This window comes from Schistocerca cancellata, chromosome 3 (assembly GCF_023864275.1).
Source record: "Schistocerca cancellata isolate TAMUIC-IGC-003103 chromosome 3, iqSchCanc2.1, whole genome shotgun sequence".
Classification (NCBI taxonomy): domain Eukaryota; kingdom Metazoa; phylum Arthropoda; class Insecta; order Orthoptera; family Acrididae; genus Schistocerca; species Schistocerca cancellata.
In genome coordinates, this window is record NC_064628.1 from 640,574,714 (window position 1) to 640,863,071 (window position 288,358).

Below are 288,358 nucleotides of genomic sequence, written 5' to 3' on the forward strand. Positions count from 1 at the left end.
AATACAGCGTGTTCAGAGGCATTCAGACAATCATTCTTCCCACACTCAATATGCGAATGGAACAGGAGAAAAACCTAATAACTAGTACAAAGGGATGTACCCTCTGCCATGCACTTTACAATGGTTTGCAGAGTATAGATGTAGAATTAGAGTACAAGAACATGCACCCCATCCCCCACATTGTACAATCATTCCTGCGTCCGCGTTTCCACATGTGGGGGTCATCAGTCGCGTATATAGCTGGCCACGCCTGTCGGCTGTGGTGTTTGTGTCAACAGTCGCAGTCTGACAGGGCATTGACTGCTACATTGTATGTATGTATGTATGTATGTATGTATGTATGTATCATGTTATGAATAAAGTTGTGTGAAAGTAACTTGACTATTGCATGATTACTGGTTACCTTCTCGCCCTGATGACCCAATGCCCTACCACTGGTCGAGCTGCACCACATCCCTTATAATATAGCTTGCACATGTTGTTCTCCCTCCCGTAGCAGAAACACTTACTAACAGATCACATCATCATATGATCATATGCTTATTTAAGATGAATCTGAGTTGTATTCCATAGTTGTTAGTCTAGTTTGGTTTTATTCCAGATGTATACCATGAGCTAGGGGCTAGGAGTCTGGTCTGTCAACGTGTGTTTTCTCTCGCCCTCTCCCTCCTTCTCTCCCCCCTCCCCTCCACCCTCTCTAATGTTTTATTGCATTTTATTTTAACTGTGGATGGAATGTGTATTCTGGTCAAATCAATTTTAAATAATTGGTAATAAAATGGGAGCGTATTAATTATCAACAATGTTTCTGCTTAAGAATACTATCATGGTATCAGTAAAATATAACTAAATTTATGCTTTGTCTTTTACAGATCCTTGAGCGAGCAAGTAGATGTACTAAAGGAGATAAGAATCTGAAAACTGAAGAGACAACTGTTTTTACAGAGGAAGATTTTAAGAACTTTGAAGAGGAATACATTGATACGTAGATCATTGTGTATAATAACAGTTTAGAATTGCTAAAGAAAGATTGTCATCTTATAATCGTAGTTACAGTACTGACCGTTTTCTAATGGGATGTTTTCAGAAAGCAAAAGTATGGCTTTTAACTATTTGATATCTTGGAAGTCTATAGGCGTGTGTGCTTAACTGTCGAACAATGCGTGACGCTTTACTTGGAAAAATATTCATTTTGTTCAGTAGTTTATTTTACTTTCTTTACACCGTTTGGGTTATAGCTCTACCCTTTGTTGATGATGGACACCCTCTTAGGCTTCTGTTTCCATCTGTTCATTATGCTCTTTTGATCCCTGCTTTCATGGGACTTGGCTTTATTGGAGGACTAATAGTTTTTACCGTATATGCAATTCACCAGCCATGAAAAAGTGGCTTGTAATTGGTGTCTCAGGTGTAACGTGTGGTGGGAAGACAACAGTTGCACGTTCTTTGCATGAAAGCCTTCTAGGTTCATATCTCTTGTGCCAGGATGACTATTTTCTGCCTCCAGATAGCAGCAAGCATACATGGATCCCAACCCTGAACCACATAAACTGGGAGATAATGTCAAGTGTTGATATGAACAAAATGTGGGCAGACATTAAAAGAATTACCCAGTTTAATTTCCTGCAGCATTTTAGCCATTGCAAAATACACGAAGAAAAAAGTACTAATGACCCACCACTGATGAATTTTGAAGCTTCAGCAGGTGAATTACCATTTCATATCTTAATAATTGAAGGATTTTTGGTATTGAATTATCAGCCGATTGTGGAAATTTGTCACTTAAAATATTATTTAACACTTACCAGGGATCAATGCTGGGAAAGAAGGAAAGTTCGTATCTATGATCCCCCTGATGTACCTGGTTATTTTGATGTGTGTGTTTGGCCTGAGTATGAAAAACACAGAGATGAAGTTTTTCAGACTGTTGCTGATGTTCATATTATAGATGGTACAAATGATGTGAGGCAAGTTGTGTCTGATATATTTCTTGACATAATGAAATATAAGAAAATTACCATGTGAACTATTTGATTTATCTCTAATTTTCTTGAGTTTCATGTAGCAATGAATATTTTATTGTGTTCACAAAACTTTCTAAGTCACTGTACAAGAAATTCAAAATTGAGAAAGTTTAACATATACACAAACTATTCCTCAATGTACAGATCCCCAAACAAGATGAAGTTAAATAAATAAAAACTAGATTATAATGTTGTGTTTTTAGTCATCTATGACAAGACATAGGAATTTTAACAGGATGTTCTTCAAAATAAATAATGAATTTGCACATGGAATCAGATGTCCCTATTTCCCAAATATTTGTTTCCTTTTACAACACTGTAGTCCTTTGATAACATTGCAGCTTCAAAATTCTGTAATTTCATATAAAGAATGCAGTTGATAACCCCTTTTCAGTCTTGATGTGCAATATATTGGACATGGCCTTTTACACATGTTGTAATAGCAAATGATTTCATTCACCTTTTACACTCAGTAGCCTATTTATTGGACATCTGTCACTTTTAGTTTCGCAGTTCTTGATGACCGAGCAAGTGGAGCTGCACTGTGAACTGATTTCTGCAGACTCCTTGTGAAACCATGGCGGATGCATTCAATGTCTGTGTCAGACACTCGGGGGACAGCCTGACGATTTGCCTTTACACAAACAAATGGCTTCACGAAATTGTTCATTCCATCATCTAATGCTCTGTGCTGTAGGGAGATCCACACATACCTAGCATGAAAGTCACACTTTACAGTTATTACTGACCCTCACTATGCAAAATGTAGAACACAAAAGATTCCTGTTGTCCTGACACCATTTTTATTAATACTAAAGTGGGAGCACATTGCTGCTACCTAGCGGGAACCATGTAAAACAAGAATTTGCTCTTTCCAACAGTACTTTGGTCACGCACATATCTCAAATAACATAATAGTTACAATTTTTTAAAAATAGGAAGATTCTTTTGATACACCCCTTATATTGGTATTTTTGAGTCTGTTTTTTTCTGAACACACAGCAGATTTCGCTTCTGTAGTGATGTAGTGACAAGAGACTGTTGCAGTGCCCAAGCTCCCAAACATACACTCTGCCCGCCACTCTCTCATTGACTGCTGAGAACCTGCCACCTGACATGCCCCCTGTTATTCCTGTCATACCTCACGGTGAGCGTCGACAACATTACTGCGAAATGTGTAACTACGCCACTGGACCCAATCTAGAATTTCAGCGTATGCTGCAGAAACGTATGCTTTTTTTGACTATTTGTCAAATTTTAAAGTCAGTTTGATTCTGAGTTCAAGTTAATTCAGGCAGAGTGAAGCTTACACATGGTAGATGTTCATAAAAAGTCAAAGTACGCAGTATAGATTCCCATGGTTCGCAGCATGACGAAATTTGCTGCCCTCTCATGGCCCCCTCACCCCCCTCCCCTGCTACTCATCGTAGGCATCAGCCAACCAGGTGACATTCTTCCCCCTCGAACGCTTCCATAGAGCTGTGCTTGTGGTACATAAATAAAAGATTGCATATAAAATTCAGTCCCGCGTTTGGCTGACGTCTGTTGGTACTACCTCTGCAACATGTCTTTCTACTGTAATTTATCCTTTCCAGTGTAATTTATTCTTGCGATAACAATTGTGATCAGTTTAATGCAATTTATTTTGTCTGTTAGGTATTTATTTCTGGATTAATTTTCTTTCTCATTTCATCTGAATTTTACCATCTTGTTCTAAAGCTGATTAAAAGCTAGTGACATTTTCCCCGGTATTCTAATGTATAACAGTGATGGAATTTCTCATTTGCAATCCTCTTGGTAAATCATTGGGTACAGAATCAAGTGATGTTCTTTGAAGAACAAGATTTTCGCCTTTGAACATTACCTTTACTTAGAAACCAGCATAAATGTATACATATATTGTATGAGAGCTTTTATTGCACACCTGTCCAAATAAAACAAAAGTTTGTAAGTTGATAGAATCTAATGATATTGTCAATTTTTAAGGAGAGCATTAGGTTGTTGTTATGGCTAAATCATAGTTACTTGCTTCAAATGTCACATGATTGTTCAAGCAACATCGATAATGTATTGAGCACTTCTGCATATCAGAAACTCTTGAGCCTATTTGAATGAAAGTATTGTTTGCAATGCCCTTTGGAATTCTTCAAAATAAATTTGTACGAAACCTCAGTAGCCAAAGCTTCATTTGTAAATGTAAGGCGACCCCTGTATTAATCCATTAAACAATGTAAAAACATTGACTTCAGCAGCCTATGTGAATATAAGACTACCCCTTTTTTTTTTTTTTTTTTTTTTTTTTTTTAATGATGAATTTGGGAGAAAACCTCATCTTATAATCGGGTAAAAATGGTACTTGGCACCATGTTAAGCACATTCTCGAAGAAGACTATTATAGTAAGAGGACAATGGATTATTGTGTGTGTGAAATGTTCCAAGTCGGGCAAGGGCATAATGAACTAATTGCCATGTGGACAGATAGGATTGGTGAGATGCAAAGAAATTTCAGAGAAGCTGTTGGTGCAGTGACAAGAAGAGAAAGTTTAAAAAGAGCAGTTGAGTTAATTGACTTTCTAGATAGTGTGTGTTCCATACAATGATTTTATAAAGATAGAGCACACACAGTTTTGAGAAGTCGAATGGTCAGTAGCAGTAGAAATTTCACCATAAGAAGAAACAATTGGGAATTGATCACTTAAATTCAAAGATGAATGTGCAGTAGTGGGGTTTGCATGGAATATGGAGATGTATTTCATCTACCAGGTGACATTTGTCATATAAGCCTGCAGTAAAGAATAGGATACCAATAGCACCTGAACATCCAGGAAATGTGGTGAATGCCAGATTGTACTGGATACTGGAAGCATAGAAAGCAGTTTTAAAAGAGCTCATTTGAGCATATGTTTAAAGATGACAAATAGTTTAAAGCAAGAATGGGTGCAATACACGATTCTTGTTGGTTCTGAAAAATATAGATAACAGTGGTAAAAAGAAATGGAGAACCATGGACTACAAACAGTTGATATGCAGTTCATATGATATACACGATGCAGTTCACTACCAAATATCTCCGATAACTAGGAGCAATTAAAGCAGGCAAAGTACTTCTCAGTGCTTCATCTTGCAAGTGTATACCATCAAATATTGCTAGATGAGAAAGACAAAGAATTATAGTGACCAATTCAAACTTCCAGCACTATGAATATAAGTGAATGCCAATGGACTTGAAGAGAGCCTAAGATATTTTAAATGGTTAATGAAACTTGCGTTGGTGAGGAGGTTTGCATGTCTCAGCGATACAGATAGCCACACTGTAGGTGCAACCACAACAGAGGGGTATCTGTTGAGAGGCCAGACGAACGTGTGGTTCCTGAAGAGGGACAGCAGCCTTTTGAATAGTTGCAAGGGCAACAATCTTGATGATTGATCTGACCTTGTAATATCAACCAAAACAGCCTTGCTGTGCTGGTACTGTGAATGGCTGAAGGCAAGGGAAACTACAGCCATAATTTTTTCCGGTGGCATGCAGCTGTACTGTATGGTTAAATGATGATGGCATCCTGTTGGGTAAAATGTTTCTGAGGTAAAATAGTCCCTCATTTGGATCTCTGGGTGGCGACTACTCAGCAGGATGTCATTACCAGAAGAAACGTAACTGGTGTTCTGTGGATCGGAATGTGGAATTTCAGATACCTTAATCACACAGGTAGAGTAGAAAATTTAAAGAGGGAAATGGATAGGTTGAAGTTAGATATAGTGGGAGTTGGTGAAGCTCAGTGGCAGGAGGAACAGGACTTTGGGTCAGGTGAATACAGGGTGACAAATACAAAATCAAATAGTAATACAGGAGTAGGTTTAATAATGAATTTTAAAAAAATTGGAACACAGATAATCTACTATGAACAGCATAGTGAATGCATTATTGTTGCCAAGATAGACATAAGCCTCCACCTATCACAGTAATCAAAGTTTATGTGCCAACTTAGGTCCACAGATGATGAACAGATTAAAGAAATGTATGAAGAAAGAAAAGAAATTATTCAGTTAAGGGAGATGAAAATTTTATAGTCATGGGGGACTGGAATTCGATAGTAGGAAAAGGAAGAGAAGGAAAAATAGTAGGTGAATGTGGACTGAGAGAAAGGAATGAAAGAGGAAGCCACCGGACAGACTTTTTTTACAGAGTATAATTTAATCATAGCTAACACATCATTTAAGAACCATGAAAGAAGATTGTATACATGGAAGAGACTTGGAGACACCAGAAGGTTTCAGACTGAATATGCGAGGTAAGACAGAGAACGCGGAACCAGATTTTAAACTGTAAGACATTTCCAGGGGCAGATGTGGACCATAATTTATTGGTTATGAATGGTATATTAAAACTGAAGAAACTGCAGAAAGGTAGAAATTTAAGGAGATGGGACCTGGTTGAACTGAAAGAACTAGCGGTTGCAGGGAGTTTCAGTGGGAGCATTAGGGGCCGATTGAGAAGAACAGAGGAAAGGAATACAGAAGAAGAAGAATGGATAGCTTTGAGAGATGAAATAGTGAAGGCAGCAGACAATCAGGTAAGCAAAAACAGAAGGATTAATAGAATTCCTTGGGTAACACAAGAGATATTGAATTTAACTGATGAAAGGAGACAATATAAAAATGAAGTAGATGAATGGGGTATACAAACGTCAAAAAAATGAGACTGACAGGAAGTGCAAAATGGCCAAGCAGGATTGGCTGGATGAGAAATGTAAGGATTTAGAAGCATGTCTCATTTGGAGAAAGATAGGTGCCTCCTACAGGAAAATTAAGGGAGACATTTGGAGAAAAAGTACCACCTGTATGAATATCAAGAGCTCATATGAAAAACCATCCTAAGCAAAGAAGGGAAAGCAGAAACATGGAAGTAGTATATAGATGGTCTGTACAAGGGAGATGTACTTGAGGGCAATAATATGAAAATGGAAGAAGACATACATGAAAATTAGATACTGTGTGAAGAATCTGACAGTACTGAAAGATCTAAGCCAAAACAAGGTTCCGGAAGTAGACAACATTCTGTTAGAACTACTGGTAGCCTAGGGAGAGCCAGCCATGACAAAACTCTTGCATCTGGTGAACAAGATGTATGAGGCAGGTGAAATACCCTCACATTATACAAAGAATATAACAAGTACAATTACAAAGAAAGCAGATGCTGAGAGGTGTGAAAATTACTGAATGATCAGTTTAATAAGTGACGATTGAAAAAATACCAATATGAATTCCTTACAGAAGAATGGAAAAACTGGTTGATTCTGACCTTGGGGAAGGTCAGTTTGGATTCTGGAGAAATGTAGGAACACAAGAGACAATACTGACCCTATGACTTCTTGTAGAAGACAGGTCCAGGAAAGTCAAATCTATACTGTAGCATTTGTAGACTTAGAGAAAACTTTTGACATCTTTGACTGGAATACACTCTTCCAAATTCTAAAGATGGCACGGGTAAAATACAGGCTAGGGAAAGGCCACTTACAATTTGTACAGAAACCAGATGACAGTTGTAAGAGTTGATGGGCATGAAAGGGAAGCACTGATTGAGAAGGGAATAAGACAGGATTGTAGCCTGTCCCCAAAGTCCAGCGAGAAGAAATAAAAACTTGGTTTGCTGATAACATTGTAATTCTGTCAGAGGACAGCCGAGGACTTGGAAGAGCTGTTGAATGAAATGAGCAATGTCTTGAAAGGAAAAGTAGATGAGTTTTACTATTTGTACAGCAAAATAACTGATGATGATCGAAGTAGGGAGGATACAAAATATAGGTGCAATGTCAAGAAGAGAAATTTTTAACATCAGATGTAGATCTAAGTGTCAGGAAGTCCTCTCTGATAGTGTTTGTAAGGATTGTAGCCATGCATGGAAATGAAACATGGATGATGAACTGTTTAGACAAGAAGAGAATTGAAGATTTTGAAATGTGGTGCTACAGAAGAATGCTGAAGATTAGATCGGTAGGTCATGTAACTAATGAGGAAGTACTGAATAGAACTGGGGAGAAAAGAAGTTTGTGGCACAACCCGACTAGAAGAAGGGATCAATTGGCAGGGCACATTCTGAGACATCAAGGCATCACCAGTTTAGTACTGGAGGGAAGTGTGGGTGTAAAAATTGAAGAGCGAGACCAAGAGATGAATACAGTAAGCAGATTCAGAAGGATGTAGGTTGCAGTAGTTACTCGGAGACAGAGGCTCCACAGGATAGAGTAGTGTGGAAAGCTGCATCAAACCAGTCTTCAGATTAAAGATTACAGCAGCAACAACAGTGAACAGACAGCTTTTGAAGTCCTGCAGGATATATTTAAAAAAACCGAGACAGTATAGTGTGCTATGGAAGAAAATTGCAGAAGTATAATGGGAAGCTCCAGAAAATTTTTGATAGGTTGCGAGAGCATAATTTGAAGGTGCAACTGGATAGGTGTAAGTTACTAAGGAAAGAAGTGAATATTATAGGTTACAGCATTAAGGACATAGGACTCTTGCTGGACATGGCAAAGGTGAAAATGGTGAAGTTCTTCCCTCAGCTAAGAACAAAAAAAGAATTGATAAGATTCTTAGGCTAAGTCTGGCATTACTGAAGATTCTTAGGAAATTTAGCAAAATTGTGAAGTCATTTCACAAACTGTTGAAGAAAAGATGGAATATCAGTGGTGCAAAAGGCAAAAATAATACTTCAGAGAAACTGAGGACACATTGATCAGTTTGCCACTACTTCAGTATCTAGACTCTGAGAAGTTAATCATAGTGACAGCAGATGCGAGTAAAGTTGCATACACATCCAGGTCTTTGTAGAAGGCGGAATATAATACCACAGAAAAAGAATTGTTGACCATAGTGTATGCAGTAAAGCAGTTTTGACTGTACAGATATGGACTACAGTGTACAGTGATAAGAGACCATAAGCATTAAGATGTATCTTTAGTGGGAAGGATCTGAGTTTGATACTCGTGGAGACTGAAGCTCAAAGAGTAAGGCTATGGGATAAGTTACAAAGCAAGTGAGTTGAATAGTAATTTGGATGCTTTTAGCAGATTGATTCCCAGGGAATATGTACAAACTGAGGGGAAACAGGTGGTCTGCCAAAATAGTGTTGTAAGAACAGAGGAGAGCTCTGTAACAAAAGCAAGTGGGGGGGGGGGGGGAGGGAGCAATCGCAGGAGTGTGTGACAAGTGTACATAATCCCAGAGATAGAAATGGAAGCAAAATAGTGAAGAGGATATTAATCTTCAAGGGGAGAGTATAGTAAGAGAGATGCATGATAATCCATAGGGAGGACACCAACGAATACATAGGACTTTGGAGAGAATAGTCATATAAATAGAGGTGTGGAATGAAGTGTGGCATTGAGGACTATGTACCGAAGTGTCCATCATGTCAAAGAAATCAATATTTTCGAGTTTAAATGTGACTGCCCTTGAAAATCACTGACACATCTGAGACAGTGTTAGAAAAGTTTTCAATGAATGTCATGAGTATTTTAGATATCTCAAAGATGGTTAAAAAATATTTGCTAACTTTTCTGGATAATTTGAATAAATATACATCAGTAGTGCAGACAGAAAGGTAAGATACAGGCACAATAGCTATTGTGTTTATGGAGCACACACTATTAAGGTATGGGATTTCGTGATCATTTAAAAAAAAAAAAAACCAAGATTCAAATTTCTTGAGTGATCTTTAAAAAGTAGTGTATAAATTTTTAGAATTAAATGAAAACATCTGTAAATCTAATGGTGCACTGGAGAAGTCATTGTCACTGGTTGAATATATAAACATTTTATAACAGGGGTCAAAGTTCTGGGGAAAAGTGGGCACTATACCACACAGCAGCACAGGCTACACATATTTGTCCTAGTGTACGGTATGGAAGAAAAGTGAATATACCAGGAACATTGCAACAAGTCATCAAAGGTAAGTTACAGTTATGAGTCATATGAGAAAAGATTAAGAGCAAGAAAGCAGGAAGCACAAAGCACATGGGACGGAGTGGGGACAGGGTAGAGAGAGAGAGAGAGAGAGAGATGATAGTAAATAAGAAAACCAGTATGGAACACTATGATAAAGTATAGCCCGTCAATGATTCAGTAAAATGAGGCAGGTTCAGGGAATTGGATTCACAATGGTGAGGGCAGTAAAAATTAGTTAGCATAGTCACTCCGAACGTAATGATCAAGATTAAAAGAAACTAAGGTAAATTCAGATTAAAATAGTACTTTTTATTTCAAGTACAGCACACAGATAGTCACAGCACTATCCACAAGTTCCAATGCAGGACAAAAATGCAAACGGATTTTGAAGTATCTAAAACAGAGAAGTTTTCAAGACTGTATTGTGAAAATATAGGGGACGTTGTGTCTTACAGCAAGACTTTCGAGACTTGTAACAAGTGTAAATTTGGATTCTGTGACTGAATATTTTAAGAGGGCTGAAAGATATTTGAAATTAGCGATGCAGACATATAGGGACACAGCAAAGGAACTGAATTTAGAATTTAATGAAAATAAACAGTGTGCTACCTGCTAGACCAACAAGTGATGCGACATAAAGAGGAAGTTAAAGGGCTACATAACTTGGTATACCAGCTGACAATAAGGGAGAGAGGAGTGTGTCACTTATTTGAGCAGGTAAATATAATATTATTTGTACGTTAGATGAAGCTGATGCTACATATTGTAAGGAACACACAAAATATATGGAAAGAAATTTTTGAGGATAACTAAGGAACAAGTTCCAGTAGCAAGAACAACATTGTCTAGAGTAAATAGAATGGTAAGTGCAACAGGAGAAAAAGTCACGAATGTAAAGATTCATTAAGTCATATGTCAGGGAAACAGATACAGGATTTAAAAGAGTTGTAACAAGGTGCAAACTGGTGTTGCAACTGTCTGCTGTGCAAAACTAAAGGATAACAGTAACTTTAACATGATGTATCACTGCCAAGTAACAGTTGAATGAAACTTGGGGCTTACATAGAAAGAACTGCTACAATACAGATAGTAATGGAAAGAAATGATCAATTGGACAAACACAAATGACAATGAAGTCACCATGATTATGATGGTTCCCTGGACATTATAAAAATAGGGTATGTGATCACCAGGGACAGCAATGCATTTTCTGCAACAGTGACAGATATCTTGGTTGAGTTTTACCATGCATATTTTTTGTCAGCTGTTGAATATTTCATACAATTTTCCTAAATTTCTTTCAAACATTACTGTATAATCATAATCTAATCATACTCATCCTTTAACTGACAGTAATTTTTTCGGAGGTTTCAATTTCTGAACATTCAGAATCTGATAAAACACTGCTGACTTCATAATTGTGAAGACTTTGTACACACAGTTTATTTTGAACAATGCACTTGAATGGTGCTGATAGGGAGCTTCTTGCATGATTGATTACAAGAGGTACCCATACTATCCCAAAACTTTTGAATGTGTTTCTAGATCTTTTAAGATAATTTTGCCAGACAGAGTAACAGAGCAAATATAGGTAGCTGAAACAGTTTCAAACAAAACAGAATACTATAACTTTGACAAAGTTATATTGAAGAACTCTCAGTATCTTCTGTCTATACATCATTAATAAAAAGGATGAACTAATATGGAAAATGGAAGAACAGATGGAACGGCAGCATACGTTTTATCCTTATAGTAACATCACATGCAAACTGAAATTCTGACATGTGTATTGAAGGATATAAGTAAATTCCATATAGTAAGAGGAAAGGGGGGGGTCTACACAGGATAGTCCAGTTAAGACAGACAACTCCAAGTACATCAAGGTGACAGCTGCAATATGTCTCCCCAACACATCTCACACAGGCAATCCCAATCACTGAATATCCTCATCCCAAGAGCTTGCCCACCTGCATAGTTCCTGGCGATCATGCACTGTCATTCATAAAAATGAAGCCAGGGCCAAATGCACCTGTAGAAAGACACACATGTGGGTGAAGTGCAGTGTCACAATAGCACGGACTAGTGAATGTGTCATGTTTCAAGATTTGGAGTTCAGTATGCCCATGCAACTTTATGCCTCCCCACACTGTAATACTTGGACCACCAAAATGATCATGTTCAACAATCCTGGATGTACTCTTATATGGTGAGAGTTGGGAATACACACTGTTGTGAATAGCTTCACACACAAGCAATTTGTCTGATCACTAAAACAGCAGGGCACAGATTGATAGTCACACACCAACAGCTGTTTTAGCTCTATCCAGTAGTAGATTGATGGGCTGGGCTGATGATACTGTAATATATGGGAAAGTATTGTCATTGAGTGAATGGAGGAGGATACAGGATGACAGACAGAATTTCTATTTGGTATAATGAATTGCAAGTTGCTCTAAATGTAAATTCACGTAAATGAGTAGGGAAAACAATACTGTAATGTCAAATTACAGTTCAGAGGTGTGCTGCTTGATAGTCATGTCAATTAAATATCTAGGCATAATGTTACTAAGCAGTACAAAAAGGAACGACCAAGAAAGGATGGTAGTAGGGTAGGGGAATGGCGGACTTCTGTTTATTGAGAGAGTTTTTGGAAAGTGTAGCTAATCTGCAAAGGAGACTGTGTATGGCACGCTTGTGCAACCCATTATTGAGTACTGCCCTACCATGTCAGATTAAAGGAAGACATTGAAGCAGGTCAGAAGGTTGCTGCTAGATACGCTACCACTAGACTCAATCAACGTGTGAATGTTACGGAGATGCTACATGAAATCAAATGCAAATCCCTAGACAGAAGATGACAACATTTTCACAAAACAATATTGGGAAAATTTAGAGAACTAACATTTGCAGCTAACTGCAGAATTATTCTACTGCCACCAAGATACATTTTACACAAGGACCTTGAAGACAAATTAAGAGCTTGTACAGAGGAATAGAGATAGTCATTTTTCCCAGCCTCGATTTGTGAGTGGAATAGTAAGGGAAAGACTAATAGTGGTATATGGTACCCTGCCCTCAGCCATACATAATATGGTGGCTTGTAGAGTACATATGTAAATATTCTTGAGATATATAACCTGGCTAAAATTGCATTCATCCTGACAATTCATTCTTTCTAATTATTTGCAATTCCCCCCCCCCCCCCCCCCCCCCCAATCATCATTCTTCTTCTTCTTCAGATTTGCGAAAACTATACCTTGATGAACTTGGTGCTGTTTGTCTTAACTGGACTACCCTGTACGGCCACGCCCTTTCCTCTTACTGTGTAGTATTTCCTTATATCCATCAGTATACATATCTTAAATTTCAGAGTTTGCATGTGATATTATGCTAAGGATAACACATTTTACTGCCATTCCATCTGTTCTTTCATTTTCCATGTTAGTTCATCCTTTTTATTAATTATGTTTTTTTATGTTTAGACAGAAGATACTGAATGAGAGTTCTTTAATATAAACTTTGTCCAAGATTTACTATTCTGTTTTTTTTGAAACTGTTTCAGCTACCTATATTTGCTCTGTTACTATTCCTGTCTGACAAAATTATCCTAAAAAGATCTAGAGAACACATTCAAAAGTTTTGGGATAGTATGCGTACTTCCTGTAATTACTCATGCAAGTAGTTCCTTTTCAGCAGCATTCAGATGCACTGTTTAAAATAAACTACATGTACAAAGTCATCACAACAAAGAAGTCAGACATGTTTTATCAATTTTTGAATGCACAGCAGCTGAAACCTGCAAAAAATTACTGCCAGTTAAAGGAAGACTGTGATTATACAGTAATGTTTGAAAGAAATGTAGGAAAATTGTGTGTGGTGTTCAACAACTGATAAAACTCAGCCAATACATCCATCACTCATCATGTACGATTTGAGGAATCAAGTGAAAAATAAAACTATGCAAGACACATTTAACAAATTTCAAAGTTTCTGGTTAGGAAATGTTTTAGAGGCAATGTCAAGACGAAGATTGCAGTGAACAACTAGCTGAAAGCACTGATAGCAGATTATTGTTGTTGTTGTTGTTGTTGTTGTGGTGGTGGTGGTGGTGGTGGTGGTGGTGGTCTTCATTCCTGAGACTGGTTTGATGCAGCTCTCCATGCTACTCTTTCCTGTGCAAGCTTCTTCATCTCCCAGTACCTGCTGCAACCTACATCCTTCTGAATCTGCTTGGTGTATTCATCTCTTGGTCTCCCTCTACGATTTTTATTCTCCACACTGCCCTCCAGTGCTAAATTGGTGATCCCTTGATGCCTCAGAACATGTCCTACCAATCGATCCCTTCTTCTAGTCAAGTTGTGCCACAAATTTCTCTTCTCCCCAGTTCTATTCAATATCTCCTCATTAGTTATGTGATCTACCCATCTAATCTTCAGCATTCTTCTGTAGCACCACATTTCCAAAGCCTCTATTCTCTTCTTGTCCAAACTATTTATCGTCCATGTTTCACTTCCATACATGGCTACACTCCATACAAATACTTTCAGAAATGACTTCCTGACACTTAAATCTATACTCGATGTTAACAAATTTCTCTTCTTTCCTTGCCATTGCCAGTCTACATTTTATATCCTCTCTACTTCGACCATCATCAGTTATTTTGCTCCCCAAATAGCAAAACTCCTTTAAGTGTCTCATTTCCTAATCTAATACCCTCAGCATCTCCTGACTTAATTTGACTACATTCCATTATCCTCGTTTTGCTTTTGTTGATGTTCATCTTATATCCCCCTTTCAAGACGCTATTTATTCCGTTCAAGTGCTCTTCCAAGTCCTTTGCTGTCTCTGACAGAATTACAATGTCATCGGCGAACCTCAAGGTTTTTATTTCTTCTCAATGGATTTTAATACCTACTCCGAATTTTTCTTTTGTTTCCTTCACTGCTTGCTCAATATACAGATTGAATAACATCGGGGAGAGGCTACAACCTTGTCTCACTCCCTTCCCAACCGCTGCTTCCCTTTCATGTCCCTCGACTCTTATAACCGCCATCTGCTTTCTGTACAAATTGTAAATAGCCTTTCGTTCCCTTTATTTTACCCCTGCCACCTTCAGAATCTGAAAGGGAGTATTCCATTCAACATTGTCAAAAGCTTTCTCTAAGTCTACAAATGCTAGAAACATAGGTTTGCCTTTCCTTAATCTAGCTTCTAAGATAAGTCGTAGGGTCAGTATTGCGTCACGTGTTCCAATATTTCTACGGAATCCAAACTGATCTTCCCCGAGGTCGGCTTCCACTAGTTTTTCAATTCGTCTGTAAAGAATTCGCGTTAGTATTTTGCAGCCATGACTTATTAAACTGATAGTTCGGTAATTTTCACATCTGTCAACACCTGCTTTCTTTGGGATTGGAATTATTATATTCTTCTTGAAGTCTGAGGGTATTTCGCCTGTCTCATACATCTTGCTCACCAGATGGTAGAGTTTTGTCAGGACTGGCTCTCCCAAGGCTGTCAGTAGTTCTAATGGAATGTTGTCTACTCCCGGGGCCTTGTTTTGACTCAGGTCTTTCAGTGCTCTGTCAAACTCTTCACGCAGTATCATATCTCCCATTTCATCTTCATCTACATCCTCTTCCATTTCCATAATATTGTCCTCAAATACATCGCCCTAGTATAGACCCTCTATATACTCCTTCCACCTTTCTGCTTTCCCTTCTTTGCTTAGAACTGGGTTTCCATCTGAGCTCCTGATATTCATACAAGTGGTTCTCTTTTCTCCAAAGGTCTCTTTAATTTTTCTGTAGGCAGTATCTATCTTACCCCTAGTGAGATAAGCCTTTACATCCTTACATTTGTCCTCTAGCCATCCCTCTTAGCCATTTTGCACTTCCTGTCGATCTCATTTTTGAGACGTTTGTATTCCTTTTTGCCTGCTTCATTTACTACATTTTTATATTTTCTTCTTTCATCAGTTAAATTCAATATTTCCTCTGTTACCCAAGGATTTCTACTAGCCCTCGTCTTTTTACCTACTTGATCCACTGCTGCCTTAACTACTTCATCCCTCAAAGCTGCCCATTCTTCTTCTACTGTATTTCTTTCCCCCATTCCTGTCAATTGTTCCCTTATGCTCTCCCTGAAACTCTGTACAAACTCTGGTTTAGTCAGTTTATCCAGGTCCCATCCCCTTAAATTCCCACCTTTTTGCTGTTTCTTCAGTTTTAATCTACAGTTCATAACCAATAGATTGTGGTCAGAGTCCACATCTGCCCCTGGAAATGTCTTACAATTTAAAGCCTGGTTCCTAAATCTCTGTCTTACCATTATATAATCTATCTGAAACCTGTCGGTATCTCCAGGCTGCTTTCATGTATACAACCTTCTTTCATGATTCTCGAACCAAGTGTTAGCTATGATTAAGTTATGCTCTGTGCAAAATTCTACCAGGCAGCTTCCTCTTTCATTTCTTACCCCCAATCCATATTAACCTACTACATTTCCTTCTCTTCCTTTTCCTACTACCGAATTCCAGTCACCCATGACTATTAAATTTTCGTCTCCCTTCACTATCTGAATAATTTCTTTTATTTCATCATACATTTCTTCAATTTCTTCGTCATCTGCAGAGCTAGTTGGCATATAAACTTGTACTACCGTAGTAGGCGTGGGCTTCGTGTCTATCTTGGCCACAATAATGCGTTCACAATGCTGTTTGTAGTAGCTTACCCGCATTCCTATTTTTTTTTATTCATTATTAAACCTACTCCTTCATTACCCCTATTTGACTTTGTATTTATAACCCTGTATTCGCCTGACCAAAAGTCTTGTTCCTCGTGCCAGCGAACTTCACCAATTCCCACTATATCTAACTTTAACCTATCCATTTCCCTTCTCCTGATAATGACGTCCTCTTGAGTAGTCCCCGCCCGGAGATCCGAATGGGGGACTATTTTACCTCCGGAGTATTTTACCCAAGAGGACGCCATCATCATTAACCATACAGTGGAGCTGCATGCCCTCGGGAAAAATTACGGCTGTAGTTTCCCCTTGCTTTCAACTGTTCGCAGTACCAGCACAGCAAGGCTGTTTTGGTTAGTTTTTACAAGGCCAGATCAGTCAATCATCCAGATTGTTGCTCCTGCAACTACTGAAAAGGCTGCTGCCCCTCTTCAGGAACCACACGTTTGTCTGGCCTCTCAACAGATACCCCTCCGTTGTGGTTGCACCTATGGTACGGCTATCTGTATCGCTGAGGCACGCAAGCCTCCACACCAACGGCAAGGTCCATGGTTCATTGGGGGGTGGGGGGTGGGGGGGTGGATAACATGTTATGGTACAAGAATTTTAATGCTTGTGGATGTATATACCAAATGCTTAAATAACAATGGTGATTATCTAGAGCAGGTGCTAGGTAGCCCGCAAGGGTCCATTTCATCACACGTCAGCACATTACTTCTTGCGCTTCACAATGGACTTAGTGATGACAATGAGTTCTAGAAGCAGCCCATTGCCAAGTTCGGTTTTTGTTTCTTGAGAAGGATGGGTTGCCTCTGTGTCATGTGTCATATAATTCTGAATATGATGAAGTATCACTACATGTCTCCACATGATGCAGTACGTGTGCTCTGTATACATACTGATTTCATTTATTACGTATGTGTTACACAACTATTGTAGATTGCTGATGATGACAAAGATTCGACTGATGCAGCACTTTGAGCAAGCTGCAAAGTTGCACACATCATTGCAACAACTGGAACACAGTTCTCAATGGATCCTTTGGTAAAATCATGCCTACTTACTGTCACTGAGCATCAGTGCCAGCAGACATTACAAAATTTGAAGGAATTTGCCTCTCCAACAAATGGTATCTCAATGGATCCGTGATATGGGCACTGATTTTGAAAAATCAATTGAAGCAGAAGTGCCAGATTTTTATAGTTTTTTCGGTAGCCCTTGAAAAATAACAACAGATGTCACAGAAATTTCTCAGCCCGCACTGCTTGTGAGGGTCGTTGATTCTGAACTAAAAGTTTTTGAGGAGCATATACAGTCACAGGTCATGGCATATTTGAGGCTGTCTCGGAGTCTGTACGAAACGTGCTTGCCATGAGACAGGCTCTGTTCTGTGGCAACAGATGGTGCTCTGCAAATGGTTGGGAGCCAGAAACGCTTCACGAGTAGTCTGAAGGGGAAAAAAAATAAAGACGGAATTTTGAAAAGAAATATCAAGCATATACTGTTTTGTGCACTAGGAAGCCGTTTGTGCTGAAAATGTGAAATGTGCCGATGTTATTAAGGTAGTGGTGAAGTATGTAAATTTTGTAAGGTGCCACAGTGTCAACCATCACTAGTTCAAAGCCTTTTTGCATGACCTGGAAGCAGCCTATTGTGATATTCCTTTTTACTGCACAATATGGTGCCTTAGCAGAGGCAAAAGTTCTAAATGTATTTTTCGCAGCTTGGGAAGAAACTGCATTGTTTATGGAAATGAAAGGACAGGGGCAACCATCACATGGCAACAAGAAATGAGTGGCGGACCTGGTCTTGTTAACTCACATTACAAGACTTTTAAACAGCTTCAGTACATCACTTCAAGGACAGGATCTGTTAATTGTTGATCTGTGTTATAAAATTAATGCATTCATGGATAAACTTCATCTATTTGAAAGGCAACTTGGTGGCGGAAACTTAAATTTTTCGAGTGTTTTTCGTCCCTTTGATTGCCTGAAGAAATAAGTTTTGGTAATTAACCACGAATTATCGTATGAGGTTTCAGGACGTGTGATATCTACAAAAAGAGTTGAAACTGTTTAGCACTCCATTTTCAGTTGTACCAGACACTCTTCCTTCAGAAATGCTACTAGAACTAGATGATTTGCAAAACAGCACACTGCTCAAGAACAGATATTCCACCACCATGAATTTGGTAAGATGGTATCATGATTTTCAAGCAGAAGACTTTTCCAAATTACACAGGAATGCAGATGACATCATATATACGTTTGGTTCAACATATGGTTGTAAACAACTATTTTATGTGATGAAGAGAGTAAAAACTGCAGAAAGGTTCCAGCTGCACAACTCAAAACTTCAGAATATTCTGCATCTTGTGGCAGCTTGAGGACTGATATATATTAATTTTTTTTTTTAATTATTATAATCAGTCCCCCTGTATGGCTTTGTACATGGTCTCCTCCCTAGCCAGCAATTTGCACACAGAGATGTACATAAGCTGCTTGCTCAGCCACGTCCACCTGTGAAATTCCGTGCACATGCATAAGTTGTGTACTCACTCCTGCACGCCAGTGCCTGTGGACGCTTGGCTGCTCGCAGCTGAGTTCTTGAGCTGGAACAGTCTGATCTTGAGCAATTTGTAACTTCAAATTTCGTAAGTGATATATTTTTTGTTAATAAACTTAGTACATGGTTGTTACTTCCTACATTAACCTTATAATTCCATTCAACAGTGGAAATTAACTTCTTTTCTTAATGTATTGTGAGAAGTTTCACAATATTTGCAAAATATGTCACAAATTTGTGGTGATAGTTTGACAACCTAAAGAGGGGCTAGAGACTCTTCATTTTTTCTGGTGACTGGAAATCAAGAATTTCCCATATCAGCTTTGTGTTGAACCTGACACCCATCTTGGCATATCCAGTTGCCAAGATAACATATCTGGATCTGTGTGAACTGATAGTTTTACAGACCAACAGTTGGATACACAACTTGCAGGCACTAGAGTACATTGCATAAGTATTGTATGGTCCCTGTTAGTCCTCAGAGAACATGATGATGCCATCCAATTCCACCAATCACTGTCTATGTCTGAAACATCATAATACTCCATCTAATAGCCTCTGATATGTAGCTGGTGCATTTCTCATTTCTTTAAAGGTGGTTTTACATCTATCTGCTGATGCTACTTCAATTTAGTGAACTGGCTCCTTAAACTTATGGTGAGAGAGTACCTGTACTGCTCTAGATTGTGTAGGGTTTCCATTACATGCACAAGCAGAGAGAGATGCCTGGTATTGTGTACCAGTTGAGGTGTCTGTAGTCACAGAAAAATTGATTTTGCTTCAGAATTATGACAGAAATATTCCAGGGTTTGGAACTATCCTCTATGATGCTGTCCAACAGCTCCTAATTTGTGAGTTCTTTTCTTAGTGACTGGAGGTGGTGAAGAGTGTCATAAGGCTGTCTATGATCTAATGAAACATGTCCCACTGAATTTTGATGTGTGTGAGGTGTTGCAGGGAAAGATATTGCCCAGTGAGTAGATCAGTACATTCCAGTAATAGTGTCACTGATTGTTCCTGGTCATAACTTCCTTTCTATTGTAATGTAATGTGTCAACAGATTGATGTCTGAAATATTCCTCTGTGATACTGACAAGGGGAAGATTGAATCAATAATTAAGTCACTGAAGACTAAGGACTCTCATAGATATGATGGAATTCGTAGCAGAATATTAAAGTACTGTGCTGCACATGTTAGGGTGGTACTTAGCCATATTTGAAATTTTTCCTTTAGGAACAGTCGGTTTCCTGAATGATTGAAGTACTCAGTAGTAAAGCTGCTTTATAAAAAGGGGGAAAGGAATAATATAGACAATTTCAGACCTACTTCTATGCCATCAGTGTTTCCTAAAGTTATTGAAAAGGCTGTGTATTCAAGGATAATTGATCATTTTATATCACATGATTTGCTAACAAATGTACAGTTTGGCTTTAGAAGTTGTTTAACAACTGAAAATGCTACATTCTCTTTTCTCTGTGAGGTACTGGATGGATTAAACAAAATGCTTCAAACACTAGGGATATCTTTTTATTTAACCAGGGCATTTGATTGTGTTGATCACACAAACTTGCTCCAGCTGTTGGACCATAACGGAATTTGGGGAGTAGATGAAAATTGGTTCACCTCTTACTTTAACAACAGACAGCAAATGGTAATTATTCACAGTGTTGAGAATGGCTGTGATGTGGGGTACACACAGTTCAACAAAACCTGACATTTTAAGTTCACAGAATGGGCCTATGATTAGTGAAACTGAACAGTTCAAATTTCTAGGTGTTCAGATAGATAGATAGATAGTAGACTGTTGTGGAAAGCCCATGTTCAGGATCTTGTTGAAAGACTTAATGTGGCCATTTTTACTAATCGAACGGTATCTGAAGCAAGTGATCATTTGACACGAAAATTAATCTACTTGCTTATTTTCATTCACTTATGTCGTATGTTGTTATATTTTGGGGTAACTCTTCCCCTTCTAAAAGGATATTTTTGGCTCAGAAATGGGCAGTTCAGGCAATAACCGTTGTAAGTTCACGAACCTCTTGTCGACTCCTGTTCATTAATCTGGCATTTTGACATTGGTGTCTCTCTCTCTCTCTCTCTCTCTCTCTCTCTCTCTCTCTCTCTCTCTCTATAAAACAAAGATGATGTGACTTACCAAATGAAAGTGCTGGCAGGTCGACAGACACACAAACGAACACAAACATACACACAAAATCCAAGCTTTCGCAACAAACTGTTGCCTCATCAGGAAAGAGGGAAGGAGAGGGAAAGACGAAAGGATGTGGGTTTTAAGGGAGAGGGTAAGGAGTCATTCCAGTCCCGGGAGCGGAAAGACTTACCTTAAGGGGAAAAAAGGACGGGTATACACGCGCACACACACACACATATCCATCCACACATATACAGACACAAGCAGACATATTTAAATATGTCTGCCTGCGTCCGCACATGTGCGGATGGACACGTGCGCGTGCGCGAGCGTACACCCGTCCTTCCCTCCCCCCAAGGCAAGTCCCTCCGCTCCCGGGAGCGGAACGACTCCCCACCCTCCCCCCCAAAACCCACATCCCCTCGTCCCCCCCTCTCCCCCCCTCCCTCCCGACGAGGCAACAGCCCGCCGCGAAAGCCTGAATCCTGCGTGCATGCCCGTGCCCGCCCGTGCGTCCGTCGACCCGCCAGCACCCCCACCCGGCAAGTCACACCGTCCTTGCTCCCAGGTACATTCCTCCTTCGTGGAATGCTTCCCCCTATCATAACCATATATATATATATATATATATATATATATATATATATATATATACCTAAAAACAAAGATGATGTGACTTACCAAATGAAAGTGCTGGCAGGTCGACAGACACACAAACGAACACAAACATACACACAAAATTCAAGCTTTCGCAAAAAACTGTTGCCTCATCAGGAAAGAGGGAAGGAGAGGGAAAGACGAAAGGATGTGGGTTTTAAGGGAGAGGCTAAGGAGTCATTCCAGTCCCGGAAGCAGAAAGACTTACCTTAGGGGGAAAAATGGACGGGTATACACTTGCACACACACACACATATCCATCCACACATATACAGACACAAGCAGACATATTTAGTCTTTATATATATATATATATATATATATATATATATATATATATATATATGGTTATAATAGAAGGAAACACTCCACGAAGGAAAAATACATCCAAAAACAAAGACGATGCGACCCACCAAATGAAAGCGCTGGCAGGTCGACAGACACACAAACGAACACAAACACACACACAAAATCCAAGCCCTCGCAACAAACCGTTGCCCCATCAGGAAAGAGGGAAGGAGAGGGAAAGACGAAAGGATGCGGGCCCCAAGGGAGAGGGCAAGGAGCCACCCCAGTCCCGGGAGCGGAAAGACCCACCCTAGGGGGAAAAAAGGACGGGTACACACTCGCACACACACACACATCCATCCACACATACACAGACACAAGCAGACATATTTTGAGACAAAGAGTTTGGGCAGAGATGTCAGTCGAGGCAGAAGTGCAGAGGCAAAGATGTTGTTGAATGACAGGTGGGGTATGAGTGGCGGCAACTTGAAATTAGCGGAGATTGAGGCCTGGTGGATAACGGGAAGAGAGGATATATTGAAGAGCAAGTTCCCATCTCCGGAGTTCGGATAGGTTGGTGTTAGTAGGAAGTATCCAGATTTGGGTTTTGGGGGGGAGGGTGGGGAGTCGTTCCGGTCCCGGGAGCGGAGGGACTTGCCTTGGGGGGAGGGAAGGACGGGTGTACGCTCGCGCACGCGCACGTGTCCATCCGCACATGTGCGGACGCAGGCAGACATATTTAAATATGTCTGCTTGTGTCTGTATATGTGTGGATGGATATGTGTGTGTGTGCGAGTGTATACCCGTCCTTTTTTCCCCTTAAGGTAAGTCTCTCCGCTCCCGGGACTGGAATGACTCCTTACCCTCTCCCTTAAAACCCACATCCTTTCGTCTTTCCCTCTCCTTCCCTCTTTCCTGATGAGGCAACAGTTTGTTGCGAAAGCTTGGATTTTGTGTGTATGTTTGTGTTCGTTTGTGTGTCTGTCGACCTGCCAGCACTTTCATTTGTTAAGTCACATCATCTTTGTTTTTAGATATATTTTTCCTTCGTGGAATGTTTCCTTCTATTATAACCATATCATTAATTTGAACCCAACAATTACGTTTGTTATTGTCGCCTTTGCATTTCGAAATCTTTCCTGTCGTCTTATTTCTCTTTATTTTCTCTTTCTGTTTTTACCAGTAGTTTCACTTTGTATTCACCTTCCCCTTTTACCGTAATCTACTATACAATTTTATCCCGCCATATATATGCTCAACAATACGTAACCCACTTCCCAACCATAACCAAAAGATTTTATTTTCCGCTTTCAACACTACCGCTGCTATAAAATCCACCGTTTCTAGTTCAATAACAGCTGCTTTCACGTATTTAACAACCATTTCGGCTAGTTCTAATAACTTTAACTTTATTTCCACTTCCGTTTTTCGCACATCACTGATCATTTTAGCCGCTCCCCACAGGTTTTAACGTCATTTTTTCTACAATTGTTAGCCCCATTTTCGTAATCTTTCACCACAACACCACTCCTTTAATACGTTTTTTCGAAATTTTCTCGAAATTTTCCCGAATTTCTCCGTCCTTTAACGTCATTTTAGCCGCTCCCCACAGGTTTTAACGTCATTTTTTCTACAATTGTTAGCCCCATTTTCGTAATCTTTCACCACAACACCACTCCTTTAATACGTTTTTTCGAAATTTTCTCGAAATTTTCCCGAATTTCTCCGTCCTTTAACGTGATTTAGCGGCAACACAACCACCTAAGCTTTTTGCACATCGCTGTCTACCAACCCAAGTTCAATACAAGATCAACTTAACCAACACTTTTTCGCCTTTTTTCATACCAGATCTCCAATTGCTTTCTAGTTCACCTTTATTTCTCCCCATATATTTCTTTCTTTCTTTTTCATTTCAACCTCATGTTAAACTTTCCACCTTCTAATACCATGTCTTCCTCACAACACCCCCACAACGACCCCATTAAGTTTTATTTACATTCCCTCCGCAAACATGCCTTCACCCTAGCCAGATTACGCTCACATATTTTATTTTCTCAGGCTTGTCTGACATTTGGCATAACCCCCAAAGGCCTCACACTTAAAGTTCCCATCTCTGGCTGCAACCCTTCTTTCCATCAGTCCCTGTACCAGTTCCAAACTGAACAATCCATTGCCCTCACCCACCTAATCCTTCACCTACACATCAACTCAGCCAATGAACACACCCGTCAACTCCTATCCTTAATAAAAGTCCTCAATCTTTCCTCTCCCACATCCACACCGGCTATTCAGAGCATCCTCCTACAGGCCAACCGCCAATTAGAACAGCATGCCACCCTTCACCTCAAAAAACTATCCAATCTCCTGGTTTCCCACCTCCGGAAAGGCAACTCACTCACCCTTCACAACCTTTCCAGCAAACCTCAACCACCTCTCATTGCACACAAACCCAGTCTCTCCCATCTACTCAATCTCCCACTTCCAGCTCCACTCCCTCCAAAACCTCAAAATTCCAATCAACACAATCTGGCACCACAACACCCTAATTCAGTAGTTAACCTTTCCTCCAAACCTCTCTCCCAATCCGAAACCTCTGTCCTATCCAAAGGCCTCACCTTCAGCCCCACTCCCAGATTCAACCAAACAGCCCTCGTCAAAGATTTACTGTCCTACACTCGTACTCTCTGCTGGAAATATCACTTTGCCACGAAGAAAAATGATCCTAATCCTACCCCTAATGATCCAACTCCCCAAGACACTATCCAAATTGAACCCTGCCTGGAACAGTTCCGTCCTCCGTCACAGCGGGACCCACCTCCTCTTCCTCAAAATCACCCTCTCCAAACCTTCCAGGAATTTCTGACTTCCAGCCTTGCCTCTCAATCCTTCTTAAAAAACCTTAATCCTACTCCCAACATCACCACTGCTGAAGCCCAGGCTATCCGTGATCTGAAGGCTGACCGGTCCATCGTCATTCTTCCGGCGGACAAGGGTTCCACGACCGTGGTACTTGATCGTCGGGAGTATGTGGCTGAGGGACTGCGTCAGCTTTCAGACAACACCACATACAAAGTTTGCCAAGGTAATCCCATTCCTGATGTCCAGGCAGAGCTTCAAGGAATCCTCAGAACCTTAGGCCCCCTACAAAACCTTTCACCTGACTCCATCAACCTCCTGACCCCACCAACACCCCGCACCCCTACCTTCTACCTTCTTCCTAAAATTCACAAACCCAATCATCCCGGCCGCCCCATTGTAGCTGGTTACCAAGCCCCCACAGAATGTATCTCTGCCTACGTGGATCAACACCTTCAACCCATTACATGCAGTCTGCCATCCTTCATCAAAGACACCAACCACTTTCTCGAACGCCTGGAATCCTTACCCAGTCCGTTACCCCCAGAAACCATCCTTGTAACCATTGATGCCACTTCCTTATACACAAATATCCCGCACGTCCAGGGCCTCACTGCGATGGAGCACTTCCTTTCACGCCGATCACCTGCCACCCTACCTAAAACCTCTTTCCTCATTACCTTAGCCAGCTTCATCCTGACCCACAACTTCTTCACTTTTGAAAACCAGACATACCAACAATTAAAGGGAACAGCCATGGGTACCAGGATGGCCCCCTCGTACGCCAACCTATTCATGGGTCGCTTAGAGGAAGCCTTCTTGGTTACCCAGGCCTGCCAACCCAAAGTTTGGTACAGATTTATTGATGACATCTTCATGATCTGGACTCACAGTGAAGAAGAACTCCAGAATTTCCTCTCCAACCTCAACTCCTTTGGTTCCATCAGATTCACCTGGTCCTACTCCAAATCCCATGCCACTTTCCTTGATGTTGACCTTCACCTGTCCAATGGCCAGGTTCACACGTCCGTCCACATCAAACCCACCAACAAGCAACAGTACCTCCATTACGACAGCTGCCACCCATTCCACATCAAACGGTCCCTTCCCTACAGCCTAGGTCTTCGTGGCAAACGAATCTGCTCCAGTCCGGAATCCCTGAAGCATTACACCAACAACCTGACAACAGCTTTCGCATCCCGCAACTACCCTCCCGACCTGGTACAGAAGCAAATAACCAGAGCCACTTCCTCATCCTCTCAAACCCAGAACCTGCCACAGAAGAACCACAAAAGTGCCCCACTTGTGACAGGATACTTTCCGGGACTGGATCAGATTCTGAATGTGGCTCTCCAGCAGGGATACGACTTCCTCAAATCCTGCCCTGAAATGAGATCCATCCTTCATGAAATCCTCCCCACTCCACCAAGAGTGTCTTTCCGCCGTCCACCTAACCTTCGTAACCTCTTAGTTCATCCCTATGAAATCCCCAAACCACCTTCCCTACCCTCTGGCTCCTACCCTTGTAACCGCCCCCGGTGTAAAACCTGTCCCATGCACCCTCCCACCACCACCTACTCCAGTCCTGTAACCCGGGAGGTGTACACAATCAAAGGCAGAGCCACGTGTGAAAGCACCCACGTGATCTACCAACTGACCTGCCTACACTGTGATGCATTCTATGTGGGAATGACCAGCAACAAACTGTCCATTCGCATGAATGGACACAGGCAGACAGTGTTTGTTGGTAATGAGGATCACCCTGTGGCTAAACATGCCTTGGTGCACGACCAGCACATCTTGGCGCAGTGTTACACCGTCCGGGTTATCTGGATACTTCCTACTAACACTAACCTATCCGAACTCCGGAGATGGGAACTTGCTCTTCAATATATCCTCTCTTCCCGTTATCCACCAGGCCTCAATCTCCGCTAATTTCAAGTTGCCGCCACTCATACCCCACCTGTCATTCAACAACATCTTTGCCTCTGCACTTCTGCCTCGACTGACATCTCTGCCCAAACTCTTTGTCTCAAAATATGTCTGCTTGTGTCTGTGTATGTGTGGATGGATGTGTGTGTGTGTGCGAGTGTGTACCCGTCCTTTTTTCCCCCTAGGGTGGGTCTTTCCGCTCCCGGGACTGGGGTGGCTCCTTGCCCTCTCCCTTGGGGCCCGCATCCTTTCGTCTTTCCCTCTCCTTCCCTCTTTCCTGATGGGGCAACGGTTTGTTGCGAGGGCTTGGATTTTGTGTGTGTGTTTGTGTTCGTTTGTGTGTCTGTCGACCTGCCAGCGCTTTCATTTGGTGGGTCGCATCGTCTTTGTTTTTGGATGTATTTTTCCTTCGTGGAGTGTTTCCTTCTATTATAACCATATATATATATATATATATATATATTTTTAAAGACTAAATATGTCTGCTTGTGTCTGTATATGTGTGGATGGATATGTGTGTGTGTGTGTGCAAGTGTATACCCGTCCATTTTTCCCCCTAAGGTAAGTCTTTCTGCTCCCGGGACTGGAATGACTCCTTAGCCTCTCCCTTAAAACCCACATCCTTTCGTCTTTCCCTCTCCTTCCCTCTTTCCTGATGAGGCAACAGTTTGTTGCGAAAGCTTGAATTTTGTGTGTATGTTTGTGTTCGTTTGTGTGTCTGTCGACCTGCCAGCACTTTCATTTGGTAAGTCACAACATCTTTGTTTTTATATATATATATATATATATATATATATATATATATATATATATATATATATATATATATATATATATATATATATATATAAAATAGAAGGAAACATTCCACGTAGGAAAAATATATCTAAAAACAAAGATGATGTGACTTACCAAATGAAAGTGCTGGCAGGTCGACACACACACAAACGAACACAAACATACACACAAAATTCAAGCTTTCGCAACAAACTGTTGCCTCATCAGGAAAGAGGGAAGGAGAGGGAAAGACGAAAGGATGTGGGTTTTAAGGGAGAGGGTAAGGAGTCATTCCAGTCCCGGGAGCGGAAAGACTTACCTTAGTAAGTATCTCAGAATCTCATTCACTCTCTTCCTGAATGTCCTGCAGTGCAAAAGGCTGTTTTTCAGCATTTTGACAGGTGGTCACATTAATGTGACTGGACAGTGCATTATGATAATGGCAATTCTTGGATAGGAACAACAAACTAAACAGAGGAAAGGAATGTCATTTTTACCATGTTAGAGATGAAAACATCAAAAATTGTCCTATTTTAATTTTCTGATGTTATATGGCATCAGCAATGGCAATTCTTCACTGAGGCAGAAAGGGTTTGTTGAATAGAAGTTCATAATAACATATTTAAATATGTCTGCTTGTGTCTGTATATGTGTCTGTATAACAATAACTTCACAACCGGGTATGATCGTACCTACGATCATGAAGTAATTAGAAAGACGATAATGCAATTTCTTAATCAATAGCATGCTAGTTGTGACTGCCTCAAGCCATGCGAAACTGCAAGTAAAAACTATTCACATCTCATAATGCAATATTTTATGACAATGGTCAATCCATGATTCTTATGCCAATTGTGATTGATAAAACAGTAAGCGAAATCTCAATTTCCAACTTTCCATTGAATAACATCACTTTTATTTTGTAACATCACAGTGTGTAGGGTGTGAAACATCTGAATGCAAACACCCTGCAATCACACGGGAGCTTTATGGTCTGGGGAATGTTTTCCTAGCATTCCCTGCATGATCTCGTCATTCTGGAAGGCACAATGGATCAACACAGGTCTGCATCTGTCCTTGGTAACCATGTCTACCCCTACACACAGTTTGTTTTTCCTTGGGACAATGGCATCTACCAGCAGGACAATACAACATGTCACTCAGCTTGCAGTGCACTTGTGTGGTTCAAAGAGCACAGGGACAAGTGTTCCCCTAGCAACCATTGTACCCTGAATTTAAAGCCAATCAAGAATCTGTGGGACCACCTGGACTGGACTGTTCATGCCGTGGATTCCCAGCTGAGAAACCTAGCACAGCTGATCACGACACTGGCGTCTGCATGGCTATCCCTGTCAGTATCTCAGAATCTCATTCACTCTCTTCCTGAATGTCCTGCAGTGCAAAAGGCTGTTTTTCAGCATTTTGACAGGTGGTCACATTAATGTGACTGGACAGTGCATTATGATAATGGCAATTCTTGGATAGGAACAACAAACTAAACAGAGGAAAGGAATGTCATTTTTACCATGTTAGAGATGAAAACATCAAAAATTGTCCTATTTTAATTTTCTGATGTTATATGGCATCAGCAATGGCAATTCTTCACTGAGGCAGAAAGGGTTTGTTGAATAGAAGTTCATAATAACAATAATTTGCTATGTTTGCTACATCCCCTTCAGAACACCTTGTAGATAGCTCTGTTAACAGTTGGACTTTCTGACAGCAACTTAACAACACATTTACTCCCTTATGAAGTTTGGTGTCAGCATCCAATGCAATTTGAAAACTGTAGCAAAGGGAAAAAAAAACTTTAGAAGGAGAAATGACTTACATTACCAATCACTCATCTTTAGTGTTGCAAAAGAAGTTGGATGTTGAGCAATAAAAATGTTTGCCCATATGCCCAGTAATGTCAAAGAGTCTAGCAGATAGTATAATTAACTTAAAAAACAAACTGATACATCTGCTTGACAATTTCCATGCACGCATACCTCTGTGAGTGTGTAATGTACGAGAGAATCGTAAATGGTCATGCATGCTGCCATATATTTCACTGAAGAAGTGTATTATAATTGTAAACTGAATCATTGCACATCATGATGAGAGATCATAATTATGATCCATGAAATGAACCAAGTAATTACAATATATCTTGGGAACATGCTCTTTAGATCATTATGTCTCTAATTCAAAATATATGCTCTCACACTTAATGACCATCTGCATAAAATAAAAACTATGTGCTTTTATAATTTCATTCTGAAATAAATGGTATTCCAAATAATTAGGAAGTATATTTGTTCAGTATTGTTTATTAATACAAACATAAAATAAGAGTGTAGGCGAAACATTCTATCACAGAAAAATATTTAAGACACGTGAGTGTTCACATAGAATAAGTCGTAATTTTAGACGCAGGTGTTGTTGCAGGTGGTAAATCATCATCTTGGGCTCCACAAGACTTCTTCACAAATACTGGGTTAACCATAATTTCCTCCTCCATTGTCTGCATTTTTCGATCCAAGTCAGTGCAAACAGCCATCTGTTAGATAAAGCAGAATTTGTGTTATATTATTAAGAATGAAAATAACAGTGTCCCACAAATTCAATTACCTGGGCTAAGTACAGTACCACTTTAAATGAAAACAATGAAAAAGCCAATCACAATGAACATATTGAGCACTGTTGCTGTAGAATAAAATATCTGATAAACTGACTAATCAAACAGGAAATAATTTTTAAAAGGATAGCACTTTTTCATTTCATTGTCAACACTGTTAACAGTGGCCAGAAAGTTTTGCAGCAATGTGCTGATGCACCTCACACTACACATCACAATGTATATTCACTGTCGAGTCTGATGCTGGATCAGCAGTAATTAAGTTCAACATCACTTGCATCTCAAATGACACCATACCTCCACAAAGTTATATAAGTCTCAGTTTTTGTTTTATTGTTTACAATGAAATGTAAACAGAACAACAACACAAGTTCTGGAGTATAAATGTACTTATGGATATTTCATTCCTTCTGATTTTTTTTACATTACACTACATATATGTTGGCAAGCGTTACAACCAAGGCTAAACATCGTGCCCGTTCATTAAATAAATTCAAGTGATAACGTTAATGAAGACCTCCATGACACATCAAAATAATAGTAATGGGAAGACAACTGGAAAGTTGGAACATAAGTTTCCAATCAAGTTATTTCATCTCATGTCATACTGATTTCATTAGACTGCAAATCAATGCCATTTATGTAGCAACACATACTGTGTTCACTAGCATCAACATGCAAACTCCGTTTTATGTGGGCACAAAAAAGTTACAAAACATTCTTTCTTCTGATCACTGTTTCTTACTTACTCCATCAGACAAATACATATGTTCCCAACTAGATTATTGCAACAGTCACAGGAGCTTTTCAGTACACCACAACAATTTAATGTTGTCACCAAGTGGTAAGCATCCCTAACAGTTCAATGACTATGCAAGCTTAGGACATAAACAACTGAGTATTGTATATGTGAAAAACATATGCACATCCTAATTTTAAGGATAGAAAAAAAAAGAAATACTGGTTTTAACTTTTAATTTGTGTTTTATTTACAAAAAAAAAAAAAAAAATTATTCTAATATAATAATTCTATTCACCACCACCACTAACTGAAGAATCATTGTTGTCATTGTCATCTTCCCATAGAGAATCGTCCTCGGTTCTGTTCAGTAAATTTGTTATATCAGTTTTTTTTAAGGATTGTTCCACCAGTGGTAGCGGAACGGAGTCCCGTGCACATTCTACCCAATCACAAATCTGGGACAAATCCGAACACTTAATTTTTCCACTCAGTGTGAACTAGAGGTTTTCACTGGCTATCCGTAGTGTATATTGCTGAATAAGTGCAGCTCTGAAAGGCTGAGTGGTTGTAGGATGGATGTTAGGCCTCCAGGGATAATGACCGAGTCAGTTTTTCATTTTAGTGACTTGTTTTGCACTTCCTCTGTTGTATGTCTGCAGAATCTGTCCAGGACCAACATGTCATGTAAAGTCAGCAAGGCACCTGGGCAATGTTGCCAAACATACGCCACAGTCAAACAAAATGTCATTGTACATCCATCCTTTCAAATTAGCTATGTACATGTGGACAAGAAAAAAATTTCCCGGATTTTTCCGAGTTAAAAGTAAACTTTTTCCTGGGTGAAAATGCACTATACCACAGTTTGAAAAATACTATACCCCTGGTAGAAGTACATTTTATATGTTAATTGACAATACACTTTCCCTTGGAGCTGTAAAGTTTACCAATCCTTTTTATGGTAAAGATTTTATACACCAGCATAGAACTTCCTGACACTTTAGGAAATGAAACCCAGCAAAAAGCAACATGTTTCAGAAAGATCTCTGATGCACATCAACATGTACACTTCCAATTTTTGTGTTACAAAAGTATAAATACGAATTCCACCAAATACAGCACGGTAGCTTCTGAAACACTGAAACTGAGATCATGATGCGCTTTAATCAGCCAATCATAGCTCTTGTCACATTATCTCACCAGGCAATGACAGCAAATATTCGCAGCATAGGACACTTGATATAGTCAGCCAAAAGCTACATTACTGCAGAGCATTGCGAACACACAAATAGGAAAAGTTATTGGTTGAAATTAATATACGTACAGTATAGCTACAAGAAAAGTTAAACTTTCACATGTAATATTGCTTGTTAAAAATCTTTAGTTGCTTTTTTTTTTCTGAGGCTGTGGTTAGCCAGTACCTAAGAGCACAGTTTAAATTGCTGCGAGTGAAACCACCATTAACAATACTTTCCTGCAACTGTTAAGGATGGAAACAGTTGTGATGTCACACTCATTGAAAGCAGTTAATTGTTAGAAGTATTGTACAGTCCTTATTCTAAAGCCTTTGACATATTTTTGGTGTTGGTAGACGCTTGTGTCTGCACTGTGTTTTATTGTTGTAAATGACACATTTTATTTGCAGCTAAAGTTTTATTTTGGTGTTATTCTCTTCTTTATGTTTTACTGGTGCAGTATTATTCTGCAGTGGTGGACTAAAATGAAATTCTTTGTTACAGTATCACAGTTCTTACCAGTCAAAATTACAAAAATTTAACTTAAAAAAATGTAAATGAAAACTAAAACACTGAACAATTCCCAGAATTCTAAAAACTTTTTGGGTTTTTCCAAAAGAGAAAATTCCATTTTTCGTGGACTTCTCAGTTGTCCTGGGGCATATACACTATGAATATGCCTTTTACTGATATTTTCTGAATAGTTTTCCTTTTAAATATCACATGAGATGGTAGCTTTTGTCCATGGCATGGTACATCTTTGCTCCTCATTGTCACTAGTTTGTATCATGACACTGGATTTCCTTTTCCTGTTCATTGTGTTGTCAAGCGGCATCTCAAATTAGACTCACATTTGATCCACGTCACCAATTTGCAATAATACACAGCAATGTTTGCGGCACAAATTTATCACATAGCAGTGAAAATTCACTACTTTTTCCTCATAGTTGCTAGGAAGCCATTGAGCAATGGTAGTTTTTCTATGGAATCTAATCCATTTCGATTGAAAAATCTTGATAGCCAGCCCCAGCTAGCTTTGAAACCATTGCTGCCTAGTTCTTTGGAACATTTCATTAGTCACTGTGCATCCGTATTGTTGCTTCTTATCTACATGAATGCAGAGCCTTTTTTGAGGTCTGGATGCTTAGCTTTTTGTCTGCAAAATGCCTGGTGATTACTGCTCGCTTCTTGAAGCCATGTTTTGTTTTTTTGCCAATCATGTATACAACCCTCACTCACATTGTACTTTCTTCCCACAGCACAGTTCCTAACATTCTCGGCTTCTTCAATAATTTTAAGTTTTTCTCGAGTGCAAGTGATAATTAGAACTTGTAGCCATAATTAACAAGTTAACACTTAATCATTCCCTTTTCTAATATGTTACTGACACATCACAGACTAGAAACAAATACCCCGGTTTTCAGCTGGTGTGCACACAGAAGTACAAGTTAACTGATATTCATCATACTAATTTGCCATAACAGTTACAGATGAATATTTTATAATATCTGAAAATGTTTCACTTGCAGTTTCAGATCTGTTACTCCATTAAAGAGGAGGAAAAAAAGTTGATTGCCTGTCTGCATAATTTTTGTTTCTCTAAAGCTTAAAAATTCAGGATCCATTACTTCAAATTATCATATTCTTGCTTACCATTTATTTCACATATCAACATAATTCAATCACAACAGCTGAATATTTATACCTCCTGTGACAAGGAATATTATCACTATCATAGAATCTTCAAATAAATAAATTACATGTTAATACAGTGGTCAAAATACATGTTGCATATTGCCAAAAATTTAATACTGAATGTTGTTATCCAGAAATATGTTATGATACCAATACACTGGGCTGTTTTGTTCCTACTGTGAGGAGGCAGTATGTGCAGTCTTGGCAACCGTGTCACCTGTAAACATTGCAGTGCTTACGCTGTGTGTCATTAAAAGAGATTTGTTGTTTCAATATCGTTCAGACAACAATAACATACAATCAGGGGCTCCGCATGGCCACTCTAATGTAACAAGTAGGAGAGAGAGGTGGATGTCATGGCGAATGTCACTGTGATTCAAAGTGATGTCTCTATAATCTGGAAAAAATTTCTAGCGACAGGATCTGCTGAGGATTCTCACAAATTGGCTGCTGAAGAAAAACAACAAGTTTGTAGGAACAATATATGTGTATAACAGCAACACAATGCTGCATGTCCAAGGCAGCAATTCTAAACAGCTATAGGACTGCAGGTGTCAACACAAACTATATCGTTTCGGGGTGAAATCATGATGGCCACAGGACACCCCATGTGCCAATACATAGGAAGATGACAGGTGTGAAGTGTCAGGACAGCTTTCTTGCACACACTGTGGCTCCATCTGGTGAACGTATTGGAGCATGTTTCACACTAAAGGATGACAATGCACACCTGCTTTGTCATAATCTTGTCAATGCCTACCTATGAGAGCATAAAATCATTCGGATGGAATGGCCTCCATATTCTACAGATGTAACTGCACTGAGAATGTACTGGTCTTGTTACAATGAGCAGTTTGCAACTGTCCTGTTCTACCAGAGACAGGGCATCATTGAGCCCACTGTGAGGAATGGGACAATATCCCGTACCTGGACAATTTGATAAGGAGTATGTCAATCCACATTCAAAAGTACGATATTGTTCTGGTGTAAAGTAAAGAACCGGCACGCCGGTCAGAAACGTTACAACAGAGAGGGCTGTAAAGATGTTAGCCAACTGCATGCGGACTGACCCCTCTCTATGATGACAACCCGATGACAGCACCATTGACACGAAGAGGATGTTACTGCTGTGCTGCCTGGCCGTGGTCCAGTTGAAGACTAGCAGTTCTATGACTTCCACATCGGCATCAAGAATAGGCACTTGTATGGCAGCGACTTAGGAACTGTATTACTTCTCTTGTTTCACAAACTGTATATACTGAAGAGTCTGTTTATGTTGCATGTTGTCCTTTGCTTGTGACACATCATTGTAAATTTCTCAACGTTAGGTAATGTCATTTATTTTCTGTAAATAAACTCCATTAATACGATTTGCTTGGATTGTTGTCTAGCGACATGAGAAAGCAGGTTTCCTAGGCACCCCATATTCAACAAGTAGGCAGGATACAACACTGCAGTCCAGAACAGATTTTCATTTTGTTGTTCCATTATACAACCGATGTTTGTCCAAATTCGCAACTGCAAATACATTTCATGTACGACATTCAAAAGTGTCTCCAATTATGAGGAAGGCCAACTGGTTCATAAACAATGTGTTATGTAAGATGACAGGGAGAAGAAACTGTATGTTCGCGGCGGGATCTTTTGTAAGATTTTGTTTTTTTGACTGCGTTTATCAAGTGGAAATGTGCTTATATTTTTTATGTTTGTTTTCTTATGACTTTACCTGAGCAAACAAACTCAGTTTTGTTTCCTATTATGGCTAGTATTGACAATAAAGCAATATGTAACACTTATTTTGACCACTATATGATTGTGCACAAAGCAATATAAAGTCTCTAATGATTTTTGTGTGTCTATGTTCTTTATTTTGAAACAACATGTCTGATGGAATATATCTAGCATATCTGTATCAAATAATACATAGAGCACTTTTTCAATGATAGATTTTTTTCCTGTACTTGTTGTGAATACATCATCATCTAACACTACAGCAGCAAATATGTACTCCACAAGCCACTATACAGTCTGCGAGAGAAAATACACAGTGTACCAATATTTTACTTCCAAGATACTTGACTCAAGGATTGTGCATGAAAGAACAACTATTGATAAATTTCCATGTAAATTTCTCTAATTTTTTCCCTCACTGTCATCACATAAGATGCGTATGAATGGAAATAAAGGCTGTGTCCACACATTTTGGACTGCATATATTCTGAATTTTAAGAATAAGCTTTCCATTATGCATGTAGCATTTCACTCTATTTTGTTGATTCCACTAAGGAAATGTCCCAAACAGATGTACAGGGTGCGGCAGCGTTCATAGTAGGATATTAAAAATACACCAACAGGCAGTAACTGTAATTTATTTATTACCTCTTATTTCAATTAATAGTCAAAGGTATGCCATTTACTAATTGTCATTGTCCATTGCATGGATTAATTTTTGAATTTGACTCCTATCAAATGATGCCCCATCTAGGCGGCGTTAGAAGCTTTCCATAACTCGGCATAATGTATTCCCTGGGACATTGCTGACGGCAGTTCTGATGTGATCCTTCAACTCAGGAATGGTGGCACAACGTGTTCGGAACACTTCTTGCTTCAGGTAGCACCAAAGGAGAAAGTCTGCACATGAAAGGTCAGATGAGCAAAGCAGCCCGTATATGACACCAAAACGGGAAATTACTCTACCGGGAAATGTATGTCGCAAGAAATCCATGCAAATGCTGGCTGTATGCAAAGTCGCTCTGTGTTGTTGAAACCATAATTGTTCCACATCCACATCGACCATACCTAATTGGGGAAGAACTAAGTCTTGCAGCATCCTTAGGTAAATTCACTGGTGACAGTTACAGCAATGCCGCTGTCATCCTCAAAGAAGTAAGGGCCAATAATCGCAAAGGAAGTAATTCCACAAAACACTGTGACACGAGAACTGTGCAAGGGCTTGATGTGCAGTTCATGCGGGTTTACATCACTCCAATAACACATATTCTGTTTATTCACTGAACCACATAACTCAAAATGAGCTTCATCTGCCATCAGGATGGTGGCGAAGGAGATCACGCATGGTTGAGCAGAACGTTTCGTTAAAAAAAAAACCAATCACGAGGCCTAATTTCCTAATTTGCTGCCTTGGACATGCAGCATTGTGTTGCTGTTATACACATATATTGTTCCTACAAACTTGTTGTTTTTCTTCAGCAGCCAATTTGTGACAATCCTCGGCAGATCCTGTCGCTAGAAATTTTTTCCAGATTATAGAGACATCACTTTGAATCACAGTGACATTCGCCATGACATCTACAGCTTATATGGGTGAAAATAGAGATCTTTGTGCAATATTCTCCTGAATGAGCGATCGGACATATGCACAGTTTGCGCATGATGACGAGCAGATCTTTTTGGGTTACACAATAGTGCAGCACGAACATTTTCCACGGCTTCTGGTGTCTGCACAGTTCTTTCACTTCTTCCCGGTTTGCCACTGCAAACAGAACCTGTTGTTTGAAACACACGTATCCACTTCACAATGGTCCATCCATCTGGAACTTTCCCGTGACATCCCAAGTTGAAATGTTGCCGAAATAGCCACTGGGTAGCAATAACAGAGTTGTTATTCTTGAAATAACTTTCAACAGCAAAGGCGCGATGCTGCGCTCTGTACCGCTCCATATCACTGTCACACTCGAAATGGCAGCTCATTAGTACATGAATGCGGCATGAGCTGGCACGCATTCCTGCAGTATGTCACTGTACTATGTAAGTTAAATTACACTATGAATGCTGCTGCACCCTGTACAACACTCAAGAATCAATTAGACAAAGGCTTTGCAAGCAATGTAATTAATGAATCAATTATATTTTCTCAGGATTCTTCCAATGAACACCAGACAAGAATCAAACTGTCTTCCTTACAACTAGATTTGTGTAGCCAGTAAACCTCGAATTACTGCAAATGGGTAGTCTGCAGCATTTGACAGATGTGACTGATTCCAGTGATTAGCTGCTCCTCACTAACTGCATAGGCAAATAATATCATGTCTTTTTGTCTTTTTATGTTCGTTACATTACATTCCTTTATATCGAGTGTCAGCTGCCTGTATTTGTGCAAAGTGTTGATCATGTACATATCTTCTTGTGTTTCATACCAATTTTGTAATTATACAACCTGCCATATATAACTGTGTTGCCTTTTCAGAGAGCTACTACCAGTATTTATCATTGTCCTACTACACTTATTTGGTATGCAACAAAAGACAATTTACTTTTGATGATACCTACCAATTGAGAATCAACAGTTAATTTTGTTTGTTAAGAAATCTTCAATCCAATGACTATTCTACCTGATAATGCTGTAAGAAAACATTTTGTTTCCAAAACAGCAGAACACTATTGAATTGAAGACTTTCCGGAAATTAAGAAACATGAATCACCTTGCACTCCACCCTCTACAGTCTTCTGGGTTCTAGATGGAAGGTGTTTGTACAATCTATACTGATTCTTACAGAAAAGATTTCTAAACGTAGTCATAATTTTCAAACATAACACATGTGCCATAATCTCGCAATTCCACCACAGTAATACCAGTGTGTCATTGTACACACCTGTATTCCAACTTGTCTTAAAAACTGGAACAATCCACCTCTACTACATATTATGCACACTGCAACAAATGATGCCTGTCATCTGGGCTGCAAGGTCATAACTGGACCATTCAAGTGGCTATCAGAGGAGGTTGAAAAGACCAGCCACACTCAAAGAGCTCCAACAAAGCTCACAATCTGCAGCACTGTCCCCTTGTTTTGAGAAAAGTGGAAGGCCTGAATTAGATACTTGGGAAGGTTTAGTGACATGTTAGGCTGCTATTCCCTAGACCTGTGCCATAGGGTTGAGAATTTAAGGCCCCCCCGTAAAGGGGTCAGATAGGCACTACACATCACAGGCTGCTATTCAGGTAGTTGAATTTTTTTTTTATTTAGCAACTCTTCATCTGTAGCAACAGGAGACCCTGAAGTATCAATGTAAGATCCAAAAAATGTCTCCCACAGGTGAGTGTATTAAAATTCCATTGATCAACTGCTGAACATTCACGATGAAGTGTCAGAGTTTGAAGCACACCTATAAAGCAGTGGAGCCCACATTATACTGGGTACAGAAAGCTGGTTAAAACCCAAAACTGATAGCAGAAAGGTTTTTGGTGATAACTTAAATGTATATCCATAGGATAGGCTAATGTGATACAGAAGTGGTGTATTTGACATAGTAGACAAGAAATTCAAATCCAGTGAGATAAGAACTGAAGCTGTATGTGACACTGTTTGCACAAGACTCAGTATCAAGGGTGGGAACAAACTTATAATTGGATGTTTTGACTCAGTGTAAGACTGACCCCAATAAGTAACTGAAAAATTTAGAGAAAACCTCATCTTACTGGTACACACATCCCCTAATATTTATACTGTCATCAGAGGAGACTTTAATTATTGAATGATCAATTGGTATAATTACAGTTTTGTAACTGATGAGTGTGTCTTCTCTGAAAAGTATCAAGAACAGGAAGTTTGGAAGCCTGCTTACAATGGAACTTTATAGGATCAAATAGCAACAAATATATTTGACTTCTTTGACCCTAAGGCACTTGTAGCAACAATGATTGCCGAAGTGCAAGATTTATACACACATCAAAAGACATTTTGCATCATCCCGGTTCCCAGAACTCTTGAAGATAGACATCGACTGTTCAGAGATGTCACTAAGCCCTCCTAAAGATGTAACAACCATGCATGAGCAGCGCCTATTCCACAGAGTGGTCCAACAACCGATCTGTTCCAGTCATTCCACCAGGAAGGAGGTACACGGCTCGTGTTGTCTGTAGTTCAACCATGTCACGCAGTTAGATTGTGTCTGCATTGTTACTCTGCCAGGAAGGGCTCTCAACAAGGGAAGTGTCTAGGAGTGAACCAAAGCGATGTTGTTTGGACGTGGAGGAGATACAGAGAGACAGGAACTGTCGATGACAGCCTCGCTCAGGCCGTCCAAGGTCTACTACTGCAGTGGATGACTGCTACCTACGGATTATGACTCGGAGGAACCCTGACAGCAACACCACCATGTTGAATAACGCTATTTGTGCAGCCACAGGACATCGTGTTATAACTCAAACTGTGTGAAATAAGCTGCATGATGCACAACTTCATTCCTGACGTCCGTCTTTGCAACCATGACACCATGCAGCGCAGTACAGATATACCCAACAACATGTCGAATGGACCGCTCAGGAGTGGCATCACATTCTCTTCACCAATGAGTGTCACATATGCCTTCAACCAGACAAATGTCGGAGACGTGTTTTGAGGCAACCCAGTTAGGCTGAAGGCCTTAGACACACTGTACAGTGAGTGGAGCAAGGTGGAGGTTCCCTGCTGTTTTGGGGTGGGATTATGTGGGGTCAACATACGACACTGGTGGTCATGGAAGGCACCGTAAAGGCTGTACGATATGTGAATGCCATCCTCCGACCGATAGTGCAACCATATTGGCTGCATATTGGCAGGCATTCATCTTCATGGACGAAAATTCGCACCACCCATCATGCACATCTTGTGAATGATTTCCTTCAGGATAACGACATCCCTTGACTAGAGTGACCAGCATGTTCTCCAGACATGAACCCCATCGAACATGCCTGGGATAGATTGAAAAGGGCTGTTTATGGACAACATGACCCACAAACCACTCTGAGGGATCTACACTGAATTGCCGTTGAGGAGTGGGACAATCTGGACCAACAGTACCTTGATGAACTTGTGGATAGTATGCCACAATGAATAAAGGCATGCATCAATGCAAGAGGACATGCTCCTGGGTATTAGAGGTACCGATGTGTACAGCAATCTGGAACACCACCTCTGAAGGTCTCGCTGTATGGTGGTACAATATGCAATGTGTGGTTTTCGTGAGCAATAAAAAGGATGGAAATGATGTTTATGTTGATCTCTATTCTAATTTTCTGTACAGGTTCTGGAACTCTCGGAACCGAGGTGACGCAAAACTTTCTTTGATGCGTGTATGTTGAACATGCGAGATACAGAGGCAGTAAGGTCATATCTAAATGAGGAATTTGGAAATTTTTAGCTCTGAAGAGAAACCTGTGTCTCAAGTCTAAAAGAGTAGCTGACCGTGCACTGGACAGAAATGTACGCAGTAGAACATTTCGTGATGAGAGGGGCCCTATGTGGTATACAGTCTCTGTGCTACTGCATAATAGGTGTAAAACAAATTATGGGGCTATAGATAGAGAGATTCTGAATGAAACACATTTGGCTGTCAAGAAGGCAATGCATGAAGCCTTTAATGACTACCATAGTAGAATATTAGGATCTCTCACAAAACCCAAAGAAATTCTGGTCATTTGTAAAGTTATTGTCCAGATACTCATGGATGAGACAGGGACTGAAACTGAAGGTAGCAAAGCAAAAGCAGAAATGCTGAACACAGTTTTTGAATGTTCCTTTTACATAGGAAAATTAAAGAGCATCACCTTTACACCACTCCAGCAAAGATAAGTGAAATAAATAACAGTGTCAGCTGACATTGAGAAACAGCTCAAATCAATAAAATTGAACAAAGCTCCTGGCTCCAATGGAATCCCTATTAGATTCTATACTGAACTTGCACCCAGTAGTTGAAAGAGAGCACACGTCACATCCACTTGCAAGAAGGGTAGCAGAAGTAATCCACCAAAATACTGTTCAATACCCTTGACACCCATTTGCTGTAGGATTTTATAACATATTCTGAACTCAAACAGCACTTTTCACTTGCTGTGTTAGAAGATAAGTAATTCAGCTAGTAATTAATTGTTTTTGCTGTCTATTCTATAGTATTTACATGCTTTAGTGTCAGATAGACGTGATAAATTGAAGGTTTCAGTTTTTATTTGCGTCTCAATAAGATAAGCAAAGTTTCTGTTTAGGACAGTTCCGCGTGTACGCAAACGTTTGTGTACATTCTTAACCAATGTTAAATACATGGGATTATCAATTAATTCAGGGCACAATACTCAGTATTTGCGACTGTTAGTGACATTTAGACTTGATACATTGAAGGTAGCAGTGTTTATACGTTTTATTAGGCTAAATTTCGCGTGTACGTAAACGTTTGTTTACATTATACATATGAGGGTTAATAAGTTTAAGATAGTGTTCAATACTTAGCATTCATGTTTACTTGTGTCATTTAGACTTGATACATTGAAGGTAGCAGTTTTTATATCTTTCATTAGGAATAGTGATACTGACAGTGAAATCTAACCTCACTTGTATACGTTTGACTAGCGCAACCTGCGACCGTTAACAGTTAAGCAAACGTAAAATACGTGATAAATTAGTATTAGATTACAATATCTGAGTAAATCAGTGTTACAATACAACTTCTGAACCCTTCTTACATATGGTTTAGTTAGCAGAAAGCTAAAACTCACTTTGCCATCTGCTTAAATTCCTTAGCTTGTTGTGGGCTTTAGTGATCGTGTACTGTAAGCCCATCAGTTCCTATACATTCTGAACTAAAGGTTTTGTTTTGTACCTGCATCTGTCAGTGTACAATACTCAGTATTTAACTTTATTAGTGTCATTTACACTCGGTACATTTATGGTAGCAGTTTTTATAGTTTTATTAGGTCACTTTCGCATGTATGTAAACGCTGTTTAAATTACAAATACGAGGGATAATCAGTAGGTGCAGCTAACCGTAGGTCACTGTTTAATTCATTAATAATATTCACTAGATAGCCCCTAGTACTTTACTGTAGGTCACTGTCTTATTCTTTAGTATTCACTAAATAGCCCCTAGCAGGAAAATAAGCACCAGATCTAGCTTCCACCATACATTTTTAATTTTCATTATTGAGTGTCCTTTCTGCCAACTATAGTGTAGCTGTTAATCTTGTGGGGCAGTAGGTTTCCTAAGTTTTTTTTTTTTTTTTTTAATAGTAAATCAGTTATTAGCTAGATGGATAGGGGCTGTGTCTGTTGTGTGCGGATGCAGGAGTTTGTCAAAGTCCAAACGCAGCTGGAAGGTTTGTTGGCCACAGTCAACAAACTCCAGTGTGCCACCTTGAGGTGTGGTGGGGAAGGGATGCCTGGGGCAGCCTCTGCTGTACTAGATGTGCAGGGGGCAGGGGGATGTCACAGCTTTTTGTCACTGAGCCGACCTCAGGTGTGACTGAGCAGGCTGGCCCACTCCCACCTCAGTGTGGCTGGCAGACTGTGTTGAGGTCTCGAGCCTCAAGGCAAAGGCTGCATGGGGGATGCAGGCTCCTGCCAATCCCATGCACTTTGCTAATAGATTCAGTGTGCTATCTGATGCTGGGAGGGAGGCTGAGCTGGATCAGAATGCACCTTCTGATAGGACAGTGGCCGCTCCTTCAGCAAGGTCCGGACAGGCACGTGGGGGTAGGGGTTTGTTAGTTATTGGGAGCTCCAATGTTAGGCGGGTCATGGAGCCCCTCAGAACATAGCGGCTAGGGCGGGGAAGAAGTCCAACATTCACTCCATGTGGTGCTTGCCGGGGTGGCCTTGTCTGGGATGTGGAAGAGGCTCTTCCGGCGGCTATCGAGCGTGTAGGGTGCAGCCAGCTGCAGATTGTTGCACATGTCGGCACCAACGATGCCTGTCGTAGGGGTTCCGAGGAAATGCTTTCGGTGGCTTGCTAAATTGGCAAAGGCGGCCTCCATCCCTTCAGGAGTGGAAGCCAAGCTTACGATCTGCAGCATTGTATCCAGGGCAGACTGGGGTCCTGTGGTTTGGAGTCGAGTGGAGAAGCTAAACCAGAGGCTACATTGACTCTGTGACGAAAATGGTTGTAGATTCCTCGACCTACGCTGTGGGGTGGAAGGTTGTAGGACGCCCCTCGATAGATTAGGGGTGCCTACACACAGGAAGCAGCTACATGGGCAGCACAGTACTTGATGGGGGTTTTTTAGATTAGGTTTCCCAACGGGAAACAAATCGTTGGCCTTAAAAATTACCAGTTCATGACACTGATGTGGGTGTGCCAAATGTAAAAATTGTTAGTTTGTCTAAACAGGTCATTACAAATGATTTAAATATGGTAAATCTCATGTTAGCAAATTGTTGAAGTGTTTGTAGCAAGATCCCTGAGTTACTCTCCGAAATAAACAGTAGTAATGCCAATATCGTATTAGGTATCGAAAGCTGGTTGAAACCAGACATAAAAAGCAGTGAAATTTTGAACTCGGATTGGACAATGTTTAGGAAGGATAGGGCTGATGCTATGGGAGGTGGTGTATTCATTGCAGTTAAAAGCTGTTTAAACACAGTTGAGTTTGATACTGGGTCAATCAGACAAGGATTGACCATTGTATAAGGATGTTTTCATAGACCACCAGCATCCGCAACAAATGTCGCAGAACGTTTCAGGGAAAGTCTTGAGTACATAGGAAGTAAATATCCAAATTATCCATTAGTTATAGGTGGAGAATTTAATCTGGCATCCATTGACTGGGAAAATTACATGTTTACCACAGGGGCCAGAAGCAAAGATTCGTGTGAAGTTATTCAAGGAGCGCTCTCAACATACAACACTGAGCAATTGGTTAGAAAACCAACTCGAGTTGGGAACATATTAGATATTTTGGCAACAAACAGACCTGATCTTTATGTGGATGTTAATCTAGAAGAAGGTATTAGCGACCATAATGTCATTGTGGCTTCTATGTCAGTGGAAGTTGCAAAAAAACCAAAGAAACAGATAGAGTTTTCTTGTTTGGGACAGAAAATACAAGTGTCATTAATGAATATCTTCATAGTCAGCTCCAAGCATTCACCACGGGACACAAAGATATTGAGCATCTTTGGTCGGAATTTAAAGGTATTGCCCACCATGTGCTACTAGAGAAGTATGGGCCTAGCAAAAATATAGGGGAGGGAAAGGATACACCTTGGAACAACATATTAGGAAGTTGCTGAGGAAGCAGAGAATTCTGCACAGTTGTATTAAATGTAGTCACTGCCCCGTCGACAAACAGAAATTATGCGAAATGAAAGCAGCTGTCAGAAGGACAATGAGAGATTCTTTTAATGAATTTGAATGCAATATTTTATCTGCAGATTCTAAAAATAACCTCAAAAATTTTGGTCGTACGTAAAATCTATGAACGCTACAAATAATTCAATACCTTCTCTTGCTGACAGTATGGGTAATGTAACTGATGATGATAAACAGAAGGCCGAAATCCTAAACCTAGCTTTCAAAAATTCGTTTATGGTAGAGGACTGCAGCACCATTCCCCCTTTCAATTATCAAACAAACGCAAGGATGGCTGACATAGTGTTTAGTGTATATGGGATTGTAAAACAGTTAAGATCCTTAGATGCCAGGAAGGCATCTGGCCCAGACGGTATCCCCCTAAGATTTTATGTTGACTATGCTACAAATGTAGCACCATTCTTATCCATTATCTACCAGAGATAATTGGAACAGCGGAAAGTTCCACGGGACTGGAAGAAGGCCCAGGTCATAGCAATCTATAAAAAGAGTAGAAAATCGGATGCACATAATTACCGGCCAATTTCACTGATATCAATTTTTTGTAGAACCATTGAACATATTTTGGGTTCAGACATAATGATCTTCCTAGGTTCTGAGAAGCTCATTTGCAGAAACCAGCACGGTTTTAGGAAACAGCAGTCATGCCAGACACAGCTGGCCCTCTTTGTGCACGATATACAACAGGCTCTAGATACCGGCTCCCAGGTTGATGCCATATTTCTTGACTTTCGAAAGGCATTCGACTCAGCTCTGCACTGTCGCTTGCTCCAAAAAGTGCGCACTTCGGTCTATCTGATGACATATGTGGTTGATAGAAAGTTTTCTGACAGACAGGGAGCAGTATGTCTGAACGGGGTGACTTCAACAGAAACAAGCGAAACTTCAGGTGTGCCCCAGGGCAGCGTAATAGGTCCACTGCTTTTTACGATTTACAAAAACAATCTGGTTGATGGTATTGACAGCGGCATTAGACTCTATTGCCAATGATGCTGTAGTCTACAGGAACGTAGTATCACACAAAAGTTGTGAACAAATCAATGAGGATTTGCAGAAAATAAATGCGTGGTGTAATGACTGGCAGTTATCACTCAATATTAGTAAGTGTAACCTGCTGCGTATAACAAGGCAAAAATCCGCATTACTGAACAAGTACAAAATAAATGCACAGTCTTTGGAAGTGGTATCGCCCGTCAAGTAACTGGGTGTGACTATTTGAAATGATCTCAAATGGAATGATCAGATTACACAATTAACGGGCAAGGCGAACTCTAGATTGCGGTTTATTGGTAGAATCCTGAAGCGATGCAGTCCTTCAACAAAGAAAATAGCTTACAATACGTTAGTTCGTCCAGTCTTAGAGTATTCTTCATTTGTATGGAACCCTTACCAATTGGGTCTGATTCAAGAGATTGAGAAGGTCCAAAGAAGAGCAGCAAGATTCATGACTGGTACATTTAGCCATCGCGAGAGCATTACAAATCTCATAGAAAGTTTGAAGTGGGACACACTTGCAGATAGACGGCACGCTAAACGAAAGGGGCTGCTCACTAAATTCTGAAATTCAATCTTCACTGAGGATGTTGAGCATATATTATTACCACCATGTTTCAAATTGCACAATAATCACCATTCAAAGATAAGGGAAATTAGAGCTCATACTAAGGCATTCAAACAGTCGTTTTTCCCTCGCACGATCCGCGAGTGGAACAGAGGGGAGAGGGGGAATACAACTTTGGCGCGAATTGTGCCCTCCGCCACCCACCGCTTGGTGGCTGGTAGAGTATATATGTAGATGTAGAATGAGATATTACAAACAGAATGACTTCCTCCTTGTCATCTGACATGGATTTCAGAAACATTGACCATGTTAAACCCACTACATTGAGAATGCCTGTGGATCAAGTACACATACTTACACTTATTATTGAAACTATCTCATGAAATTTGTGACTGAATTTAGGATTTCTTAGTAGGGAGGATGCACCATTTGGTCTTCGATGGAGAGTCACTGAGTGTGGAAGTAACTTTAGGCATGCTACAGGTGAGTGAGTGCTGTTTATGTTGCATACTAATGAGCTTGCAAACAATAACAACCTCAGACTTTCCGCACTTGATGCATTTATCTAAAATGAAACAGTTGTTTGAAAAAAGCTGCACAAATATTCAATCAGATATTGATAATATTTTAAAGCAGTGCAAAGACTGGCAACTTACTGTAAATGTTCAGAAATGTAAAATTGTTAACTTCACAAAATGAAAAACACATAGTATCCAATGAGTGCAATATCATAAGTCACAATTGGAATTGGTCAACTTATAAAAATACCTGGGTGTAAAAATTTGTAGGGATATGAAATGGAATGATAGCACAGGCTTACTTGTAGGTAAACTAGATGGAAGATATCAGTTTATAAGTAGAATACTGGGGAAATACAATCACTCTACATAGGAGATATATTTTAGAGCATTCCACAACATTATAGAACATTCCACAATGATCTGGGATGTTCTGAAATCTTCGGGAATAGTCTGGAACATCCAGGAAGACTCCAGAATGTTCAGGAACATCCCATATCATTGTGGACGTTACAGAACACTTCAGAATGTTTTGAAGTGTTCTGGAAGATTGTGGACCATTTAAAGCCTTTTTGGTACGTTCTGGAATTCACCACTGGTGGGCCTATGCATTGGTATTCATGGGCTCGAATGTCAGTTTCTTATCAGTGACAAAGTTAGGAACCAAAAAAAGTAGTGCAGTGTGTAAACACAAACAGTGAAGTGTGATTAGACAAAATGATACGGTGTTTGAATATAAAATGAAAATAAAGTGTTTAAAGTCTACTTAACATATTTGTTAACAAAAAGGTAATCTGATTTATATTTTAGATAATTCTGATATGAAAACGAGGAGATCTTACCAGTTCTAAAGCAAAAACAGTGAAAACAAAAAGAACAGTGAAAAAAATGAAACAGCCAAAGAGCGCAAAGCATGTTTCAGTTTCCAATGGTTGAGAATGAGCACTGTGAGAAGCAGAGAAACCGCAGAACAATGAAATGAATGGACTGAAGCATCAAGAATTGCAACACCATCTTATAATAAATGACATCAAACTCAAACTAGCCATGAAAATATCACCCAATGAAAAGCGAGGATGAAAAAAAAGGAAACAATACAACCTAACAAATGAAGCATCCTGCTATGGCCTGACAAAAGAATGTAACAAACACAAACACACTGTAATCAGAAAAATGGATAACATCTGCTAATTTTTGCAACGAGAAAAAATACAGTAGACAATTCTGTTGCACGAATGGAAAAATTCGATTACCACCACCAGAAACACCTCCGCAGATTTTTACATTACATGACCGGGGAAACTCCAGAATCAAAACACTTTCTTCAAAAGATAAAAGTGTACAATGCCCACTTCCAAGTGATTGCTTTCAGAGTCATATCAATCATCAATAACAGAGATAAAACTCAATGTTTTTTTCCCATCCAATGACAAATCTGTCACATGGGATCATTACTACCACTACCCAACGAATACCATTAATTTCTCCTGGTATATTTAATCAGAAATGAAGAAACAGGAATTGGTCAACAATGAACAAATATCACTGGATTGAGACAAGTAGTAGTCTGAGATGCACAGAGGACCTTATAGAAATACAATCAGCTGATTCGCATATTCTAAACAGCACTAGACTGAATGATTTCTGATGACTATAAAATTATAATTCGAGCCAAAAAAAGACAACAAGGAGAACACGAAAGCTGATTTAACGCATTCAGATAGATTAAGTCATCATCATAATTGTGGACAATGAATACACAAGAGATGACATAACTGTACAATGAAGAAGAGAAGGACTACAATGCAATGTGGAGACACACCGTTCTTATGATGCCCTCTGATATCCATTAATATTTCTGCACAGGGGGGACAGATATCACTGTAATGTGAAACAAATCCAACGCTAAGCAGGTGTAGAAACAAATGAAGAAGTCACTTCCTAGGGGTTCTATGCTCACTGCTTAATGATGAGAGACACTGAAACATTCTCAACACTTGCTGTTTATTCCAACAATTCCCGGTCTATACGAGAAATGGAACGGATGCTTTACATAAGACTGAATCAAAAGAAACTGCACACAGAAGGATACATTAACCTTCAAGGCGCAATCATAAGTGACACAAACACCGATGACATTGGAACTATGGTAACCTTATCCTCATTGTACATAGGAAGTCTGAGACACATGCACGAACACACTCAAGATGCCATGACATACATAAGAAAATATGGACAATCTGACTTCTTCATAACATTCACATGCAACTAGTCATGGCCAGAAATCAAAGAATAAGTAAGATATGGACAAGCCCCCATGCACGATATGACATAATAGCCTGAGTTTTCTGACAAAAACAAATGAGAGCTACTGAAGTCATCATAAAATACCACATCTTTGGAACCGTTAGATGCTGGTTGTACACAATTGTATGGCAAAAATGAGGAGTGCCTCACTGATACAATCTCATATGGCTACATTCTACATGATAGAATTCATTCCACAGATATTGACAAAATCATCCAAGCTGAATTTCCCAATCCACAAGATGATCTGGAACTGTACAACATAATAGTGAAAAACATGATTCACGGACCATGCGGCCCATTAAACTTCAATTCACCCTGTATGAGTGATGGAAAATGTACTAATAAATAACCAAAACTACACTTTGACACCACACAAACCAGAGTTGATGGCTATCCCAAATACAGAAAACGATCACCCAAACACAGTGGCTTCACAGCAAAAATACAAATATGAAGCAGGGACGAACTGGAAATAGGCAATCAGTGGTTAGTACTATACAACACACTACTTTCCAAAATGTTTCAAGCACGCACAAACATAGAATACTGCAATTCTCTGAAATCCATCAAATATGTCTGTAGCTATACGAACAAAGGTACTGATACGGCAATATTTCAAACAGCCAAAGACAGCGAACAAGTAAACAGAAACGATGAGACCCTCATGTCACAAATTGGAAGATACACAAACAGTAATGAAGCAGCATGGCAGATTTCGCCTCTCCCATACCACAAAAGCAAACCAACTGTGCAACATCTAGCAGTATATTTGGAAAATGGACAGAGAATTTGCTTTACAAAAAACACTGTCAGAAACACCACAAATGAACCACTCAGAACACAATATTAACAGCTTTTTACCAACTCTGCCAAATGTATGCATTCACAAAAACATTACTATTTGTCGACGTCCATACCTATTATACATGGAACACAACAAGGAATTCCAGATCATTCAGGAATCATGAAAACAGGCACTCTACGCTGAGTATACACCATATGTCTAAATGCCAAATTTTTCTACCTCCAGATGTTGCTACACGAAATAACGGGATCGACAGGTTTCACAGATCTCAAGACTGTTGATGGGCTTACAGAGAAGCATGCCAACGCTTAAGACTACTGTAAAATGGCAACCACTGGGAATTAATAACACAAGAAGCCTCACTCACAGCCTCAGCTAAACAAATGAGAGACTTATTCGCCATAATTCTAGCAACATGTAACCCATAGACTCCAAAATAGCTATGGGACTCCTTCAAAGAGAGTGCAAGTGATGACATACTGCACCAAATCCGACAAGCTCATCCTGAACTGAGCATCGAATTCAACAATGGCATCTTCAATGAAACACTCATTTATAATTGGCAACCAATGCTGTACAATCGCAATAAAGTCATGAGATGTTCAATTGACTCTTTTATTAGAATATGGTATGCGTTTCAGGATTACACCCATGTTCAGACATCACAAACTTCAACTTCTTCCAAACCAACCAGGCAGAGTTCAAGACTGCTTGTGTGGTAGTTATAGTCATATGTTATTTGACACTCTCTTTGAGTTGTCAAGGCTGTATGCCTGGTTGGTTACGAAGGAGTTGCAGTTTGTGAGATCTGAGGATGGGTGTAATCCCAAAACGCATAATGTTCTAATAAAAGAGTCAATTGAACATCTTATGACTTTATTGCGATTGTACAGCATTGGTTGCCAATTATTAACATATAAATGATCGCAGGCCTCACACAGGATTTTATGTCCTGTATATCAAACACTCATTTGCCTAGAAGATAAATATTTAGCAATAAACAACCAGATCTTAGTACAACTTGGGATGCAGGCACCATGAAACGATTCCATCAGTGTGTTAAACTACGAAAATGCAAAAGAAAAAAGCTACAACATGAATGAACTACTTCAATACATTGCTCACAACAAACCACTCCTCAATGACAATCAAAAGTAAATTTACAATGTTATCATGGACCAAATTGACAACAAAACTGGCAGAATTATTTGCTTGGAAGCATCAGGCGGTACCAGGAAAACATTTCTAATAAATCTATTGCTGGTGGTAATATGTTCTAAACAACACATTCCACTTGTACTGGCATCATCTGGTATTACAGCCACACTTATGAAAGGATGATGAACTGTCCATTCTGCCCTGCAACTGCCATTGAATACAGTTGAAGAACAATTCCTGGTACGTAATCTCAAGAGCACCTGGACGGTGTGAACTTCTAACGCACACTAAAATTATCTTCTGGGATGAATGCAGAATGGCACACAAAAAAATCACTTGAAGTTGTGGACAAGACATTACAAGACTTGCGAGGAAACTCTGAAGTGATGGAAGGAGCTGTACTCATATTCTTAGGAAATTTTCGACAAACACTTCCAGTAATCCACAAGTCAACACCAGCAAACAAGATCAATGTGTGCTTTAAAAAATCACATCTCTGGCCACACACACAAACACAGCGACCAAAAAAAACTGTAAGAGTTGAACTACTGAAAGACAAAACAACAGCACATTTTGTTCAATAACTTTTACAAATAGGCAAAGGCACATATCCTACTGACCAGACGACTGGCCTCATTAAGCACGACAGTGATTTCTGCAATATAGCCACTGCTGAGAATGAACTCATAGGCCAATTTATCTAAACATTGTTCACAACTATACCAATCTGGACTGGCTATTTGAAAGGGCAATTTTGGCAACTAAAAAAATACTGTCAATGATAACAACTTTAATATTCAAAAGAAAATTCCCAGTGAAGAGAGAACATACAAATTGATCAACACAATGGTAAATGTTGAAGAAAGTGTGAACTCCCCTAAAGAATTTCTGAACTCTTTGCAAGTACCAGGAATGCCATTACACTGCCTTTGACTTGAAATTAGATCTCCGATCATACTACTCAGAAATCTCAACTCACCAAAACTATGTAATGGAACAAGGATGATTGTCAAACAGCTATTGAATAATATCATCAAAGCCGAACTTATGACTGGAAAGTACAAGTACACACACTATTTATCCCCAGAATACTGGATTGCCATTCCATTTTAAAAAGACTGCAATTTCCAATCAAATTAGCCTACAGTTTTATAATTAACAAAAACTGGAAGAACAAGCTTCAAACTATTTCGGCATCAACCACAAAGACTCCTGCTTCTCTCACAGTCAACTGTACATAGCTTCCTCTCGAGTAGGAAATTCAAAAAATTTGTACAAACATACCCCAGATAACAAAACGAAAAATGTTGTTTATAAACAAGTACTGTAAATAGTTAGAATATGTTTCCAATATTTTTTTTACCTCTTATACTTTAAAGTTTACCTTTTATTTCAACTAACACACAATCCCATATTAATTCCCTGAGCAAAGCCAGGTAACACGGTTAGTTAATTATAAAACACTCGGGCAGCCATTCTAGGGCACTGTTCAAGTGTGTCGGACTTGCAAAAAAATAGGATAACAGTGGATACTGAATGTATATAAATAAGGGCAGACAGTATGAAGCTCATTTGCACAGGTCTCAAGCAAAATCATGAGAGAAACTGAATAAGTGATTTACTTGAAATATAAATGAGAACATCCTTTGCTCCATTGAGTTGATAGTCTCCACTGCTTATAGACAATTTTTTGCAATCTCAGTGCCAGCCCATGAATAAATCATTCTCATCTGACACAAGTACCAAGGAATTGCTTCATATGTTGGTTAAATTTTAGCATTTTTTCTGTTATTACTGTCAGTTACATTTTCTGATTATATCTAACTAATTGAGATTTTCATGGAACTCCATCTTACTTGTTTCCAGCTACTTATTACTTATCTTCCTCCAAACTAACCTTATATTATCAACAACCTATTCTTCCACAGAGTCTCAGTCTCTCATAACCCACATGTTATGTGTTGCCTTCATTTTTTTTGTTTCTACACTATCCTTTCTTTCTGATGGTCACTTTGTAGTATTTTGTGTTTCCTCAGTGACTTCTACCATTCTGTACTTCAGGCTTAGTACAAATACTTCAAACATTTTATTAACTGTATCATAACAGAGATCTTTTATCTGCAGTACCCTTCAGTCTATGCTCCTTTTTTTTTCATTTCATTTCTTTTTTTGCCGTAAACTCTAAATGTTTCTAACAAACAAAAGAAATAAATGCAACATATTGCTTATGATATTACAAGTTATATTCTCGGCCACAGCCTGTTTTTGGTGTTAAATGCTACTTTGAGGCTGATCATGCCAACGTGTTCCATTTCTATCAAATCCTATTTACCCACTCTTCATTACAATTGATATTTTGTGGATAACCTTTCCTCACTTCATTTTGAACATACTTGAGCCTCAAATGCTTTTCGTAATCCACATAACTGAGATAATTTATAGTTTCTGATTAGTAAAAGATTACTTGAGAGCTCCATGTGTGCTGTCATGGCTCTTCAATACATGCATGGTTTCTGGCACCTGCTCAATAAATGTCACTTATCATTCAGCTTTTTCCTACTTTTTACCCCTCATTTACTAAATAACCTTGTAATTTCTACACTTCGTTTCTCATTACCACTTCTTTGCCTTTTTTTCTCCAGCCCCACATATTTTCACCTTCTAGAAAATTTTTAATTTTTGTCTCCTGCAACCCTACAATAAATTCTTCCCCTTCATTCTGTATGAATCATCTCAGCAACTGTTCATGCTTATAATTGTCACACCAGTCATTTTTGGTTTCTGTTCTAACAGACTGCTTTGTTATAAGAGCAATGCACTATTCTTATTTTGCTCCACTGATTGAGCTTTAGCTTGCATCATACAATCTCCTTACTCATAAAGACAGTAACACTTTAATTAGATACAGATTGTTATTGCTGTAATATACTTTTACATAAATGAGTACATTTTATTGGTTTAAAATGAGGATGTATCCACTTTAAGTATACAGTGTCTCCCTAAGAGACAGATATTGGTAATTTCATTTTTCCAATGTGTAGGTGGAGTCAGCCCAACTAATACTGCTCATCACATCTTCCATGTGGCTCTCAGTATCAATGGAAAGTGACAGTCTGTTTCCTGTCACAAACAAAATTACTTTTAAAGTAGAATTTTACATGCCCATTCAGCAGAGCAGTCCCAAATTAGTTCAGTACAATATTAATTTTACTCATATGTACTAAAAGGGATGGTAAAACAAGAAGAATAATCAGTACTCCAGCAGTGAATTATGTGCCACCGTGCCCCACATATTCTGCCACCGTCATGCAGCAGCGCTACTCAGTTGCTGACAAAGTGTGAGTTATTCTCCTTATTTTATTGTCCCTGTTAATCAACACTGACAAAAGGAATGTCACACGAGACTAATTCTGGATAACTCTATCAAAGTAGCATGCAATATCCCCACTTTAAAAACAATTTTGTTTATAATGGGAAACAAACTAATGCTTTCTGTTGACACTGGGTGTCACATGAAACATGATGAGTAGCATTTGTTTGGGCCAACTACACCTGCACATTTTGGAAACAAAATTGCAAATATCTGCCAAAACATCAGAGAAAGTGCACCCAACAACTCCTAGGAGAGACACACTGTGTTTGAAGAGAGTATTGTAAGTTCAGTGATCAGATATGTTCTGCGTCTTTATTTTACTTGAGAGCTGCTATGATGTGTAAGCTGTCCAGAAGTTTTCAGAAAAGTCCACAGTTAAATTGAAGTCAACTATTAATGAAGCCAGGCACCTATGTGGATGAGTTTTGTGGACTGAGGAACCTTTGCATTCATTATGCAGAGCTCTTGCCTTTACGTCTTGCTTGCTCCAATCCTCATTGCCAAATGACACACTCCCAATTAGTAAGATGTCATTTGCTACTAACCAAAGTAGCAGCTTAACTTTAATTTTGGTGTTGATTGGATTTAGCTCCTTTGGGAGTTGTTTCTAATCAGGACGCGGCTGCTCAACAATGCTCAACAGAAAGATAAATGGTTTTTGCAATAACTAACACCAAGATATTTTACATTGTTTGACTAATATATTCTCATTAAATGCAATTTTGAGGCAAACACTGCTTTCATCTGACACTTCTAGTTACTGTTTATCTCAACATGGGTCAGAATTCTTGGTATTACATCACATGTTATAACAATGGTGAACTCCCACAATCCTCACTGCAATCCAGTTTGTGGCTGGTTCAGTTGACGTGAACGCAAAAATATATGGCACTCTGTAAACTGTTATAAAACATTATCATTTGTCACTAATCAGTACAGTTTTGCTGAGGGTCAACCCATATCTGTGGGGATTCACTCAGCTGTTACAATACGAGATGTAGCTCATGCCTATGCCTGGACTTAATGACTCCTAACTCAAAGTCAACTGACATTTTACTCACTTAGCACTAGTGGCACTTGACAATCGATTTTGCCTGTCAAAAACCTGAGTGAGGTAAAAATGTGTTTATCATTGGGCACACAATCTCCAGTCATAGCTCTAAATAGTACAAATATTTAATCTACACTTGAGATTTCATCTAAAGTTACACCCGTCCTACAGTAGCTTTTTTAACAAGTCACTCAACAACTGCAGTATTGTTAGTATCACCTAATATCACTATGTGAGCTCACCCAAGTAAAGATGTGTCTTCTTCTTGCATTGATACCAGCACTTCAATGACCTTTTATGCAACAGTGTCATCAGTCTTACTCATACTTAAGTTTTTCACAGCTGTTAGTGCAGAATAACATAAGAAGTCAATGTCATCTGTGAGTAGACAGATAGTGCTTCTATAATCTGCATCACATAGGATGGTGCTTCTGTGCATAGAAGTGGAGCAACAGGGAAATGTGGAGGGGATGAGGTCAGCTCATGCTTGGCGGCACAGATTGGGCAAACAAAGTCTGCGTTGCTGAACTGTGTTGCTGCAGAAAACATTCAGTTTCATCTGCCTATAATACACTGTATTATACACTCAAATATCTGAGAGGAATAATAGATCTGAAAACCAATTTCAATCAATCACCTACATGTGAGAAATCTTACTTAACCTCTTACCATTGTGTCCAATGCTCCACAGCAACAGTCCACATGACGTCAGAAGGCGACAACAGCTGATACAGCTTTGTAAAGAAGTCAAGAACAATTTTTCTCAAACTGAAGATTGTCTAGCAAGAAGGTCATTGAAACTGGTTGCAACTGTTGTCATTTATTGCATTTTGGACTGTATTATAAGTAAAAATGTGATACACAACAGAATCAACTTCAAACTCAAACCAACTTGTCAACTGCTTCTACTTCACATATTTTCTTAAAAATGTGTATAGTGTGCGTATGTGGATGTGTTTGACTACAGTTAAATGTAAACCACTGTTCATAAAGAAGAATTACAAGTAGTAAAGACCGATGCAAAAGATCATCATAACAATTGTCAGTATATTGTATTTTTCGCTGTCAATGGGTGTTATGAGAGTAAAATAACTCATTCGATATTACAGTGAGAGACGGCATTTATGCTCCATTGAACAAACAAAAATTAACAATCTTCTCCAAGTAATTAGAGGGAATGCTGACTGATAATGTCAAAAACTATCAATATCTCATTAGGTAACCCTCCCTGTCATTTTAAGGCACTTTCCAATTTGTGCCTTGAAACTGACACAGATTTACATTCGAAATATTGGAGTTTTTGACGAATTTATCCGGCTGCATTCTCATGAGTAATTAAGAGCATACAACATGGTGGGAAAAGCTTACTTCTCTCTGGGCAATATGTTGAACATTATATCATGCGTGCTTCATAAGATACAAACTTCTAATCAATAAATGCTAGGAAGTTCTCATATACTATGTATGCAATTGATATGTTGACAAACATCTTGTTTAAACCACAGGCCTTTAAAACCAAGAAATATTAGTACTTTACTTTGTTCCAAAGTCTATATCATTAATACCATTGTCATTGCTACCTGAGTCCATGTCCGAGCCATCTGATTGTAAATTTAGGATGATATGTTTGAGGCTCATACCCATCTTTACCTCCCTATCACAGAAGCTTTTCAGTGCGTCACACACAGTGTGCCTACGTTGAAGCTGGATGTTGTTTTTCAGTACATATCCCTTAACCTGTGCCAAAATTAATTCTGCTCAATTATACTGACAGTGATATGTTGGTAAACGCAAAACCGTGAGACCACATGCAACTGCAAGAAAGTCAAACTTGCACATTATTTCGCATTTCTCATGTAAATTAATGCGTGACCTCCTTCTCTTGCATCATGCATGTTTATAAGGGATATGGTATGTGCTGCAACTACGTCACTTCTTGCATTTAAAAAATCTCTTCTTAATTCTTTTAGAATTCTATGCAATGACACGGTGCTACCTTTGAAGCCAGTTTTCTCATGTATAATTGTAACACGTTTCTGTGATGTTGGGTATTCACTACCTATATCCATTTCAAACACGGAGTGCTTTAAAATATCGTTGTCCAAACCACCCATTTGTGTTAAAGGTTTCTTGTGATTTCAATGCTTTCCAGATGACACAACAGTAAGTTTTCCTGAGGTTTCTATGGCTCTTACACTTTTGTTTATTATTCTCTGTACAGTTGTTATCTTGTCAATGCATGCTTCTGCAGTTTGTTCTCATATCTTCAAAATGCCAAAGATATGAGTCTCGCTTATATACACACATTTGAAGAAGTTATAAATGTGGTAAATAAACCTCGTTGCCTGCTTATGAAGCACTTCACCTTTATTGCCGCCACCTGACGCATTTATTTGGAAATTGCACTGAAAAATTTACAGATACACATGCCCAGCTATATTGCTACAAAAAAGTAACATCAACATCTGAATGAATAATTTAGTCACTCTGTGAATGAAACTTCACTGTTGTGAAGTATGGTGATAGCACAGCATGAGGGACGTGGTTGTTGCAGTCTGATTGTAACTTGTGGATAGCTGTTCGGAAAGAGAATTATCTTACTGGTTGCTAACAGTTAATGGAGGTGGATGCGCAGAACGACTGAAAATTTTGCTGACTTCCTACATGGCCCAAATTGTAGTGTGGTCATGAGTACTGCAATTGTGATACTTGTCTGTGTTCGTAATTTGTATAAAACGATCTTCAGCAAACTTCGAATGTAGAGCATATTTCCAATGGAGTCATTAATTTATGAGCCATCAGTGTGCCAATGGATTTATTTGTGATGCTCTCTTTAAAACTACTCCAAAATTTTTTATGTAATTGGGTACCAGTCATGAAAAGAATACCAGTTGTTGCTTTGGCCAGGAATAATTTTGATTGACTACAGTGTGTTACAAGTCACAATAGCCTCATAATCTTCCTGTATACTCTGAGTATCTAAGTGCACCGCTACTATGATGGAAGAGTCATAGTGACTCACAAATGCCCAGTTAAGCATTTTATAGTCACATGAGCAACTGGATCAGTTTTCTTTGATTTTTCATTTGATATCATTTCAAAAGAAAATCAACACAGACGTACTGTTATCATGGGTGAGTTGGAGACTAAATGAGCTTCAACCAACACTGCTTCAACACACTCATCACTTCATACTGACATTTGTTAGGGTTGGCAAAGTAGCTATCTGTAGCAGATTCTTAACAATCAATACTGTAATTAATGAAGCATAAGAGTTGTGCAGGCATTCCCTATCCACATCCCATCCTAGCTCTGGTTAGTTGCCTCATACTTGTGAGCAATGTGCTTTATGTGCACTTTCCAGGTTAATTTTTGTTTGATGGGGGGTTATATATCCATGGGGAATAGCCATTGAGATGTATAGTTACTTCAATAAGAGTTGTTTTGGGCCTAGAAAAGTATCTGGTTGCCTTCTAGAGAAATACTCTTCATGCAAATACATGCATCTGTGATTCTCCATGCTTTCCTGGTGGATCACATAAGGTAAATTCCACAATTTCTTGATATTGTCAGGCAGTTGCTGTAAGTTACTACTGGAAAGCAGTAAACGCAAATACAATAGTTTACGTATTGCAGAACTTTTACCTTCTATGGCAATATGTTATGTAGGCCATTAGTATAAGTACAAAAGGGTCATTAAAATCTAACTTTGGGGCAATCTCATATTCTTAGTTCTTGGTCATATTGCACATCATTCTATGACAAGGAGTAGTCAAAGAAAGTGAGAAAATTACAGGCACTTAGCATGTTACATGTCTATATTTTTATAGCTAGCACTGGTAGTGAAGCATTATTGTATGCACTGCTTGGACACAGAAATATTGTTAAAAGGTAGGTCTTTCTATGGAAGGAGGTTTATATGTCACTGATTAGAGGAACAAGATCATCATCTTTTCTTGCAAAAAAAGACTGATTACTAAGGAAAAGGTCACAATATTCAAACCACTACTCTAACCTGTATTGAATCATCTGCTCCATTATCTTGCGGAGACACTGTAGTTGTGTTACTGGCCAATAAGATGCCATTGAAACAGCTTGCTCCTTAGTTTCAGCATGGGTATTATCCTGCTTCCTCTTGAAAGCTTAGTATTTTAATGTTCAGTCCACTTTCTACATAAAATATATAATAAATAGCACCAAACTAGCCGATTTTGAAGCTCACCTTTCAAATTCCTCCCTCAGTTTCTGTTTCAATCATTCTTCTTTAACCATTCTCAATCAACAGTCTTTTGCGAGTCATCAATACTAGTGGCAGACCGTTGTTTGTTCTGCAACTTTTTTTGTCTTTCTTTCAACCAGACAAATGAAGAATCCCAAATCCCAAAAGATTATGATTCCTTTACATTTTACACAATTCTATTGGACCATAACCATCTCCAATATGAGTAAGTAAAGCATATACATCTACATTTACACAATCTGAACTATTAACAACCAGTTAATGAATCATTAAGGAATTTTGCACTTTTCCTGTCTATTCTTAATTATAAAAACACAATAAATAGTATATGGTTATAATAGAAGGAAACATTCCACGAAGGAAAAATATATCTAAAAACAAAGATGATGTGACTTACCAAATGAAAGTGCTGGCAGGTCGACAGACACACAAACGAACACAAACATACACACAAAATTCAAGCTTTCGCAACAAACTGTTGCCTCATCAGGAAAGAGGGAATCTGTATCCCTCTTTCCTGATGAGGCAACAGTTTGTTGCGAAAGCTTGAATTTTGTGTGTATGTTTGTGTTCGTTTGTGTGTCTGTCAACCTGCCAGCACTTTCATTTGGTAAGTCACATCATCTTTGTTTTTAGATACAATAAATAGTATATGTACATTCATGAAAAGTGGAATTAATCCACATGAATGAAGTACTGAAGTAACATATAATCAATAGAAAAATTATATTTTATTTATGTTAACTCATTTCCAAGCATTTGAAAACAGTTTTGGTTGTAACATACCTCTTCTTCCAGGCGACGCAGCATAGTGGGACTATTGTATTTCTCAGGGTCATCATGAAAAATAACCATGCCATCTTTCTGGTTTATTGTAGCAAATATATCACCGTCTTCTATCTTTAAGAGAAATCAAAGAACTGGGTAAATCACATAATATTTACTCAACCATCAATTTTTACTCAAATTCATTCTCATGTTAAAAGCTTTACCATGTTCAGTATGTATTTTTCTGCTTCTGCTGGACCTTTGAGCTGAACACGACTAGCTACATCTGACAAAGACAATGTTAAAAAGGTTTTGGTCAGCCTTTGAATATTCTTCTTGTACAGAGATGCTAAAACCTGCTTTACAAGACCTGCATTGCTATCTCTGTGAAAAGCAAAATACAATTCAATTAAATTTAATGATAGAAACAAAATTATAGGTTAACCAATGAATAAAACAAAAGGTAATATTGTATGTTGCTCATGCAACGGATGTGGAATATATGCATATATCAGGCAACGCAAAAACATATTAAATCAGAATAAATGCAATGTTTGGTTGTTAACTGCATGTGCACCTCAGTGACACTTGTGGGAAAAGATGAAATATGTCACACCTCCATGACTACCGGTCATCGTGAAACATCAATGGCTCTTTGACACATCCTTTATCAGCCTTTCCTCTCTTTGTTTCCATTCTGCTCTAATATATTTGTAATTTATCAGTAATTTCTCTTTCTTAACTACACAACATTACTAAAATGTGCACTATAATTTGGCATTTCTAGCGGAGAGTGTTGAGAGTGACAGAAACGTGTTCCACACTCCACAAACTACTCAATGGAACTGAGTGGAGAGGAGAGAAGAATACTTGCCTTGCTTCTCTCTTAGTGCAGGTAGTATACATCTGTGTTTTGTGGTTCTATAAAAACAAAACGGACATACTGAGGTAACAAGCAATCAAATGTATTGTGTAAGTAGAACTGAAATTGCCGTATACATTAATGTGTTCAAAAAGACATTTCCGTAACTATATTTATTGCTGCATCTTACATATCAGTGAAATGAAACGGCATTCAACAATAACTATTACAGTATAATGCTACCACACAGAATATTGTTTGACAGTAACTGTAGTGGCCAGAAACAAGTCAATCTCTGTCCAAGTCATATGACTTATACCATTTCCTTTGTTCCCATCACCTGCCACTAATAATGCTAAGTTACAGTAGGCACCCAGAACCCTCTCGGGATTGGGTTTTGCTCTTAGTTTGTGAAGTTCCCTCTCCTTACTCCTCCTCATTTCACTCTACACTTTCCTCCCACACTTATGACTTTCATCCATCTTATTTCCATGTTGTAAAAAATTACTTAACAATGTCAAAAACAATAACAATTCCATGGCAGCACAAAAATCGGATGTTATTTTCATAACAAGACTTAAATTTTAAAAAATAAAAAAAATAACAAAATTACATAATTTGAACATTAAGGAAAATTCAGCTGAGCATTTAAGATTAATTATTTATTATAACTTTTCTTAAAGCTGTAAACTGAATTGGGACAGATTACTACTCGTCACATACAGGAGGTGCTGACTGGCAGACAGGCAAATTAAAAGTAGGCTAGCTATCAGATACAGTTCTCCTCCAAATTTAGAAACACACATACATTCATACACACACAGGGCAACGGTTGTTTCCAGTCACTGAGGCCCAAATGAAGCGAGTAGTGATCCCCATTGGGGTGGAGGAAGCTGCAATAGTGTTGCCTTTGGGCATATGCAGGGATGTTGTGGGCTTCTAGGTGCAGCAGCATGAAGCTGTGATGGAGGGAGGGGAGGGGGAGGAGAATGGATCCACAGAAGGGGTAAGGACTATGCATATACAGTGGCAGATGGGGGGGGGGGGGGGGGGGGGGACAGGAGGCAAGAATCCACCGTGGAAGCAGGGGAGGGCACACAGGTAGATGAACAACAGAAATTAGTGAAGGATGAGGTCCAGGGGGTTACAAGAATCAAGGACATGCTGCAAGGAGTGTTACCACTCGCACAATGCAGAAAAGCTGAATGCACCCTCTTCTTCTTCTTTCTTTCTTTTACAATATTCCACTCTCCACTATTTACATCTTATCAAATTTATGAAAATGTACAATTTTCACCTGGCAAATGTCTCCTGATATTTAGTGATTGTTGCTTTCAGATCATCCGAGTTGTTGGTGCTATAAGATGATGCTAAATCATGATAAGCTTGGCTCAGAGGCTTTATGAATCTTCCCACAACTTGTGATGTATACTTTGGTATATTCTGGACCTGGAAAGTTTTAGAGTAGAAGGTACAACATGCATGTACAGATTTACTCGAATAATAATTATAATTCTTGGTTGAAAACGGAAATACTTTTGCTTGCAGATTAGCAAATTCAACCAACTATGACCTGGTTTCAATATATAACTGCAATGAATATACTTACCTTGCCATGTAGTATAAGCGATACAAGGATATATTTCTTGTAAGCCTCCAACATTACATGTGACACTGCCATAGCTGGGGTGGTAATGGCTACTTCAAAGAAATATAGAGCCCTATCATAGTTTTTAAGTGCTGCATAGATCATTCCACCATAGTAATAATACAGAAGGAAGTACTTAGCATCAAACTGTCCACCCTGAAAAAAAAAAAAAACAGTCATACAGTAGGCAGAGTACAGACTCACAAACCAAAATCTGACATCCACTGTAAAATAATAAGATCTATGAGTATTTCATTATTCTAAAATTATATTTCTAGGAAAACCATAAATAAAAATACCTAAGTTCTCTAGATTATCCATTACCTTACTACTTCTTAATGAGATAGACTGAATGAGGTAATGCTATCTAAGTTTGATATGAGCATGTTGTTGTTGTTGTTGTTGTTGTTGTTGTTGTCATCTTCAGTGCAGAGACTGGTTTGATGCAGCTCTCCATGCTACTCTATCCTGAGCAAGCCTCTTTGTCTCTGAGTAACTACTGCAACCTACATCCTTCTGAATCTGTTTAGTGTATTCACCCCTTGGTCTTCCTCTATGATTTTCACCCTTCGCACTTCCCTCCAATACTAAATTCATGATCCCTTGATGCCTCAGAACGTGTCCTACCAACCGATCCCTTCTTCTAGTCAAGTTGTGCCACAAATTCCTCTTCTCCCCAATTCTATTCAGTATCTCCTCATTAGTTATAAGATCTACCCCTCTAATCTTCAGCATTTTTCTGTAGCAGCACATTTCGAAAGCCTCTATTCTCTTCTTGTTCAAACTATTTATCGTCCAGTTTCACTTCCATACATGACTACATTCCAATGAAATACTTTCAGAAAATACTTCTTGACACTTAAATCTATACTCGATGTTAACAAATTTCTCTTCTTCAGAAACGCTTTCCTTGCCATTGCGTCTACATTTTATATCCTCTCTACTTCGACCATCATCAGTTATTTTGCTCCCCAAATAGCAGACCTCATCTCCTACTTTAAGTGTCTCATTTCTTAATCTCATTCCCTCAGCATCACCTGATTTAATTTGACTACTTTCCATTATCCTCGTTTTGCTTTTATAGATGTTCAACTTATATCCCCCTTTCAAGATACTGTCCATTCTGTTCAACTGCTCTTCCATGTCCTTTGCTGTCTCTGACAGAACTGCAATGTTGCCGGAAAACCTAAAAGTTTTTATTCCTTCTCCATGGATTTTAATTCCTACTCCAAATTTTTCTTTTGCTTCCTTGGCTGCTTCCTCAACATACACATTGAATAACATCAGAGACAGGCTACAAACCTGTCTCACTTCCTTCCCAACCACTCCTTCCATTTCATGCCCCCTCGACTCTTATAACTGCCATCTGGTTTCTGTACAAATTGTAAATAGCCTTTCGCTCCCTGTATTTTACCTCTGCCATCTTCAGAATTTGAAAGAGAGAATTCCTGTCAACATTGTCAAAAGCTTTCAAGTCTAGATATGCTAGAAATGTAGGTTTGCCTTATTTAATCTATCTTCTAAGATAAGTTGTAGGGTCAGTATTGCCTCCAGTGTTCCAACATTTCTACAGAATCCAAACTGATCTTCCCTGAGGTCGGCTGCTACCGGTTTTCTCATTTGTCTGCAAAGAATATGCTTTAGTATTTTAAAGCCGTGACTTATTAAACTGATAGTTGAGTAATTTTCACGCCTGTCAACACTTGCTTTCTTTGGGATTGGAATTAATATATTTTTCTTGAAGTCTGAGGGTATTTTGCCTGTCTCATACATTTTGCTCACCAGATGGTAGAGTTTTGTCAGGGATGGCTCTCCCAAGTCTATCCAGTAATTCTAATGGGATGTTGTCTACTTTGGGGCCTTGTTTCAACTTAGTCTTTCAGTGCTCTGTCAAATTCTTCATGCAATATCATATCTCCCATCTCATCTTCATCTGCGTTCCCTTCCATTTCAATAATACTGACCTCAAGTACATGAATGTAGTGTTCGCAATTCCTCACATATTCACTGAGAATGTTTTTCAAGTATTTTTCCAGCTAATATGTAAATGCACCACTAACTACTGGTCTCAGTGAACTTCAGGAGGGCCATATAGTCGTGGTGGTACAGCTGTTTGTGCTCTTAATGGTGTTATGAGGTGAAACTGACAAATCTGGGAAGAGTCATCATCTTCATTTCTATTTTATTTGTGGGATTGAATCTTATCTCTGTATGCAACATTATTCAGATGGCACTGGGACCATAACAATGCCCTTGTCTGTTGGCAGAATTACAGTTTCCTTGTCCTCTGCAGATTTCTCTATGATTCTTGTTCTTCGCTGCAGATGTTGGATCTTAGTACTGGTGCCATGGTAAGTACCCTACAGATCTCACTGTAAACTTCTACTTCTGCTTTTGATGAGAGCAAAACTGCAATATGCTCCATGGTGCTGAAGTAATCTGATATTGATAGCGTTTTTTCATCTACATCTACATGGATACTCTGCAAATCACATTCAAGTGCCTGGCAGAGGGTTCATCGAACCACCTTCACAATTCTATATTATTCCAATCTTGTATAGGGCACGGAAGGAACGAATACCTATACCTTTAACAAGGATCTTCACTGTATCCTTCTGCAGATGTCTGTTAGTGAGATTAATTACTGTACAGCTGCATGCTTCACATCTAGGCTTCTTGTGCAATCAATCGAATTCTGATTTCTGGCATGCAGATATTTTCAACTGCATTGATTCTGTATGTGACTATGTCATTCTGTCAACCAAGTCCCAAGAATCTGCAGAGAGTGTAACTGACATGTAGAGATGGAGATGAAGAAGCTCTTTTGAAGTGACATGTAGCATTTGTTGGGTGTAATTAATTCTCTCTCATATTAATACCAGGTTTGCACAGCACATAATCCTATTTGCCACTAATGTTAATAGATGTTTGACTTCGGTAAATGTAGTGAGACCTTGTTGGAAAGGTCAGCTTCCTAAGAAGTTGACGTTTCTTCTGGTGAAGCTAATCCAACTTGTGTCCATTATGGAACATATCCCACCTGTAGAGTGAACTGAAGTGATCTCTCAGATTTTCTTGGCATGATTGATTAATGGTATGCTTCTAAATACACAGCTAACTTATTATTTTGAAAACTGACCCAGTCACCATCTTCAACTGCCGCAAGTATTCTTGTTACATGTACTTGCCGCCTGAATTCGCACCCACTGTGCCCTTTCGTTTTTCAGAGCCTGTACTAATATTCCCTAAAATGCACATTCTCTTAGTGTTTCCTGGCTATGGTTAATGATCTTAATAAGTTGACTGTCAGACTCAAGGACTTGCTTAAATTGAAACCTCTATCTCCTGAAGCTTGAACAGTTCCTGGAACATTTATACTCTATCCATCCTAATCACCATTTGTCACAAAGAAATATGCTGCTTAAGACTCTGGTCCATAGAGCTGAAACACGTTCAAAAGAGGAGGCACTCAGCGAAGAATTACATCTACAAATAGTGCTCCAAAAGAACGAGTACTCAGATCATCAAACTGAGTGGGTGTTGTAGTCAAAAAATCAAGAACACCTGAGAAAGAGAATGAGACTTACACATAGAAAGAGAAGCCAAGAACTGCTTACCTGCCTTAAGTTGTTCTGACATCTGATCGGTAGACTTCTACAAAAACATGATATCCAGTGTATTTCACTCCCATCAACGAAGATTTTAAAAATCTTTTTTGTAATGTGAAATATGATATAGGTGTCTGAAAGCTAGCTGTGTACTGCATTCCATACAAAAGTGCATCAGCTGTCACCAAGGATTGCTTCGAATACAATCATGAAATGAAATATGAGGAGACTAGTACCGCGGTGCAAGCATCAAATTTCTGGGACAGTGTAACTAAGGAATCTATCGAAATAAAGATGTCAGAAAGTCTAATGAACAGTGATGGAGGTTTCAATTTAAACAAGGCCTGGAGTCTGGGATCCAGTTTAGTAAGATCTTTCTTTACATCCATCGGAGTGGGAAACACTAAGAGAATGTGCTTTTTGGGGAATATCAGTACAATTTCTGAAAAACAACAGAGCGTCAAAGGACACAGTGGGCACTGGGCAGTGAACAAGGCTATAAACAGTGGCACAGGACCAACAATAGTACACGTAACAGTAAAACTTCCAGTGCCTGAAGAAGACAACTGGGTCAGCCACTAAATAAATACTCTCCTTTGTATTTTATTTTATTTTTGTACATTACATTATTAGTATAGTTTATTTCAAATCTAGTTCACGCAGTCTCCTAACACAGAATAAATAATACTTTTTCAGCCCCATTTGTACTAAATTAACTTAGTACTCACTGCTTCATTTGAATAGACTATATGGCCTGCAGAGATTTTGTTTTTATTTAATTGAATTTTTATGTTGTTCACAAATTGCAAAACATTCTAAGCTTTTCATGCTACTTAATGCCCTATAAGCATGATCTTTGAATGAATATAATTCTGACCAAAAAGCGATTCTGATAGCCGGAGTCAGAAGTTTTTGTTAATCAAGCCTTTTGTGTTCTTGTTGAGATATTTCCTTAGCAATTTTCATCCCCTAACAAACATTTATTTATATCTAACTGAGCAGTGAAATATCAATTTTATTAAGTTTAGCTTTAAAATTTTTTTAATGTAATGAAATATTTTGTTAAAAATTTTCAGCCCCTATTGCACTCCCTTAGAAGTTGAATTTCCAGAAACACTGAAAGACATATTTTTTTATTTCTAACCAAGCAGTCAAATACCAATTGTCATAGATGCAGCCTTAAAACTCCTTTGGTAGTTCTTTAGCTTTCACCCATTATTTTACCCCATTAGTGGTTGAATTTACAAAAAACATATTTTTTATTTTCTGACTGAGAAACCAAATACCAGTTTTTGTAGTTCTAGCTTCAAAATTTCCTTAATAACAACATACTTTCAAAAAGCCTAGCATCTCCTATTTCACCCCCCCCCCACCCCCACCCCCCCCCTTAGGAGTGGAATTTCAGACAGTCCCTTCTGAAAAGATGCCTACAGTATAAGATCCACACCCTCACCAAACTTCAAGTTCCTATCTTTAGTGGTTTGGGCTGGTTGGCGATGAGTCAGTGAATCAGTTTAATCCTATTTCTCCCCCTTAGGAGAAGAAATTAAAAAAAGTGAAAAACACATTTTTTCATGTCTAACCGAGAAGTCAAACACCAATTTTCAAAAATTTAGCTTTAAAAATGCTTTTGCAATGAAATATTTTCATGAAATGTTTCACCCCTTTAGGGGTTGCTTTTCCAAAAAACAGTGCACATATATCTTTTTTATTTATAACTGAGAAGCCAAATTTAAAATTTCATAGATTTGGCTTTAAAAATGCTTTCATAATAACATATTTTCTTTAAAAAAATCTTGTCTCAACATCCTTTTAGGGCTGCAACTTTAAAAAATCCCTTCTTAAATGACACCTACAGTACACAATCCACATCTTCTCTAAATTTCAAGTTTCTATTCTTAGCGTTTTGGCCTGTCGATAGTCAGTCAGTCAGTCAGTCAGTCAGTCAGGACATTGCCTTTTATATACAGAGAGATTAGTACTGGTAATAACAAATCATATTCTCTATACCAGCAAATATTTTAAAGCAGGCTGAAACATTAAAACACAATTGAATGATGGGAATCATTATTGTCGTTTCTCCTTCTCCAGTTTTTTAACTTTTCATTAAAAATTTTCTTCTCCTATCAAAGCATCAAGTTTCTTCACCTTCCTCATCTCTTCAAGTTTCTTTATTTCTTAGAATAATTTCCCTTTCTCTGCTCCTTCCCCCCCTCCCCTCTTCTTTTCTGCTTCTTTTTCCCCATCTTCTTTTTGATTTTTCTTTACTCTTCGAGGTTATCCTCAAATCTTTTGTGGGCAGCTCTCACACTGGTTAACACAGTCTTGGGCAAGTGGTACATTTTCTCTTGTTCTTTGAGGAGGAGGAGGAGATTAGTGTTTAATGTCCTGTCAATAACGAGGTCACTAGAGACAGAGCACAAGCTTGGATTAGGGAAGGAAATAGGCTGTGCCTTATCAAAGAAACCACCTTGGCATTTGCCTGAAGCGATTTATGGAAATCGCAAAAAACCTAAATCAGGATGGTGGGATGTGGGTTCAACTGTTGTCCTCCCAAATGCAAGCCCAGCTTACTACTATTGTTCTTTGTGCAACTACACTTTGTTCAAATAGGTTATTGACAAGCCAAACATCTCCATACTGGTATGCTTTCCCCTTATGTTATTTTATTTTATTTGTATATTAGATTTTTTACACACCACTTGCTATGAGGGGCAAACACAGCTGCAGGAATCCATTTCAATTGATAAAATCAGAACAGCTGCCAGAAACGGATTTATTAAACCACTCAGTCAAAACTAGTTTCATGTCCCTAAAGTCACATATTCAGGCAAAACTGGTGAACCTAAAAAAAAACATATGAAGTTTACAATTACAGCTAACCTTAGTTTGACTGTAATCAGCATGTTTCAGTGTCAATTACCAGATGAGGATTATGGACCTTAAATTGTGATTACATCTCCATGAGGTCCCCTATCTTCCTGCTTGATGATGATGATGATGATGATGATGATGATGATGATGATGATTGGTTTGTGGGGTGCTCAACTGCGCTGTCATAAGTGCACGTACACATTCCAAATCTGAACACAGTCCAATCTCACCACTTTTCATGAATGATGGTGGAATGATGAGGACAACACAAACACCCGTCATCTATAAAATGACACAAGGACAACTGGCTTGCCCCTTTTTTTATTTTACATAACAGTATTCCATTTTAGGCTACAGGTCCTATCTGGTTTTTTAAAGTGGCTGTCCTTCAGCCACTGTTTTTTATACTGGTACACTGGTTAGTATGTTTTGTTTTTGATTTGCAAGTTATTTTAAACTCTTTGCACAATTGATCTGTTATGATTTCACAGTGTAATATAATATGCTGGGTGCTAGGATGGTCTCATAGTTTTTCACATTTTTCGTCAATTTTACCACATTTCAAACTGGTCACTGTAGTTTTTGTTGGTTTTAAGATGTGGTTCCATGTTGAACACAGATATGCCTTTTTGATGTCGTAGATCTTTTACTGATATTTTGCAATCGGTTCACTCTTGTATTTTATTTCTTATGTCATTGCACAAATGTGGTGTATTATTCATACTTACACCTAATTGCATATTATACTGTCAATGTGTCAAGGTACTTTACATTGTTTGCCAATTATACTGCTTTTCATTCCAGTGATTTTGTTTCTCTACAGCTGTTCCCCTAGCTTATTGTGCTGTCATGCAGTTAATTTCTCACATGGGTTTAGTTCCTACAATGGCCTATGCATATGTGGGGCTACCGGGCTGCAATGTTGATCCTCTGGTTCTGTGCATGTGCTCCTGGGTAGTCTTCTGTGGACATGACCTGCACTTTGTAAGTGTTGTGCGGGGTCCCTGGCTGTTTCACCTGTGGTTTGGTCACTCCACTTGCTGCTAAGCTGGGTCTAGTGGGGGAAAGAGGCCAGGGGAGGTTCTTGCCCATTTCTTCGGATTTGGTTCTTGCCATCATTTTCTTTCTAGGGTTTCGTCTTGCCTCTGTCTTCTGTCATTTTATGCATGATAGGTGCGTATTTCGTATGCCAGTTTAAAGCAAGAAGGTAGAGGACACCTATTATTTTCTCTCTTGGAGATCTACTCTCATTTTAAAGTCAATAGTCCTCACCTGGTAAAAGACAATGCAGCACTTTGACACAGTCAAACTAAGGTTAGTTCTATTCTTTGTAAGGTCATCAGTTTTCACAAAAAGATGTGACTTCATGGTCACAAAAATAGTTGTGACAGAGTAATTAATAAATCAATTTCTGGCAGCTGTTGCAGTTTTATCAACTGAAATGGATTACATTTTTAATTCTTGAAAAACAACTCTCACCTGTTTCATTACCGCATGAAAAGACCAAACTCAGTTTAATAACTTGCCAAATTTTCTCATTTTTTTTTTTCCTCGCTCATCATGAAACATGAATGAAAGTCATCCAGTCTTGAAGAAGAACTCTCCACCCCCCTCCCCCTTCCCATATTAATTTAAAAGTCAGGCCAAAAGTATGTGCTTTGCTACTAATATTGCTATCATGGGATTGGGCTTGTTCATAGATTCTATTAGTAGTGAAAACGCTTATGATGATATTTTAACCATCGGGTTTCATTGCACTGCTTTGTTAAATATTTCAATGGGCTCTACTGATTAGCTCTGAAGAGTTGGTGTAAGGGGATCCCTGACAGCACTGCTGTTACCAGCTTTCAGCTGTGTACTGCTGACAGCTGCATGTGAAAACTATAGTCATATACCTGTGACAACTGCCAGGTGTTGCCATAGAGACATTTAGAAAATTGCATTACATGACTGGTTGAAGGAGGTGCTGTACCCAACCCACTGCAACTGTCAGGAACCTTCTTATGCTGAATCAATCAGGCAGCAGCAGCCGGCTGACACACAAGCAGTGGCAGGGAAGTAATTGATTTTGTGACTTTTACAAATTCCTAGCCAGGAGCGAATTTTATAATATCATCTGTGTGCTTTAATAGTTTAGTTTGTTGAGTTTCTGCGTGTTTATTTAATATCTAATAGCCACAGTTCTCATGTTTTCTTTTGCGTCGGAAAGTAAACGGATTTTTTGACATATTACAAGTTCCTAATCAGGGGCAAATTATTTAGTTTCACATTAGTGCTTTGGTAGTTAGGTTTTTGAATCTCTGCATATAAATCAAATTTATTAGACTCAATTCCTGCGTTTTCGTCAGGGTCTACAGTAGAGTTGCGCAGCACGTTCCGATAGTCCGTTTATCTGCATCGTTTAATTTTCTAGAGTCTTTAGTATGGACGGGGACTGCAATTGTTGTATGTGGATGCAAGCTGAGTTGGTAACACTTTGCTCACACTTCAGGCTGTGATGGCTTCGGTTACACAGTTTAAGGCTGCAGTGGATGGGCACCACTGTTGTGGACCAGCTGTGGGGATCCAACAGACGTCCAGCACGTCCGAGTCCTCCAATCAGTCCTCACCGGTGGCCAGCTCAGTTACAAACACTGAGTTTGACCCCGCACCTGTGGTCGAGTGGGAGGTCGCCCCGGGGCGTAGCAGGTGGAGAAAGACTTCCCAAGTGGCCGCATGTAAGGCCTCCCAGGTTTGTCTGACAAACAAGTTCCAGGTGCTGTCTGTGGCTGACACTGTCACTGAGCCAGATGCTGTCACCTGTCCTTTTTCAGAGGAAACTTCTCAGCCTACAAGATCTGGACAATCACAGAGGGTGGGATTATTGACAGTTGGGAGCTCCAACATTAAGCACGTTATGGCGACCCTTAGGGACATGGCTGCCAAGAAGGGAAAGAAAACCAATGTGTACTCCATCTGCATACAGGGAGGAGTCATTCCAGATGTGGAACAGGTCCTCTCAGATGCCATGAAGAGTACAGGGTGCAACTAACTGCAGGTGGTTGCTCACATTGGTACCAATGAAGTGTCACTTTGGGTCAGAAGAGATTCTCTCTGGTTTCAAGTGCTAACAGAAGTGGTAAAGGCTGCCAGTCTTGCTTGCAAGATGAAAGCAGAGCTGACCATTTGCAGCATACTTAACAATCATACACAACCGTTCGCTTGATGAAAGACCTGTACCCAAAGACTGGAAAGCTGCACAGGTCACACCAATATTCAAAAAAGGTAGTAGGAGTAATCCACTTAATTACAGGCCCGTATTATTAACGTCGATCTGCAGCAGGATTATGGAACTTATACTGTGTTTGAACGTTATGACTTACCTCGAAGAAAACAGACTACTGACACACAGTCAACATGGGTTTACAAAACATTGTTCTTGTGAAACACAACTAGCTCTTTATTTGTATGGAGTGTTGAGTATTATTGACAAGGGATCCCAGATTGATTCCATATTTCTGGATTTTCGGAAGGCTTTTGCACTGTACCACACAAGCAGCTTTTAGTGAAATTGTGTGCTTAAGGAATATCATCTCAGTTACGTAACTGGATCTGTGATTTCCTGTCAGAGAGGTCACAGTTTGTAGTAACTGACGGAAAGTCATTGAGTAAAACAGAAGTGGGTTCCCCAAGGTAGTCTTATAAGCCCTTTGCTGTTCCTTATCTATATAAAGGATTTGGGAGACAATCTGAGCAGCCGTCTTCGGTTGTTTTCAGATGACACTGTCGTTTACTGACTAATAAAGTCATCAGAAGATCAAAACAAATTGCAAAACGATTTAGAAAATATATCTGAATGATGCGAAAATTGTCAGTTGACCCTAAATAACAAAAAGTGTGAGGACATCCAAATGAGTGCTTAAAGGAATTCGTTAAACTTCGGTTACACCATACAGTCAAATTTAAAGGCCAAAAATTCAACTAAAACCCTATGAATTACAATTACGAACGACTTAAATTGGAAGGAACACACAGAAAATTTTGTGGGGAAGGCTAACCAAAGACTGCGTTTTATTGGCAGGATACTTAGGATATGTAAAAGATCTACTAAGGAGACTGCCTACACTATGGTTGTCCGTCCTCTTTTAGAATACTGCTGCACGATGTGGGATCCTTACCAGATTGGATTGACAAGAGTACATCGAAAAAGTTCAAAGAAGGGCAGCATGTTTTGTATTATCACAAAACATGGGAGAGAATGGCACTGAAATGATAAAGGATTTGGGCTGGACATCATTAAAAGAAGGGCGTTTTTCTTTGCAATGGAATCTTCTCACGAGATTCCAATCCCCATCTTTCTCCTTTGAATGCGAAAATATTTTGTTGACACCACCCTACATAGGGAGATACAATCACCATGATAAAATAAGGGAAATTAGAGCTTGAATAGAAAGATATGGTTGTTCGTTCTTTACGCACGCTGTACGAGATTGGAATAATAGAGAATTGTAAAGTTGGTTCGATGAACCCTCTGTCAGGCACTTAAATGTGATTTGCAGGGTATCGATGGAGATGTGGACTAAAGTATGCTTTCATCCTCTAATATGAACTTTTGAACATGAGAATCATTTGCTTCGATTTCTTTAAAAAACTTTTTGCCTCTGAAATATAGACAAGTTGTCCTTATATTTTAAGCTTAAGTAGAAGCCATCAGATGCTGTGATTGGTATTTTGTCATCCTTACTAAATGTAGCCAACAATTTATGTACAACAATTTGGAAATTTAAAACCAAATAGTAAGCAAGTGGATGAGAAGTTTGAAACTTTCTTAAAAATGGTACACATCTACAGAAATAGTTTTGAAAACTGCCAGTTTACATTTAATGCAAATTTTTCCATTAGTGTAGAAATATTTCTCAAGGGCTTGGTATATAATTTTTTCCTAGAATCAGTAAATGACTTCTTTTAATCCAAAATTCTCAAAATTCTATCAATACAAGCAAGTGACTGAAAATATAATATTTATTTCACAAAACATCATCCATTTTTGTAACATACTTGTGGAATATTTTTTATTATAACCGGAACTTCTTATCAGATTAGAGAAGTACCAGGTGTAGAAGTATGAAACCGGAATTTCCCTATAGATGGTGCTCGCCATCAGTGTAGAGCCCGTGAGACCATGTCTGCAGAACAATCTGCTTCCTGTAACAGCTGACAACGAATGTCAATGCACAGTAACCCAAGTTCCATACACTTGTATCTGTTTCAAACATGTAAACATGTCCAGTTTTGTGCCTACAAACTACAATTTGTGGACAGTATTTGTTTTCTGTTATCATTTGACGCAAACTGCTGCAGAATTCATTTGAATGCTTGTCAAAAAGTTTTGGCGACCATGCTCAAGTGCTTTGAAAAATTCAGAAGGGGTGATTTTGACATGACAAATGGCGAGTGCAGGACACCACCGAAAAAGTTCAAAGACAATGAATTTCAGGCCTTATTGGATAAAAATGATACTCAAAATCAACAGGAACTCACAGAACAATTGAATGTGATGCAGAAGGCTGGTCTCTGCAGTTGAGAGCTATGGAAAAGGTGCAGAAAGTATGGAAATGGGTTCTGCATGAACTGAATGAAAGACAATAAGCAAATCGAAAGACCACTTGTGAAATGCTGCTCGCCAGATACAAAAGACAGTCTTTTCGCCATCAAATAGTGACAGGTGACGAAAAATTGATATATTTTGAGAATTCTAAGTGTCATAAATCATGGGTGAATCCAGGAAAACAATCAACATCCACTGCAAGACCAAATCGCTTTGGAAAGAAGACAATGCTCTGTGTTTGGTAGGATCAGAAGGGTGTCATCTACTATGAGCTGCAAAAACCTGGTGAAACCATTAACACTGATCGCTAACAAACGGCAAATGATCTATTTAAATCAAGCATTATGAGAAAACAACCAGAATATGGAAAAAGGAAACACAAATTCATATTTCTCCATGATAACACCCCATCACATACAGCAAAATCTTTCAGGGAAATGATCGAAGTGTTCGGCTGGGAAATATTAGGGCATGCAGCTTGTTCTCCACACTTGGCTCTGTCCGATTATCATCTATTTGCATCACTGGAACATGCTCTCACTGAACAACGCTTCAATTCGCATGAAAATGTACAAAATGGCTCAGCTGACTGGTTCACTTCAAAAGAAGAGCTTTTTTTTTTGGCTTGGAATTCACAGCCTGCCGTAGAGGGGGGGAGGGGGGGGGGAGGAATGTATAAATAGCAATGGAGATTATTTTGAATAAAATGTTGTTTATCAGTTTCAAGCGACAGATGTATAATTATTGCAACCAAATTATGGTTTAATATTTCTACACTTGGTATACCTGATTATGAGAATGAGTTTTCATATGATACAGCAGATTTATAAACAGTTCTTACCATACCTGAATTTAAAAGAGTGCAGACATCCATTTTTTTAAAATAAAATACTGTTTTCCCTGACTCTCACCATTTTTGAAAGTGTTCCCTGACTTTCTGACCTTCGTAAAATTCCCAGACTTTCCAGAAAGTGTCAGCCATGCACCATTATGAGACAGAACTGAGTTCCTTGACTGACTTTACAGCTTTCACACCCTTTGCTGTCTTTCTATTATCAAATCCCAAAATGCGGGTAACGAGTTGGATTCATATCAAAGATGTGCGGTAACAGTGCAGTATAAGCTTACTCTATGGTGACTCATCAAGTACAGTCAGAAATCTCCCCAACATGAGTACAGTGGGGTTGTGGATAAATACTGGAGGAGTCATGTGAGGTTCCAGCATTTGCTAGAGTGAGAGATCTCTTTGGGGTGGAGATGAAGTGGCCATTGGCAGACTGCTTGGTGTTTAACCCTTAAGCTCCCTGTGGAGTACCGATTCCTTATGTCAGAGTAATGGGTATACACTTACAAAGTAAATGTGTGGTAAAGTTAATGGACAAGCATCCTTTCCACTGACTCTATGCAAGGGTAGTTTGATAAGTCCAGTAAAATTCTGCGAGAGAATGGAACTTTTTTGTTGTGTCTTTAGGGTTGGTAAACTTGATTATTCCAAGGATTGTATACGGAATGACAACAATGTACAGCACACAGGTCATTGTTGACAGTCAGTCTGAATTGATCAGTGTGTCAACTGTGCATGAAAATGGAGAAAACCCAAGTTTCATGCTGTTATTAAACATTTTCATTTAATAGGTTGGGCTAATGCATAAATTAAAACTGAATTGAATGAAGTTCATATGGGCTCTGCACCATCAATGAAGACCATTTACTTTTGAAATAATGAATTTAAACATGGTCAGTTATGCAGCAAAGATGAAGTATGCTATAGGGACCCAAGTGAGGTTGCCATAAAGGAAACCATTGATAAAATCCATCACATGTACTGCATGATTGGCAAATAAAAATCCACGAGATTGCTGAGACTGAAGGCACCTCAAGTGAGAGTGTTTATAATATCCTGCACAGAGAATTGGCTATGAAGAAGCTGTATACAAGGTGGATAGCTCACAGTTGACCAAAAGTGCATCTGGCACAACATACCAACACCTGGCAATGTTTAACCACAACCTTCAAGACTTTCATGCCAACTTGTGACTGTTGATGAAACCTGGACCCATCATTTCACACTAAAGTCAAAATTGCAGTCAAAAGAATGGACAGAGGCTGGTGAAAATGCACCAAAGTAGACAATGACTATTTTGTCAATTGGCAAGGTGATGGCTACTATTTTTTGGGATTCCCAAGGAATAATTCTCAAAGATTACCTGGAAAAGGCAGAATCTTTACTGGATCCTATCATGCTTCATTGCTGGATTGTATGAAACTTACATACCGTATTTACTCGAATCTAAGCCGCACTCGAATCTAAGCCGCACCTGAAAAATGAGACTCGAAATAAAGGAAAAAAATATTTCCCGAATCTAAGCCGCACCTGAAATTTGAGACTCGAAATTCAAGGGGAGAGAAAAGTTTTAGGCCGCACCTCCAAATCGAAACAAAGTTGGTCCATTGTAATACGAGATACAATTTAGGTCGAATGAAAGACGATACAGCTACAGTAGTTTGGTTCAAGTCGTAAGCTTAGCAGTTAAGCTTTACCAGGTAGCCATTGCTATGCGTCAGGCGCTCCGTCCGTATTTATACGGGTACCCTTCCTTTTTCACGTGCTTCGTCTGGTTTGAATCGATTGCTTATTTTGCTTTGATCTGATAAGTGCCGTTTTCTTTGTTGTAGGTGTTTGCGTCACTCTAAGCTGAAAATGCATTGTTTGTCGTATTCTGATAGTGCGTGTGTACGGCCTGTCGCCGCTCGCGGCATGACTTGCTTTTGTGCGCGCTACCGCCGCTTTTTTTTTAAAAAGAGGAATCGTCTCATTAGCGAAACAATGGCAAGAGACTGCAGTTTGTTGTTACTTACACTGCTGCTTTCTTTGTTAATGATCAACAAGAACCAAATAATAGACTGCGTATGATAGAACATGTTCTGAACGAGAGTTAGGCGCAAATTTTTCTCCGTTTGAAAATCTTTGCGGCCGCTTCTTTAGTACATCAAATTCTGCACAGAAATTAGTCATCTTACATTTAAAATCTATGTCAGTTGCCGTGCTTCATTTCTGACTATATCACTATTAGGCATAAGAATAATACGAATATAAACATGACATGATACATATATTCTTCCGCGTTTGCTGTTGTTTCACTCTAGTTTCGTAGTTTATTAGGCAGACAGGATTTAAATGAGAGCAGCAAACACGAAAGAATACATGGCAAAATGTTTATTTTCGTATTATTCTTATGGTGAAGAGAATACTGCATGTGATTCACACTTCATCAGGTTCCTATTAGCAACCATCTCTTCTCACTGGTAGGAAAAAACTCGGAACGTAGAGTTGGCCATATTGACAAACATCCCTAACAGTCTTGCCAGTCGGATTTTCGTAGTACATTGAAATTCGGCTACATTCGAAGATGAACAATACGGAATTTGTATTTATTTCGTTGGACATTGTATGAAAATGCAGTGGTCGAAACTCGGGGCGGAGAAAAAAAAAAAGGTTTTGGCGCCAGTATTTATCTTTGTGCCCACAATGCATGCTTGTGTAGCGCTACATATATTCGACGGCAGAAGTTAGTTGTGGCGGCACCTACCAACATTTTTCAGAACTTCCGCTTGCTTTGCACTCGATTCTAAGCCGCAGGCGGTTTTTTGGATTACAAAAACCGGAAAAAAAGTGCGGCTTAGATTCGAGTAAATACGGTAGGTTGGTATGCAAAAAAGTACTCTTTCACTAGGATAATGCACTTTTCCAAACATCAGTGATAACAATGCCAAAAGTGCATCAATTGGGCTTTGAATTGATTCCTCATCCAGCCTATCCACCATACTCAGTCCCAAGTGACTTCTGCCTGTTCCCCATCTTGAAAGTTTGGCTTGCTTGGAAGAAATTTTCATATAATGAGGAAGAGATAGTTACAGTCAACAAGTAATTTGCAGAGTTTGACAGAATATATTTTTCCAACAGGATAAAGAAGGTGGTGCATCACTCTCTCGAAGGAAACTATGTTGTGTAATAAAGTGAGTTGTTTATGAAACAAACATTTTTCTTTCTTGCTTTTCTACCAGACTTATCAAATCACACTCATACAAGTACCATGGTTTACAAAAGAAATTGCTTCAAACATGGGGTTTGACAGTGGGAAGGTCTGGCTGATTCATATCCAGGATCTGCACTCACTCTACAAATACTTTAGTGGTAGCACATCTGCACTGCCCCCCATGGGCACAGGTCCTGACAGTGGGCCAGAGGCTACAGCTATTTCCCTTTGGATGATTTGTCTTTTAATTGGAAATTTTTTCTTAGCTAATTTCCAAGGCAGTGTGTGGAACTGGTCACAGATTCCAAAGACTTTATCACCTACATAAAAATAGCTAAACTGGAATCCACCATATGCCTGCATGCACAGTGACAGTTGACTATTCAAATTTAAAGGAGGACAGTAGTCAGTTGCAAAATCCATAATTTATTGCAGATTTAGATTTTGACCATAACATTGTCATCAGCAATGCATTAACAGAAGAGTCAACAGGTACCAACATGTTGGAGCATAAACTGTGACAAATGACACTAGCCTTTACATGACAGAAACAAAGCTCATACTCTCCCATATGCAGGGCCACCCACCATCCTATACACACAGCCTCCCACTACCAAAACTGCCACGATAATGGAGAATCACAACATAAAAACCATTGTCCACTCAACGGTTGCAACCACAAAAATGCTTGGGTCACTCAAGCACCTCATAGGGCTATGGGCACCTGGCATCTTCAAGATAAATTGTGATTGTGGCATGCTTTACAACAGCCAAACACAGCGAAGACCCTCGCAGTGCTGTGAAGAGCATCTGCATGAACCAAACCAAGTATGCAGTGAGATAGCACAACATCAGCAAAGGACATATGCTTGTTATTTGGCAAAGGTGCTGAACCTTTCCAATGGGTTCTGGGATTCAGTCACCACAGAGACAGAGGAAATAAGACTACATGACAATCTTGTCCACAGGAACAACAGTTTCCAAGTAAGCTCTGCAAGGGATGTGGTGTTAGCAGAAATATGTCAGGAACACTGATGAGAAAGCGGCAGAAGCAGCAAGCAGAACAGACATGCAGCACCAGAACTCAGTTCTCGGACCCCCCCCCCCCCCATCCCATTAGAGACCCCCTTCCCACCATCAGCCATGACATCTCTTCAAAAAAGCACAAAACTGGCACATTTGTTGGAACTTTGGTGGAGGTGTCTACGGTACAGCATCTACAAAGATACAAACCGGACACAAACTCAACACTTCACCTGAAGACAAACTAGAAACTCACTGAAACGTTTGAACAAAACAACATCACAATTTGGTTGATAACCCAAGAAGATTTCATAAACAAAAATCACTGACAGTGCCTGAATTTCAGTATAGAACACCTCTACAGAGAGGCGATCCAGTGCAGCTTCCAGATGCTGCAAAAGCTATGAATCGAGGTGAATCTTTTAATCAGACTGGCTTTCTTACAGTGGTGTTGGGATAAGGAAAAGATGCCGCAGTTTGTTTACTTGCAACATCCCACCAACAAAATGAGGAACATATGCATTCTACAGTGTGATAGGTTGCGCCTAGTGTAAGAGCATACCAGTGCTATCAGGCTAGAACTGGAAAAAACTGAATGAACTCAGAGCTCACTTGCCACTTGTGTCCATCTTCACAACCCGTGAACTCTGACAGGATATATATGCAGACAAGGAAGGGGGGAGGGGGGATTCCCAGATTTCCCGGTGAAAAATACACTTTTTCCCTGGTGAAAACACACTTTGTCTGTGTTAAATGACAGTATACTTTCTATCGGATCTGTAACACTTATTAACCCTTTGAGTGGTTAATGTTTTACATGCCAGTGTAGAACTTACCGGCTCTTTAGAAAACGAAACCCAGCAAAAACACATGAAAAGTTCTCTGATGTGCAGCAGCATAATTTTATATTACAGTATATTACATATTTTCGTATAAACTCAAATTCCACTAAACACTGTACATTAGTTTCCGAAGAATTGAAATCGAGATTACGTTGCACTTTTGCAAGCCAGTCACATAAATGGCTTGGCTTTCACCATGTGATCTCTCCAGCCAACATAGGGCACATGATTTAATAAGCCAGTAGCAATATCACTGTCACATCGCATGAACACACACATAGGAAAACTTAATGGTGTTACACAAAAACAAACAAACAAACAAACACACACACACACACACACACACACACACACACACACACACACACACACAATATTTTCCTGTAACCTGTTAAGAGATTAGAAATAGGTTTGCTTCGCCAGGTGCCAGAGAGCACCAGAGAATAGCTGTTCTGCACGTACACAGTTATGACAATGTTGGAAGCCTGTATTTTTGCATATTTAAGAGATCTTACATTATGTCATAAAGGAAACAGGACATCAGAGGATATTCCATGAGCATCTGAACTTCGTAAACCCTACTTGGATGCATAATTTGTCTTAAAGAGCACATTCATACATCCAGATTCGTAATGAACTAGACCCCAACTTAATATTAAGCTTTCCATTGTGGTTTTTGGCACGTAAATTTTCTTGAAGTGATAGTACTGTATTATCTCTGTTTGGTTCTTTATTATGGCATAATGCTATATGTGTCAGAAGATTAAAACATGAACTGTGAACAGCTGAAACTAGCCACTAGTGTGGAGTGAAATACTTAATTTCAAATAAATTGACTGCCTCACTGGAAAAGATTAATGAAAGCCAAATTTCTTTAGCAAACTGACAAAAATGACTTCATTGTTCTGCAAAGTGATTAATGTTTGAATGCCAAAAATGTGGAAATAAAATATAAATCACTAATAACATATTTTAGACTTCTGTAATCATGTGAAAGTATTTTAATTCACTTGATAGCTCCCAGCCACAGAAATCAGTTTTGTTTTCATTTGACATGAGAGTTGTAAACGAAGAGAAAACAGCAAAATCATTAAACATAAACATGGGTCGTGTAGAGACTACTCCCTCCCCACAATAGCCCAGACTGCTCTGCACATGTATGAATCTGGTAGTTTGGATGCACTAGAAAAATTTTTCTGCTTAGCATCTGTCTGCTTGTTACTACTGCTGATACATCTAACAGCCAGAAGTGGGAGAAAGTACTTGCGACTCAACTGCGCTTGCACATGAGCCCGCTGGCAACTACTCAAACAAACCTAATGTATTGCAGAATGAGATTTTCACTCTGCAGTGGAGTGTGGGCTGATATGAAACTTCCTGGCAGATTAAAACTGTGTGCCCGACCGAGACTCGAACTCGGGACCTTTACCTTTCGCGGGCAAGTGCTCTACCATCTGAGCTACCGAAGCACGACTCACGCTCGGTACTCACAGATTTACTTCTGCCAGTACCTCGTCTCCTACCTTCCAAACTTTACAGAAGCTCTCCTGCGAACCTTGCAGAACTAGCACTCCTGAAAGAAAGGATATTGCGGAGACATGGTTTAGCCCCAGCCTGGAGGATGTTTCCAGAATGAGATTTTCACTCTGCAGTGGAGTGTGCGCTGATATGAAACTTCCTGGCAGATTAAAACTGTGTGCCCAACCGAGACTCGAACTCGGGACCTTTGCCTTTCGTGGTCAAGAGCTCTACCATCTGAGCTACCGAAGCACGACTCACGCGCGGTACTCAGATGGTAGAGCACTTGCCCGCGAAAGGCAAAGGTCCCGAGTTCGAGTCTCGGTCGGGCACACAGTTTTAATCTGCCAGGAAGTTTCAAACCTAATGTAAGTAGTTGTGACACCACGCTCACTGGAAGTAGTTTGTTGTTATGAACATAGCCTTCCCCCTAAAGCCTATGACACATTTTGTTGTTGGCAGACACTTTTGTGTGCAGTGTGTTTTGTTGTCATAAACGGCACATTTCTTTTGCAATCTAAGTTTTATTTTTTTCTCTCATTTATGTTTTATTGCTGCAGCATTATTCTGCAGTAGCAAGAAACAGTAATATTCTTTGTTAGAGTATCAGTTCTTTCGAGTCAAAGCTATAAAAATTTAACTGGAAACTAAAACAATGAAAAATTCCCAGGTTTTCCTGGTTTTCTGCCAGATGAAAAAATTTCCAGGTTTTTCCAGGATTTCTTGGTTGTTCCTGGGGCATATACACTCTGTCTGAAAGTAGAAAGCTACTGCAAAACAATGCTCATGTTTCACTAGTTTCCAGAGGACTTCGACACTGTGATTCAAGGACTACCACCAGTTTGACTGGAAAGGAATTGGATAAGGCAATAGCTTCTGTGCTGTCACAAACGTTTGAATTTTGCACAAGTATCAAGAACACTATCTAATATTGAGATAATCTGCAGCATCAAACAAACCATCCATGGGGTCTCCTCTGATATCGAAAAAGAAGTGAGATGGATACTTGCAGAGTCCCTAAGAAAGCCACAATGCTGAGGGGTAATGTCTTGGTTGCAGAATATAGGGATATACATGTCCTCAATGAAGACAATGGCACTGTCATCCTAGCAGCTGACAAGGGTAATGCGACGTTACAATCAAATGACTATTAGCTGAAGACTGAAATACTACTACAGGATCCGGCATACATGCAAGTGAAGAAGGGTCCTACACCAGCTGCGTAAAGGAAGACCATCACAATCCTAAACAACTCAAGACTTGACTTGGATATATTCAGGATGCTGTACGCTAGGGCAACGGTACCACCACAGCTTTATGACCTTCCAGGAATACACAAAGAGAACATGGAGTTTCACTACACCTGATAGTGAACAATATAAATTCATTAACATGGCAACTGGCACAGTGACTAAAATCTAGAGTTTCACTACATCTGATAGTGAACAATATAAATTCATCAAAACATGGCACAGCCAAGCAATTGGCACAATTACTAAAACCTCTCGTGGGTCACAGTCCACACCATATCAAAAACTCAACAGAGGCTGCGGAAGTGCTTCAAATGGTATGCCTGGAAAAGAGTGATCTAGTCAGTTTAAACATCACATCTCTCTTCATACAGGTAATACGCGAAGATTTCATGGTATCACTAGAGTCACACTGACAGCAACATGGTGAAACTGTTTCCACATGTGGTGGAAGGTTCTATGAACAGACAGATGGAGTCACCAGGGGTTTCTCTCTAGCACCCGCATCACTAACCTGCATATAGAACACTTCAAGGAAACAGCTCTCAAAACCACATTCCTTATATCAAAGGCATTCTACAGATATGTGGATGACATATTTGTGGTTTGGCCACATGATGAAAGAAACCTGGAAGAATTCCTGTGATAGCTTAACAGCATACATGACAATGTTACGTACCCCACAGAAACTGAAGAAAATGGATGCCTACCGCTCCCAGACATTCTGATGGCACATTCCTTCTACGGGAAGGAGACATAGTGTCCAGCACAATGCAAATCTGTTATCACCACTTCGTATAAAAAGTATGTGAGATATGAGAGAAAAAAAGAGACAGTGCACTGAGTTGTTAAAACATCAGCAGGAAACCTCTCACAAGAAAGGCTACTCCGAGACACAAATAAGATGTGTTCTCCAGCCAAGGAAGAAGAAGAAGAAGAAGAAGAAAGAAACCAATTCAGAAAAAGAAACCAAATGCCAGGCATTCATCCCATATGCAGGGCTGCCCTCTGCTAAGATTGCCAGAATAATGGAGGAGCACAACATACAAACCATTTTCTACTCAGTGGTTATAATTACAAACATGCTTGGGTCAGTCAAACACCAACTAGGGCTTGGGCAACCAGTATCTATAGGACTGGTTGCAAGTCTGGGATGCAATACATTAGTCTGAAGCAGCGGTGCATCTCATAGAGCTGTTCAGATGTGTGAAGAACATTCACCTCAACCAAACCAACAAGCCTATAGTGGCAGAGCAAAGCATCAATGAAGGGCATAAGTTTGTTACTGAACAGACAGAGGTGCTGAACCATGCCAGTGGGTTCTGAGATTCAGTCATCAAAGAGGCAGTGGAATTTAAAGAGTATATTTCAATCTTACCAACAGGGACAACAGTTTCCAACTGAACTCTGCTTTGGATGTGATGTTAGCAAAAATACAGGGTGTACATAAAGTCTGAGAACATTTTCAATTATTTATTGCACAAGAACCAAACATTGTACAGATATCACACGTATGTCACTTTGATGAGAAACCCTGAAAGTTTTTTTTCATGTATACCACTACAGCGTAGTTTGGTAATTTGCTGATAGCCAGTGCTACTTACAAACATGGCGAGTTCAGGTGTGGAGCAAGCTTTCTGAGTGTTGGAGTTTGGCAAAAACAAGTGTGCTACAGCTGTTCAACGGATATTTAGAACCAAGTATGGTAAGAAGCCACCAACAAGGAAGGCCATTTACCACTGGCACAACAAATTCGTTACTATGGGTTGCTTGTGCCCAGCAAAGAGATGCGGATGTTTCAGTGTGAGTGAAGTGAATGTGGAGTGCGTACAAGAGGCATTCATAAGGAGACCAAAGAAATCGGTGTGTCATGCATCCCGTGGACTCGAAATGGCTCCAATGACAGTGGGGAAAGTCCTGCGACATTTTCATCGTGAAGTTGGTGGGTACCTGTATACAGAGCTGGCGCATCAATGGATCGGCCGTGCTACAGAAAGAGACAGCCGTTTCATGAAATGGCCTCCCTGATCACCAGATCTCACTCCGTGTGACTCTTTTCTGTGGGGACACATTAATGATCTGGTGTATGTACCGCCTCTATCATGTGATGTAACAGAGCTCTGGGAGAGAATATGGGAAGCAAGTGCCACAGTTGACAATGCCCTGCTGGAATGGGTATGGCAAGAATTCAATTATCATACTGACGTCCGCCGGATCACTCAAGGTTCACATACTGAATGTTTGTAAAAAAACTATCAGAGTTTCTCTCCAAACTGCAAAATGTGTGAGATCTTTAGAATGTTTAGTTCTTGTGTAATAAATAATTGAAATGTTCTCGGACCTTATGTACACCCTGTATGTCAGGAACACACTTATGTGAAAGCGGTGGCAACAACAGGCGTAGACAGGCAGCACCAGGACTCATCACCTGGACACCCCATCCAGCCTATGAGGAGGGGACAGGGCACCACTAGCTGTGACATAACTCCTGGAGGCACATGATTGGCCCAACTGTTGGGACCTGGGGCATTAGTGATAGATGCTTTATGTTCAGGCCACTGCAATTTTTAATAATGGCCATTTCACTTCTGATGGATATTTTTGTGACACAGATGCATCACCTCTGAACTTTTGTGCTGTTTCTTGGATCTTTTAACAACATGTAGTTGTTCTTTTATATCTGTTATTAATTAACACACTATTTTTTATTTAGCTGTATGAATTTTATTTAAATTGCTAATCCAAGAACAATAGCTATGCAATCTTTGCTTCCCAGTTTCACATCTCCCTATGTGTATTGTCTCGGGGTATTATACTTTTCGTAATTCATGTCTTACTTTAGCTGACTCGCATCTTGAGTGGTATCTGCTTTTCAAAAGAAATAATATAATGATTTCATAATGTTACAAATGAATAATTAGCCAAATGCAATATAGAACAAATTGATCAGTGTGGTTAAAATTATTTTCAGCCGTAATGGCTATGTTTGTAACCGTGACTGTGTGGGAAAATTATTTATTTCAAACTTCTGCTACCAGTAACTTTTTATTTTATGCCTAATCTAACATAACGCAACACATTTCGAACATGTGGTTAAAATTACATAGAAGGTGGTTTTAGTTATATGACTTACCTCACGACTAATGTTGGTGATATCTGTGTTAAGGAACTCTAATGCTGGTTTAAAACACTTTGCAAGAAGACACAACTGACATAGATCAGCATGTACTGAAGTCAGCTGTGAATCAAACAATTGTATTTTTCTTATAGCACGCCTCATCAGATCTATACCACGAAGAGCCATTTTCCGTTCTGCAAGACTATGTGTGATCTGATGACACAGCTCAGCATCTGCAAGATACATAAACTGTATGTTTCACTATGTTGACATTATTGCAGCACAATGAATAACTTCCCTTCAATAAAATATGTTTGCAGTTCCAGATCAACTAACATATTCATTAGAGCACGAAAGGTATATACAAGAAACAATCAATTTTAAAAATAAAGTGTATTTTTTTATGTTTACAAATTTTTTCAAGTGTGTTTCACCCAATATATGCTTTACTGTTGGTAACAGATAATTCTGCCCCCCCCCCCCATCCACCTCTCATCTGCATTCACACAGTACATTTCTGAATGATAATGATCTGTTCAGCACATTTTTCTTAGTCTCATTTAAGGTTCCAAAATGATATTTTAGTAAAACTATATTGGGTATTGGAAAAAAAGAGAAAAGTATTACAAAACCCATCAGGTTTTGTATAATGTGAGGTTTGCTACATGCAAGAAAACAAATATACACCGACACATGCATGGTTCAATCTCTATGACCAGCAATATCAGTTTCAGGGTACCCTAATTCTTGTGTCAAGTAAATCTTCTCTTATGTTAAATGTTATAAATGATGTGAAAATTTATTTCCTGCCTGCTAATGCACATGCTCAATGCACATTATCACCAGATAAATTACAGTGGAATAAAACAAGGAAAAATCATTTCCTCTTCAATACACTGCTTTCAGCCTGCCTCTCATCATGATCACTGAACTATAATGCTGTGACTGTACTTTATGCCTTTCTGAGTTTCACAGCTGAAACAATTTTCATCACTGAAAAATACTCAGTGTGCAAAGAACAGGCAGTGTAATGTGATTCCAGATCATAACAGTATATGAAAATACATAGGTTAATACAGAAACCCTCAGTAGTGCCATATGGAATAAAATAAGCATAAAGTTCTTTGTCATATGGTAACACTGATTTTAGCAACTCCTTTGGGGTCATAATCTAATTTATTGATGGCAGTGGTTTCTTCTTCTTCTTCTTTTTCTTCTTCTCCTCCTCCTCCTCCTCCTCCTCCTCCTCCTCCTCCTCCACCTCCCCCCCCCCCTCTCTCTCTCTCTCTCTGCCCCCCCTCTGTTTGTTACAATATTCATATATTAAATTAACACTATGTTTAACATATGTTTATTATAATTATCTACATTTATTTAAATCTTTGACTTCATGTCTACTATGGAGAGGGACCAAATGAGCCAAATCAACCTGTATTCTGTCCAAGCTGACAATAGAAGTTTCCTGCACTATTTCCATTACTAATAGAAAAGTATCAAGAAAAACATGAAATATTTTCCAGAAAACAGTTATTAAACAGAGAGACAAACAACAAAAATTAAAACAGTTATTAAACAGAGAGACAAACAACAAAAATTAAGTTGGATATGGTATTCATCCAGTTCTGTCTTTTCTTTATACAAAAACACATTTCAAAACAATTATGGCTTCAGTCTTGGGGAATTGGTGTGTATATATATTATCGTTATGAAGAGTGTGTAATATTACTAGTTACCACAACTGTTACCAAACTTTCCGAAATACACTTTCATAATAAGGCTTACAAGATCTAGAATTTAAAATTTCAAAGATTAATTCAGAACATTTCAGCAATTTGCTTTGATGTTCCCTTTTATATAAAATTGTTCTTGTTATACTGTCATAGAATAAAAATTTGGGAAAAGTTATATAGTGGTCTCTCTGCCTTTTTCGTGGTTGACATATTATGATGTTTGTACATAATTTGTACCAAAACACTTGTCAATGGTACGTATATTACATAATACAGCTTTTCTGAATTTACCTTGTAGTTTTAGTTACCTGTAGCAAGAAGGTAATTAAATATGTAGCAAATATAGACTTCACACTATACTACATGTCAATTTGTTACCACAAATTTTATTTTGTATTCACATATATTGGCTTCGACAAATCACAACCAAACTGCAGAATATATTTTGTGCTTGGCTCTTAAGTACTTGGATAAAGAGTCATATTTTAAAACTGCTGTTAAAATAGTTCTTTATTCACTACCAGGTTTGATCTTCTGATCATCTTCATATATGATAAACTTATCTCATACAACAGCCTAGAAGGCAAAATTGATGCTGTGGAATCGGATAAAATTAAAGCTATCCTGCATCTCTGAGACCTAAATTAAAATTGTTAAAACAGGTAATCAATCTGTGTATCAGGTTTAGCTTTTTTGTGTGGAGACACACTAGATACTGTCAGGTTTCCACCTTTTTGTTTGGAGATGTTCTATATACAGCCAGCACATAGAATGTGTCCACGCAGAAAAATGGAACCCGCTTGACAATATAATTAGATTGATTTACAGTGTTAGTAGAAACACAGTAAAATGTGGCCACATAGGTTATTATAAATAATTTTATGACACATGAAGTTGATTAGAAGGTCAAAATTGATAATAAATACAGAATTATTTTAATAGCAGGTACTGGTAGTTTTAACAAAGTGATCTAGATGACAACAAGGGGGTAAAGTATGCAATGAACTGTTCTCATATTTCAGTATATTACTGTGGCTGCCATGAACAATAACTGTTAATACTGCCTACACAAGTAGCAGCATGGTGTCTCACTCAATATACTTCACCCACTGCACTATGTTTTACAGGATATAATGTGCGAGTTAACCCCTGTCTGATTCAGCTTCAACATAAGAATCTTTCCAGTCTTCTGCTTTGCTATCAGAATTTGTTTCAGCTGGTTGTCATCTCTCACCTTCTGCTGCAGTCCAGCCACAAACATTTAATTTCTCATTAAAGGCACCAAAAGACAATGGTGTAAGGGCACCTATCATCTACCATCATTGCTGCATTCAGTGTGTGTGAGATAAATAACTGGCTATCTATCTACATGAATGGTCACTGCCTTATTTAGCTACCCACCAACTCTACAACCACATCGTTGAAAATTCTGTCCACCATAATAAAGATGATGTCAAAACTGCTTCAATACCAATTATGTATGAGTATTCTCCCCTTTTCAGCATCAGCTCTTCTGAAATGCAAAAATGGAAACAATCCACCCAGCACAAACTACATCTCTGCATTTCCTTTGGCTTAAACCTCAATCAACCCTTTTCCACTTTTTACCATTCTCCTTCTACTCTTGTCTTCTTTATTTCTATTCCTCCCTTAACCCAACACTGTACTCTCCTTTCCCAGTCCCAAAAAGGAATATATACCAGAGTGGTATGAACACTGCCAACAACTTTATGAAGAATATAGCAAAACTGGCAACAGCAATATTGCAGACAACCTCCTCCAAAGTCTTGACGCTGCTAGAGGGATATGATGCTGTGAGATGATACAAATGTAAATTTCAAACATTCAGGTTGAAAAGTATTGAGCCTCCTGTGTAAGTTTGGTGGAGCCTCAAATAAACCCGGTCACAAGCCTGGTATTTCAGGTAACCAAATTGCTAACCATATAGTTGAAAAATCTAGATCATCCTGGGAGAAATAACACATTTCCAAAATAAAACAACAAATCACCTCTCTAAAAGCTCACTGCTCAAACGAATCCAATTTCTCTTCACCATTTAAACTGATTGAATTGGATGAGGCCTTGAAACAAATTAAACATGGTAAAGCACCTGGTCTGGAATTTCTCATAAACAAGGGTAATGGGTGAAAAAAAAAATGACTAGTCCACTTCTTCTCCAATATCCTAGATAATTTGCCACTGCCCAACAAGCTAAAGAGAACAAAAATAGTGGCAATTTTGAAAACAGGTAAACCAGCTGACCACCCTCAAAGTTTCAGACTAATTTCCCTTTTGAGCTATACTTATAAACTCTTGGACAGCCTCATTTACAACAGAATTAGCGGCTTCATTCTGGAACACATCCCACCTGAACAAGCATGTTTCAGACCATAGAGAAGTTGCTGTGACCAGGTACTGGCCCAACAACTTCCATAGAGGCTATTTTGCAAGACAATGTGAAGACATCTGCTGTGTTTGTAGACCTAACTGTGGCACAAGATGCTGTCTGGAGAGAATGGATGATATATAAATTACTAAAAACAACCAGATGCTGAAAAACTGTAACTCTCATCAACACAATGATAAACAATGGGTATTTCCATGTTTACTTGAAAGAAAATGTGAGCAAGGAGAGGAAATTAAGTAATGATCTACCACAGGGCTCCGTCTTAGTCCCCCTATTACTCAACCTATATATTTCCGATCTGCCCAATACCAGCTCAATAAAATTCTGTTACTTGGATGATATTGCTCTTGCTTGTTGAAATATAGATCTCGGACAAGCAGAGACAATTCTCACAGATTTAGCTGTTATGAGCGCCTATTTTAGAAAGTGGCAAATTAAACCGAATAAAAGTACAACTGAAGTATGTACATTCCATCTGAACAAGAAACAAGCTAACACGGAACTTGGAGTGAAACTTAATGGAAACACTCAAGGCCATAAGAAGTACCCCAAGTACCCAGTACCATTGTTTGCACCCTTTCACATATAAAACATCTTCAAAATACTGCTGTCAAGGTAGAACTCAGAAAAATACTATTCAAAAACTATGTGGAAAGACATGGGGAGCTTCAGCAGACACCTCGCACACATCCACTGGGCTGGTCTTCTCACCAGCTGAATACTGTGCCCTGATGTGGCTAAACAGCCGCCAAACCAACTTGACTGATCTCCAGCTAAACCATACTATGTGATTAATAACTGGGACAATCCGACCAACAGCCATTTATTGGCTTCCTTTGCTGAACAACATCTACCTGCCCGCAATCCACAGAAGTGAGACCTCGTTTAGGTAGTATTGCAAGCTACTGGAGATCCTGGAATTACCCATACAGGAAGACATAACAAGTCTACAACAAAATAGACTCCATTCAGGAAACCCACCATTACAGCAAGCAGAACAGCTATGCCAGTAATATTGAGGTAGGAGACCTATGGGATCAGAACTGTCAACCTATAGCAAATCCTGAAGAGCGTGAGTAGTTCCAAAAGTATAACTACAATACTGCTGGCACAGAGATGGCCAGGAAACCATGGGTCAAATAGAACACAGCTCACACAGGGCATGGTTGATGCGGGGGGTGCTACAGTGTCTCCGGTTTGTGATTGTGGGGCTCCGAACCAGATAATCAAGAATATTGGAGATAAATACCCCTTGCATTACTATCAAGGGAGTTGGAACAACCTCATGAACACTGACAATAAAGCTCTTATATGGATTACCGTATTTACTCGAATCTAAGCCGCACTTTTTTTCCGGTTTTTGCAATCCAAAAAACCTCCTGCGGCTTAGAGTCGAGTGCAAAGCAAGCGGAAATTCTGAAAAATGTTGGTAGGTGCCGCCACAACTAACTTCTGCCGTCGAATATATGTAGCGCTACACAAGCATGCTTTGTGGGCACAAAGATAAATACTGGCGCCAAAACCTTTTTTTTTTTCTCCGCCCCGAGTTTCGGCCACAGCATTTTCATACATTATCCAATGAAGTAAATACAAATTCCGTATTGTTCATCTTGGAATGTAGCAGAATTTCAATGTACTATGAAAATCCGACTGGCAAGACTGTTAGGGATGTTTGTCAATATGGCCAACTCCACGTTCCGAGTTTTTTCCTACCTGTGAGAAGAGATGGTTGCTAATAGGAACCTGATGAAATGTGAATCACATGCAGTATTCTCTTCACCATAAGAATAATACGAAAATAAACATTTTGGCATGTATTCTTTCATGTTTGCTGCTGTCTCATTTAAATCTTGTCTGCCGAATAAACTACGAAACTAGAGTGAAACAACAGCAAACGCGGAAGAATATACGTATCGTGTCATGTTTATATTCGTATTATTCTTATGCCTAATAGTGACTATCAGAATGCGACAAACAATGCATGACACAGTACAGTAATGCATTTTCAGCTTAGAGTGACGTCAACACTTATAACAAAGAAAACGGCACTTACCAGATCAAAGCAAAATAAGCAATCGATTCAAACCAGACGAAGCACGTGAAAAAGGAAGGGTACCCGTATAAATACGTACGGAGCGCCTGACGCATAGCAATGGCTACCTGGTAAAGCTTAACTGCTAAGCTTACGACTCGAACCAAACAACTGTAGCTGTATGGTCTTTCATTCGACCTAAATTGTGTCTCATATTACAATGGACCAACTTTGTTTCAATTTGGAGGTGCGGCCTAAAACTTTTCTCTTCCCTTGAATTTCGAGTCTCAAATTTCAGGTGCGGCTTAGATTCGGGAAATATTTTTTTCCTTTATTTCGAGTCTCATTTTTCAGGTGCGGCTTAGATTTGAGTGCGGCTTAGATTCGAGTAAATACGGTAGATACTGTCATTTAGTTAGTTTTGTATGCCGCTATTTTCTGTATTCTTGTCGTATATATATATTCTAACGCTATATACCCGTATTTTTACACTGCAAGTGAGCCATATAAATCTGCTGTCCCCATGCACCCTTTCTCCCCTCTCAATTCTTTTCAATCACATATGATTTACACATCTCCTCCTCCCCCCCGCCCTCTCCCACTACCATGCTGCATCAACCCCTTCCTTTTCCCCATATTCATCCACCCACATCAGAATGTATAAACAGTCAACATGTCACAGATCCAAACAGTGTGTTTCTCATTTTATATTGTGGCAAATGTGATTAAAATTCAACAAGGGAATGGAGCAGGAATGTGGCACGCACTGGTGAGCTCCCGATGATGCAGGCGAGGGGGGGGGGGGGGGGGGCATGGCTTTAGGGATGGAAGTGGGTGTTGGACTGGGGCTTCAGGTGATTGAAGTCTGGAGGATTGTGAGATCAGATGAGGTATATGGACAACTTCCCTCTTTGTGAATCAGAGAAGCTCAAATTGGGTGGAAGGAAGCAAGCGCCTCAAGGCACAGCTTGTCAAGCAAGCACTGAAATTAAACATGTTGTATGAGCAATGTGGTATGCCACTGTATGGCCAACTCTGCTCATAGCCACAGGCTGTCAGTGGCTACTCATTTAAATGACAGATGGCTCCTTGGTGTTGACATAAGCAGGATGGGTGCTTAGATATCACTCACATGGCAAGGAATTAGGAGTAGGTGTAACACAACAATGAATCAGGATATATTGTAGATTGAGTGGGATGCAGGTATCACTTCAGGAGGGTTGTGGGCAAGACGTTCCTCATTTGCTGGCACAATGTTTGGGGCCCTGGCATTAGATTTGACTGAGTTGTTCCAGTAGATATAGATGTCACATTGTTCACGGGGTAGTTGGAGAACTGAGGGCTTATATGGGTATGGTGCAGAAGATCTGTCTGCAGACTGTATAGTGAATTATGCCTTGTATTTGGGAACTTACAACATAGACTGTCAACAACTCAAATTTCAGAGTATAAATAATGAGCTGCCAGTAAACAATAGGTCAAAGGCGAGAGCAGAATTTGAAAGACATCAAGGATAGAAGGGGATGTATGATCAGTCCAAAAAAGGGGTAGTAAAAAGACGAAAACTGAAAAAAAAAAGAATGAGAAATGGAAAAAAGGAAGTGGAGGATGGATAAAAAATAAAAATAATGGAAGAGGGATGTGTTTTACAAGATGCCTAGATGAATTTCATCAACGACCCACTTTCTTGTTCTGTGACTTGAGTTGACATGCTGAACATACATTTGATGGAAAAAAAGGTCTCATGACTGTGGGAACAGAAACATCCTGTGCTTTAAAAATGCACAATCATAAATATGTAACTCTTCCAAGAACTGCGCAACATAAAGGAACAAATACATCACTCTCTAAGACTGACAAATTATTTATTTCCACTATTAATGCGCATCTGGATTTTTGTGTTTGAGGTTAGATGGAGTATGTCAGATGGCAAGCTGTGGGGTGCAGATCAAAAATATCTTGTCACAGTTGCTGTCCACGCAGCAAGAAAAGCATATCTACAACAGCTACAGAGTAATAGGAGCCTGCAAGAATATGCAAGGAACAAAATGGCACTTTCTCTTGAATGAAATCTGTAACAGGAGAGAATCTACCTCACCTGTATGCTAACACTCATTCCAGATTAACATATTCATGTATTAACTCCAATAACGTGTAACTTTAGTTTGTTTGTTTTTGTTTTGTAAAGTTGGGCTAAGTGTGTGTGGGAGTACTTCCATATCAACTAACCATTTATAGTGGAGTGACAGCCACACTTCAATGGCTTTGAATGACAAATAATTTGTCAGAGTCAGGAGAGATTCTATCTTAAAATAAATTCCTGGTTCTGATTGCCAGCAGCCTGTTACAAAGAACATTGAAAGCTGAATTCTTTACACAAAGTAGACACACTGAAGAGTGACAAATATGAAAATGAATCTAAGGGACAATATTCAAATTGAAATTACAAGAATATAGAGTATTTATAATCCTACAGGGCTTCGTAATAAGAGAAATCTGAACAAATGGCAACAACTTCTATAAAAACAGTTGGTGTTGTAGTATCGCAAGTTGTTCCAAGCGAATGTTTGTTTTAGGATAGCTTGCTGCATATAACTTTGGGGGCTAACATCTAGTGGCCTAACCGAGAGACAAATGAGCATCTGTCACTGCCTGCCATTGGAAAGCTATTCAAGGTCCCTTACTGGACACGTACATTCACCACCTATAAGAACCTAAATAAATGATATTAAATATTATTCAATCATTTTTAAAATCAGTACACTACCTTTTGTTATTCACGAGAAGATTGTATAAAAAGATTGTATAAAAATTAAAAAGTAAAAATCAGACACTTAGGGAACTAAATTCAGTTAGGAAATATGATGGTTTATCTTTTGGTGTAATTGGAAAACATAAACCAAACTCTCAGTGTGCAGAATTAATTAATTGAGATTTTCATATTAAAACTTTAATTATTTTTCGTTTTCATAATATAAAAATCAGACAAAGTTATTATTTGTGTCTAATATGGTTGTGGGAGTAAATGTGAGTGTGTATGTGGGACATTCGTTTAATTTCAATGTTGCATTATATACTGTCTTAAGTAACCTGCAAGAGTTACACAAGCCTGTCGTGGGAAAATGATCCTAGGGGATTTACTCACTTTGCTGATGACGTATGTCTAGGTGTGATTGCTACTGTACAGAGCAGCCAGAAAGTCAGCTAGAGTAAAATCTGTATCTAAAGAATATTTCCAGAATTACTGTCTTTTCGTTTTTGTTTATTAAACATTACTTTAATATTTGCATGTGCCAGATTGACGCAAATGCGTCTCTGTATAAGGATTGCTGCAGGCCAGTTTTGGCGTGAGTATGATCATGAGCGAGCATTCTGATTGGCATCGAGTATGGTCAGCCAATGAGAATTAAGATGGTTCCCTTATAGTTATACTGGGAGTGAGGCTGGAAGAAAGGAGTTGCTCGCTAGCTTTGAATGTGGACAGTCATGTTACTAGTGCCAGTCAAAATAATGTGTAAGATGAAGAATTTCTTAGTGTTTGAGATATTGGTGAGCTAAGTCGATAGCAGTTGCTGTTGAGGACTGCTTGGCGAAATTTAAGAGATTTTGACTAAATCTGTTGGACAGATATTAGGGTGTGAAATATTGGCCTTCATAGTATCCACATGGCATGTTTCAGTATTCAACCACTGAGTACTTTGACAAGCAGTTTCTTTTTTAGAAATCCACAAGAAGGACCAAATGTAATAACTCAAATTAGTGGTGAAATTAATAACTGTGAAAATGTTGTTTAATTTTTTGCTATCGAGGACAAAATAAACATTTTTGTGTGGTAATTTCGGACATTATTTTCCACAAGCCAATTCATTTTCTTACTATTCGATTAAATTGAATGACAGTTTTTCTACAGAACTTTCTTTCATAAATAGAGTTGCACGGCGTCAGTAATTGTAGATATTAGATGGTGTTCTTCATCAATTGTGCTTTTACATCATCTTGTAAGTATCTACGTTGCCGAGTGAAGGGACATCGAGCAGACGCCATTCTGAGGTAGGTGAATATTTGCAGCCTGTACAGTGACAACATTGTAATGAGAAAAAAAGAAAAAACAAACACTGCCTGGCTGCAGTGTCTACTGAGAGGTGTTTTGAACCGTACGATGCACACACATCACTGTGGGTGTTAAAAGTTTTATAAATCTAAATTGTCTGATAGTGGTAGCATTGTTAGTAGTCCCTGTTCTCTCTCCTAACAATAACCCTGGTGGAAAGAAAGAGGAGGTGAGGGGTCGGGGAACACAACATTGTCACAAAAAGAGACACATACTTGAAAGCTGCATACAGAACACAGACCTGTCTGACAAATATGCTGCTGCTGCTGCAACAACAACAACAACAACAACAACAACAACAACAGTGCATGGCTGAGCTGAGGAGTCTCTTACAGCATCAATGAAAACTGTAACACACACGCATTTCACCTGTGATATTGAAAACCAGTATTTCAATTTAAAAGGAAATTCTTGTCCTGAAACTAGTTCATCAAAAGATACCGGTCATCTTCATCATCATCATCATCAACAACAACAACAAATGTAAGACACTTAGATTTCAGTTAATGTTATGGCAACTGCATACAGAACACTACTGTAACCTATTTTAGAGTACTGTCCAGTATTTTTACACGTTATGAAGAAGACGTGACAGCAGTTGTAAAGGGAAGGCATAAACACATTGCCAGGATCACACTAGGTCCACATAGCTCAAACAAAAGAGCAACAGATATGTTCAAAGAACTGAATGGGAATCAGTGAAAGAAAGGTGAATGTTGTTTCTGTGAAATCTTATTGCATTACTAAAGACATCTCGTATAACCTTGTAGGCCATACAACAATTTTACAGCATCTATTACATATAATATGTAGGGATGAAGACAATAATGTAACAGGGATTAGGGCCCTTATGAAGTGACATATAGTCATTCTCATCCACTCCTACTGCATATGTGAAAGGAACATGAAAAGGTAGAGATAATACTGATAAGTGACAAAGTACCCTTTGCCATTCACTATATAGTGGTTTCTGGAGGAGTCTGTACATAGATGCAGATGGAAGCTTTAAAATATTTTTTCTATAATATGGTAGGGGAGGTAGTTCAGTTGTTGAGCATAATTCGCACATCTCGGCTGCTTAATCTCTTAGTACATGTAGAATGCACTGACATGCAATGGAACCTCCAGGCTGGAATATCAATGGTAATAGAAAAATGACAGCTTGCTACTCACCCTAAAGATGACATGTTAAGTTACAGACAGGCACAACGAAGACTGTTACAATTTTAGCTTTCAGCCAAAGCCTTATGCAGAAAAGAACAAACACACACAACTGTTATGTCCAGTAGCTCAGACTGGAATGCAACTTTACACTGAGTGGCAATCTGAAGTGGGGCAGGGAAGGGGATGGGGTAGCACGGTATGGGTTGGGGGAGGGAGGAGCACTGCCAGGCAGTGTGTGGAGGGCAGCACACAATGAGAGTGACCACTGTTGTTATGACTCACAGTGACTGCTTGGCAGAAAGCTTCTGCCAATTATCTGACTCTTCCACCTATAAACTCTGCCGGAGGGATCCCATCCCTGAAGTCCAACATAATCTCTAGTCCCTTCTTGAAGCCTTGGGCCATTCCCAGAATCTCTCCCCCTCATCCATTTCCCCCCTCATCCATTTCCCTGCACACCCACCTTCTACATGTTTCCCAAACTCCACAAATGCAACAATCCTGGATGCCACATTGTAGCTTGTCATCATGGCCACTGAAAGGATTTCGGCCCTCATTGACTAACATCTCCAACCAATTGCCTGAAATCTGGCCTCCCACATCAAAGCTGCCAACCTCTTCCTTCAGCGGCTCTCCACCATACCCAACCTTTACTACCTAGATCTCTACTCATCATTATCATCATTATTGACACCACTTCCCTATACACCAACATCCCTTATGCCCATAATCTTGCTGCTATTGAACACTATCTTCCCTAATGCCCTTCATACTGCAAACCCACAATCTCATTCCTCATGCACCTTACTAACTTCATCCTACCACACAACTATTTCTCCTTTGAAGGAAAGGTATACAAACAAATCTGTGACCTGTTTACCGGCCATCTAGATAAAACCCGGAGTTACCACTGAAACACATCCACTGCTACTGTAATCTTCCCAGCACCAATCTCTGTTAATCCACTGTCCCCACACCCTCCACCCAAGAGTTTCCCCTTCCTCTGTCCTGTCACCTCCTCCCAATCCACCTATTCCTGTCATTCTCATCTGCACCTCATCGGCTCCGGTACACATGTATCACAAGCCCAGCCCACACACCCATCAACCCTCCCTTCCAAATTCCTAATGAGCAAAACCGCTGACTCTGTCCAAATTGCTAGCTACCTGTCCCGATCTCCACTCCTCTTCCTTCCTCAAGACACTCTCTCTCTCTCTCTCCACCCACCATAGTCCCCGTCTGAAATACAATCTCGGCATCGTGTGCCTGTTGGCATGATGTAGGGGCACAGGTGTGTAGGTGTGTGTTTTACTCTAGCTCAGCAAATGATTTGTTATGAAAGCTATCAAGTTTTCTTTCTCTTCTGTGTGTGCTTGTTGGCAGTTCAATGCTTTAGCTATTTAACTAGTGGTCTCCTTTACTTCTGAATTATTTACCTTCTACCACAACTTTACTACATATTTACAACAATAACTAATTAATTCTACAGCACAACATTAAATACCAATTCATTACCACCTGTAAATCATAAAGTACAGCATTATTACCTTTACAACTGCAACAAATCCTCATGTGAATGTCATTAAAAGGTGATGTTTCAATTTCTTGTGACTACCATGACCACAATGACCATAACAACATTATACAGGTTTAAAATAATACAAACTGAAAATTCAAAACCAACAATAACCTTATAGTGACAATTATAAGAATTAATTATTTACAGTTCAGTATATTAAACTTTTTTGAATGATGTTATTTTGCTGTTTGAGGCTGCTTTTTTATTGAAATAAACACTATTTCTCTTAGAACTAGCTAATCCCCTTGGTCATTATCAAGCAACAATGCACGAGAATTACATTATCAAGTGCTTCCATTTTGTCAGCACAGCATGATCCACAGAGAATTATGGAAAGATCAATATTTAATGGTGTCCCAGGTTCCCATCAAAGAGTGTAATATTGTATAATCACTGATGTGAGGTTCTACATCTAGAACAAAAAACTGCAACCCCTATGGGAGTTTAGTCCCCTACCAAGCATATACATCTCATTAAAATTGGTCAGCCTAGGTCTTAAGGATAACAATACACATGCAAGCTAAAAATCTTGACTGTCCCCTCCCTATACATATACAAGCTAATGATTTTTTTACACAACAAACCGGAATTGTTCATTAGAATCCAATTTGATCATCCATGCAGTACAAGGAATATAATTTTATGCTTCTTGCCCATAGATTGAAATTATATGCTCAGTCCCCACAATATATGGGCATGAAAGTCTACAACAAACTTAAAGGCAAAAACATTCTAAACATGGAACTAGGAATACTAAAAAAGAAGTTACATGAAATTCTTACACACAAATGTTATTACTCATTAGAAGAGTTCATGGAAGATGAACTGATAATTTGAGCAGAATCCAACCGCAAATTAGCATTATATCGTGGGAAATAAAGACAAATTGTCCATTATCAAGAAAGATATTTACCTATGCTGGAAAATAAGAAAATATAGATACTGCTACACAGACTAAATATAGTTTTAAAAATTAATATTAGATTCTAATTTGTAATTTTTGACGTGTCTCCTGTACCATAATCACATGATTTGTAAGTGTATGTTATGAGACTAATAAATCACAATTCACAATGCACAATGGTCAATAACTTAAAATAAAAAAAAAACCGTCTCATGCAGTAAATGACTTTTCAGGAAATGCAATGAGGCAGTGGATTCAGGCATAAAAAATGCTATTAAAATATGCTTGATGTACTCACAGGTATCTGGTGCAAAACGAACTTGTTCACCATTACAGCCTGTTATAAATTCCTGAGCTTGGGCAAATAATAATTCATGATGATCACTTGATACACTAGAAATTGGAGCACTAAATTTTACACAGAGGACAGCAAGAACTCCTAATGAATGTTGTTGCAGGTCTAAAGTCTCAAGGACATTGTCCAAATGCTGACCATTCTTCATTAAAACTTCTGTTGACTTGTTCAGTAAATCACATAATTCTCGGAAGCTACCTGTTAACAAGGAAAAATATTCAATTAAAAACTGACATAACAGGTTATGCAGACCGCCACTGACTGGAAATACTGTGACAGTTAACAAATAAAGTTTTCTCATAGTGAAAATTTAGATACCTGCCACTACAGATTGCAAAACAAATCTACTGTGAAATGAAATGACGATCATCTTGTTTTTTATAGGTCAACAAAGAAGCATGACAACGAACTATTGTATTTGGAGTGGGTTTTGACATTTGCCCAGTAGTTGTGCATACTCTGGTTGTCTTGTTCCTTCCTTTCCTTTGACCAGTGGGCGCCTGTCTTCCTTCCTGTTGATTTGTCTTAGAATCTCAGTTGATTAACAACTCTCTTGACAGATTTCTAGACTTCTAAGTCTCTTTCTGTATCTTCTAAGTCTCTTTCTGTATCTTCTAAGTCTCTTTCTGTATCTTCTAAGTCTCTTTCTGTATCTTCTAAGTCTCCTTCTGTATCTTCTAAGTCTCTTTCTGTATCTTCTAAGTCTCTTTCTGTATCTTCCAGTTCCTACGAAACTTTTATCATTTCTATCAACGACACTGAATTGATTTTTCTTGTTTGCCAGTAGTTATGAAACTGACTGATCAACCTGCTAGGAAACATCCTATTGAGATGTCCACTAATTGCTAGACTTACTTTCTAGCTACATCCATATTTTTTCACAGTGTCTGTAGAAGCCCTAGTTTTGTTGGCTTTTATATTAATTATCTTGCTGGACTGGCCCCAGTATTTTCCCGCCATCTTTCTCTGTTGGATTTCAAGTTTGTCTGTGAGAACTTTCCTCTTGAGCACTAAATACTCTGTAGTATATACATCTTCAGGGTGGGTGACTGGTAGTGTGCTTCATGTCTTTGTTACAGGACAGACCCTTTTTTGTTATTGGTTCTCTTGATCAGCTGGCATGTCAGTTCCTGCTTGTTAATTTGCACTGATTGCGCTATTCTTTTGGAAAGATCGGATTCCAGCCATTCTCCCAGATATCTGAACCTGTTGGCTTACTTGATTTCTCTCTGCTCCAGAAGTAATGTGTAAGGAGAATCACTGATGTTTGTGATGTATTGTGTTTTTTCAAGCAACACATTTGGCCGTACGTCTGCTTCTTGTTGTCTGAGAATCTTCAACTGATTCACTGAAGTTTCTATTGAATTGGATTTAAGTGCCAGAACATCAACAAATTCCAAGGAATCAACACTAAACCCATTGCACTTGTGCCCCAGAGGGATACCATCAGGTAGACCCTGTCTAGGTAATTCTTTTTGCTACTCTCTTTTTATCTTTTCTGGTGTGCAATTTAAGAGGAGAAGAGAAGGGAGAGACTATATCTCCCAGTCTGACACCTGTCTTGATTAAATGACACGTTATTCTTATACCTTCGTAAGTACACAAAAAAAGAACACACCACGAAGGAATTATCTGAATGGGACAGAAACTGACAGATGTTATGTACATCTACAGACAAACATGTCATTACAGTTTCACAAAAATTGGGCGATTCTAGTAAACAAGCTTCACAAATTGAGCAAATAGGTAATGTGTTGGTCCACCTCTGGACCTCATGCAAGCTTGGGCTTGGTACTGATTGACAGAGCTGTTGAATGTCCTCCTTATGAATACTGTGCCAAAGTCTGTACAAATGGCACATTAGATTATCAAAATACTGAGATGGTTGCAGGGCCCTGTGCATAATGCTCCAAATGTTCTTAATTGGGGAGAGATCCGGCTAACTTGATGGCTGAGATAGGGATTGGAAAGCACAACAACAAGTGCTAGAAACTCTCACCATGTGCGGGTAGGTATTATTTTGCTGAAATGTAAGCCCATGATGGCTTGCCATGAAGGGCAACAAAATGGGGCGTAGAATATCACCAACACACTGCTGTGCTGTAACAGTGCTGCAGATGACAACCAAAAGGGTCCTGCTATGAAAGGAAATGGCACTCCAGATCATTATTCCTGGTTGTCAAACTGTATGGCAGGCAACAGTCAGGTTGGCATCCCACCAATGTCCAGGGCATCTCCAGAGAAGTCTTCATCCTTGAAACTCATCGACTGGAGTACAATTGTCTTTGGTGATGAGCCCTGCTTCAGATTGAGCCCCGATAACCAGTGAAGACATGTCTGTAGATGCCCTGGAAAGCAGTGGGATACCACCCTGACTGTCAACTGTCGTATAAGCCTGACAACCAGGAGTGATGGTCTAGGGTGCCATTTCGTTTCTTAGCAGTACTCCTTTGGTTGCCATCTGCAACATCCTTACAGCACAGCAGTACATCGACGATATTCTACACCACATTTTGTTGTCCTCTGTGGCGAGCTATCCTGGGCTTACATTTCAATAATGCCTGCCTGCATACAGTGAGAGTTTCTACCGTTTGTCTTTGTGTTTGCCAAACCCTACCTTGGCCAGCAAGGTCGACGGGTCTCTCCCCAACTGAAAAAGTTTGAAGCATTATGGGCAGGACCCTACAAGCAGCTCGGTATTTTGATAATCTAACATGCCAGTTGGACAGAATTTGGCACAATATCCCTTAGGAAGACTTCTAACAACTCTGTCAATCAATGGCAGCTAAAGCTTGTATGAGGGCCTGAGGTGGACTAACGTGTTATTGACTTGCTCAATTTGTGAAGCTATTTCTCTTGAATAAATTTTCCAATTTTTCTGAAATTGTAATCATTTGTTTGTATACGGACCTCAAACCTACCGATTTAGGTTCTATTTGGATAATTCCTTCATGGTGTGTCATATTATGGTCTTAAGAGTGTATATCAGCAATTATTTGTATATGAGACTGCAGCAAGAAATTCTCTCTCATTACATCTAGTAAGTTAAACAAAAGTTAAATAAAAGTCAAAACTGTATATGCAATAGATGTACGAAAAGTACTTTGACAAGATACAACTGCGATTAGCTCAGTCCAATGATAAAAAAAGACAGTTGTGCTCCACAGGAACCACAAAGAGAACACCTGCATAAATAAAAATTTATGATACATAACTGAAAACATAATTATGAAAATAGTACATAATATACTGAAAAATAACATGAACTACTCTCAACAGTGAAACATTTCTGTTGTCAGACAGTTCAGAACCTGAACCTACAAAGAATTTTAAAACACATTTCAAACTGGAAGATCAATCTGAGCTTATTTTTAAGGAGTTGGCACTCCTGGGAGGGATAAACGATCTGATAACCTGGATGGTTAGGTGAATCATAGTTCCATAATTGAACAGCTGTTGGTGTTGAAACCACAGAGGTATGATCCTGGATTCTGTCAGAAGATTGTCAAAGGGACTTGTATGAAATGTACCTTTGACTAGCCTTCTCCCATAAGGATGAACTGAGTGTAACACAGACAAATCCAATAATGCTGCTGAACCACGTATAGTCTAACTGCAACAAGAGCAGTGCCTGATAGAGGTGTTGGTACTGTATACAGTGCCCCAATAGGTGTGATATGAATGGAGAGAGAATTAAGTTTCTGTATGCAACTTGTTTTACATTGATGGATATTTGAAACCATGCCAGTTTACTGTGGAAAAACTAAAATTGCTCCTCCTGGAATTAAACTGGCAGATTGACAAAGGGTCGTCACGCATTTTAAGATCAGGTATAGAGGAAGAACAGGCAGGTCTGGAGCTCTTTCAACTCACTTCCTAGTGTTGGGTCACAAAAATCATAGGATTTCAGGTAAAGGGTTCCCCACAAAGCACTCTTCCGCCAGGACATGGGGATCGAGGTCTCTAGTGTTGGTGAAGAGGGAATCAATTAGGAAGCTGGCCTCACCTCAGAAAATGGGCTACAGTCACAGTGTGTTGAGGGTTCAGTCGTATCCTGAGCAGGTAATTAGGATTTTTTAATGGTAGTTAGAAAACTAGTCATCAGGTTGAGGGTGAAGGCATTTCTTCACTACAATATCAAACAAATATGACACCTCACAAATGTTGAGTTCACACAAATCTCAAAATGTCCTGTCAACTTGGCTCCTTTCTTCCTACAATGCACAGATCTTCCTATCCCAATCACCTGATTTTTACAAGCTTTCAGTCCCCCACATCAGCCATTATTAATTAAAATTTGCAGTCTCTTGCGATCATATTTCTGTCATATAAATGGGAAGGGCAACATTCCACAACATATGTCAGTTTTTCAAAGTGTTTTCTTCTCAACTTTCCAGATCTCACTGCCATTACTATCTGCATTACATGATCCTTTGCTGAAGAAAGATGCGGGCTTCTGTTCTCAGCTTAAAGTGAGTTGAATTTCTTCCTTCTATGTTCTCAACAGGGCAGAACAATAAATAATCATTAGTTAGAAGCTCTTGACTGTTAGGAGTGGAGGGGGGAGGGGAGGTGCAGGATATTTACCTATGTAATATTACTTGTTATGATGACCCTATGCAATATGGCATTAAACAGCTGTCATTTCTCTGTGCAAGTTTTATGACTAGTGTAAATAATGAATCCTGGTTAGAAGTGCTTTCACAATCAAGCACTAACACTGCTTACTACACTTTCATGGCTAATTTTGAAATGTGCTTCTAGTACCTGGATCGCAATATGCATTAAAATGACTGTAGTACACTGAAATGGCTCAGTTCTCAAAGTAAACAATCCACAGATTCTTAATTCGGAGAATATGTAAAAACTTATAAGAAAGTGTACTGAAAGGTAACAGCAAAGGCATGAAACATGCTAAAATATGAGTATAAGGAAACAAATCAAACTCTATGTCAGAAATTGTAAAAAGTGAATCAGGGAACAGAGGAAATCACAGTCACAAATATTAATATTGGTAAAAAGGTTCTGCCAAATTATCAATGATTACTTTATAAATGTTTTCTGAATTCCACACTGGAATTTCACAAATCAGGAAAAATTAAAATATTCTAGACCACATGTACAATGAGTATAGTTCCAACTGGTGAACATGAAATGGTAGATTGTCTAAAGCCTCAAATGCAAAATGTTAACTTGAATAGATGAAGGGCCAGTATCACTTATAATAAGAACTATGTCACTAATTGTAAAGCCTTTGGCACACAATGCCAACAGATATAATTTACTGAAGGATAGTTTCACCAGAGATTAAAAAATTCCATAATGATACCATATTAAAAAGCTATAACAGACATAAATTCGACCTATGTCACTTCTCTCTATAGTATTTGAGAGATTAATGAAAAACTAAGTCACAAAATACCTAAGTGATCACAAGATACTGATGTATTTCAAACAGGTAGAAGTACAGGAACAGCAATATTGGGCTACACAAGGGTAGGAAAAAAAAGCAATTCACATAATATCTACTGTATAAAATAGAACACAGGTTGTGGAACTAATACTGGCTCACTATAATAATAAAGTCAGACTCATATCTAACGCAAGGTAAGATGAAATATGCGCACTGCAAGGTAGTGTGCTAGGTCCTCTTCTGTTCCTTATTTGTATAAACGCCACACGGACCTCAGAGACAGCCGTTTAAATCTTGTTGTTCATAGATGACACTAGTGTATCATGTGGTTTTAAGCAATCTCTTTGTATAACTACTATTCAAGTCCACATATCCTTGGTTCAATGCCAACTGATTGACACTAAATGTGAAGAAAACAAACCACATTTGGTAAAGTGAATCAATATCAAGATCTTAATGTGGTACTGGACAGCAAAAATATAGAAAACGTACAATGTACAAAACTGTATGTTAACCTAGACTTAAACTGGAAAGAACATGTAATGAATGCTCCCAGAGACTCATTTCAGTGCACTTTGTTCTGAGGAGCATTTCAAGTTTGTGCAGATGTTGGCAGCACCTATGCATGTATGATTAAGAGTGAATGTGCTACTACTTTCAAAAATAAAAACTGACCTCTTATCTCCCCACTTCAATAGCCCCACGATTTAATGAAAAAGAAATGATCAAGTGAAACATTGATTCACAATTCAGCTGTTCCACCATCTTAGATTTCCCTGATGGCCCTTTGTAAATTTTTACCAATATGTGGGTGCACAGGAATTCTAAATGTTAGGAAATTACTGTAATAAATGTAGTACCTTTTTCTGTCTGTGCGTTTCTTTGCATGTGAATATTTCTACTGTTTGTTTCCTGTTTTCTCTGTTCCAGATGTAGCTCCAAATACACCAATTTACAGACAGGGATCAGGTACAAGAAGAGCTGTGCAGTGTTCGTTGTAGTTTGCACAGCCTTTTTCAGATGGTTACAGAACAAGGTTTTCATGTTCAGTAGTGCTATTGTTTATAATTCTTGTGTACAGACTGATCTAATTTCAGACTTTAGATATATTACAGCATTATTTACTGTTCATTTACAAAATAAATACCAAGCAAGACAGCGAAGTGTTATGGCACCGCACTAGCATTCAGGAAGACTGGGGTTTAGGCCTGGTCCAATCATCCTGACTTTGGCTTTGCCGTGGCTTCTACAGGATGATAAGCTGAATCCTGGGATAGTTCCACCAAAAAGGTCATTATAAACTTCCATCTTCCTGCCCCACACTTTCCTGGTCCAATTATATTCCATACATGTGTACATGTTGTTGTTGTTGTGGTCTTCAGTCCTGGGACTCGTTTGATGCAGCTCTCCATGCTACTCTACCCTGTGCAAGCCTCTTCATCTCCCAGTACCTACTGCAGCCTACATCCTTCTGAATCTGCTTAGTGTATTCATCTCTTGGTCTCCCTCTACGATTTTTATCCTCCACGCTGCCCTCCAGTACTAAACTGGTGATCCCTTGATGCCTCAGAACATGTCCGACCCACTGATCCGTTCTTCTTGTCAAGTTGTGCCACAAACTCCTCTTCTCCCCAATTCTATTCAATACCTCCTCATTAGTTATGTGATATACCCATCTAATCTTCAGCATTCTTCTGTAGCACCACATTTCGACAGCTTCTATTCTCTTCTTGTCTAAACGATTTATCGTCCACGTTTCACTTCTGTACATGGCTACACTCCATACAAATACTTTCAGAAACGACTTCCTGACACTTAAATCAATACTGGATGTTAACAAATTTCTCTTCTTCAGAAACGCTTTCCTTGCCATTGCCAGTCTACATTTTATATCCTCTCTACTTCGACCATCATCAGTTATTTTGCTCCCCAAATAGCAAAACTCCTTTACTATTTTAAGTGTCTCAGTTCCTAATCTAATTCCCTCAGCATCACACGACTTAATTTGACTACATTCCATTATCCTCGTTTTGCTTTTGTTGATGTTCATCTTATACCTTCCCTTCAAGACACTGTCCATTCCGTTCAACTGCTCTTCCAAGTTCTTTGCTGTACATGTGTGTACATATGGGTAAATATCCAAAATGTATTTCACATGACTTATACCACTATGTTGATTGGTCAAAGGACAAATAAATAAATAAAATTTGCTTTCAGTGCCAGACCATGCTGCTTTATGTTTCCTTAGTGGTAAAATAGTGTGTTTATAATGTGTTTTTGGACAGGTATCTTCAAGCAGTAGCCGTTATATTCCAATAACTTTTTTCTTTTTTTTTTTGCGATTTAGGTGTACTACTATTTAATAGTTTTTTTTACACCAGACACATTTAACTTTTATTTATAAATCATCATCTGTGGTGGTTCTTCTTTGTTCCTCCTATTCACATGCTATGAACTTTTGCCCTCATTCATAGCAGTGTTCGCTTTGTACACATTAAGTGTCCGCTGTTAGTCCTATTTGATAGGGGTTCCACCCACTTGAGCAATATTCTAGGATGGGTGACTGGATTGTTTTTTAAACAATCTCCTTTGTAGGCAGATTGCATTTTCCCAGTACCCTAGCTGTATTTTGCTAGTAACATACCAGAGAACAAAATTCTGGCAACTACTTCGCCTCAAATATTTTTTTGACTTTAACCTCTGCTAATAACAAGTGAAAAACCTGATGACTACAGAACATGACAAAAAAAGTGATACACACATACCACTGGAGGTGATGTTTTGTAAATCATAGCAAAACATGCCTGGTATAGAACTCTTAAATGACAATACACTTATGACAGAAAACAAATAATTTTAATGTGTGTATGTGATGATTAAAGTAAATTGACACAGGATATCAATAGAGGAGAATGGAGTGGAAGGCAGTGAAAAGGTACGGTAGGGAAAGGAAAGAAATATCACCATCAAACCGCAGTGTGTTCTAACTAGATGGAACATCACCATAAGTCAGGAAGTACTGTATATCTTATAGAATGTTGGAACATAGTATCAGCATTAAGGGATTAGCAATATAGGAGAGTTTATTAATAGCTGAAGCAAAACTGAGAATGGATATTATAATACATGGGTAGTATGGTAAATTTTACACACTGTCGCGAACTGATAGAACTGGAAAACTGTCTACCAAACATTTCAAACTATAAACACCTATTTTATGAAGAAAATACATACATGTAAACACAGTAAATAGTATTTAGAAAGCAATACACAGTGCCTTTTTAGATTATACTTGTGTCTCCATTTCTTCTTTAATGCCAAATGATGTCAAAAACACTACTTTTTACCTTCAAACAGAGCTGATTATCTGGACAGAGGAAAGAATGACGAACCTCAGTGAAAGAATGAAGAGATTCTCGGAGGACAAGAACAAACCAATTATTTCCCGTGTTCCACAGTATGCCAAAGTCAATAAATAAATTAATTAATAGAAACAGAGCTGGCTTCTCACTATTAAAATAGAAAGGCATCAATAAAAATGGTTCCACCTATTTACATTCTTTATTGTGCACAGTGTAGGCTTTTTCTTTATCCAGGTATTGTACAGTCTAAATTACGGTATTGTACAGTCTAAATTATATTTTTCACTTTCATATACCCAGTCTTTTTTATGGAAGAAAATCCCCCACATAACCTACCTATGTAAGCAGACACTGCCGCCATCTCCCCGTCAATGTCAAAATTTTCTTCTCAAGGAAGCCTGACAGAATCATTTTGTTCTGTGCCAATGGTACCATTTGAAATAAACTGTGGAATATTTTGACATCCCATTCTGTGATGTTCAGTGTACATCAATCTTTACACCTACAAATTAATTTAAAAGCTATTCACAATCGCATGCAGGAATAATCATTCTTCAATGCCTGTCTCAAATGTACTAACACTAATCTTCACCAAAACAGTAGCACGACTCGACAATCCACTGGATAATGGAGGGCATGCCATCATCTGTTTCATCCTGTTCTTTTCCATTCGACACTGAGTGTCTCAATGCCTTAGGATGCATAATGATCCTCCTGTGTAGTAACTTAGTGGTTCCACAGCAGTACTACTGAAAACACTCATAATTCACTATGGAGAAAGCATCAAAACGAACGTATCCATCAAGTTCACCGCATTCCATTCACCTTAACATCCTTTACCAAATTGTTCACACCACTCATATTTTGTGCCATTGTGTTTCTTCTCCAAATTTTAGCTGATCTTACATTTCCTTCATGAAATAAATTAAATCACAGCAATGCTTCATGATAACAGATACACTACTTTCACGCATTTAGTTGTTCTGCTATACATGTGCGATTACAATTAAAATTGTGTGTGTCGGGCAAATTACAAGTGCCACATACCAGAGATGTCAAAGCTACCACAAATATTGTCCTCTGTCCTTGATACTGTCTCTTCTACAGGATCAATCAGTGACTGAGTGTGAATGATATGTCAGTGGCAGTTCCATGGGCCCTGTACAGGGGAGGCAGGGACTGAAGAGAAATCATGACATTACATCCATAACCCTAACTAAAAAGTTTCATGGGGCTATCTTCCACTAAAACTGAAACTGAGCCAGTGACACACAATTCATCTGTTGGGAAGCATGCTGTGTCCCTTGTCAGTGGGTTACAAGACCAATGGGTAGGGTACGCCAATCATCAGCAGTTTGAATGTACAAAGAAAAGATTGGTTGATTGGGGTATGGGTGTAGACAGTGAGGTTATCAGTCTCTTGGTCAGGGGTTCATTCATCTGGAGGCAGTGATGTTCATTAGGAATGTACTCGGATGAGAAAAGTACATAGGAGTGGTAAAAGTGAGTCACTGAAGGCAATAATGATGACAGAGCTGAAATACAATTTACAGGAAAGTAAAAGTACATGGATTGGATTGGTATCTTAAGCTGACAAGTGGTCTTCCAGCACTCAGCCATGCCAAGAGAAACCCCTCCCACATCTGATCCCTGCCAACCCAATGAAAAGTGCTGACAGCACCAAATTGGAGAATATCTTATAATCATGAGATCCAGTATAGTAAAAGGGAAAGGGTTAAAAATGTAATGGACATCAGTTGGACAGTTAATAATAAAACCAGATGAGAGAAATAATTAAGGGAATACATTTGCGTCCCCTGGGGCTCTGCAAATAAAGGGGCCAGGCTCTCCCACAGCTGTCCCACCCCCCAATCCATCATAGGCAATGCTTTATAGAGGAGGGTAGCAACTACTAATCAACTGAGTTCTACTCTAAAAACAGGAAACAGGGGACAGCAGAAAAAGAGACAAGCCTCCTAGAAGCAATTAAACCAGAGGATAGGATGGATGGCAGAGGAACAGTAGCACAGCCGTAGACAGTATTTTTATTCATTCTTCATTACCAGATGGGCATTCTGTTAGTAAAAGGGTGAATTGCCTTTCAGACCATGATGCACAAATTTTAACACTAAAAGGCTTTTGTACTCGCACAAATATCACATACAATTACAAACTATGTAGAAAAGTTAATCCAACAGCAATAGAGAGTTTTTTAAACATCGCCAGTGAACAAGAGTGGCATGATGTTTATAGTGCCGATAACATAGATGACAAATATAATTATTTCCTTAGCGCATTTCTCAATCTCTTTGAGAGTTGCTTTCCATTAGAACATTCTAAATGGGGTACTAGCAGCAAAAGGCAGCCTGGGTGGCTGACTAGTGGAATAAGGACATCATGTAGAACAAACCGGGAATTATATCAAAATGTTAGAAGTAGTCACAATCAAGCTACAGTAGCCCATTACAAGCAGTACTTAAAGGTGCTTAAAAATGTTATCAGGAAAGACAAAGGGTATGTGATATGCAAATAGAATAGCTAATTTACAGAATAAAATTAAAACCATATGATCAGTTGTGAAGGAAGAGTGTGGTCAGCAGCACGAGGTTGACAATATAAAGTCAGTTCGTAGTAAAAATGTTTCTGATACTGATAAATCAGATATATGTACAGTATTTAACAATCATTTTCTGAGCATTGCTGGTGAATTAAATAAAAAAATTAGTTTCTACAAGGAATCATATAACTCTCTCAACAAATGCCATTCCAATATTGATGTCAGAGTTACTCCTCTGTGATACAGACAAGGGGGAGATTGAGTCAATAATTAAATCACTGAAGACTAAGGACTCTCATGGATATGATGGAGTCTCTAGCAGAATATTAAAGTACTGTGCTGCACATGTTAGCCCTATGTTTAGCCATATTTGCAATTTTTCCTTTAGGAATGGTCAGTTTCCTGAACGAATAAAGTACTCAGTAGTAAAGCCGCTTTATAAAAAGGGAGATAGGGACAATGTCGACAATTTTAGACCTATTTCTACACAATCAGTGTTTGTTAAAGTTACTGAAAAGGCTGTGTACATAAGGATAATTGATCATTTGTATCACACAATTTGCTATCAAATGTACAGTTCGGCTTTAGAAGTAGTTTACCAACTGCAAATGCTATACTCTCTTTTTTCTGTGAGGTACTGGACAAGGTTTCGAAAGCTAGGCATATTTTTTTATTTAACTAAGGTGTTTCATTGTGTTGATCACAAAATATTGCTCCAGAAGTTGGACTATTACAGAATACGGGGAGTAGCTCACAACTGGTTCACCTCTTACTTTAACAACAGGCAGCAAAAGGTCATTATTCACAGTGTTGAGAATGGCTGTGATGTGGGATCTGAGTGAGGTACAATCAAATGTGGGTGGCCCAGGGATCAGTGTTGGGGCCACTACTGTTCCTTAATTATATAAATGATACGACCTCTAGCATTACAGGTAGCTCTAAAATATTTCTGTTTGCTGATGACACTAGCTTGGTAATAAAGGATGTTGTGTGCAACACTGGGTCAGTTTCAAATAGTGCAATTCATGACATAAGTTCATGGATTGTAGAAAATAAACTAATGCTAAATCACAGAAAGACTCAGTTTTTACAGTTTCTAACACACAATTCAACCAAACCTAACATCATAATTTCACAGAATGGGCATATGATTAGTGAAACTGAACAGTTCAAATTTCTAGGTGTTCAGATAGATAGTAAACTGCTGTAGAAAGCCAACATTCAGGATCTTGTTCAAAGACTTAATGCTGCCACTTTTACTATTCGAACAGTATCTGAAGTGAGTGATTGATCGACACCAAAATTAGTCTACTTTGCTTATTTTCATTCGATTATGTCATATGGTATTATATTTTAGGGGTAACTCTTCCCATTCTAAAAGGATATTTTTGGCTCAGAAATGGGCAGTTTGAGCAGTGAGTGGTGTAAGTACATGAACCTCTTGTCGACCCCTGTTCATGAGTCTGGGTATTTTGACACTGGCCTCTCTCTCTCTCTCTCTCTCTCTCTCTCTCTCTCTCTCTCTCTCTATATATATATATATATATATATATATATATATATATATATATATATATATATATGATGAGACTTACCAAACAAAAGCGCTGGCAGGTCGATAGACACACAAACAAACACAAACATACACACAAAATCTAGCTTTCGCAACCAACGGTTGCCTCGTCAGGAAAGAGGGAAGGAGAAGGAAAGACAAAAGGATATGGGTTTTAAGGGAGAGGGTAAGGAGTCATTCCAATCCCGGGAGCGGAAAGACTTACCTTAAGGGGAAAAAAGGACAGGTATACACTCGCACACACACACATATCCATCCATACATACAAGACACAAGAAAATGTCTGGTTTGATGCAGCTCTCCATGCTACTCTATCCTGAGCAAGCTTCTTCATGTCCCAGTACCTACTGCAACCTACATCCTTATGAATCTGTTTAGTGTATTCATCTCTTGGTCTCCCTCTACGATTTTTACCCTCCACGCTGCCCTCCAATACTAAATTGGTGATCCCTTAGAATATGCCCTACCAACCGATCCCTTCTTATAATCAAGTTGTGCCACAAATTTTCTCTTCTCTCCAATTCTATTCAATACCTCCTCATTAGTTATGTGATCTACCCATCTAATCTTCAGCATTCTTCTGTAGAACCACATTTCCAAAGCTTCTATTCTCTTCTTGTCTAAACTATTTATCACCCACGTTTCACTTCTGTACATGGCTACACTCCACACAAATACTTTCAGAAACGACTTCCTGACACTTAAATCTATGGTAAATGTTAACAAATTTCTCTTCTTTCCTTGCCATTGCCAGTTTACATTTTATATCCTCTCTACTTCAACCATCATCAGTTATTTTGCTCCCCAAATAGCAAAGCTCATTTACTACTTTAAGCATTTCATTCCCTAAATCCAATTCCCACAGCATAACCAGATTTAATTCGACTACATTCCATTGTCTTCGTTTTGCTTTTGTTGATGTTCATCTTATATCCTCCTTTCAAGACACTGTCCATTCCATTCAGCTGATCTTCCAGGTCCTTTGCTGTCTCTGACAGAATTACAATGTCATCGGGGAATTCAAACTTTTTATTTCTTCTCCATGGATTTTAATACCTACTCCAAATTTTTCTTTTGTTTCCTTTACTGTTTGCTCAATATACAGATCGAATAACATCTGGGAGAGGTTACAACCCTGTCTCACTCCCTTCCCAACCACTGCATCCCTTTCCTGCCCCTCGACTCTTATAACTGCCATCTGGTTTCTGTACAAATTGTAAATAGCCTTTCACTCCCTGTATTTTATCCCTGCCACCTTTAGAATTTGAAAGAGAGTATTCCAGTCAACATTGTCAAAAGCTTTCTCTAAGTCTACAAATGGTAGAAACATAGATTTGCCTTTCCTTAATCTATTTTCTAAGATAAGTCGTACGGTCAGTATTGCCTCATGTGTTTCAACATTTCCACGGAATCCAAACTGATCTTCCCCGAGGTCGGCTTCTACCAGTTTTTCCATTCGTCTGCAAAGAATTTGTGTTAGTATTTTACAGCTGTGACTTATAAAACTGATAATTCAGTAATTTTCAAATCTGTCAACACCTGCTATCTTTGGGATTGGAATTATTATATTCTTCTTGAAGTCTAAGGGTATTTCCCCTGTCTCATACATCTTGCTCACTAGATGGTAGGGTTTTGTTAGGCCTGGCTCTCCCAAGGCTGTCAGTAGTTCTAATGGAATGTTGTCTATTCCCGGGGCCTTGTTTCGACTTAGGTCTTTCAGTGCTCTGTCAAACTCTTCATGCAGTATCATATCTCCTATTTCATCTGCACCTACATTCTCTTCCATTTCTATAATATTGTCCTCAAGAGCATCGCCCTTGTATAGACCCTCTAAACACTCCTTCCACCTTTCTGCGTTCCCTTCTTTGCTTAGAACTGGGTTTCCATCTGAGCTCTTGATATTCATGCAAGTGGTCCTCTTTTCTCCAAAGGTCTCTTTAATTTTCCTCTAGGCAGTATCTATTTTACCCCTAGTGATATGCGCCTCTACATCCTTACATCTGTCCTCTAGCCATCCCTGCTTAGCAATTTTGCACTTTCTGTCCATCTCATTTTTGAGACATTTGTATTCCTTTTTGCCTGCTTCGTTTTCGGCATTTTTGTATTTTCTCCTTTCATCAATTAAATTCAGTATCTCTTCTGTTACCCAAGGTTTTCTATTGGCCCTAGTCTTTTTACCTACTTGATCATCTGCTACCTTCACTATTTCATCTCTCAAAGCTACCCATTCTTCTTCTACTGTATTTCTTTCCCCGGTTCTTGTCAATCGTTTTCTAATGCTCTCCCTGAAGCTCTCTACAACCTCTGGTTCTGTCACTTTATCTGGGTCCCATCTCCTCAAATTCCCATCTTTTTGCAGTTTCTTCAGTTTTAATCTACAGTTCGTAACCAATAGATTGTGGTCAGAGTCAACATCTGCCCCTGGAAATGTCTTACAATTTAAGACCTGGTTTCTAAATCTGTGTCTTACCATTATATAATCTATCTGAAACCTGTCAGTATCTCCAGGCTTCTTCCATGTATACAACCTTCTTTTACGATTCTTGAACAAAGTGTTAGCTATGATTAAGTTATGCTCTGTGCAAAACTCTACCAAGCGGCTTCCTCTTTCATTTTTTACCACCAATCCACATTCACCTACTATGTTTCCTTCTCTTCCTTTTCCTACTATCGAGTTCCAGTCATCCATGACCATTCAATTTTCATCTCCCTTCACTACCTGAATCATTTCTTTTATCTCATCATACATTTTATCAATCTCTTCATCATCTGCAGAGCTAGTTGGCATATAAACTTATACAACTGTGGTAGGCGTGGGCTTCATATCTATCTTGGACACAATAATGCTTTCACTATGCTGTTTGTAGTAGCTTACCTGCATTCCTATTTTCCTATTTATTACTAAACCAACTCCTGCATTACCCATATTTGATTTTGTATTTATAACCCTGTATTCACCTGACCAGAAGTCTTGTTCTTCCTGCCACCGAACTTCACTATATCTAACTTTAACCTATCCATTTCCCTTTTTAAATTTTCTAACCTACCTACCCGATTAAGGGATCTAACATTCCATGCTCCGATCCGTAGTACGCCAGTTTTCTTTCTCCTGATAACGGCATCCTCCTCATTAGTCCCCGTCTGGGGATCCGAATGGGGTACTATTTTACCTCCGGAATATTTTACTCAAGAGGACGCCATCATCATTTAACCATACAGTAAAGCTGCATGCCCTCGGGAAAAATTACAGCTGTAGTTTCCCCTTGCTTTCAGCCGTTCGCAACACCAGCACAGCAAGGCCGTTTTGGTTAGTATTACAAGGCCAGATCAGTCAATGATCCAGACTGTTGCCCTTACAACTACTGAAAAGGTTGCTGCCCCTCTTCAGGACCCACACGTTTGTCTGGCCTCTCAACAGATACCCCTCCATTGTGGTTGCACCTACGGTATGGCTATCCGTATCGCTGAGGCACGCAAGCCTCCCCACCAATGGCGAGGTCCATGGTTCATGGGGGGCGGGGTTAAAAATGTTATACTTGGGTATAAAAATCACTGTCATGCAGAGAACAGAGAACCAGTTCATCCACCATAGGCAAAGAGTTGGAGAGGGGAGCAGGAAACAGGGTGCAGTAGAAAGAGAGGTAAACCTGTGAAACAAGGCAGGGTCGCGAATATTCAGGACCAGTATACGGCAGGAGACACCCCCAACTCCAACCACCCCATTTCCGCCCCAAAGGTACTTTAAATAGTTGCATCTGAAAATAAAAAGCATTGTCATACAGAGAATGGAGAACTAATTCAAGTGTCGGTGATCGTCTGCCAACATGAGAGGCTAAGAATTCCGGAGACCACACTTAGCCTGGACAGCCTAGAGGAGCGGGTATTCCATCACAATATCAGGCTTCACAACCACAGTGTGGGAGTGGCTCATTATGTAAAATAAAACTATGGGACAGTTTCATACGACCGCTGTGGAGGCGACCTGCAAATCTGCCCTGGGCTTGTCAAAGTGAATAGGTGGGGGGGGGGGGGGGGGGGGAGGGGGAATGGATGAGTAATGGCTTCTCTAGCCAAACTGTTGGCCAATTTATTCACTGGGACCTGACTTGGGACAAAGAGAAAGACAACAAGCAAGCAGTATGATTAAGTTCATAGAGAAAGTCACGAATAGCAGGCATCACAGGGTGACAAGAGTAACATCAGTAGTTGGCCTGGAGATATTTACTGAGCCACTACATACTAAACTGCAGTCGAGGGAAGCTCATCAAATAAAATGGAGCACTTTGTTAACGGCCATCAACTCTGTCATGAAAACACAGGATGTGCCCAGCAGTGAATGATGTTCCTGACTGGCGGAAGATGTAAAAGCGTAATTTGTCCTATCCACAATTTTAGAGCTGTCAGTGTAGAAGATGGTCGCACTCAGATACTCCTGAAGAACTGTCCTGATTTGTGACCTGGATAATAACCATGGGAGTGGGGGGAGTGGGGAGAAAACATGGAGAGAACATTCTAAGGAGGATAGATGGGGGTCCTGGCAGAGGGCTGTGAGGTGCATACCAGTTAGTAATCCCACCCGAGAGTGATTGTACAGGAGTCAATGCCACTCACATGGAAAAAGAATACAATATGTTGGATTACCATGAAATTATCGAATGGCAATTGTATAGATGAGAAGACTTGGTACCACTGGACCTAAAAAGAGAAGAGCCCTGCTTTTGCAAGGAGACTGTCTACAGGACTAATTCAGAATGTGCCAGTGGCCAGTTGAACTCCACAATGAGGGACTGTGTATCGAGGGACTGTGTCTAACAATCTCAAAGCCAATGGTGCAACTGAGCCTTAATCCTGGCAACCGCATTCTATGCACGATTGGACCAGAGCTTGGTAAATATGATGGCGAGTAGCATTAAATGCACCCCACTAGGTGTGGACAAGGAAGCAGCAAGTGTGAACATTTTGTATGCAGCTAGTTTTTAGATGTCAAATATAAGGCGACCATGTCAGGAGTACCAATAATCAGCACTGTGCAACAATGTTCAAGTGCTGCTGAAGATGATGATTTTGGATTTGGAGCACTAGACTGCATGGTCAACAGTACCCTTACAAAGAGTCAGCATACCACTTTCATTGGGGGGGGGGGGGGGGACAACAGCTGTCCTCAGAGGCAGAATTGTTTTAACGCATTACAATCCATCTCTCCTCTCTACACTCCCTATATACTGACAGTTCATAAAATTTAAAAACCTGTGTGACACTGGTGTCAATATTGGCAAGGATTGTTGGCCAATCTCCAGCCAAACTGAGGGCTGCCCCGATGTCAGTATATAAAACACATCTTGCTAAAATACAGACCAAAAATGGTACACCACAAACTTCAGAGTGGTGGATCCTCCTGCTAGAAAAGGAAACCGTGCATTAAAGGGCTATGTCCTACACACAGTCTGGTGAGCAACACCTCCTTCCATTGGTGTGGCTGGAATAAAGTTTGTACTGCCTGTGTGGTTGACTTGAGTGACTTCAGTTTGTTGACTGCCATCACCAATTATCCAGTCTCCCACTGATGTACCACACCAACCCTACATGCTTCTTTGGCTGCTTTGTCGGCTATGACTCTTCTCTGTACCTTCAAGTGTAGCTGTGTTCCATTGGTATAAACAACAGAAAAATTTTGTCCGGTAAGTACTTAAAAACATAATCTGGAGTACAAGTTTTCTTGCACCGTATCTGACATAAAATCCGTTTGGACCCCTGTGAAGGCCAAACTGGCAATTTTTTTCGTACTTGGCTGTGTGTTAGGAAGTCTGATACACCCAGACCTGTGAGATAGTTGGTAGCACGGAGCTTGAATTGCTTGGTCGCTTGTTGAAAAGCCACTTGAAGTTGGGGTGGACTGCTACACTAAATGCCAATGGCTGAGGCAAAGTCGAGATTTTCAGGGCCCATTGAGCAGGAGGTGCTGCAGTATCCAGAGTGGTTGCTCCTCAAAATGTTCACAGAGATTCAGAAATGGGCTGCTTCAAAAGAATCCAGTTGATATCCGAATGACCACATGGTAAAAAGTATCTAACATCTTGAGCTAGAAAATATGGGCTGATCCATAAACTGTGTTGCCATAATCTAACCATGATCTGACAAATGCCCTATAAAACTTCAGGAGGGGAACCTGTCAGTTCCTCACACCCTTCATTGTGGCATTTCAAAATATTCAATGATTTGAAGCCCTTAGTTCACAGATCCTTTAGTTGTGGTAGCCAGGTTAGTTTAGAGTCAAATAGTAGGGCCACAAAGTGCACACTGTCCTTAAAATTTAAAGTAGTGTCCCCCATAGTGGGCTCCAGTGGGTGACAACTGTGACAAGCACACCTGAAGTTGATACAAATGGTCTTCAAGCGACAATCTAAACCAGTTTTATTGGCTCCACTTTCCAACCACCTTATGATCAGCTGAAGTTGTCTTGTTGTTGTTACTGCAAGATCAGAGGAAAAGTAGATCATTGCCCTTGGGGCACCCCGTTATCCTGAACAAACAAGAGATCACCAATCCAACAGCAAAAGTGCCTGTTCTCGAGGAAGGATTGAATAATAAGTGGCAAATGTCCAAGAAGTCCCCATTCACGAAGTTGGCGAAGGATGCTTATCTGCAAGTGATGTCATATCCTTTTTCAAGATCAAAAAACACACCAACTAAATGGTTGTGTTATAAGAAAGACTCCTGTATTGCCGTCTCCAGTAGGATTAAGTTGTCAAGGGCGGAACAATAGTGACTGCTGAAACTGCACTGGGAGTGGCAAAGGTAACCCCTGGGTTCAAGGAGCCACACAAGATGGTAGCTGACCACGTGCTCAAGAATCTTGTCAATACAGCTGGTCCGGGCTCCACTTCAGTAACTACCAGGGCTGACACAATCTTTGCCTGGCTTCCATGCGGAAAGTAATATTGATTCCTTCCAAGTGATTAGGTACTGTCCATAAAACCAGATCTGATTCAAACAAGATTGAAGCTTGTCTTTGACTCCTGGGCACAGATAAATGAACACGGCATAATTAATCTGATCTGGTCCAGTGGCATTGTCCCAAGCTGCTGACAGAGTTGGTTCCAGCTCCCACGTGGAGATGGGAAGCTTGTAGACCTACTCATTACATGAGAAGAAGCGGACCTCCTCATTTCAGCAAGCCTATCGAACATCTGAAAGTAAGGAGCTTGTCTGGATGATGCAGTGATGGCAGAAAAGTGCTCAGCTAAAACCTGAACCATGTGTGCGTGACCACCAAGACTCCATTTCTCAACAAGGCCATAAGGGAAAGTATACAGCCCTTGCCTGAAATCTCTTATAGAGTCCCAAAGTTGTACAGTGGATGTGGACCAATTAAAGGAAGTCGTGAATTCCTTCCAGAAGTTCATCTTCTGTTCATTTATCACTTGTCTCACTTGTGCTCTCACAGATTTGAAGACATGAAGATTTTCTGTAGGTGGATGGTGTTTGCACTTCCACAAAGGTGCATGCCAGGCTGTGACTGTTGAGCACCATTCTTCATTCCACCAAGAGACTGGCCATCATCTGTGGTGACTGCTAGTTGGCAGAATGGAATTGGCGGCAGCTCATTGAATTATACAGGTGAGATGGTCCACTACATCCTGGGCATATTTCTATTGTTCGCCCTTTGAAGTACACATCTGTGCAGTCTCCTGTCAGCTATCAACTGAGTCAGCTGGTCCACCCACTGGAAGTGTTTACTGGAAAGCAAATCTGTGACCACTTTCCAATGAACTGAGTCTGCTATAACTGGGGAGTAAAATCAAAGATCAATGGTTGAAGATGACTCCACAGCTGTGGAAAAGTGTCATCTGAGCAGTTCAAAAGGCAGATACTCTCTAAATGGAGGAGGTGCTTAATAATTTGACCTCTAGAACAAGTACCAGACAAGTCCCGCAGTACATTGCATACACTGAAGGAGCTGTGAGGAGGAATGGGTGGGGGAGTGCAGGGAAAAGCTCCATCACTGCGTTTACATCCAATGGGTTGTTAGATGGATGATATAATGAATATACTGTGACCTCAACTGGTATGAGATCTTCCACTGTAATAGCTTGTATGACTGGGGTAAGAGGGATAAGTGGCATCTCTTATTGATGAAAACATCCAGCCCTCCCTTATCCCTGTCTCCACTAAGATTGTCCTTCCTGTAGGTGTGGTAACTTCTTAGCTCATGTGTGTCAGGACTTTAAAATGAGTTTCTTGTGAGCAGACACAGAACAGTCTCTTCAGAGCCAGGAGCTATAATTCTTCAAAATGCGATCTGTATGCTTTAAGGTCCATTGCAACACAGAAGCCCCTGTAGAAGCCATTGATTAACAAGGGTTGTCTATATCCTTCTCCCAAGGTGGTGGAGATTTACCCAAGAGCTCAGGGGGCACATCATTAAATGGTTCATACCTTTCCCATTCCTCCATGCAGATATAAGTATTCTTGACTGGGAAGGGGAGAGCGTTCACCTTTCCAATCATTCTGCTACCACTTTCTTTGGTTTCAAATGACTTTCTGCATGATATTTTCGTTACTTATGGCAGGAGTTGGTTGCATAGATGGAGAGGATGGTTCAGTTGGCTTCTGGTGGTGTACAGAGAGATGTGGCTGAGGGCTGAGTCCATTGTGGATGACTTCTGGATGGTTTCAGAGTCAAGTGTAGCTTTCCCCCAAAGCTACCTTGACAAATGCATTTATTCTTACTTGAAGCTGTAGTCTGGGTTTGTGTGGAGGCGCCACAATTGGCGACTGGATTTCTGGTACCGCGTGCTGCGGAATTTGAATCTGTGCCTGACGTCATGGACGTCGAAGACCCCTAGAGGTCTCTGCACCATTGCGCCGTAAGCTGTGGTGGCACACGCCTCCTGTCCCGCTTTTAGTGTGAGGGTGCCACAGTGGAACACGTGGTTCCAGTGGCCAATAGCGGCGCCCCCAATAGCGTACTTAAGCGCCTGCCTCTCGCGCAGCCAGCCAGTCTAATCTCGCCTATATCTGTTGACACATCGCCTCGCTTTAGACAGCTTACTTACTTGTTCTGTGTACGAGTGGACGTGTTTTTTAGGTTTCCTTGTGACTCCGTTGTTCGATCTTCTTGTTGTTCATTCTGTCCTTCTTTGGTCGTGTCCATCCTCTCCCGTTGTGTTGTTGTTCGTGGGCCTCTCCGCGGGTCCCACCGCACTTTCCATCATTTCAACCCTGCGACCGTCCCGGTCACAGTTACAGCAGGATTCTTAAGGGCCAAAGCAAAGGAAGTGGCAAGCATTGAAGGTTGTATAGCTTTGAAAGCTTTTTTAGCTTCACCATAGGGTATGCGCATCATAATTTTTCATCACCTGAATTTTACTTTCCTCTTTATAAGCTCCACACTTCCTGCTCCACACTGGGTGATCCCCAGAACAGTTTACACTTTTTGGAGGAAGTGTACAAGAGTCATCAGATTCATGAGTTGAGTCTGTACAATTACCGTATGTAGCTCTCCCATTTCATGTCGTAAGGGTTTGATAAAACCATTGAAATTGGAGCAACACACTGGGTCTGGTTGGGAACAAATGGTTGAACCTTAAGAAGGATACAGCCTGCAAGAATATGTTCATGTAATTCTGGAGTTTTGAAGGTTAGACTAAATATGTGTGTGTGTGTGTGTTTTTTTTTCTGTAATTATGTAACAGCCATGTTTTTCCATTCTTCATGTAACCCCTAAGGATCCATCTATATTATATTGGACCAGACAACCACACCTTTACAGAAATTAAGGATGTTTTGCAATTATGCAACTCAGCCACAACGGGATAGGGTAGCATCCCAGAAACTTAGATTCTGGGTGTGATGTGGCAGTTTCATCTAGAAGTGTTTCACTACAAAGTCATCTTATGCTTTTTAAGGACCCAGCAATAACCACCAAGGCCTTGTGAATATAGAAAGCCAAGGCTTTCTCAAGGTTTCCCTCAGCTCTCTTGATTATGATGAAAGTATTATGGCAGACTAGGGCCCCGTTACTATAATTTTGAGACGTCTCCTCAGGTGGGCTGACAAACTGAGCTCTTTTTGTAGCAAGGGTGTAGGTACCACCTGATGGTACAACCATCTTGTCTGGGTACATGTGAACTGAAGTTGTTCCATAGGGATCCCACAAGCCTGAAGTTGTTCCATAGAGATCCCACAAGCCTCTAGGGAAACAAATGTCAACCCAAGCAGAGCCCAAAAGCCTGAACAAGTCTTATACAACAGTGGGGCGGCAGGTGCCCTGGAATTTGCTCACTAGAGACCCTCACTCCATCAGCATGTATCACACTTTGGGGTTGAGAGTTATTTAAAGAAGTGTGTACCATCCTCGTAGCCCAGGCAGTGAAACCAACGCCCCCCATTCTCCGAAACACACAATGTTCCACCATTGCGTCTAACAAGCATCCTTGAAGTATGTCCAGAGTTTATGGCAGAAGGGGCCAGGCGGCACTGGACAGCTTCCACAACTGGGGATCGCAGTCCACATAGGCAACCACTGCTGGCATAGCTCCCTGCGAAAAACAGCCCTCCCTCCCCTAAATTGTGAGACACTCTTTGTCAGGCCCTTACAATGAGACTTGTCTGGCATTATAAAATGTAATCATCACACTAGCTCATTCGCTAAGTTAAGACGATGACAGATTGGGTCACTGGCAGTCTGCAAAGGAGATGATTTTACAAATCAGATGTGTGTCCATCTTGAAATATTGCTCACTTGTATGGACCATACCAAATAAATCTAATGGGACTATTAAATGTTTTTCTGAGAAGGCAACATGAATGGTCACAGGTTTGCTTGATTCACCAGAGAGAGTCATGGAAATGCTGAAAAACTTGACTTGGCATACGTTTGAAAGTAGATGCCAGTTATCTCATGATAGCCTAGGGCTACTTACAAAATTTCAAGAAACAGTATTGAGTGAAGAACCCAGAAATATACTTCAATCCACCATATATCATTTCCAAAGGAACTGTGAAAACAACGTTACGTTAATTATAGCAGGCACCAAAGCATTTGAGGGGACACTCCACAAGTGATTGGAACTGAAAGAACCCCCAATATACTATACAATGATAGTACCCTCTGTCATGATCATCACAGAGGTTTGCAGAGTATGTATGAAGATGAAGACCGGATGCATGGTTCTCATGAATTCACAGTACTGTATTAGTCAGTATATTCATGTGTCCATATTCTTGGACTCAGTCAACCGTGTGTAGCTGTTGTGTGAAGTATACCAATATATGAATGAGCTGCTCCACAAATCTGTGCCTGCTCTACTTTGAAAAGGACACTTTACTCTTCAATTATCAACACAACTTCACTGTATATTTCTACCAAAATGTACAGCTTCATTGCCACTTACTCTTTCTTTAAAAGTGTCTCTCTGACTGAAAATTTTGATCTTAACCTTAAAATAAATTTATTGATAAAGGAAATTATTTCACTTTTTATGTCAGACTTGGAAACAAATTGTGCCTACGACCAATAAGTGCTCAACTGCTCATAACTCTTTAATCATTCATTATGTTCCTTCATTTTGTCTTCAGATCATTTTCAACCAGTTTTTTTAGCTAAATCTTGGAGTCCTTCCGTTTTTAGTACTTTTCCTGAAAGGGTTCTCTGTTGTTTATATCTCCAGTTTTTATATTGTTTCTTTCTCAGTCCTTTCTTACATCATTGATCCAGCTATTTGAGGACTTCTTACCCTAGAAATATTTGAAAATCTTATTGGTTAATCTACTGTCTTGCACTCAAAATAAATGTCCAAAAAACATAAGTCCTCTTTTCCTCATCACGTTTGAAATATTTTCTATAGTTTTGTATATTTCAGCATACCTCATAATTTCTAACATTCTGGTGTGTTTTGTGGTCTTAATATTTTCCTTATAATTCGCATTTCTGGTACTTCTAATTTATCTAAATTACAGTTTAATGCCTGGCATTCACTTGCATAAAGGCATTCTGACTTCACAACTGTTTTGTAATGCCTTATTTTTGCATTTCAGGATGGGCACTTTTTATTGTAGAGGTCTTCGGTTACACAATATGCTCCCCCATTTTATTCAGTAAGGTTTTTGTTCCAAATTCTCATTGTTTTCTCTAGCACATATTAAAAAGAACTGGGAACAGGCCATCACTTTGTCATACACCAGTTTTTATTTTGAAAGGTTTCGAAATTTCTCCCATAAATTTTACTTTACAGACTGTATCTGTAAGTGTTCATGGATTAGGTTTGCCAGTTTAGACTTTACACCAAATTCTCGAATTGAAGACCCGTGTGGAAAAATGAGTTAACCCTCAAATGTAAAAACTTAAAGATAAAATGTTGTCATCTCTTGCTGAGTATGGGAACTATCAAAATTGACACTGATCTCACCCCTAAATATCCTAATGTGATATTTAGGGGTGATACCAATGCTAATTTTGATAGTTCCCATAACCACCAACAGATGGCAACACTTAGGGCCTACCTCTAGCCATTCACATTTGAGGGTTAGCCCATTTTCCTTGCGGTACTCCCGAAATTACCTCTACATCTGCAGATTTTGAACCGTTAAGAATGACATGTTGTGTTCTTTCTTCTAGGAAATCCTGAATCCAATCACAAACCTGGTCCGATATTCCGTAAGCTCGTATTTTTTTCACTAAACGTAAGTGCGGAACCGTATCAAATGCCTTCCTGAAGTCCAGGAATACAGCATCAATCTGCTCGCCAGTGTCTACGGCACTGTGAATTTCTTGGGCAAATAGGGCGAGCTGAGTTTCACATGATCTCTGTTTGTGGAATCCATGTTGGTTATGATGAAGGAGATTTGTATTATCTAAGAACGTCATAATACGAGAACACAAAACATGTTCCATTATTCTACAACAGATTGACGTAAGCGAAACAGGCCTATAATTATTCGCATCTGATTTATGACCCTTCTTGAAAATGGGAACGACCTGCGCTTTCTTCCAGTCGCTAGGTACTTTACGTTCTTCCAGCGATCTACGATAAATTGCTGATAGAAAGGGGGCAAGTTCTTTAGCATAATCACTGTAGAATCTTAAGGGTATCTCGTCTGGTCCGGATGCTTTTCCGCTACTAAGTGATAGCAGTTGTTTTTCAATTCCGATATCGTTTATTTCAATATTTTCCATTTTGGCATGGTGCGACAGCTGGCAGCTTTCCCTAAACGTAGATAAATGTAATATAATGCGCATACATAGGGGCAGAAATCCATTCCAGTACGATTATGCAATAGGTGGTAAATCATTGGAAGCGGTAACGACCGTAAAATACTTAGGAGTTACTATCCGGAGCGATCTGAAGTGGAATGATCACATAAAACAAATAGTGGGAAAAGCAGGCGCCAGGTTGAGATTCATAGGAAGAATTCTAAGAAAATGTGACTCATCGATGAAAGAAGTAGCTTACAAAACGCTTGTTCGTCCGATTCTTGAGTATTGCTCATCAGTATGGGACCCTTACCAGGTTGGATTAATAGAAGAGATAGACATGATCCAGTGAAAAGCAGCGCGATTCGTCATGGGGACATTTAGTCAGCGCGAGAGCGTTACAGAGATGCTGAACAAGCTCCAGTGGCGGACACTTCAAGAAAGGCGTTACGCAATACAGAGAGGTTTATTATCGAAATTACGAGAGAGCACATTCCGGGAAGAGATGGGCAACATATTACTACCGCCCACATATATCTCGTGTAATGATCACAACGAAAAGATCCGAGAAATTAGAGCAAATACGGAGACTTACAAGCAGTCGTTCTTCCCACGCACAATTCGTGAATGGAACAGGGAAGGGGGGATCAGATAGTGGTACAATAAGTACCCTCCGCCACACACCGTAAGGTGGCTCGCGGAGTATAGATGTAGATGCCTGCAATTATTTTATCTATAGTTTCTCTGTCAACAGAATCAAAAGCCTTCGTGAAATCCACAAACATAACTACAATGTCCTTTGAATTAAATAATCTGTGGTGAATTACTGACTAAGAGGTTCAAATGGCTCTGAGCACTATGGGACTTAACTTCTGAGGTCATCAGTCCCCTAGAACTTAGAACTACTTAAACCTAACTAACCTAAGGACATTCGAACCTGCGACCGTAGCAGTCGCGCGGTTCCGGACTGAAGCACCTAGAACCGCTTGGCCACCGTAGCTGGCTGATTAAGAGGTTAAATATTTATTCTAAGCATGGTCTTCCCTTTCTAAAACCAACTTGTTATTCACCTAAATGACAAATATTAACATTATTCACTTATTTATTCTGTTACTCGAAATACTTTTTAGAATCATAACACCCCAATGATGTAGTTAACTGAGGATGGCAAGGTAACTTCACTCATTATCCTAGATTTAAAAAACAACAGAGACAGTCAAGAAGGAAATTTATATGCGTAAGTGTTTTCTGCACATTAAGATAACACAACCAGGTTGGAGTTATACGGAATTTTAAACATTGTCACACAGACAGTGAGAATACAAACTATACAGTATTCTTCAGTTGTCACCACATCTAGCCTAATGGAAATAACACATAATCGCTAAGAAAATGAGTATCACATATTACGAGCAGCATTGCGACTACGAAATGCAGTTACAACAGAAATTCATACTTATATTTTAAGGATTTTCTTGAGAACTGACATATACAGTACAGAATGGAGAACAGCACTATACATAAGAGGCTGTCCACACATGATGTGCGCACATAATGGTATCAGCTCCGTGAACGGAACCATTACTGAGTTATACTGAAGTAGACAATAAACATCCTGGGTCTCCAGTCCTACGTATGGATGTTTTCTGGGTATGCTGTTCTTACAAATCACGAATCGGCGAAATAAAACAATAACAACAACACAACGCCGTGGTTGTGACACTTACTACCATGAGCTACCTGGATAGTGCATTAACTGACACTAATAACAACACAATACCATATTACAGTCTTGCCAAAGTCAGTTATAAATATAGTTTATCATCATTTGGCTTCATAGTAACTAAGAATTTAAAATTCCTGTGTTAATCACGCTCACGACGAAACTTACCTTGTGCAGACAGTGTGCGGACATTATTTACAAACTGCTCTAATGCCGAAGCCATAATGTGTTTACTATAAACAGCAGTCAGACACTACTCATCTGAAAAAACGCATTCAAGATTGCTTCCAACCTTGCAATAACAGCTCAAAGACAGTAAGTTCAGTGGCTTAACCAATGAACAAAAAAGATGTTATCCTCCCCTTTCCGAAATGTACACAAATTTCCATCTAAGATCGATGTTATTTAACACCTCGATATTTGTTCGATATAGTAATCGACATTATATCGATGTTAGAAAATGTTCAAAGTGCATGTTATCATTTGCCCGACTCGAAACAAAGATAATCTCGGGAGTAGTTGGGCGGTGTTCGTGTAGAATTTGTCACAAGTGTGATGTGAAAGATGTAATGACATAGAAAATGAGTAAGTAAGCTTTCCATTGTTCCGGGGTGCCGGTATAAGATCGCCGACGCTACTACCGGGCTTTCCAATGTATTTGTGAATATAAATTTCACAGAACAATAATGCAATGTACCTTGAAAGGGGGGCGGATGCAAAAATATATAGATATATGCATTTATATTAAAGTGAAAATTATAATACACATAGTGTAAATTTAAGACTTCACGTAGTATGTTATTAGTACGTTACCTGCGTACATTTCTGGCAACTGTTTGGAGGTACGTGCATGTTAACTAGAGAGAGATAAACAAATTTCATTCTCTTCGTTATTTCTTGACAGGCGACCAGCATTTATGAAACTTGTGTTTTAGAATGTTGTTGTTGTGGTCTTCAGTCCTGAGACTGGTTTGATGCAGCTCTCCATGCTACTCTATCCTGTGCAAGCTTCTTCATCTCCCAGTACCTACTGCAACCTACATCCTTCTGAATCTGCTTAGTGTATTGATCTCTTGGTCTCCCTCTACGATTTTTACCCTCCACGCTGCCCTCCAATGCTAAATTTGTGATCCCTCGATGCCTCAGAACATGTCCTACCAACCGATCCCTTCTTCTAGTCAAGTTGTGCCACAAACTTCTCTTCTCCCCAATCCTATTCAATACCTCCTCATTAGTTACGTGATCTACCCACCTTATCTTCAGCATTCTTCTGTAGCACCACATTTCGAAAGCGTCTATTCTCTTCTTGTCCAAACTAGTTATCGTCCATGTCTCACTTCCATACATGGCTACACTCCATACAAATACTTTCAGAAATGACTTCCTGACACCTAAATCTATATTCGATGTTAACAAATTTCTCTTCTTGAGAAACGCTTTCCTTGCCATTGCCAGTCTACATTTTATATCCTCTCTACTTCGACCATCATCGGTTATTTTACTCCCTAAATAGCAAAACTCCTTTACTACTTTAAGTGTATCATTTCCTAATCTAATTCCCTCAGCATCACCCGACTTAATTTGACTACATTCCATTATCCTCGTTTTGCTTTTGTTGATGTTCATCTTATATCCTCCTTTCAAGACACTGTCCATTCCGTTCAACTGCTCTTCCAAGTCCTTTGCTGTCTCTGACAGAATTACAATGTCATCGGCGAACCTCAAAGTTTTTACTTCTTCTCCATGAATTTTAATACCTACTCCGAATTTTTCTTTTGTTTCCTTTACTGCTTGCTCAATATACAGATTGAATAACATCGGGGAGAGGCTACAACCCTGTCTCACTCCTTTCCCAATCACTGCTTCCCTTTCATGCCCCTCGACTCTTATAACTGCCGTCTGGTTTCTGTACAAATTGTAAATAGCCTTTCGCTCCCTGTATTTTACCCCTGCCACCTTCAGAATTTGAAAGAGAGTATTCCAGTCAACATTGTCAAAAGCTTTCTCTAAGTCTACAAATGCTAAAAACGTAGGTTTGCCTTTTCTTAATCTTTCTTCCAAGATAAGTCGTAAGGTCAGTATTGCCTCACGTGTTCCAACATTTCTACGGAATCCAAACTGATCTTCCCCGAGGTCGGCTTCTACCAGTTTTTCCATTCGTCTGTAAAGAATTCGCGTTAGTATTTTGCAGCTGTGACTTATTAAACTGATAGTTCGGTAACTTTCACATCTGTCCACACCTGCTTTCTTTGGGATTGGAATTATTATATTCTTCTTAAAGTCTGAGGGTATTTCGCCTGTCTCATACATCGTGCTCACCAGATGGTAGAGTTTTGTCATGACTGGCTCTCCTGAGGCCATGTGTTTTAGAATATGTTAAAAATAGACGACAGTGAAAAAGCCTCTTGGAAATGTCAATATATTAGTTACATTTGTTTAAAATAGTATAATAAGTTTATTACTGTTTTATTTCAGTAGCTACTCACGTATAATAAAGTTCACTGAACGATTCTGACAGTACTTCATGTACATGAGGTCCGTACCATAAAGTATTAGTAGAAGTATGGAAATCTGAGAACCTTTAAGCTGCTAAAATGGCGTAGTCTTCAGGAGAAGATTCAGTTTAGAAATGACTCCGTGTGTTTTGTTTTTGCCAAACACTACATGTAATTGTTTCCATTATAATTTTAGGTGGAAGGTTCAAATTTACACACACACAATAGGTAGAAGAAGGGCAACCATGTCGTCCCGCCCCCCCAATGAGAACTTGGTCACCTACAAACTGGTGGTGGTGGGGGACGGAGGCGTGGGCAAGAGTGCACTTACGATTCAGTTCTTCCAGAAACTTTTTGTCACCGACTACGACCCAACGATTGAAGATAGCTATATCCAGCACACAGAAGTTGATGGCCAGTGGTGCATTTTAGATGGTACGTAGTGAATTGATTTAGAAATTATTTTGGATACTGCTTACAAAAAAGTGGCGTACTTTCAAGAAAAGTACTTCATAAGTAATTCCTATTATGATAACTATTTATTGGAAGTAGTTTCTGTAGAAAAGCCATACGGTATTGTTTTGTTTGTTACCTTACACATAAGATTAGGAATGAAACATAAAAGTTTTTCTGTATAACATGAAATGGCACTCTTTCCACTATGAAAACTTAAACTAAAAGATAAATTTGGAAAACCTATGTTTTCTAATGGATAAGTTTGAGTATTGTGATGCATATTATGTACATTTATCATACAGAAACAACAAAATATGCCACGGAGGTCAACTACATAACTTTTAACCATGGCCCTTAAGAAAGAATGTGTCTGCTTAGTGTCCCTTCTGCATCCCTCGCCTTTTTCTTTTCACCCTTGAAGAAATATAAAAAAAAAAAGGGATAGATAGGCTTAGTACAAACCTAAATTAATAAAATGTCAGAATCATATTAAGTTATAAAACACACACACACACACACACACACACGTTGCCAAAAATGTGCAACTACTGTGACATTTGGTTAGCTGGCACATGTTGATTTTTGTTTGCTATCGTATTTTTCTGTAAATATCAACAGACTCCCTAAATGCTAGAACTGCTGATATTCAGTCAAGCTTATAACTGAGGGTGGGTGACTTACACAACAATTCTTTCCCTTTTAAATAAAAATAACAAAACAAAGATGATCGAACTTACCAAACGATAATTTTGTGTGTATGTTTGTGTGTCGATCAACATGCCAGCGCTTTCGTTTTGTAAGCTACATCATCTTTGTTTTTAGATATATTTTTCCCACATGGAATGTTTCCCTCTATTATAATTTTTGTTTAACTAAAACTGACTGCGAGAAAGATACTGCTGGCCTATTATAAAGTGCAGTTTCATTTTTTCCTCACAGTCAGTTTTAACTTAGGGTATCAGAGCATTTAAACCATCAGACAGATTGTTTCTTCCACATACATTCTTTTTGCTTATGTTATTTTAAGCAAAAATTATATATACAGCAGTGTGCTGTTTTGTTATCTTCATTGCAGTCAGTTTTAAGTAAAAGAAAGAATGCTGTATTTATCTTTTATTGACTTACAATTAGAATACTACTATGGAATCTGAATGGTCCAGTATTTTGCAATCCTACCTGTTCACAGATTAAAACTGTGATATATACTGCCATTGAAGTTACTATCCTCACAGATCCAGCAGCTGGAGAGGTCTCTGCTGTGCCCCATATTGTAATGAAATGATCAGATGGCATTTATTGGCTAGGAGATCCGCTTCGGAGTTCGTCCGCTGTATTGCAAGTCTTTTTAGTTGACGCCATTTCTGCGACTTGCGTGTCAGTGATGATGGACACTCAACAACCAGTCCGCTGGGAATCGAACCTGGGCCCCCTTGCATGGTAGGCGGTAACACTACCGCTGCGCTAAGGAAGTGGACGTCCCATATGGTATTGATCACAAATGATTTGTCCATTCATTTGAAGTGCCTTCATTTCCCAATTTAGGTTTCGTTTGCAATAAGAATATACAAGACTAAAGGTCATAGAATTGGGGGGGGGGGGGGGGAATTGAGAAGGAGAAAGTAGGCAGAAAGAGGTGAGATGATGGAAAGAATTTTTTTTTTGGGAGGGGGTGGACAGTGAGAGTGAGGAGGAAAGACAAATGGACAAAGAGAGGGGGCAGAGGAGATTAGGACATGTACACATTTCCCGTACATATTTACTAAATGCAAAGCATTTCCAGATTCACTAGTTTTATTGTAAATTCAACAAAAATGCAGTATCTTTTCAGAAATTTTCAACTATTATTCAGAAAACATGCACACATTTGTTGTGTGCCTTTATTAGCTAGAATCATGTAATGAGCACAAACAGCAACCTATCGATGCACATTTGTTGCAGACAGTTTCCTTACACATATGAGACTTTACAGATGATTATTTCCTGTGCAGTCAGTTTTAGAAGTCAGTTTTAGAAGGCAATATGTTCACTTATCTTGCGGGAAGATCTTCAGAAGTGATGCAGGTACCAGGGAAGATCTTCAGAAGTGATGCATGTACCAGTCTTTCTGATTGCTGTGTGCTTCTCCGCAAGTTCCTCTCCCAGCTGTGGTATGGAGCCCGTGTGCTTTCAACTTTCTCATTTAGAGCATTGTGCAACAGCAAGGCATGTATCCCAGCCAAATCCAGCAAGTTTTAAAATGTGCAAACAGGCCAATGTCTGGATGGTGCTTTGAGTATTTGCAAGCCGTTTGGTTGATCACGTCCACTCCTATTTAGAGCAATTATAAAATGTAACTGTATCTGGCTGATTTTTTTAGACCATCCTCAATTTTTGCATAAGGATGCATAGTGCTGAGAATCAGGATATTCCTCTGCTATTTCCCTGACAAACAGTGTGGTGTCATTATTCTTAAGCAATACTGTACTATATAACATTCTTATTTTGTTCTCTTGACGGACATATTTCCCTGTAAGATCGATTTACACTGCCAACAATATGTGTGGCATTTGTTTTCATTGTTTCAGAGAGAACCAAGGAGTTGAAGAAAATTTTCATGTGTAACATTTCTTCCATTATTCAAGGAAGGTTACATCACTTTTTTTCCAACAAAATTGCCAGGATGCTTATCACTTGGTTCAGTGCCATCTCTTCTTAAATAAGGGAAAGCATTCACAGTATATCTTGAGTCTTTATCTGTTGGCATCCAAAACTTTTGCCCGTATCATTGAAGTTATGAACTGTGTGAAACTGAACAAGGTGGCACAGTGGTTAGCACACTGGACTTGCATCCTGGAGGACGAACGTTCAAACCTGCATCCAGCCATCCTGATTGGGGTTTTCCATGATTTCCCTGAATCGCACTTCAGGCAAATGCCAGGATGTTTCCTTTGACAGGGCACAGCCGATTTCCTTCCCTAATCTAATAGGACCGATGACCTCGCTGTTTGGTTACTTCCACCAGATCAACCAACCAACCAACCAACCAACCGTGTGTATCTGAAACGCACTTTGAAGGAAAAAGCCATTCATCGATTGTTATATATGGACCTGGTGTGTAACTACATTGTGCTTTTACAAAGAGCTCGTACCAGATATCTGATACCAATGCAAACTTGACTTCTTTCAATCACTCCGATGTTGTGGATCTAATTTTAAATCTGAGAGAATATGTTATCTTTCTGAATTTGTCATGAACCATTGTTGACTTCACAAAATTATTTTCCCCACTTCAGTGACCACAGTGAGTCCAGTTCTAACCCCTTAGCTGCTATAGCACCAGACATACAATTAGCTATAAAAGCTTCTGTCTTTTCAACTTTCATTGTGCAATCATCTGAACCCAACACCTGACATGCTTTGATCCCAGTGCATTTTATAATATTTGTCAAAATTTTTGTGTTGTCATAAGATGCAAATTACTGTAGCATAACTCATTCACATTTACTTTTGCATGTGGAGAAGGTCAAAAGCAGTCTTTGAATGCATTCTGTTGTCAATATCTGCCAAGTGAACTTTCATATATGATTCCCACTTCCCAGGTAATTTCATCTGGAGCTACAATTTCTCTGAAACTAGTAAACTAAACTCCATCCAAAGAGGCCTCAGGAGGCCCAATGGTCCCAACTGGCTGCCTTGTCATCCTCAGCTGGTAGGTGTTACTGGATGTGGCGATGAAGGGACTTCAGTATCTTTACCAGAAGGAAACTAAAATAGTGCACAACCTTGGTTATTTCCTTGTCCGTGGCAGCATCGACCATACCCATGGCCACAAGTTGAACTAGCCTATGTGAGCTGTTCCTATGAAAGTCAAAGGTTAAATACGAATAATTATCATTATGATACATACAGTGTATTCAGTGTACTGTAATAATATTAGAATAAAGCATACATCTTTATAAATGTAATGTTAGGTCTGCAAAAACTCAAGAAAGCACCACTGTGTAAAAATAATTATTGCAGTTGAAAAGTGCATCTATGCAGCACATAGACAAATAATTATAAAATAAGCATATGTGTGTATATTTTTGTCGTCATTATTCAGTAAATCATCATATGGTGTAACATACCCCTCAGGGGCTCAGCATTCGTTTGCTGAGTGAGGGCTTGGTGACCCCGGGTTCCTGAGCTGGGGACTGGTAATCCCTCTGTTACTGTAAGCTCTGGGCATGCTTTAGCGACCACCGTGTGGTGCAGTGGTGGGTTGTCGTGTGTTTTGGAGAACAGGGGCCTTGGCTTTACCATCTTGACTGCGATGAAGGTATACACCTCTATGACAAACTCTTAACCTCAAGGTGTGCTACATGCTGAGGAGGTGAATGGCTGTTGAGGTAAAACAGTCTCTAGTGGGCAACCACTGAGGCACCTGCCACACCCCAGTTGTGTAAGGCTTGTTCAGGTGTGGAGGGCTCTGCATGTGTTGGTGGTTTTTTCCCTAGCATCTTTTGGGATCCCTATGGAACAGTCTCATCAAACAACTACTACTGACAGGTCGGGTTTACCATCAGGTAGTACCTATACCTACTCATCAATGAGAGCTCGGTTGGTCAGTCCTCCCGAAGAGAGTCTCAGAATCATAATACCAGGGCATTAGTGTGGCATAACACTTTCATTTAATCAAGTGAAAAGGGGGGACCTTCGAAAAGGTCTCCCCTTTCTATATTCATAAGACATTGGGAGGTATAGCTGAGTCTCTAAAAAGTATCAAACTACTTTGTAATGGAACACTTCCAGTTGAAACTGCTAATTAAAACTAGGTAACTACCTAGTCAAGGCTGAGTTGCATAACAACCTTAACTTTAGTAAGAGTGTGGCTACCTGCTCCGATATAATGGAAGAGGACCCATGGAGTTACATGAAGAATGGAAAAATATGGGCATCTCGGAAGTGCAGAACTATATGAGGAGAGTCAATGGCAAATTGGAAAATTTGGCAAAATTTATTCTAATGTTTAGTACTTAGGAATTAACTGAACATATCCTTGCAGACTATATCTGTCTTAAGGTTTGCCCATTTGTTCCTAACCCAATGTAATGCTTCAAATGTCAAAGATTTGGCCATACCATTGTGGGATGTAATGGGAAGGCTATGTATGGCCAATTGTGGTCTCTCAGCTCACGAATCGGCAGTTCTTGTACACTTCCTCTGAAACGTGTAAACTGTTCTGGGGATCACCCAGTGTGGAGCAGAAAGTGTGAGATTTACAGTGAGGAAAGAAAAATTCATGAGTTGAAAGTCAAGAGACGCATACCATATAGTGAAGCTAAAAAAGCTTTTGAAGCTAATACAACCTCTGGATTTTGCTACTTCTTTTGCATCAGCCCTTAAGACTTCAGTCTCCAAGTGTGATGCCTCCACACAAACTCAGACCACAGATTCAAGTTCGAGCACATGCACTTGTTGGTGTACTTGTGGGGGAAACACTCCACTTGAAACAGAAGTCATTGGAAGGTGTCAGCAATGGGTGTACCAGCTAAGCCACATACCACTGCCCACCTTCAAAAGCCAACTAAGCCGTCCCCTCAACCTAGGCAACCACGTCGTCACGTAAGTAAAGAAAAACATCCTTCGAAAAGTAGTTCAAAGTCCAAGAAAGTGGTAGTTAAACCTTTGGATCAGTGAGCTCCCTGCCTCTCTCATGAGAATATGGACTTCAGGAACCAGAGAGCCGAGAACCAGATAACGTTAATCTGACCTTCTCACTAAATCACCACCTCCGAGGGAGAAAGACAAGAACAACCTTCGCTACAAAATGGCTTCCACAGGGACCTCAGTGTTGCAGTGGAATGTAAATGGATATCTCTCACATTTGGAAGAATTATAGCTCCTGGTCCAGGAGAAACTGTTCTGCATCTGCTTAGTCAGACACATCTGCATTATGGGGTTACCACCCATACAGGAGACATACTGTAGACAGGGCTAAAGGTGGAGTGACTGTTTTCATGACAGATGCCACTCTCCTGTCCCTCTTACCATGACCATACAAGCATTTGCTGTGAAAGTTCTAGCACCCTTTAATATCACAGTGTGTTCTTTGTATCTTCCACCTAATGATGCTTTGGACACAGATGCACTTACAGAACTCTTCTGGGCACTCCCACACCCATTCCTCCTTGTGGGGGATTTAAATGCGCACAATGTGCTATGAGGATTGGCTATCACTTGTTCCAGGGTCCAGATGATCGAGCAACTCGTCCATTCTGAGAATATCTGCATTCTGAATGCCGATCATATGACACACTTTTCCACAGCTACAGGGTATTTTTCAGCCATTGACCTTTGTTTTTGTTCTCCAGCTATTGCAGAATCAGTTCAGCACACACACCCTTACGGCGTTGTCAAGTAATGGGGTCTTGGTGGACACGTCAGAAAACACGGCCCAGGTTTTAACTGAACACTTCTTTACTGTCACTGTCATCCAGACAAGCTCCAGCTTTTCAGGGCTGCAGAGATGAGGAAGCTCAATTTCTTCTCACACAATTAGGAAGTCTACAACCTTCCATTCTCCATGTGGGAAATGGAATCAGCTTTGTCTGCAGCCAGAGGTGCTGCTCCAGGACCTGAAGAGATCCATTATGCCATGTTTTGTCATCTGTGGCCTGAAGCGAAAGGACAGCTCCTCTCTTGTTTCAATCAGATCTGGTTTGATCTGGTGGATGCCTGCCATCTCTTATCCAATCATCTCTCAAGGACTGGCATTTTTGATATTGTGTTGGTGATGCCTTATCTGACTGCTATGTTCAAGAGAATGGGGTCCCCCAAGGCAGTGTCCTCAGTGTCACATTGTTTGCCACTGCTATCACTGGCATTTCCTGTGCAGTCAGGAGCCCTGTCAAATGCTCTGTGTTTGTGGATGACTTTGCAATCTTCAACTGTTCCTCTGACCTTATGATAAGGCAGCTACTGCTGATCCTTAGGAAGCTGGAAACCTGGGCCAGTACAACTGGCTTTTGGTTCTCACCAGGGAAGACTGCGTGTGTCAATTGTAACCATGCTTGTTTAAGTTTTAACCAACCAGTGCTCGCAATGGGGGACAATATTTTATTTTTTCAAGAAACTGTGCGCTTTTTGGGTTTATTATTTGACTCAAAATTAACTTTACTCCCACACCTGAAAGACCTATGGACAAAGGGCTTCCAGTCATTGAATATTTTGAAATGCCTTAGCGGAAAAACATCGGGAGCTGACAGGGCTCACCTTCTGGAGTTTTATAGAGCATTTGTTCAATTATGTTTAGATTATGGCAGCATGGTTTACGGATCAGCCCATACTTCCACTTCAAATGTTAGACACTGTCCACCATGAGGGCATTTGGATATCAACTGCAGCCTTTTGGACCAGTCCAGTTCTCAATCTGTATGCAAAGGCTGCTGAACCACCACTCTGGATTCAGCAATGTATCCTGTTGGCTTGACAGGCACTGAAAATCTCTGTCACCTCAGTCATTGGCATTTAATGCAGTGGTCCAACCCACCTTTGAATGGCTGTTCAGGAATCAGCCCCAAGCGACCAAACCATTTGGGATACATGCTACAGACTGTCTCAAGGATCTGGATCTATCGGGCATCAAAATACACAGCTAGGGATGGAATACGTTGCTGCCTAGGTATCTTCAGAGGTCCAAAGTTATTTTAAGCTTGACACAGTACACGAAAACTAGTACTCCAAATTATGTTTTTACAACTTTATTTTCGTTCATTTTAAGTATATACTGCAGTTTTATCATTGTTTATACAGATGGATCTCAGCAAGAGAATGTCCTCAGTTATTCTGCTTTTTTCCCTGATAGAGTTTTCAAAGTGCATCTTCTGGAACAATTTACTAATTACAATGTGGAATTATATAGCATTCTGATGACACTGAAGAGGATTCACAGACCTTACTATCAAGGTTTCTTGTCTGTTTTGACTCGCTTAGTACACTGCAAGCACTTCACCAAATGTATCCCATAGACCAGCTGATTCAGCTCATCCATGACCCCTTGCAATGGCTCCAACATTGTGGCAAGGAAGTGATCTTTTGCTGGGTACCTGGCCACATCGGGATACAGGGAAATGATGTGGCCAACAAAGCTGTCAAGGATCATGTTGAGATGATGCTGTCCATCAATGTCCCATCCCGTTGCACACCATCGTCTCATTTTCTGACAGACACATGGTGTGTCAGTGGGAGACTGAATGATTGCACATGACAGAAAACAAACTGCAGTCACTCAAATAGGCCACACAGTATGACAGACTTCATGTCAGTCTCACCGCTGCAAGGAGGTTCTGCTTACCAGACTGCATTGGACATACCCCTTTAACGCATGGCTTCCTCCTCCAGTGGGAGGATCCACCACTCTATGAAGTTTGTGGCATGCCACTTTCAGTTCAGCATATTTTGGCAATGTGTGTCCTATATACTGATATTAGGGCAGCCCTCAGTCTCGATGGAGATCTGCTCACTATCCTCGTAGCTACTGATTCCAGTGTTACAAGAGTGGTGAACTTTTGTGAACTGTCAGGCCTTATCCATAAATTGGTGGGGAAGGGAGGCAGACTTTAATACATTATAAACTGCCCCACATATGGGGAAAGCCTTCGCCCCCAACCATGAGATTGGCCTGCTGACTTTTTGTCAGGGCACTGATGACTATGATGTTGAGTGCCCCTCACCTCAAATCATCATCTGATGAAGAATCTGAAACTACAGGTTGTGGCATTCTTCCTCAGATGATAACTTCAGTGGTTCACCCTCAGAATCATGAGCCAAAATCTCATCTATGGCATTCACAATGTCCTCATCTTTTCTTAGATATTTGGCCCTAATAAATGTGAACATTATTAGCACTATGTATACAGTTAGAATACAGAGTTTTTTCATAGAAAAAGGCACTGGCAGTGTGGTACTTGTTTATGCACATTCAGGTGTGTTTCAAGCTGATCTCCCTCTACTCCACTTCTGGAGAACTGAAGTGTCATCAGGTAATGACTTAAAAGTCAGGCTTGAGGTTTTTGACCCCCCCCCCCCCCAAAAAAAAAAAAAAGTGATACTGTCTGAGATATGGAACTATATTGGCTGCAACAATGGGGTTAGAGCTGATTCACCGGCTGTTCTTGGTGAATCTGGATTTCTCTCTTTTAAGGTTTCCTCATAAAAAGTAAAATTAAGTGCACCCAGCTGCAGTTCAGCTGTTGAACAAAACAATATGTTGTTATCTCACAAAACAGTATAACCATGGCTCTGAGAACATATCTTTTCAAAAAACAAAATGTTTCAATTTCAATTAAACATTAACTTTTCTTTTACTCTTTTAAAAGCAATACATAGACACAGTTTAGTTAGAATGTCAGCAAGTTGTTCTTGAGTTTTACAGTATTGTGTGTTGAACCAGCCATGATTCAGTTTGTCATTGATGAAACAATACTTCACATCAGTGGGCTTGCTTCGACATTTAACGTCATTTTATCAGTTCTATTGCATTTTTATTATCCATGTCATTTTTGTGTTTTTATTCAGCAATTCTTCTATGAAATTCTTCAAAACAGCCATTTCCTGATGACACTGAGCTGCAGATATTTACTCTGCTTCAGTAGTTGAGAGTGAAACCACATTAGTCCTTGCAGAACCATGTGATGGGGCATTTTTATACAGAAATACAGTGGAACTTCAATTTTACATTCTCCAATTTTAAGGTTTTGCACGATTCCACACCATAAATTCATAGTCCCTGTGAAAAACCCATAAGATAAATCCTTAAAAATTCCCTGATTTTACATTTCTTCCTATTTAGGTTTACCTTGGTACGAAGTTCTTACTCGATGTCTTGCTTGACTTCATCTCGTTTCCTTCAGATTGACATTTGATGTGACTGAGTGACTTGTAAGTGGTGCAGAAGACAGATGGTTCGCATCACGAGTTGTGGCGGAGTTAAGGGAATGTTTCAGGCCATTGTGAAGAGGGGAGATGTGAGAGGGGAAATGCTGATGTAATCTGTTATTGATGTTGCCAAACAACTTGTGACATTTAGCTTCATTGTGCAATTATGATACAACTACTGCTAGATTGCAGTAGTAATGGAAAAACAAGACAGTCGATGCAAAGTATTCTGGACTAAGCCAATAAGTGACAAAGGGGCCCAGCCCCCATCTTTTCTTGTGCTACTTATAACTCAGTCTCATCTTTTAGTGTGTATTTTCAGTGTATTGTATTCAGCAACAGTATCAGTCATCAACCTTTTAAATTCAAACACTGAGTCTCCTCAGTCATGCCGAGGAAACATCACCCATTTTTGGCTAGTGAACTCTTATTGGCTGACGACTTGTTAAAGTCAACCAATAGCCAGTGCAGCCACCACACCACACTAACACATTAAAATGAGCTTGCCTACTAGATGTGTGGAGAGGGGGAGTGGCTCTTCAGCGACGGGAGTGCTGGTAGGTGTTAAATCATTTTGTAAAGTGCTGAAAATATACTTTTTGTACAGATGATGTGCTATGACAGCGATTGCACATGGAAATAGAACTTTTGTGTTTAAATTTGATATGATAAATTTGCAACTACATAAACTACTCGTGTATATACTTTGCTGCACACACACCACACACTGTAGATCGTAAAGAGTGGCAACAGTGATAGAGGCCATGAAGTGAAACTGTAGTGCCTGAGCTTTCTTTCAAATTTACATTTTACACATGCACAGAAATTCACTGACCTGACTTCTAATAAGCTTGTAACATCAACTGAGGAAGTAAATTTATTTTTTCAATTCACTGTTTCTCTCATCAAGCCTTAAATAATAACGGTGGTGAGCATATGAAGTGCGGCTCGCAAGAAAAGCATTAAACAGTAACAGCAATGGTGACAAAGTATGCCATTAAGCAGATGTCTGCATTTATGCTTATGGTTTAACCACCTAGCTGCTGTGATGGTGCCCCCAGGGGCTCAGCATTCATTTGCTGAGTACGGGCTTGGCGACCCCGGAGTCCTGAGCTGGGGATAGGGCAGCGCCGCTGGTCTCCTGTCACCGTAACCCCCGGACATGCTTCAGTGACCACCGTATGGCGCTGCAGTGGAATGTTGTGTGCTGCGGGGAATGGTAATCTTGGCTTGACCGCCTGGATTGCGAGGAAGGCCAACCTCTATAAAAACCCCTCAATCTTCCGGTGTGCTCCGCGCCTATGAGATGCATGGCTGTTGGGGTGGAACAGTCGCAAGCGGGCAACCTCTGGGGCACCTGCTGCACCCCAGTTGTATAAGGCTTACTCAGGCACGCGGGGCTCTGTCTGATCGGACCTTTAGTTCCCTAGCTGCTCGTGGGACCGCAATGGACCCTTCAACCTCTACATTTCCCCCTACCAGTGGCTTGGGTGGGCCACTGGTAGGAAAACACACCCCATCGAAGAAGCGACTTCGTGCTGCGAGTCCTCCAACACCTGGTGTTGATAGAGATTTATCAGACTGTCGTAACAGAGCACATGCTGATAATCAGAATGTGTTTTTGATTATTAAACGGAAGGAGGGTAGCTTTGAGAGGGTTTCTCCCTTTTACATCCACAAGGGTCTTGAGGGAATTGCAAGAACACTTAAATCTGTGAAGCGACTGCGCAATGGGACTCTGTTAGTTGAGACTTCTAGTTCCCGTCAAGTCGCTTCTCTTCGGAAAGCAACCTGTCTCGGAGAGTATGCTATCGAGACCGAGCTCCACTCCACTCTGAACTATAGTAAGGGTGTTGTGACATGTAGGGACTTGGTGGATATCCCCACAGATGAGTTAAAATAGAATGGGCTGATGACGGTATTGTTGACGTGCAGCATATTATGAAACGAGTCGATGGGGACCTAGTCAAATCCGACTCGTTTATTCTCACATTCAGTTGCCTGAGACTCCCAGAGCATGTTAAAGCGGGGTTCTTAAGTTTGCCAGTAAGGCCATATTTCCCCAACCCAATGCGCTGTTTTAAATGTCAGCGCTTTGGGCATACTACGTTGGGGTGCAATGGGATAGCCGCTTGTGGTAAATGTGGTCAGCCTGCCCATGAAGGAGCCGATTGTTCATCGCCTGTGAAGTGCGTGATTTGCTCTGGGAGTCACCCTGTCTGGAGCCGGGTCTGCCCCATCTATCTCGAAGAACGAAAGATACAGGAGATTAAAACATCTAAGCGCATCCCCTATGGTGAGCCCAAGAAGCTCTTTAAGGCCATGCAACCTCCTGTGTTTACAACATCTTTCGCTTCCGCTCTGAAGAAACCGGTACAAATGGCCACTGTTGCTACGCAAACGGAGGTTGCTAGTGTTAGCACTAATACCTGTGTTTGCCAGTGTACTTGTGCTGCTGCGGTTGTTTTGCAACGTGCGGCTCTCCCTGCAACGTCGGACAAGGCTGTGGTTGCTGACATTGGGGTACTTCCTGCCTCTCCCCCTATGGCGCCTTCTGCCCAGGCGAGTAAAGCTCCACCTGTTGACAAGGCTCTGCATTCTAAGCCCTCCAAGACAAAGACGCCGAAGGTGAAGGTTTTGCCACCTGAGGAGACTAGTCAGGCTCGGTCCGATGACGAGGCCATCGTACTGTCTGACATCTCCCGTGGGTCGTCATCGGAGCTGATGGACATTGTCGACCGGGGGCGATCTTCTCGCCCCAGAAATAAATCTCCGGCGAGTACGGGCTCTCCTCCGAAGCACAGAGGAAGGGTGAAAGTTCAGCCACCCTGATCACTGGCTCCCATATTAGAGTGGAACCTAAATGGGTTCAGGACGCATGTGGCCGAATTACAACTCCTTGTACGAGAGTGCCCTTTGTGCTTATGTCTCCAAGAGACACATTTTCGGGCCACTGATGCTCCTTCTTTACGGGGCTATACCGTATATCAAAAAGATGATCTGACGGGGCAAAGGGCAAAGGGTGGTGCGGTTTTTGTCCGTGACATGCACCCCTCATCTGAGTTCCCTCTCGTTACAGACTTGCAAGCAGTTGCAGTTGACCTTCTTGTGGATCGGAGGCTCACAGTCTGTTCAGTTCACTTACCACCTCAGGATGTGATAGACTCTGAGGCTCTCACAGACCTTATTAGCCAACTCCCCTGCCCATTTCTTCTGCTGGGGGACTTCAATGCTCATAATGTCTTATGGGGCTCTCCGACTACTTGCCCCAAGGGTCGCATTCTGGAAAGCCTCATGATGTCTGAAGAACTGTGCATCCTCAACTCTGGTGCTCCCACTCATTTCTGTACTGCTTCCGGGTTGTCATCTGCTATTGACCTTTCCTTTTGCTCTCCAGCACTCGCGGATTCTGCTCTGTGGGAGGTTGTTGCTGACCTCCATTCTAGTGACCACTTCCCCCTTTGGATTCGCCTCCTGGATGAGGCTGTGGCATTATCAGTGCCGCCTCAGTGGCACCTCTGCAGAGCTGACTGGACACTTTTCAGCCAACTGGCTGCTTTGGAACACCGTGCCAGCATCCACGAATGGGTAGAGACCATGTTACAGCCGTGATCTTCCATGCTGCTGAATTGTCCATTCCATGGTCATCCGGTAATCCCAAGAGGCGTCCTGTCCCTTGGTGGACCACTGAGTGCCGCTCCGCTGTCCGAGCCCGCCGTGCAGCTCTGCGCTGCTTCAAGTGCCATCCCTCAGCTGACAATCTTGCAGCCTTTCGGGTGGCAAGGGCCAAAGCGCGGCGAGTGATTAAAGAGAGCAAACGACGGTCATGGCAATTGTTCTTGAACTCCATCTCCCACTCCACTAATCCTACGAAAGTATGGGAAGCCATCAGGAGGATTTCCGGGAAACGCAGCCAACTACCTGTCACGGCATTGCTGCATCAGGGATGTCTCCTCACGGCGCCGAGAGACATTGCCCAGACACTGGCCATGTATTTTGTGGAATCTACCGCCACTATTAACTGTGATCCAGATTTCTGCCGCTACCGAACTGCCATCGAGAGGGGTCACTTGGACTTCCGGTCTCCAAATTCTGAACCCTACAACTGCCCCTTCACAATGTGGGAACTGGATTCGACGCTGTCTGTGGCTCATGATACTGCGCCTGGTCATGATCAAATCTGGTACAGCATGCTGCAGCACTTGTTGCTGCCATCCAAGGAAGTTCTCCTGAATTGTTTTAATATGATACGGTTATCCGGCACATACCCTGTCTCGTGGAGGGAGGCGATTTTGATTCCTCTCCTCAAACCGGGGAAGGACCGAACGCATCCCAGCAGTTATCGAAGTATTGCTTTGACGAGCTGTGTCGGGAAGACGTTGGAACGCATGGTCAACCGTCGCCTGGTTTGGCTGCTCGAGACCAGGCAGCTCCTTAGCCACTCTCAGTGTGGCTTTCGGAGATTTCGTTCAACTATAGACAACTTGACCCTGCTCGAGGCGGCCATCCAGCAGGCCTTCCTACGTAACCAGCATTGTCTTGGTGTCTTCTTTGACATTCATAAGGCATATGACACTACTTGGTGCCGCCATATCCTCAATCAACTCCATGAGTGGGGCTTTCGTGGCCGTCTCCCCATCTTCATTTGGTCCTTTCTTTCCCACCGCCTCTTTCGTTATAGGGTTGGTAATGTGCTATCTGATTTGTATGTGCAGGAGAATGGTGTTCCTCAGGAAAGCGTTTTAAGTGTCACCCTCTTTGCCGTCGCCATTAACAGTATCACGTCCACTATCCGGAGTCCTGCCCAATGCTCCTTGTTTGTGGACGATTTTGCTGTTTTCTGTTCTTCCTCCAGTCTTGTCACTGCTAGTCGGCAGTTGCAGCTTACGATACAGCGATTAGAGGCATGGACTGCAAAGACAGGTTTTACCTTTTCTGCAGACAAATGTATGTGTGTTCATTTTAATCGTTCTCGATGTCTTTTTACCTCCCCTGAATTGCGTCTGAGGGACACCATTCTTCCTTTTAGCGACACTGTGTGGTTCCTGGGCCTCACTTTTGATTCCAAGTTGTCGTGGTTGCCTCACCTTAAAGACCTCAAGGTGCGGGCCCTGAAGGCACTGAATATTTTGAAGTGTCTGAGCCATCGGTCCTGGGGAGCAGATCGGGCGCGTCTGCTGCAGTTTTATATGGCTTTCGTCCGATCGCGTCTTGACTATGGTTGCACCGTGTATGGGTCAGCAAGGCCTTCGTATCTGAAGATTCTTGATGCAGTACACCATGAGGGTAACAGGCTGGCCACTGGTGCTTTCCGTACCAGTCCCATCCCCAGCCTGTGTGCTGAGGCAGGGGAACCGCCGCTCGCCATCCGGCGGAAACTCCTCATGGTGCGACGGGTGTGTCAATTCCTTGCCTGTCCTACCTCCCCTGCGTACCCTACTGTTGCCCGACCACCTACGGAACGTCTCTTTTCCAGTCATCCCAGGGCAACGAGACCATTTGGGATTCGTGCCAAGCATTTGCTTGAGTCCCTTGGTGAGGAGCGTGTGGCCCCCCAACGACAAGGTTTTCCTCGCCTGCCTCCCTGGTTGCTCCAGAGACCCAGCGTCCTTTTAGACTTGTCGGAGTACCGGAGGAGCTGCACTCCTGTGTTTGTTTTTACCTCCTTATTTTCTGATATTTTAAACCAGCATCCCGACCACGTACCAGTATTTATGGATGACTCTAAACAGGGGGACTCTGTTGGTTGTGCTGTTGTTTTCCCTGATAAAGTCGTCAAGTTACAGCTTCCTGCGGCGTTTACCATCTTTGATGCCGAATTGGTTGTGATCTTGTGGGCATTGGAGCAGATGAGGTGTGTTCCCAGTCTTAAGTTCCTCATCTGTTCTGACTCCCTGAGTGCCCTTCAGACCATGCAACACTTGTACCCAGCGGATACGGTCGTCCAGAACATCCATGATGCCCTCCTCCACCTGCAACGGCAAGGGAAGGAGGTTTCCTTCTGCTGGGTGCCGGGGCACGTGGGTATTAGGGGAAACGAACTGGCGGATGTGGCTGCCAAAGATGCATGTTCCCTCCCTCACGTTGTTGAATGTGCCGTCCCCCTCCACGCTGTTACCTCCCTCCTGCTTTTTCGCATTATGCGTCAGTGGGAAGAGGAGTGGCTGGCAGTCGGTGAAAATAAGCTGCGTCTGGTCAAGGCTACCACGCGGCCATGGCGTACGTCCTACCAGTCATGCAGGCGGGATGAGGTTCTCCTCACTCGCCTCCGCATCGGGCACAGTCCCTTAACGCATGGTTTTTTACTCCGGCGGGAGGACCCCCCCAATCTGCAGTTCTTGTGGCGTCCAGATTACTGTCCGCCACATTTTACTTGACTGGCTTTTATTCTCTGACCAGAGGGCGGTGGTTTCTTTGCCACCGGATTTGCCCTCTATTTTACAAGATGACGCAACGACTGTAGTTAAGGTCTTACGGTTTTGTGTCCTGTCCAATTTGTTGCCTCGGATTTTAGGGAGAGGGTTTTAATGTGCTGCTGGGTGACTGGCTCACCCAGGTTTTAGGTAAGAGGTCAGCCAGTCACGATTACCTCCTTGTTTCCCTTCGGTTTCTGTTCTCTTTTCCTTGTGTTTCCTTTCCTTTTTAGTGTGTTCCTTCTCCTCTTGTTTTGCCTCTGTATGTGAGGATTTGGAACTGCGTCAGGTCTGGGTCTTTTAGCCGTTCTCCTTGTTCGCTGTTTGTCTTAGTCCCTTCACTGCGTGTGTTCCTGTTTTTATGCGTTTGGGCACTGATGACCACGCTGTTTAGCGCCCGTAAACCTCAAACACACACACACACACACACACACACACACACACACACACACACACACACACGCTGTGATGGTTTTGGTTTAATGCAACATGTTCATAAATTTTTGCTTTTTTTTCTGGGTGAGCAAAAATGCTTTATTTGTATGTGCAATTTGTGGTCTGTATGATTTGTATTACTTGTTGATCTGCTTTCATAGTTCACTGCATTTGCCAAGTCCAGTCTGTTTTAAAAGTTAGATACCGCGACTGCCTCTCACTTCACTGTATGGAAAGTGTGACTTTGCTGCATTGACCCTCCCCCCTCTTTTTTTTTAAGTTTCTCCTTGTGGTGAAATTAACAACGTTACATTCTTTTTTCCATTCTGTATCTTTTCACCGCTTCTAGCATATTTTTTCTTAATAATGTAGATATCTTCTTTTATTCTTTTGATTTCAAGTCAAGATGTGTATTGGTTAGTCATCAATTGCAATGTCAAAATTTTTCTTCAATTTTTGCAGTAGATGTTTCATTTGACAGATGTCTTCTCCATACAGAATCCCGTTGTCAACATCTATAGCAAGATACATTTTCCTCACAGTATGTGATTTGTAAACATGTTGTTTGGATTTCAGTTGAATGAATTTTTAATTCTTAAGAAACGTGTGCAGTATCTTACTGCACTGCAAAGGAGCTTGTTTCAGTCCATACAGTGCCTTTTTGAAGAGGCAAATTTTCCTAGGTGCTTTGTATCTCTCCGGAACTTCCATGACAACTTGTTCTTTCATATTACCATTAGGAAAGGCTGTTTTGACATCAAATGTCAATTATGAAATATTCTTGTGCAGCAAGTGCAGATAAGAATCTCAGAGAATTAGTTTGAAAAACAGAACTAAAAAATCTTCAAAATCCAGTTTTGTTTGATCCTGTTGACATCCTCTTGCAACTAACCTCTAGTCCTTGAAATGAGTGATAGGTATTGACAGTCCAGGTGGGCAACGGCAATGTCGCCGAACGTGGCTTAACGCACCCCATGCATGGTCTCTACTTGTACATGTTCTCTAGCAGCAGGAACAAGCGCATCGATAACATGCAGGTCATATTTGTACATGTGACCTTATTTGTGGTTGATACCTGTAATACAAAACCTCTATATCTAGTATGCCGAAATATCATAAAGATGTTTGTCAAACTTCTCAATATGAAGGAAAAATATTTTCTCAAATTGTTGAACATTCACAGTTTTTGTTTCCTTTGTTAAATACCAGGGGTATTAATTGATTCTACAACGTGCAACTGAATAATTTATCAATATATTAACTGTTATAATCTGAAGATGGTGCTCACAATATGCTTATTCCTCACCTTCTTATGTGTTGTAGTAATGCTACTCTCATTACTGTCAGGATCTGAGTTAAAATAGTATACTTCAGCCCTGCTCAGTCAGTCATTGCTCCCTCCCAGTTGTGTAATTAAATTTTCTATGCATACTTCCACAACGCCTTCGTTTTTGGCTGCCTCTTTGATGACACTTGCAGTACTGTTCAGTTTTTGTCCATGTTTCGCTTGACGATTGATAGCTGCTACAAGATTTTCAGCTTCAGAGATCATGAATGATTTATTGTTTGCAGCAATGTAATTGTTTTACTTGCGCACGTACCTCTTCAATGGCACTGAAAAGACAGTGGTATGGAGGAAGCCAAGCAAGTTTCCTGCCCATGCCTTGTAGCAATCTCTTCAGTTACACGTGTTGGGAACGGTGATTTCTTTTGTACCACAATTTCAAGTAATTCTACCTTCCTCAAATTTTATTTGAAATCGATTTTTCATCATTTCAGCCACTGAATGATATCTTCTTTTTTCATTGCCAAAGTTGGTGTCCTATCATGAACAATAGAATGATAAAAGAGCATTGTCCATAACAATCACTGAGGACTTGTCAGATTCGTCATAAGCGATGCCTCATACCACTTTTTTACTGTTCAACTCTTTGTCTAATCACCTGACTAATTTGAACAAAACATTAACAAGCAGTTGGGCACAAAACCGTCCTATGTACCTGCGTGTTAAACAATTCATTGTCCTTTTTCAACAGGCGCTGCCACGGTCCCCTCTGGCATTTCATCACTCCAGCCTCGTTGTAATGAATTGCTGACATTAACCCAAGTTTCATCTACCCAAACTATATTTTCGAATCTCGCACCCATGTTCCTGCACTGAAATCTACACCACCATGCAGCATCAATATTTTGTGTCTTTTAAACATTGTGTAATCGAAGCCTATGTCTTTCAGCACTGTACATAATGAAAATTTGCTTGTTTTAAAAAGATCGTCTTTTTGAAGTTACATGACAAATAGCATCTTTCTCAAAATCATCCAAAACTGTCACTCGCCACTTCCTCAGCTGCTTGTTTCCTGGTCTGCATGGCCTTGTTGTGCCTCTCATCATAATCTATACTGTACTGTTCTTTCCCTATTGTTACAGCAGTATTCTTGCTTGGTCTCAATGCTGCTGCTGCCCATTTAACAACCTGAGCAACAGAAAATAAGGCTCTCCTTTTTTCTTTTCTTTTTCGAAGTAGTCCCTCACTGAACAAATGAATTTGCAGGCCTGGCTGTGTAGCACACTTTTCTTCCTCCGTTTCATTTCATGTGTTAGACTGGCACTACTCATCACACAGGACATTGTTTAAAAGGAAACAGAAACGAATAAACACTAACAACAACAGAAATGAATTACAAACTGAACTATTATCACAAATGACAAAATGACATGACTGGTTGCACGTGAGACACTCACTGGTAAGTTTCTGACACTTGCGTGTCAGGTTTGAAGAGCGGCAACGTAGCTCCTGCTACCTGCTAGAGTGCAGTCTGTCGTTGGCTGGCTACCTGCGGTTGCTAGGCAATGGAACAATGCTTCTGAGCTTTCAGTGCCAAAGACTCGTCTTCCAAACTATAGCCTTGTATGTTCCATTATCCTTTTTCTTGAAAATCCATTTTCTAGTAATTGTTTCTTTTCCACAAGCAGTTTCTTTTTTATCTACCAAGTCCAGGTTTCAGTTTTGTTCAGTGACTTTCTCTTCATTTATAACCTTCATTCAGTTTTCCTTGTCTTCACCTACAATGCATTTCTTGTATGTGAATATGGCATAATCATGTCCCTTTGGTAAATTTATTTGACATCTTGGTTTCTGATATGTTTTTGATATTCTTCTGAAATTTCTGTTCTTTTTCTTCCTCAAAGTGTTCTCTTCTTTCTTCCTCTTCGAAAGATTTGTTTTCTACTCTTAGATGTATTCCTTCTTTGGTTTCCTCACATCTGTCTGTGTATTGGTGAGTAAACTCAACAATCATTGCTTCAGAAAATTTTCCGGTCTTAAGAATCCATATGACATAGCCATTGTCTTTATATCCTACAAGAATGCCTCCTACACTCCGTTTTCTAAATACTCAAGTTATTTTGTGAACACCAGTCTTGACAAATTTGTTCTTCTTTCATACAACAACTGAGAGTCGCATCAACTGCTGTATTAGGACTTCTATCCATGAGATAAGCTGCAGTCAAGACTGCATAGTCCCATATTTTCCTTCCAACTTTTGAATCAAATAACATGGTTCTTTGCTCACGAGAGTAAGATTTATTCTTTCTGCCTTACTATTCAGTTGAGGAGATTCTTTGTGTAGTCAATCACTATACCTTGAAGTCAGCGCTTTTGTTCTCTCATCCTTTGTCACATCTTATTTTTTTCTGCCTTGATCTTGACTTTCCTTTACATATTCCTCAATAGGGTCTTCTGTTTCATCTTTTGTGTGAAAATTATGCTCTTTCAAGAAATGTTTAATCATAAAGAGATGTTAAAAAATAATAGTTATTAAGTTGGGGTGCTTATCTTACCACATTGATCTGTGTGAATAACCACAAGAAGTCTTGTTGCTCTGTGCTGTACAGTGTTGAATAGTTTTCGTACTTGCTGTGCCATTATCCATGTTTCACAAGAAGGCATGTTATCTTCTGACACAATTTTGTCCATACCATCACAGAGTTTGGTATTTTCTTCAGATAACTGAAATTCAGATGTCCTAGTTTTTTGTGCCACTCAAACCCTTGTTTTGTGTCATCCTTTTTACAGTCACTTTTGATGTCAGTGATCTGCAGTTCTGATTTGCCTCCATCTTTCACAATATTCACCTTTTTCTTGTCAAATATTGCCTCCCCCCTTTTTCAGTAATAGCATTTAGTCACAACAAATGTCATGATAGTTCAGAGACATGTGACGTGTTGGTCAATAACATACTTTGAGAATCAGCTTCACATGAAATTTCTATTTGCAATCATAATTTTTGGACCTTCACAGCTCATCACATTGGGTGTAATTTCTGTTTCATGTGACATGTGCTCATTAGTTCCTCTGCCCACAACAAACTTGGTATCTGTGTTATCAATCAGCCTTTCTTGCTTTTCTGTCATAAGTATCCTTAAAGAAAAACTATTTTTGTGCTATCTTCTGGTGTTGTTCTTTGTAGTAACATGTTTAGTTGGATGATTTGTGTTTTTGGAGAATATACAGGGCTATTACAAATGATTGAAGCAATTTCATAAATTCACTGTAGCTCCATTCATTGACATATGGTCACGACACACTACAGATACGTAGAAAAACTCATAAAGTTTTGTTCGGCTGAAGCCGCACTTCAGGTTTCTGCCGCCAGAGCGCTCGAGAGCGCAGTGAGACAAGATGGCGACAGGAGCCGAGAAAGCGTATGTTGTGCTTGAAATGCACTCACATCAGTCAGTCATAACAGTGCAACGACACTTCAGGACGAAGTTCAACAAAGATCCACCAACTGCTAACTCCGTTCGGCGATGGTATGTGCAGTTTAAAGTTTCTGGAGGCCTCTGTAAGGGGAAATCAACGGGTCGGCCTGCAGTGAGCGAAGAAACGGTTGAACGCGTGCGGACAAGTTTCACGCGTAGCCCGCGGAAGTCGACGAATAAAGCAAGCAGGGAGCTAAACGTACCACAGCCGACGGTTTGGAGAATCTTACGGAAAAGGCTAAAGCAGAAGCCTTACCGTTTACAATTGCTACAAGCCCTGACACCCGATGACAAAGTCAAACGCTTTGAATTTTCGGCACGGTTGCAACAGCTCATGGAAGAGGATGCGTTCAGTGCGAAACTTGTTTTCAGTGATGAAGCAACATTTTTTCTTAATGGTGAAGTGAACAGACACAATGTGCGAATCTGGGCGGTAGAGAATCCTCACGCATTTGTGCAGCAAATTCGCAGTTTGCCAAAAGTTAACGTGTTTTGTGCAATCTCACGGTTTAAAGTTTACGGCCCCTTTTTCTTCTGCGAAAAAAACGTTACAGGACACGTGTATCTGGACATGCTGGAAAATTGGCTCATGCCGCAACTGGAGACCGACAGTGCCGACTTCATCTTTCAACAGGATGGTGCTCCACCGCACTTCCACCATGATGTTCGGCATTTCTTAAACAGGAGATTGGAAAACCGATGGATCGGTCGTGGTGATCAGCAATTCATGTCATGGCCTCCATGCTCTCCCGACTTAACCCCATGTGATTTCTTTCTGTGGGGTTATGGGAAAGATTCAGTGTTTAAACCTCCTCTACCAAGAAACGTGCCAGAACTGCGAGCTTGCATCAACGATGCTTTCGAACTCATTGATAGGGACATGCTGCGCCGAGTGTGGGAGGAACTTGATTATCGGCTTGATGTCTGCCGAATCCCTAAAGGGGCACATATCGAACATTTGTGAATGCCTAAAAAAACTTTTTGAGTTTTTTTTATGTGTGTGCAAAGCATTGTGAAAATATATCAAATAATAAAGTTATTGTAGAGCTGTGAAATCGCTTCAATCATTTGTAATAACCCTGTACATGAGGCCTTTATTGCCAAACACTCTCAGGATTTTTTACACTCACTTGTATAGTGACCTGACCATCCGCAACCAAGACACCAAGACACTTCACTGATTCTCTCTCTCTCTCTCTCTCACCCCCCTCTCCTCTCTAAAAACTTCTTAGTCTTCCAGTGTTGATAAGGCAAACTATGTGCTCTGCATGGTGGTAACCTTGATCATTGTGTGCTCCTTAGCTGTTTTCTGTTAATGTCATAAGAAATACCACAGGAGTATTAAGGTATGTTTATTACGTGACAACTGGTTTTGCTCAGTGGACATTATCAGTCTGGATCATGATGGCACCACTAACACTTCACTGATAACCCGGGAAGAGCACAACCAGCAGTAAATGCAAGGAACACAACACGCTGTGCACTCTAGACTGTTCCGATAGGTCTTGACATAAGATAGCCTAATCTCATTAGGCATATGTATTTAACAGCAAATGCCATGTGGAATGCTTTACTTGTGCTTCAGCTGCAAAGTGGACCTTGAAAAGCAGGTAAACTAAAACATCAGTAACTTCAGAGTATTTTCTTTCCTCAATTCTATCTATATCACAAATTTGTTGTTTAATACTGTTCAATGCATACTGATATACCGAGAATGTTATGTACCAACCTTATGTAGTGGGCTTTTTGTTAGTAAACAGTCACAATAAATAAATAAAAATAAAAAGCAGTTCATTTCATTACCTTGATTTATATCCCTCTGTGGCTCTGTTAACAATTTTCAGCTTTCCACATTCCTCTCTTGGTTCTTTATTAGTTTGTTCAACTATTATGCTTAGCCAAATGAAAGTTGCATATTAACTTTTAAATTTTCTTATATAAAACTTTTGTTTTTCTTCTGAAAAATCCTCCTGCTTTCTTTTGTATTGCAGTGATTTGGATGCTTCCAATATCTTTCTGAATGTTATGAACTACTTCTCCTGTGAAAGTTTCAGTGTGTAGCTAATTCTCTTTGTTCTTTACTTTTCCAGTCGCAAGTACCGTTAGTTATTAGTGTGTTATTAGTAATTAATCTTGATTAACAGTCATTAAGACAGTGTTTATTACATTGCTTCTTTTTTAGATCAACCTTTCATACATGCATACTTGGTCTGCAATGACCAACAGCCCATGCTCACTAATTAAATAATGTAACAATGTTTTGTAGTGTTCAGACAATTGACATAGAACAAAGGATTTCTACATAGTTCTGTTGTGATTGTAAGTCTCTGGGAAAGTGTTCAGTGACTACTTGAATTCCAGTGTGAGGCCTGTATTTTTTGCAACACACTTTGCTCCTGCTCCCAGTTGTATATGCCTTAACAATAATGATGATGATGATGATGATGATGATGATGATGATAATGTGTACTTTCATGTAAGAGCATCCTTGACTAGATTGCGTTGTACTGCATGTCTGTTGATAAGTAAGGTAATTTTTTGTACGCAAATGTTTCTGTGGCAATAACAAGAACAACATACTTTATCATTTGACACAGAATACTGCTTTCCTTTCTTAGTCTGTATATTAAAACTTTCTTAACATTTCACCTAAGGCGTATCATGTTTCAATTTTTCAATCATTGTAAAGCATTAACAATCTATCGCTTTTTATCAGTTCTAGATACTGCAGGCCAAGAAGAGTTCAGTGCCATGAGAGAACAGTACATGAGAAAGGGCGACGGATTCCTCCTAATGTACTCTGTCACAGATAAACAAAGTTATGAAAATATAATAAATTTCCACACACAAATTCTCAGAGTGAAGGATAGGTGAGTGAAAGTTAATTGATTGACAATACTGTTTAGGAATAACAAAAAACAATACTTTAAAGAATAATCATATCACAGGAAACTGAGTAGAATAAGCTCAGTTCCATATTGGTGCTAAACTGAACTGAATTTGATAATCACATTGAAACAGTTAAAAAAAAAAAATAATAATAATAATAATAATGTTGCGTCATTCTTCCTAGAGTGGTTTTGAGATGCAAAATATTTCAAATTACTATCAAAACTTGAATGATTAAAATGAATCCTATTCCTAGGAACCTGAAAAATTTTCATTTGCAATAAATGCGAAAGTAGATGTGAATTCTGTCTCAAAATGCAAAAATTGCAACTTATATCAGATGAACTATTTTATCATATAGAGTTTGAAATAGCTTTATTTTCCATGTATAAATATATAAAAAAATAATCATTTTCATTTACTGTTGCTGTATTGCAGCTGTATGGGAAAGATACTGTGTGTAAAATGCATCTAAAAATTAAAGAGCACACCTGTGCTAAAATGCAGGGACAAATCAGTACATTCATAAGTTACATTTTGTTGCCACGTCAGACAGTGGATGGTTAAATGGTATCTGTAAAATGCATTCCACATAGGGCAGTGTGGGACTCTGACTTCAGATGTGGTATCTTAAAGCCATGACATGGATATGCTTGTCTCCCAGCCAAAGTTTGTATTATGCAGACCTTAAATGTGGTGGTTCAGGTGTGAACTGTGGTTGCATAAAATACCGGTGGTGGTCAGGCCTAAACTAGCTCATTATGATGCTACCAACTTCAGCAAAAAATCGTGCAGTAATCATTGTCAAATACTTTGTGCACTCCACTTTGCTTTGCATTGTGCGTAGTTCATTGATTTCCTTTCTCATTTTGAAATGAATGAAGAAATTAATCCTGTCCATCGTGTGTGTTGTGTGTGTGTGTGTGTGTGTGTGTGTGTGTGTGTCAACAACACCAGAAGTGATTGGCAGTCTCTGTGGCCATGTGTCAGTTCTGCTGCCAGAGAAACACGGTGTTGGTGTAGGCTGGCTGCCCTGTGTTGCCAAGTGGTCACACAGCGCACTAAAAAGCTCTGCAATATGCATGTCAGGGCTTACATTCTACAGATTTCACAGTTACCGAAATGGTTGGGATTAGAAAGATAGTTTTGAGAGAAATCTTAAAATCACTTAAATAGAGCCAGAAAAAAAAAACAACCAAAGACAATTCTAGGAAAAAATACTGTTAAAATTTTTTCAAGAGCAAAAACTCCACTCAAAAAGTTCTTGTTGTAGAGAATAAAAACTATCTATTCTTTTGTTATTACTTTTCTCCAATAACTATTTTTATGAGTTTTTTATTTGATATTGGTTTCATTTTCAGGCAAACATGTAGATTTATACTGCTAATCACAAGCAAAAATACATCCTTATTTCCCCATAAATAAGTAGCAATTTTGCCAAAAATTGATGTAAATATTGACAAAAATAGATGAAAAATGTCACCAAAAATAGATTCAACATTTTCATGTTGCTACCTGTTCTCCATTTCTGATGGAATCGTCTGTTTATTGCATGAATCCAGCAGACACAGTTCAGTTGATAGCTGAAGAGGCCTAAAAGTGGTTCACAGCTAACAGTTCAAGATTTAACCTTGTTAAGTCTCATATTATAAAGTATCAAAGATGAAATAATGACATTTTTGCACCAGAAGTACATATTAATGGTCATACACTGAGTGAACTGCAGTGTGTAAAATTCTTTGGGTTTAGTGGGATAATTAGTTAAAATGAAGTCAAAGTTCAGTTCAGTGTTATAAGCCCTTAGGAACCTTTCATTGTGGTAATGTAAAGACAGAAGTCTTAGCTTATTTCACGTATTTTTGCTCCCTATTGTCTTGTGGAATTACCTTCGGGGGCATTGCACCTAATGTAAATAGTGTTTGTTCAGCATAAGCAAGCAACAAGAATGTTGTGTAAAATAGATGGATAACTGTATGTCTTACAGAAGCCTTTTTAAGAATCTAGGAATTCAAACATTCACTTACCAATGCATTTACTCATTGATGGTTTTAAATCAGTTTACACAGTCACAATTCAGTACACAAAAATAACTTTTATATAGACATTGCCTCCTTGTCCAGGCCTCACGGTTCTTTCACGAGTTCATGTGTGACACTCTCAGGCCTCAAGCTGTTGTTGCCTATTCTTCCTTTCTGTGTTGCATTTCCTTCCCTGTGCCCCTCCCTCCACATCCTCCCTCCTTCCCCACTGCTCCCCTCCTTCCCTGCTGCCCCCCCCCCCCCCCTCCTTCCCATTTCTCTGTGTTCTTACTTATGTCAACCTGGCTATCCACTTGGTTTCCTGTATTCCTTGCCAATATGTTCCTCTTGCCTTTCTTCTTTCATCCTTCGTTTTTGGCCCCCCTTTGGGATTTGACCATTACTTCTAAATATTCTGTCTGTAGTGTGAGCCATTTCGGGAAGAACTGCATCCCTAGCATCTACGGCGTGGATGCCTCTCCCCCTTTCCTTCCACTCATCCTTCCCTACCATAACCCCCTTCTCTCCCCTTCACCCCGCTAAGTCACCAGCATGTGTAGCAAATCCTTGTGGCAGGGCTGTTATGTACCCATCTGGCTGAGCCTCCTGACAACCCAGGGATCACACTCCTGATACCTGAGCTTTTGCCTCCCCATGTATGCCTGGGAATGGTTGCTTGTCATTCCAGAGCATTGGAACTACTGGCAACAGCTGCTGTGCCAGATGATCCTTGCTATGGGTGAGTGGCGAACATGCGGAGAGCCCTTGATTGGAGTGGGTGGTATCAGGGCGGATCCTTTGCATATGAAACGTATCGAGCGCCAAAAATTCTTCTACAGTTGTCTCTTTGAGTGGTAACACATCATTGCATGCTGTTTCTTATGACTCTGCAGCCTTCTCTTACCTGGCTACATCCTAGGAGGGGGCTCAGGCTTGCCAGCTTGGGATGGAACACTTTCCCCATTATCTGGTCTGTAATAGGATGGACAGGGACACATTCACCACCACAAAGCAGTTACTTTTTTTTGGAGAATATCGAAGACAAGTTTGGCGAAGTGGAGTTTTGTGGTCAGGTTCCCTGTTGATCAAAACTTCTTCTGCCACACAATCTGCAGCTCTGTGTGCTTGTGATCATTTCGGTGATGTCCCGGTGTCCATTACTCCTCACCAGACTCTGAATATGGTCATTTTTGTAGGGACATCATCCTTCAAATTAACAAGAACTCCAGGCCAATCTGGAAAGATGGGGCATACTTTTTGTTCAGTGTGTGCAGAAAGGTTATAAGAACAATTGGACTGATACCAGTGCCTTTATTATGGCATTTAAGAGAGAGACCGTGCCAGAGACTGCTGGACTGTTGGTCATCCCTGCTCTGTATTTGGATGATTTCTGTATTTGGGCTAGCTCCCACTTGGTGCTCTTCGATATGGATATTCTCACGCAGTTTTCAATTTTGTTCTGTTAACTCGAATGTGATGCAGTTGTCTTGGTACTGTGGTCCAGCCTGATTTGGTGTTCTACGTCGACGCTTAAAGCCTGACTGTGGTCCCCAGTTCCATTTCTTTTGTCGTCTTTTTGACAACAAGCTTACCTGGTTGCCCCATATCCATCATCCGAAGGTTGGCTGTTTTTGTAAACTCAATGTTCTACGTTTCCAGGCCCACACCTCTTAGGGTGCAGATCATTCAACTCTTCTCCATCTTTACAGGGCATTAGATCTATCTTGTATGGACTGTGGTTGTCAAGTTTATGGATCAGCTGCCCCTTCCATGATGCTGAACTTGACGCTGTTTCACTATTGTAGTATACATTTAGCCACAGGTGCCTTTTGCACTATCCCTGTCGATAGTTTTCTGGTTGATGCTGGGATCTCTCCCAATTCGGTGGCCCCACTTACTGGTTTCTTATACTATCACTACCCTCTCTTTCCCTCCTCTGCCCTTCTGTTCTGTTCTTTTCGCAGCTTTGGGCCATCGCCTGCCCTCAGGTGGGTCTACCAGTTGGGCTTCACCTCGTTTCTCTCTGCCGTGACTTCCACCTCCCCTCCTTGTTCTGTTCCCCACATTCTCTCCAACCACCGCCCTTTGGTTGGTTCCTCAGCCCAAGTTTTGGATGGATCTCTTCTGGGTTCTGAAAGCCTCAATCACTTCATTGGTGTTCTGTTGTTTTATTCTGAATGCTCTTTTAGAAGTTTCGTGATGCTATTGTTTTTTACACCGATGCTCCTAAATCTGCCGATCATGTGGGATATGCCTTCACATCTTCTGTTGGTGCGAAACACCATCTCTTGCCCGGTACCTGTAGGTTGTTTACTGCGGGATGGCCATCTATTGGGCCCTGTGCTTCATTAAACAGTCCTCACTCACCTGGGTTTTGTTGTGTATGGGCTCAATGAGTGGCCTTCAGGTTATTGCTCGGAGTTTTTCGTGCCACCACGTGGCCTCTGCCATCCACAACCACCTCACTTGTGGTGGTGGTGGTGGTGGTGGTGGTGGTGGTTGTTGTTCGGTTGATTTCCTTTGGATTCCTGGTCACATAGGTATCATAGGTATTCCAGGCACTGAACTTGCTGATTGTCTGGATGGGGGGGGGGGGGGGTCGGGGTCACCTGCTCTCCCCATTCTTCATGGCACCTCTGGGGCAGATTTGCGGCTCAACATCAAATTCCTTTTTTACTCAATCATGGGCTGACTTTTGGGAGGCTAGCCCCCCCATCTAATAAACTTTGCACAATCAAGGAGACTCCCACTACAAGGTATTCTTCTCTCTGCCTCTTCCAGTGGGAATCCACCATCTTCTGCTGTCTTTGTATTGGTTGTACTAGGTTGACCTAGAGTTTTTATTTACTCTGCAGTGAGCCATCCGCCCCCTGCCCCCTCTTTATAGTTGTGAGGCTCCCCTCATAGTGATCCATATTTTGCTGGGCTGCCACCACCTTTTGGTCCTTCGCACTAAATGTGCCCTCCCACCTTTCTTGTCTTAGGTGTTAGCAGATGACCCTTGCATGGTTACATCTGTCCTCAATTTTCTTCACAAAAATGGTTTGTTCTCCCACATTTAAGTAATTTCCTTCTGGCATTGGGAGTCCCTCAGTTAGCATTGGCAATGGTTTGGAAGACCTTTGGCCTTGCCTCCACACCAGCCAGGCTTTCCCTCCCTTTTCCTTATCTTTTGTCTTGTGTTTTGTGCTATTTTGTTTCCCATTTTTGTTGTATCTTCTTCCCCTGGTGTTGTCCCAGTTGTATCATGATCACGGTACGGTATGTGTGTGTGTGTGTGTGTGTGTGTGTGTGTGTGTGTGTGTGTGTGTGTTAGGATGGGTCGGTAGTGGTGCTGTTGCCCCACCACACAACTCTCCCCTTGTCCACCTATCCCTCTCCTGTTCTTTCCTCTTCCAGCTACCCTGATGTCCCTTTTTCTTTCTTTGTTTGCATGTTATCCCTTTCCCTTGACTGGACTGTGCTGTTAGTGTTGTTCCTCCCTTGATTTCTGCCATCTGAGGCCATGGGACTGCTGATCTTGCTGTTTGGTCGGTCTCTCTCTCTCTCTCTCTCTCTCTCTCTCTCTCCCTCCCCCCCCCCCCCCCCAAAAAAAAAAATTAAAAAAAAAAAATCAAACAGCCATCCAACTCGTCCAGTGTTCAGAATGAAGTTATGTACTCTGTTAGTAAGATTTTTAAAAAGTTCCCATCTAATATAAAGTAAGAAATTAGGAATCTCTGCCAATTCAAAATAAAATTAAAAACATACCTCATTAACTGCTCCGGACTACCTCTGTAACCGAGTACTTAGTGTTGTGGCCTTCAATGCCGAAGGATGTGGGTTCAATTCCTGGTACCTCCTCAGATTTTTTTTTTTCTGAGCTGGGGAGATCACCCAACCCTTGTGGGGCCAGAAGAGGAGCTACTTGACTAAAGAAGCAGCGACATCATTAGGATTCATCTACTGGCAGTAGCAACTGGATGGATTAGTGACATGCTGATCACATGTCCCACAATCATAGATTGCTCCTCAGCTATGTTGTAGGCACAGGCCACAGGCTTAATCTGTGAGTGGTGTTTACTTCATTAGCTCCTTTTTCTATAAATTGCTTGAATATCTATACTCATAAAGTCTTAGATTGAAAAGTTTTGTTAGCTACATGCAAGTAGTTGGTTTGTTACTGTGATTGTTATAAAGCTTTATGGCAAATAATAATGTGTGAGTAATAGGATTCAGTGTTTATAAATGTAAAAATATTTTCTTTGAAAAACCTCATTGTAATCAAGTAAATATTAAGCAGCTATACAGTAAAACTGAAGAGGCCCAACTCACTTTTGTGTCTGTGTTTGCTTTCAAATAAGTTAGTTTTTGGATAGTTTCTGGCTTTTCATCTGATAACTACTTGTACCCACAACAAGATGGGCTCCCTGTAGAGTCACCAGTCAATGGATGTATAGCTAACATGTTGCTTAATCACAGTGAGAAAATATATTTGAAACCATAATAAGAACCAAATGATACAGAATAGTCTCGTGCCTTTACTATGTAAATGTCGTCCTATGCCTTCTACATGAAACCCCCAGTCATGTCTAACAACTGCGCAAAGATCTGAACACAATCCACCCAAAAATGGAATTTACCACAGTAACAGAAAGTAACAAAGAGTTAAATATTCTTGATCTCACAATACACAGACACAACAATCAACACTGATATTGTATAAACAAGGAATCCATGACCACTAGCCCAGCCATACACAGGAACTTGAACCACACTGTAGTACACTAGCAAGCTGGTTTCTGAGACATGCTGCATAGACTGAATAAAACTACACTCTGAGGGCAACTACAAAAAGGAACAACAGATAATAAAACAGCTGTTGTGAAGACAAACTGAGTCACAAACTTAAAACGAAGATGCAAGGGACATCCAGCACACACAGATCATAACCATCATACAAACACACATGCACATCACAAACATACAAAACACATACATGAACATGGAGCACCCATAACAAACAAACAAATGGTACTGTCCCACTTACAACAAAAAGCAGTTCGCAGGGTAGGGCAACATACAAAACAGCAATTGAAAATAGCCCATAGAACAACTAATTCAGTAGAGAAAAAACTAAAGATGACAAATACCAACACAAACACAACACATTAGCTCAGATGCCAAGATTGTAATCAATATATGTGGAACAGTTAAGCAGAAATTTCATAATTTGGAACACAGAAAAGCTCCAGATTAACAGCTGTCATTCTGCATTCACAGAACACTATATGGTTGTGGACCACAGACTAACACACATCAGCTCCCATTAAAATTTCTAAAAAGCAACAGCAGTGTCCTACAGGAAATCGGAGAAAACTGCCAGATACAGAAAATTATAGAAGGAAAAGAAATAGTGAATGAATACAAAGCTCTTTGCGATGAAACTTTGTTCCTTGCCCTCAAAGAACTGTAAAAAAGAAAAAATTAGATTCAAAAATTCCACCCAAAACCTGTTCAACATCCCACCATCTTGTGATTGTCTTGTAAACAGTGAGACAGTATAAGTTTACAAGTGCAGTTTCACAGTGAAGACAATGTGGAATCCTATGCTTTAAAGGTCTTTAAAAGTGTACAACTGCACAAAGATCTGAACACAATCCACCCAAAAATGGAATTTACCACAGTAACAGAAAGTAACAAAGAGTTAAATATTCTACACACACACACACACACACACACACACACACACACACACACATGATCCTTCACATTTAGTAAAATAATGTAAACCACAAGTTTAATGTAACAGGCATAATTTTCGGTGTAAGTTGTTTTTCTGTATTTAGTTCTCCGTGGTTGCCGGTGACAAACCATAAAAGAATAACAGTCTTACTGCAAAGTACAGAAAGCTATAGAAACTACAGTATGTGTTAACAAGACATTAAAAGATTTTTGTTTTCACTTAAAAACTGAAATTCTTTTTGCACAAATGGCAAAAAGTGATTTTCCTGCTATTTGATAGTAAACAAACAAAAAAAGCTATTGAAGACAGTGTAACTCCTGCGAAACATGTCAGAAAAAGAAAAAAAAAATCACTTCTTCCAGTCCTGTTCCTTGCTGCTGACCTGCTTCAACTGATCGTCTTCACATCATTTTGGGCTTGCCTCTCTCTGTCGTCCCTGTGGGATCCAAAAAAGTGCTTCCTTTACAATATGTTCATTTCGTCTCGTAAGTGCATGTCCTAACCATCGCCACTTCCTGCTTCTTATTTGCACCTCAATTGGCTGCTGGTTGGCTCTTTCTCAGAGTGTTTCATTAGAGATTACATTTGGCCATCATACCCATAAGATGTTCCCCAGACATCTATTGTTGAATGTCTGCAGCTTATGGATTAGCTACTTTGTCACTTCCCATGTTTCACATGTATGTAGAAGCACAGATTTTACATTACTTTTAAATATCCGCGGTTTGGTTTGCAGTGTTATTTCCTTTGGTCTCCAGATAGAGTGGAGAGTTGAAAAGTGCCCTTGGCTTTGATGCGGCTGTTAATGTCTTCTCTTGCAGCACCATATGGTGTAATCATGCTTCCATGGTAACAAAACTTAGTCACCCTTTTGATTACCTGGCTTCCAAGCTTAAGCTCTGCAGTGTTGTCATCATTTGCCTGCATGTCTTTTGTTTTTTGGGCATTAATTCTCAAACCAACTTTCTTCACTGCAGATTTCAGATCTTCTAGTTTCTCTTTCATGTCATTGAGGCTGTGGGACAGAAGGCAAAGGTCATCTGCAACATCTAGGTCTTCTAGGTGTGTTACATTGCTCCATTTTATTCCTCTCTTAATCCATTGGTTGCATCATTACAAGATCCAGTACTATATTAAATAGTGCTGGTGAGACAATGCAGCCTTGCTTAACTCGTGTTTCCGCTGCTGTTGGACCTGAAGGCAGACCTTGATGTTGAACCTGGCACATGTAGTTTTCAAAGTTGCAGTTGACAATAGCAGTTATTTTCTTGAGAACTTCAAAAGTTTGCAGTAAGTCTACAAATAACATGTAAAGCAGCGATTGGCATTCATATGAATGTTCAGCTATTTTGCATGAGAAGGTTAAGGTCATGGTTTATAGGTATGATGGCAGGCATTACTTGCCCCCTCCAATGAGATGTTTTAGGTGCCAAAGGTTTGGACATGTCTTCCCACTGTTCTAATGAGACCGTCTGTAGGGCATGAGGGCAGCCCTTCTTACCAAGCCCCGCAGTGTGTCAACTGTCCGGAACCGCGCCCTCCTCTTTCACTGCAATGCTCAGTGTTCAAGAGGGAAAAGAAAATTCAAGAGTATAAAACGCTTGACCGCCTGTCTTACCAAGATGCAAGGAAAAAGTTTGAAATACTTCTTCCGACTAATAAGGTCTTCGTTTTTGCAACTGTCATCACAGACCACAACTCGCTCGATAACTGTCTCACACGACACCTACAGGCCCGGTCCTATTCCAAGGACTGCCGTACAGTTGGGGGAGGGAATGTCAGCTCCTTCATCCCTTACACCTATGGCACCGGTTGTTTCCACACCATCAGTGCGGCCAGAGGTGCCTAGTCATCCTCTGGCATCAGGGATGTCGATACCTGTCACGGTGCCCCCTCTCAAAACAAAGACTAGCAGCCACAGGCTGCGGGCCAAAGAAAAGTACGGTCCTTTTCATTTCAGGAAGATAAAATGGGAAAATCTTAACAGAAACAGAAGTCTGAGGAGGATAACAAGAATAAGCAGGAAGGTAAATGACTTTCTAAGGTTTCAGACATTCTGATCCCCAGTCCTGTGGCAGTCGAGCATATGTACACACACACACGATAGATCAAACAATCAAGTGGACCATGACCTTGTAGCAAAGTAATCACGCCCATGCTTTCCATTCAACAATCTCTCATACCTTACACCAACAGTCTTCAGTGTGGCAACACACCTCCCTGCTCTGAAAAACTACCAATCCTACTGTACCAATTGCTTTGATATCAAGATCATCTGGTGGGGTCTATCTTCATATGTTCTGATATTTTCAGTGGGCATGTGTCCCTTACCACTGCACTAGAAGCTATGGCCGTTAGTGTCTGTCAGTCAGTTTGGATGACAATGTGTAATGTATATCTACCCACCGACGGACCTTTCCATTATCATGAGCTGTTAGTGGCACAGCTCCCTGCCCCCATTCATCTTATTGGGGCACTTTAATGCATCATAATCGTCTGTGGGGCTGCGACACTGTCTCACAGATGCTGAGTACTGGAACACCTCCCTTCAGAATTGGATGTCTGCCGACTCAACACTGGAGGTGCAACCCGTTTCAGTGTGGCCCACGGAATGTTTTCAGCTATTGATCTTGCAATTTGTAACCTGAGTATTTTACCCCAATTCAGTGGTGTGTCCATGGCAGTGTTCATGACAGCGACCATTTTCTTATCGTTGTCTCCCTTTCCACTCACAGGCATTTAGAACATGCTCCACTTTGCTCGCTTCAGAAAGCTGATTGACAGGCTTTCTCCTCTGCAACCACTTTTGCAGCCAGTCGCGTGACAGACATTGTAAATTGGTACAGGATACTATTGATACTATTACTCATGCTACAGCAGCGACGATACCCAACTCCTCCAGCTCACTCTGAGACCGCCATTGCCATGGGTTGTCTGATGGTATAGCCACAGCTGTCAGGAATGTCATGGTGTGCTTGAACGGCACAAGTGCTATCCTTCTGTGAATAACTCAACAACATTCAAGAGACCCTGGGTGAAAGTGTGGTTTTTAATAAAGAAAAGGAAATAGGAATGCTGGGACCAATATGTCTCAACTATGCGATCCCTCACCCCATCCTCATTTCCTGGTTCAGAAACACCTTACTGAGCACTGCCCACTATCTTTCCACACACACAGCTCTCTGTCATACAGAGTCCCTTTTACGGAATGGGAGCTTCGCAGCACATTGGCAGGTTGTTGGGTTAGGGCCCCTGGACCTGGCAAAATCCACAACAAGATGCTCAAACATTTTCGTGCCGACTATATGAAACATATCCCCAGGCTTTTTAATTGCATTTGGTGGGAGGGAGTATTTCCTTCTCAATGGTGGGAAGGTATTATTATTCCTGTACTGAAATCGGGAAAGGGCCTACATATTTTAACTAACTACTGGCCAATTTTTGTAATCAGTGGGCTGTGTAAGCTATTCAAATGAACGGTGAACCGTCGTTTTTGTTGGTGTCTTGAAACCGCAGGGCATACGCCGCAATTCCAAAGAGGCTTTCGAGCTTTCCTTTCCACCACAGATCACCTGGTTCATTGGGAATCCGCAGTGTGCAATGCTTTTGTGCATCCCCAACATCTGACTACTGTGTACTTTGACCTACAGAAGGTGTACAATACCACCTGTGACATCACAACCTCTCTACACTCATTGAATGGGGTTTCCGGGGCAGTTTACTCATTTTTATCCAGAATTTCCTGTCTGTCAGATTTTTTTGGAGGTCTGGATAGGTTCGACTTTCAGCAACCACTATGTACAGGAAACTGGGGTACCTCATGGATCGGTTCTAGTATAATACTGTTTGCTATCACCATCACTGGTATTAAACTTCCTGGCAGATTAAAACTGTGTGCCCGACCGAGACTCGAACTCGGGACCTTTGCCTTTTGCGGGCAAGTGCTCTACCAACTGAGCTACCGAAGCACGACTCACGCCCGGTACTCACAGCTTTACTTCTGCCAGTACCTCGTCTCCTACCTTCCAAACTTTACAGAAGCTCTCCTGCGAACCTTGCAGAACTAGCACTCCTGAAAGAAAGGATATTGCGGAGACATGGCTTAGCCACAGCCTGGGGGATGTTTCCAGAATGAGATTTTCACTCTGCAGCGGAGTGTGCGCTGATATGAAACTTCCTGGCAGATTAAAACTGTGTGCCCGACCGAGACTCGAACTCGAGACCTTTGCCTTTCGCGGGCAAGTGCTCTACCACTGAGCTACCGAAGCACGACTCACGCCCGGTACTCACAGCTTTACTTCTGCCAGTACCTCGTCTCCTACCTTCCAAACTTTACAGAAGCTCTCCTGCGAACCTTGCAGAACTAGCACTCCTGAAAGAAAGCTTCTGTAAAGTTTGGAAGGTAGGAGACAAGGTACTGGCAGAAGTAAAGCTGTGAGTACCGGGCGTGAGTCGTGCTTCGGTAGCTCAGTTGGTAGAGCACTTGCCCGCGAAAGGCAAAGGTCCCGAGTTCGAGTCTCGGTCGGGCACACAGTTTTAATCTGCCAGGAAGTTTCATATCAGCGCACACTCCGCTGCAGAGTGAAAATCTCATTCTGGAAACATCCCCCAGGCTGTGGCTAAGCCATGTCTCCGCTATATCCTTTCTTTCAGGAGTGCTAGTTCTGCTAGGTTCACAGGAGAGCTTCTGTAAAGTTTGGAAGGTAGGAGACGAGGTATTGGCAGAAGTAAAGCTGTGAGTACCGGGCGTGAGTCGTGCTTCGGTAGCTCAGTTGGTAGAGCATTTGCCCGCGAAAGGCAAAGGTCCCGAGTTCGAGTCTCGGTCGGGCACACAGTTTTAATCTGCCAGGAAGTTTCATATCAGCGCACACTCCGCTGCAGAGTGAAAATCTCATTCTGGATCACTGGTATTGTAAATGCAGCAGGCCCCACAGTCGCTCTGTCACTGTAAATGGATAATCTTTGCCTGTACTATGTCTCTGCATCAGTGCGCACTGCTGATTGCCATCTTCAGGGGGCTGTCTGGAGAGTCCATGACTGAGCCCTGAACCACAGCTGTCAGTTTTCTCCTGCAGTATCCTAAGTTATGCCTTTTTGTCAACTCTGGACTATGCACCCACAGCAAATTTTCTTCATGACCAGTTACTTGAAGTTGTTGAAAACTTTCAGATTCTTAGGAATTTTATTTGACTGCAAACTAACTTAGCTGCCGCATGTCCACCAGCTCAAGGCAGCTTCCATGAAGAAGTTGAATGCTCTCCATTTTCTTAATCACTCCTCGTTGGGCATGGAGCACAGAGTTAATTTGAGATTTTACAAAGCACTGATTTCATCCTTATTGGACTATGGATGTCTTGCCTATGGCTCAGCAGCACTGACCATATTGAGTCTGCTGGACCCTGTTCACCACACTGGCATGCAGTTGGCAATGGGGGCCTTCCAAATGAGCCCTGGTGGGAGCCAGTGTCCTACCACTGTGGGTTGACAGCAGCTTCCAGCAATTTACATTGTCACAGTCTGTCAGATGCCTACCCACCCATGTCACTCAACTGTTCCACAACCAGCATTTCAGACTGTTTGTGCATTGCTCAAAACTGGGTTGACACTCTGAGATCTGACTCAATATTTTACTAAAGGACCTCCAACAGCCTCTGTTAATCTGTTTCTAGAGCTCTCTCTCGACATCTCCCATGGGCTGTACCCTGTCCTGTGACGTGGATGGATCTCTTTTGTGGCTCCAAGGAGGATGCTGATCCTTCCCTTCTCTGACATCATTTTGTTTTTTTGTTTGTTTTCTTCTTCAATCCTCCACGATTATTCTAATTCAGTATGTATGTACACAGGTGGGTCAAAAGTCAATGACAGTGTTTGTTACGCTTTTGAACATGCAAGGGGACACGAGAAGCACTCTGTCAAGTGCCTGCAGTGTATACATTGCAGGGTTGGTTGCCATCTCTCAGGCTTTGTGGTACGTCAACTCTCAGGCCAAGACAAACTTTCTGATGTTCAGTGATTCAGTGAGTTGCTTCAAATGCATAACTGTGTGCTAACCCAAAAATCTTTTGGCTGCAAACATCCAGGACCTACAAGCTGACCTCTTTACTTCTGGAAAGGCAGTGGCCTTCATCTTGACACTGAGCAACGTAGGCATTCCAGGAAATGAACTCACGGCCGTCTTGCTAAAGATGCAACTACAGGAAATCAACTTGACTTCGTGATACTGGGCCCAGCCTGAAGAGTACAAATCTGACGCAACGTTTTGAGGCTCTGGGAATTGGAATGGCAGGCTACTATGACCCAAAACAAGTGAGACCAATTAAAGGGTCCACTAAGTTGTGGCATACATCTTTCCAGGCCTCTTGGAAAGATGCCATTTTGTTGTGCCGACTATGCATTGGCCACACGAGTCTAGCCATGAGTTCCTCTGCATCAGGGAGATCCTCCTCACTGCAGCTGCGGTAGTCTACTGACGAGAGTGCATGTTCTTGTTGAGTGTGCCCTAGTGGCCGATCTGCGTCACGCTCTCAGCTTGTATATCTCACTACCTCAGATGCTCGAGGATGACGTGACAGCCACTACCAAAGCATTGCATTTCCTGAGGGAGCGGATTTTATTCTAATGTATAGTACTTTACCACTTCAAATGTTAGGGGTGGTTGTGGGGCCAAGAGCCTCCCGTGACAGGTACCCACCAAGCGAACGCAGATTACTCTTGTTCTTCTCCCACCTTGTTGTGCCTTTAGCCCTCCTTGTGCAAGATGCTGCCCGGCTTATCACTTTTCTTTTGCCTATAGTGTTACAACTACTGTCATGCCATTTTAAACTCTTTGACTTGCTTATTTATTTGAGCAGCCAAGTCCCCATTTTGTTGTTCGTCTTTTACCTTTTTACATGTTTATCTCATGATAAGGAGGGACTGATGATCCAGTAGTTGAGTCCCTGAAACCCATAATGGTTGTCGTCGTCGTCCTCAGTTCCAATCATTTGGTACTTCTTCATTCATCCATATGACTGTCAGAAGTGGATGTAAATTTTCTGCTGTTATAGAGGGTTTTACTTCGAGTAACTCTGGACTGGTGATGTCCTGGCCTGGAGCTTTTCCTCTCAAAATGTTGTTTCCACCCCTCCACTTGGTCTCCTCGATTCGTGAGTAGTTTTCCTTGCTTGTCCTTGATTGGCACATCACTGCCAAATTTATCACTGCTAAATTTATCATTTGACAGTTTCCTAGTGATACTATGAAGAGTCTTGCTATCGCATCTGTTAGCTGCTGCCTCTGCCTTAGCTGCAAGATTATTAATGAACATTCTCTTACGTTTTCTGAAACTCTTCTTCACCATCCTGTTTAATATGCAGAGTTCCTGTTGGATTTCTTCCTTTTCTTTCCTTGCCTGTGCACAGTTTAGCTGTATTGCAACCCAGGTATGTCCAGAGATCTAAAGTTGTCTGCCGTGGCCCTTTGTTGCAAGAATTTCTTCATCAGTCTGTGCATCACTGCATCCCATTGACCCTCAATGTCATTTTCATCGGTTCCTTAGCTAAGCACTTCGAACTAATTTCTCAGTTGAATTGAGGCTCCTTGCAGACTTTTGTATTGTCCAACTTGCCAAAATTAAACCTAATCCTCTTCTGCCCCCAATGTCTCTTGTGTGCAGCTGTTTTTAAACAGACTGTTGGTAGCATAAGGTGGTAGTCACTACCGAAAACTGCTCCTCTTTTATTCCTCACATCTAGGAGTGATCTTTACCAGGTCCCGCTAACTGCAGAGCCGTCTATCTGGTTCTCTGTTCTGCCACCTGGTGAAACCCATGACACTTTGTGACACTGTTCATGGGGCTAAATGGGATCATCGGGTAAAACATAATGCACAAGTCTGAGACATTCTCCATTGTCCTTTCAGGTGCCCGACCTACGTTGCCCGATAATCTGCTCTATACCATGGTTGTCATTCTCACTTTTTACATTAAAGTCACCCACCAGCAGATGGATCTCTCTTTTTCAATGCTTTTGTAGCGTTTCTTGGAGTTTGCTATAAACTTATCTTTCTCCTCCTCAGACATTCTGTTGATGTGTAACATTGTACAATGGTGACTGGTCTTACCCTTATTGCAGAGCGAGTGACTGTGATTCTCTCTGTAATTGGCTGCCACTCTATCAGAGACACTTTGCTCTCCAGTCTAGTATTAACGCTGCTCCTTCATTATGGGTTTCATCCTTTCTTCCAGAATAAATGAGGTTATGCCCTTCCTTTATTATTCTTTCTCCAAATCCAGTTATTCTTGTTTCACTTAGTCCTAAAATTTCTAGACTGTATTGTTCCATTTCTTGTACCATTTCAGTTTGCTTACCTGTTTGCCACATTGTTCACACATTCCAGAACCATATTCGTGTCAGCCTTTTTGTTGCCAAGGTTGTCATTTTTAAATCTGTCCTCTTATTGGTATATGCTGGTTTCAGGTTCGTGATTTATCAGCCCTTACACTCTAGCTTGATGGGAGGGCTGCTCCCTTGACTGCAATTGAACTCGCAGGAGTTTTCTGTTAGGCTTCTCTCCCTTAGCCTTTGAGCGCCCTCTTTCACTGCAAGACAGCACCTACTGGTATTGGTCCGCCCTGGGTATTTTGTTTCCCCTGTACCCCTCGTATCTGGAGAGCGGTAAACTATCCGCCATCTAGGGATGCGCCTGACAGAGGACCTGTAACTTCTCAGTATAAATTTGTATAGTGGTAGTTTAATGTTATTGCAGTATACAGATTAAGTTTATATTTGGTCTTTGTTTTAAGTTAATGTATACCTTGACTTGGTTCACATCCCCGAAGGTTCTCCTTCTTGAAGGTATATACAGCACACTATAGTTGAATGAATGAAATGTGCACAAAGCATAAGTTATTGTTGAAGTCATGCAAAATAAAAAAACTGTGTTAACTTCCAATGTTTTCTCACAGAAGTGATAAGAGGGTAATATCATACATTATATTAAAGGAATAAAAAATTTAATTATAAGAGGCAATCGAGTAAAAAAGACAGGTAGGAAAAAATAAGTAAATTGTTTATTATTTCAAAAGCAATCAACATAACTGTTAAAACATTTATTCCACTACATCTACATCTACATCTACATCCATACTCCGCAAGCCACCTGACGGTGTGTGGCGGAGGGTACCTTCAGTACCTCTATCGGTTCTCCCTTCTATTCCAGTCTCGTATTGTTCGTGGAAAGAAGGATTGTCGGTATGCCTCTGTGTGGGCTCTAATCTCTCTGATTTTATCCTCATGGTCTCTTCGCGAGATATACGTAGGAGGGAGCAATATACTGCTTGACTCTTCGGTGAAGGTATGTTCTCGAAACTTTGACAAAAGCCCGTACCGAGCTACTGAGCGTCTCTCCTGCAGAGTCTTCCACTGGAGTTTATCTATCATCTCCGTAACGCTTTCGCGATTACTAAATGATCCTGTAACGAAGCGCGCTGCTCTCTGTTGGATCTTCTCTATGTCTTGTATCAACCCTATCTGGTACGGATCCCACACTGCTGAGCAGTATTCAAGCAGTGGGCGAACAAGCGTACTGTAACCTACTTCCTTTGTTTTCGGATTGCATTTCCTTAGGATTCTTCCAATGAATCTCAGTCTGGCATCTGCTTTACCGACAATCAACATTATATGATCATTCCATTTTAAATCACTCCTAATGCGTACTCCCAGATAATTTATGGTATTAACTGCTTCCAGTTGCTGACCTGCTATTTTGTAGCTAAATGATAAAGGATCTATCTTTCTGTGTATTCGCAGCACATTACACTTGTCTACATTGAGATTCAGTTGCCATTCCCTGCACCATGCGTCAATTCGCTGCAGATCCTCCTGCATTTCAGTACAATTTTCCATTGTTACAACCTCTCGATACACCACAGCATCATCTGCAAAAAGCCTCAGTGAACTTCCGATGTCATCCACCAGGTCATTTATGTATATTGTGAATAGCAACGGTCCTATGACACTCCCCTGCGGCACACCTGAAATTACTCTTACTTCGGAAGACTTCTCTCCATTGAGAATAACATGTGCGTCCTGTTATCTAGGAACTCCTCAATCCAATCACACAATTGGTCTGATAGTCCATATGCTCTTACTTTGTTCAATAAACGACTGTGGGGAACTGTATCGAACGCCTTGCGGAAGTCAAGAAACACGGCATCTACCTGTGAACCCGTGTCTATGACCCTCTGAGTCTCGTGGACGAATAGCGCGAGCTGGGTTTCACATGACCGTCTTTTTCGAAACCCATGCTGATTCCTACAGAGTAGATTTCTAGTCTCCAGAAAAGTCATTATACTCGAACACAATACGTGTTCCAAAATTCTACAACTGATCGACGTTAGAGATATAGGTCTATAGTTTTGCACATCTGTTCGACGTCCCTTCTTGAAAACGGGGATGACCTGTGCCCTTTTCCAATCCTTTGGAACGCTACGCTCTTCTAGAGACCTACGGTACACCGCTGCAAGAAGGGGGGCAAGTTCCTTCGCGTACTCTGTGTAAAATTGAACTGGTATCCCATCAGGTCCAGAGGCCTTTCCTCTTTTGAGCGATTTTAATTGTTTCTCTATCCCTCTGTCGTCTATTTCGATATCTACCATTTTGTCATCTGTGCGACAATCTAGAGAAGGAACTACAGTGCAGTCTTCCTCTGTGAAACAACTTTGGAAAAAGACATTTAGTATCTCGGCCTTTAGTCTGTCATCCTCTGTTTCAGTACCATTTTGGTCACAGAGTGTCTGGACATTTTGTTTTGATCCACCTACCGCTTTGACATAAGACCAAAATTTCTTAGGATTTTCTGCCAAGTCAGTACATAGAACTTTACTTTCGAATTCATTGAACGCCTCTCGCATAGCTCTCTTCACACTACATTTCGCTTCGCGTAATTTTTGTTTGTCTGCAAGGCTTTGGCTATGTTTATGTTTGCTGTGAAGTTCCCTTTGCTTCCGCAGCAGTTTTCTAACTCGGTTGTTGAACCACGGTGGCTCTTTTCCATCTCTTACGATCTTGCTTGGCACATACTCATCTAACGCATATTGTACGATGGTTTTGAACTTTGTCCACTGATCCTCAACACTATCAGTACTTGAGACAAAACTTTTGTGTTGAGCCAACAGGTACTCTGAAATCTGCTTTTTGTCACTTTTTCTAAACAGAAAAATCTTCCTACCCTTTTTAATATTCCTATTTACGGCTGAAATCATCGATGCCGTAACCGCTTTATGATCACTGATTCCCTGTTCTGCGTTAACTTTTTCAAATAGTTCGGGTCTGTTTGTCACCAGAAGGTCTAATATGTTATCGCCACGATAACTGCTCAAGGTAGTTTTCAGATAAAGCACTTAAAAAAATTTCACTGGATTCTTTGTCCCTGCCACCCGTTACGAACGTCTGAGTCTCCCAGTCTATATCCGGCAAATTAAAATCTCCACCCAGAACTATAACATGGTGGGGAAATCTACTCGAAATATTTTCCAAATTATCCTTCAGGTGCTCAGCCACAACAGCTGCTGAGCCAGGGGGCCTATAGAGACATCCAATTACCATGTCTGAGCCTGCTTTAACCGCGACCTTCACCCAAATCATTTCACATTTCGGAACTCCGTCAATTTCCTTCGATACTATTGCACTTCTTACCGCTATAAACACGCCTCCCCCTTCACTGTTCAGCCTGTCTCTGTCGAAGAGACAAGATGGTCAGTGCTTTCGTGGAAAAATTTTTGCAGTCACCTATGGAGCCATGATTGTATCCAGGTGTGCACCTCTTCAGCTGAAGCAAATCAGTGGCCACAAATGTCGTTATTCAGGTCTCCAAAAATATGGAAATCTAATGCGGAGGGATCGGGACTTAAGGATGTGTAAGGGCTTCGCAGCAGTGTGCTCAGGCCCACATGCTGTCAAGGTTGTTTTAAGCACTCTGCAGAAGTTTCAGGCCCTTACACATCCTCCCAAAAGTCCCAGTCTCTTCCCATGCAATTTCCATGTTTTTGGGACTTTGAAGAAAGGCATTAGTGGTTGTTGATTTGCTTCAGACAAACATTTTTCCATGAAGGCACCGACCGTCTTGTCTCAATGGGATAAATTTATTAACAGTTATTTTGATTACTTTTGAAGTAATAAGCAGTTTACTTACATTCTCCATGTGTGTCATTTTTATTTGACACTCTTATAAAAGGAGTTGGAAAGTGCCAGGTTCAAAGAGATATACTTCAAAATATAAATATAAATTTTTATGCATAAACAGTATTTCGACAGATACTATATTCTTCATGGGTGTCTTCAGGTGTTACTACTTCAGAAGGAATGTAATAACATAACACCTAAGTGTAGATATTGCCAACAAAAAATGTACTTACAAGAAGTGCTCCCCTTGAACGAATTTTTAATGGGAAACCTACATCTCTCCTGCATTGCGCGATAGTTTCAAAAGCATTGTTGTAGATGTAACACCACTTTACACTTCGTGCATTCCTGTGTTATTTTGCTTCATACTTTGTGTTTCATGCAAACTTTGTACATCCTCGTTTGGGAGTGTTTTCCCACCTCTAATATAGTTTGGAAAATGGGCCATATATGACACACACACAAACACACACACACACACACACACACACACACACACACACACACACACACACACAAAACTGTCATTCCCAGAATATGGCTTGCGATGTTTACATTTGGTCCACATTTCTTTCCACAAGTTGAATTTGTCAAAGTATGGCAAGGGGTTAATGCAGTTTTATAATGTTCCCAACTTAGTTTGATGACTCACAACCCCTTGTACCAGCAAAAATTATACAGATAATTCATGTTAAAAAAAATCCTGTGGGTTTACTGTTAGGAGTGTTGTTGGTCAAATAAAGAAATCTTATGATTAACAGAAGTATAACAGTATTAGTCAAAGTCACTTTTGAACAAATGTTGTCCCATTGCCCTTTGCTTTAAAATTTTTGGTAGAGTATTCAGAACAGTTCTTGATTTTGTGTAGTTTTGAAGTCACTGAGAGTGTCGAGAGAATGCCATTTAGTTGCATTGTGATGCCTGTTGCAGCAGGCTTTATGTGATAAAATAATCATCTCTGGCTCAAGTGCCTTGTGAATGGCCTTACCCTTACATTCATCAAATACCTTATGGTCGTTAAAAGTGAGTTCATAATTACAAAATTCAAATTGTGAAAGCCTGAAAAAGTTTATACTGCCTCATTCTGTGACTGTACAGTTTCTGTCCTCCTGCTAGTTTACCGTTCCACTGATTCTTGTGGTCATATTGCTGAAAAATTTCGTTAGTTTTATTCATGTCAATGTGAATACCAGCACCAAACGCTTACAAGTTGAAGATCTCAGTCCTTGAACTTTTCCCCAAATGTTTGCCACACATGTAAATTAGTGCAGCATTAATGGTATTTCGCCTCGTACACCAATAGTGAACTGTTGATGCCTAAGCTGTTTCAGATAAAACATTCCCAGAATGTTTGTGGAGATATCGGGACTGCTTATTTCATTCTTTTTTTTTATGTAATTAAATTGTTCTTGCGAATCTGAGGCTGGTTGCTCATGCCAAAGTTGAAACAGGCTTAATGTTGTTATCTTGAAAGTACAAAATCATTCAAATATACAATACTGCCACTCTTTTTAATAGAGAACTGCTGCATACCTTTTGGATACATGTAATTTTCTTCAGCAAGAAATGGTTAGTATGACAGAATTATAATTTTTGGTTTGATGGGAAAAGATTGGTATTGTTAATTTAAAGTTTTAAATTTTTTCTTGTCAATAATTTGGGAAATTTTTTGTGCAGGGATGTTTATCCAATGCTCCTTGTTGCGAACAAAGTAGACCTTGTACATCTTCGAAAAGTATCAGAAGAAGCTGGTCGTGAACTGGCCCATAAGTTGGGCATTCCTTATATTGAAACTAGTGCCAAAGATCCTCCACTGAATGTGGATGCTGCATTTCATGAGGTTAGTAGATTTTGTTGGCTCTTACATTCGTACATATATTATATACAAGTATTTAATAGATGTTTGCACCTGAAAAAGAGATGTGATTAAATTGTGCAGAAAATGTCAGTTATATCCTTTTTTGTTTGTTATACTTGTAATAGAGACATTGTATCACATTGGTTACCAGTTATTAGCATAACTTTGTATCTCACCATATATAAATGTAGAGCTATTAAAACACTCAAAAACTGGTTAGTACATGGACAGCAAACTATTTTAATTAGTTAATAAATCAGAATGCAACTTTCAGATACTATGTTACATTTGGAACTTGAACTTAGTCTTTTCATCTGTAACTGCCACTTTGAAAGTTACTCCTACTTTCAGAGTAAATACCTTTAGGTAATGGTACTACCTTTGGGAAAGAGAATTTTTGTTACTTTATTTACATTTCTTATTCACTCCTCTGCTCAATATCTGTTTGTAGAAATCCAGTGAAATTAATTTCTTACCCTTAATCAGCAAGAGGTAGTACAAAAGAAAAAAAATGTTTGATTTGTAAAACCGTAACACAGTAAATGAATAAAGGGGAAAGCAAATTCAAGTAAGAGTTTTTGTGCATCACAATATTAAACAACGAGATTTTTACGTACTAAGTTTCTGTAGTTTGAGTTCATTGACACTGAGTGTTGGACGTCGGTGATGTTCCAGATTCTGACTAAGTTTGAGTAATTTTCACTGAATGAGTTGTCTGATAAATAAGTAGGCCAAGGTAATAGTGAAATCTCTTATGCCGTGAAGGGCAATGTGTGATTAGAAAATATCCCACCAGACATTAGATATTTTGTGCTAAGTGCAATAATTTTTTTTACTTCCAGTCGCATTGTTGCAGTATGTACATTTGTAAACATAAAGGGAGGCAGGCATTTCATTTACCATAGATTTATTAATGTTTCAACTGTAAACAAACATAGTTTCCTTTTTTTGTGATTCAGACTTGATATTATATCTCATGACGAGGTAATCACTATGTTAATAGGTTGTACGCATCATCCGCAATCAGCCACCTGCAGAAACTGAAAAGAATCGCAGGAAAAGAAGACACCCTATGAAGTGTGTTTTGCTGTAAGTCCTTTACTTGGCTACTGAAACAGTAGGCGAGAAAATGCTCACCACTTTGCTGATAATTTTTTTATTCTTCTTTACAAAATGATGTTTTTAAGGAAACGGTCATTGGAAAACGCACACTTAAGGTACATAGATGAAACAAAAGTATTTTCTTCTGAGATTGTAGGAATAAGAAGGAAGTAATTGGTGTCAAATGTTAGAATATCAATATATGAATGTTATACATGGGTATATTCATTGAAAGGCCTATTCATCTAATCTTAGCATTAATTTACTCTGTATGTGTTTGATGTGTTATTTTTCTGATTATAAGACTGCCTTTAAATATGATTTGCGTAAAAAGCATTGGACAGAAAAATATTCTGTCAGAATGTAGCAAAAATTACTTGGATTTTATTACAGAGCATAACTATATTTTATACACACAAAATCATTCATAAATTTGCAGCTATACGCACACATAATGCTCACTTCCATTTTCAATGCTGTATTGTCAACAGATGTGTTAATTACTGTTGTGCTAATAGTTAGGCTTTTCTCTGAAAATGTTGTATGGGGTATCTTTTTATATACGTGTCAAAAGTTATCTGGTTGTTTACTCAGTGTGAAGTATTCTTTCAGATGTCATAAATGTACAAATTAGAATGAAGTTGTATCATCAATTAGCATTCCATTCATTAATGTTTGTGTTTGAGACTGCTGTTAACATTGAGTGATGTAGTAAGTCTCCTGTATAAAATAAAGGTGTTCTGTAGTCCACTATCATGGTGTGAGTTTTATGATTCTGATCCAAAGAAATATTTTTAATTTTCAAGCATACAAATCTTAAAAGCAAGGCAACACTTATTGCAAGCTTAATTTAGCAGATTGATGCTATCTGTTATATGATAAATTGTACACCTACAATAAAAGTGACAATTTTCATTTATATATTATAATAGACAAATAGGTTTATTAGTGAATTTACATTATTGTTGTTTCTGTAATTATTCAAATGTTTTACTTAAAATAATCATAATAAATAATTTTTTAGGATTTCTGTTTACTGCACTTCATTGTTGATTGATCAATAACTGATCATTTTTATATAATTATTTATTTTAAGAAGTTTTCTTAAGTGTTTAAGTAGTTGGAACACAAAAGAAAAATAGTTAATGATTAAAAATGTGAAGAAGAGATGCCCACATGTCTTTCAAGTATTTTAGTTTCAACAAAGTACAACTCATCTAAGCAGATAATTAAAATTTCAATTTGGAAAAATCCTTACCATTGATGTAGACGATGCCAAGGCCATATCATCAGGGTTTTGTAAGTACAGTGGGCTGGTATGTGTTGACAGTTTCTGGATTGATGACGTTGATCTTATGACTCATGTGGAGTACACTGGTATTTTTACACATATACTGCACTTTATACTCCATTTGTGTGCCAGAGATGAAATATAAATTTTCTTTGCTTATAAACAGCCTCCAACAGACACACCCATTTCTGTTAGCGCTATTATTATAAGTAACTTATGCATTTATGGGGCTGTTGGATTTTTTCACTTGAAATTTGTATCCTATCTTTATCACAGAGGTAAAATAGGGAAACCCCCTCTAAATCCATACATATTCTTATTTTCCTTAAACTGATTAAAAGCAGTAACTGCAGAAGCTGTACGTGGTTACTTATCCAAAGTTAAAATTAGTCTCATAAGAATCTCAGCCCATTTTAAAAATGATAGAATTTTATGTCATCTTTTTTTTTAGCTACACTTTCATTAGGCTCAGAACTCGTCAGGACATGTGAGGATTAAAAATTCTGATAATTATATGTGTGGTAAGAGTTATTTCACTTTACTTTGGTTGGACAAATTGTAGCATAACTCCCAAAGAAATATTGATACCTCTGTGTGTATCACATTTCTGTACCACGAAAACAGTGTGTTCGGTTGTGTGCGTGTGTGTGCGTGCATGGAATGGACAGCCTTATAATTTCTCAACAGAGGTGATATTGGGCTGTATGAAGATTTCGTGGTCAGTTTTTTGCTGTATTGTAACCTGTAAATTTTTCCACTACAGTATTTCATTTATGTATTTGTAAACCAATGTAATTTAAATTTCATAGTATCAGACTGATAGGCAATCATATACGAGCGTGATATACTTCTTATTTTAATTGCACTTTCTTCCTAAAAGTACACAGAACTCTCATTTTCTAGATGGTCAATAAAACACGAGGATTCTTTTAGTACTAACTCAAAATTTAGTTTCTGTGTTGAGCCTAATAATTTATATACAGAGAGGACATTGCTGATTAATTGATATTTTGAATCATCCTTTTTTTTGGATACTTTGTTTTTGTAGTTGCTTAATATAGTTTCACTTTGTGGAAAATTTACATAGGAGTACTTAAATTTGCTTTTCATGTGCGAAAAAATGTTGACAGATCATCATTCCCATATGAGTGTTGTAATGCCTGAATGATATGCTGCTGTTTCAGTTGAGATGACATTTTCCTCTGGCAGTCTTGTAATCATTACATATTTGCTCCTGATGCTAACATTTTGAAGAATGCTTTCTTTCCATGTGACAATAAATGATGTAATAATACTTTCCTCACATTGAATTTGTTTGAATTTCAAAAACTCAGTTTTTCATGTACACAGCAATGGCAGTCGATTGAAATAACTGAGTTGCTTGGAATAGGGAAATATATATCTAAAGATGTACAACTTCAAAATATATTTTAATGTTACTGAATTGGTAAATGAAATAGCATGTTTTCTGGGGACATACCTGCCATATTTTAATTATATTTAATATAGACATGAGGAAAAATATTTATATTTTTGTTCAGAAACTGAAGTAAGTAAGCTTTAAAACACTTTCATATGTAATATAAAATGTGTAAAAATAAATATATCTGTGTGTTGTAGAAGTATATGGATTTTATATGTGCTTTTTGGTATATATTAATTTCTGGCAACAACTTGTAGATTAGAACTTACAAATCCATATTCTGTGTGCACAATTCTTGATATTTAGTGCTGAAGAATATATAAGTTGAATGTAACTTTTCAAAATTTTATTCTGAGATGTTTCCCTTTTTCATTAACTTTTTTGTTGATATTGTTATGCTTAAATAAATGTTGATTTTTGTGTAAGTGGGTAGTGTTCATCATTTTGTTCTGTGTAGAAAGTAACCAGAAACCTACAACCTTTAACATTGTTGCAAGACTCTGTGAACATACAGTCAAAGTATCCATCTGATTGAGATTGGTGATTTAAATTATGGAATTATTTCTTGCATCAGAAGGGAAATTCTTCAGGAGAAATGCCAATCCTGCTGATATACACATATGAAAGTGTATATTCTAAACTACCTTTCAGAACTAATAGTTCCTTCCTTGGAAATGAGAGGGGGATAAATTGGGAACATCCGAAAAGAGGGGCAGATTACTCAGACACCAGACTGAGAAGAACCCACTTGAAGGGTCAACAGTTAGTATGGGTGTTGTGGGTAGCTGTACTCACTCACAAAATTCAGAGTGGGTCCCACACATTTGGGGGAATTCTGCAGTCCTAAACGCGAGAGACAGATGCTTACTCAAGCGATGAGATCACTGCCACATGCATTTGTGAAAGTACATGATCAAGCTAACTAACCTAAAAAAAAAAGGAATGAGAAGTATCAGAGAGAAGCTCCATACTTTGTTTTTGTGTTCTTTTAATTGCATGGAAACCAGATGTGTATTGTGAGCGCTTATTGTAGAATGGCAATAGAAGTCATGTTTCAGACCATTAAGTGCTTATTAGCTGAGAAATCATGCACCAATTATACAAAACAAAAAGAATTTGTGAAGTTACACATCATCAGCATTCGTCTTTAGCCCTGCTCCTTGATTTTCCGGTGCACTTATAACATAAGAATATCAGTAAACACTTGTCTTTCCGTGGATACTTGTATTATCATATTACAAAGTGAAATTTATTCCAGTGAGTCAAAAATATTATAAGAAAGTAAGAGACTGTCTGCAATAGATGGAATAGTGGTGGATTTTAAGTTTCCCTTTCATTGTAGAAAGTCTCATTGTAGCATCACTTAAAACAGGCATGGATAGATTTGTAGTAAGAAGCACCAGGATAAAAGAAGAGAGCATACACAAAGCATTTAGGCAGCAGAATATGGAAGAGACTGATCCTCCAGCTTTGAAAACAGTGTTCCTTGAGACTTTAGTGATCATGTTGTGGCGGCTGATAGCGAAAATCCTAAGTGTTCTGTAATATCTCTGAGTTTTTCATTTTTCTTAAATTTTGAGTAATTATAAATGGTCAGATCCTAGTGTGTAGTGCTATAATTTTACACTCCAAAATGAGAAGTTAAAATTTATGTGCTTTACAAAATGCATTATAGTGATTTTAGTAATTTTGTTTCTTTGATAAACATGGCTTTGAACTTTTGAAGTTTGTTATGTACTTGAAGTATACGTGAAAATTCCATAGTAATATATTCATATTGTTCTTATATTTTTGCTGTTATTTTATATACACGTGTTTTGGATAATATAAAAATAAATTTGGTTCTTCGCATTAGCTGCTTCATTGCCTTCAGTTTTTAAAAATTGTATGAAGCATATACATGGCTTCAGCTCAGCAAAGATAATAAGTGTGTGTCAAATCTGAAACAAAAAGAAAAAAAAACCCTTGTGTTGATATGCTGTCAAACTAAAACGTGGACCAGCAGAGGGGATAAGGACCCACTGTTGTATTAGTACAACATGGAGTTGAGTTTAACATAAAAAAATGCATAGTAGTGTGACATTAGGCCAGAACCAACAGTGCTAACAAAGAAATAACCGAACAGTAGCAAGCACATGGCGTTCCCTGATATGAGCGTAAAATCAGGCATGGAATACCACCACTGATGAAGTTTTATTTCAATAAACCGAAACGAGTTTGATGACAAAACCATGTTTTTCTTGTAGCTGCAAAGACAGAATTGAAATTCTCTCATATTTTAACAATGCATATTGAAGTTTTTTTTACTGAGTGGCACTTTTAAACGCAATAGGCTAATCTGTGTGTCATCGAATAGTGAAAACTAGTAACTGTTACTGATGTTTTAAGTGCTTCTCATGATTTTAAATTTGATGAACTTTGGTGTAAAGTGGTCAAGCTGTTGCTGTTCTTGACCTTGATGATAGTAAACTTCTGTGTCAGCTCAGAACTCCAAAATACCTCCATTCATAGTAATAACAAAAATGTCAAATTTGTATCACTTGAATGCCAATTTGACAATGTTTCTCTGGAATTTTTTTAAATCATTGGAAAAATTTGCTCTTGGATGTCCTACAAACAACAATGAAATTGTAAAATTTTACAGAACTCATTTAATGGATAGATACTGATAAGTGATAGTCAAATTTTTGGAACTTTTTAAGAGCTAAAATGAGAGAGTAAAATGTTGAAGGAAATTGTGGAGCTTTAAACAATATGAATGAATAAGAGGACTATTCCCAGAGTTTTTGCCCCTTGTTTGTTTGCGTAGACCATCCTGTTCTAATTAGGGATGAGCGATCAGTTCCTGAACTAAATCAAAGAGCCAGATCCTGTTAAAGATTGAGGGATCTGTGACTTGGAAAAAAAGAGCTAAAGCTCTTCTGATCTGAAATGTCTCCCTTGTGACATTAGTCAGCAGAATAATGATTCTGCAGCAGGCTGCTACAGCAGTGTCCCATGTCAAACATTGAAGGAAACATTTCCCAAGCTGCAAAAAGTGTGGTACAGACCATGTACATGTATGGATTTGCATATCTTACTGTGTGTGCAGCTTTTCTCAGCCATGGAAAGAATAGAAAATGAAAAAAAGATAAGTTCTTGAGAACATTGCCCTAAGTCAGAAAATACTGTGCGCCTTATACTGGGTGCAAATGACATCTGTTTAAAACATACCACACTGGTGCAGAGGAAGTCGAGAAGAAACAATTTGATATAGGACGCCTTTGGTCCATCAGGTTGGGAAACAACCTCAAATTGGCCATTACTATCTTTGAGCGAACAATTAGTGCTAGAGGAAAAACTGGATTGTTTAATTTTGTACTGGGATGAATTTTTGCTACATGCCGCATTTTTCGAATCGTTCAAGAAATAGGTACAAAATGGACATTCAAAGCCATCCCCACACTTGTCTCCACCAGTCAGGATTTCTAGTAATTCATGGCAGTTCCAGCTACAACTATACAAAAATGTGTGACTACACAATTTGTTTTCCACATTTGACCATTTTTGATAGTCATTGACCCCTCTCCTGTATTAGATATTTCTTTGTAATTAAGTTTTCTTCCTTGTGTGCCACTGTCCCAGTGTAATTCATCTTGGTGCTTTTGTGTGTGTGTGTGTGTGTGTGTGTGTGTGTGTGTGTGTGTGTGTGTGAATAAGTGACTCGTAAATGAAACTGGCCTGAACCCAAGAAGAGAGGGTACACAGAGGAATGAAGGCAATGGAAATGGGGGAAGACTTGTGTTTCTTCTGCAACAATATATAGAGTTGGCGAGAAGTCAGAAGTCGCTCCCTAGTTTTAAATGTCAATAAATGTTTTATTAATTAATATTCGCACACAGAACAAGTGTGCTACACTATAATTCCATATATACTCTTGCATTGTCAACCAAACAACTTTAACGTATAGGAATATCAATTGATTTCTGCATGAAAGTCACCTAACAAGTACATTTCTGAGGACAACTGTGACCCTCCCCCTCCTCTAATTCATTCAGAGTGCATGAGTTTGTTTGGTATACCTCTTCTTTGCCCCAAACCTACAAGAAGTAGTTACAAGGGCTGAGACTGGGACTTCTCGGAGGCCATTCATGGGGTCCTCACCATCCCAGACAACGTCCTGGAAAGTGTTTGTCCAGTCAGTCATTGACGATGCTGACAGAATGAAGTGGTACTCCATCTTAAAGGATATCCATGACATTGTCCCACTGTAATATCAATGGCCACACACATTCATCCAGCACCTGGCAATACCCGTATCTGTATGTGGTCTCTCACAATACGAATGGACAAATGACAGTCCATGGTCATACTGCATCTGACTGTCAGTTCTGGTCAGCTTTATGATATTTCAGTTGTCATTCCTGGATTTTTTTCTGCCCAATAATGGCACTCATGTCGAATGACGAATCCTCCAACGTGAAACAAGGCCTCATTGCTCCAAATAATGTTCTTTGAACCATTCCTGCCAGTCATAATCCCATGGCTACATAATTTTCCCTTATTCCATTCACCTGTCACAATCCTCCAACTGTAACGCCTGAGCAATGTTTCCTGATTAGCTCCTCCTTTAACACAACATGAACCATGTGTCTGCTGATTCCAGTCTCACAAACTGCCTGGCATGTTGATTTACCAGAATTGCACATGAAGATGTTGCTCACTGCTGCTATATTTTCTGGACAGTGCACCACAAAAGGTCATCGTCCTGTGGTTTATCAACAACTGACCCAGTTGTCATTAGCTTGGTGTGACAATACCAAAAAGGTCTTAGCATCAAGTGTGGTATGAGGACCATGAACATCCTGCCACCATCACTGAGCAAGGGCTACAGATCACCACACTTCAAACCACAAAGCGTTCTGGGTGCACTCTTGTGAAGTCAACTTTCCTGCCATCTCATCATTCACTGTAAGAAGATACTGTGGACAGTCAAGGTATTCTCAGGGATCCTGTAACAAAACACAACTACGTTCATTAGTAAATATCAACAGTCACAAAACTTTGGACATTTAAAACTCGAGAGTGACTTCTTGCCCACCCTGTGCATTTCCCATTGTCAAGGCACATGGAGTAACTGACATTCTCACAACGTTATTCATATCCTGAAGAGTACCAACCGTTACAAAAAGTTTCCACCTCCTGTGCAAGATATGATGAGAGATGGGGAGGGCACCCCTGAGGCATCAAGAAGCTTATAATAATCCCAGTACCAAAGAAGGCGTGTGCTGACTGGTTGACAGGTGTTAATATTACCGAACAGTCAGTTTAGTAAGTCATGGTTACAAAATGCGGGGGATGGAGATGGGAAAGAAGAGAGTCAAAGCATTTGAGATGTGCTATAGGAGGATGTTGAAAATTAGATGAACTGGTAAGATAAAAATGAGGTGGTTCTCTGTACAACTGATGATGAAAGAAGCATATGAGAACACTGACATGTTTGTGATTTAGTTACTGTAGCATATATTATTACTAACATACCACGTTACATCTAGTTTTTGCCTTCATTAGGAATGTATATTATTTACGTTTATTGTAAATTAAGGCTATCTTCAAATTTGTTATTGAATATAACCTCAGTTTTAGGAAGCTAGTAATTTTGACCATGAATTTTTCTGTGTCTTTAATAGAAATCTCATTTTGTGTACTAATTGCTTCAGTTCTTAAAGGGAATTAGTAATATTTTTAGATAAACAGATTAAAATGTAGTCAGCAGGCTTAGTTGAAAATTATTTGTTCACTGTTCTGTGAAAATTGCACCAGCCACAATGCAGCGCAACTGTGAATGCTGTTCTCGAACACAAGATGAGTTAGTTAATGTTTGTAAGCAGCTGGAAATCACTCTGTCTATTGTCAAACCATTGACAACTGCTGTGAATGGATGTGTTGGTAGAGCTCCCGAGAGAACTGTTATCCTCTCCTGTGTATCCTGTCTTCTCTGCAGGAACTATGGGATCTGTCATTACTCGTCCTCTTATCTGTGAATGGCGTGTCAGTGATAGGTCTAGGAGTACTGTGTAGAGTAGACAGGGACCAGGAAGGAGGGTGTTACACCATTCACAACAATATGCCATAGTTTGAAGTGCTCTTGGGAAGCTCATGTAATAATAGTTACAGAAAGCCAGTTCAAACCTGAAGTTGACAGTAGTGAGATGATTGGGGAAAATTTAATTGTATGTTGAAAGGATAGACTGAAGGGAAGCAGAATTGGTGTATTTGTTGCAGTAGACAAGACACTCAAATCTACTGAGATAGAAATTGAAGCTGCATGCGAGATTGTTTGGGCAACACCCAGTATCAGGGATGGGCATAAAATGGTTATTGAATCCTCCTATCGCCCAGCAGACTTACCTCCGGATGCAACCAAAAACTCTAGAGGAAACATCAGTTCACTTTTGCCTCATCTCCCTGGTGGCACTGTAATGATTGGTGGTAACATCAATCACTCAACAATCAATTGGGAGAATTACAGTTTTCTTAGTGGTGGATGTGACAAGACATCCAGTGAAACATTACTAAATGCCTTCTCTGAAAACTACCTAGAGTAGATGGTTCGAAACCCCACTCATAATGGAAATATTTTAGATCTAATGGCAATAAATATATCTGACTTCTCAGAGGATGTCGACATTGAAACTGACATCAGTGACAATGACACAATTGTGTCACGAGTGATTCCTAAAGTAAAAGGGGAACTGCAACAAGTAAAAAGATCTATATGTTCAATAAGTTAGATAAAAGAGCAGTAGTGTCACATCTCAATGAAGAACTTGAAACTTTCAGGTCAGCTCAGGGCAGGAGCATGTAGAGGAGCTCTGGCTCAAGTTTAAAAGGATAACTGACCATGCACTGGTATGTAGTCAATAGAATAGTTCATAATAGGATGGACATTCCATGGTATACAGCCACTGTAAAGAAACTTGTAAAGAACAGAGATAACTGCGTAATATGTGTAAAACAAATCATAGGGCTATAGATAAGTTAGATGCTGAATGAAACACAATTTGCTGCCAAGAGAACAATGTGCAAAGCCTTTAGTGACTATATTGTAGCAGAATTTTGTCAAATTATCTTTAACAAAAAAAAAAAAAAAATTGGTCATGTGTAATGGCTGTTAATGATACTAAAGTTAGTGTCCAGTCACTCACAGATGAGACAAACTGAAACTGAGGGTACCAAAGCAGAAGCAGAAATGCTTATATTCCTTTACAAAGGAAAACTCAAGACAGTTGCTCCAATGTAATCCTCATATGACTGAAAAGATGAGTGAAGTAAGTGTTAGCGTCAGTGGTTTCGAGAAACATCTGAAATCATTAAACTTGAATGAAGCTCCAGAGTCTGATGGAATCCCTTATCAGATTCTGTACTGTTTGCCCCCTCTGTTAACTGTAATCTATCGTAGATCACTCGAACAAAAACCGTGTCCAGTATTTGGAAGAAAGCACAGGTCACAGCTATTTACAAGAAGAATGGCAGAGGCGATTCACAAAACTACCGTCCAATATCCTTGAAATTGATTTGTTGAAGCATCTTAGAACATAATGAGATATCTCTAACAGAATGACCTGATGCATAATAATGTCAATGGATTGTGTGAACATCAGCCATATGAAACCTTACTCACAATTTTCTCACATGACATAATGAAAGCTGGCGATCTAGACAGACAGATAAATGCATTATTTCTTGGCTTCCAAAAAGCATTTGACTCGGAACCACATCTGTGCTTATTGTCAAAAGTTGATTATGCAATATCAAACAAAATTTGTGACTGGACTGAGGATTTCGTGGTAGGGAAGTACAGCAAATTATCTTGCATGGAGAGTCATTGACAGATGTAGAAGTATTTGGTTGTGACCCTGGGAAGTGTGTTGGGACCCTTGCTGTTCATGTTTTATATGAATGACTAAGTGGACAATATTAAAGTGGTCTCAAGCTTTTTGCAGATGATGCAGTTATCTATAATGATGTACTGCCTGAAAGAAGCTGCATAAATATTCAGTCAGATGTTGACAAGATTTCAAACTGGTGCTTAGATTGGCAGCTTGCTTTAAATACTCATAAATGTTAAACTGTGCACTTCACAAAATGAAAAAAAAGAAAAACACATAGTATCCTTCGATTATAGTATCAGTAAGTTACAGTTGGAATTGGTCAAGTCATACAAATACCAGGGTGTAACACTTTGTATGGATATGAAACAGAATGGTCACATAGGTTCAGTCATGGATAAAGCAGGTGGTAGCCTTCAGTTTATTGGTAGAATACTGGGGAAATGCAGTCAGTCTACAAAGGAGACTGCATAAAAATAACATTTGTGGCCCATGCTAGAATACTGCTCAAGTGTGTGGGACCTGTACTAAATAGGACTAAGCCGGGATACTGAATTCGGAGAAGGGCAGCACCAATGGTCACAGGTTTGTTTGATCTGTAGCAGAGTGTCTCAGAGGTGCTGAAGATACTGAATTGGCAGACTCTTGAAGACAGACTATCCTGAGTTTCAAGAACCAGCTTTAAATGATGTCTCAAGGAATGCACTACAACCCTCTACGTATCACTCACATGGGGATTGTGAGGACAAGATTAGATAAGTTATAAAACACAAACACACACATTCAAACAATCATTCTTCCTGCACTCCATACGTGAATGGAATGGGAAGAAGCCATAATAACTGGTGCAGTGTGATGTACACTCTGCCATGTACTTCATTGGTTTGCAAAGTATAGGTATAGATGTGTTAAGACATCAAAGAATAATATCCATGGTGTTGGAGGGAGCTGTGGAGGGTAGAAACTGTAGGGAAAACAAAGATTCAAACAACGGACTATATCCAAGAAACAACTGAGGACATTAGGTACAGGTGCTACTCTGAGGTGAAGAGGTTGACAAAAGATTGCACACACTATTGAAATATGCATACTATTTAGGTACTTAGAGGGTATTTTGAATTGTTTTGGATGTAACTAGGTTGTATACTCCCTGACAAGATTACTGCTTGGGGGGCAACACGCTTTCAAACTTACTGAATCAGTTATATCAAATATGGCAATTATAGAATTTTGTTTCCTTTTGGATAAGTTTCTACAGATGCTCGTGGAGAATGAATACAGTTGGGGAGAAAAGATATTTACTGCAAAACTTGACTAAAATTAAGAACATGTTGATGGGCCACATATTGGGCCTCAAGGAATAGTTTGTTTGGTAAGAAAGAGAATATGGGGTGGGGGTGGCGGGGGGGGGGGGGGGGGGAGAGAGACAGAGTGCAGAATTGTAGAAGAATACCGATGCTGATTATAGAGCAATTTCATAGTAGGAAAAGTATCTTTGTTAGTCCTAGTACAAACCAAATACTTCGTCTGCTAGTCTTGTAATTACCTTTCTTGCTTGCATTAGGATTTATTTTTCCATGCTGCTATTGTTCTGGCTTTTGGGTGAGATTCCTGGGATCTCCCAGCTACCTGCATGATACGTTTCATGTTGAAACATCAGCCATGGTGTCACACACTCCAGCTTGGGGCTCTCTTCATTGGCATCACCACACTACAACTACTCCTATCTTGGCCTGGCACGGCAGCCAGTTCCATACTACAGTGCCCCAAGGATGTTAAAATGGATACAAGCTGCAGTAGTTATGGAGAGATTGAGAGACTTCTGGAAGATAGAGTAGTGTGGAGAGTTGCATCAAACCATTTTTCAGACTGAGGATGACAACAGTAACATTCAAGATACAGTCCAACATACTACTACTACTACTCAAATTCTGTTTGACCTCTGGTACTAAACCTGAAAAACTGAGATGCCATCATCACATCCCTTAATGCAGCCTGAGTTTTTGTGACCTGTCACCATTTCCTAAACAAAAGGTCAACACCAGCTTTTCTGAATTGCGCAGGTGGGAACTTTCCCTACAATACATCCTATGTTCCCATAACCCTCCTGGCCTCAGCCTTCATTAGTCACTGTCCTCACCCATCCAGTTCCCTCCCTGTCCCCATTCCAGCACTACACAGCCGTCATTTCACCGCTACACCAGGTCTTTTAATTTCTGATTTATTTCTCTCCTTTCTGCTACTTATCCCTCCCCCTCTGCACCTTCTCTCCTGCCCTCTGTCTAAACTGCAACACTTCACTGTTTCCCCCTCCCCGTCCCAGCCTCCTCCTTATCCCCACCCAGACGCCACTCCCATCATGCACTGGTGCTGCTGCTTGCAGTGTAGTTTCAGTGCGCGCGTGCTCGTGTGCGTGTGTCTACTGCTGACAAAGGCCTTATTAGGCCGAAAGCTATGAGTGTGTGAATCTTTTTATTGTGCCTATTGCAACTCAGCATCTCCGCTGTATGGTGAGTAGCAACTTTCCTTCTCTGGTATTGAATACATAGTTCAGTTCATCTTCTTTTTTGTGACTGTGTCAGCTTGCAGACAGTGCCTCTTAAATGGTTATCCTGTGCCTCTATCATTTTCGCATCGAGGTACCTCACTTCCCTGGTACTCGAGGCTGGATGGTGTTTCGAAAGTTCTTTGATCATGATGATAAGTAAAGCTTTATTCCACAAATCATTAGTAAAAAAAAAAATTTTCCGCACTTGGTGCGCTTCTCCTACCGCTTAACATAAATTTGAAGTCAATATTGTCCTAACTCATATTTGAAATGAATACTTTATTAGGAAGTAAAAAAATGTATGTAACTGTATCATTAAAAAGTGATTGACTTCTTAAGAAGCTTTGCAGCTTAAGGATAACAGATTAACAAAAGAGTAGTAACCAAGATTCAAACAAGATCTCATTTATTTATGCCAATGATCTGTTGCATTTGACCCAGTTTAAGACATTTTAAGATGTTGAAAGACAATTTTTGTCTTCTTGTGGTGACCTGTAAGAGTATTGCAGAGTCAACAGCCTGAAGCCAAATCCTAGCAAAACAGTAACCAGCACATTCCACCTCCACAACAAACATAGCAACTACAAGTTAAAAGTCTCATAATGGGAACTCCTCTCAACCACAGCTCTACCCCTAAGTACCTTGGGGCTATTCTTGATAAGAATCTGACATTTAATAAGCAATTTGACAATGTCAGAATGAAGGTCGCAGCATGAAACAATATCTTAAAAAACCCAAAGGAACAATTTGGTGAGCAAGCCCACATGTGCTTCACACATTGGCTTTAGGCTTGTGCTGATCTGCAGGAGAACATGCTTCCCTTGTGTGGCACAAATCCTGCCACTCAAAATATATTGACATTACTCTTCAGCAAACTTGCCACGAGGAGACAGGATGCTTGACACCAAACCCCAACCGAAAAGATCTAAGCTCTAGCCATAATAACACCATTCAGCATCAGGTGGAGAGTAATAGTGGAATCTGAAAAGAGCAAAGTCAACACTGATGACAGACAGCCACTTCACGGGCATGAAACTGTTGCTCAATGTCTTCACAGCAGGAAAACCTTTGTTTCAAGTACTGTCTCCTTAGTGAAGCCAGATGGCAAAGAGAGATTTCAATATTGGCAGGACAGAACTAAATAAGATTGGATATCACCGAAAGAGCAGCTACCCTCAGGAAACAGCTTGTCATGGCCAACATGATGATCGCTGCAGGACTGTGACAACCAAGATTATGTCCTGTGCATGTGGTGCTGACTGCTGAGCAGACAATGTGTCATTACCCTCACTGCCACATTCACAGCTTCTCCTCAAGTATAATGAATGCATGGGGATATGGCATCAGTAAACCAAACAGCAGTGCACCTTGCTGAGGCTGTATACTTCATTTAAATCAGGGGCGGGCAAACGTTGCACGTGGCTCACGAGCACACTGCGCTGCACGTGTGCTGCTCGCGTGCAGTCGTCGACCGGGACAGTGGCGACAGACGGCAGGTTGCGGCAGTGTTAAGCTGTGGATGTTGAAGCGAAGCGACCACTACGTAGTGAACGTTGTATTTCAAGAACCGGAAAATGCAGAGTGAATCAAGCAAACAAAGAAGTGGAGATTTGCTATCTTTTAAAAAGGAATTGCTATCTTTTAAAAAGGAATGGGAAAATCATTTTTTCTTTGTGCAAAAACATGAAAATTCGAAATGACAGTATTCTCACTGGTCAGCGGAAGTTTAATATTGAACGCCATTATAATAAATTTCAATATGTTCCCGTACTTAGTGCAATAAAAGAGGAAATTCTCAAGCGATTTGGGGATATATCATACTTATTCCAAGGTTTTGAATAGTTGTCGAGACAATTTGCTGTTTCTGTAGATGATATTCATCCCAGTTTGCAAATGGAATTAACAGATCTACACTGTAGATTCTACAGCGTAATTCTCGTATGAGAGTAAGTTCCTTTTGGCAAGACGTGTAATAGATTTTTATCACAACTTTCCACAGCAAGAGTTTCCTCGTCTCCATCGTGAAGCCGCGAAGATAATATGTTTGGCTCAACATACGTTTGCGAGAGATTTTTTTCTGTTATGAATATTAATAAGTCTCGGTTAAGAGTAAACATCAGTAATGAAAATTTACGTAACTGTTCGCGTTTGTCTGTATGTAGAAATTTTGTTCCAGACATTAAACGTATTGTAAACTCCACGATAATTAAATACAACGTATCGTAGGTAATAGGTACTTTTTCAAACCATGATTTCTTTCAAGCACTCATACTAACCGTATTCCTTCATTCAATAAAGCAGGCCAGGAAACAAAACGCATTACAGAGGAAGAAGCGGAGAGACAGTATGGTGGGGAGGGGACAGAAGCGGGTGGCCAGCTTGCCCCTGTGTGCACGCAGAACTTCTGTTTACTGCACACGTGCAAGTGCACCGCACACGTGCAGGATTCCTGCCCGCCCCTGATTTAAATCATTCTCACTGAGATACTAAGAAGGATAAGCAGGCATTTATATACTCTAAATAAGTTTTACAAACAAGAAAATTTGCATATTTTATATACACACTTCAAACATTGATCAGTATAGACAAAAAGTATTGTAGTTTTTCTCCGAATTAGGAGAATCCCTAGAATGGTTACATGAGTAAACATTTTATACCGGTTGTTTCACAATTCCTGTTATACACTTCTAGGGGTTGTAGAGTGTGATAGTCTTATAAAGCAGTATCGCTGAATATGCTAAAAAGAAGCCTTGGTCTACTGCATGCACAGTTTCCTTTTGACACCAGATTTCCTATATCTACGGTTATGTTAGTATTATGCAAGTCACTGCTAACTGTGGCTCTACGTTTGCCTCTTTGTGCCAATCCTGTTCTGTCTTTAATTTCCTTCCCTTTATGCTTCCCAATGTTGTTAGAAGAATGGCAGTGTCTGTGCATCTTCAGGTGCCATGATATATCAACTGGCTTTGGCATGTTCAAAATAATAATCTTTGAACTGACAAAGCTCTGAATATCCAGAAATGTGTTTTACAACTTTCACACTCGGGCAACATTGCTGCTTATTGAAATTGAAAGAACAGAGGCATCATTTCAGCTGCTGGTAAACATCTCAAGCGAGGCATGCATTGCAAATGACTTTGAGAAATTTAGTAACAGGTAACAATTGTACGTCATTGTTGTACATTACGGTAACACATATTTTTCAAGTTTGATTTCTTTCTCTGTGCTACATCCTCATTACATTAAATTGCATGAAAAATGGTATGTAGTTTGGGCTTATAGAAAAGGGGAAAATGCTCTAAAGCTCCTACCTTTTAAACATCACTTAAAAATTTCATTATATTTTATTACTGCATAATACCAATGTACAGAGTGATCAGTTAACAAATAATCTTCAGATGGTTATTAATATTGCTGTATTAACTTTAAAAATACAATCTGCAATGTCTACAATGTATGTTTATTAGGCAAATATGATGAGAAAATCATTGTCTTTTGAAAACTCTCACTGGCCAGAGTGGCCAAGCGGTTCTAGGCGCTAAGGTCTGGAACCGCGCGACCGTTACGGTCGGAGGTTTGAATCCTGCCTCGGGCATGGATGTGTGTGATGTCCTTAGCTTAGTTAGGTTTAAGTAGTTCTAGGGGACTGATGACCTCAGAAGTTAAGTCCCATAGTGCTCAGAGCCATTTGAACCATTTTGAAAACTCTCATTGTTTAATAAAGTTTTTTTTTAATACCTTTGAAACTCAGACACAGCTTATTATTTTAGATAGCAATGTGGCTTTAGTATACCATTGAGAATGTTGCTAGATGTGCTTGCGATGGTAAGTAGCTACTCGCAGCGATGCGTCAGCCACATGTTACACATGGTCCGTCAGAACCACTAAGGAGAAAGCATCTTGTGCTATTCTGGAACAGATTTCTGCAGCATCTTCACCGGACCGCAGTTAGAGAGAGTGTAGTGACGAACCCACGCACGCGGCCCAGCTTGGAGCATCTGCGCTCTGTTAATACATATTCGCTTCCATCCGATCGTGTCATCAACGGTGCCTAGATGCAACTTTCACCTGCCTTTGGCGGCGGCTCGCGGCTGTGCTCCCGCGCGATCACATCAGCATGTGTGTCTAGGTGAACACGTATTTGGATAGGAATTTCTCACAAATTAAGTATGAATGGGATGTCCCCGCCACATGCGTGCTGGCATCTGTGCGTGGTTTGACAGCTGACGACCGCATCACTTCACGGTCCGGTGGACAGGGTGTGGGGGGTGGTTCTTGCGTGCGTTGGTTGCATTACTTTGCGAGCAGGCCTGTAGGCTGTGCCATGCACTATTTGGACAGTTTACGAGTACTGTGTGTCTACACATCACTGTGCTGCATAATTTAGGAGCAGTTTGCAGGTCTGTACTGAAATTATTTGGGAAAATTAGGAGTTGTTTGTGTGTTTGCAGACTGTGTATTGTGCCCCCAAGCACATCAGGGCGGGTGTTTTGTGTCAGTGTCATAAATGTACTACATCCCTAAATAAAATGTTCCAAAATAAATAGAGTGTACTCCTTCCTTACTCTCCCCAGCAACCCAGTGCAGCCTGAGTCATTTTCACATCATTTTCCCCCTACAGACCACCATCTGGAATTACGTCACAGGAGGGATTAAAGTACGCTTTGGTGGCAGTAATGTGTACTAGGTCAGTTGGAGTGTAGATCTTGTGGTGGAGACATTGCTTGCAAAATAATAAAGACTTATGTTTAGTATAGGCAGAGTAGTTTTTGCCATTTTGTCCCACCCTCTTGCATGATGTCAAGCACACGTTAGTACACGTTGGTACACATTAGCTCGCCAGTATGGGTTGGTAATGGGACTTGGTGGTCGGTTGAGGATCGTGGTGGAGACTTTAACTATTTCCTTCCAAAGCCAGGTGGGCATGGCACTTGCGAAAATTCATTCCAAGTCTCTGGTAGCGCTCTCTGCTGGTACTAGGACTCATGGTGAACACACTGTTTGCCACCATCTTGTATTTCGGTACTTGCGTAATCTGCAGACGTCATGGTATCGCCCTCTGGCAGTGGCAATATGAACTAAGTCAGTTGGGGTCCGGATCTCGTGGTGAACACACTGGATGCCGCCATCTTGGATTACTTAAAGTGCCCTTTCTTTCGCGCCATTTTGTTAGATCAGCAGCGAAATCCCAAGCGACCTTTGTTTACCGCCAAAATTCAAACTTGGTGCAAGTTTATAGGAGGAAGTGGCAGTTGGGTGACTTAGGTTAGTGGAAGTAGCCCAAGTGGCCTATCTTCCCATGATTTTCTTTGCTTAGTAGAGATAACCATGGTGTGATGCTTTATCCTGTTGGAATTAGAACTTCCCGCCATTTTTCTGGGGGAGGGGAGTGTAGAACTTTCTCGCCAAAATTCAAACTTCCCGCCAAAACTCGCCATCTTGAATGACGTCACAGCCGCCATCTTGGATGGCGTCGTGCGCTGTTGCCAAGTCTACACACTGCCATCTTGGATGAGGTCATCAGCGCCATCTTGGATACATCTGGCAACAATGGAGAGTGGGCCCGAAAAGGTTTTGTCCCAATACTGAGAGTGTCACAAATATGATTCACCAGTGGCGGTTATCTGTAAAAGATATCTCCATATGATCAAACATAAGTGTGTGGCTGAATCAAGAGACATGATTCCAAAACTCAAACAGCATTTCTACCAGAAAGCGTAACACTATAGATCTGAAAAGTTACTGTATTGGTCATAGGATTCTGTACATTTGTTAGTCAATATGGTCTTCCTCCAGTAAAAGCAACAAAACTTTAAATACGTCCGTGGAAGCGATTTCGACCACTGGTCACCATCTCCATTGGACCATTATATGTATATTTAATGTGATCATCACATATAGTTGTGCCAACATGTAGACGGTATAGTTTCCCGATATGTAAGAAGAGAGAGATATGGTAAAATTTTATTGAGTTCTCTGCCAGGTTACGTGACGTTAGTGAAGTTTTTATAGTTTATAGTTTTATTCAGCTGCATTTTACAAAAATAACTAGGGTAGAGAGAGAGACACACACAGACACTGTGCTGTCAACGAAGACTTGGACACCATTACACTGTCGTATTTCTAGCATGGTAATCATAGGAATACAATAAAAGAGATCAGGACATGTACAGGAGGGATATTTATAGTCAGTCATTCGATATCAATGAATTGTAGGTGTTATGCTTCTGAATTTCTTTGTGCACTCCATCTGAACTCTGCACGGTTATGTATTCCCTCCCGAACATTAGAGCACTATTTATGTTGTTATGATAGTGCTCTACCTGGCAGCCTTCTTGGGACAGTGCTGCCAGAACATGAAGAGATTTCGAAAGAAATAGCGGGGATCTGTAAATTGACAGGGGACATCTCCTCCTTGTCGAAATCAGGTGGATTCAAACACTATATGTAGAAGACTGAAAGATTCCTGAGAATACGGCAAGTAAGCGATACTGTGACGAAAGGGGAGTTCAGAGGTGAGCTCTATACCGTTTCTTCTTCTAAGTATCATAGGCAAACATATCACAACCTCTCACATACGTCACGCGAAGTAACTGTAATGAGAAAATTAGGGGCTAATATGAAGGTTTCTACAGCAAGACGATCAGCAGCAAAAGTTCCGTCTATTGTTTTCTCAATAAATGAGAGACAACATTCTTCCTTGAGTTTGTGTGCCTATAAATGGATGTACTGACATCTTAATAGGTACACTAAATTTCCATCTATATGTTTACTTCACAAGCTATCATACGGTGTGTACTAGTCATTCCTTTTCCTATTGCACTCAAAAATACAGTGAGGGAAAAAGACCACCTATATGTCTCCCTGTGAACGCTAATTTCTTGTATCTTATCTTCGTGGTACTTATGCGGAATGTACATTGGCGGCAGTGCAATCCTTCTGTGGTCAGCTTCAAATGCCAGTTCTCAATAGTGTTCCTCGAAAATAACATCGTCTTCTCTCCAGGGATTCCCAGGGCTGTATTCTGAGGGGAACCTAGGTCTGCAGACCCGTAGACATTTGGGATGTGGTGGTCAGTATACTGGTATTTTGTTATTCCTCACTGCGTCAGCTTTCTTTGGGATATTTCGAACACACATCTCAGAACGTTTCTTGTTGCAGGAGGGATGTGGGGAAGCATATTGTTCAACATCCTGGATGTGAAATTGAAGCACCCAGCCCTGGGAAGGATAGGACAAGTTTTGCAAGTCTGGAATCATCAACAGCTGTCTGGCAAGGCACGAAAGTGGTGGGTTGTCGGCTGGGGGCAGTACAGCCTTGATGCACCGGCGGAGATCTGTGCCCCAGTGACAGCTGTTTACATGCAGTCTGGGAGTGGAGAAGAGATTTAAACACCTTACTGCCCCCACAGACCGACAGTTCTCAGTAGGAATAGTTTGGGAGCCGTATATCAGAATTTGAAGTGAGTTACTTCCACCAGCATGACAAGACAACCGAGAGACAGAATGCAAATAGCGTTACATGTCCTCAGCTATTTGACGAGGCTTACCACCCACTTAGGTACCAGAGGAAGTATTTACATAGCCTGGGGGAAGCCCTACGAGACGTTACGAAACCTTCTGTAATCTGACTGCAGAAAAAAAGTTACTCAGCAAGAAAGCGACTCCCATGATCAAATTAATTAATTATCCAATCAATATGATATCAGTGAGTGCCGCCAGGTGGGTGGATGCGAGGGTGAGAGATCCACTGATATGATTCGAGAGTTCGGGCGTCAACCAGCAACCAGGCATTTGTTCGTTGCAGTGAAATGTTTTAATAGAACGTATACAGAGCAAGATGATCATCCTAATAAAATCAGGTATATTCTCTAATTTATAAAGTGACACCTAGTATAAACTTGACATTTACATCTTCTCTGTGCTGTTACCTTGAGAGACTTCGTTGGACGAGACATTTGTTTACTTTAAGAGGGTTCGAAAGTGCGGAGGCATCCTGCATCAGAGGTAGAGCTCTCCGTCATGAGCCAAAAATGAGTTTAATATTGTAGTCCTGTGATGCAGGACGTGGGCAATGAGAACTGATTTTTCTACCTGATGGCAGAATACTTAGAGGAAATGTAGCCTATTTCATAGAGTTATACAGGATTTTCACAACAATTTACGATACTTTAGTGACGTGAAATTGCGTGTATGGTCTGATTTTTTCCATTCAAATATAACTCGTATAAAAGGGAGGAATCTACATTTCATGTGAGAAAGAGGCGTATTGACAAAACAACATCCCCATTTCGGATTTTTTTTTTTAATTGAGGAGTCTATATCAGGGATGAGGCTGCAGTCAGCCTGAGTTGGGCTGCATTGTGCTATAGCTGGCAATTGGAGTGCTTAGGTGGTAGGAAGTAGAAGATTAGCTTGGCCTGTGACTGGTGACAGCTCCCTAGCCGGCCGGCTGTTTGGGTACACAGTGCACCTGGTAGATGGCGCTGGACTAGATGGGAGGTGGCTGGTCAATTTTCTATTTCATCTTGAGATACTGTGTTCAGGTAAGATAATAATTTCTACATTAGCTAAAAAAATCGCATGATGTATTTCACACGGTTCTATTGGCTAGGATGCGACTTGTAAATAGATATAAGTGTGTTTTATTCAAAAATGATGTTGCTACAGGCGTCCTGTATTTAGGATGTTACCTCTTATTTGACAATCTTGGCATGTTACAACTACAGACACTGCAGCTGGTACAGGAGACTTCACAGTCGTCCAGCCTGGCAGCACCCCTCCTCGAAAGGACTGATGTTCTTTATGTTAACCTAAGCTATGACAATGGTACCAAGCATTGCGCAGTACCCAAAACTAACAACCACGATACCCTTGCATGATTTGTCGCAGAGGGCAAGAAAACTGCTACTGCTCTTGCTACCTGACCAGACTATCACAGGGGTCTTTTTCCCTTGGTGCTTGCCTGGGCACTTTTTTCCCTCTGCCCTTGAATCCACTACCCTTTGTTCACTTTTCATCAACTATTGCCTAAATGTGACTGTGTTAATGGGTAATCCCATCTAGATGCATGGATAACATCATATTATCTATTTTATTTCATTTAGCGTATGGCTAATACAGACATATCATGAAATTAAATTATCTATACGTATGTACATATTGACACACAAGAAACTTAAGTTTGTCTTTACAACTGAATATCCAGTCCTTCAATCCAGCGCACTGCATCTGGAGTTGCTAGCAGAAAGTCCTCTTTGGCGCCGTGATAGGCTCGAATCCTGCATTCACTGACAATGTGGTGAACAGTCTGGTATGGAGCCCCGCAGTCACAGGCTGGATCAGGCAGCTTCTTCCACTTAAAGAGAGCATCCCTGCATCGGCCATGGCCGGTACGGATTCTGTTGAGAGTAGTCCAGGTCTTGCGTGGTAGGTCGAATCCACTTGGAAGTTTAGCACCTGAGAAGATGTTATGCAGGTGCACATCTGTCACTGCTTCCCACCGACCTTTCCATTCTTCAAGAGGTTTGAAATTCTTAGCAACCATGTCAGCAGCATCACACAGAGTTGGATGGCGTGATTTCAGTCTCTTGCGATTTAAAAGTGGCAGGTCGCTATGCATGGGTAGGCTAGAATTCCTGGAGATCTTGTGGAATTCTCTCATAAGGGCAGTACATCTGCGTAGATCAGGAGGCATTATACTGGCTAACAGTGGAAGCCAATAAACTGGAGTAGATCTGATTGCGCCAGATTTTATGCACATTGTCGTATTCAGCTGGGTATCAACAAGCCTTGTATGATGACTGTTCATCCAAACAGATGCACAATACTCAGCACTTGAGTACACCAAGCCGAGAGCTGAAGATCGCAGGGAGGTTGATGGAGATCCCCAGGTAGTTCCACATAGCTTATGGAGGATGTTGTTTCGAGTCCTCAGCTTTTGAGCTAAGTTAAGAAGGTGTTTGAAGCATAGTGTACGATCCAGGATGACACCAAGATATTTTGGGTTCCAATTATGACGAAGAATTCTGCCTCTGAAACTTACTTCCAGTTTTACGTTCGCCAACCGGTTATTTAAATGGAAGCAACACACTTCTGTTTTACTCACACTGGGTTGGAGTCTCCAGATTTTGAAGTAATTATCTAATGCAGACAGGTCATTGGCTAGAATCTCTTCTGTTGTCTTCATTTCCTGGTGTTTTACAGCTAGAGCCAGGTCATTGGCACAGCAGTATTTTCTGGACGAAGTGTCAGGTAGATCAGATAGATCCTGGGTGGTGCTAATTGAGCAACAGTGATTACAGGCAGCCAGACTATCCATAGGATCTCCTGGCAATGACATATCAACTAAATAGTAGAAACAGTTCTTTTCAGAGCTCATTAACTAGAAACATTGGATAACATCATAACCCACATCCCATGAACTCCTCAACTGGTAAGTAGCAAATATGGAGGTGACCGTAGATCTTTTGATATGGTCACCAAGGCTCCACCCTTTTATGCACAGTGGGACAGTGGGCTGCTCTTTGAAAACTGTTATTACCCATCCTCAAATTCCTCTCAGTAGCAGCTATCCATTTGTAGATCGGGAGAAGACTGCTCCCCTGTATTTCAGGGACGCTCGTTACAGGTAAGAATTTTTTCTGCCCGGAACTGGCCGGGACCAGGGAGACGGGCTGTGACCGCCAAGCAGCGCGTACGCATCTGTAGCTGTGTCTCGCAATGTAAAGTCCAAATACAGTCCACTTTTACCAATCATGTACTTTCATTTTCAACTCCCTTTCCTTTGCAACGAGTGTATGCATTTGTTTGGACTGTGGAAAGAGCGAGGCAGCGCAGAATTACAGCGTGTTTTGTGGCTGCCTACATTTTGGTCCTCCGGGCGCGGATATAACTATTCGAACATGTTCCAGCGTAAAAGTTATGTGCTTTGCTTTGCACATGCCGCGAATTACGAGTATCCGGTTATCGTGGCTTTCTGTGTTGATCTCCGAGATTACCAAACGCTCCGCGTGTCTCCCAAGCATCAGCAGTGACAGACGTCCGTACTAGAGCTCTCCAAGGCACAAAAGCCACGAGAATCGTGTTGTGAAGTGCACCTCAAGCCAGCAGACTTCGTAACACGGCCAAGCAGTTCCCACACACGTCACCAGTGCATCAGCGAGCGCCGGTTGTCGCCATCTCCACCAGTAGCTGCAGCCGTATCAGCACTCTACAGGTACCATCGTCCTGCTCTGTGAGCAGCGTGGCTCTTTTTCCTTAATCTGTTATCCTTTGTGCTAATCTCTGAAACATGGATCCTGTCAAGCAACGAAATTTAATTAAGAAAAGAGCAGTAATCAAGTCACGAGTGATTAGACTCTCCACATTCGTTATTAGCTTTCATGAAGGATCCAGTCTCATCGACATCAGACTAAAGCAGTCACTGCAAAATACAAGCAAGGATAAATGCAACGACATCCAAATTCAGAGATTAACGGTGTAGAAGAATCTCATGACGCAGAGAGGGGGTCATTTGAAGACTTGTGCTTAGATTTCGAGTCAAAGATAGCGACACTGCTCCAGTCAGATGTTGTCTTACCACCTAAGTCTGCTAGTTTATGCAGTGCACGTGAAATAAAGCTCCCAGCAATTTCATTACCAAAATTCAATGGTAACAAAGCAGAATCCATGCACTTCTTCGATACCTTTAAGGCACTAGTTATTAGCAATGAAGCCTTAACTGATGTCCAGCGATATTATTATTTGTTGTCATGTGTGTCTGGTGAACCTCGTAAACTGGTTGAAAACATACCGATTACAGAAAGTAAGTTTAAGATTGCATGGGATTTGTCGTTCGAAGGTATAACAATCCCAAGTTAATTGTTGATTAGCATGTAAAAGAACTTCTGAATCTGCCTAACGTCGAAGTTGCTAAGGACTAACGGATATTAATTAATCAGCTAACGAGTAACCTGAATGCGATTGAGGTAATGCAGGTCGGCATTCCATTGCATGAAATACTGCTCTCGCACATTTTGTTGGATCACATTAGTGTGACTCTGAGGAAACAGTGCGAACGTAAAACAGCTGACACCACATTTCCTAGTCTGAAAGATCTGGTAGCATTTGTAGCTGTCAGATGTTGGAGTTCATCCAGACAAAATGCTGCCTCAGTCCCAGCAGCCGGTCGCGAAGCATAACCCAGGCAGAGGGGTACAGTTCTCGACGTACTTTTCTCGCGACTGCTCCCGACTGTGAGTTCTGCAACTCAACGCATAAGCTAAGTAGGTGTCTTAAGTTCAAAGAGAGCGACACTGCTAGCAGAATAGACTCAGCGAACAGACAAAAACTTTGTTTCAACTGTCTGGGCTCGAATCATAGGCATAAGGAATGCCGTGCTGGCAACTGCCGCATTCGTAACAAGCATCACAACACATTATTGCACTAGGAAAAAGCCAGTAACAGTGACAGAAGAAACCAAGAAACGGATGTACAACAACAGCAAACATACTGCACAGTGAAAGGAGACCGCCAACATGCAGAAGTATTATTATCTACTCCACTTGTGAACATCGCTGACAAAAATGGGAAGGTGTACAAATGCAGGGTACTCCTTGACAGTGGCTCACAAATGAACTTTATATCTAAGAACTTAGCAGATCGGATCGGACTACAGCTCAGTCGGCATCTAATACCAATAACTGGTATCAGCGATATTCAAACAGTAGAATTGTGTCACGTTTGCAGTGTGTACATTTCCTCAAGAGATGCTGACTGCAGCTCATATGCTGTCTGTGCATTACTGCGTATAATAGAGCCACTCCCAGCAGCAGCCCTTGAAACCTCCACCTGGCAACTTCCTAAGCACGTAAGGTTAGCGGACCCATCATGTAACGAAACTGGTGAGATTGATCTTCTGCTTGGAGCATCGATCTTTTTTTATGTATTGCAGCCTGGTCAACTGAAAAGAGATAACCACCCAAATTTACAGAAAACATCATGTGGTTGATTTGTGTCAGGAAAGACACCTCCTCATTCAGTTAAGTCCAATGCTTGAAGAGTACTGCCATGCCTTGCACACAATACCAGCCTTGACATTCAGGTCGAAAGGTTCCGGCAGCAAGAGGAAATGAAATCTGTTTCTGTGCACACAAAAGAAGAGCGATTATGCAACGAGCATTTTGCGAAGACCATTCAGAGGAATGCAAATGGTAGATTCGTGATGAAACTGCCAGTGAAAGACAGTCATGCAGGACTAGAAGAGTCCATAAATAATCCTAAATGATGCTTAGAACGCATAGAGAGAAGGCTACAGCGACAGCCAGAATTAAGGGCACAGTATGTCAGTTTCATGAGAGAATATGAAGATTTGGGTCATACGGAACTGGTGACCACAGGTACAGAGAACTGCACGCATTACATGCAACATCCCACAAGGGCGCAGCAGATACTGGATGCTCACAGCAGGTAAGAATTTTTTCTGCCCGGCCATCCACACAATGCACGGCTGGAATAGGCCGGGACTAGGGAGTAGAGGTGGGCCAAACGGTTATTCTGGAGTAACCGTTATCACAGTTCCAGTTATTCTTTGATAACCGTTATCGTTAACAGTTATTAATAACTGCCAAGTTATTTTTCGCTAGCGAATACCGAATACTCCGAGGGGATACAGTTAAATAACGACATAGTTGGAATCCATCAGTTTAGTTATCAGTATAACTGCGAGTAGTGTGAATTGGCAGGAATGTCGTATGAATCGTGTCATAACCTTAGCTTATTAACTCCGGGTACATTTTAGTTGATGTTAGAACGATTATTAGTGTTTCATATTATATGTTTGTAGGTTATCGGTCGCTATTAGAAATATTATCTTCGCAGCTGCGACAGAAAGTACGCGGAACTTCGCCACAGCACTGTTAATGTAAAATGTTAACAACGTGCGTTATTAAGTATGAAGTAATATGTAAACTGAGTACTGTAGGTTAAATTCGAAGCTTAATTTCTTGTGCTACTCACATATAGAATAAAGTGTACAGCCTTGTAATACATCAAAAAATATACGTAATGTGACAGATTCGTTTACTCCTGTGCTGTAAAAGCTAGTCCTATTGGGGAAAGTGTGAGTACGCTAATCCAAGTTTTATGTCAGATTTGGAAACTGCTCGATTTCTCCAGGTACAGCATGTTTATAACATATGAAGACATGCAGATCGAAAAGGTTGACAGTGTTACATTTCTGGGACTACAACTCGATAATAAATTCAGTTGGGAAGGGCATACCACATTTTTTCATTCTATTATTTCATAAGGGAGCATATTCTGTGGTAACTTATCAAACATAGCAAAAGTTTTTCGCATGTAAAAGCGTGTAATAAAAATCGTTTGTGGTATAAATTCAAGAACATCATGTAGGAACCTGTTCAAGGAACTTTGTATTCTAACCACTGCTTCCTAGTATATTTATTCCTTAATGAAATTTGTTACAAGTATTTCCAACCAATAGCTCAATACATAATATCAGTACTAGAAATGGGAACAGCAATCTACATAAAGACCTAAAATCACTTACCTTGGTCAAAAGAGGTCCAATATTCAGGAACATGCATTTTCAATAAACTGCCAGCAAGTCAGCAACCATTAAAAACTCGGTTTCAGATAAAGCACGGTTTACAGTATGTTCGAAAGACTATTTGATACAGAAGTGTCTGATTCCACCCGTCATCAATATGCCGGAAATGGCTGTTTTAACTGTGTCTATGACGTCACTACATACACATGGCAACAAACACGAAGATACATATAAATAATACAATAACATTTACCACCAAAAATACAATCAAACCAACGGGTCAACTGCGGGAAGTTGGGGGTTTTAGGGTGAGGACAAGCTAGTAAAAAAAACACACCATGATCTCAAAACTCAAAATGAAGAACAAGAAGAAAAAAAAATACAGCATTCTGCTACACCAACAAAAATCTGCAGGAATCGGACACTTCCCTTGAACAATATAGGTCAACCATAGGTGACCATACCAAAACACCAATACCCACAACTAAAAGTACGAAAATTGGAATCGGACATTTCCCTTGACCTACATAGGTCAACCTCAGATGACGATACTAAAACATCAACACATACAACTATGAAAATGGGAATCGGTCATTTCCGGTGACCTATATAGGTCCACCACAGCTACTGATGCCAAAAAACCAACACCTACAACTGCGAAAAATAAAACCTCAATCCCAAAAGTCCACAAATCAGTCATCCCTACATAAATTAAATCACATTCAATACTCCATAAATACACAAAACATCACAGCTAGAAAAAAATTAACTACCACCAGAAAATTCCGGCACTGCAAATTAGATCGGCAGGCCCCCCCCCCCCCCAGACACACAGACAAATACCAACTCATAAACACCGTGCCGTAACGACATTCACACACCACAACACCTTCACTTCGAAGCAGACAGGTGGAATCAGACGCTTCCATTGACCCCTCCTTCTACTCTGTAGATGAATATCGTAACAGAGACTGATAGACCAGCTTAGGTAAAAATTCTGCTATATTTCAGTTTTGACAGCTCTTGGTTGCAACAGTCAAGATCGGGTATTCTGTGTATGATAAATTTATTAAAAGTGCGTAACTGTGTTTTATTCTGACAGTGTATCAATTCTGTAAATATTAGCAGTTACTGTGATATATTCACATATTTTGACAATCTCCTGACAAATGATGAGGATAATAATTATTATATTCAACTGTTTTATGTTATACTTTCTGACATGTTATTTGTCATTCGCGATGGCCAGCGGCTATTTCCGAAGAAGTACGTAAATATTTGTTCACTCCAGTAACTATCGTCTCTGTAATATCACCGGGGTCTAAGACTGGAGTCACTGTATCAGGAACACAGACACACGGTTATTCCGTTACCAACTTCCAGGTTACTTGTCACGGTAGCCCGATAACTGCCAGAGAGCGAGAACTGTGAGCCAATAACGATAACTGCCAGAGGAAAATACCGACCTCTGACAGTTATTTCCATAGTCGCTCGAATTCCTTATGGTACCTCTCTTTATACAACCCGTCCAAGCTAAATTGACATATGAGGCGGTGGTTTAGGGAACGACAGTACTTGTTAATGCCTGTACTGCAGCACCTGTCAGCCACCGCTCGGACATTAACTTTATTTAATTGTTTGTGCTAAAAGTAACGAAGGCACACGATATAGTACACAGTTCTTATCAACAGATGGCGCGCAGTCTCACAGTTATTCCCATGGCCTATAGAACGCCTTCCAAATGGTCTACCCTCTTCTTAGTTCCTAGCCAGATCTCCGATGAGTTGACGGGAAAGCGTAGTACGATCTTCGGTCAACAGATGGCGAGAGGCACTGTCGACATTAGACAGTTATTGAAATAACTGCCTGTATCAGAGGAACGGTTATCGCAGTAACCGTTACTTTTCAGTAACCGGTTATTTCTATCAGTTACGTTATTTTTTACCACCTCTACTAGGGAGTAGAGTTGGGCAACACGATTCTTTTTCCCGATTCGATTCCTACGATTCAATCTCACATTGCGAATCGATTCCTACGATTCGTTCACGATTCATTCTAGTCTGCGATGGCACGATTCTTACGGAATGCAAAAAGTTCTACATCTTACTCACAGATGGCAGGACATGTCTGAAATTGTCGATGGGGTTAGAATCGAACTGTGTCATGATAATATATGCCATAAATAGTTTATTTATGAATAAACATGCAAATGACGTTACAAGTGTGATTCTCGATTTATACGTCACGTTTGATTTGATTGCATCTATTGTTTTATTTCAGTATGCCAGGAAAGAGGAGTCGATTTGTGCGAAAGGTGGTGCAAAATTACGTGGTATGCCAGTTTGGTTTTGTGGCTTGAACGTATCTAACTACGGACGTCTGTTTTATAGTAACAAAATCTAGCAGTGAGGCAGACGTGATTTGGCTCATATCATCCTATGTTTTTCTGTGGTAAGATGTCTTTCCAAGTCCACATCACTCTTGCAATTCATAACGCAGCTGACAGCCCTTCCACAAGGCAAATTTAGCTTAACTTTCATTTCGTCTAAATACGAAGCATAGGTATTTTGCTTTTAATTTGTCTGGGAACTTGCCACTGGCACAACTATTTACATGAGAAGACGACACTGCCAAGTGTCACCTTGGTTTTCACGCGTAATATTACGGCCCACGAACTTCGTTTGTTCGTTTCGAGCTTCCTTTGTTGACACGCGTCCTCCACTTGACTGCCATCTGGCGGCCGTAATCATTCGGCACGACTCGGCGTGATTCGGAAGTTGCCTTCGAAGCATAGCGTACTAAGAATCGATGAATCGTTGGAACTTGGAATCGTCACGACTCGGAAACACACAATCGTTCTTACGATTCTTTTGAACGACGATTCGTCAGTATCATGATTCGATTCTTACGATTCTTTATTTAGAGTCGTTCAAATGAACGACTCATTCACGAATCGCCACAACTCTACTAGGGAGTAGAGATGGGCAAACTGAAACACGTAACTGTTTCGAAACAAATGAAACTGTACAATGTAATGTTCCGATACGTTGTTTCGAAACAGTGAAACAGTTTGTGTTTTGTATTCTAAAAAACCTACAAATTTTATCATCTTGAATGTCTACTGTATAAGTATGTCCATATAAACACAAATAAGGTGCGAGAGCGCTAATCATGTCGCAGAAAGTATGAAACTATCACTTAGGCGTCTTGGCAGTTTCGTATTTCCTGCAGCAAATGCGCTGCTTTCGTGTCGCGTGACTTTCATACTTTTCAATTGGCCGAGGACAGCCATAGCTGAAGACAGAAGAACCACCACGAACGGAACTGGAGGTGGGAGCAAACTGCAGAAACACACATTCCATTAGTATGGATAATATACACATCCTGCTAATTTCCATCTACACAAGGGGAATCATTGTGGATAATAGGCACAGTGACTATAGACTCACAAATAACGCCAAATAATTCGAATAAATAACAAAATATAACAGAAATTTTATTTGTCTTTCAAGGTGTTTCGAACCGTTACTATAAATTCACCATGCTTCCCAGCCCTTCCCGTACACCATTAAACTATCAATGATTTGTCAAACAGATTGCTTGCAATTATACCTACATCAAATTTATGTATATGTCTAATAACTGTCACTCTAAGCCTTTTTTTATTCAAAATGTTGTAGGCTTACTTGCGTTTCTTAATATGATTACTGTACATGAACAGAGAAGCGTATGTTATAAAAAAAGTGTAATTTAGCTGAATGATTTTCACATATTTATTATTTTGAATGTGAATAGTATGCGTTGTTTTATTGTTTGGTTAGTGTTTATAAAGCACATGTTACGCCATTTCGAAACAGGTCAGTCAGCTAGAAACGAAGCTTTATTTTCGGATATCTTAAGCTTCATGCTATTGCTTGTCAAAAAGATTTCGACACTCTTGAAAGAGTTTCACGAAGTGGTATGTTGTGTTTCAGTACCTGTGCCGAGCCCGAATCTCGTCCGACACAGAGTGGAATGAAACATCACTGTTTCGATACAATTAGTCCGTTCCAGGCACAGGTGGACTGAAACAGCCTTATTTTGAAACAACGATACAGTTTCTGTGTCTGGCTCGAGATCGAATCTGGTCCGAGACAGGGGCGGAATAAAACACCACTGTTTCGAAACAGTGAACCACAACCGTTCCGAAACACTGAAACAGTTCCACGTGTGGATACACTGTATTGAAACATAGAAACAGTGGCCAAGTCTACTAGGGGAACAGGCCGTGACCGCCAAGCAGTGCGCACACATCTGTAGCTGTGTCTCGCAATGTAATGTCCAAATACAGTCCATTTTTACCAATCACGTACTTTCATTTTCAACCGCCTTTCCTTTGCAACGAGAGTATGCATTCGTTTGGACTGTGGAAAGAGCGAGGCAGTGCAGAATTACCGCACGTTTTGTGGCTGCCTACAAGGGCTTTTGGTTCACTGACTGGAGCCACTCTCCAGTACTAGGCTAATAGCGAAAATATCCACTCCACATCCAGCAGTTATTGACGAAACTGGATGGAGCTACTGTCTAGTACTCGATAAGTTGAAAGTCAAATTGTTTAAATAAATAACATACCGCTCTGCGTAAAAAATAAAGACTTACGTCAGCCCTATCTGGCAGTTCAGCACAGACTGAGTCCCTTTCCCGTCAATTTCTGGATGGGAAGGGGAGCGAGAGGATGGGGGGGTGACAAACAGCATCTTCTGATGGTAGTGCAGTGAACTAGGTCAGCTTGTGTCTGAAAATGAAGGAGACCACACAAAATTTGATTTTCTCACCATTTTTTGAATTTCCGTACCAAAATTTCGATTTCCCGACGCCATCAGGAGGTGGGTGGGTAATTAATTAATTTATATAACTAATCTAATGCCAAAATTGTGGCAGGAGCCCCATTACCCCACTACTACTGTGAACTGGAAGATCAGGCAGATAATCCATTTTCAGCAGACCAAGTTTTCTCCTGTACACATAGTAACACTAACTCAACAATGAAAGCTAAATGTTGTTTTCAACAATGATATCAGTCAGCTGGATGAATCCTACACTAATGTCAATAGTAGTACAAGAAATTTTAAGCTCCTCTGCAAAAGTCCTTCCTGAAGGACAACAGCCATATCTGGATTAAAAAATACTTTCTGCATTTAGATATGGATTAGACAGTAACGAATTACTCTTTTCTAGAAATGCTTACCCTGCATTTTATTTCTTTCATATTTCGGGTATCATCTGTTACTTTTATCATCTGTTACTTTGGTGTTCAAACAACAAAACTTATATACTACTTTTAGGGTCTCAATTCCAGATCTAATTCCCTCAGCATCATGGTTGAAACCAGCATCTGGCCTTTCAGATTTAGATTTTCCGTTATTTCCCTAAATCGCTCCAGGCAAATGCCTGGTTCATTTCAGAAGGCACGGCTGATTTCCTTTCCTCTTCCTTGAACATTTGCGAGCTTGGTCTCTGTCTTTCATGACCTCGATTTCCAAGGGACGTTAAACTGCAGTCTTCGTTCCTTCCTTCTTCAGCATCATCTGATTTACTTCGTCTACATTCCATCAACATTGTTTCACTTTCATCAAGGACATAGCCAGGATTTTTTCAAAAGGGGGCGGAGTCCGATTTCTTAAAGAGGTCCTTAAAACAGTCATGTTTTTCATTTATTCTGAAAATTTCCATACAGAACGATAAACCATTTTATTCGATAATGATCTCGGATTTTATCCAAACGGAGATATAATCTAGTTACATACGAGTGCTGAATTTTGGCAAACCAACTAACAAGCAATCATGTTCCAATCTCCCTTCACCCTCTAAGGTCGTTTCTTTCAGTCTGGATTTGAGCTGAGGGAGTGATCAGGAATGGACGAGCGCTTATTTTTTTGAGACACCATGATTATTATCGACAGGACCTTTGGAATAAAGAGAAGCAAGAATAATTTTTGGTGGCGAAAATGCAAAGATCTGTAATTATGTAATCTTACACTTTCCCAAATTTCCTCATTTCGTATGCATCTGTCACTTCTTTCAATGTAAGAAAAATCATTTTTTGCATTAAGTGCATAAGCCAAAATGAGAAAAATTCGCATAATTATTTATTTATCATGTGACTTTTAGTGCCAGGAGTCTCCGAAGCGATGCTCGGTTGGTCTTTGATGCAGCTCTGTTCATGTAAACAGATGGACTGGAAATTGGAATCTGTCAGGAAAGGAAGGTATTCACAAGGAATTGGCTGTGACCTACAGTAAGGAACCAACTCCAGCATTTGCCTGAACTTCGGAAACCTCAGAAAACTATTTTAAAGGCTACCGGCGGATGCATTCAAATTAGTTAGCCTCCCAAATTCACGGATTGCTATCTCAGCCGCTCAACACGCGGAGCTACCCCAAGTCGGTAGAGAATTTGGCAAAACTGGTTGCGGTACATTGTTTCAAAATAAAATGAAATGCATCACAACAAAAGATTGAATTCTGACATTTCATGTTTTTCCTTTAATTGTGCACGTTTAGTCATTTGATAGTGCATGAATGCTTGCATATTTGAAGATTTAAATGTACTTGGAATTGCTGGTTTCAAGTAGTATAGTACTACCAAGCGAGGTGTCACAGTGATTAGCACACTGACTCGTATTCTGGAGGACGACGGTTCAAACCCACGTCTGGCAGCCCAGGTTTATGTTTTCCGTCATTTCCCAAAATCGCTCTTGGCAAATGCTAGAATGGTTCCTTTGAAAGGGCACGGCCGATTTCCTTCCCCATCCTTGACTCCATATGATCTTGTGCCCCATCTGTAAAGATCTCGATGTAGATTGGACGTTAAACCCAATCTTCCTTGTTTTGTTATTGTATTACAAGAGCGTAAATAGGCTTTGGACGAAAAGGGAAGGGTGGGGATATTTTGCCTTCGGGCTACTAATGATGGAATATTGAGCCATTTTGTGATGTTTTTGATGTTCAACGCAACAAAGATAAACCCAAGCGTATTTTGATGCACTGGTTTTAATTTAATGTTGTTCGTAATGATGTTTATGATCCACTGCGTTGTGAAATACTGAAATATTGCAACCCCAGGGTCCTACCAGCCTCCAAATAACGACTAGTGCTAACATTAAACTGCTGTAGATAGGTAATTAGGCTCTTATAGCAATGCATGCACATTTCTAATTTACCATGACACTAGCAGACGAGTCGGAATCGGTTCTCCTCTTCTTTCTTGTTACAAAGTTTTTTCATAATTAGAAACTGTCAAAAGAGCACACAGCACAAAAACAATAAACGGCAGGACTACACGTAAGAACTGAACTGATTAACAGAACAATTCAGCTCAAGCAAGGTCAACAACTGGTCTTGGTTAAAATAGGCACGGGCGATAGCCGATAGTGCTATGGATTTATAGATAGTTTAAATCTATCGTTGGCCTTGTTGACTATCTACTGTGGCTATCCCTTTTTCGTCGTGTGAATGAAAATCAAAATATCTGTCAGTTTCACTGCACGGCAGCTAGTTCATGTGTAATTTCATTTAATTGTATATGAAGGTAGTGCCTGTTCCCGAAAGAACAGATACCATTGATGACCGTGCAGCTTCTCTAGAATGAAATGATAATTAAATCGACACCCTAGCTGCAAACAGGCGTTGATGTACGTCATTGGGGACATGTTGAAAATGTGTGCCCCGACCAAGACTCGAACCCGGGATCTCCTGCTTACAACGCTATGCCCAAACTCGTACGGGACCTGGTAGATTAATCTGGCACGAGTAATGAGTGTGATGGGCAAACATCTATTAGGCGCACTACGAATGTAGTGGTGTGGACATGTTGGGAATGTTGGTCTCACGGGGAGCGTGCAAGCGATAAATCCCTGCAGGCGCACTATCCACTGTGTCGTCGGTGGCTCAGATGGATAGAGTGTCTGCCATGTAAGTACGAGATCCTGGGTTCGAGTCCCGGTCGGGACACACATTTTCAACATCTCCCCAATGATGTATATCAACGCCTGTTTGCAGCTAGGTTGTCGGTTTAATTATCATTTCTTTAATTTCATTTAGGGGGAGGCGGGGGAGGGAAACGGTTTCCAGCCCACCCCCCTCTCTTTTGGCTATGTCCTTGCTTTCATTGATGTTCATCTTGTGATCTCTTTTTCAAGATACTATCCTATCTGTTCAAATGCTGTTCTAAGTCCTTAGCCGTCTCTGACAGAATTACAGTGTCATCAAGAAACAAAGAAGTTATTTTTTCTTCTTCCTCCGTTTTAAATCCCTTGCCAAATTTATCGTCGGTCATCTTCACGGCTTGCTTAGCACGTAGACTGAATAACATGGGTGATAGTCTACAACCATTTCTCACTTCTTTCTCAACTACTGCTTCGCTTTCATTTCCTTCGGTTCTTATCACTGCAGTCTGGTTTCTGTGAAAGTTACAGATAACGTTTCGGACCCTGTATTTTACGCGTGCTGCCCTTACAATTTCAATGACTGTAGTTCAATCAACAATGTCAAAAGATTTCTCTATACTACAAAAGTTATTAAAGTACAATGAGGTGACAAAAGTCACGGGATAGTGATACGCACATATACAGATGGCGGTAGCGTCGCGTACACAAGGCATAAAAGGCAGTGCATTGCTGCAGCTGTCATTTGTACTCAGGTGATTCATATAAGGTGGTTTCCGACGTGATCATGACCGTACAACGGGAATTAACACGCTTTGAACGTGGAATGGTAGTTGGAGCTAAACGCATGGGACATTCCATTTCGGGAATTCTTAGGGAATTCAGTATTCTGGGATCCACAGCATCAAGGGTGTGCTGAAAATACCAAATTTCAGGCATTACCTCTCACCATGCACAACGCAGTGACCGACCGCCCTTCACTTAATGACAGAGCACCTGCGTAGGCATAGAGTTGTCAGCACTAACAGATAAGCAACACAGCGCGAAATAATGGCAGAAACTAATGCGAGACGTACGATGTTTTCCGTAGGACAGTGCGGCGAAATTTGGCGTTAATGGGTTGTTGCGGCAGGCGATTGACGCGAGTGCCTTTGCTAACAGCACCGGCGTCGCCTGCAGCGCCTCTTCTGGGCTCGTGACCCTATCGGTTGGACCCTAGACTACTCGAAAACCGTAGCCTGGTCAATTTCAGTTGGTAAGAGCTGATAGCAGGGTTAGAGTGTGGCCCAGGCCCCACAAAGCCATGGACGCAAGTTGTCAGCAAGGCACTGAGCAAGCTGTTGGTGGCTCCACAATGGTGTGGGCTATGTTTACATGGAATAGGCTGTTCACAAACAACGATGGGATTTTTGTATATGATAATACGGTATGTCACCAGGCCACCATTGTTCTGGACAGTTGGCCGGAGTGGCCGAGCGGTTCTAGGCGCTTCAGTCTGGAACCGCGCGACCGCTAAGGTCGCAGGTTGGAATCCTGCCTCGGGCATGGATGTGTATGATGCCCTTCAGTTAGTTAGGTTTAAGTAGTTCTCAGTTCTAGGGGACTGATGACCTCAGATGTTAAGTCCTACAGTGCTCAGAGCCATTTGTTCCGGACAAATCGAGAGAATGATTTGGCCATCCAGATAGGCCGTCATGAACACAGTCCTGCACTAGCAACGCTTTCGCAATTATGGACGGCTGTATGGCAATAGAGCTCAATATTTCTGCAGGGGACTTCCAACGACTTGTTGATCCACGCCACGCTGAGTCGCTGCACTACATCGGTCAAAAGGAAGTCCGACACGACATTAGGAGGTATCCCATGACTTTTGTCACACCAATATAGGTTTGCCTTTCTTTAAGACATCTTCTAAGATACGTCACAGGGTCAGTATTGCCTCACGTGTTTCTACATTTCTCCAGAAACAAATCTGATCGCCCCGATGTCGCTTCTATCAGTTTTTCCTTTTTCTGTAAATATACCGTGTCAGTATTTTGCAAACATGACTTATGGTCTGGTAGTAGTTAGTATTCACACCTGTTAATTGGTTGGTTGGTTGGTTTGGGGAAGGAGACCAGACAGCGTCGTCATCGGTCTCATCGGAGTAGGAAAGGATGGGGAAGGAAGTCGGCCGTGCCCTTTCAGAGGAACCATCCCGGCATTGGCCTGGAGTGATTTAGGGAAATCACGGAAAACCTAAATCAGGATGGCCGGACGCGGGATTGAACCGTCGTCCTCCCGAATGCGACCTGTTAACATCTGCCTTCTTTTGAATTAGAATTTGGTACGTTCTTCCTGAAGTCTCAGGGTATTTCACCTTTGTCATTTATCTTGCACACCAGGTAAAATAATTTTGTCATAGCACTCCAGCAATCTTGTTTCCACTTGGGTCTTTCATTGCTCTGTCAAATTCACCTCGTAGTATCATATCTCCTATGTCATCTTCATCTACTGCCTCTTCCCTTTCTATAATATTGTTCCCAAGTTAATTTTCCCTTGTAGAGGTCTTATATACTGTATATTCTTCCCATCTCTCAGATTTTCCTTCTTTGCATAGCTCTGGCTTGCTATTTGAGCTCTTGATGTTCACACAGTTGTCTATCTTTTCTCCAAAGGTCTGTTTAATTTTCTTGTAGGCAGCACCTGTCTTTCCTCTAGTTATGTATGCTTCTACAGCACTGCATTTGATCTCTACCCCTTGCTTAATATTTATGCACTTTCTATCACTCTCAATTTTTAGACATCTGTATCCCATTTCGCTTGCTTCATTTGCTACGCTTTTATATTTTCTCCTTTCATTAAGGAAATTCAGTACCACCTTCATTATCCAAGGATTTAAACTAGATCTTGTCTTTTTACCTAAGCGATCATCTGCTGCCTTCACTATTTCATCTCTCAAAGCAACCCATTCCTTTTCTATTACATTCGTTTTTCTTGTTTCAGTCAAACGTGCCTAATGCTTTCTCTGAAACTCTCAACTACCTCTGGTTGCTTCAATTAATGCAAGATTCGTCTCTTTAATTTCCTACTCTTTGCTGTTCCTTCAGTTTTAGTCTGTGGTTCAAAACCAATAAATTATGGTCAGAGCTCACATCTATCTCTGGAAATGTCTTACAGTTAAAATTTGGTTTCTGAATCTCTGCCTTAACATTATATAATTGATTTGAAAACTTCCGGTGTCTCCAAGTCTCTTCCAAGTATCCAGACTTCTTACATAATTCTTAAACGAAATGTTGGCTATAATTAAATTATGCTCCATGAAAAATTCAACTAGGCCGCAACTTCCTTCAATCATTACTCCCAGTCCATGTTTTCCAACTATTTTTCCTTCTTTTCTTATCCCTATCATAATTTTGCAGTTCATCACCACAATTAAATTTTTATCGCCCTTAACAATCTGAGTAATTTTCATTACCTCATCGTATAGCGCATTACCCTATTCAATTTTGTGTTGATAACCTTTTACTGACACGTCAGTAAAAGGTTCTCCCTGCTATTGCACTTCACTTATTCCCACTATATCCAACTTCAAGCTATCCATTTCTCTTTTAAAGTTCTGTAACCTAGCAACAAGATTAAGGAATGTAACATACCCTGCTCCGACCCGTAGAATGCCAGTTCTGTTTCTCCTGAACACATCCTCCAGAAGATGGCAGAACACTTAGAAGATGTAACAGGTCTACTAATCAGACCGCATACACTACGCTTGTGCGTCCTCTTCTGGAGTATTGATGCGCCTCAGATAAAATTGGCGGAGGACATCGAAAAAGTTTAAAGAAAGACGCTCATTGTTTTGTATTATCATGAAATACGGGAGAGAGTGTCATGCATATTTTACGCGAGCTGGTTTGGCGGTCATTAAAACAAAGGGATTTTTCTTTGTGGCTAGATATTTTGACTGAATTTCAATCAGCAACTTTTTCTGCCGGATGCGAAAATATTTTGTTGGCACTCACGTACAATGGCGGAAATGATCATCGTAATAAAGTAAGAGAAATTGGAGTTCTGATTTAAGTGTTCGTTTTTCACGCCAGCCCTCGGGGCTGGAACGGTAGCCAAATAGTTGGAAGGTAGTTAGATGAACCCACTGCCAGGCAGTTAAGTGCGAATTGCAGAGTATACATGTAGATGTAGAGTAGTCCCCGTCAAGAGATCCGAAGGGGTACAGTTTTATCTATGGAATACTTTACTCAGAAAGTCGCCATCAGTCATACAGTTGAGCAACATGCCCTCGGAAAAAAAGTCACGGCAGTAGTTTCCCTGTGCTTCCAGCCGTTGGCAGTACCAGACAGCAAGGCCATGTCGGTTAATGTTCGAAAGGCTACGTCAGTCACTCATGTAGCCTGTCGACCCGGAAAATACTGAAAAGGCTTCTACCCCTCTTCAGGAATCGCGTGTTAGTTTGGCTTCTTCATAGATACTCCTCCGTTTTGGTTGCATGTATGGTATGGTTATCTGTATGGTTTCGTCTAATAGGGCCATCCGAAAAGAAACGAGCCGAAGGCTGCAAAATGTAAACCGCTGAATGGATCGTAACGCCATTTCCTACGGAAGAAGGTGTGGCCGCTATAACAAGGCTGAGGCCGTAACTCCGCCGCTGTAGGGACATGGTCTTACACCCAAGTGACGACGGCGCGAGCTTGTGAACGCTTCGACCATGCACTGCACTCAGTGCCGTTGACAGCACAAACAGGAGCTTCAAAAGAAGAGCAATTGGGTGCAATACGTTTCCTGATAGAGGAAGGATTGCACAGGGAAAGGAAATTCACCGAAGAATGGCACAAGTGTACAGGGAGCACTGAATGTCCGTTACAGATCTGACGCTCAGTCGGACTTCTGGACAAAGTTGCCAGCTCCAATTTCTTTTTTTTTTCGGAAGATGGAGCTTAAAAATTTCGGAAGGAATATGAAAAATTTCGGAAGCTATTCTAAAAAAATCTTATTTTATTTCCATCCAACAATTTAGGCTTTTTCTTCCTCTCCACCATCGCGTCGTCAATGTCATTGGCCATGAGATGCAGGAAATCCGCGCCAATTGGGAAGTCGTAACAGGGCTCAAATTTCGTGTTCGTTCCGGAATGCAAAACTCCACTTACCGTTCTAGTGTTCAGTCTGTTTCCTACTTTGTTTTTCATTCTGTTTATTGCCGAAAATACTCTTTCCAAATTAGCCACCGACGAATGAGGTAAGCATAACAGCGACGTCATCATGCCTGGTAACTTGGGGAACTTAGGTGTTCCATATCTCCGTTTCAGCTAACAGACAACAATCTAAAACTCAGCCGAATCTGTACTCTTCGTTTCCGACCTCTCTATTTCTCAATGGCCTCCATTTAGTGTCAATTCCTTGAATGTCATTTTTGATTAAATTTGGAAACTCTGACACAAGACTGACAAAAGACGGAATTCTCTTGTCCCTAACGCAATGTGGGCGAAATGCCTCCAATTTTTTTATACCATTACTATTGAAAGGAAACCGTTTGAATGTACGTTGAGCACTCTATTAAAAAGTCTAAGCACTGTGGTTTAAAGTTCTTCGTTTGGTCACAACTCAGATCTGTATTTTTATCTTTGTTCATCGAATCCTTTGCTGCTACATACAGTTCATCAAGAGATTTAAAAAGACCAGGATTTCGATACTGAACGTATTTCAGGAGGGTTGATTCTAGATAATTTTCGTCAATGTAACATTCTAATACCTCTTCAGTGTTGACTCAGTGTCACGCTGCATGGTGTGAATTTGAAAACACTCTGATTGCATCTTAAGATTACGTGTGTTGAAGATAGGCAATACAAAATAGAAAAAAAATAAAAAGAGTATTTTAGTGTTATCATTTAATTTTTGCAGAATTGTGTAGTTTGCCAGAAGTCTGTCATTAGCCACAGCATCGATAAAAATAGTTTTAGGGACTCATATTGCTCAAGAAATCTCGGTACAACCAGACATAAAGAAAGCTTACGTGTCTGGGTGAGATGAAGTAATTTGTGCTGTTTCACTTTTAAGAAGTTTTGAAACGCTCCCAGTTTATCAAGACGGTTAGTGCTGCACTGGAAATACACATCCCTCGCTAGGTCGTATGTGCCTCCAGGAAGGGTTAAGCAAGCCTAAGAAGCGCACAGCGCAAATGAAAGGCAAATGCATTTCATCACAAACAGCTCCGAAACATCTTGTTTAAACAAAGTGGGAAAGTAAGGACAAGTCCCTAACATAGCACTGGCTCCATCTGTTACGAAACCAAATACATTCTCTGAACTTGACAATCTCCTGATATAATGTATCACTAGTAGCGTCAGTAAGTGGAATCAGTCCTTGAAAAGTAGCAGTTATCTCGTTTCCTTCATTCACAACACATACTGCTAAACACAAATATTTCACGCACCCCTTATCCGTTGATTCGTCGACAACGAGGATAAATTTATTTGTCTTAAGCTTGTCGGTTAGTTTCACGAAACTTGCCTTGCTTGTAACATTGTTTATGAATCTAGGTCCTTTTGTTCAGCCGAAGTCAATTTGTTTTGCAACTTGTGAATCAGGACACGCTGCCTGGATGATTTTCGGTAAATGTTCAATAACACAAAGTGGTAAATCATGTTGTGCAACAAAACTAGCAACGTAAACGTCACTAGCCTTAATTGTGTCATGTAATCTTGAGTTGCCACTAACTGCTGAGTGTTGAGATATCGGTAAGTTTAGGCTACCTTCGCTGGCCACATTCTTCTTACCGGTCACCTGCCTTACTGTATCACTTCTACCAGACGCAATTTTTAGATCACAATCGTATGAACAGCAGTAGTCACTATAAGGATCTTTCTTGCTGCTTCTGGTCTAACCACTAAACTCTGTTCCTTTGTCCCATTGGGATTATATTTTGTAGCTTTTTTACTTTTTTGAGCACTATCACCACAGATTCAGAATCCGACTTCGAACTCATATCTACACTAGGGTGACCTAACGTCCCGGAAAACCGGGATTGTCCCGGTTTTCATTCCTGTGTTCCGGTGTCCCGAAAATTTGTTTCGGGACGCTCAAAAGTCCCGGAATTCAGTTTTTAAATACATTTCGTAAAACTTTCTCAAATTTTTGGGATTTCGCTATATTAAAGGAAATACAACACAAGAAATTAATATATTTTAGCTTATTTGTCTAAAACCTCCATTGTCCCATACTAGTAATCACAGTATCAGTTTGATACACTCAGGCAATAATTTACTTTGAGCGGTACTTTGGCCAACAAGTAGTAAGTTGTATATTGTAACAGAGCTATGAAACCGTCCGATGGTCGCGCCACTTACTCACACACTCATTGTCAGAACAGTGCAGTACTTGATGTTTTGTCAGACAAACTGCAATGGTTTTTTCTCATATTAGTGGTATTATTGCCGCAGCACTGTGAAACGCAATGCCGAAACGTCCCTGCAAGTTCAGTGACTGTTATTCCAAGGAATGGAATTTCATTAAGAAAGGTCGTTTTGATTACGAAGCAGAGTGTTCCGTATGTAACTGTTTTATTAGTATAAGTCATGGTGGACGTTCCTACATAGTTGATCACATCAGGTCAAAGAAACACGTTAACAGATACAGTGCACCGAGCTGCAGTAAAACTCTACAAAATTAATTTTTGAAACATCAGTCAAGTGAAGAGACGAAAGTTCAAGCAGCCGAGCTTACACTAGCCTACCACACGGTAAAACATCACCAAACTTATAGATCTAGTGATTGTACTAATAAGCTTAACAGCATTATGTTTGAAGATTCTTCTATTGCAAAAAAGTTTAGTTCAGCAAGAACTAAAGTGTCAGCCTTAGTAAAAGGAGTTATTACTCCCCAGAGTGTAAAGGAAAGCCTTGAATACATCAAAAAGTCTTCTTTCTACGGGATATCCACTGATGCCAGCAATCATAAGGCCACCAAAATATTTCCTTTTGTTGTTCAGTTTTTCGATATTAATCAGGGAATTCAGACCAAACTTTTGAAGGTGAGTTCCCTACCTAATGAAACATCTGACGAAATTTCAAGATTTTGTATGAATACTATCGAAATGTTTGATCGTGAGAAAAATAAATGTGTGCCATTTTGTGGAGACAACACCAACACAAACTTTGGTGGATTAAAAAGACAAGGCAAATGCAACGTATTTACCAAATTAAAGGCAACATTGCACGAAAACATTGAAGGCATAGGGTGCCCTGCACATATTTTATACAATAAGGTGCTGACATCAGCTGACAGTTTAAGCTGTGATGTTGAAACTATCGTCATGAAGGTATACTCACACTTTTACATGTATACTGTTAGAACAGAGAGGCTTAAGGAGTTCTGTGATTATGTGGGAACTGAATATATGAATGTAATGTGTCACTCGAAAACTCGCTGGTTATCACTGTTTCCAGCAGTTGAAAAAGTAATCCGCCTGTTTGAACCGTTAAAAGATTTTTCCCTAAATGAAGACAAAGCCCCCAAAATATTGGTTCAGTTTTTCAGTAACCCTTTAAGTGAAGCCTACTTATGGTTCATTCACATTCAGATTAGCACTTTGCAGCATGGGACAAAGTAAATTGAGGGAAGTACGAAAAGTGTAATAGAGGTAAATGATGTTTTGAAAAATACTCTGGAAACTGTTACTAAGAGGAGAGAACAGCAGTTCATTTCTTTTAATGTTAAATCTGTCCTTAAAAGAGCACAAGTATCAGAAGCAGCGGAAAGGAGTTTTAGAGAAGAAGTTTACAAGTTTTATGACGTTTGTGTAGAATATCTCAGCAAGTGGAGCGCCTCATATTTACCCTCATCGCCGGTGTTTGATTGGATGTTACTGAAGAGAGTGCCAAAATGGGAAAGTGTTGGAGAGACAGTTTCTTATTTGAAGAGTAAAGAGATTGAAATCGATGATTCCATTCTCTTTGATCAGTTCGGCAGACTGACAAATTTTGTTGAAGAAAGACTTCACAAGTGGAATGATGGAAAAAAAAACACCATTGGAATGTCATGAAAAGTGGGTGTTTTTTTAAAAGCTGTGACTGTCTTCAGCATTACTCTGAGTTGGTAATAATTGCAAGGTATTTATTTGCAATCCCAGCCCATAATGCCAATGTTCGTTTTTTTCGTTCATGAATATCCAGAAGATGAAAGAAACAGAATGGAGGTGGACTCTCTTGAAGCAATCCTGCAGATCCTGTACAACTACAAAATGGATTGTGCCTAATTTTATCACTGTGTCTCAAAGAACAAAGACATGATGAAGAACGCTGGAGGCAGTGAAAAATACCCTTTTCTCCAAGGACAGTCAATTCCATCTACAAGTGCTCAGTAATATTAAAGCTCATGTTAATATTAATTGATTAAAAGTTGAATAGCTGTAAAATTTTGTAAAATCGTAATAGATTTCTTTATTACTGTATACGTTTATTAAATGTCATTAATTATACAGATAATCTAGATTATATCGATCTTTTATATCCTCTTATTAGTTATAATAATTGGGTTAACAAAATGTATCAACAAGACATTAATATTTAAAATTAAGAAACCTGGGTACATGTGGAATGAGGGTTCTATTGGCACACGGGTGAATGTGTCGCGGTTTTCGCCGAAAATAATTTGATCACCCTAATCTACACCAAGCACAACACTCCACTTCTTTGCACGGGCTTGTGGTGTCACCTGGCTACAGTCACGAACTGTCCAGAGCCCTGCGCGAACTTTGTTGCCCGTATGCTCCTTAGCCGAATCGGCAATAATTTTAATGCATCAGTTGGGCAGTGTTTGTTTTTCATGGCTTTGTCGGCCCCTGCGTCCAAACAATTCAATAGTAGTGCAGCAGTACTCATTGTAATGCTTCGTTGTGATCAAATACATATTTTATATACTCGACACAGGAAGATGGGAAAATTTCGGAAGAAATATACAAAATTTCGTATTTTCTGGAATAATTAAAAAATCGGTAGATCTTCCGACATTTTGGAGAAACTGGTAACACTGCTTCTGAGACAATGGATGACTCCATAACTTGTCGTTCTTCAACAATCAGGGCATTTACCCACTAGACAATGGTATCGACAATGTGGTGTGGTGGTCTCGATCAAGCTCCATGGGCCAGCGACATTTGCCCTTCCATGAATCGCCTTTACCCTTCCAACAAGCATGCAGTCCATGGCGGATATACGTATAGGCCCACGAGGCATGGGTTTAGGGGTGGCACCTTAAGGGGGGCAGCATTTTTTGCTCTGTATTCATTTTAACCTTTTACGTTTTAAAATTACTAGCTTACAAACGACAAATTTTTCTAATATTGTTAAACAACTTGCTAGTTTAAATAAGCCTTAAGAACGAAATTCGACAATACCAGCTTGGAAATATACATAGTTTACTTGGTGACTGAATGGCAGTTTAACATTGGGTTTCTGTCTGATATGGGTTTCTGTCTGATATTATCTTCAGACTATTCAAAATATTTTGAAGTAAGCTGTCAGGACGGCAATCTACAATACAATGTTTGAAACGTTATTATTCCGAGAATGTTGTCGGCTTCTACTTAACCCTGCCACATTTTCCCCGTGAAAATACCGGGACCATTGAAAATGCTGTAATAAACTAATCAGCAGTTTCTTCTGTAACATGTGCGGACCTCAGTATGTAAAACCCGACTGTACTTAAATTTTTTGTAGAAATTACGGGGAAGTATCAAGTCAACCCTCCATTACGGTAATTAATGTGAAAGCTCTATGGTCTTCAATATCTGAGCGCTGATTTGATGACACCCATTTAACAAAAACATGTTGATACTGGGAATGTTTTACATTTTTAACGCCCTCCCAATTTTCATATAGACTTACACATGTTTCCTCTCTTGCTGACCAATGTGTTTTTGATAAACATTTTACCGTTTGGCTTCCTGGTTTCATGAAAGAAAGAAGTTTATCCCAGCCCTCACACATATTGCCAATAATAAGTTTGAAAAACCACTTGTGCGAAATGAGGCTTCAGCTTTATTGAATCAACTCAGCAGACTAGAAACAGTATTCATGATGAAAGTTTGGAAGGACACACTCCAGAGATTTAATAGCGTAAATCTGAAATTGCAAAGTGTAAATATTGATACTAAGATAGTGCATGAGTTATATGAATCACTTGTAGGATTTATTACATCTATTCGTGGCATGTTCGACTATTATGAAAATAAATCCATGGAGATAGTGACTGATATAGATAATGAATGCACCTACAAAAGATCACGAAAACGCAAACTACATGATGACGAATAAGCGGACTCTGAAGAAGTTTTGTGACTGGAAGGGAAAAATTTAGAGTCGAAACATTTCTCCCAGTACTCGACAACTTGTACGCCGTATTAGTGAGGAGGAAGGAAAGCTATAGAACACTATTGGACTCCTTCACCGTTTTCAGTAACCTTAAGAACAGTTCACTTGACGATATTGCTGAACGTGTAGCAAAACTCGAAGCGTTATATGACACTGATTTAGAGCCTTCCTTCCCTAGTGAATGTGTACATTTCGCGAAACTTTTGAAATCTTCCGAGATTAGTGATATACCTGTCGAAATGAGTAAATTTTTACGGAAAGAGAGGTGACAGTCCATGTTTCCGAAGTTGACATTGCTCGTTGAATATTTCTGTGTATGGCACTTACAAATTGTTCATCAGAACGTTCGTTTTCGGCTCTTAAAAGACTGAAATCATACCTGTATTCTACGTTGTCTGAGGAGAGATTGAATGCCTTGTCCATTCTTCACATCGAAGCTGACCTCCTAAATGATATGATCAACGAGTTTTCTGTCGTCAAAGCCAGACGAAAACTTTGCTGACTGGTGAGTTTGTTTGTTTATTCACGTTAATTTTACAAACTTAAAGATTATAATGTGATTTTTATTATAACTTAGAGCACATTCATTGAATTTACAAACTATGTATTACCTGTTTATTTTACAGTTGCCGATGGGAGAACGCGGAACTAAACCTCGTTTACGTGCACACGTGACCGAAGGTGCCCGACAATACTAAACAATACCCAAATGACCCAGGCCGCTCGGCGCTGTACAGTCAAGTCATACTGATACTGTAGTACAGAGTGGCGCACACAAAACCGGCCCGAACCGGACTGCGAACGCGCATGAGTAACATTACTAGCTTGTCAGTTTCTTTGCCACCTTCCAACAGCAGTAGTGTGTGAGTAGTTCATACGGAAAGTAGTCGTTATAAACCGTGTACTTCATTTCATGCATTACTCCACTGAAGAACTTGTATTCATTGTTGAAGAATATGTGCGGTCTGAATCCATAAAGTTGTTCGTGGCACTTTTCATGAAAAGTTTCCTGAAAGTGATTTTCCTGCAAAATCAATGATTCAGGATCTAGTGAGAAAGTGGCGTTCGACAGGCAGTGTTGTTAATTCAAAGAGAAATAAGGCACCGACTGTACGTACACGTGACGGCACACATTGAAAAAAGTCCCTACAAGTCAACATGACGATTATCACAGCAATGTGGAATATCTCGCATGTCATGTCAACGCATCCTTCATGGCTTAAAAATGAAACCTTACCGTGTGAGTGTTGTTCAGCAAATAAAAGGAGTGGACAAGGGTAAGCGTACACATTACTGTAATTGGTTGCTGGAAAATGTCACTGGGGGACATCTTGATCCGTTCCTCCTTTTTTCGACGGATGAAGCTTGGTTTCATCTGTCGGGTTACGTTAATTCACAAAACACAAGACACTGGGCTACAGAGAATCCCCATGGCATACTGTAAAAGCCGTTACTCGATTTAAAAATTGGTGTACGATGTGCTGTATCTGGTAACAGAATTATAGGGCCATTCTTCTTCAACAAAACTGTCAGCATACATGTTTACTTGCAACTCTACAATGAATTTTCGGCACTGTTAATTCCAAACGAAAAATGCTGTGCAACATTTCCAGCAAGATGGGGCAACTTCTCATATGTCGGATTTTTCTTTAGCTCGTATACATACTGGTTTTACAGAAGAGAGGACCATTAGTAAGGGCTTGTGGCCACCCCACTCTCCCGACTTGTCACCATTTCACTTTTACCTCTGGGGATTTCTTAAGGCTAGAGTCTACTGCAACAATCCCAGAACACTTGACACATTAAAAACAACATATGTGAATAAATTTCGAACATTCCTCAAAGGGTGCTGAAAAGTGTTTTCCTGAACATACTTCAATATGCACAACTTTGCTTGAATGTTGGCGGAGAACATTTTGAACACAGACTTTAAATTCCTTTCTAAAATATGCTTATTAAACTAATAAAAGTAAATCTGTTACTTAAACTTAATTACATAGTTAATAATGAAACTGTACATTAAAAATGTAAGAAAGCGATGATAGTACGTTGATTTTTTTCATTCATATTCCTTTCGGCGCAGGGACAGGTTTTATGTGCGACACTCTGTATATTACAACTGATGCGTATTCTTGGCACCTGCTGAAATATATAGTTATCGCGGAAAAATACATTATTGTAGAGTACGCTCAGATGAAAAAGTGTTAATAAATAATGTAATTCAGTTCTGTAAAAGCTTTGCTAACACCGTTAGAAAGAGCTATGATGAGAGCAGTAACTGCAATACAAAACTGTTCAGTCCTTACATGGGTTAAAGGTATTGTGTACACTTAAAATGAAAACAGAGCTAAATTGCTGCCCCCCCTTAAGGTGCCGTCCCTAAGCCCATGCCTAGTGGGCCTATACGTAAATCCGCCACGGACTGCATGCTTGTTGGAAGGGTAAAGGCGTGCCATAGGCGATTCATAGAAGGGCAAATGTCGCTGGCCAATGGAGCCACACCACACCACACCACACCACATTGTCGATACCATTGTCTAGTGGGTGAATGCCCTGATTGTTGAAGAACGACAAGTTACGGAGTCATCCATTGTCTCAGAAGCAGTGTTGGCAAAAAAATGGCTCTGAGCACTATGGGACTTAACATCTGAGGTCATCAGTCCCCTAGAACTTAGAATTACTTAAACCTAACTAACCTAAGGACATCACACGCATCCATGCCCGAGGCAGGATTCGAACCTGCGACCGCAGCAGTCGCGCGGTTGCGGACTGAGCGCCTAGAACCGCTAGACCACCGCGGCCGGCCAGAAGCAGTGTTACCAGGTTCTCCAAAATGTCGGAAGATCTACCGATGTTTTAATTATTCCAGAAAATAAGAAATTTTGTATATTTCTTCCGAAATTTTCCGATCTTCCTGTATCGAGTGTATATAATATGTATTCGATCACAACGAAACATTACAATGAGTACTGCTGCACTACTATTGAATTGTTTGGACGCAGGGGCCGACAAAGCCATGAAAAACAAACACTGCCCAGCTGATGCATTAAAATTTTTGCCGATTCAGCTAAGGAGCATACGGGCAACAAAGTTCGCGCAGGGCTCTGGACAGTTCGTGACTGTAGCCAGGTGACACCACAAGCACGTGCAAAGAAGTGGAGTACCTTAATGCTTTGCACATTAACTATTAGGTTATAAAACAAATTTGATTATTCCACTCTAGTCTGTAAAATTATGTAATAGCAAATCCAGTTCTGTGTTTGTTCGTCAATCTTTAGTTATTAGTTAGTGCGCCGAAATCTCTATTTCATTTTCATTTCTTACTCTTTCCTATAGATTCACGTATTAATACCGAACGTGTTTTTTTTATCTGCTACACATTCAAGATATTAGATCGTAAACGACAGTTTAATTTTAATTTTGAACGCATCTCTGTAAAAGTACATATTAATTTCCAATGTATGACATGTTCGCTTCAATTTTTAGATCGTAACACTACTTTTTTATTTTCATTTTCAACGGTTTCGTGTAAAAGAACATATTAAAAGTGAACGTATAACAAAAATCAGTTGTCTCCTACATCCTCTGCTGAATTTTTAGGCCATAAAAGAAAAGTTATTTTCCTTGTGTTCATTTGTTGTCTTTCGACAGAAGAATGTGTTCACACAATGCAGTTTTAAGTTTGTTTTATCCGTTGCCGTACAACAAGTATAGTTCAGGAACCATATAACATTTTGATTGAGCGCGACTAGCTGCTGACGCGTCCTTCAGAACAACGAATAGCAGAGCACGGAACAGCTCACAGCGCTTCCACCCAAAACGGCAATTGTGAAATGATCGGGTAATGGTTATTATTTAAAACAAGATTTTTTTGGGGGGGAGGGGCACATATAATATGGTATGCCTAGAGCCGCAAAATTTTTAAATCCGTCACTGCATGCAGTGTTCTTCATACACTTGTGCCACTCTTCGACGATTTTCTGCTCTCCTCACTTCTTCCGCTGTCAGGATACGCAGTACACCCCGTTGCTCTTCATTTGAAGCCTCCATTTCCCTACTTTCAACACAACATAGTGCTGTAGACGATCGACACACTAGACTTGGCCACTGTTTCTATGTTTCGATACAGTGTATCGATACGTGGAACTGTTTCAGTGTTTCGGAACGGCTGTGGTTCACTGTTTCGAAACAGTGGTGTTTCATTCCGCCCCTGTTTCGGATAACCGCACGAGATTCGATCTCGGGCCAGACACAGAAGCTGTATCGTTGTTTCAAAATAAGGCTGTTTCAGTCCACCTGCGCTTGGAACGACTAATTATATCGAAACAGCGATGTTTCATTCCGCTGTGTGTCGTACGAGATTCGGGCTCGGCACAGATACTGAAACACAACATAACACTTCATGAAACACTTTCAAGAGTGTCGAATTCTTTTTGACAAGCAATAGAATGAAGCTTAAGATATCCGAAAATAAAGCTTCGTTTCTAGCTGACTGTCCTATTACGAAATGGCGTAACATCTGCTTTATAAACACTAACCAAACAATGAAACAACGCATACTATTCCCATTCAAAATAATAAATATGTGAAAATCATTCGATTAAATTACACTTTTTTTATAACATACGCTTCTCTTTTCATGTACAGTAATCGTATTAAGAAACGCAAGTAAGCCTACAACATTTTGAATAAAAAAAGGCTTAGAGTGACAGTTATTAGACACATACATAAATTTGATCTAGGTATAGTTGCAAGCAATCTGTTTGACATATCACTGATAGTGTAATGGTGAACGGGAAGGGCTGGGAAGCGTGGTGACTTTATTGTAAAGGTTCGAAATCACCTTGAAAGACAAAATTTTTTTCTGTTATATTTTGTTATTTATTCGAATTATTGGCGTTATTTGTGAGCCTATAGTCACTGTGCCTATTATCCACAATGATTCCCTTTGTGTGCATGGAAATTAGCGGGATGAGTATATTACCCATACTAACAGAATGTGGGAATCCCAGTAGCATATCCGTTGTTTCTGCAGTTTGCTCCTACCTCCAGTTCCGTTCGTGGTGGTTCTTCTGTCTTCAGCTACGGCTGTCCTCAGCCAATTGAAAAGTATGAAAATCACACAACACGAAAGCAGCGCATTTGCTGCAGGAAATACGAAACTGCCAAGACGCCCAGGTGATAGTTTCATACTTTCTGCGAAATGATTAACGCTCTCGCACCTCATTTGTGTTTATATGGACATACTTATACAGTAGACATTCAAGATGATTAAATGTGTACGTTTATTAGATTATAAAACACAAACTGTTTCACTGTTTCGAAACAGCGTATCGAAACATTACATTGTACTGTTTCATTTGTTTCGAAACAGTTAAGTGTTTCAGTTTGCCCATCTCTACGACACACACACACGTGCCTGCTCTGTCGTCATGTAGGTGTGCACCCGTGTCCCTCCATCTGCGAGTTTCGGGCCTCAGCGCTCGAGGGACCACAACTTCCTCTTTAAGCAATGCCAATACGATGCTATGATCCCTTCAGAAATTTTCATTCTACAGTGTCACTGAATAGCGCTAATATTTAGCTCAATTAAGCAGCTCCAGAAAGGTTCAAAATTATGAAACGTTCAGTTTTTACTTTTTGTATTTTAAAAATCTACAGATTTTCAGTTGATGTATAATGTATTCAGTTCAGAAGACTACAACTATTTTTAAAATATTTTTGAAACATCTTCTGCATGGGCGTGTCCGACTGTGGCACTGTTAAACTGCTGTCAAATGTAGTACTCATGAATCTACATGCTTATCATGTATATTTTTGTGATGTGAAAGAAAATGAGTGTTACAAGATAAGAGTTGTGGCTAACCTGTGATAGCTCGATATATATCGCTCGCTCCACTGTCGTGTGTTTCACGCTTCTTCTCTTTTGTAATCCTGAAAAATTCTTTTCATCGAAGTCTGTTTGATTGAAAGATAATAATAAACGTAAAGTGGCTAGAAATCCATTAAAGGCTTTTAATAAAAGGAGTTATTTTGGAAAGCCAGAGGTAGGTATTATTACTGTAAACAATAAAGACGATAACCAAGTGTGTGAACGTAACCTTTCTGGTACACCTGCAATGAAAGTGTGAAAGAAAGTACTTTGCAGAGGACGCTTGGTTCAGTTAGTGAAAAGTATGAATGTATTTATGGGCGAATCGGATGTGAATGAAATATTTGATATGTCAGTTCTCAATGGAATTTTTGCAAACTGTGGAAGATGTATCCAGTGAAGTGAGATCAGTGTGGAACTCTCTATAAAAAATCCCATAGGACTTGCCAATGGAATGGAACTGAAGTGTGTTCATACGTGGTCATTTTTTGGTACAGTGTTGCAGTAACTCCAAATGAAGAATACGATAGAAAAATCTATGAACACAATATTAGATTTGAAACTTCCTGGCAGATTAAAACTGTGTGCCCGACCGAGACTCGAACTCGGGACCTTTGCCTTTCGCGGGCAAGTGCTCTACCATCTTTTTTTTAATAATCTTTATTGAACAAACTAAAAGCACATATATATTCACTATGCAAGAGTTCTTCAAGGTACCATTTAAACATATACAAATGACTGTTAGTTAAACCAAAAAATATTAAGAAACATTAAATACAACAAAATATAACATATTCTGTTTTCTTCCTTTTTTATTTGTTTTTTTGGTCGAAGCATGAGAACGTGTATAAGGGTGTTGCATCATGTGACAGGTAGGCACGGCACACCCCAACTTTGAGGGGGGTCAAGGAAGACGCTGCGGAGATAACCGGCAAAAGTTTGTCGGTAAGATGGTTTTCGGGTGAGGGTGCTATGCGCGATCACAACTTTGTACCAGAAGTCAAGGACTGTATGCGGACAGATTAGGGTATGGTGCTTAGCAAGAGGGTAGTGAAATGTCTGGGGCAACAACAGGAAATTCGGGGTTACCGTAGTTGGCGGCGCACGGAGGTAAAAGCCCACGATTCGTTGGATGAGGAGCCATACGTTTTGTTTCAGGGGGCACGTAAGACGGTGCTCGTCGGTGTCTTCGAGCTGACAGTCAGGGCAGAGTGGGGAGGTGGCCAGTCCTATGCGATAAAGTCGAGTATTAGTCGGGAATTTTCCATAGACTGAAACATACCAGAGTGCAGACACAGACGACGGTGAAAAGGGTGCACCCACAGACCCCCAAACCGTTCGCCAGCTAATGTCAGGCTGCTGTAGCACCATGGGGTCGCAAGGGTTGGACAGCATAAACAAACGATAATAATCTTTTTTACGTGGAGGACGGGTGACTGGAAGATCGGCCCGAACGTAGCTGAGTTCTATGAAACAACTGGCGACATGGTACAAAAATGGAGAAATAGGTGCCACATTGATCGGTGGATCGAGAGAAGCTTGTCGGAGGATATCTAAGAGACTGCGTGTTAAGGACGGGACCGGCCCCTGCCAGTACCGCAACAGAGTGTGGACGAAGAGTGCAGAAGATCGTGCACGCACGTTGACGAGTCCGAGGCCACCTTCTGCAGGAGGCAGAGTTAGGGTGTTGTAGCGGACTTTGAAAAGTGCCCCTGCTGACACGAAATATCCAAAGGCTGATTGGATGCGGCGGCCAAGAAGTAACGGCATTGGGAGGATCTGGGCGACGTGTACCAGTTTAAGTTACGGTGCACTTGACCGCGGACATGGTGCCGAATCGACTGCAAAAGTCACCGGTAAGCCAGGGCCACTGTGCGGTGTGTGGAGCTCGTAAATTCGATACCCAAGTAACGAAGGGTGGTACTGACTGGGAGTGGGTTCGGCACCATAGCCGGGAGGCCGCGCCCAATGTGCATCATAGTCGATTTACGGACATTAAGAATGCTACCAGAAAGGCGTCCATACTGGTGGATCCATTGGATGGCGTCATTGAGTTCCGTGGAGGAGCAGGTGAGAAAGAGGAGGTCGTCCGCATAAGCCCTGCAGTGAAAGGTGTAGTCACGCAAAGTGAGACCCTGCAGTCTAGAGGTAAGACCAGTGATGAAGGGCTCAAGTGCAATGGCATATAGTAAAGTAGACATAGGGCATCCTTGACGCACAGACCGGCGTATAGGAATCGGTCCTACAATCCTCCCATTAACTTGTACCATCGAGACCGCGGGAAGTAGTAACCGGCGAATGGCATCGACAAAAAGTAATGGGAACCCCATACGTGTCGCCACCATGAGGAGGAATGGGTGTCGAACGCGATCAAAGGCACTCGTGAAATCGACAGATACCAGTGCTGCACGAAGGCGACAAACCGACGCCAGTAAGATGAGATCACGGCATTCTCTTAGGGCTGTTTGTAAGGTGGCTCCACAACCACGTGCAGTCTGCTCCGGTGAAAGGACCGTAGGTAAGACGGTGCGTATGCGCGCTGCTAAGAGGCGTGCATAGATTTTATAGTCTGCATTCAGTAGTGTAAGGGGGCGATATGCAGAGACATGAGACACTCCCTTCGGCTTAGGCACAGATAGAAGAATGCCAGTGAGGAATTCAGGTGGAATTGGGAAGGGCGGAGTAAAGAGTTCCTGAATCATTTCCGTCCAGCGAGGAAGCATTAACGTGGTGAACGCCCGGTGAAACTCCACTGGGAGACCATCTGGTCCTGGTGATTTGTTCTTGGCCCCTTGTTGATCGCATCTACCACCTCTTCTGCGGTGATTGCAGACATCATGGACGTTGACTCCGCTACGGTGAGGGTCCGATCAGGGGAAGGACAGAGAACATCAGGAATTGGCGTTGCCATCGGTTCATCATCATAAAATTGGCGATAATGTTCAGCAAAGGCAGACACCACTGCCGCCTGTGTTGTGTGGTGAACACCATCGGAGGTCGTGATGTTGGGGACGAAAAGTCGACGTCGACGACTATGGTCGGATGCGGCGTGGATTGTGGATGGGGTTTCGTCGTGGATGAGGTCTTGTCGTCGGGAACGCACCACGACACCATGCAGTTGTGCACGTTGGAGAGAGAGGAGACGAGCTTTAGTACACTGTCGTTCCCTATGGGTATCAGGTGATGGAGGGAGCGCATCGAGCTCACGGAGGACGGCGTAGTGAAAATTTGTGGTGTCTCGATACCATGCTGCTGCTTCCTTGCCACATTGTATGAAGACCTTTCTGATCGCAGGTTTGGCACATTTGAGCCACCAATGGAACGTGGATGTGTACTGCGGGAGGCGTCTTTCGCGAGACGCCCATGTAGTGGCAATACATTGTTGGCAGTGTGGATCACTAAGGAGGGAGGTATTAAGCTTTCAGTAACCTTTGCTGCGCCACACTGATTGAGGTGGCAGAGCCAGGGAGCAAATGACGGCGCAGTGGTCCGAAAATGCAAGGGGTCATCGTTCAGCTTGGGCGACTTCATTGTTGGTCCTGCGGATGGAGGACGCAGTTGAAATCGCCTCCCATGATAAGGCGATCATAGCGTCCAGAAAACAGGGGCGCCACGTCATGTCCTAAGAAAGTGGACCGCTGCCGAAGTATGAGGAGAGCACCGACAGGAAGTCCCGTCCCATCAGCTGCAGTGCCTCGCTTTTGATGTTAACAGGCAGCCTTGTCCGACGGAGGCAATTCATCCGGAGGAGGGGGCGTATCTTCCTCAATGTCGTCGGCCCATGCTCCTGTGCCGTGGGTCTGTCCAATGTCCATGGGAATTGCGTCGTGGTGAGAGAGATCTGGAGTTGTGGGCGGGGAGACAGGCGTCTCAACCTGCGCACCGATCGTTACATTGTGCGTGGCGACCTCCATGGTGGTCCCGTCCTGCGAAACGTCTTGTTCATCGTGAAAGGGGTCCGCCGACCTCTGCGTGGAAATGTCGGCTGGTTGGGTGTCGTCTTCGTCGTCGCGGGTGGCGACGCTCTGAGAGCCCGTAGGTGAACGGCTCAAAATGGTTCAAATGGCTCTGAGCACTATGGGACTTAACTTCTGAGGTCATCAGTGCCCTAGAACTTAGAACTACTTAAACCTAACTAACCTAAGGACATCACACACATCCATGCCCGAGGCAGGATTCGAACCTGCGACCGTAGCGGTCGCGCGGTTCCAGACTGTAGCGCCCAGAACCGCTCGGCCACTCTGGGGTGAACGGCGACGGCGTTTGCGCCTACGTGGCGAGCGTTGTTTGCGCACATGTTCCTCAGTGTCGGACGACGGCAAGGAGGAGCGTCGACCTGGTTCGAAGGCGTCGGTGGGTACAATGAAATTGTCAAACAGGTGTTGTGAAGAAGTACTGTTCTCCTCAGCGTCCGGTGCGGGAGCCTGTTCGGCGGCTAGGTTGTCAGGTGGGACGTCTGCACCGTCCATAGGTGACTGGGATGATGGGACGTGGCGATCGGAAGGACCGGGCGACGGACTGGACGAAACTGTAGACGTGGCAAGAGCCGCTGCATAAGTGACCGGTAGGGCGGTCATCCTGGGCGTGACGGACGCTTCCGACAACGGGAGCGGCGCGACACGTCGTTGAATGCATTCAGACCGTAGATGACCTTCTTTCCTGCAACCGAAACAGGTCCGAGGTTGGCTGTCGTACATTATAATGGCACGGCAGCCTCCGATACGTAGATAGGAAGGCACGTGTTTCTGCAACTCGATGCGGACCTGTCTAACACCGTTTAAAACGGGATAGGTTTGAAATTGTACCCATCGTTCGGCAACATGTTCCAGAACGTTGCCATAGGGACGGAGCGCCTCGATGACGACGTTTGCAAGTACACTCCTGGAAATGGAAAAAAGAACACATTGACACCGGTGTGTCAGACCCACCATACTTGCTCCGGACACTGCGAGAGGGCTGTACAAGCAATGATCACACGCACGGCACAGCGGACACACCAGGAACCGCGGTGTTGGCCGTCGAATGGCGCTAGCTACGCAGCATTTGTGCACCGCCGCCGTCAGTGTCAGCCAGTTTGCCGTGGCATACGGAGCTCCATCGCAGTCTTTAACACTGGTAGCATGCCGCGACAGCGTGGACGTGAACCGTATGTGCAGTTGACGGACTTTGAGCGAGGGCATATAGTGGGCATGCGGGAGGCCGGGTGGACGTACCGCCGAATTGCTCAACACGTGGGGCGTGAGGTCTCCACAGTACATCGATGTTGTCGCCAGTGGTCGGCGGAAGGTGCACGTGCCCGTCGACCTGGGACCGGACCGCAGCGACGCACGGATGCACGCCAAGACCGTAGGATCCTACGCAGTGCCGTAGGGGACCGCACCGCCACTTCCCAGCAAATTAGGGACACTGTTGCTCCTGGGGTATCGGTGAGGACCATTCGCAACCGTCTCCATGAAGCTGGGCTACGGTCCCGCACACCGTTAGGCCGTCTTCCGCTCACGCCCCAACATCGTGCAGCCCGCCTCCAGTGGTGTCGCGACAGGCGTGAATGGAGGGACGAATGGAGACGTGTCGTCTTCAGCGATGAGAGTCGCTTCTGCCTTGGTGCCAATGATGGTCGTATGCGTGTTTGGCGCCGTGCAGGTGAGCGCCACAATCGGGACTGCATACGACCGAGGCACACAGGGCCAACACCCGGCATCACGGTGTGGGGAGCGATCTCCTACACTGGCCGTACACCACTGGTGATCGTCGAGGGGACACTGAATAGTGCACGGTACATCCAAACCGTCATCGAACCCATCGTTCTACCATTCCTAGACCGGCAAGGGAATTTGCTGTTCCAACAGGACAATGCACGTCCGCATGTATCCCGTGCCACCCAACGTGCTCTAGAAGGTGTAAGTCAACTACCCTGGCCAGCAAGATCTCCGGATCTGTCCCCCATTGAGCATGTTTGGGACTGGATGAAGCGTCGTCTCACGCGGTCTGCACGTCCAGCACGAACGCTGGTCCAACTGAGGCGCCAGGTGGAAATGGCATGGCAAGTCGTTCCACAGGACTACATCGAGCATCTCTACGATCGTCTCCATGGGAGAATAGCAGCCTGCATTGCTGCGAAAGGTGGATATACACTGTACTAGTGCCGACATTGTGCATGCTCTGTTGCCTGTGTCTATGTGCCTGTGGTTCTGTCAGTGTGATCATGTGATGTATCTGACCCCAGGAATGTGTCAATAAAGTTTCCCCTTCCTGGGACAATGAATTCACGGTGTTCTTATTTCAATTTCCAGGAGTGTAGTTCGAACGGCAGTTCGAAGATTCTTATCGTCCGCGTGCCGAGACCTGCGTGATCGACGGTAACAGGTCCGACGTTGCCGTCGGAATGACAGAAGCGCAGTCCATGTTTTGCCTCTTGAAGCACCTTGTCGCACGCCGCATCGTTGATCATTTTGACGTAGACGGTACTGCTAACTCTGGACAAGTGGATACCAATTAGATCCGTTGGTGGTATTTTAACTTCATCGCGAATAAATCGTTCTACCTCCAGGGTCTTGGGTCGGGCGAAGTCGGAACAAAAGTTGAAACGTAATGTCTTCTTCCGATAGTTGTGCGCCATGGTGGTCTAGAAGGAAAACGGCACTTCCAGCGGCCGAAGTAAACGCAAAGACACGGTGCGCGCCTCGCCCGCAGCGCTCCGGCGCGTGACCGCCTCGCAGCACTGCCGGCGGCAGACTGTCCATCTGAGCTACCGACGCACGACTCACGCCCAGTCCTCACAGCTTTATTTCTGCCAGTATCTCGTCTCCTACCTTCCAAACTTTACAGAAGCTCTCCTGCGAGCCTTGCAGAACTAGCACTCCTGAAAGAAAGTGCTAGTTCTGCAAGGTTCGCAGGAATTACATTCTCTTAGTGCGTAGTGAATTTGTTTATGATTATCACAGTTACTATTTTTCAATACCAAAAAAATCTGAAAGCAGAATTTGAAATAGCACTAACAAAGAATGTGCTGCTGAAGAAACATATAAAGCAACAAAAGAAGAATAGCACAGTTAGAAACCTGAGTTGTTGATTTGAAAGAAAAGTCTATGTAATCCAGTTTCTGATATGTTAAATAGTGAAAATGTAATGGACCTGTTGAAGGAGCTTTTGAAACTTCCAGCTAGTGGTAAGGTATCACAATATCCTCAGGAAATAAGGAAATTGGCTCCTACCATACATCTTTATTCTGCTAGGCATATAACTGCTTAAGGCAGTTTGTGAAATGATCTCACCCAAGAACACTTACTGTAATAACTGGAAAGTTCCTTAGTTATAAACAGTTACTATCTTTTCACAGCACCTCAATTTGGGGAAGAAACACATTATTAGGTTTGGCTATAAAATAATGGGATTATTGCTGTAAACCACTTTATTTTAAAAACAAACAAATTTACTTGTTGTCACCCTCCATACACTCCCCTCCTCTACCCCTACAACGCTCCATGTGAATTCTCCATTGACGGGAACATTGCTGGAGGTACTCCTCTATTAGCTCCTTGATGATGCATGCCACTTTGTCTTTTACTTCTTCCTTTTAATGCAAATTCGACCTTGGGGAACAGATGAAAGTCACATGGTGATTGATCGGGTGAATAAGGTTTGTGGTTTTACACTGGGATGTTGTACATCGCTAGAAACCTCTTAACAGACAATGTGGCATAGTCCACACAAAATCTCGTGGCCGGTAGATGCACAGATGGCAGGGCGAGCGTGGGGGGAGCGGTAGTGATAGGTGTTATGGGCAGGGGTTGTAGGGGAAATGCCGAGTGCTGGTGGGGTAGTGTCATTGTAAACTAAAGCCGCCAGTCACTTTTTTTTTTCTTTGTAAATATTAAGTGCCGCCCATCCACGCCCATACTTGCACGGTGACGATTCAAACAGATCTATTGTTACCTCTGCTTTGGTTAGTAACTAAAAAGAATTCCGCCGAAAATGTAGCGATTTACTTTCACCTGTCTTGTTAACCATTTGTAACATTCAGAGAAGCGTTGTGGGTGGCGAATTTTGGGTAAAACCTACACATTTCTCTGGGTGCCATGGTTGTTTGGTTGATTTGGGGGGACAGGACCAAACAGCAAAGTCGTTGGTCCCATCAGATTAGGGAAGTAAGTCGGCTGTGCCCTTCCAAAGGAACCACCCTGCCATTTGCCTGAAGCGATTTAGGGAAATCATGGAAAACCTAATCAGGATGGCCAGAAATGGGTTTGAACTATGATCCTCCCGAATGCAAGTCCAGTGTGCTAACCACTGTGCCACCTCTTTCAGTTGGTTGTCATGTTAAAATACAGTTCTTTTGCCAAAACAAAACGGAGTTTAGAAAGTATTATCTCAGTAACATGTTGTGCACAGACAACAGAATTTTGAAACAGTGATTTATTAACTTTACTAAATGATGAACTAAGAAAAAGTAAGGTTAGCAGAAGTAGTGGAGCAAAGTATATACCATCCCACTCTCCATTCTTGCCAAATTTATTCAAGATGGTGGATCCAAGATGGCGACGATAGATATGGCAACGTCGCAATGATGTTATCATGGGAAGTTCAAATTTTGGTGGGAAGATAGGTCAATTGGGCTACCTCTACTACTAACCTAAGCCCGTCCTCACCTTCCCACCCCCAGAAAATGGCGGGAAGTTCAAATTCCAGCAAGACAATGCAACATACCACAGCTATCTCCATTAACCTAAGAAAGTGGCGGGATAATAGGTCACTTGGGCTACCTCCACTAACCTTAGTCATCCGACTGCCGTCTCTTTCTAGGAATTTGTGGGAAAAGGACTCAGGCTGTGCTGGATAGGATTTATTTAAACAGTTTTTATTTAAACAATTTGAGGCAGTATCTACATCCAGTGCGTCCACCATGGGATCCGGAGTCCAACTGACCTAATACACAGTAATGCCATGAGAGGGCATTGTTGTTCCTTTTGTGACATCATCCAAGATGGCGGTCTGGAGGGGAAAATGGCGGGAAAAGGACTCAGCCTGTGCTGGGGTGTGGATAGGAAGGGCTTAAGTCTCTAGTTTGCAGGCAGTCTTTATTTAAACAATTTGAAGCAGTAGCTCCTCCAGTGTGTCCACCATGAGCTCTGGAGTCCATCTAACATAGTATGCAGTACTGCCACCAGAGGGTGCTGTCATCCCCCCCATGAAGTAATCTAAGATGACGGTCTGAGTGGAATATGCTGGGAAAAGGACCCAACCTGGCTGGGCTGCTGGAGAGTGGAAGGAGTGTACTTTATTTATTTTTGGAACAATTTATTTAGGGACGGATTTCACATAGTTCATTTATTACACTGATACAAAACACTCGCCCCAACATGCTTGGAGTCACAATACGCAGTTTACAGACATGCAAACTACTCATAAACTGTTGAAATAATGCAGTAAACTTATGTACAGACACGCAAACAACTCGTAAATTTCCAAAATAATGCATACAGTTTATTTAGGGAGGGATTTCACCTACTTTATTTATCACACTGATACAAAACGCTCACCCTGGCGTGCTAGAGGTCGCAGTAAATAGTCTACAGACCTGCAAACTTCTCGTAAATCATCGAAATAATGCAGTACACTGATGCAGAGACGCAAACAACTTCTAAGTTGTCAAAATAGGGCATATAAAAGGTTCTGCAAACACACTTGCTAATCCCTGTCGAAATCGTGCATTCCACAGCCTACAGACAAGCAAACTACTCTTAAATCACTCAAATAATGCATATATAATGCTCTTCCAACACGCTCACAACGCTTAAACAGCCGGAAATAATGTAGTGCACCAACACTCATTGCATGTAAAAACGCTTTCGAATTATTGTAAACGTATCAGAGCCTCCAAGGGCAAGCACACGACGACACTGATGCGAGCCACCAACCGCTGCAAGCCAGTGAAAGCCATTGCTTTCACGCCAGTCCCATACGTGAGATGCCTCGTGTGTTTACCATTGCTGGTGCGATACCTGTGGATACTGATGTCACAGGTCGCACTATAGAAATCTATTCCAGAACAACATCGACTGCTTTCTCCTTAGCAATCCTAACAGGACACAGGAGCTGTGTCTAGCCATGCATGCGTGCTTACCTTCCCAGCATGGCTGGCACATCGCTGTGAAATGCCCGTGTGGCGACTCAGCATCTAGAAGGTCCTCATTATTATACTGACATCACGTGGCAATGTAAAATATGAGCCATGTCAATCATTCTGAAATTGTATAGTGTCCCAGAAATAGTTAACGGTCGCATTTGCAGGAGCATTTGTGATGTCTCAGCTTGTCTGCATGTAAATTCTTTTCCTAACAGACCCTGTTTACGAAAATAACGCAGAATAACGCCGAATGCATTCCTCCTGGTGGTTCTAACGTGGCACCCCGTCGATAATGTGCAACCCTTCCTGGAAGTGGTTAAGTCCTGCTTGCAACAAACGTCTCCAAAACCCAAACGTTCTCACCGCTATGTAGAGGCTCCTACATCCCGGCACAAAGGATGTCTTGTGAGTGGATGGAGCATTATGATTGGCTGTTATTGAATTTACCCACCGAATTACTGATGCCACCGGTGTGTAAGTACGAACATATGTTTTAACACTGACGTGCAGGGCATACAATCGACATCACACGGTATCCAAGCTAGAGTATCCCAGGGAAGCACCCTGGGGCCCATCTTGTTCGACCTGTACATTAATGACTTTTCAGGTCTGAGTTATTCGTATAGGTTAGTATAGACCCCTTCCAATCAATCAATTTGATTGACTAATTAATTAAATTGATCAATTAATATTACCGCCATTTTCTGGGGGTGGGAAGGTGAGGACGGGCAACACAAAACTTGGCTTTAGCCATCTACACGGATGACACAGCCATTCTTGCGCAAGTTTGGAAACCATAGAATATAAAGTCACGAATACAGATGGTACTCTGAACTGCCGAGACTTGATTGGAATGATGGCGTATTAAAGTAAACGTCGACAAGTATGAAGCAGTTTTGTTCACATGTAGACTGAAACTACTGCACAAACATCAACACTGTAGGCAGGTAACACTACATACACGCCCAATACGTTTTCGAGAGAAAGTCGGATATCTCTGTGTCTGGCTGGGCCAGAACTTACATGGGGGGACCACATCGAATGCATTGCCATCAGAGCGCATGCGAGGCTCAAACAACTCCACCCAATGCTCAACAAGGAAAGCACACTGAATAGGAGGGTATCGAGGTCCATATACATGACACTGATCAGACCTTTGATGACGTACACAGCTCCCGTCTGGAGGATTCGAACCTCCGCTGGGACCAGCTGCACAGTCCGTCAACAACACAACTCCTCCATGTAGTCGAACATATAACACATGGCTACAATAAGAACAAAGCCACAGGGGCCTTGTTCCTGGATACTGAAAAAGCTTTCGACCGTCTCTGGCATAACGGCCTTATACGCAAACTAAGAAGGAAACAACTAAGCGAAGCTGGTTTCTTGGACAGACTCGTACGTCTCATACACTGATATCTCACGAACATATGTGGCGGATCCAAGATGGCGACGATAGATATGGCAACGTCGCAATGACGTTATCATGGGAAGTTCAAATTATGGTGGGAAGATAGATCAATTGGGCTACCTCTACTACTAACCTACTAACCTACTACACCTGAAGTGTACTTTCATCAGCAAGGTGGAGAGGGGAGGGTTGGAGGTTCCCAGAGGGGTGGGAAAGGAGGTGGGGGAGGGGGAGGGGGGGAGAGGTTTCTCAGAAGGACAATTATCCCCAGGGGATCATAAATCATCCCAAGGGGGTCATAATTCACTTAGCAGAACAACAGGTTAGGGGGAGGGGGTAAAAAATCAATCAAGTTTGCCCTTGAAAGTATGAACTTCACACTAACAAAGTGGCAGACAACTGGCTTTATACCACTACTCTCGGAGGAACAATTCGTGACACATCATGCTGTTCCATCAGATGCATAACATTATCTTTTATGGATATGCCCAGATCTTTGTATGGGGAGGTGCTGCTTTGTTTTGGCTCAACTATTCCTTTCTTTTCCTTATGTTCTCGCCATTATTAACAATACAGGATAGGAATGGTCGCTGTTGTTCATGAGCCAATTGATGACGAGCAAGCAGAGATGTAAATATAGCCACCTGCCGATTTTTGTGATTTTGGCTTAGAGCATGAGGTACCCATTCACCCGATTTTTGAACCTTCCTCGCTACATACAAATGTCGCACGCTGGTGGAATGATTACAGTTTATCGTATTTGCCAGTTCTCGAGTACACTGACGTGTATCGTCATGGATTATTGCGTTTAAACGATCTTCACAAACCTCAACCGAAGGTCTTCCTAAATGCGCAGAATCACTAGTGTCAATACGAACCTCCTTAAAACGAGAAAACCATTTTCTTTCCATGCCCTGTCCAGTGGCCTTATCGCCACACAGGGCGCAAATGTTTCTGGCTGCCTCTAATGCTGTAACCACGCTATTGAACTCAAGCAGAAGGATACGTCAGAAATGTTCCGATTTCTCCAATTGGCACTCTATTTTCTAGCATCCACAGTTCCCCTCACTATCTGTAAATCACAAATAACAACACGTAAACGCAAATAGGAACGGTGAAGTACAAATAAAAAATGACAATCGATAAAGAAACCTATGTTGTTGTTGTGGTCTTCAGTCCTGAGATTGGTTTGATGCAGCTCTCCATGCTACTTTATCCTGTGCAATCTTCTTCATCTCCCAGTTTTATGGCGGTGGTGCCGCGACAAACGCTTCGCTGTAGAAACGGCTTACGAAGTCACCGCCACACTTTTAATAGCGGGCCGACCGGTCCGCTGGAACAGTGAACAGAAAGATGAAAACCCAAACACTCTGATTAAATAACAGTCGGTACTTATCTTTATTAACGAAGATACAGAAACACAGTAGTGAACTCCGTGTCTACAGAAATCTGTCTAGATCGAGTCGGAGCGGCTAGGTCAGCGTCGGCTGACGACAAACATCAACTCTGCTGCGATGAACACACAACGGACTAGCAAGTACACAAATCCGTGGCGAGCATACCACTGAGCGGCGAATACAGAACTGTCCTGGCGCTCGCGACTCCAGCGCTTAAGAAGCCAGAAGCCAGCGGTGGCGCGCGCAGACGTGCGGCGATTTCCTGTATCGCTGGCGCTGCTTATGCGGACGGCGTCCGGACTTTGATGCTGCCAACCTTTTGGCAGCGGGCTCGGCTGGCACCACTGGCTAGGATATAACACCCAGTACTTACTGCAACCTACATCTTTCTGAATCTGCTTAGTGTCTTCATCTCTTAGTCTCCCTCTACGATTTTTACCCTCCACGCTGCCCTCCAATGTTAAATTTGTGATCCCCTGATGCCTCAGAACATGTCCTACCAACCGGTCCCTTCTTCTTGTCAAGTTGTGCCACAAACTCCTCCCCAATTCTATTCAATACCTCCTCATTAGTTATGTGATCTACCCATCTTATCACCAGCATTGTTCTGTAGCACCACATTTCGAAAGCTTCTATTCTCCTCTTGTTCAAACTGTTTATTGTCCATGTTTCACTTCCGTATAAGGCTACACTCCACACAAATACTTTCAGAAACGACTTACTGACACTTAAATCTATACTCGATGTTAACAAATTTCTCTTCTTCAGAAACACTTTCCTTGCCATTGCCAGTCTACATTTTATATCCTCTCTACTTCGACCATCATCAGTTATTTTGCTCCCCAAATAGCAAAACTCCTTTACTACTTTAAGTACAGAAATACCAACATGCAAAACAAAAACGCTACTAACTTATACACCAACCTAGTGCGTGATAGCAGTTTGTATCAGTTTTCAAATTAAAGATCGACAACGCAGCTTTTAAGACTTATTACTTAATTGTATAAAATTATACTATATAATTTATGATTTGTTGTTGTTGTGGTCTTCAGTCCTGAGACTAGTTTGATGCAGCTCTCCATGCTACTCTATCCTGTGCAAGCTTCTTCATCTCCCAGTACCTACTGCAACCTACATCCTTCAGAATCTGCTTAGTGTATTCATCTCTTGGTCTCCCCCTACGATTTTTACCCTCCACGCTGCCCTCCAATATTAAATTGGTGATCCCTTGATGCCTCAGAACATGTCCTACCAACCGATCCCTTCTTCTGGTCAAGTTGTGCCACAAACTTCTCTTCTCCCCAATCCTATTCAATACTTCCTCATTAGTTATGTGATCTACCCATCTAATCTTCAGCATTCTTCTGTAGCACCACATTTCGAAAGCTTCTATTCTCTTCTTGTCCAAACTATTTACCGTCCATCTTTCACTTCCATATATGGCTACACTCCATACAAATACTTTCAGAAATGACTTCCTGACACTTAAATCTATACTCGATGTTAACAAATTTCTCTTCTTCAGAAACACTTTCCTTGCCATTGCCAGTCTACATTTTATATCCTCTCTACTTCGACCATCATCAGTTATTTTGCTCCCCAAATAGCAAAACTCCTTTACTACTTTAAGTGTCTCATTTCCTAATCTAATTCCCTCAGCATCACCCGACTTAATTCGACTACATTCCATTATCCTCGTTTTGCTTTTGTTGATGTTCATCTTATATCCTCCTTTCAAGACACTGTCCATTCCGTTCAACTGCTCTTCCAGGTCCTTTGCTGTCTCTGACAGAATTACAATGTCATCGGCAAACGTCAAGGTTTTTATTTCTTCTCCATGGATTTTAATACCTACTCCGAATTTTTCTTTTGTTTGCTTTACTGCTTGCTCAATATACAGATTGAATAACATCGGGGAGAGGCTAAAACCCTGTCTCACTCCCTTCCCAACCACTGCTTCCCTTTCATGTCCCTCGACTCTTATAACTGCCATCTGGTTTCTGTACAAATTGTAAATAGCCTTTCGCTCCCTGTATTTTACCCCTGCCACCTTTAGAATTTGAAAGAGAGTATTCCAGTCAACATTGTCAAAAGCTTTCTCTAAGTCTACAAATGCTAGAAACGTAGGTTTGCCTTTCCTTAATCTTTCTTCTAAGATAAGTCGTAAGGTCAGTATTGCCTCACGTGTTCCAGTATTTCTACGGAATCCAAACTGATCTTCCCCGAGGTCGGCACTACTAGTTTTTCCATTCGTCTGTAAAGAATTCGTGTTAGTATTTTGCAGCTGTGGCTTATTAAACTGATTGTTCGGTAATTTTCACAAATGTCAACACCTGCTTTCGTTGGGATTGGAATTATTATATTCTTCTTGAAGTCTGAGTTTATTTTGCCTGTTTCATACATCTTGCTCACCAGATGGTAGAGTTTTGTCAGGACTGGCTCTCCCAAGGCCGTCAGTAGTTCCAATGGAATGTTGTCTACTCCGGGGGCCTTGTTTCGACTCAGGTCTTTCAGTGCTCTGTCAAACTCTTCACGCAGTATCGTATCTCCCATTTCATCTTCATCTACTTCCTCTTCCATTTCCATAATATTGTCCTCAAGTACATCGCCCTTGTATAGACCCTCTATATACTCCTTCCACCTTTCTCCTTTCCCTTCTTTGTTAGAACTGGGTTTCCATCTGAGCTCTTGATGTTCATGCAAGTGGTTCTCCTATCTCCAAAGGTCTCTTTAATTTTCCTGTAGGCAGTATCTATCTTACCCCTAGTGAGATAAGCCTCTACATCCTTACATTTGTCCTCTAGCCATCCCTGCTTAGACATTTTGCACTTCCTGTCGATCTCATTTTTGAGACGTTTGTATTCCTTTTTGGCTGCTTCATTAACTGCATTTTTATATTTTCTCCTTTCATCAATTAAATTCAATATTTCTTCTGTTACCCAAGGATTTCTAAGAGCCCTGGTCTTTTTACCTACTTGATCCTCTGCTGCCTTCACTACTTCATCCCTCAACGCTACCCATTCTTCTTCTACTGTATTTCTTTCCCCCATTCCTGTCAATTGTTCCCTTATGCTCTCCCTAAAACTCTGTACAACCTCTGGTTCTTTCAGTTTATCCATGTCCCATCTCCTTAAATTCCCACCTTTTTGCAGTTTCTTCAGTTTTAATCTACAGGTCATAACCAATAGATTGTGGTCAGAGTCCACATCTGCCCCTGGAAATGTCTTACAGTTTAAAACCTGGTTCCTAAATCTCTGTCTTACCATTATATAATCTATCTGATACCTTTTAGTATCTCCAGGGTTCTTCCATGTATACAACCTTCTTTCATAATTCTTGAACCAAGTGTTAGCTATGATTAAGTTATGGTCTGTGCAAAATTCCACCAGGCGGCTTCCTCTTTCATTTCTTATCCCCAATCCATATTCACCTACTACGTTTCCTTCTCTCCCTTTTCCTACACTCGAATTCCAGTCACCCATGACTATTAAATTTTCGTCTCCCTTCACTATCTGAATAATTTCTTTTATATCATCTTACATTTCTTCAATTTCTTCGTCATCTGCAGAGCTAGTTGGCATATAAATTTGTACTACTGTAGTAGGCGTGGGCTTCGTGTCTATCTTGGCCACAATAATGCGTTCACTATGCTGTTTGTAGTAGCTTACCAGCATTCCTATTTTCCTATTCATTATTAAACCTACTCCTGCATTACCCCTATTTGACTTCGTGTTTATAACCCTGTAGTCACCTGACCAGAAGTCTTGTTCCTCCTGCCACCGAACTTCACTAATTCCCACTATATCTAACTTTAACCTACCCATTTCCCTTTTTAAATTTTCTAACCTACCTGCCCGATTAAGGGATCTGACATTCCACGCTCCGATCCGTAGGACGCCAGTTTTCTTTCTTCTGATAACGACATCCTCTTGAGTAGTGCCCGCCCGGAGATCCGAATGGGGGACTATTTTACCTCCGGAATATTTTACCCAAGAGGACGCCATCATCATTTAATCATACAGTAAAGCTGCATGCCCTCGGGAAAAATTACGGCCGTAGTTTCCCCTTGCTTTCAGCCGTTCGCAGTACCAACACAGCAATGCCGTCTTGGTTATTGTTACAAGGCCAGATCAGTCAATCATCCAGACTGTTGCCCTTGCAACTACTGAAAAGGCTGCTGCCCCTCTTCAGGAACCACACGTTGTCTGGCCTCTCAACAGATACCCCTCCGTTGTGGTTGTACCTACGGTACGGCCATCTGTATCGCTGAGGCACGCAAGCCTCCCCACCAACGGCAAGGTCCATGGTTCATGGGGGGGGGGGGGGGAATTTATGATTTAATGACTATGTAACACTGTAAACGTGAACAGATTTTTCGTTTGACAGTCCTCTTTTAAATTCCTCTTTCTGTTTACGGCGCTTACTTTGTATTTTATGGCCGCCCATAACTATGGATTGTACGATGAAATATAAACACACTTCTTAGCTTTGCTTTTCTGTTAAATCATTGTCAGGCACCAACAATAATGAATACAGTCACCGCGCAAGTTCTGAACACTGCGCTACAATGAGAGGTACAGCTGTCACAATGCTGCATTAGGAATGTTAACAAATTTTGGGACTTGTTTCCAACTGGTAATGGTAGGTTCTCTAATAATTACAGCCAAAAATACATTTTCATAAAAATACATTCGTAATTATCGAAAGCCAGCAGCAGTCTCCGGCAGTGAGCGAATGACTATTTGAGGCGAGTTTAATAATCCTTGACTGCCTGTTTAAAAGCATACAAGCTCACGATAGCACACGATACAGTTAAGACCCTTGGTGCGTATTTCTTCAATTACATACTGATTTCACGAGGGCCCTGCATGGAGCCGAGCGTACTCAAGTGTGGTGGAAAAGCTGACTAGTGTAACATCAGAAGTTCGTCGCTCGACCCATAGTTCTCGTGGGCCACCTTAGAAAGGGGTCTTAAGACTTACGTTTCGCAATACCTCGATAACAAATAAGGCTATCTAAAAATGATTTTCCCCACCTGCAAGAGGTCAAGTAATTAAAAGTATAAAAAATACATGTTTCAGTGTTTTTGGAATTTTTAACCGATATGTGGATGAAAGTTTTTGAGGAAGTATTACATTATGCAAGCACTTTTGAAGCTAAGTCCATGAAAATTTGTGCTTGGCGTCGCTGTCAGAAATAAAAAATAGCTATTTCACTGTTTTTGTAAATTCAACGCGTAAGGGGATTAAATAGGGGATGAAGTTTAAAAATATTTCAATTGTGAAATCATTTTTAAAGTTAAATCTTTGAAAACTGGTTTTTGGCGTCTTAGTTGCAAATAAAAACATACATGTTTCACTGTTTTCACACATTCAGCCCCAAAGGGAGTGAAATAGGTTCGGACAGTAGCACTGACTCATCAATGCCCAGCCCAAACCGCTAAGGATAGAAACTTGAAACTTTGAGAGGATGTGGTTCTTATATTTTAAGTATCGTTTAAGACGGGACTGTTCAAAATTCCATTCCTAAAAGGGTGAAATAGAGGGAGGCTTTTTGAAAATATGTCTCTATTAAGGCAATTTTGAAGCTAGACCTACGAAAATTGGTTTTTAGTTTTTCAGTCAGAAATAAAAAAAAAACGCTTGTCTAGCATTTTTGGAAACCTACCGTTAAAGGTGTAGCAGTTTTTTCGAAAAAAAAACGTTATTAAACGACTATATTCAACAACATTAATAAAACATTGTAAAACAACTACTGAAACATTTTTAAATCGACATCTATGAAAATTGTTGTTCGACTTCTCGGTTAGAAATAATAAAATATCTGTTGCAATGTTTTGGAGTTTCAACCCTTAAAGGGTGAAATAGGGGTGAAAATATTTCATTTTGAAAGCATTTCCCAAGCTAAATCTATGAAAATTTGCCTTTGGCTTCTCGATTAGAAGGAAAAAAATAATTCGCTTCAGTGTTTTTCGAAATTCGATCACTAAGATCGGTGAAATAGGGCCAGACTGATTTACTGACTCATCATCGCCCAATACAAACAGCGAAGGATGGAAACCTCAAATTTGGAGAGGGCGCTGATGTTATACTGTAGTGTCGATTAAGATGGGATTTTTCGAAATTCCACTAAGAGGGTGAACCGAGGGTGAACCGAGAGATGAAATGTTTTTTTGAAAAATTTCACTATTAATGCAGATTCGAAGCTATAATTACAAGAACTGATATTTTGTTTCTCGGTAAGAAATAAGCAAACCTATGTTTCAGCATTTTTGGAAACTTAACTAAAGTACAGTACTAACAAAGTATTTTTAAAGCTACATCAACGTACTTTTAACTTCTCTCTTAGAAATTAAAAAAAAATGTTTCAGTGTTTTTGAAAATTCAACGCCTAATATCGTAAAATAGGGGACGAAAGCATTTTTTAATCTAAATCTCTCAAAATTTGTGTTTGACTTCTTGGTTAGAAATTAAAAATTACGTGTTTCAATGTTTTTTGGAAATTAGACTCTAAAGAGGGTGAATGAGAGCTTGACTGATTCACTGACTCATCATCACCCAGCTCAAACTTGAAATTTGGAGAGAGTGTTAATCTTATACTGCAGACATCGGTTAGTGAGGGAGTGAAGTAGGGGATGAAAGCTATTTTGAACATATGTCGCTATTAAGGCAATTTTGAAGCTAGAACTATGAAAATTGGTTCGAGTATTTGGTTTCTCAGTCGGAAAAAAAATACGTGCGTCAACATTTTTGAAAATAATAGCGAGTGAAAGTTTATTTAAAGTAAAGCGGTATTAAAGTGTTAATAAAGTATTCTTAAGGCTACATCTATGAAAATTGGTATTTGGCTCCTCGGTTAAAAATAAAAAAATACCTGTTTCAGTGTTTTTTGAAAATTCGACACCTAAGGGGGTGAAATAGTGGATGAAAATTTTTATGAAAATATTTCGTTATATTAAAACTTTTTAAAACTAAATTTGTGTAAATTTGTATTTGGCTTCAAAATAAATAGAGATGAAAATATCTACGTACTTATCATCAGAAAGGTTTAACAAAGACCTCCGACTCTAGCAACCAGAAACGCTTTATTATCAGAAGCACATGACCTTATTTAGCATGCAAAGTTGAGATGATGTTGTTATTTGTGAATAATATAAAAATTCGAATAAAAAAAAACGAAAAAAATCTGTGTAGACCACACAGTATACGCGTGCGAAGCAGTGGGCGTTAAGATAGTCTTGCCATATTTGTCAGTTATATTGATTTTTGATACTTTTTTAGTATGTATACTAGAAGCCAATAATAAATAAATCAAAAAAGCAATACCTCTGAAACAAAATATAATAGTTTTCTTTTGTAATTTATGGGTGTGTAAATTATTTGTGGGTCAAAGTGTACACAACAGGTTTATAGATTGTGTTATTAAAGCTAATACAGCAGTGTTAATAAAGAAATTGTAAGCAATAAAGTTATTAGTTAATCAGTTACATCGTAACAGTTTTACTTGAGACAGAAGGTAAATAAGATTTTTGTGTGGTACTTAATTTTTTTCAGATATAGAAGCCAAGGGCGCCCCTTCCTCCTTTCCTATTGAGCTCAAATTACAAACAATGGGGCCACGCTTGGAGATAGTACAAATACAAAATAAAACTTGAAAAATAAGAGCCCCACCCTGCAGCACAAACAAGGTGTCTGGGATGTAGGGACGAATATTGAAGTGCTATAGAATATACAAAATTTATTGAAAATGTAACGTGTTTTTTTAACAAACACATTAAGCAACTTCTCTCATTTATGTCTGAAAAATTATATGCTCCATATGATCAACCAAGGCCGCTCGGCAACGAGCAGTGCGTTTATTGAAGTTCTCGATGACGCGTTCACAATCATCTGGTGGGGTGCCATTAATAACCCTTTTAATTTCAACCTTCAGTTGGTGTGTTGTTCGCTGTTTGTTCACCTATACTTTTGATTTCACAAATCCCCACAAAAAAGGTCGCAAGGCATAATACCGCATGATCTTGCAGACGATTCCTGATTGCCACGCAAAGAGATAATTTTTTGAGGAAACTTTTCATTCAGCAGAACAATCGTTTCACGGGATATGTGACATGTCGTACCATCTTGTTGAAACCAAAAATCGTCGTTTTCATCAGTAAGTGGGAAAAATCAATCAGCAAGCATGTTTCGGTAACGGTCACCGTTCACAGTTAACGGCAACTCCCCTACCATTTTCAATAAAGTTCTCATTCTCCGCTTGTTGCGCACAGACTCGCTCAGATGTCTCTTTCCATGATCTGCATGCTTCTGCTCTTGTGTAAGTTGAATCTTGTACGCATGCATTTTCAGATCTTTTAAAAGGGTTTCATGCAGTGAACTGGGTGATGAATTCTGATGATTCGTTTGGAGCGGCGTTACGTCCGAGTGTCACACGCAATTCACGAACAGTTGCCGTGGAACTTTCACTGTTTTTGCACTAACTTTCATGCTCGGTTCTCACATGCTCCATGACGAAAATAAACATCAAACAGCGATGCTCACCACATAAAAGTTATCAGACAGGATCGCAGATAACAAACATGAAACCGTCATATGATAAAATGGCGCAAAATTCTAATTCGTCCTTACTTCCCGGACACCCTTAGTAAACCATCCTCCAAGTTCATTGTTTTCCTCGCTTTTATTGTTACGATGTTTCACTTCTGCTAATAACGGTGAATGGCATTATTCCTTAGCTTTTTATTCGATAACAGTAGATACTTGCCACGAATCTTTCGCCAAAGTGTGCCAATTATGTTTTATCTAAATCTGTTTTCATCCTGTGTGTTGTCTTCGCAACGTCCAAGAACCAAGAGGATGTTCTGCAACTCGAACTTCGTTATCTGAAAATATTCTTTCATTCTCTGAATCTTGTCTTAGAATCCAGGAATTTACTTGTATATTTTCCAAATCAGGAAAATACTGTCAACAAAATTTATTTACTCAAGTTTACGCATCAGACAACCTCATCTAAGTGGGAACCACTGTTGTAGAGGGAGTATTAGGTGGGAGTATTCAAGATCATCAAGTTATGCTCGAGGCACTAGTGCTCATAATGTAAAATCAGAGCTGATGTACATCAACATCTACATGGATACTCTGCAAATCTCGTTTAAGTGCCTGGCAGAGGATTCATCGAGCTACCTTCACAATAATTCCCTATTATTCCAATCTCGTACAGCGCTCGGAAAAAACGAACACCTATTTCTTTACGTGCGAGCTCTGATTTCCCTTACTTTATTACGGTGATCGTCTCTTCCTAAGCAGGTCGGCGTCAATAAAATATTTTCTTATTTGGAGGAGAAAGTTGGTGACTGAAATTTCGTGAGAAGATTCCGCCTCAACGAGAAACTCCTTTGTTTTTAAGATGTCCACCCCGAATCCTGTATCATTTCAGCGACACCCTCTACCCTATTTCGCGATAATGCGAAACGTGCTGCCCTTCTTTGAAATTTTTCGATGTGCACCGCAATCCTATCTGGTAAGGACCCCACACCGTGCAGCAGTATTCTAAAAGAGGACGGACACGCGTAGTGTAGGCAGTCTCTTTAGTACATCTGTTATAGTTTCTAAGTGTCCACCCAATAAAAGGCAGCCTTTCGTTAGCCTTCCCACAACATTTTCTGTGCATTCCTTCCAATTTAGCCGGCCGGTGTGGCCGTGCAGTTCTAGGCGCTTCAATCTGGAACCGCGTGACCGCTACGATCGCAGGTTCGAATCCTACCTGGGGCATGGATGTGTGTGATGTCCTTAGGTTAGTTAGGTTTAAGTAGTTCTAAGTTCTAGGGGACTGATGACCTCAGATGTTAAGTCCCATAGTGCTCAGAGCCATTTGAGCCATTTGAACCTTCCAATTTAAGTTGTTCGTAATAGTAATTCCTAGGTGTTTAGTTGAATTTAGAGCCTTTAGATTTGATTAATTATTGTGTAACCGCAGTTTAACGGATTTCTTTCTGCGCTCATGTGGATGCTCTTACACTTTTCGATATTTAGGGTCAATAGCCAGTTTTTGCACCATACAGAAATCTGTTCTAAATCGTTTTGCAATTTGTTTTGATCTTCTGGTGACTTTTCTAGTCGATGAATGACAGCGTCATTTGCAAACAACCTAAGACGGCTGCTCAGATTGTCTCCTAAATCGTTTATAAGGAACAGCAAATGGTCTATGGCACTACCTTTGGGAACGCCAGAAATCATTTCTGTTTTACTCGATGACTTTCCGTCAATTACTACGAACGGTGACCTCTCTGACAGAAAACCACGAATCCTGTCACATAACTAAGACGATATTCCATAAGCACCCAATTTCAGTACAAGCCGATTGTGTGGTACAGTGTCAAAGGCCTTCTGGAAACCTAGAAACACGGAATCAATTTGAAATCCCTTGTCAACAGCACTCAACACTTCGTGTGAGTAAAGAGCTAGATGTGTTTCACAAGAACGATGTTTTCTAAATCCATGTTGGCTGTGTGTCAATATACCGTTCTCTTCGAGGTAATTCATAATGTTCGAACACAATATATGTTCCAAAATCCTGCTCCATATCGACGTTGATGATATGGGCCTTTAATTTAGTGGATTACTCCTACTACCTGTCTTGAATATTGCCGTGATCTGTGCAGCTTTCCAGTCTTTGGGTACAGATATTTCGTCGAGCTGACGTTTGTATGTGATTGTTAAGTACGGCGCTTTTGTATCAGCATACTCTGAAAAGAAACTAACTAGTATACAGTCTGGACCGGAAGACTTGCTTTTCTTGAGTGATTTAAGTTGCTTCACTACTCCGAGGACATCTACTTCTAAGTTACTCATGTTGGCAGCTCCTCGTGATTCGAATTCTGGAATACTGACTTCGTTTTCTTTGGTGAAGGAATTTCGGAAGGCTGTGTTTAATAATTCTGCTTTGGCAGCACTGTCGGCGATAGTGTTTCCATTGCTATCGTGCAGAGAAGGTATTGATGTGCCTTGCCGCAAGCATACTTCACATGCGACCAGAATCTCTTTGGATTTTCTGCCAGATTTCGAGATAAAGTTTCGTTCTGGAAACTGTTACAAGTATCTCTCATTAGAGTCAGCGGTAAACTTTGAGCTTCTGTAAAAGATCGCTAATCATGGAGATTTTACGTCCGTTTCAATTCGTTTCTGTAACATTGTCCTGACCCGTTTTGTGCAAGGTACATACAAACACGTTCTTCTAAATAGTTTGACCCGTGTACATAAAACAATAAAAATTACGTACTGCAACGCCCTTTATTGTCATATTCGGGGTGTACTGTAGTAGATAAATCAGGTGGCTCGTCGCTCACTTAGATTAACTACAGCAACTGTTACGTACACTTGGCAGGTACGACAGCCACTGCTGAAAGGAAGAATAACCTACAGTTCACTAGACTTCGGACGGACGTGATGTCATTTTAACGTCACACGCTCTATCGAGGGCGAAAAGAGCTGTCTGTCGACTTTCGTGATTATTCGGTTCACAACAAACGAGGCGAACATGACGTTCAAAACAATAACACACTCACCTCAAGTAGGGAGAACTGCGGATTACGCTTTTTGTTAACAGTTAACTCCGAAACTTAATGAAAAAGTTGTACTTTTTTCGTAATATGCATCAACCTCGAAAGTGAGATGACATACTGATTTTTTTTTTTGAGAAGAAATTAATTTTAAGAAACTTTGAAAACTAGTTTCAGGAGTTGGTCTGTAATGAATGATGGGTAGCTGTTCTAGCACACGAATTAAAGCAGCAGCTCATTTATCTTATGTCCAATAAATAAAAGCGGTTTCAAAACACTGAGGATCTCATGAAAACGGGTCCGTATTGATAAAATTTGCTGTAACAACATTACGAAAAGAAGTGCCCTAAGAGATCTAGCTCGTAAACTGTCTTTTACACGTCGTAGATGGCTGACACCGAGTTGCCTTCTAATCCTTTTGCAAATGTGTCAGTCTTTTCTACGCTTTTTAGTCTGAGTGGTAATTTGTTTTACTAGATGATCAACGGGTCTCGAATATTTATTCGCATTTGCGCATTTCACTCGTAATTTGTAAATTATTGACAAACACAATTCACTCCCGAGTGAGACGTAGAGAGTGAGAGAGAGAGAGAGAGAGAGAGAGAGAGAGAGAGAGAGCACTCTTGTATTTACGTAACATACTTCTATTGACTTAATATGGTAGTCCCATAACTTTTAGAAACGTGAAAGTAAAGAAAAAAAATCAATGGAATACAAAAGGACCTGAACCACTTTGTTGCTAAACTACACTGTAACGTAACGTTTACAACCACTACATAAATATGAAGTAGCAGTATCTTTCCTTTTGTGCTCTAACTCAACATCTCACGAGGACTTTAACCGACAATACTTCATTATGTGACGTGGTAATTATAGAAAGCCGTACCGAGAATCACGTGTTTTTTTTCTTTCTTTTTTTTTTTAGTCTTCAGTGTGCCATTGGCCTGAAACGGCCTATTTTCACGACACGCTACCATACGAAATTACGGAATCCAGTATGGTGTTTCCCAAGCACCCAGCATCAAATGTTAACGAAAGTCGATAGCAGTTCCTGCGTCAAAGTAACGTCATGTTTTTCACAAAGTCTTTTGAACTGTAGGTTACCCTGAAAAGAACATCTGAATGAGACAAACGGGGAGACTAGTTTTTGTGCCAGTGCGGATCCTTTCACATGTTAGAGGACATTGTGTGTGAACTGCGAAGTCAGATTGTGTCTGCGGGGAGTCACCTGCTACGCTGTGAAAGGCGCCGCCCCCCCCCCCCCCCCCCCCACCCTCCCACAAAGGCTGGCAGGCAGGTCCCACCTGTTGCCGTTGGGCTCTGGGCTCGCAGGTAGCGGCGTGAGTCACCGGCGCGGCGCGACAACAACACGCAGGTATTAAGTTCCGCAGGCCCCCCGAGGCCGCAAGGCAAGGCGAGGTCTGAAAGATCCGACTTACAACAAACGATCTGCTACCACTCACTTAGAACAGAACAGTTTTATTATACTTAATTGCAGTCACAAACGATGGCGGTCTACTTTAGGCATGTTCTGCGCACCTCCGTCACACATACTTCGAGAGCCAATGGGCTTTCAGTAGTGTCCAAGGGCTGTGCTCTAAATGCTGTAGCTAATGCCATCGTTAAATACGATGGTAGTGAGTTGTTTAGCGAATTTGTATGAATATTGATTCTCAGTTGAAGTGGTGTGAACACACAAAGGTACTTGCAAACGGAATGTCATCGGAATGGTATGCTCTTAGAATCCTATCATCAGTGTGTAACACGTAAGGTCTTTTAGTTACATATTATTCATATGTACACTCAATCCTTAGCTATGGCATTCTTTTTTTGGGAACAAATGCACAAAATATGAACACAATTTTCAAACTCTAGAAAAATAATAACCAGAAATACTAGTAGAGCTCATTGTAAAGATCTGTTCAGAACACTGGGGATTTTAACTGCTCCATGTGAATACATTTACCAGTCAGTTGTACACTAAAAAATAACATTGGTAATTACTGCACAAACAGCTCTGTCCATGACTATGCAACAAGAGATAGATTGAAATTACATGTACCAAGAAAAAATAAACATAAAACTCAAAACAGTATTTTCTACTAAGGAATAAAACTGTACAATAAATTACCAAAAGAGATTAAAGAAATTGCAAAAATACACTTATTTAAAAAGGCAGCTAAAAAGTACCTGTTATGCAGTACATTTTATACATTGAAGGATTACTTAGCTAAAACAGAGTAGGGGTTTGATAAAAAATGTTATACATAACACCTTCACTTTATGTTTTTATTGCTTCTTTTTTTCCTTTCTAGAAATGCTTACCCCCAAGCTATGCATAGTACAATACTAACACCTCTTTCTCTTTCTGAGCTCAACATCTCACTCATTATGGAGGGTTGCTGACTCAGTTTTTCAGGATAGCAAATCGGAAGTTGCGGTACAGAAAGTGGCCCAGAGATCACCAGTGTGTGTGTGTGTGTGTGTGTGTGTGTGTGTGTGTGTAGTGAGTGATGTGTTATGAAACAATGTGTGTATAGGGTGTGCAGTGACTGATAGTGAGATATGAGTGAACAATGAGGCATTACATTGTTTAATAAGTTATTTGTAAAAAAGTATTGTATACCAGGAGTAAATCTAATGATTGTCTCTAACTAGATATCTGTAAATGTATGTGTATACAAATTAGTTTATTTTAAATTGATCTAAATTTGTAAATACTTGGACATGTCCTATATCCTTGTAAAAAGAGATCTACGGATGAATAAAGCTGCTAATACTACTACATTTTTGGCGAGTTGTCATTGCTGGTGGTGGCGGTAACTGATAAATTCTACATAAGCAAGCGAGAGACATAATTTGCAGGCTATACGCTTCCTTCAGGCGGAAAACAAACAACGTATACGCGTACCGCAACTATCACTTGGAGTCGTCAACAATACCATTCCCGTCCGTGTCTCGACATAGCCGAACCGCCATCGTTCGAGGGTCGGACTCTAACCAAGTTGACACTCGGCGTAGAGGCTGATAGGAGCAACTGCAAGGCATTTCCCATTTACAGCCTCTCCCATCAGCCAGCGCGCAGTGTCAACTTGGTCTGCGCGTTTAATAGTTCTGCACTGCTGCGTCAGTCACTTGTTTATTTTGCTGCTATGCGTTTCGATATCTTCAGGTGGAAATTTGTTTGTTTACACAGCTGGTGTTGGCAAAGAGTACAGATGTCTTTTCGCAGTAGCAGACCAAGTGCAGTGTAGGTTATGTTGAGTCTGTTGCTAGTAATAAAAAATGTTTATTTCGAAAGGCCTTTTGAAGTTAAAAAATGTGAACTTCTGACAGTGAATTATGTTTATGGGGACGGTAGAGTCGTAAAAACGCAGCAGTAGGCAGACTTTTCACGGCTCTATCGTTCCTGTAAGTACAGCTCACTGTCAAAAATTCATGTTTTTTAATTTCAAAAGTGCCTTTCTAAATAAACAATTTTTTTATAAGCAAAAGACGCAACATAACCTATGCTGCCCTTGGTCTGCTACTGCGAAAAGACATTTGCACGTTTCACCAAAACCAGCTATGTAAACAAACTATTCTGCACTTGGTTGTTCAAAAGGCTCTGAGCACTATGAACTTAACTTCGGAGGTCATCAGTGCCCTAGAACTTAAACTCCTTAAACCTAACTAACCTCAGGACATCACACACATCCATGTCCGAGGCAGGATTCGAAATGCTACCATAGCGGTCGCGCGGTTCGAGAATTGCACTTGAAGATGATGGTGTGAACCAACGAAATGCCTAGTGGCAAAAGAAACAAGTGCCTGCTTTATTTGCATTTAACAATAGTCACAGCTCTCATAACGTTGTCTCTTATCGACGATACATTGATCTGCACTACTAGTTTTTGATGTGCGGTAGCACCGGCTACAGGTCTTATACTGTCCTCTTCCGCCTCATATTTCTGACCGTGAAACGTGCCAAACGTAGTCTCCATTGTGGTTGTTTATTGGGATGGACTAATGTAAACCCAATTCTGTATCATGCTTCGAAAACTGGCTCTCTCACCGAACAACGAATGTGTGATCTGAGCATGGATAAATCCACGTTAAAGATCTGTAAATGCACGAGCTTGCAAAACTTAGGGACGAAATTAACTTTCGCATGATATTTCACTGCCAAGTAACGTTGCTTGATGAAACTAGGACCAGAGAAAGAAAGATCTGTTACACCTGTAGTTCAGAAGGTAACTGAAACAAATGCGCTATGAGACGAACAGAAACGACACTTTTATTCTATGTCTGTAATTACGCTGAAGTCAACGCGATTTATGATGGACTCCTTGGAGAGTACAAAAGTTGCGCCATGGTTCTTGATAGCGTCTGTGATCACCATGGGCAGCTGGCCACAAGGCTGACAAAGAGCTCTTTTGGGTGTTAACTGCAGGATGGTCAGTGGTGCATGTGGATGTCTCCCCTACACTTCCTACGCCTGCTCATTGTGATTTAGGCTGGTGAACAGGCAGGCCAGTCCATTCGCCGAACATCTTCTCATTCCAAGAGAGTTGTTCGATACGGTTAAGGACTGTCTTCCATAAAAAGGAAAAGAAAACCCCTGAAACGAGGCACATGATGAATGAGTACAGTCTCACGATGAGGCTGACCGGTGAGTGTTTTGTGTTCAATGACCTCCATACCATATCAACTGGACCACCAAATCCAACATGTTCAACAATATTCCTGAATGCATTACGTATTCCCACCTGCCGCTGTAAGAGGATATACCCAGAATCACTACTGAGGCAGAATCTATTCTCATCCAAGAAGAGCATGCAACCCCACTCATTGTTGGTTCAGGCCCTATGCTCTTGCCGCGGTGTCGTGTGGTTTCCTACCGTGGGGTTTCCTACGAGCAGTGGCGCACTGAACCTGTCAGAGGCCCCGGCCGGCAAAACAAATTGAGGCACCCCTTGCTGCCCCCTCCCACCCTCCTCACCACACAGGAGTTCTCCGAGAGTTTCAAACGCAAACCGAAGGAAGTCCCACATTGCTTATCATCTTCATTTTGTGTCGTGATAATTTACAAGGTGTAACGTTATTTTACCTAACATTAAAAGTGACTGCCATCGTAATCTCGTTGCTATTATTTAATAGCTATGTTATACGACAGAAATCATTACATGCGAATCTATTATTTATGTTTCGCAACTAAGTCGGCATAGAGCGAGTGGGATGTATAAAAATGAATCCCTATTCCCCAAACCAAGAGGAAGGTCACTGTCTGCATAAAACTTCGTTCAGTGCATGGTGGAGGGTGCTTTACTTACGGATTTCAACAAAAGCCACGGTGTTGCTACGACCTTGATGAAATGTTGTAAATTTTATCTTCAAAACAAGAGGAACCTCACCGTCTACGTGAAATTTTATACGGTGTATGACAGAGGGTACCTTGCAACAGAATTACATACAAACAAACTTGTGAATTACACACTGTTTGACTGATCAGCTTAGGAGTTGGCTCATGTATGTGTGTTTTCGTGGTGAACGCATTTATACAAGCCAACGTATGTTGGCTAACGGAGGGTTGGCCTACCTTTAAATAAATTCCACATCGTTTCATCAATCAGTATGAAAGTTGGCAGACATACGTATTTTTTTCATAGACGGGGAAAGAGGAGATGGCATGACGGAGGCGGAGGAGGAGATATACGGAGAGAAGAGAACGTCATGGGGGCGGGGAGGAGGGAGGAGGTGCATCCAGAGAAGAGAGAGAAGCAGATTAAAAGAGAGAGGGAGCAGCAGATAAACACAGAAAGTGGGAAGGTGGTGAATGACTAATGGAACACTGTAATAAATATATAAATTAGGGGTGTTATTGTGATTTGATATACTATTAGAAAAAGCGGAGTAGGGGGTGGACAGAGACAGGAAGATGGATGGAGAAGGGGAGGAGGATGGAGAGGAGGAGGAAGTTTGTGAGAGAGGGGGGCAGATGGAGGAAATGGAAAGAGAGACGTATGGGAGGAAGGAGGAGGTGGATAGAGAGACGAGATAGTACTAAATGGACAAGAGAGGTGAGGGAAGAGGGAATGAACTGACATAAAACTGGGATGAATAAATATCCGGGCAACGCCGGGTTTACTGTTATTAATTATATAAAGATTTACGCGACGATGGGCGTGTTCATCTGAAAGAAATTACAGAATATTTTCCTATGGTTAGATGCGGCGTATAAAGTCTCGATAACTAGAGTGTTGTTCTTGATGTCTACAGACGGTAAAATTCGTTGCTTAATACAGATGAATCCACCAAAGTTCATTTGGTTGGAATTTCATCTTTATAAAATAAACTACATAATAGTCAGCTGAAAAATGCTCCTGTTGGAGCACAATAAAGGCAAATATGATTGTGTTTAAAAGACTCTGACAGAAATGTGGGCAACCAGCTGTCTGAGTCCTCATTCCGCCTTCCTCATCAAAAATTCTGGAAGCTTCACAGGACGAGTGACCATGTTATGTAAGAAATTTACCAAGTAAAATTTCAGTTTTGTTGAGTTAAAAATTCAATAAATAGCAGATTTTGTATTAGAACTTTAGAAATACCGTTAAAAGCGTACTTTTGTGAATGAGATCCGCCAAATACAAATAATTAGTTTCGTATGACATATATGACGAAACTCCAGAATCGGCAATTTAACTTTGCGAAATTATTGATGCTGGTAAAATGTGTGCTGTATTTACACATACCGTTTTGAAACAACAATATTTTTAAGGCCCACAGCAAATCCCAGAATTTGTCACACAGAACATCACGGCAAATTTATCATCCAACTTTTCCAATGTCTAGACTCCCTCCGTGGTGACGCTCGTGTTTCCGACTACAAATAAATATCGTAACCGTGAACTTTCCGACTGACATGAAAATAAGAACATCCCTTCACATTTTATCCATGCTTAGGACTGGCTATGCACGTAGTACATACGCATGTTTAAATGTTTTTTTTTATCTTATTTATTTTTAGTTATTTTTTGTTGTTTTTGTTGTTATTGTTGTTGTTTTTTTTGTTATTGTTGTTGTTCAGCATTACAGTAGCAAACTGATAACCTTTTTTTCTTATCAATCGTAATTTCTTATTCAATTTTTTGTAAAAAGGCTAGAGATTTTGAACACCTTTTTAAATCTCCAGAGTCCTCATATGTTTTCATAATGTCTTTTAATCTCTTGTCAAGATCAATGTACCTTTTCTTTCTTTTTTGAAGAAGTAGGCCAATGGAATCGTTTTTAATTTCAAAAATAGCATTCACTGGTTCCTCCTTCAGCTTTTGAATCAGAAAGTACACATTTCGATGTTTCTGATTTTTATTAAGGAATTCAGTTTTCTATGCCAACCTTCGACAGCATTCGTCGTTCTGTGTCGTTGGTTAAAAACATTACACATTTCAATAGGTATATTAGGATTTTCCATCCACTGATCGACCATATATTCTGCAAATGCTGTGATCTTCTCTCCACTGGGCATTTGTTCCATTATTAAAATCCACGCTTCATCGACAGTGTTAAGTGGAAGATGTGCCACTGCAGCACACATGCGACAAAACAATCGGACTTCCTCCCTATCCCTGTAGTCTTCCGTTAATCCCAATTCCTGTATCTTCTTCCACAGACACTGGTTAAAGTGAAAATTACAGCCGGAAAGTTGTGTTTCAGGGAACACTGAATTCATTGCTTTAATTGTAGCCATTTAAAAATCTAGCACTGCAGTTTTTGGTGACCACCCAGGCATCTTAGATTTCAATCCAGAAAAAAAGTCTTTCATATGAATTTTTACTTTTGTCTGGCAGTAAAGCAAATAAAACAGGAAATATTTTAGTTGCCTCTTCCGTACTTCCGATGTCGACATGGATTCTGTACAATTGTTTGAATTGTTTTGAACAGCTGTCAAATTCTCCATCCATGAGCACAATTCCATTGTCAGAAAGGATTTTCTCTGCTTCTGCACAAGCAAATACTAGAAGTCTCTTGCCTGAAACAGAGCCATCATCAATCTTCAAAAAACTATTACCTTCCGTTAATTTCAAAAGGTCTTCGCTAAGGTGAATTTCCGAACTAGAGCCAGGGTTCTAGGTTGTCCCAATAGCTCCTCTTCTCGCCCTACACAACTGAATCTTGGAGCTGTCATAATTCGGAATATATGCCACGAATTCTAGTCCTTTATTTACTATTAAAAACAGTCTTGATCACGATTTATTTATCAAGGTGACCGATTTCGACCACTACTGTGGTCATCTTCAGACCATTGAGTAGGAACCTCTTTCTGTTGGAGAAAGAGGTTCCTACTCAATGGTCTGAAGATGACCACAGTAGTGGTCGAAACCGGTCACCTTGATAAATAAATCGTGATCAAGACTGGTTTTAATAGTAAACATTTGTAAGACATTGATCACTGCCTCTCCCATAATGTATTCAAAAGTAGCTAGTCCTTTATCTTTCAAACCTTGAAATTCTTGCTTAAAAATTTGGGCTACAGGCACTGTCTTTTCTTCACGAACTCTTTTTCTGCAATTATGTAGCCTTTTCTTTATCTCCAAAACTGTTTTGTCAGGTGGACAAGAATGTTGCTGTTGAGCAACGATTTCACCATTTGCAATTTTTAAACGGCCTTTGCACCTACTCCATAATTGACGCACATCCAGTTCGTATATTCTTCATTTTTCCTATAAATACGGTAGCTATGACCATCCTTGATAAGACACGGCCTCCCTTTCGTTGTTGTTATCACTTCCATCGTGTGCACTGCATAGAACAGAAGTCGTATAGGAAAACGCACGGAACGAAAGCTATCGACGACGACACTGTCTGTGAAACGGTGGCAACACCTGCACTGAGGGTGAGTGACTGGGGTAGACAAGCAGTGGGGGAGGCTCATTTCGCAAACACCTCGTTAGGGAACCGGTTGCTCGGGACACCTTCGCTACCTGCTGCACCCTTGTAGGAGACCCCACCATAGGAAACCCCACGTAGCCCTTGCCGCTGTCTTAAACGGTGTCGCCGATAGGCGGGTGTCAGCAGATGAACACGAAGTACTAGTTGTCGAGTAGAGTCCAACCCCCCCCCCCCCACCCCATGCAGTCACGATGCCACTGTGGAGTGTGAGATGTATTCGTTGTAGTCCCGTTAAATACGGTTGCAACTTGCAATTGCCCACACTATTTGAAATGGGTCTCTTCTTACCTGTGACACAATGCAGCAGTCATCCGCTGCTGTAGTGATCGATCACCTCTTCTCTTTTGGGCCAGCAGTGCTTGGGGTTCGGAACGCTCCCCATGCACTCGAAACAATGCTGTGAGCAATATCTAAATCCTTGGCTACACTCGTCACACTTCGATCTTCTTCTAATCTCCCGATGATTTTTCCCCGTGTGAAGACAGCCAAATGTCGTTCCAGGCCATGTTGTAATGAAAAACACCAGCACAGTGCACTGTAACTGCTTTCTGGTTAACAAACAGTCTTTTCCCGTTCCTTCAGCTGCCTCGTGTTGCTGGGACAGCCCCATTTGGTGTTGTGGTCTTGCTTACCTCACGCCAATTTCCTGCGCGCTACTGGTAAAAACCTTCCCCCGCATTTTCATTCATTTACACTGAGCTATTAATATGTTATGTCCTTAACACAGCAGTGTGTAGTTACAACTTGCTGATTCCCAGTTTCGGTTGATTAGCAACCACCATCAGATATATGGAAGCAAACAGAAAATTTCCTTTCGGTTAATGTGAACACTTGAAAACCTTTAAGAAAACATAGATAGGTAGTAAAAAAAACAGTATATTTCTTGGAAACTGTAGACTGGTTTTCGCTAGACATTCGACATCTATATTGAGGTACACTACGTGATCAAAAGTATCCAGACACCCGGCTGAAAATGACTTACAAGTTTGTGGTGCTCTCCATCGGTAATACTGAAATTCAATAAGATGTTGGCCCACCCTTAACCTTGATGACAGCTTCCACTCTCACAGGCATGCGTTCAGTCAGGTGCTGCAAGGTTTCTTCGGGAATGGCAGCCCATTCTTCACGGAGTGCTGCACTGAAGAGAGGTATCGATGTCGGTCGGTGAGGCCTGGCGCGGAGTCGGCGTTCCAAAACATCCCAAAGGTGTTCTGTGGGATTCAGGTCAGGACTCTGTGCAGGCCAGTCCATTACAGCGATGTTATCGTCTTGTAACCACTCCGCCACAGGCCGCGAATTATGAACAGGTGCTCGTTCGTGTTGAAAGATGCAATCGCCATCCCCGAATTGCCCTTCAACAGTGGGAAGCAAGAAGGTGCTTAAAACATCATTGTAGGCCTGTGCTGTGATAGTGCCACGCAAAACAGCAAGGGGTGTAAGCCCCCTTCATGAAAAACACGACCACACCAGAACACAACCGCCTCCGAATTTTACTCTTGGCACTACACACGCTGGCAGATGACGTTCACCGGGCATTCGCCATACCCACACCCTGCCATCGGATCGCCATATTGTGTACCGTGATTCGTCACTCCACACAACAATTTTCCACTGTTCAGTCGTCCAATGTTTACTCTCCTTACACCAAGCAAGGCGTCGTGTGGCATTTACTCGCGTGATGTGTGAATTATGAGCAGCCGCTCGACCATGAAATCAAGTTTTCTCACCTCCCGCCTAACTGTCATAGTACTTGCAGTGGACCCTGATGCGGTTTGGAATTGCTGTGTGATGGTCTGGATAAAAGTCTGCCTATTACACATTACGACCCTCTTCAACTGTCGGCGGTGTCTGTCAGTCAACAGACGAGGTCGGCCTGTACACTTTTGTGCTGTACGTGCCCCTTCACGTTTCCACTTCACTATCACATCGGAAACAGTGGACCTAGGGATGTTTAGGAGTGTTGAAATCTCGCGTACAGACGTATGACACAAGTGACACCCAACCACGTGACCATGTTCGAAGTCCGTGAGTTCCGCGGAGCGCCCCATTGTGCTCTCTCACGATGCCTAATGACTACTGAGATCGCTGATATGAAGTACCTGGCACTAGGTGGCAGCAAAATTAACATAATATGAAAAACATATGTTTTTGGGGGTGTCTGGATACTTTTGATCAGATAGTGTGTCTGGCAACTGAAATTTCGTAGCATTCTTGTTTACCCTCTTTTAACCAAATAAGGCTCTGATCAATTTCTCTACGCCCACTGTCTTATTTTTTTAATGATTGACGCTGTTGCTGACCTGTTGTGAACCTATACACTTAGCAGTATTCAAATTTCTTCCATATGAGTGAACAATCTCTTTCATAGACAAACTGCAGCTTCACAGTTCTGTAACAATAAACTGAAGCTTTCCTTTTGCTATAACGTCAACAGAGTCCACATAGTATTTCTACTTCATATCCCAGACGCTGATACCCCCAAGTACTCATTTGTGTCGAGTTGAAGCTCATAAATGCCATAGTCATAAGGTACTACATTTTTGCGTTTCGTCAGGCACTCAACCTTGCATTACTTCTCGACATTAGAAACTAGTTCTTTTCACTAAATTTATGTTTTGTGCATATCTGACTGGGTACTGCTACATTATTTGTTCTCAACTACGAGAGTTCTAGGTACGCAACTCCTGCGATCCACTAAGTCATCGTTATATGGTATGGACGATAGTGGTATTTTCAGACTTCCCTGCATGTTAAACCAAATTTGTTTGCCGATTGCTCTCTACTCATTGTAACATGCTCCGTTCCGCCAGTTAGAGGGTTTTCAATCCAGTTGGAAGCCTGGCTACATATCCCGTGTAAAATTACTTTCTTAGTGGGTGTCCGAGTGATTTAAGTTTTCCATGGTTACCATAAACCAGGACTACTCAAACAAGTTTGTAAGGCTTGTGCACAGGTGGAATGTGTTGACGTTTCTGCGGACCCAAGGACACTTCAGGTATGACTCTCCGAAAAGATTGTACCAGAAGTAGGATACAACGGCCTGTCCGCCGCTATGTGTGGCATAGTAATGGGATAGGCTGCGCCCTGCACTGCCCGCGCATCATTGCATTGATACATAACACGCATGGCTTTCTCCTAGAGTTCAGTACTGCAGCTGATCTCTCACCGACAAGTAGTGTTCCATATTTTAAGTGCTGTGAAGATGGAATCTACCAAAGAAACTGAATTGCATTGAGCATCAATATATAGTGGACTGTGCCAACAAATAAGGAGTAATTTCTTGGCGTTGTGTAAACGTTACAGATAATGAATGGGAAGGAACACTATTACTCTAAAAATAATATAGTTTTAGGCTAAGTTAACCATGTTTCAAATGAAGCAGCAAATGAACTGCGAAAATATTTTGTAAGCGCAAAAAAGTGTACAAAAGGAACATATACTCAATTTTCGTTGAAGAAGGCGGAAGATTTTCAATCGAGGCTTTGCTTTGTAGCATGGACTATCACACAGAAGTGCGAAATAGTCGCTACATCGCATTAGGCGAAAATATGTGGAACCTACTCAACATCCGACTGATTCTGGAGGAATATTCCTTCAAGAAAATAATTTACTAATGTATAATGGCAGCAAATTTTATTCCCAGGTGACAAAAGGGAACCAAATAGAGAATACTGGTGTTTCCCAGCGAAGAGGGATTCTTTTTTTTCAGTCATCAATCTTCTGACTGGTGTGATGCGAACCGCCACCAATTCTTCAGGGTACTACTTGCAAACTACAGCCTCAGTAATTTGCTGGATGTATTCCACTCTCTGTTTTCCTCTACAGTTTTTACCCTCTATGGCTCTCTCCAGTTCCATGGAATTTATTCCCTGATTTCTTAACACATGTCCTATCATCCTGTCCCTCTTTTTGTCAGTGTTTTCCGTATATTCCTTTCCCCGCCGATTCAACGAAGAACCTCCTCATTCCTTACTTTATCAGTCCACCAAATTTTTAACGTTATTTTGTAATACCACATCTCAGATACTTCAGTTCTCTTCTGTTCCGTCTTTCCCACAGTCATGTTTCACTACCATACAGTGCTGTGCTCCAAATGTACATTCTCAGAAATTTCTTCCTTAACTTAAGGCCCGTGTTTGATACTAGTAGACTTCTCTTGCACAAGAGTGCCTTTTTTCCCTGTGCCAGTCTGCTTTTTATGTCCTCCTTGCTCCGTCCGTCATCGGTTATTTTGCTGCCTAGGTCACGGAAGTCTTCAACCTCTGATGTTAAGTTTCTCGTTATTCTCATTTCTGGTACTTCGCATTACTTCCAATTTTCTTCGGCTTACTCGAAATCCATATTTTGTACTCACTAGACTGTTAATTCCATATAACAGGTCCTGTAACTCATCTTCTCTTTCACAGAAGGTAGCAATGTTATCAGCGAATTTTATCCTTGATATCCTTTCACCCTGAATTCTAATTCCACTCTTAAACCTTCCTTTTATATCCGTCATCGCTTCTTCGATGTATAGACTGAACAGTAGGGACGAAAGGCAGCGTCTCTGTCGTACAACCTGTTTAATCCGACGGCTTTTTTCTTGGTCTTCCTCTCGTATTGTTCCCTCTTGGATCTTGTACATATTGTGTATTACCCGTCTTTCCTGTAGCTTACTCTTATTTTTCTCAAAATTTCGAACATCTTGCACCATTTTGCATTGCCGAACGCTCTTACCAGTTCGACAAGCCCTATGAACGTGTCCTGATTTTTCGTCAGTCTTGTTTCCATTTTCAAACATAACGTGAGTACTGCGTGTCTGGTGCCTTTACCTTTCCTAAAGCCAAACTGATCTTCAAGCAACAGATCCTCAGTTTTCTTAGTATCAAGCTGTGAATCATTCTTTGTGGACGCAACGTTCAAGAGTTGGAGTTGAAGCAAACATTTTGGACAGTTTTTTACACTTCACACCGGTGTTACAAGTTCTTGGTATGAAATAAATGTCATTCCAGCTGTCTACGCTTTGCTAAATGCGAGAAACAAATGATTGTCTTTTTGAAGCTACTAAAACCAACGTTCCATGTTGGCCCACGAAATGGTTATCCTCTAGTCAGTTTGAAAGTTTCCTGAAACAGGTGTTATAGGTTGCAAATATCACTTTAATCAATGTTTCTGGAAACAGGTTATTTTACAGACTTGTTCGTGCCTATAAGGAAAACTAAGAAACACTCTGCCACATAAGAACGTGTGCAGCTCTAGCACATCTTCCCATGGAAATGTTGGACGATGGTTCGCTATGCATTATGGTAAGTATCCCTGAAAACCAAAACTTTAAGGATTTCTATGAGTATTTTCTGGACCAGCGGCTCAACAACGAGCATATGCCATGAGACATGTGGAATTGCAGTGGACAGTACCATCGCACTAAAAAAGCCTCTTAAGGATGGAACAAAAGGATAAATACATTAGTATCAACTGTTTACTCACTAATAAAAAATCTTAGAGAAGAGGCAGAGTACCACAGTCACTAATTTGACGGATTAATGTTAAATGTCGACTGGAAAAGAAGGAAGAAATCAGCAATTAAGACTGCCGAGACTATTGCAGGTGCTTGAGAAAGACCCCCAAACTGAAGGCAACTTCAAACCATTTCTGATTTGTGAGGCCTACCCACAGAAATTACGGTGAAGAAGGAAACGTCACAACCGCTGGAAGTTATGTAAATACTGGAAGTAGTTTAACGCACATCGAACTCATCAATCTTCTACATGCTGAAGATATTGTATATAAGTTTGGGATTAGAGCGAATTCAGATTCCACCTGTTTGCTTTGATCCATGACGCCATATTTCGAGAAAACAGTGTAGTTTACACGGGTTGCTAAGAACGCAACAGATAACATTTAATAAAAGGCCAATTACATGCGTCAAGATGGCGACCAGGAGTTACAGCATTAAGGAAGAAAGCAAACAGAAAAATCACATGGAATATTTCAGTCAGCTAAAGAAATGAAACTAACGGGACAGCCTCAGGAATTAGGGGATTTTTGGCGGGACAAGCTAAAAAAACAATAAAACTAATTTTAAATTAACCAAAAAATCGAAAACAATGTGCACACGAATTCCTTCAGAAAAAACCGAACGAAAAAATACAAGTTTCAAAACTGGAATTTAATATTTGACTTGTCCTATATACCTCCAACGAAGACAACGATACCAGACATAACCTTACAAAACAATGGTCGAAAAATGGCACACGCGAATTTCTCTATAGTAAACTGAGCAAAAAAGTACAAAAAATTAAAAAAAAATTAGAACCCAATATTTCACTTGACCTATATTAATGAAACGAAGACAGTGACACCAGACACTTAGACACACAGCAACCACATAATCAAAATATGGCACACACTAATTCCTCTTGAATAAACCGAACAAAAATGCAAAAAACACACAAATGAAAGTAGACAGATAGTGCCTATGTGGTAAAAAGTAGGTTACCGATGACGTCATCAATTGTCATCGGTGAGTTATAGACTTTCCCCACTCCCCCCCCCCCCCTCCCCACACCCACCCACCCTGTCTGACGAAGGCCAATTTCCCTATGAATAAAATAGTGGTAAATTCAGATTTTGACTGGAAATTCAAATGTTGCGTAAATTTTGCTGGTACAGTTCGTCTAAATTATATTACCTGTAGGCTTAAAAAATTACCGTAAACGTGATTTTTTGTTACCAAACACCAGCCGTGGATTCAAAGACGTCTATGAACAGTAAATGACTGAACTTTTTACGATGTATTCCTAAGATCCTGACCTCGAAAAGTCTTGAAAATTTTCTTGGTATCTTTATTCCTTTCGCAGATGCAGAAGTTCAAAGTTACCCTACTAGTACACGTCAAAAATGCACGAAAAAATTAAACAGGTTGATTGATGACGCGCATACTCGTCATAAAGCCGTGATTTAATTAAACTGACTGGTACACCCGTGAATGAATGAATGTTTGAATAAATGAACGTTGCATTTGATGGGCTATTCCTGAGAAAACCCGAAACGACGTTTTTTAAATCATTTTTCGCCTTCAGCAGCGGACAAAATCCCAGTCGCGGATTCCAAGACGGCTATGCACAGAAAATGGCTGTAATTTTTGCGATATATTCCTGAGATTCTGGTCCCGAACAGCCTTGAAGATTTTCTTGATAACTTTATTCCTTTCCCAGATACAGAGGGGCAAAATTACTCCACTTGTGCATGTAAAATGTAAACGTAAAATGTGATGTGAGGCGAAAACGTAGTTTATAATATGACGTAGCAGGGAGGAACATGGGGTAAAATGTCTCCGTTATCGTCAGATTGTTTCTGGGAACTCCATGTTGCATTTCTGAAGCACAGGTAAAATTTTTGTGTACGTAAAATCTGGTCTGGGGTGAAAAAATTAGTTTTGCGCTACTTCAGTTTCACGTAAGTAAGCTATCAAAATTTTACTGACTCTTCAGGTTCTTTGCATATGAGTGACATGCCTTGCAGTGGCAGAATAAAAAAGGAAGCAGGGAAAAATGATCCTATCGGAGCACAAAAAAGGGCGAATATACTTCTTTTTATTAAAAGACTGTCTGAAACGTCGGGTACCAGCTGCTTCATTCTACCTTTGCCAGCACCTTTAAAAATTTTCCCAGAAATATTGATATGCAAACATATTCGTGCTTTCTTACGCTGAGAGAGAATGAGACAGCGACCACAGGAAAGAGATAGAGAAGAAATAAATACTGGACGACAGTAAAAAGTGGTTTGATATAGAAGGAGCGAAGGAGGCAATGGCAGTGGGAGAGAAAGAGAGGGACACAGTGGCAATGAGAGAACGGCGCTACGAAAAGAGTGATGGAGACAGTGCCAGGGAGGGAGGGGGGGGGGGGGAGCAATAGAGAGAGGGAGAAAGTGGAAGTTTGTGAGAACCAGTGATAATGACAGACATAGTCTATGAAAATGACAAAGGGGAAGAGTGAGATAGTGACAGTGAGAAGAGACAGCAGCATTGGGAAGAAATGAATGAGATAGCAGCAGCAAGAGAGAGACAGTGAAAGTGAGAGAAGACTGTAACAATAGGACAGAGCGAAGCAGAGTGTGGCTATAAGAAAGGAGACAGTGAGAGTTGGAGAGCCACAAAGAGATAGTGGCAGTGAGTTGGGCTGACTAAATGAGTGAGAATGGGCAATTGGGAGTGGATGGGCATGAAAGAAACTGATCAACCAGAACACTTACTATTAATGTAAACCCGTCCGGTCGACAGCAGTGTCACCGGGTGAGGAATGACTGCTAGTCAGACACACGTTGATGCATGTATTATCAATGAGCGCGCTGTCCGTGTGTGGACTGGGGAAGTCGCACGATCTCTCTGAGTTTGACTGAGGGTAGATTGTGACAGCCCGGAGGCTGGGCACGAGCACTTCGAAAACTGCACGACTGGTCTGGTGTTCGAAGAGTGCTGTGGCGAGTGTCTTCAACAAGCGGCAAAATTCCGTCCACATATTGTGGGGTTGGGCGTACTTTATACACTCCTGGAAATTGAAATAAGAACACCGTGAATTCATTGTCCCAGGAAGGGGAAACTTTATTGACACATTACTGGGGTCAGATCATCACATGATCACACTGACAGAACCACAGGCACATAGACACAGGCAACAGAGCATGCACAATGTCGGCACTAGTACAGTGTATATCCACCTTTCGCAGCAATGCAGGCTGCTATTCTCCCATGGAGACGATCGTAGAGATGCTGGATGTAGTCCTGTGGAACGGCTTGCCATGCCATTTCCACCTGGCGCCTCAGTTGGACCTGCGTTCGTGCTGGACGTGCAGACCGCGTGAGACGACGCTTCATCCAGTCCCAAACATGCTCAATGGGGGACAGATCCGGAGATCTTGCTGGCCAGGGTAGTTGACTTACACCTTCTAGAGCACGTTGGGTGGCACGGGATACATGCGGACGTGCATTGTCCTGTTGGAACAGCAAGTTCCCTTGCCGGTCTAGGAATGGTAGAACGATGGGTTCGATGACGGTTTGGATGTACCGTGCACTATTCAGTGTCCCCTCGACGATCACCAGTGGTGTACGGCCAGTGTAGGAGATCGCTCCCCACACCATGATGCCGGGTGTTGGCCCTGTGTGCCTCGGTCGTATGCAGTCCTGATTGTGGCGCTCACCTGCACGGCGCCAAACACGCATACGACCATCATTGGCACCAAGGCAGAAGCGACTCTCATCGCTGAAGACGATACGTCTCCATTCGTCCCTCCATTCACGCCTGTCGCGACACCACTGGAGGCGGGCTGCACGATGTTGGGGCGTGAGCGGAAGACGGCCTAACGGTGTGCGGGACCGTAGCCCAGCTTCATGGAGACGGTTGCGAATGGTCCTCGCCGATACCCCAGGAGCAACAGTGTCCCTAATTTGCTGGGAAGTGGCGGTGCGGTCCCCTACGGCACTGCGTAGGATCCTACGGTCTTGGCGTGCATCCGTGCGTCGCTGCGGTCCGGTCCCAGGTCGACGGGCACGTGCACCTTCCGCCGACCACTGGCGACAACATCGATGTACTGTGGAGACCTCACGCCCCACGTGTTGAGCAATTCTGCGGTACGTCCACCCGGCCTCCCGCATGCCCACTATACGCCCTCGCTCAAAGTCCGTCAACTGCACATACGGTTCACGTCCACGCTGTCGCGGCATGCTACCAGTGTTAAAGACTGCGATGGAGCTCCGTATGCCACGGCAAACTGGCTGACACTGACGGCGGCGGTGCACAAATGCTGCGCAGCTAGCGCCATTCGACGGCCAACACCGCGGTTCCTGGTGTGTCCGCTGTGCCGTGCGTGTGATCATTGCTTGTACAGCCCTCTCGTAGTGTCCGGAGCAAGTATGGTGGGTCTGACACACCGGTGTCAATGTGTTCTTTTTTCCATTTCCAGGAGTGTAGGTTGGGCAGACTGGTAAAACAGCACGGGCGGCGAACTGTGGCGGAACTAACATCATGCTTTAAAGCTGGGCAGAGTACAAGTGTATCTGAACACACAGTGCTGCGAACACTCCTAACGATGCGCCTCCACCGCCGACGACCCTTGCACGTGCCACTGTTAACTCCACGACATCGGCATCTACGACTAAAATGGTCACGTTACCATCGGCACTGGACGATGGCCCAGTGGCCGATACCTCCTTCATAATGATGATGGGAGGGCGCGAATCCGTCCTTTTCCAGAAAAGCAGTTCCTTGACACTTGTACAGTAGTTGCAGGCAAGCTGGCGGCGGCTCCATTATACTCTCATGAATATTCGCGTGGGCATCCATGGGTGCTCTGGAACTCGTGCAAGGCGTATCGTACACTCGTTGTAGACCACGTACACAACTTCATGACGATCATGTTCCCCGACGGCAGTGGTATTCTTCAACAAGATAACGCGCCATGTCACAAGGCCAGGAGTAGGATGGCATGGTTCGAGGAACACAGTGGCGAGTTCCAGTAGATGTGCTCCCCCCCCCCCCCCCTCCCTTGCAGGGCACCCCTCCAGCTACCTACCAAGGCCTGATTGCTTCCATGCCACGACCCGTCACCGCTGTTATCTGTGCCAAAGGTGGACATACCAGCTGTTAGGTAGGTAGTCATAATATTCTGTCTGATCAGTGCACACCGATGGACTGATGGTTTTGAGCGAGTTACAGTTACGTCAGCCTGTGGAGGTGAGAGGTGAGTTGCAGCTTAAAAAGAGCGCGAATATGTTCGCATGCCAGTATTTTTGCGACAGTCTTTAAAGGTAAAGGGGAGCATGTTCGCCTTTTTTGTGCCTCGACAGGAGCATTTTTCCTCTGGTTATTGCTATATTTCAAGAAGCGAGTAGGAGTAATGTGATATTAATATTTGATAAATAAAGCTATTCGACCATTGGTAGCTGGATATTTTTGTGCCGCCTTTAGCGGACATATCATATATCATAACTGTAGAAATTAATTCAACAGCGTTTCACACTTTAAAATCCGATTGTAGGTGTAGAAGTAATAAAAATATACAGAAGTTAGGATTTATCTGTTTTGAACATAAAACTGATTGCCATCTTAAACGGAAGTTCATGATTCCATTCCCAAATAGCAAAACGCGTCAGTTAACAGTGTTGTACTGCTGTGATAGCAGTATAATAGGGGAACGAAGGAAATGTAGTTTTCATTCTATCCGTATCATTTATGTGCGTCCAGTGCTGATTAGTTTGAAAAAAAGACATTTAAATCAAGAAAAGTTAAATATGATACTACTTTACGTGGAATGCAGTAGGGACAGTTGTTCACACAAAGGTATCCTTACAGACGGTGTACAGCAAGAGTAGCAATCAACGAATGTGGTAGGGACCCGCAACGCTACTCAAAGGACAAGGAGTGCCCTGAAACGAACCGAGCGAGCCAGTGTGGCCGACCCGTTATAGGCACTTCAGTCTGGAACAGCGCGACCGCTGCGGTCGCAGGTTCGAATCCTGCCTCGGGCATGTGTGATGTCCTTAGGTTAGTTAGGTTTAAGTAGTTCTAAGTTCTAGGGGACTCAGATGTTAAGTCCCATAGTGCTCAGAGCCATTTGAACCATTTGAACCGAGCGAACGAAAGAGATGTTCCCGAAGAAGTTGCTCATAATCAACATACGCAGAGGTGACAGGGATAGCAATATGCACATACACAGATGGCGGTAGTTTCGCGTACATAAGGTATAAAAGGACAGTGCACTGGTGGAGCTGTTAGTTGTATTCAGGAAACTCACGTGAAAATGTTTCCGGCGTGATTACGGCTGCACGACGAAAATTAACAGACTCTGAGCTAGACGCATGGGACATCCCATTTCGGAAATCTAAGGATTTCAGTTCAGAGATACACATTGTCAAGAGTGCGCCGAAAATTCCAGGCATTACCTCTCACCACGGACAACACAGCTGCCGACGCCCTTCACTTAACTACCGAGAGCAGCGGCGTTCGCGAAGAATTACCAGTAGCAAAAGACAAGCGACACTACGTGAAATAAACGTAGAAATCAATGTGGGACGTGCGGCGGAAGTATGCGTTAGGACAGTGCGGCGAAACTTTGGGGTTAATGGGCTACCGCAGCAGACGACCGATGCGAGTGCCTTTGCTAACAACACATCGCCTTGCAATGCCTGTTATAGGCTCGTGACCATATCAGTTGGATCCTAAACGACTGGAAAACGGTGGCCTGGTCAGATAAGTTCCGATTTCACTGGGTAAGAGCTGATAGTAGGGCCCGAATGTGGCGCAGACCCCACGAAGCCATGGACGTAAGTCGTCAGCAAGGCAATGAGCAAGCTGATGGTAGCTCCGTAATTGTGTGTGCTGTTTTTACATGGAACGAACTGGTCCCACTCAACCGATTAGTGACCGGAAATGGTTATGTTCGGCTACTTATAGACCATTTGAAGCAATCTACGGACATATCTAATTTTTATGGATGACAGTGCGCCGTGTCACCGGCCCACAATTGTTCGCTATTGACTTTAAGAACATTCTGGACAATGCGAGCGAATGATTTGACCACCCATGTCGCCCAAAATGAATCCCATTGGACATTTATGGGGCATAATAGAGAGATCACTTGGTACATAAAATTCTGCACCGACAATACTTCCGCAATTATAGACGGCTATAGAGGCAGTATGGCTCAATATTTCTGCAGGGGCCTTCCAAAGGCTTGTTGAATCTATGCCATGTCGAGCTGCTGCGCCACGCCGGGCAAAAGGAGGTCCGATACGATTTTAGGAGGCATCTCATGACTTTCGTCACCTCAGTGTATTTCAGTATAGTTCTGGCAACACCGGCCATGACCTTTTTATTCTGTGCGGATGCACACAAACTCCCAGAACTCGTATGGGATTTGGTAAGAATGTCTTCCACGAGTAATGAGTGTGTTGGGGTGGGACACTACGAATGTAGTGTGTGGACATACAAGGTGAGGATGTGGGTCTACGGGGGGCGTGCGCGAGATAGTCCCTACAGTCGCGCTGTGCTCTGTGCCCTCGGTGGCTCAGATGGATAAAGCGTCTGCCATGTAAGCAGGAGATACCGGGTTCGAGTCCCGGTCGGGGCACACAATTTCACCTGTCCCCGTTGATATATATCAACTCCCGTTAGCAGATGAAGGTATTAATATAATTCTAATTTCAGTCTATTAGCTCCAGAGAAACTGCGAGTGTCTGTGGTTAAGTCAGCCCAGCGGTGTTGGCATGTTGCGCTCAAACAGCATCTGTCGGTATCACGTATCACTGGTATCAGACTTAGATTAAATAGAGAGATTGCAGAAAACGCCTGGAATTGTCTCGTTCGGTACTGACGCGACATCGTGATAGAGTTTCTTTCTTCTAAGAACTCTCTTTACCGTTAAAGCTGTCTTTTCAAATCATGGGAAATAGAATATAAGAATTACGTATTATTGGGCCACTGAGAAGCCGCGCTGCCTGTGGCGGTTGAACATCAGCGGCAATGGGGCGGAGTGTGGGATTATTGAAGACTACGTCATTGGTTCTTACTGCACTGAAGTTGTATTAATGGGTGAAAGATACGCACAATTTCTTGCCGAAGTACCACTTGAAATACGAAGACGTATGTGGTACCAGCACGATAGGTGCCCAGCTTACTTCTCCTTTGTGACAAGGAAAGCGCTCACCCACCTCTCTGCTGGTTGCTAGATAGTACGCGAAGGTGTTATCAGTTAGCGTGCACCTTCGTCAATAGATTCTTGTCTCTACACCTACAGGACATCTACATTCTCATGACTACTCTGCAATTCACACTTAAGTGCCTGGTAGAGCGTCCATCCAACTAACTACAGACTATGTCCTTACCGTTGCCCTCTTCAACAGCGCTCTGGAAAAACAAACACCTATATCTTTTCGCCAGAGCTCCGATATCTCTTATTTTACTAAGATGATCATTTCTCCTTACGTAGGTTGGCGACAGCAAAATACTTTCGCATTCGACGGAGGAAGACGGCTACTGAAATTTCGTGAAAAGTTCTCGTCGCAACGAAAAACGCCTTTGTTTTAATCATTGCCACCCCAACTCGCGTATCATACCCGTATTTCGCGACAATACAAAACGAGCTGCCGTTCTTTGAGCTTTTTCGATGTCCTCCGTCAATTCTATCTGGTACAGATCCCATACCGGGTGATAGTTCTCCAGAAGAGGACGGACAAGCGTAGTGTAGGCAGTCTCTTCAACAGACCTGTTGGATTTTCTATGTTCTGCAAATAAATGCAGCCTTTGGACCGCTGTCCCGCTTCTCCATAACATTATGTACATGGTCGTTCCATTTTAAATTGCCTGTAACTGTAATCCCTAGGTAGTTAGCTCAATCGACAGCCTTTATAGTTAACGGGTTTCTTTTAGTACTCACATGCATTACCTTACACTATTCATTATTCAGAGTTAGTTACAACTTTTCGCACCATACAGATATCTTGTCTAAATCACTTTGCAATTGGTTCTGATGACTTTACTAGACGCTAAATGACAGCATTACCCGCAAACAGTCTAAAAGTGCTGCTCGGATTACGTCCAAAATCGTATTTATAGATTATGAAAAGCGGAGCGCCTTGGGGAACGCCAGATATCACTTCTGTTTTACTGGATGACTTTTCGCCAATTACTACGAACTGTGACGTTTCTGACAGGAAATGACGACTCCTGTCGCGCAACTGAGACAATACACCGTACTTGCGGTGTAAACTCACAGGCATCGGTTACACTCAAAATTCAAGTCCATGGACAAGCTCAGAGCACCCAAGAGGATTAAAAACATAGCAGTGATGCAGAATGATTGTGCAGTGATATCGAAAGCATCTCTTTAATCTGTTCACGAGTCCCTGCATCGGAACGTAAACGAGTATTGCAGTAGACCATGATGCCTTGATAAAATAAGAGGAATGTTTATGACGACATTCTTTTGTGATTTTCTTTTTATTCTTCTTGTTGACGTAATTTTGCCTTGTAAGTGTGTATCTTGCATTAAACCTATGACTAAGTTGTTATTTAACTTCAATTCGCTGTTTTACAAATCCATTCGATTTTTGACGTATGCCTTTCTTTCATGTCTCTGACAGAAGAAAGAGCAGAACTGTTACAATAGTTAACTGGTGAATCACCCTCAGATGTCACGGCCTTTGCTTTGCAGTTGGTCTGTCGGTCCAGTCACATGTAGCCAAGTGTGATTAGTATCAGTTTTAAGTTAAACTTTCCTCCGCTATTCCGCTTCTGTAAGAAGACTTTCTTAGCTGTGTCAAGCTGTGTCAACCCATCTTAAACGGTTTAAGAAATATAGGGAGCAGTTAAATAAAATCAGTGATACACACAGCCGTACCGTAGGTGCAACCACAACGGACGGGTATCTGTTGAGAGGCCAGACAAACGTGCGGTTCCAGAAAAGGGACAGCAGCCTTTTCAGTAGTTGTAGGGACAACAGTCTGGATGATTGACTGATCTGACCTTGTAACACTAACCAAAACGGCCTTGCTGTTCTGGTACTGCGAACGGCTGAAAGCAAAGGGAAACTACAGTCGTAATCTGGGCATGCGGCTTTACTGTATGGTTATATAATGATGGCATCCTCTTGGGTAAAATATTCTGGAGGCAAAATAGTCCCCCATTCGGATCTGCAGGCGGGGACTACTCAGGAGGATGTTGTTATCAGGAGAAAGAAAACTGGCGTTCTACGGATCGGAGCGTGGAATGTCAGATCGCTTAATCGGGCAGGTAGGCTAGAAAATTTAAAAAGGGAAATGGATAGGTTAAAGTTAGATGTAGTGGGAATTAGTGAAGTTCGGTGGGAGGAGGAACAAGACTTCTGGTCAGGTGAATACAGGGTTATAAATACAAAATCAAATGGGGGTAATGCAGGAGTAGGTTTAATAATGAATAAAAAAATAGGAGCACGGGTCAGCTACTACGAACAGCATAATGAACGCGTTATTGTAGTCAAGATAGACATGAAGCCCGCGCCTACCACAGTAGTACAAATTTATATGCCAACTAGCTCCGCAGATGATGAAGAGATTGAAGAAATGTATGATGAGACCAAAGAAATTATTCGGATAGTGAAGGGAAACGAAAATTTAATAGTCATGGGGGACTGGAATTCGATAGTAGAAAAAGGAAGAGAAGGAAAAGTAGTGGGTGAATATAGAATGGGGATAAGGAATGAAAGAGGAAGCCGCCTGGTAGAATTTTGCATAGAGGATAACTTGGTTTAAGAATCATGAAAGAAGGTTGTATACTTGGAAGAGGCCTGGAGACGCTGGAAGGTTTGAGATACATTTAGGAACCAGGTTTTAAGCTGTAAGTCATTTCCAGGTGCAGATGTGGACTCTGACTAGAATCTATTGGTTATGAACTGTAGATTAAAACTGAAGAAACTGCAAAGAGGTGGAAATTTAAGAAGATGGGAACTGGATAAACTGAAAGAACCAGAGGATGTACAGAGTTTCAGACAGAGCATTAGGGAACGATTGACAGGAACAGGGGAAAGAAATACGGTAGAAGAAGAATGGGTAGCTTTGAGAGACAGCAGAGGATCAAGTAGGTAAAAAGCCGGGGGCTAGTAGAGGTCCTTGAGTAACGGAAGAGATATTGAATTTAATTGATGAAAATGGAAAATATAAAAATGCAATAAATGAAGCAGGCAAAAAGGAATACAAACGTCTCAAAAAATGAGATCGACAGGAAGTGCAAAATGGCTAAGCAGGGATGGCTAGAGGACAAAAGTAAGGATGTAGATGCATATATCGGTAGGGGTAAGATAGATACTGCGTACAGGAAAATTAAAGAGACCTTTGGAGAAAAGAGAACCAATTGTATGAATATCAAGAGCTCAGATGTGAAACCAGTTCTAAGCAAAGAAGGGAAAGCAGAAAGGTGGAAGGAGTATATAGAGGGTCTATACAAGGGCGATGTACTTGAGAGCAGTGTTATGGAAATGGAAGAGAACGTAAGTGAAGATGAAATGGGAGATGTGATACTGCGAGAAGAATTGGACAGAGCACTGATAGACCTTAGTCGAAACATTGCCCCGGGAGTAGACAACATTCCATTAGAAATGCTGATAGGCTTGGGAGAGTCAGTCCTGACAAAACTCTACCATCTGTTGAGCAAAATGTGTGAGACAGGCAAAATACTCTCAGACTTCAAGAATAATATATTAATTCCAATCCCAAAGAAAGCAAGTGTTGACAGGTGTGAAAATTAACGAACTATCAGTTTAATAAATCACGGCTGCAAAATATTTACACGAATTCTAGACAGACGAATGGAAAACTGGTAGAAGCCGACCTTGGGGAAGATCAGTTCGGATTCCGTAGAAAAGCTGCACCACGAGAATCAGTACTGACCATACGACTTACCTTAGAAGATAGGTTAAGGAAATGCAAACCTACTTTTCTAGCATTTGTAGACTTTTGACAAGGTTGACTGGAATACTCTCTTTCAATTCTGAAGGTGTCAGGGGTCAAATACAGGGAGCGAAAGGCTATTTACAATTTGTACAAGAACCAGATGGCAGTTATAAGAATTGAGGGGCATGAAAGGGAAGCAGCGGTAGGAAAGGGAGTGAGACAGGGTCTTAGCTTATCCCCGATGTTATTCAATATGTATATTGAGCAAGCAGTAAAGGAATCAAAAGAAAAATTTGGAGTCGGAATTAAAATCCATGGAGAAGAAATAAAAACTTTGAGGCTTGCCGATGACATTGTAATTCTATCAGAGACAGCAAAGGACCTGGAAGAGCAGTTGAGCGGAATGGAGTCTGCCTTGAGAGGCGGATGTAAGATGAACATCAACAAATGCAAAACGAGGATAACGGAATGTAGTCTAATAAAATCAGGTGATGCTGAGGGAATTAGATTAGGAAATGAGACACTTAAAGTAGTAAATGAGTTCTTCTATTTGGGGAGCAAAATAACTGATGATTGTCGAAGTAGAGAGGATATGAAATGTAGATTATCAACGGCAAGAAAAGCGTTTCTGAAGAAGAGAAATTTGTTAACATCGAGTATAGGTTTAAGTGTCGGGAAGTCTCTTAAAGTATTTGTATGGCGTGTAGTGTAGCCATGTATGGATGTGAAACATGGACGATAAATAGTTTAGACAAGAAGAGAACAGAAGCTTTCGAAATGTGGTGCTACAAAAGAATGCTGAAGATTAGATAGGTAGATCACGTAACTAATGAGCAGGTACTGAATAGAATCGGGGAGAAGAGGAATTTGTGGCACAACTCAACTAGAAGAAGAGGTCGGTTAGTAGGACACGTTCTGCGGGATCAAGGGATCACCAATTTAGTGATGGAGGGAAGCGTGGAGGGTAAAAATCGTAGAGGGAGATGAATACACTAAGCAGATTCAGAAGGATGTAGGTTGCAGTAGGTCCTGGGAGATGAAGAAGCTTGCACAGAATAGAGTACCATGGAGAGCTGCATCAAACCAGTCTCTGGACTGAAGACCACAAGAACAACACATTCCCCTGTCAGACAAATTGGTCAATGCCTTTATGGAAAAATGTCTGCGATACCATAATTGTACCCATGCGTGCACCTCTTCGTCCGGCGCAAATCGACGACGACGAGTGACTCTTCGCGGCTCCAAAACTCTAGACATCGCATGAGGAGAGACTGGGACTGTATGGAGGATGTATAATGGCTTCCCAGCGAGACGTCTGCAGTGTAGTCGAAACAACAGGCACGTCAGCTCCGGAACAGTCATGATGAGATCCTTCTTTGACTGCAGTGGCCCGCTGCTCGTTGGCTCTCTAGAACATGGAGCAACAATTTGCGCACAGCGGTACATGGACACTTCATAAAAACTGGAGCGCGTCATCGGGACCAAACACCCAGGAACATTGACGGACGACATCATTCTGTAGCAGGATAATGCCTGCCCACATATTGCCAAGATTGCGAAAGAGTACACTACATCCTCCATGTAGTCCCCATCGCCTCCCATGCGATTTCCGTGTTTTTGGAGCCTTGCAGAAAGACATGCGTGACCTTCGATTTGCTTCGATATGCCAGGGTATAATCATGGTGCCATAGACAACCGTAAACCTTTTTTCATTGAAGACATTGTCTCACAATGGGATAAATGTATTAATAGCTACGGCGATTACGTTCGAAATAATAAAGAGTTTACTTACTTTCGTCGATCAGTCTCGTTTTCATTTGACTGCCATTCACATCTGAGGTGAACAGCTTAGCTGAATCGCACTGTATATTGCTCAAGTACTATACAGATTGTAATATTGACTCGTTAAGGGTGTCTTGTTAGATGTAAGAAAAGACCTGATGGCCCTAATCTTATCAGGTGAAATGATTCAAATGGTTCTAAGCACTATGGGACTTAACATCTGAGGTCATCAGTCCCCTAGAACTTAGAACTACTTAAACCTAACTAACCTAAGGACATCACACACATCCAAGCGCGAGGCAGAATTCGAACCTGGCGGTTCTGGCGCTGCAGTCCGGAACCGCGGGACTGCTACGGTCGCAGGTTCGAATCCTGCCTCGGGCATGGGTGTGTGTGATGTCCTTAGGTTAGTTAGGTTTAAGTAGTTCTAAGTTCTAGGGGACTTATGACCTAAGATGTTGAGTCCCATAGTGCTCAGAGCCAATTCGAACCTGCGACTGTATCAGCAGCGCAGTTCCGGACTGAAGCGCCTAGAACCGCTCGGCCACCGCGGCCGGCTCAGGTGAAGTAAAAGCACTAATGAATATATACAACCATAAACTTCCTGTTTCAATTACATCGGAACCTTAGTACTGAAATCTCAGTTTACACCGGTGGGCATTAAAACTGCAATACCATGAAGGGTAGGTAATAGCAAAATTTTACTTGTTGTTCGAATACAGGGTAGTAGGAAGAATACGTGATTAAATCTATAGGTTATCTGGCGGTATATAGACATGATTTAATTTTCACATGATTTCAGGGAGTACAGGGTTCGAAATTTAGGACACAGAGCTGCCACTTCTGGCAGCGCATCGAGTCAAACCGAGTTTGAAGAACAGATGTGGCTATGTCATTTCATACTGCTTCAGCCCAGTGCAGGACTCCATCAATCGAAGAGGTTGGCGAATGGTGGAACGCCAGTCTCTTGTCCCTGGATATCTCAGTCGGTACAGTAATTATTTGCTAAAGGCAAGGTTCCAGGCTCGACTTCTGGTCCACCAGGTTTAATGTGACAGGGGTTTCAAAAAATTAACGTTTACTTCATGAGTCACCTGCAGGCGGTATCCACCCGTCAGCTGATTGTAATACACTCTAAAACAAAAGAAAAAAACGACTCACCACGAAGAAATTATCCGAATGGGACGAAAATCGGTAGATGTGACGTACATGTACAGTCAAACAATTTATTACAGCTTCAGAAAAATTTGACGATTCATTCAAGAGAAAGAGCTTCAGAAATTGAGCAAGTCAGTGACGCCCTTGGTCCTCCTCTGGCCCTCATGCAAGCAGTTACTCGGCTTCTCATTGACTGAAAGAGTTTTTTTATATCTTCCTGAGGGGCATCGTGCCAAACTCTGTGCAATTGGCGCATTAGATCGTCGAAACCCCAAACTGGATGGACGGTCCTGCCCACAATGCTCCAAACAAACGTTCTCAACTCCAAAGCGGGCGGGGGGGAGGGGGGGAGGGGATTCAGCGACGTTCCTGGATAAGGCATGGTTTGACAAGCAGTAGAAACTCTCGCCATGTGCGGGTGGGCATTATCTTGCTGAAATGTAAGCTCAGGATGGCTTGCCATGTAGGACAACAACACGATGCGTAGAATGTCGCCGATGTACTGCTGTGTTGCAAAGGTGCCTCGGCTAATAATCAAAGGGGTCCTGCTATGAAAAGAAATGGATCCCAGATCATTGAACCCGATAGTCGGTCAGTATGGAGGGCAACTGGGCATGGTGGTATCCTACATTCCCCAGACACGTCTGGGGCTCAGTTCGAAGCGGGACACGTCACTGAACACAATTCTACTCCAGCCAATGAGATCCCAGGCCGAAGAGGTGTCTGGAGACGCCACAGGCCGCGGTGAGATACCAACCTGACTGTTGCACGCCATAAGGCGACACCCATACAGCACAGCGGTAGGTCGGCGGTATTCTAAGCCCCATTTTGCTACACTTCATGTCAAGCCATGCTGGGCTTAAATCTGGGGAAGATAATACCCACCTGCACACGGCGAGAGTTTCTACTGCGTGTCTTCTTGCTTCCCATCTACATCTACATCTACATCTACATACATACTCCGAAATCCACCATAGGGTGCGTGGCGGAGGGTACCTCGTACCACAACTAGGATCTTCTCTCCCTATTCCACTCCCAAACAGAACGAGGGAAAAATGACTGCCCTTATACCTCTGTACGAGCCATAATCTCTCTTCTCTTTGTGGTCTTCCCGCGAAATATAAGTTGGTGACAGTAAAATTGTACTGCAGTCATCCTCCAATGTTGGTTCACTAAATTTCCTCAGTAGCGATTCACGAAAAGAACGCCTCCTTTCCTCCAGAGACTCCCATCCGAGTTCCTGAAGCATTTCCGTAACACTCGCGTGATGATCAAACCTACCAGTAACAAATCTAGCAGCCCACCTCTGAATTGCTTCTATGTCCTCCCTTAATCCGACCTGATAGGGATCCCAAACGCTCGAGCAGTACTGAAGAATAGGTCATATTAGTGTTTTATAAGTGGTCTCCTTTACAGATGAACCACATCTTCCCAAAATTCTACCAATGAACCGAAGACGACTATCCACCTTCCACACAGCTGCCATTACGTGCTTGTCCCACTTCATATCGCTGTGTAATGTTACGCCCAAATATTTAATCGACGGACTTTGTCAAGCGCTACACTACTAATAGAGTATTCAAACATTACGGGATTCTTTTTCCTATTCATCTGCATTAATATACATTTATCTATGTTTAGAGTTAGGTGCCATTCTTTACACCAATCACAAATCCTGTCCAAGTCATCTTGTATCCTCCTACAGTCACTCAACGACGACACCTTCCCGTACACCACAGCATCATCAGCAAACAGCCGCACATTGCTATCCACTCTATCCAAAAGATCATTTATGTAGGTAGAAAACAACAGCGGACCTACCACACTCCCAACTTTGGCCCTCAAGGTCGCTGATTCTCACCCAGCTGAGAATGTCTGGAGCACAATGGGCAGGGACCTGCAGCCAGCTCGGAATTTTGACGAACTAATGTGCCACATGTGCAGAATTTGGCATGATTTCCCGCAGGCGGACATGCAACAACTCAATCAATGCCA

At 40.8% G+C, this 288,358-nt stretch overlaps 3 protein-coding genes and 2 non-coding genes across 5 annotated transcripts; 3 read left to right on the top strand and 2 right to left on the bottom strand.

Moving 5' to 3' along the window:
• Positions 1–1,233: 1,233 nt before the first annotated feature.
• On the top strand, positions 1,234–4,196 carry LOC126175585 (nicotinamide riboside kinase 1). The gene has a single exon (XM_049922445.1). The coding sequence runs from the start codon at positions 1,378–1,380 to the stop codon at positions 2,023–2,025; it is 648 nt and encodes a 215-aa protein (XP_049778402.1). The 5' UTR covers positions 1,234–1,377; the 3' UTR covers positions 2,026–4,196.
• A 26,012-nt stretch (positions 4,197–30,208) lies between these two features.
• On the bottom strand, positions 30,209–129,920 carry LOC126175586 (COP9 signalosome complex subunit 3). The gene is made up of 8 exons (XM_049922446.1): positions 129,727–129,920; positions 101,679–101,933; positions 87,469–87,686; positions 63,558–63,752; positions 63,246–63,397; positions 61,311–61,470; positions 61,105–61,218; positions 30,209–30,476 (listed from the first exon to the last, which is right to left on the bottom strand). Exons 1-8 carry the CDS (start codon positions 129,779–129,781, stop codon positions 30,321–30,323), a joined length of 1,305 nt encoding a protein of 434 aa, XP_049778403.1. The 5' UTR covers positions 129,782–129,920; the 3' UTR covers positions 30,209–30,320.
• An 87-nt stretch (positions 129,921–130,007) lies between these two features.
• LOC126175587 (ras-related protein M-Ras-like) lies at positions 130,008–180,523 on the top strand. Its single transcript, XM_049922447.1, has 5 exons — positions 130,008–130,143; positions 132,250–132,488; positions 156,732–156,885; positions 178,486–178,648; positions 179,670–180,523. The coding sequence occupies exons 2-5, from the start codon at positions 132,299–132,301 to the stop codon at positions 179,757–179,759; spliced, it is 597 nt and encodes a 198-aa protein (XP_049778404.1). The 5' UTR covers positions 130,008–130,143; positions 132,250–132,298; the 3' UTR covers positions 179,760–180,523.
• Positions 168,542–168,616, bottom strand: Trnal-caa (transfer RNA leucine (anticodon CAA)). Its single transcript has one exon. It is a non-coding gene; the product is annotated as a tRNA-Leu (tRNA).
• On the top strand, positions 169,404–169,478 carry Trnas-cga (transfer RNA serine (anticodon CGA)). Its single transcript has one exon. It is a non-coding gene; the product is annotated as a tRNA-Ser (tRNA).
• Positions 180,524–288,358: the final 107,835 nt, after the last annotated feature.

What these genes read in the sequence shown, in the direction of transcription:
- LOC126175587 (XM_049922447.1), top strand. Translation starts at nt 132,299, where the DNA reads ATGTCGTCCCGCCCCCCCAATGAGAACTTGGTCACCTACAAACTGGTG. An exon ending in ATTCTCAGAGTGAAGGATAG is followed by an intron (nt 156,886 to 178,485) that starts GTGAGTGAAAGT and finishes TTTTTTGTGCAG; the next exon opens with GGATGTTTATCCAATGCTCC. An exon ending in TGGATGCTGCATTTCATGAG is followed by an intron (nt 178,649 to 179,669) that starts GTTAGTAGATTT and finishes CTATGTTAATAG; the next exon opens with GTTGTACGCATCATCCGCAA.
- LOC126175585 (XM_049922445.1), top strand. Translation starts at nt 1,378, where the DNA reads ATGAAAAAGTGGCTTGTAATTGGTGTCTCAGGTGTAACGTGTGGTGGG.
- LOC126175586 (XM_049922446.1), bottom strand. Translation starts at nt 129,781, where the DNA reads ATGGCTTCGGCATTAGAGCAGTTTGTAAATAATGTCCGCACACTGTCT. An exon ending in CGCTTATACTACATGGCAAG is followed by an intron (nt 63,398 to 63,557) that starts GTAAGTATATTC and finishes AAAACTTTCCAG; the next exon opens with GTCCAGAATATACCAAAGTA. An exon ending in TGCGTCGCCTGGAAGAAGAG is followed by an intron (nt 30,477 to 61,104) that starts GTATGTTACAAC and finishes TTTATCTAACAG; the next exon opens with ATGGCTGTTTGCACTGACTT.